The following is a 240357-nucleotide window of genomic DNA, read 5'->3' as shown; positions in this document are numbered from 1 at the left end:
CTGTCCTTTTAGCTTCACAACAACCCTGCCAGGTAGGTTAGGCAGCGGCTGACAGGTGCGCAAGGTGATCCAGGAAGCTTAAGGGCTGGATGGGGATTTGAACTTGAGTCTCCTCCCTTACTACTCCACTTGAAGCACTACACCATACTGTAAGGACCATCATGACATAGTAGAATCTGGAGTCTGTTAGGGTATTTTGCATTTGCATTGTCTTGCACTGGGGGTTCAGAGCTAGGCACGTGTCAAATCTCAGACTCGTGAATGTGGCTAGCAACCTACTTTAAATGTCTGACACTTGATAAAGAAGGATGCTTCTGTGAACTGTAGTGTGTCTCCTCAATCTGTAGCTACTGTAATTCATAGTATAGGTTTTGTCAGCCATGAAGCCACTGGCTGTCACAGTAGGGACTGATCTCTCTCTCACAGGTCCATAGAGGTTTAGCAGATTAAAGCTTTCCCTGGAATAGAGATAAGGTGATGGAAAAGCATCAACTCCACTTTTTTAAAGTCTGTACAAAAGAAAATACTTTTCCTGACAAGTCTGGACCTGGGCCATTTATCTTTTTAAGAAATTAGCCAGTGGCCAGAGATTCAGCTGAAACAGAATAGCAAGTCTGAATCAACACTCTGTGCCATTTTTGTTAGAATGAATAATTATACCACTGGGTTGTGGCTTAAGGATAAGGGAGGTTTTACACTGTGAACAAAGCAGGGTTGGGAGGAGAAGCTGCTCATAGCTCTCCCTTTGCTATTTCAGAACACAAACATGCAAATTCTATGCATGTTTATTCCCAATGGGGAATGTTCCCAAGTAAATCTGAGCAGGTTTGCAGCCATAGTAAGATGCATCAATGCCCAAAGTTTGGACTGGGGTTTTAAAGACCAGCATGCTCTCTAATCCACAGATCAGATGAAGTCTGATCCTAAACCAGTTTGTCCAGAAATGAGTTCCATGCTGTTTAATGTGGTGCATGCAGGACTGCAGCCTTAAGAATACAATAGCAGCCTTGATAGATCAGGCAATTCAGGCCCATCTAGTCCAGCATCCTGTTTCCCACAGTGGCCCACCAGATGCCTCTGGGAAGCCCACAGGCAAGAGATGAAGGCATTCTCTCTCTCCTGATGCTTCCCTGAATGTGGTTTTATGTCATTCTGCTGAACTAAAATTGTGCAGTTACAATAATGAAGCAGGAACTGGTATTGCTACTAATTTAACATTTAATTAGGGCAGTAGAGTACTAGGTACCATACAGACCACACAAATAACTTTTCCATCCAGGGAATATGAATGCGTTAAGCACCAGTTGTGTGTTTAAGTACTTACCACTTTGTTGACATTTCTGCAGATTACTACTTTTAATCCACCAACAGCTATAACTATGAGCAAATATCCCATGAGTAATACACATACTTATACGATCACTCTAAACAGAGTAATCATCTCACGATCATCAATGAGATTTATTGACACTCCAATAACATCATCCTCTCGTTAAGGTGGATAGTGGGACTAAAAAACTTGGGACTTCTTTGTGACTAGAGAATTGGACTCAAATCATATTAAATGTGATTTTATAAAGCCACAGTATACAGTCAAATCACTGGTTTATCTGGCCCAGCACAGTCCACTCAGTCTAGAAGCAGTGCTCCAAGGTCATCTTAGGCAGAGACTTTTCCCAGCACTGCTACTGAGATCATACTGTAGGAAGCTGCCTTATACCGAGTCAGATCATTGGTCCATCTTAGCAGGAAGAGACCTGGTCTTGTGGTAGCAAGCATGACTTGTCACCTTTGCTAAACAGGGCCCACTCAGGTTGCAAATGAAAGGGAGATTAGAAGTATGAGCACTATAAGATATTCCCCTTAGGGGATGGAGCCGCTTTGGGAAGAGCATCAAGGTTTCAAGTTCCCTCCCTGGCATCTCCAAGATAGGCTGAGAGAGACTCCTCACTGCAACCTTCGAGAAACCACTGCCAGTCTGTGTAGAGACAATATTGAACTAGATAGACCTATGCTCCAACTCAGTATACGGCAGCTTCCTGTGTACCAAGCTCAGTACTGCGCTGCCCAGTCTACCTAGACTGGCAGTGGCTTCTCCAAGGTCACAGGCATGAGTTTCTCCCAGCCCTAAGTGGAGATGCCAGGGAGGGAACTTGAAACCTTCCACATGCAGATGTTCTTTCCAGAACAGCTCCATCCCCTTCATGCTTGCTATCACAAGACCTGCTCTCTTCCCCTAACAGGTGGTGCCATGAATGGAATCTGGGGACCTTCCTAATGTAATGTATAAATGCTCCTGCCATGCTGAATTAAACCAAAGGTCCTTGATGATGCAGTATCCAGAGACTTTATACCAAGTCAGACCATTAGTGCAAAAGGCATCTCTGGTATAGGCTCAGGTCTGGCATGAGGAGACAACCAAGACTTGTGTGCACCAGAACATAGTACGGCTGTGCTCATACTCAATAGCATCAGACAGGTTTGAGGCCTGTGCATGCTCCTGTTTTGTGCTTGTAGTAAGCATCAAGGGAGGAGGGAAGTGCTGATGCGAGAGGCTCTCATTGGGTTGGACTCTAACCTACTCAGCAGTTGTACAAGGAGAAAAAGCCCTCCTACTCTTAAGGTGATCACAAAATGTGAGTGAACACAGTGCCTCAATTTTGGTAGGACACTATTTATTCTGTTCAAGGGGCAATCCGCTCCACTATGCATCATGTTTTTCCTTTTTAAGTTAACCTCCCCCCCCTTCGATGAGACAAACCTCTTAACTTTTGAGAAATGTACACTTCTCACTACCTTCATTAGTGTTGCTGTTAAGCTCTTTAACCCAGAATTGCTGAATGTGCAGACTTCCCATTCTGCTGAAGTCAGAAAAGCTTAGTTTACTCTTGCAGTGATCATTAACTCCAGGGCAGAAAGTCTCTGTACTACGGGGGTCATTTAACCTGTAGGGGGAAAAATGCCACTGTACACTAGAGAATTAGACTGTTGCCTCAAGCACAAACACATTAACTGAGGATCTATTTTAAGATGCAAGACCATTTGCTTATTACTCAAAGTGGGGTGCACATTTTCATTGTGGAAGGACAAAGAGAGCCCCAAAAGGTGCTGGACTGTTGGTCCACAAATGTTAGTTTGGAGGTCAGGACCCTGAAGTCAGATCAGTAGACACACCTGGCCTTTCTGCCTGAGGAAGCTGTAAAATGACCACATCTAAGATAGTGACCTTTTTGTTTCATTTTTTTTAGGTTGAGGACTTCTGTACTGTCACATTATTTAGGCAATTACCACAGACACTAGATGAACCATGATTACAGCAATCAAGATATCTACACTAGCTCTCACATGCATTAAGGCCCACTTTGAATTTTGACTTGAATCTCTACTTGTGAGCAGAAAATGCTAGTTTCTAGAATAGTGCTTCTAGCAAAAGGAGACTGCATCTCCTCCTACCTGTTGGATTGTTATACACCTGACAAGTCACAACCAGGGGAAATTAAAAAGCCAGTCTTTACTTTTAAGTAACAGTTGCAAGAATGACAGCCACTAGCAGCATCTGGTGTTCGCTGTGCTTACCAACAGCATGGAGAAACCGATCCAGAGAAAGAACAGATCAAGATGTTCATACAGTACGACACAAAGCCATTCTGCACTCAAAAACATCTCCAAGTGTTTTGGTGTTACAAACATTGATTTTCCGCTCCAGCATTTTGATTTGAACATGGTGTGAATTGACCTATGGCTCTTCTGATGCTATGGTAAACTAACTCACAGCAGGGGACCTGCCAAACAGTAGTCAGAAAGAGCTTGCCATGCTTCTCTTCAACAGCATATTGGATTTCTCAGTCCATACAGCCGATTAGTCATGAACTTTGTACTGCATGATGTGGATGCATCTCTCTATCAATTCAGGAATTGATTCTACACCACAAGGATTGCTATGGATATGTTTGGCCTTTTCAAGTGAAGAAAGAAAAGGTCTTGTAAATAATTTACAAGTCAATTATGCAAACATCTGTAGAATTTATCACAGCTCTCCATTTTAGGCTTTAAAAATTATCTCTTGTTAAAAGGCCGTCCAACATACACTCTTCTAGATGTCAGTGCTTCCATCCACTGTATTGTAAACCATCCTGAATCCCAAAAAATCCAGAGTTCAGCAGCAGGTCAACTTTTCAGATCCCACCATCAGTTTATCTAATGTAACTAGCTCAAATTCCTGAAAAAAAATCTCGTAGAGAAGTTGTGCAGGGATTTAAATGCACATTCCCAAAGTCAAAACCCAACCTCTTGCGCTCCCAACACCAGTAACTCTAGAAAAGATATAAAGATAAGGACATGCAATTCGCAGCTGGTGGGAGACTCAAGGAACTCTGTAGCCTAAGGTTATACCATGTGAATAGCAAACATATGAAGTTCTCCTTATGTCAAGGCCTGTCTGGTTCAGTATGGTCTACACAGGCAGGGGGTGGCAATCTAGGGTTTCAGACGGGTCTTTCTCAACCCTATCTAGATACCAGTGTTTGTTAACAGACAGCCTCCGACCCCATGCAATTCTCGCTTCCTATAGAAGCAAAAGCAGCTAAGCAGAAGACAAGTCCTCCCATTTCTAGATGGAAGTGGTTGGCTTCTGTGACACTTGCCTTTTCTGTGTGGTTTCTGTTGTGGGATATTGGTAGCAAGCACTGCCTTCTACTGCTCAGCAACCTACCAAGCAAAGTACCCACTTATGTGCTTTCCCTAGACTATTGAGTCTCTGGAGCATTCTAGCCATAGAATTTTGTCATTCTTAAAGACATTTTCAAACTTGAAAGTCCCTTCTGCTGTACCAGCATCAATTCTCTGGCAGCTTGGAGAAGAGTCCATGATGAACTTTTAGATGCCATTTTCCAGTCACTCTTATAACGTAACATCAGAACCAGTAAGATCTCTCATATCCCGCACAGGTCCTTGACAGTATATGGTGTACAGTGATGGTCTTCCTCTTAATCACAACAAACATTAATTGTTGCTAATCTCATTAGCAAAAAACAAAGCCCATAGATAAATAGTCGAGGATGACATGACCTTTAGTAAATATTTGGTTCAAAAAAAGATGCATTTTTCTGTGCCATTTGAACTTTGTATAATTTGCTATTGGTCATTAATAAAGTAAAGCCATAATCCTCCTTATCAGATAACATTACAACTGCTTACTTGTTGCAATTACTTCACAACATTCTTGGAACAATGACACTGTGTGGTAATTCACTGTGATTGCTCTGGACTAAGCAGGTTGAAGATTAAAGCCTAAATAACCATACTGTATATGTGAATATACAACACTAAGAATGAATAGCTGTTTCAGTCTTATGTTTCGCTAGCTCCTTGAGCAATTTCACTTTAATTCTGATTACATTAAATGAGGAATATCCAACTAAACAAAGGTCAACACAGAAGCTGCATTTTTGTTTGTGGTTTAAATTTTTTGTTTTGTTGTTCAAGTGTGTTTGCTATTTGGAAAGGAACATTTACAGATTTCCCCCATAAAATTTCAAATCATGGTTTCATCCTGGAAAAATGTGAATACTCAAACTTGGATACACATCAATAATGTCAGAGAGCATACATTGAAGACTATATAAAGATGACAACTTCTTTTCCATGGATCAGACAATTTTATTTGAGTCCTTAAGATGAGCTGGATGCTGCAACAGCAGCTCTCTTGGGCTTTGGAGCTGTTCCTTCACGGAATCCATTCCTGTGTATATAATACATAGAGGAGTCAGGACTACTGTGGATGTTCTACAATGAGCATTTTCGTTAGTAGTATATTATTCATTTTAGTCAGCTTATCTCAGTTACAAGATGAAATCACTTATGAACTCAGATGTTCAGACATTTTTTTTAAAAAAAGAGGAACATCATAGACAAGCTGCTGAAATCTCTTTAGCCAAATTGTATTAATTACAACTCTGTCCAACATACTGAATGTTTTATGGTAATCCTTATTTTAAAAAAACAATTTAAATCATACTTATCTTTTGCTTTAAAAAAAAAACATCAAGGAGAGGAGTATTTCACTCCATTGTTAAGACAATAAACTACAGCAAAAAATTTCAAACACCACTTTAGCACCAGCTATTATCACAAGTTAGAGCAGAACAAATGGTTTGTAGAGCAGTACAGATAAGGCAATTTCCATTTTGGGGGTCTATCTTTTAAGAACTTGCATGACTTTTGCAAACAAGCTTCCAAAATAAAACAGCATATAGCAAAGTAAATACTCTGAAAGGAATCATGGTGTATTTATCATCATCTCTTCCTCATAGGGTCTGTGTGGCAATGGACCAAAAAGCACAACAACGCATACAGTTACATAAGCAAACTGGACTGTGGAATGCACTCCCTGCAGACATCCGTAATTTGAATTCTTTATTGGAATTTAGGAGAGCCCTAAAGCCCTACCTGTTTGGCCTGGCCTTCCAGTGCTCTTAAATTGTTTTAAAGGTGATGTTTGTGAACCGCCCTGAGCTATTTTGTAAGGGCAGTCTAAAAGTTGAACAAACAAACAAATAAATAATAAATAAGCAATGTGCGGAATGCTGTATCAGTTAAATCTATTTTAATCAGCCCAAAGATACCACAAGTATAGTAAATCGACTATATCACCACCATTGGCATATTGACAACTTCAGCATAATTGGACTGGGAATGTATGAAATGAACAAAAACCAATATAAAATTGTCTCAGTTGCAGCATTTTCATATACAGTGCTGGGTAAGAAACCCGCAAGCTTTATCTATATATTATTTGGCTAGAAATATAGCAACCTTTAGGGTTATCACCACACTTCCCAATTTAAAACTATTTGAATTGCCCAAATTGTATTAGAACTAGCTTTATCTTTAACAGCTAGATTGAACTCCAGATGACACTCATTTTCCACAACCTACCTGAATCTACGGTAGACCTTTTTCAGATGCCTCATACGCCCAGTTCCAGTAGTATTGCGCCTTTTGGCCTTAGCACTCCAGTTATCTAGAAAATAAAAAGCAAGCTTCCATCTTACAACCCATAGTTATTAAACCGACTACATAAAACACACACAACTTTCTAAACCAATACAAAATATTTGCTATTAAAGCCCCAGAATTTGTACTTCTAGAGAAGCAAGCTATCACAGAACCAGTTGCACAGAAATACAACATATGTAAAAAATAGTTGTGATATGCCAAGTTAGAAAAAAATGAAAGTTCCTCTTGCATTTGGGAAGAATTTTGCACTTACACTTTCTCTTGCGTTTAGCAGGATATCCACATTTCCCACAGGTGGACTTCTGGAGGTGGTAGGCCTTGGACCCGCACCGACGACACAGAGTGTGCGTCTTATTGCGGCGCTTGCCAAAGGAGGATGTTCCTTTCGTCTGAAAGATATTTTGAAGTTAGTTTACACATGCTGCAATTGCTATAGTTTATGCTGCTTTGTATTATTAATTCATAAAGCTACCAGGTCTGTATATCCGACGTTCTGATTTCAATGTATTTGCAGAGAGACCACCAGGAGAATGCAAACAGAATGCTGGGAACTGTAGTTCCTCCTAGTACTCTCCCCATGGAAAACTACAGTTCCCACATGCCCTCACCCATCCTCCCAGTGCTCCCTCCTGGCAAGCATCAGTCACCCCTGCTTCCTGTGAAAAGCACCTTCCCCACCCCAGTGTCAGAAACCAAAGGTACTGCATGGAGAGAGCTTCGCGGGGATGCGGGGACACTTCCCCACCCCTGAAGCACCAAGAGGTTGCTACAAATCCATCAGAATTGGAACGTCCAATGCACAGGTCTAAAAGAAATCCCAAATGAGTTTGCTTAGAAGTAAACTGTACTGCTTTCAATGAAAGTTACTTTGACTAGGACAAAGGGCCTTTTATGACTAAGAAAACATGTAATTTTCTTCCTCCCACCCAGCGTAAGATTCCCTCCCCACACTCTCAAGCACCGTGACACTCTTGCACACAACCCAAGCCTATGGAACCCAACAGGTCTCTTATTGTGAGCAGTCTGAGAGGGAACGACATTACCCAAGGGCTCTGTGGACCTGGACAATGGACTCCAACAGGCAATCAGCTGTATTGCCTGAGGCAAATAGTATGGCCAGGGGTAGTGGGGGAGAAAATATATTATTCTCTTGCCCACATCAGCTCTGGGCTGTTTTTTCTCTTACATGCCCCCAGACCAAGGGCTTTGGATAGCAGCAGATGGAAATGGGTTACAAGTTTAGAAGGTTCTTCAACCTACACACATTGACAAACAATCTGTACGCAACAAGTATCTGTAAAATACTATACAAGAAACATGTCATACACTTATAGCCTAGAAAGCTAGCTTAGCCACTGTGATCGAAGTATGAACTGTAAAATTTCCATTTACGTTTCCACCCCTACTGCAAACCTTAGGCTAGTAATCTTAGACAAGCCATTATCACTCAGCCTTACTCCACACTCTGCAAAATGAAGACAATCCTGGTTTACCTTACAGGTCCGTTGCAAGGACTAAAGCAATGGTAAATAGTGGCAGTCTTTGAAGACCAAATATGCACTACATATGTTATCTCTAGCATACCACTTGTACATGTGCCTAACCAAAAATTTCACTGGTGAGGGATTTCTAAGATGAAGCCATATGTCTTCAATTTCCACTGAATGACGGAGGCTACAATAACTTTAACACATATTTACAGGTATTCACTCATTTTATTCTTCCTACTCTTTTCCACCACTAGCCTCATAATAAAGAAAAAGGTATAATTGCACAGTCACTTGAGAATAAGTTACATGGGGATTGGCAGGGATCAATTCTGAGCAAAGATGAAGAGGCTCAGGCTGTAAAACATCTTCCACATTCCTTTATATTTCCATACATGCATATTTATTTTCTGCTCCCTCCAAGGAGCCCAGAATGATGATGTGGGTTATCATCACAACCAGCCTGTAAGGTGGGATAGGCTGAGAGATCAGTGACTGGCCCAGAGGCAAGCAGTGAGTTTCATGGCTGAAATGGGGCTTTGAACTCAGGGCTCCCTAGTGCTAAACCAACACTCTAACCACTACACCACACTTGTTCTCAACAGAATTCATATGATTCAGTAAAGGTAAAGTGTGCTGTCAAGTCAGTGTCAACTCCTGTCAACCACAGAGCCCAGTGGTTGTCTTTGGTAGATTACAGGAAGGGTTTACCATTGCCACCTCCCGTGCAGTGTGAGATGATGCCTTTCAGCATCTTCCTATATCGTTGTTGCCCGATATAGGTGTTTCCCATAGTCTGGGAAACATACCAGCAGGGATTCAAACTGGCAACCTCTGGCTTGCTTGTCAAGTCATTTCCCCACTGCACCATTAGGTGGCTCATAGGATTCATTAAGATAGCCTTAAATATTTCACCTCAAGTTACTCTATGCACCTCACCACAGCTTGTAAATAACCCCTTCTAGATCTATACTCTTTAAAACAATTTTATAACACACACCACCACAAGGTAATTTACTATTATTCTCAGATAAGCTTTATCAAAGCATTTTCAGTAAATAAAGGGCTACATGCACAGAAAGAATCTACTGGATCAGAACAAAAGCCCATCATTCCAATCCCCAGTGCCCACCTAGGGACATAGGAAGCTGCCATATACTGTGTCACACTATTGGTCTATCTAGCTCAGTAGTGTCTTCACAGATTGGCAGCGGCTTCTTCAAGTTTGTAGGCAGGAATTATTAAATTGGTTGCCAGAATCTGAGGGGTATACTCGTGGGTCAAATGGCCATAACCCAAAATCTGGCTTTTAAAAAGCCAATCTGGCAATCTCAGCCCTATCTTGGAGAAGCCAGGGAGGGAACTTGGAACTTTCTGCTCTTCCCAGAGCGGCTCCATCCCCTGAGGGGAATATCTTCCAGTGCTCACACTTAAGAGCATAAGAACAGCCCTGCTGGATCAGGCCCAAGGCCCATCTAGTCCAGCATCCTGTTTCGCACAGTGGCCCACCAGATGCTGCCGGAAGCCACAGGCAGGAATTGAGGGCATGCCCTCTCTCCTGCTGTTACTCCCCTGCAACTGGTACTCAGATGCATCCTGCCTTTGAGGCTGGAGGTGGCCCACAGCCCTCCAACTAGTAGCCATTGATAGAACTCTCCTCCATGAAATTATCCAAACCCTTCTTAAAGCCATCCAGGTTGTTGGCTATCATCACATCTTCTGGCAGAGAATTCCACAAGTGGATTATGCATTGTGTAAAAAGTACTTCCGTGTGTTGGTTCTAGATTTCCCGGCAATCAATTTCATGGGATGACCCCTGGTTCTAGTGTTATGGGAGAGGAATTTCTCTCTATCCACTTTCTCCACACCATGCATGATTTTATAGACCTCTATCATGTCTCCCCACAGTCATCTTTTTTTAAACTAAAAAGCCCCAGGTGTTGTAGTCTTGCCTCATAAGAAAGGTGCTCTAGGCCCCTGATCATCTTGGTTGCACTCTTCTGCACCTTTTCCAATTCTACAACGTCCTTTTTAAGATGTGGTGACCAGAATTGTATGCAGTACTCCAAGTGTGGTCGCACCACAGTTTTGTATAAGGGCATTATAATGTTAGCATTTTTATTTTCAATCCCCTTCCTAATGATCCCTAGCATGGAATTTGCCTTTTTCACAGCTGCCGACACTTTCAACAAGCTGTCCACCACGACACCAAGATCCCTCTCCTGATCAGTCACCGACAGCTCAGATCCCATCAGCATATACTTGAAGTTGGGGTTTTTCGTTCCAATGTGCATCTAGTCTCCCATTCATGTGCAACTAGGGTGGACCCTGCTTAGCTACCATACTACAAGACCAGCTCTCAGATACCTCTGAGAAGCCCAGGACATGAAGGCAACAGCCCGCGCCTACTGTTGCTCCTCCAGTAATTAGTATTCAGACACATATTGCCTCTAAACATGGACCCACACACCTGCATAACTAATAGCCAATGACAGACTCGTGGGTCATCAATGTGCCCAATCTTTTAAATCCATCACCATATCCAATGGCAACAAATTCCATAAATCAATCATGTGTTGACTAAGAACTAATTTTCCTTGTCTGGCCTGAATCTTCTGCCAATCCATTTCTTTGAAGATGCCAATTTGTACTTCCACCTTCTCTAAAAATAAAGTGTGCCTCAAGTCGATTTCCACTCCTGGCGCTCACAGAGCCCTGTGGTTTTCTTTTGGTAGAATACAGGAAGGGTTTACCATTGCCTCCTCTTGCACAGTGTGAGATGGTGACTTTCAGCATCTCCCTATATCGCTGCTTCTCAATATAGGTGTTTCCCATAGTCTGGGAAACATACTATTGGGGATTTGAACCGGCAACCTTGTGTTTGCTAGTCAAGCATTTTCCCGCTGTGCCACTTAAGGTGACCTCCACCTTTTCTACACATGCAGAACTTTATAAACCTCTATTATATCCTGCTAAGCCACCTAAAGGCACAGCAGGGAAATGACCTGCCTAGGGAACAAGAGGTTGCTGATTCGAATCCCTGCTGGTATGTTTCCCAGAATATAGGCAACACCTGTATCAGGCAGCAGTGATATAGGAAGGTGCTGTAAGGCACCATCTCACAATGCACAGGAGGAGGCAATGGTAAACCCCTCCTGTATTCTACCAAAGAAAACCACAGGGCTGTGTGATTGCCAGGAGTTGACACTGACTCAAGGGCACAACTTTACTTATCTTATATCTCCCTACCTAGCCCTCTCTTTTCTAACATAAAAAGCCCCAGATGTTTTAATAATTATTCACAGGGAATTTTTCAAACTTTGGATCATTTTGGTTGCCCTCTTCTACTTCTGCAATATCCCCTTAAAAAAAAAAAAGATGGAGGTCACACCACAGACTGCAACAACAGCATTACAAAATAAGCAGTTTTATTTTCAGTCCTTTCCCTAATAGAGCATTAGGCATTTCTGGAGCACTACATGCATCCTACAGGAGCTTCACTGGTTGCCAGGCTGCTTCTGTGCTAGAGCCAAAGTGCTGGTTTTGACCTTTAAAACCCTACACAATCTGGGATTGATATCTGTCGGACTGCATTTGCCCATGTGAATCTGCCAGGACCCTTCACTCATCATTCTGGACCCTTCTCACAGCCCCACCACTGGGTGTGATTTGTTGGTGGGAAGAGACAGGGCCTTCTCAGTTGTGGCCCTTTGGTTGAGATCTTAAGATGCTTTTTAAGAAAGGCTTTTAGATGTTTTGAGTACAATCTCCTGGGTATTTTAAGTTTGCAATTGGGCCAGTTTTAATTGGTTTATTTTATTCTATCTGATGAGTTATTTATTTTACCATTTTGTTGTTAGCCACCCTGAGCAGTACTGCACTGGTTGGGCAAGATAGAAGTATTTTAAATAAGTTTGCTTCCCGCCCCCCACAGAATTTGTCACACACTGAGTTGGTTTTGCAAAGACACCCTCTTCCATACACAATCTAGCCACTGAAAAATACAAATTCTACAGCTAACATTGAAATTGTGCTAGAAACGACCTGAAACTTACTCATGGGACGAATTAGAGAAGTCAGGAAGGCAAGCATCTGTGCACTGCTTATCTGTGCATTGCTCGTCTACCTTTCTCAGTCTGGCTGCACTACCAAATCGCATTTGAGACTGTTGTGAAACAACAAGCAGCGGCACACAGAGCAAATGGAGAGCCCAAATATCAAGAACGCATCTTAGGACAAAAGGATTCCTTTGGGACACTGAGCTGCTCTTAATCCGAATAAGACTGCCGCCCAGCCAGAGTGCCTCTTCCGTGACTGCAGGCCTAACAAGACATTGGCGGGCCCCACAGGATCTGCTCTTTTGCACAGCCCAAGCAAAAAGCTCGCTGGCTGGCGCTCCGCGGGCCTAGACTTGGGAGCAGCACTCAACCTCGGGGTGGCGAGCGGGCCCATCGCCCCTGAGGCAGACGGGGGAAATATACGGCTCTGCCGCCTTAGTCAACTCCAGGGAGCTTTTTCCTCAGGCTCCCCAAGTCGAGGAGTTTCGGATGGCGACAGATGGAACCAGATTCCCAACCACCCTCTACCCCACACTCACCATCTTCCTTCAGCCGCAAGACGAAAGAGAGCTTGCTCCGCCCCCAATTTCCGCTATGAGCTTGCCGCGCTTCCGCCAACGTGGGTGCAACGATTGAAGCTTTCCGGCCACCTAACGATGAGAGGAGCGTAGCCGGATGTAAAAAGGTGTAACGCAGGGAGTTAGGCTGGGAAGGACCAGGTGGTGGCGCTGGCGATTGACGCTACAGTTCGAAGCAAAGTTCTAGACTGTGCGGGGCTCAGCAGGAAGAGAGAGAATTTCCGTCATAGAGCTTGAGGGAAATTTGCTGGACTTTCGCTTGGCTTTTTCTTTGCCGCCCTTCTGGCATCTCAGCCTTTTACTTCCCGTACTGGAAGAAAGACGAAATGGAATTAAGGCAGGCTGCAAGATCTATGCACGTTTACCTGGGAGCTAAACTGGGATATTCCTCTGAGCAGATATGCATAGGAGTGTGCTGCACCCCGCGTTCGTCTGTCACACACCAGCATTTCAGTTTGGAAATGTGAATAGGAGTGGCAGAAGCAGCTCAAAAGGCCACTTTAGAATAAAGCCCTTTTCACACGTTGCGTTCAATGCATGTACAAAAAAGAGTCGGTCCCACAATACTTTGAGTGCAGGGCCCACCGCACACAATTAGGATGTGAATGCACACATCCTTGTCCAGACTCCTAGGGGGTATTTTCCTCTAATTGCCTGGTGGTGAGTGGGTGTGGTCTGAACTCCTTTACCCATGGCACAAATGCCAGTTTAAATACGACCTGATTGCAGGAGCTCTCAAACTGTGGGTTGGAGAACCTTCCTGGAGGGTCACACAAGTCATATTAAAGGGAATTGGAAAGGAGCTGTTGGTCCTATTGTCTACCCAGACTGGGAGCGGCTTCTACAAGGTTGCAGCTGGGAGGAGTCTATCTCAGCCCTGTCTTGGAGATGCCAGGGAGGGAACCTGGAACCTAGATGCGCTTCCCAGAAAGGCAATATCCCCTAAGGGGAATATCTCACAGTGCTCACACATCAAGTCTCCCATTCATATGCAAGCAGGTCAGACCCTGCTTAGCTAAAGGGACAAGACATGCTTGCTACCACAAGACCAGCTCTCCATTTGACACAGTCAGCAGCCGCCTCACCCTGCCTCATGGAAGGGCTGCCCCGGTGAATCCTTCCCCTTGCCGCTGCAGTCCTGGGGGCAAATGTTAACTGGAGCAGAACTCTTTCTGATAGAGAGAGGGGAAACAAGTTTCTTGTAGTGACTCCTCCACTGACAGATGCTAGGCTGACCTTCCCCTTGTCCTCTAGTCCTTCCTGGGATGCAAGAGTGTACAACTTCCCAGTGACCTTTGGCCAAAGGATGGAGCATGCTTCACTGCAGCTCTTGCAGTGCCTAATCAACTAGTAATGGGGACAGTGTCCATTTGGGTTGGGAGGAGGGGAAACAAGGTCCCTGTATTAACTCCTTTTTTGGCTGATGTTTAGGACCAGGCTTATGTTCCTCCTTGCTCTGAGCCCTATTTACACAAGCTGTCCAATGCATCTACAATAGTACACTTCCCATCTGTACTCTGTCTTTGAGGAGTCTGTGCTCAGGTTGTTTTAATGATTGATTGATTTCTATACCGCCCTTCCAAAAATGGCTCATTAAAACATTAAAACAAAAATAAAATCAATTAACTGTTAAAATTGAAAACTGTAAAAACAACATAAAATCATTAAAACAATTAGAACAGTTTTTAAAACCCTGGAAAACCAGGCCAAACCTTTACAGTTTAAAAACAGTTTAAAAGCTCCGGAAGGCCAGGCCAAACAGACAGGTCTTTTTTTGCTTTTTAAATTTTTTATTGGTTTTTACAATATCTTAACAAACCCGTTACATCTAATTAAGTAAATATTGACTTCCCACTCACCAATCTGCACGATTCATTAACTATACAAGTCAACCATTGCTATAGTAATTCAAAACATATATCCTACACATTGCAAACTAGATTTTACTCTATCCAACCTGCTATTATTACTAAATTTCAAACCCAGCTGAAAAATTGATATTAGAAAAATAGTTCTTTAAGTATAGTAAGAATGGTTTCCAATCTTCTTTAAAACATTCCAAGTTTCCATTCCTTATCAGTACTGTAAGTTTTGCCATCTCAGCATATTCCAAAATTTTTATCAACCAGTCTTCTTTTGAGGGCATTTCCTTGTCCTTCCATTTCTGTGCATATACTATTCTGGCCGCCGTGGTTGCATACATAAAAAATGTTAAGTTTCTTCTTAAAAACTCTCCTTGCGTTATTCCCAACAGGAAGGATTCTGGCCTCTTAGGAAATGTAATTTTAAAAATTTTCTTCAACTCATTATATATCATATCCCAAAAGGCCTTTGCCTTCCCGCAAGACCACCACATATGAAAAAATGTTCCTTCACAATGTCCACATTTCCAACATTTGTTTGAAACATTTTTATACATTAATGCTAATTTTTTGGGTGTCAAATACCACCTGTACATCATCTTATAATAATTTTCTTTTAAAGTATAACATGCAGTGAACTTTAAATCCATTTTCTAAAATTTTCCCCAAGCTGCCATATCTATATTATGACCCACATCTTGAGCCCATTTTATCATAGTCGTTTTAACCACTTCATCTCTTGTCTCCTCCAAAAGCAAAAGCTTATACATCTTAGAAACTAATTTTTCGTCATTTTCACACAGCTCCTTCTCAAACCTCGACATTTGATCCTCAAATCCAACTTTAAGATCCTTCTTATAGATTTCATTTAACTGATGGTACTGAAACCAGTTACTAACCAAATTTTGTACTTCAATTAGGTTTTTTAATTTACAGCCCTTTTCTTGGAAACATAACAAATCCCTATAGGTACCCCATTCAGGTTGCATATTTATCTCTTTACGTGCTAAAGCTTCAATCACGGGTAGCCATAATGGAGTTTTAGATTCCAACCATTTTTTATATTTTACCCACACTCTCATTAGGCTCCTTCTTACATAGTGATTAAGAAAATCTTTATGCACTTTACTTTTATCATACCACAGATATGAATGCCATCCAAACCTTCTATCGAATCCTTCCAGATCAAGTATTCTGGGATTTCTTAATGTTATCCATTCTTTTAACCACGTCAAACAAACAGCATCAAAATACAACCTTAAATCTGGCAGGGTAAGACCACCTCTTTCTTTAGCATCGGTTAAATTTTTAAATTTAATTCTTGGTCTTTTCCCTTGCCAGACAAATTTGGTTATGTCCTTTTGCCATTGCTTGAAGCAAGTTAAGGTGTTAATTATAGGAATAGTCTGAAAAAAAACGCAGCATTTTAGGTAAAACATTCATTTTCACAACTGAAATTCTTCCCATTAAAGATAAGTTCATTCTAGTCCATCTTTGCAAGTCAGTTTTTACTGTATTCCATATTTTGATATAATTATTTTAAAACAACAAAGAGTTTTTGTTTGTCAACCAGACGCCCAAGTATTTAATTTTTTTCTCCACTTTCAGTTCACTTATCTCAAAAAATCTATCATTAGATTTCTGGTCCATATTTTTTGTCAACACCTTCGTTTTAGTCTTATTTATATAAAACCCGGCCAGTTGGCTAAATTGTTGTATTTTTTCCAAAAGTCTTCCGATCTTCTCTAATGGATTTTCTAGAAAAAACACTACATCATCCGCAAAGGCTCTAAGTTTATACTCCTGTTTCCCAACTTTCAGGCCTTGTATTTGATCATCTTCTCTAATATTTCTACAAAGCACTTCCAGTACTATTATAAAAAGTAATGGGGAAAGTGGACAGCCTTGTCTAGTTCCTTTTTGTATTTTACAATTATCTGATAGTTCCCCATTTATAATAATTTTAGCGTATTGCTCCGAATATATTGTCTTAATAGCTCTAAAAAATTATTACCAACTCCCATTACATCCAGTATCCTCCACGTAAACTGCCAGGAGACATTATCAAATGCTTTCTCTGCATCCAGAAAGATCATAGCTATCTGTTTATCATTGTGTTTTTCGTAATACTCCAATACATTCAAAACTGTTCTCACATTATCTCTTAATTGCCGTTTTGGAAAAAGGCTGCTTGATCTTCATGAATAAAAAACCTTAATACAACCTTCATTCTCCTTGCCAAAATGGCAGCAAAAAGTTTATAATCATTATTTAAGAGTGAGATTGGCCTGTAGTTCTTGACTTGCGTTAAATCTTGATCCGGTTTTGCAATTACTGCAATATTGGCATACTTCCAAGACTCCGGCATAATTCCTCTTTGCAAAATATCATTCATCGTCCATTGTAAAGGCTGTAATATTTGATCTTTAAAAGATTTGTAGTACGAAGCTGGTAACCCATCGGGCCCTGGCGCCTTATTTGCTTTGCTTTGATTTATTACTTCTGTTATTTCCATTATTGATATTGGTGCATTCATAATTTCTATATGATCCTTAGAAAGTTTTGGAATATTTTGTGTCTTGAGAAATTTGTTGATTTTTATATCTTCTGCTTTGTTTCATTTATATAATTCAGAATAGTATCTAAAGAATTCCCTTTTTATTTCCCTTTCGTCATAGGAAAGCCCATTTTTTGTTAATATCTTGGATATATACTTATTCTTTTTCTCACTTCTAATTTTCCAAGCCAACAACTTGCCTGGTTTGTTTGCAAATTCAAATGACTTTTGCTTCACATATTTAAAGTTCCGTTCAACTTCATTTAATAGTAACATAGAGAGCTGCTGCTGAAGCACTTTAATGACTTGAATAGTCTTCTTTTTGTCCTTAGCCTATAGAAGTTCTCTTTCTTTTTTAGAAATCTCCATCAATAATCCCTCTTTTTTCAATCCCCTTTGTTTTTTAAAGTATGCATTTTGTTGTATAAAAAACCCTCTCATAACCGCTTTTCCTGCATCCCAAACTATTTTGTTATCCATTCCTTGATTTAAATTCAGTTCAAAATAGTCCTTTAACTTCCTTTTGGCTTTCTCCACAACGTCCGGTTTTTTCAGCAAGTGTTCATTCAGTCTCCAGCGAAAGGAAACTGTTCCCTTCTTCTTCCATGTAAAGCAAATTGCATTATGATCTGAAAAGGTTCTGGGCAAGATATCCATTCTTTTCATACATGGCGTAATAGATTTGGATGTCCAGACCCTATCTATCCTTGAATGAGATTTGTATCTTTCAGAGAAATAAGTATATTCCTTTGCATTTGAGTTTTTGATTCTCCACAAGTCATAGAGATCCATATGTTCTACTAAATTTTAAAAAAGCTTTAGGTAGCCTGCCTTGCAAATACCTTTCAGACGTATCAGATTTTCTATCCAAGGATGTAGAGACAACTCCATTTAAATCTCCCAGTAAAACTAAATTAGGATTCGATAACTCAGACATCTTCTGTTCTAGATATTTATAAAATTCTACTTTTTTTTCATTGGGTGCATAAATTCCAATTATCACCGTTTTGATTCCAGAAACTAAGATTTCCAAAGCTAGCACCCTACCTTCTTCATCTTTAAAAATCAACTTGGGTTCAAATTGTTGTTTCACATAAAGCACTACCCCTCTTTTTTTTCTTATCAGAGGAAATGAATTCTTGTCCCAAGGCCTTATTAACCAAATATTTTCTGTCTTGTTTTCTAATATGTGTCTCTTGTAAGCATACAATGTCCAAGCTTTGTTTTTAAGAAAATGAAAAACTTTTACCCTTTTGGTTTTGTTATTTAATCCATTTACGTTCCATGGAGCTATTTTATAATCCATCTTGGCTAGTTAGAATTATGTGTTGAAGGCACTGGGTGCTCAGAAGTTTAAGTTTTTTTATATTTCCGCCAAAATTCTTGCGCTTTGAGGAGCTCTGTGAATCTGTTCCTCTTCCCCTTGAAGAAAAAGGAGACCCCTTCAGATACTTCCCATCTAAAACGTATTCCATTGGCATTTAAAGCATCTGTTAAAAATTTGTAATCCTAACATTTCTTTAAAATCCTGGATGGTATTTCTTTCAGAACCTTTACCTGTTGAGCTTCAATAGTAAGGGCTTTGGCAAAATGTGCTTGCAGTATCTGCTCTGTAATTGATTTGGAGGTGAATTGAACCAGGCAATCCCTAGATAATTTGTTTATTGTGGCAAATTCAGAATTCAGACGAAAAGCTGCATCTATCTGCTGTTCCATCTCTTCACTTGAAATTCCCCAAAGTAATGCAAGTTCCTCCCTAAGCACTTTTTTGATATCTTGACCAATTTTTTCTGGAATTCCTCTAAACCTCAGGAAATGCTCTTTTTGCCTCAGCTCCAACAAAGCCATTTGATCTAATAGTTTTCCCCTGTCATTTCTTAGTGATCCCACATCTTGCTCCAGGCTTTCCACCCTTCTTTTAAATTCTTTGTTGTCTTCCGCCAATTTTTCCACTGTCTCCTCAATATTTGATGTTCTCTTATTAAGTGTTTGTATATCCTGACTAACTTGTTGGAGGGTGCCAGTATTAGCTTCTAGTAACTGTTTCATAGCAACTAGTGTTTCATTTAACTCTGAAGACATTTTCCCTTCACCCAGGCCTGGGTTTGGAACAGAAAGTCTCCTAGTTTGTGTTTGGGTCTGTGTTTGGCTCTGCTGCTTTGCCTTTTGCATTATTTACAACTCCTCCAGCAACACCGCTTTTACAGCAAGATTCAGCCTCCTTGTTGTCCAAGAAAGTAGAGGCCTGCAATTATTTTTATTTTCCAGATAAACTCAGCTCCAGACCGCAACTCTTCTGTCTTATCACCGCCAGTTTAATTTCCCCCACGGTTCAATACTCCGCCTTCTTCCTCTAATTGGTGCACTTCATAATAGATATTTTCAACAGCAAACAGCAAATCACTTGTTCCTTAAGTTAAACTCTCTCAGGAGGTACTAAAAAAAAAAAAAAATTCCCACTGCTTTGCTTTTTTAAGTTTTGAAACTTTTAGCCATCAGTTCAATTTTTAAATTCCAGCATTTAATACACAGATTGAATATCCATCCTTAATTTATAGTTAGCAGACGTACGACATCTTCACAGCATCGGCTTGACATCTGACCAATCTTTACAGCAAAAGCAGGTAGAATTCCAGCAATTTATCACTAATCACGCTGAGAGGTGAGTTTCTTGAACTTTAACCATTAATTATAATCCAAACCGAAAGAAATTGGATGCCAGACCGGCTTCTGTCCATTGGATTTCCGATGAAGGAGTGTAGCTTGATGAATCCCAGCCCCCACTGCTCGACTTAAATCAAAGCTGTACTTTCCAGCGCAGCCTTGAGATAAGGAGCAGGCTCCGGGGGGATGCAGTGGTCAATCTTGATCCAAACCCTTTAATCCAGGGTGGTGGTGGTGGGGGCGTTATGAAGGCTCAAAACCCCCCAAAATAACTCCTCCTTGGTCTCCCCTGTCGAGAAGTGTGCAGCCTCATTAGCAGTCCAACCAGAAGTCTAGGCCAAACAGATAGGTCTTAAGCTCTCCTGAAGGCCAATAATGAATTCAGATTAAAGATTTCTGCCAGGAGTGCATTCCACAGCCCAGGAGCTGCTACAGAGAAGGCCCGCCTCTGAGTTACCACCAGATGTGTTGGTGGTAACTGAAGACGGACCTCCTGAAATGACCTTAATGTGTGGTGGGGATCATACAGAAGAAGGCGATCTCTAAGATAACTCGGACCTAAGCTGTTCAGGGCTTTAAAGGTAATAACCAGCACTTTGTATTTTGCCTGGAAACATATCAGCAGCCAGTGCAGCTGTTTCAAAACATGCATTATATGGTTTCTCCAGGTTGCCCCAGAGACCAATCTGGCTGCCACATTTTGAACTAACGGAAGTTTCTGAACTACGTACAAAGGCAGCCCCACGTAGAGAACATTGCAATAGTCAAGCCTGGATGTTACCAGCTGATGCACCACTGTTTTGAGGCCATCCTCTTCAAGGAATGGACGTAGCTTTCGAATCAGCTGACGCTGATAGAAAACAGTCCTGGCCATAGCCTCCACTTGAGATACCAGGGTGAGGCCTGGGTCCAGGAGTACTCCCAAGCTGTGTACCTGCTCCTTCCGGGGGAGTGCAACCCCATCCAGCACAGGAAGCTCTAACTCTTCCCTCAGATTCTGAGCCCCTACAATGAACACCTCCATCTTGCTTGGATTCAGTTTCAATTTGTTATCCCTCATCCAGCCCATTACTACCTGTAGGCAGGCATTTAGGGAATGAATGCCATTTCCTGATGCTGAAGATGAAAAGGAGAAGTAGATTTGGGTATCAGCATACTGAAAACACCCAGCACCAAGACTCCTGATGACCTCATCCAGCGGTTTCATATAGATATTGAAAAGCATTGGTGACAGAATGGAGCCCTGAGAGACTCCATATAACAGCTCCTGTTTTGAGGAGCAACTGTCACCAAGCTCCACCATCTGGAATCTACCCGAGAGATAGGAGCAGAACCACTGCAAAGCAGTGCCCCCTATCCCCAACTTCCCCAGGCGATCCAGAAGGATACCATGGTTGATGGTATCAAATGCCGCAGAGAGAACTAAAATGCTGCAGAGAGATGGTACAGTGGTTAGAGTGCTGGACTAGGACCGGGGAGACCTGAGTTCAAATCCCCATTCAGCCATGATGCTAGCTGGGTGACCCTCGGCCAGTCACTTTGCTCTCAGCCTAACCTACTTCACAGGGTTGTCGTGAGGAGAAACTTAAGTATGTAGTACACCGCTCTGGGCTCCTTGGAGAAAGAGCGGGATATAAAATGTAAATAATAATCTAAAAGAACCAGCAGAATCACACTCCCTCTGTCGATTCCCCAAGGAATTGTCATCCATCAGGCCAACCAAGGCTGTCTCAACCCCATAGCCAGCTCCAAAGTCAGTTTGAAATGGGTCTAGGTAATTAGTTTCCTCCAAAACCGCCTGGAGCTGGTCGGCCACCACCCTCTCAATCACATTGCCCAAGCAAGGGAGATTGGAGCCTGGCCTATCACTATCCATCGCTAAGGGGTCCAGGAAAGGCTTCTTAAGAAGCGGCCATTGCCTCCTTCAGACAAGGAGGCACCCTACCCTCCCTCAGCACAATGCATTTATGATATTAACCAGGCCACCTCTAACAATCTCCCCGCTAGATAGAAGCAGCCAAGTCGGGCAATGATCCAGAGAATAAGTGGTAGGCTGCACCGCTCCAAGCAGCTTGTCCACATCCTTAGGAGTCACAGACTGAAACTGATCCAACTTAATACTGCAAGAGGGATTGCTGGACAACTTCTTCATAGACCCCACAAAAGTAGTGGAGTCCAAGCTGGCCTGAATACAGGAGATTTTGTCTGCAAAGAACCCATTAAAAGTGTCACAGCAGAATGTTTCCAGGGACTGATTTAAGGCAGAAGGAGCAGAAATTAAACTCCTCACAACCTGGGATAGCTCTGTTGTATGCGAACCTGCAGATCCAACGCATGCAAACCAAAATCCATTTTTTTACTGCTCGCACTGCTACCACATGGGTCCTGCGCTGTGTCCTGTCAGATTTGAGCCGAGTTCTCCTCCACTTGTGTTCAAGTCGCCTACCCAGCTGTTTTAAAATGAATGCATGCAGTGATTCCTACAAAAGCATGTAGATGCTTACAAGCAACTACATACACATATAATGTAGCATCCATGGTATTTTTTGCAGTGAGGGTGCACAATCTTTTAAGAGCTGGGTAGCAGAGGGACTTCACCCTAGGGGCTTCAGAAATGAGAGAGAATTAGAATATTTTCTTCTGCACCGTTTTCTGCACAACCTAGACTTCTCCCTGTGTCCTGGAGCTCAGCCAAGTAAATCTTAGAATATCTGCGCCTGACAACCTGTTGCAAAAGCGCATCCCACTAACTCATCGAGGGAGGTGTGGATCGAAGGCTTTATCCAGTTAATTATATTAAACCAGTAGTATGGATGGCTTTCTAATGGGTGGCCAAACTGAGGATCCCGAGCTCCTGTTGGACTACAAGTCCCATCATCCCAACGGCAATTTATTGCGGCTGAGGATGATGAGAGTTGTAGTCTAGCAAGAGCTGGGCAGTCTCAACTTGCCCACTCTGTTATAATGGCCGCAGAGCGCGTAATTTCAAGCAGTTGAAATGGGTCTTGGGAGCACGTTTGGGCTATTTTCTACCACCCAGAAACTCCAAGCAGCTGCACTCAACCTGCCGCGTGGACATCGTATCACTTCCTGCCTTGACCGTTCCTTCAGTCATCATGTCATGAGTCCACTTCTCTTAGAAGGCAGCGGCAAGTACGGCCATGTGCCTGAAGTCTACAACCCCCAGCATGCTCTTGGGAGCGGCTAAGAGAAAGCCCGGTTTGAGCGGCTCTCGGCTATCCTGGGAATTGTAGTTTCTCCATGAGTGCGTTACTAGGAGCAACTTTCTTGTCGTCCAGCTAGATAAGGCTAGAGAGACACACACACCGCCTTCCTGTAAACATCAGAAGTCACGAAGGATGCCGCTCTAGGCCTGTATAACTCTATAGTGACACCATAAGGACGGCGATGGGTTCGCGCGTAGTTTTCCCAGGCAAGCGGAGCGCCACTGTTTCCGGCGTTGCTGCTTCCGGGGGAGGCTGGGCTTAATCCAGAAGAGACCCGACAGTACAGACAGAGGTGGAGAGGGGGGTTTCCAGGTAACACACCTCGCCCCCTCCTCAGCTGGGCCCTGCCTCTCCCCTTCCACCCCAACCCCATGCTTTGGTTAGCAGAAGATCGGGTTACCAGCAGTCCCTTATTTCAGCCCCAAATTATGGGGTGCTGTTTGTCCCTTATAAGTTATTTTCAGCTTAAGGGAAGAACCTATGGCTCAGGCCAAACCACTTATTTTCACTAATGGAATAATTCATGAGCTCCAACTCCTTTCCTTTCCTCTCTCCCTACCAGATTGCTCTGCGGTTCTGGTGGGCTGCAGGGTTAGGGTTGCCAACAGCCCCATACTGGGGACATTAACACAAACATTAACATTAGCTGTCATCAATGACTGGCTAACTTAGCATTATCCAGGTATCAGGATCATGAGAATCATGCAGCTAGATAGTGTTCATGTGTGAAACCTATTTTTACTGGCTAACAATCCCTGCTAACTGAGCAAAGTGGTGATTTTTTAAAGTGGCGATTTTCTTTATTGCACAACTCAAATGCCCTGGTGGGCCGCAACCATCCACAACTTGGTGTGCAGAGGCCAAGGTCCATTTTTAGCATATTATTACATTATTATTATTATTTTAAAAAATATTAGTTACTTATGGATCTATTCCCCCTGTCAGTGGACCTATAGATTCAACCAAAGGTAGTGGCCAGAGAATCGGTTCTGTCCCTGCTCAATCAGTGGGACACCTGGAGTGCATGACAGCCCCAAACAAATGCCAAGTCTTCTTCCTAGATTGTTGTTACTTCCAGGCTGCAATGCTAGGCATGCTTACATGGGAGTAAGCCTCACTGGCCGCACCATGGAGCATATTTCTGAGAAAGCATGCACAGGATGGCACTATAAAGGCAGTTTCCAGCTCCTATGTTGCTGCAGGATACCTGGGTGCCTACCGGCAACATAGTCACTGGATTTGGCCCCTGGGTCTTGTGCTGAGCAGCCCTGCTTTATTGAGCAGGGGGAGAACAACTGGCCCTTTCCAACCCCAGCACAGCATCCCTCCAGTGGCTGTTGCTGGTGTTTATCTCATGTTTTTGTTTTTATTTCTCTATGTCAACTGCTTTGGGAACTTTTGTTGAAAAGCAGTATATAAATTTGTAGTTGTAGTTGTAACAATGCTTTTCTTTCTAGAAAACAAGATGGCATCACACCCAGTTTGTCTAACCATGGTTATGTCAGCAAGCCGAGGAAGTTGTACCATAGTTTAAGGTGGAAGTGGTCAAAACGCATAGAGCACTCAGGCTTCCATTTACTCCCACATTATCCCCCACTCGGGTCCCTTATTTGGGCGTGGGATGTTGGCAACCCTAGCAGAAGAAGAAACTGTCCTTCCAAGACCTGCCCCTTTCTCCCCCTGCCTTCAGAAGAAAAGGGCCTTCCCTTCAAGCCTCTCTCTCCCCAACGGACATCCCCTACAAGTTGTTAACTTGGTTCCTACTGGGTGGCAGGTAAGGGACCCAACTTTAGCATCTGGCCCTTTGAACCACCCTTACCTCTCACTGGTAGCTGCATAAGAAGCTGCCTCTTGCTGAGTTGGACCATTGCTCTGTTTAGCTTAGTACTGTCTACACTGACTGGCAGCAGTGTGCCAGGGTTCAGGGTTCTCTCTCATTTTTTTCATCTGCGTGCCGAATGTGTTTTGTTCTGGGTGGCAACATCAAGGCAGTGTGTGCACACCTGCATTCAGAGTGAAGCCTTCCTGATTCAACCTGAGCAGGATTGAAAATTAACTGTGTGGACATTAAAAAAACCTTGTGAGTGCACGCACATGCGCACGCCTTAGAGGGAACACTCTGAGGGATTGGGAGGGGAATCCTTCCTTTCCTTGGATGCCAGAGATTGAACCTGGAACCTTCTGCGTTATGTTCTAGCAATTAGTATGTTCCTTTTCTCTTAGTCTTTTTGCAGCTTTGCTACTTGGGGAAGCCAGTGCTTGAACTTGTGTTTTTGAGCATTAAAAGCATGTGCTTTACTGCTGAGTTAGGGAACCTTTCCTAAAATACAGCAGACACACCCATCTGGCAAGAAGGCTAGAACTGGCCAGTTTCTGTTTTTGCAGCAAATGGCTTCAGCTCACCATCCACCTGACCAACTAGAGAGCTAAAGAGAACCTCTGTTTAGTGGCAGTATGCCACAGAGAACCAATTGGGGGCAGGTGGCAGTAGGAAGACAAACAGTTATTAGCCATGATGGGTAAATGGAACCTCCATGTTTAGAAGCACCAAATGCCCTGTTGGCACAAACAGCAAGGAAGGGCTGTTGTCTTTATGCCTTACTGTTGGGCTTCCCAGATGCATCTGGCAGTTGTTGGAAACAGGATGCTGGACTAGATAGACTTTTGGTTGGACCCAGCAGGGATGTTCTTACATTCTTATTCCTAGAGTAGCTGTTGGAACGTGTGACAGAGAGAGCTGCCTTGTATATGAAATTCACTGTTATTTGGTCCTTCATATGAAAGACATTAAGTAACCTCCAGATTGAATTAGTCATGACCGTTGGATTTTCTGTTGCAATTAAAGGGAAATACGTTAGTCATGACTAACTTGTCATTGATTTCAGTGGTATTTAGTCATGACTAACAATCTGGATGCTACGGATGATTTTAAAAAAATTTTTATTTAAAGATTCGATGTACAAAAGTTTGATTACTGCTGGATTATTAATGTCTGCAATTAAGAACAGCCTTGCTGGATCAGGCCCAAGGCCCATCTAGTCCAGCATCCTGTTCCGCACAGTGGCCCACCAGATGCCACTGGAAGCTACAGGCAGGCGTTGAGGGCATGCCCTCTCTCCTGCTTACTCCCCTGCAACTGGTCTGGTACTCAGAGGCATCCTGCCTTTGAGGCTGGAGGTGGCCCACAGCCCTCCAACTAGTAGCCGATGATAGACCTCTCCTCCAGGAAGTTATCCAAACCCTTCTTAAAGCCATCCAGGTTGTTGGCTGTCACCACATCTTATGGCAGAGAATTCCACAAGTGGATTATGTGTTGTGTAGTAGTAGTAGTAGTTTATTACAGCCAACGGCTACTCAATATGTGTTGTGTGAAAAAGTACTTCCGTTTGCTGGTCCTAATTTCCTGGCAATCAATTTCATGGGATGACCCCTGGTTCTAGTGTTATGGGAGAGGGAGAAGAATTTCTCTCTATCCACTTTATCTACAATTGCTCTACAGTTCTTGGTTCTTCTCGCTGTGAGTTGAAGGAAGGTTACTGGTGCCCCCTATTTTGCCTGCCTTTTCTTTAGATCCTTCCAGCCCATTGTATCTGGGATCTTGCTCCTGGATCCTTCAGGTGGGCAGCTCAGTTCCTGCATCAGAACTGAGATGTGCAGATATTCAAGCTCCCTTCCCTTGCATGACTGATATCCAGACCCGATCTGTGGATGAGAGGGCCTTGGTTCTCTTTCTTGAGTTGCCCAGTTCTGTTACCTGGCTTTTGCTTTTTTTCTGCCCCCATGATGCCCAAATTCCCACCACAAACTGCCTTTCTGAATTTTGGGGTTACAGAGAACTTGGGTCTTGCCACAGTAGATAGGTAAATATTTCAAATAATATTAGCTGTGATTTATGCTTGGCCAAAAGAGGAATTTCTTCCATTGCACATCCTAGTAAAAATCCCAGTAATGTCATTTAATATGTTTTGAATATGCCAAAAGAATTCCTCAGGAAGCAACTAGCTTCTCTGTACAACCTGGTTTTCATATTCCTAAATTATCATTATTCACTGTCTACCGTGGCACCAATACCCCTGGGCTTTGGGGTTGAAGTCCAGGGCCTCTATACTCCCTGGGGCCCCCCAAATCCTCTTTAGTCTGTACTGGGTGGTGTAGTTGCCACTGGCTGGCACTGTGCCAGGCAGCCGAGTGTGATTGTGACCTGTACTGGGTGCTTTATTATTATTATTCATTCATTCATTTATTCATTCATTCGATTTCTATACCGCTCTTCCAAAAATGGCTCAGGGTGGTTTACATAGAGAAATAATAAATACATAAGATGGCTCCCTGTCCCCAAAGGGCTCACAATCTAAAAAGAAACATAAGATAGACACCAGTAACAGTCACTGGTGGTACTGTGCTGGGGGTGGATAGGGCCAGATACTCTCCCCCTGCTAAATAAAGAGAATCACCATTTTTAAAAGATGCCTCTTTGCTTAGTTAGCAGGGGATTTAGAGACCGAGGGGGGAGTGGGGAAAGAAATATGAGGGATGGGATGGAATATGTTAAGTTGCATGTTGAAATGTTTCTGTTAATGCATATTTGCATAAATATACCTGTTTTATATTCTTACATTCTTGTGAGTTCAGTTGCTGTTTGTGCCCTCAAGAACCCACGTTAAAAAAACAACAACCAGTGTGTATCATGTTGTGTATATGTGTGATGATGCTTAAGTTGCATGGGGGCGGGGACTCCAGCTGTGGAGGCGCCTCCAAAGGCCTCTAAGTCCAGGCTCCAAAATTACCTAGGTGCACCTCTGATTGTTTATATACGTGATTTTACATTAATTCAGACATATTGGGGCATGCAATAGCCACTTATTCATGATATTGGTATTGTGTGGAGAGGTAATTGATTGTAAATTCCCGCTATACAGTTAAGAGTCCAGTCTTCCGCAGATACTTGAATGTTCAGGAAGCAGTAGGAGGAAAGGCTGGGTTCAGCCACTGGATTTCTGGTTGTCTGAGTCCCCTGGTGAAATCATGGCATAAGCAGGGAGGTGAAAGATTCACCAACTCAGACCTTGACTGAAAGGTGGCCTACAAATATTTCTATAAATACTACTTCTGTTAATAATCACCTCGGTATATATTTTGGCATTCACTCCAAAAAGGTAGGTAGCTTTGTTTTTGCGTGTGAATTTAGAAGACATAGATCTTGGCCAGAACTTGTTTTAAAAAATGAGTCTTTAAGCAGGTTGCCTTGTCCCCGAATTTCAGTTGTAATCTGTTACATTCCATTTAAAAACAAAAGGGTGTAAATGTTTGACAATACGCTCTTTTCAGTTTTCTGAAATGGCTTCCTTTGGGTGGAAAAGGAAGATTGGTGAGAAGGTGTCGAAGGCGACATCCCAGCAGTTTGAAGCCCAGGCAGCTGATGAGCAGGGTCCTGTTGACAACGAGGAGGCGGATGGGCTTCATGAGGCTAAAAGGAAAAAGGGCCTTCTCCCGGAAGACTGCTTGGCCAAAAGTAAATGTCTGAAGGATGAAGGTGCAATTTTGGCTGAAAATGGAAGGTATGGCGGTTTTAATTTCTCATGATGGCTTGTTCTTTTTTCGTGTGTGTGTACAACCTGCTCTTCCTCCAAGGAGCCTAAAGCAGTGTACATGGTTATGTTTTATCCTCACAACAACCCTGTGAGGTAGGTTAGGCTTAGAGGAAAAGCGACTGGCCCAAATAACCCAGTGAGTTTCATGGCTCAACGGAGATTTGAACTTGGGTCTCCCTGGTCCTAGTCCAACACTCTACACTAGTCCAACTCTGTGCTTCTAATTAGAAGCACAAACTTCTGAAGAATACTAGATACACATTGGTTTAGAAAATGTCAGGCTCAGTGCAGGTGTAACTCTTTCCGATCATCTAATCATTGTTAAGAATTAGGATACCATGTGGGCTCCCACACTCCTTCCCCCAGACAGGAGAGCTGGTCTTGTGGTAGCAAGCATGACTTGTCCCCTTAGCTAAGCAGGGTCCACCCTGGCTGCATATGAATGGGAGACTTGGTGTGTGAGCACTGTAAGATATTCCCCTTATGAGATGGAGCCACTCTGGGGAGAGCATCTAGGTTCCAAGTTCCCTCCCTGGCTTCTCCAAGATAGGGCTGAGAGAGATTCCTGCCTGCAACCTTGGAGAAGCCGCTGCCAGTCTGTGTAGAAAATACTGAGCTAGATGGACTTATGGTCTGACTCAGTTTATGGCAGCTCCCTATGTTCCCCTCCCCTCTATTGTGAACATTTCACTTTCTTTTCCGTTTCAGAGCTAACTGTGGTTACTGTTATGTCTGCAGCAAAGCACACTTTGGTACAGTGGTTAGAAGCAGATTTGCAACTGTGGTTTGCTGATTAACTATGGGTAGTGGTAAGATCAGTACAGACAAAACACTAGCCATTGTTCTGAAAGGAAAGGGGAATGCCCTCATGAGAGGGAAAGTGTGGGAGAAACAAGGAAGGACTGTTTGAGTCCATGAGGGATTCTTGATTGCCTAACCCATTATTCAACCATCAAGTAACATTGCATCTGTACAGACCCCAGGTTCTTTATACAGTGCATGATATTGGTGTCATTTTTTGGCCCTCTCCCTTGGCCAATTTGAGTAGATTTATTAGATCTTACCAGATGTGGGCATTACCTGCCAATGGCTAGTGGGTTTTCCCCCCTTCTATAGCCATGTTTGCCAAACAATGGAGAGTTGTGAGTGTTACTCAGCTCACTTCCCCTTTATGGGAGTTACTTAGCTTAACTCCCCTGCTAACTGAGCAAAGGGGCACCTTTTTCAATTGGTGGTTCTCTTTGTTTAGCAGGGGGAGAACAACTGGCCAATCCATCCCCAGCACAGCATCCCTCCAGGGGCTGTCTTATGTTTCTTTTTTAGATTGTGAGCCCTTTGGGAACAGGGAGCCTCTTTCCTTTCTTCCTTTCTTCCTTTCTTCCTTTCTTCCTTTCTTCCTTTCTTCCTTTCTTCCTTTCTTCCTTTCTTCCTCTCTCTCTTTTGTAAACTGCTTTGGGAACTTTTGTTGAAAGGCGATATATAAATGTTCATTATATTCGTATATGGACATTGAATCCTCTTCTGTGCTTTATTGCATGCAGATTCAATTTCTAAATGATGTATGAAACTTGTATTTATGCAACTGCAACACATAAAGTTAAAGCTAAATTTGTACAGGCTAATGTTTGACTGTGGCCATGTGCAGACTGTCCCTTTTTGACGTTCCTCTTTTGTGATGCCCATTAGTTTCAAATACATAAAAATGAACTGAGGGGGAAAATGGATGGAATTGCTTCTGTTTCTCATGTATAATGTCATAATCAAGGCCATTTTGCACGTTACATGAAGCAAACCAATTTGCTTCCAAGTGTGCATTCAAGAAACTGCAGCCAGTCACAGCTTTTCAGTGAATGTCCATATACAAAGCATGTGCTTATCACATTCACATTTTACAGTTTCACATATAAAACATATTAGATGTACATCTGAAAATGTAATGAGTACGATGTGGCTTTTGGTCAAAAGAGGACTTAGGTGCAAAATCGGTGCAAATCAAATGTACAGAACATGCACATTTACTCAGAGGTAAGTCCCATTGTTTTCGGCCACTTAATGGTGCAGCAGAGAAGCAACCTGCTTAGAGAGCAGGAGGCTGTTGGTTAGAATCCCCTCTGGTGCGTTTCCCAGAATATGGGAAGCTCCTATATTGGGCAGCAGCGATATAGGAAGGTGCTGAAAGGCTTCATCTCATACTGCGTGGGAGAAGACAGTGGAAACCCCTCCTGTATTCTACCAAGAAAACCACATGATTGTGACTGACAGCACAATCTTTCCTTTCTTTTACTCACTGTTTACATAGATTTGCATAATCAAGTAGTAAGGTTTACTGTCCACTAGATGGTGGTAGAGACCACTTTAATGCAATCTCAGGAGAGGTACAGAAATCAAGGTGGTGTTTTTTTTTGGATGGAGTTTGCCAGCTTCAAATTCATAAAGAGGTCTTTAAGCAGAATAGAAAAGTAACTAATTATCATCTAAAGCAGATAACATGGAGATTCATTGGGTGATTTTTAGTCTACTTTCCTTAAGGAAAGTAAGCTTATGAGATCACCCAGCATTCTATGTGTGTGTCCATATCCGTGTGTGTTAGGAGTGTGCACAAAATCAGTTTGCCTGGGTCAGTTTCAGTCTGGACCAGGTTCGAACTGGACTGAGAAAGTTTGGTTTTGCACATCCCTGAACAACCCCCACCCCCCACACACACTTGGCTCAGATTTGAGCCAGTCCGGGGGTCGAAACATTTAAAAAAATTTTTTTTGAAACTCACTGCCAGGCCCTGGTCATTCTGCTGCGGCCGTGGCCTGTGTCTGTGTCTGTGTCTGAAGCTTCCCTCTCCCCCCCACTAGTGTCCCCCTGATCTTTTCTGGCCCTGTTTGGCCTGTTTTCGGGCCTTTCCAGCTTTCTCCCAGTGGCCACTTTGAAGGCTGCTGTGCATGCACATGTGCTATTTGCATGCCCAGACATGTACTGAGCTTTTAAGGCCAGTGGTCAAACCTACTTTGGTTTCTATTTTACATATAAAAAGGTGGACCTTGTTCATTGGGTTCCATTCTTGCCTATAACTGCCAGTACAGAAACTGTGCATAAAGGAACCTTACCCCTATGGGAACAAAAAGAATTGCCACATAAGTAGGAAGGTGGTTGAAATTAGAGTAGAAAACAGTACCTTGCTCTCCAGGGCTCCATAAATGCTCACCCCCAAATTGGCAGAGTATTTGGTGAATATTCTCCAAAAATACGTTGGGGTTTTTTTAAACAAAAAAAGCTGTTTCCAGATCATTTCCAGCCACTCAGCAAGTGCCAATAGGCAAATTTTAGCCTGTTTTTCTACCGTAGATAAAGAAACCAGGTCTGTAAGACCCTGCCCATGGATATGTGAAACCGTGGGTGCCAAGACTGTGGGTAACGAGCGCCACCTCTTTGAGGGAAATGTTAACATCTGGATTCTTCTGGGTATGAAAAAGTTTGAATTTACCATTTTAGGTCTGCACTCGGAAATCTGATGTCACTGAGAGTTAAATAACCATATTTGTACATTATGTGTCCTGTCTATCTTTTTGTGTACCTAAGTTCCCATTGTTCACAAAGCAAAAACTGGAGGTAAGAGGCAACATAATTGTACCATTGAACTCTTTCTATGTGGACTTTGCTTCATCTCTTGCTGATGAGAATCTGTATGTTCTCTCTTCCATTTTTAATGATGACTGGTTTATTTGTGTTCACCTTCTTGAGATAGGAATCAGTAGCTAACATGAGGAAAATTAATCAAAGTAGTCTCATTGAAATTAAAAGGACAAGCTAGGCAATGCCTAATTTGTCTTTTTATTTTCACTGAGACTACGTTGAGAAATTTTCCTCCTCATGTAGGCCACTAAGATCTGATGGTTGACTGTTAGAAGAATGTTCTTGAGCAGAAACGGCAGCAATAGACTTCTTCCTAATATATGGGTCCTTGCAGGGGTTCTCAGCGTTGGGTCCCCAGATGTTATTGGACTTCAACTCCCAGAATCCCTAACCAAAAGCCACTGGGGATTATGGGAGTTGAAGTCCAGTAACATCTGGGGACCCAATGTTGAGAATCCCTCCTCTAGAGAGCTCTGGATTTCCAGGTCCTAGGAGATCATTGGCTGCCCATCACTAGCTGCTATGTTTCTGCTCCTAAGACTGAATCCTCATGTTAGCAGTGGAGTGCAGTATTGCCAGATAGATGTCAAAGGGCCTACTCCAGTATCTGCAACAATGTAGCCTAGCCACTGCTTTGTCACAACCCATATCTTTTCCTACCCTCCTAATAGTTTTTCAGGTAGTAATTTGGTGCGGTTTCTGCTGTGTACTTACCCTGGCTCGCCAGTAGTTTTCTCTTTGCCTGCGAGAGTGACTTCTGTGCTAGGCCAAGCATACAGGTGCACATCTCTGTGTGTGTTGTTTTCTGATAACATGCTCTTGATTTTGGGAGGTGAACTGGAACAAGATTTGAGGGCCCCTTGGTTTGTTTGCATATTCTGTGTTTAAATGCTTTGGACATTGAAAAAGTACACAAGAGTGTTCTTGTTTAAGTAAGCCAGAGTTCTTACAAGTACTTCTCATCTCATTTCCTTTGGAAATGCATCCTGCCAGAGTTGTGCTTTTGTCCAGCTTTGTCAGGAGAGGTTCCTGGCACAGTGTAACTAGGAGTGTAACAGCTGACCACCTCTGCCGTGCTGAGAAAAATGACTAAACCTTAAAATAAACTGCCTTTCCTCTTGTGTATTAACACCACTCTTTTCAGCCATCAAATGTTAAAAGGTATGTGTTTATAAACATTCTGCTGCCGTTTGCTGTAAAGGGGCCTCGAGGCAGCTTCCAATAATAACATGCAATTAAATACATTCCCCGTCAACAGGATAAAATAACAAAGCCCAAAGACAAAAACATAAATGTATAAGCAGAGCAATAAAAGGCCATTAAAAGATCTTGGGTGCCTTTTTAAGAACTTGAGAGAACAGGATAGGTTTCACCTGTTCGTTATGTTGATTATGTCCTTTGGCTTAAGGGTGGAAAAGCCTGGTAATGAGAAGAACATGTCCATGTCATGGTGTTATGTACCTTTGTTGGATTTGGCACCTACTTCCATTTCGTAGTGGTATGAAACGTAAGAAGCTGCCTGCTACTGAGTCAGACCATTGATCCATCTAGCTCAATTTTGTCTACACTGACTGGCAGCAGCTATTCTAGATTTCAGGCAGGAGTCTCACCCAGCCCTGTCTGGAGATGCCAGGGATGGAACCTAAGGCCCTTCTAAACCTGGGAGGAGAGTTCATGAGTTGCTGTGATATGGAAGTTTAATGAACAACGCTGAGTCAGTTGACTCATGCAGCAGAATGAAGTGGGAATGATGTGATGGAATACTCAGGAGGCAGAATGGACTATGTCACCTGAGGATACGGGTGGGGTGGGAGGGCGGGGATACCACTTCTGAATTCTCTGGCATGTAAAGAACAAAAGCAGAACCTGCCCACAGATGGAAAGCAAGCATATCAGTGAGAGAGGATGTAGCCCAGCCTTTTGCCTCTTGCACTGGCTTTCTATTTACAGAGAGCTTTTAACATAAGGATTGCCGTGATTTTGGGCAGAAATGCTGCATCGTCATAAAAGCCGCAGTAAGGAAAAAAGGCTGGAAAATTGCAGAAACCCAGCAGAAATGCCGCATTGGCGTAAATGCTGCAGTTAGAGGGAGACATCATGCATTATTTTTTCGGTTATGTTGAATGCTTAACATTTTAATACAGCTTGATCCTGAATTCTAGCGTAAATGCTGCATCAGCGTAAACGCTGCAGGTGGCAATAAAGAACTTAGGAACATAGGAAGCTGCCATATACTGAGTCAGACCATTGGTCTATCTAGCTCAGTATTGTCTTCACAGACTGGCAGCAGTTTCTCCAAGGTTGCAGGCAGGAATTTCTCTCAGCCCTATCTTGGAGATGCTGCCAGGGAGGGAACTTGGAACTTTCTGTTCTTCCCCAAGCAGCTCTATCTCCTGAGGGGAATATCTTGCAGTGCTCGCACTTCTAGTCTCCCATTCATATGAAACCAGGGCAGACCCTGCTTTGCTAAGGGGACAAGTCATGCTTGCTATCACAAGACCAGCTCTCCTCTCCTTTTAATGACGTACCCGCTGCGGCCTTTCTGCCCAAATTTACAGTAGTAAAAAATGTGTCTGGCCCCCACCTACAGTGAGGTAGTGCCACTTAATTCTGTTGCCTGGGTAGACTAGGCCTAAGTATTTTGCTGAAATGGTTACTAGACCAGCATCCCATCAGCAGACCAATAATTCATTCATTATTATTTGTATACTGCTTTTTATCTAAAAGTTCTCAAAGTAGTTTACATAGGATAAGAAAGTGATCCCCTCCCCCAAAGAGCTTGCAGTCATAAAAACCAAACCAAACAACGTAGGCACCAGCAACAGCCACTGGAGGGATGCTGTGCTGAGACTGAATAGGGCCAGTTGCTTTCCCCCCTGCTAAATATAAAGAGAAATCACCACTTAACTGAGGGTGCAATTCTAAACATATTTACTAGAACTAGCCAACCCTGCACAGAGCATCTGTGCACTTTGGGTCCGGCTGTTTCCCCCCCACTCCTGCCCCGGTCTCTCCTCTCTCCCACTTTTCTCCAGCCCCGCACTCTCTAGCCCTCCCCCCCACCCACAGAGCCTCACTGGGCGGCCCAAAAGGGCCCCGCCACCCACCCGCCATTGCCATTTTTTTCTCCCTCCCGTCCACCTTCTGCCATTGCTTTTCTCTCCCCCCCCGCCTGCCTGCTGTTGCCTCTGCTTTTTTCTCCCTCCCTCCCGCCTGCCCGCCGCTGCTGCTTTTTTCTCCCCCCCCCCCCCCGCTTGCTGCCGCCACTTTCTTTCCCCTCTCCTCCTCCCTCCACACTCAGCTGGGCATCTTGCTGGAACTCTTGCAGCGTGTCACGAGAGTTCCGCCGCCAAATCCTGGACACACATGCTGCCTAAGAGAATTAATTATATAGATGCTGGAACAACATGGGACTTCTTTCTGAGTATACAGGCATAGGATTGCACTGTGGATCTGTTTTGGACAGAGCAATGAAACTGCATTCACAAACTGACTGTGAACCTCTGATTGCATGTTTTAATGGGATTGGGCTTACCTGTTTGTTAATTCCCATGTTTCTGTATACAGCTTTATAGTAAAAGTAAAGTAAAATTGCGCCGTTGAGTCGGTGTTGACTCCTGGCGCCCACAGAGCCCTGTGGTTTTCTTTGGTAGAATACAGGAGGGGTTTACCATTGCCATCTCCCACACAGTATGAGATGATGCCTTTCAGCATCTTCCTATATCGCTGCTGCTCGATATAGGTGTTTTCCATGGTCTGGGAAATATACCAGCGGAGATTTGAACCGGCAACCTTTTGCTCCCTAGGCAAGTTACTTCCCTGCTACACAATTAGGTGGCTTATACAGCTTTATAGCCAACCCATTTTCCTCCTCATGCATTTGACAGTATGCAGTGTAGTGATAATGTCTGCTTTTTGCTAGCATTGTGGAGTCCTGATTTTTATGCTTGTGAATATTCTTTACCAACCTTTTCAAGTACTCCTCCCTTTTTCTCCTGTTCAATCTTTTGGGTACCTGTTTGTTTAACTTTCCTGTCCTTTGTTCTCCATCTTTTTGACTTAAATCTGCATTAAGTGTCAGATAATAAACCAACATACAAGCCATGTTTGTTTGCTTCCTGGTATTTTGCTTCCTGGTACGTATTGCTTTTCGGATTTGTTAGCTAATTATGACGGAAGACAAAGCTCTTAAAGTAATCTTATCAGTTCATGCTGCTATTACAATATGCAAAGTACACATCTTGAGACCTGACACCATCATACTTTATATGCAGATTTTAAGCAAACACTTCTTCCTTCCCTACAATACCCTTTCCTAAAATACAGGATTTGACCAAATCCCAGGTACTAGGGAGCCATGGCGCCTAGAAATTTAACTGTGGCACTAGACTAGGATATTCAGAGAAGGAGTTATATAATACAATCCAGTAATCACAAAACCTTTGGTTTAACAGGCCTGTTCAACTTGGTACTCCTGCAGATGTTGGCCCACAGTTCCCATAATCCCTGGCTATTGGCCACTGTGGCTGGGGATTATGGGAGTTGTAGTTCAAAAACAGCTGGTGGACCTAAGTTGAGCAGGCCTGGTTTAAGATGAGAGTTAAGATGCTTTACATTTTCACTCGTGCCCTAAAAAGAATGGAAATTGCAAGTTAAGGTGCCCATCCTAACTTCCATGCCATATAAGCTGTAAAGACTTTGTACAGTCTGGTATATGATGAAAGCTTTAGCAATGAGGCTCCACGCACCCACACTTTGCCTTGATCAGAGATGCATCAGGCAGAAATTCATCAGGGGCATCTCTAGGAAGTGATCAGGGAAACTGCACATGTTAAATGTCTGCCTTGATGCATCCCTCCCCAGTCTAATGTCCAACTGAAAGACAAAGATAAAGTGTGGGTACACGGAGTCTCATTTCTAAACTATCATCATATACTAGACTGTATAAAATCTTTACAGCTTATGTGGTGCAGAAGTTAAGATGGACACCTTAACTTGCCATTTCCATTCTTTTTCGGGCACAAGTGAAAATGTAAAGCATCTTAACTCTCATCTTAAACCAAACATTTTTGGATTACTGATTATTTCTCTGGTGTTTTAAAAAGGAAAATCTAATTAGACACTATGGGGAAGAGCTTACCCAAACCACAAGGTAGAACTCCCTGATGTTGAACACCAAAAACTTTGTAAAAACTTCAACTAAGATAAAATCACACTTAGTGGATTCAGTAGTGGAAATTAGTGGATTCAGTAATAGTGACAGTGTGATCCCACCTCAACCTCATGATTATTCAGCAGTGAATAAGGCCACAAGAAGAACCAGGAAATTTGTGTTCACTTTAAATCTTCATTTATTCCCTTTTTCTTAACAACCACCACCACCAATTATAATTAAAAATAACATGCTTTAACAACCATGTCCAATACTACAGATGATCTTCCCTAGAAATTTTCCATAAACCTCACAGTTCTGCTTGATTTAACTTCCTTCGATGGTATTATCAGCAATATAGTGTAAAAATTGTACACAAGTGACATACCCATTCTCTCTTCTATCTCTTCCTGTCACGCTTGCGCGCTCTCTCTTTTTCTCACTCACACACATGCACACACTCTGCAGCGACACACACTGCAACCATACACACACCCCTACCTGCCATTCACAGACACAGACACTGCAGACAGACACAGACCCCTCACCTGTTCCAATGCCTGTCCCACCCCCCAGGGCTCAGATGGCTTGTGCAGGTGCAGAGTCCATACACATGTGCGGAGGCATCTGAGTTCTGGGGGCAGAGACTGGGGCATTCGGCAGGAAACGCTGGCTTGCTGGGGCCAGGGCAAGGCGTGTGGCAGAATGAGTGAGGGGTGTACACCGGATTGGAGCGGCAGGTGGGAGTGGCGGCAGTGGCTGGTGGGAAAGTAGGCCGCTGTCTGCATATGCACGGATGCAATCTGGGCACTAGAAGTGGGGCTGTTGCAGGGGCAGAGAGGCCACAGCGACACTGGGCCTGCACTGGAGCACGGCAGTCCAGCCCTGAGAGGATTGAGTGGCCATCGGGCCAGAGAAGCAGGGTCAGGGCAGCTGGAGGGGCAGAGCAGTGAGTTGCAGAGGAACAACAGCAGGAGAGAGGGCATGCCCTCAGCCCTTGACTGTGGGCTTTCTAGAGGCATCTGGTGGGCCACTGTATGAAACAGGATGCTGGATTAGATAGGCCTTGGGCCTGATGCAGCTGGGCTGTTCTTAGATGTGAGAAATGTTGACAGAGGACAAGGCTATTCGAACTGCTTAATCAGTTGAGGAAGTTGGCACTTCTTGCATAAACATATCAAAATGCAATGTTTTTAATGAGTCAAATAAGCTCAGGGGAAATGTGACAGCTGTTTAATAGCCCATAATGATGTTATGTGACAGTGTAGGAAATGAAAATTATGGCATGCAACTGTAAGAGAGCAAATACATAGAGGCATGTGACAGATAGTGGCTCAGCCTGGGATTTTGCGAGTACATATGGCTTGGATCCTAAGTAGTTGAAATGATTTGCCGTCCGGATGTAAATATATGTGACAAAAAACACAGAGCTGCTGCTGAAAACAGGCATCCCTGTGTCAAATTCTGCTCCCATCTTCTCTGTATTGTGTAGTGAAACCTTACCAGGGTCCTTACATCGTTGCTGTTTGTGTTTCTATGTCCCCTCCATATAATTGGCTGTTCTATGAGGGTATGGTTATGAGGGTATGGTTATGAATCCTATGCATACTTGAGTTTCTCTTTCACAACAACCCTGTGAAGTAGGTTGGGCTGATAGAGAAGTGACTGGCCCAGAGTCACCCAGCTAGTTTCATGGCTGAATGGGGATTTGAACTCGGGTCTCCCCGGTCCTCATCCAGCACTCTAACCACTACACCACGCTGGCTCCACACAATATTACACACACACACACACACACACACACACACACACACACACACAGTATTACACAATACAATATTACACACACACACACAGAGCTGTCACTGTCCATTTGTCACCACAACACTATCTCACAAACAAACCAAAACTCAAGGAAGGCCGGCACCCATGTTCTGCCTTTGTTAATCTGAGATGCAGCAAAACCAAACAGTTTTAGCAGCAGTAGCACAGCATATTATATTCTGTGCTGAGAAAACCACAAAATCAAACCATACCTGATTCCTTCCTCCTCTCCTGATATATACTCTTCAAGGGAGGCACACTTTAAGGGCTCTCTTTGCCTCCCAGTCCCTTTGAATACATTTTGAAATTCCTGCCTTCTGTGTCTCCCACCCCCCTCCTCCTGGCCATTGCGGGCACAGTTGCTCATGATTTGACTTGCCAACCAGGAAGCAAGGATATTGCAAGCCAATTGGAAGCCCATGCTAGAAAACTAATCAGCAAGGGCAAAACAGGCTTCCAAAATGGTGCCTGAAACGTCTCGATCAAAATGGGGTTGATCTGTTCCGAGCTTGAAACAGGCCCTTTATTTAGAGGCCATTTTGTTTGGAACTCAAGACAACCCATTTTGAGCTGAAACGTTTTACATTGAAACATTTTGCCCATCCCTGCTATGCACAGTGATCAAAACTCCCTTCACCCTACCCATCTCTATTGGTGTCACGCCCAGTTTTAAAGCAGAATTATATGAGATGGTAGGCCTTGGAGATGAATCATCTTTAGAGGTGGAGTTAATGTCCAAACTGATATATTCTTGAGGTTGGGACTGCTCTGTGAAATCATCTGCTGATTTGTTGTTGGGGCCTTCATCAGGAAGGAAAGCCTTGAGAGGTTCTGTCAGAGAGTGAGCTTTCTTCGAGATCTTAAGGCCCTCTAATCTGGCATTTTAACATTCTGATTAGTGATCAAAAATTTGTCTCAGCTGGATCATGGGCAGCTAGACTGGAGGATGCAAATCCTGGTAGTCAGTCAAGAGTCAGGAGACAAACGGTAGCCGAAGGTCCGGAACACGCCAGAGATCTAGCTGAGCATAGAGTTGGGGAGCAGGCAAGAGCAAATGCACCAGAAGCAAGAAGACTGACACTGAGGCAAGGCTGGTTTTGAGACAAGAAGTTCTTCTATTCTTCCTGCTTGGGAAGAGAAACAATGGGCATATTTTCATAGCAAAGCAAATGCTGAGCTGCAGATGCCCTACTTCTGGTGTCGAGATGATTACACTAACGCTGAACATGTCATCCGAACTTGCTAGTGTTGGCGTTTTCCTCCCTACTTGCTGTTCCAAATCTGACATATGTAACCACCTTCAAATCTTGGTTATAGATATCTGGTTCAGAACTGCAGGCATGGCAGAAAATGCCAATATTGGCAGGTTTGGATAACATTCTCAGTGTTGGTGTAGCCGTTCCGACCCTGGAAATCAAGCTCGTGGGTACGCTCTGGAAACCAGCAATTTGTTTTTTTCATGTTGTGTGAACCTGACAAGGGGCAGCTGTACATGGAGCCTTATCCTAGGCAGAATCTGAGAAAAGGTTTGATTGCTTCCCACTAGAATACAAACAGTTGTCTGCATATAAAAAACTAGGCTGAAGTACTAGTTTTCTCTGTGCAGAGAGTGTTGTGTGTGTGTGTGTGTGTGTGTGTGTGTGTGTGTGTGTTGTTTTTTAAAGAGGGAGCAGCTTGAAGTGGTATGGTCTAGGAAGATCTGTTTCTTACCACGTGATTTTGCCAGTTTATGAAGACTAGCCCTTGTCTGTCCTCTTAAACAGTAGCCCTCCCTGCGTATTGCTTTTGAAACTGTGGGAGCTTCAAAAACAATTTATGATGTGGAGCAAAGGCGGGATGATCTCAGCTGTTAAAAGAAAAATGACAGAGTGTAAAGGCTTGGGTGACCCTAAATCAACTCTTCTGTCTCGATAGCATCATGGGGAGACAGCATATCCTCTTGGATTGAGAACGCTGGAGCCAGAGAAGTTATTCTGAAGACAAACTTGTACTGTGGACTATTGTACACTTACGGTCCTGTCTCCGGAGGTGATCTGTACGTCTTTAGATAGTTTCCAGGACTAGATGATGAGAGACCCTGTCACTTAAGACATTTAAAAGCAATGCTTGATTAAACTAGGATAATTGTCCTGTAGTAGGCTCAAGCCTTCATTGTTCTGAAAATCAACCACAATTGAACTGGTCTTGACTTTCTCCAGTTTCAGTAGTTCCAAGGATCAGTAGTGATGAGCTCATACAGAGGCTTACCCAAAAATCTCCCCCCCGCTCCAGCATAATAAAACACAAATACAACCATTTATAGAGAAAGAAAAGTGTTTGCAGTGCTGCTGGTTTCCATAGCAGATGTATGTCATGGTGGGGAAAGCCTTCTGAAAACGTAAATGTGTAGAAGAGAGATGAAAAGATGTGACATTTTTGCTGCCAGTCTTTTGCAAAAGAACTCTCTTCCCCACTAAAGAGCTTTTGAAATCCAGGATGAGCTGTCACCATCTTCAGGAAAAGTTAAATGAGCTAATGTTCTATGCAAAAGAAGAAGTAATTAAATAGGACACAGTTCAAAATTGCAAACTGACTTCCAAAAGAACCTTTACAGAACAGGAAAGGAGATCAGTGGAAACCTGCCCTTCGTTTGCGTAAAAATGCATATTTCAGAAAGAAACGGGTGTCCATTTGAGAGAGAGTATATATATATATATATATATATATATATATATATATATATATATATGAGACATAAACCACTTAAATATCATAACTTCTCTGCAAGGAGTTCTGTAAAGAGTTTTAGTCCTGTAAAGTAGCCTGGTGCTTGTAGTCTTTCATTTCTGAAAGGAGAGGTGGCCTTGAAGAAGCTTGTCTGGAAATTGTGCCTTTCCCTCCTGCCGGTCTAGGCTGTGAACTAGTTGTGGGTTACTCTATGGTGATGGCCACTTACTCAGTACACGCCCCAAACGCTCTAGTTGTTGGTTCTTCACACTAGCAGATTAACCATCTTTCATACATGTGAGGGAGAGAGTGCTTAAGAATCCCATAGAATAGAGTACCTCTCTCTACAGAGAAATGTTACACTCTCTGTGAGATCTCTGTTAGAATGGGCTGGACCATTCAGTTTCAGGAAGAAGTGGAGGTTTTACCTTCATTCATTCATTCATTCATTCATTTATTCATTTATTTATTTATTTATTTTTAATTTATATACCGCCCTTCCAAAATGGCTCAGGGCGGTTTACAATTAAAACAAACCACTAAAATAAAGAGCTAAAACAAATTAAAAAAAATATAACAATTAACAATTTAAAAACATTTTAAAACAACAATTAAACAATTACAGTGATTAAAAGCCCCAAAATGGGTTAGAATATTAAAACAGATTTTAAAATCCTGGAAAGCCAGGCCAAACAAATACGTTTTAAGGGCTCTCCTGAAGGCTAATAGAGAATTCAAATTGCGGATTTCCTCAGGGAGCGCATTCCACAGCCCCGGAGCAGCTAAAGAGAAGGCCTGCCTCTGAGTCGCCACCAGACGAGCTGGTGGTAACTGGAGACGAACCTCCTCAGATGACCTTAATGTGCTGGGGGGATCACGCAGAAGAAGGCGCTCTCTAAGGTAACTCAGGCCTAAGCCGTTCAGGGCTTTAAAGGTAATAACCAGCACTTTGTATTTTGCCTGGAAACATATTGGCAGCCAGTGCAATTGTTTCAAAATAGGCATAATATGGTCTCTCCGGGTTACCCCAGCGACCAGTCTGGCTGCCGCATTCTGAACTAATTGAAGTTTCCGAACTACGTACAAAGGCAGCCCCACGTAGAGTGCATTGCAATAGTCAAGCCGGGAGGTTACCAGCTGGTGCACCACTGTTTTGAGGTCATCCTCTCCAAGGAATGGGCGCAGCTGTCGAATCAGCCAAAGCTGATAGAAAGCACTCCTGGCCATGGCCTCCACCTGAGATACCAGGGTGAGGCCTGGGTCCAGGAGTACTCCCAAGCTGCACACCTGCTCCTTCTGGTGGAGTGTAACCCCATCCAGCACAGGAAGATCTAACTGACTCCTCAGATTCTGAGCCCCCATAATGAGCACCTCCGTCTTGCTTGGATTCAGCTTCAATTTGTTATCCCTCATCCAGCCCATTACTGCCTGTAGGCAGGCATTTAGAGAGTGAGTGCCATTTGCTGAAGATGAAAAGGAGAAGTAGATTTGGGTGTCATCAGCATACTGATAACATCCAGCACCAAATCTCCTGATGACCTCACCCAGCGGTTTCATGTAGATATTAAAAAGCATTGGTGACAGAATGGAGCCCTGAGGGACTCCATATAACAGCTCCTGCTTTGAGGAGCAACTGTCACCAAGCTCCACCATCTGGGATCTACCCGAGAGATAGGAACGGAACCACTGCAAAGCAGTGCCCCCTATTCCCAACTCCTCTAGGCGACCCAGAAGGATACCATGGTCGATGGTATCGAACACCGCCGAGAGATCCAAGAGGACCAACAGAGTCACACTCCCTCTGTCGATTCCCCAGTAAAGGTCATCCATCAGGCCGACCAAGTCTGTCTCAACCCCATAGCCCGTTCTAAAGCCAGTTTGAAATGGGTCTAGATAATCAGTTTCCTCCAAAACCACCTGGAGCTGGTTAGCCACCACCCTCTCAATTACCTTGCCCAGCCAGGGGAGATTGGAGATTGGCCTATAGCTACCCATCGCTGAGGGATCCACGGTAGGCTTCTTAAGAAGAGGTCTAATTGTTGCCTCCTTCAAACAGGGAGGCACCCTACCCTCCCTCAGCGATGCATTTGTGATATTAACTAGGCCATCGCCAACAATCTCTCCACTAGATCGAAGCAGCCAGGTCAGGCAAGGATCCAGAGAACAAGTGGTAGACCATACCGCTCCAAGCAGCTTGTCCACGTCTTCAGGAGTCACAGATTGAAACTGATCCAACCTAACACTGCAAGAGGGATCACTGGATACCTCCCTCACAGACCCTGCAGAAATAGTGGAGTCCAAGTCGGCCCGAATACAGGAGATTTTATCTGCAAAGAACCCACCAAAAGCGTCACAGCAGAGTATCTCCGGGAGCTGATTTGAGGCAGAAGGTGCCGAGATTATATTCCTCACCACCTGGGATAACTCTGCTGTACGTGTTCATTGCAACAACGTTCCCCTAGACCAGCATTTCGCCTGCTAGGAACGATCAAAATCATCTCTAGAGTTCTGACCCTGCACAATAAGTACCTCCGTCTTATCTGGATTCAGCTTCAGTTTATTCTCCCTCATCCAGCTCATTACTGCTTCCAGGCAGGCATTTAGGGAGGATATGCCAGCTCCTGAAGAAGTTGACATGGAGAAGTAGATCTGGGTGTCATCAGCATACTGGTAACACCCAGCTCCAAATCCCCTGATGATCTCTCCCAGTGGTTTCATGTAGATGTTAAAAAGCATTGGAGAAAGCACGGAGCCTTGAGGGACACCATACTTAAGCTCAGATTTCAAAGAGCAATAGTCTCCAATCGACACCATCTGGAATCTATCCGAGTGCTAGGAGTGGAACTACTGTAAAACAGTGCCTCCCACCCCCAACACCCCCAGACGTTCCAGAAGACTACTATGGTTGATAGTATCAAAAGCTGCCGAGAGATCCAAAAGGACCAACAGAGTCACACTTCCTCTGTCAATTGCCAATTGGAGATCATCCGTCAAGCCAACCAAGGCAGTCTCCACCCAATAGCCTGCCCGAAAACCAGTTTGAAATGGGTCTAGATAATCAGTTTCCTTCAAGACTGCCTGGAGGTCAGAGGCCACCACCTCTCAATTACCTTGCCCAGCCATGGGAGGTTGCAAACAGGCCTATAATTGCTCCAGTCTGAGGGATCTAATGCAGGCTTCTTTAGAAGAGGTCTAATGATTGCCTCCTTAAGACAAGGAGGCATCCTGCCTTCCCTCAGAGAAGCATTTATGATTTCCACCAGGCTGTTTACAACAACCTCCCTGCCAGATAGAACAAGCCATGTTGGACAAGGTCAAGAGAACAAGTGGTAGGCCTCACCACTCCAAGCAGCTTGTCCACATCCTCAGGAGTCACAGACTGAAACCGATCCAATCAAATCACATAAGAGCAGTTGATGGGCACTTCCAGCTCAGACATCAAATTAATTGTGGAGTCTCCATCTAGGTTGGCCCGAATCCGAGAGATTTTATCTGCGAAACACTCTTTAAACACATCACAGTGGGTAACTGATGACTCCAAATTCTAGTTCAAGTGAGCGGGGGCAGATACTAATCCCCTCACAGCCCTGAACAACTCTGCCGGATGTGAACTCGCAGAGGCAATACGGGCAGAAAAGAACCACCTCTTTGCTACACGTATTGCCTGAGCATAGATCTTTAGATGTGCTCTATGTCGCAGTCTGTCGGATTCGAGTCGAGTCTTCCTCCACTTGCGCTCCTGTCACCTACCTTGCCGCTTCAGCCCCCGTAGATCTTCCGTATACCAAGGGGCCAATTTTGAAGCAGGTCGTAGGGGACGCTTGGGAGCAATCGTGTCTACTGCCCTGGTGAGCAAGTTGTTCCAGTTCTCAACCAGGGCATCAACAGGATCACCAGCAAAGCCAACATTAAATCCCTCCAAGGCTTCTTGGAATCTTAATGGATCCAATAACCTCTTTGGGCGGACCATTCTAATGGGCCCCTCGCCCCTGCGGAGGTGGGAAGTGGTTGTAAGTCCAACTTAACCAGATGGTGGTCCGTCCATGACAATGGGGAAATCACAGGAGTCCCCACCCACGGAATACCACCCTGATCAGAGTAAAATACCAAATCAAGTGTGTGACCTGCAGTATGCGTCGGTTCAGAGACCACTTGGGATAGGCCTATAGTTGTCATGGCCGCTATGAACTCCCGAGCTACCTCGGACAAATTGGTCCCAAAATGAACATTGAAGTCCCCCAGCACCAAGAGTCTGGGAGAAGACTCTTTCATAAGAAAGGTGATCTAGGCCCCTGATCATCTTGGTTGCCCTCTTCTGCACCTTTTCCAGTTCTACCATGTCCTTTTTTAGATGTGGTGACCAGAATTGTATGCAGGAGTCCAGGTGTGCACCATAGTTTTGTAAAAGGGCATTATAATATTAGCATTTTTATTTTCAATCCCCTTCCTAATGATCTCTAGCATGGAATTGGCCTTTTTCACAGCTGTATCACATTGAGTCAACACTTTCAACGAACTGTCCACCACGACCCCAAGATCCCTCTCTTGGTCAGTCACCGACAGCTCAGATCCCATCAACATATACTTGAATTTGGGGTTTTTCATCCCAATGTTCATCACGTTACACTTGCCAGCATTGAACCAAAGAGGATTATTGGTTATTGATTACCTTGGGTGCCTTCCCAATCAGTCTTTGGATGATAAACAATTTAACTGAATTTTATAGTGACCCTATAGTGTCTAAGATGCTGAATTTAAATAGCGTAATCAGTCTGAAAGAGGCATAATACAGGAACACTTCCCAAAGGGTTTGTCTGAATGCTGGCATCCTTACTGTCTCTTCAAGAAATTAGGGTAGAGGAAAAGAAGGAAGGAAAGCAATCATAAGGATCTCCATTGTTCAATAGTCATTTCGCCCCTTTCCATCATTTGTAATGTTTGCATCCTGAAAAACTGTATCCACAGGAGATTGAGTCATGCAATCCCCCTTCCCCCCGAAAAAATGAAATGTGAAATCTTAATGAAGTGATCCCAGGTGTCAGACTACTTTAGGTTGTCTTATAATAGTGTTGTCCATCAGGGTTTCCTTGGAAAGATTCTGACAACCGTCTTGACCCTACAGTGAGCGAATAGAATGCTGGTTCTCTGTGACCCAGAAGAGGTAGCCAGAAATACAGATTAACAACAAAGGAAGATGTGATAAACTCCTTCCTAGAATACGTAACTGGAGTTGAAAAATGTGATTCATTCACCACAGTTTGGCTTCTTATAAAATTTAGACTGAGGAGGAGGGCATGACTGTTGGAAATGGTCTCTCGTCTTTATAGGGATTTGGTCATCATTTATTTGTTTCCTTTTGACCCAGCCAACTTCAGCTATTAGAATGGTGAATCCGAACTTGTTTTTAAAAAGGCTGGTTTTCATGTGATGTGTTATCTCCAGCATAACTTTAATGATCTTTTCTGTGTGGATTCCATTTTTGAGTTGTAGCCTTCTCTGTCTGATGGGTGTGATATTCACTGCCATTTTGATGGAGTAATGCTATTCTTTTTATGGGATGTGGTCCATGTTCTTATCCTTAGTAATCTTTTCCCATTTATTTGTGCCAATGACACTAGACTGGCAATTCCTTTGACTAGAGCATCAACATTAATAGAACTGGTGTATTAATACCACATGCCCAGGCACATGACTCATTTTAAATAAGATGCCAAGTGTGTAGAATGTCGCCTGGGCACTTTTAGTCTTCACACCTGGCCATGAGTTGTTGCCAGTCAGAATCTTAGTGTAAGATTCTCTCTAATCTTTCTCCCCTGCACAGACCACTTGAATATTGCTTGAGGTCTCAGCAGAATAGACTGCCCCCCCTCCAAATCAAAGTACATAACTCAAATAAATAAATAAAAAATACCAAGTACAGGACAAATTCCAGATATTCTCAACTGGTTTGCAGCCTTTCTGTGGACCACCTGGATGGAGTTCATGGGCCAGTGATGGTCTGCATGCAGACCACAGTTTGGAACCTTCTGGAGTAGACAATCCTGGGCAAGAGAGATCAATGTCTAAATTGGTGTAAGGCAAGTCCCACTGATTTCAGTAGAACTTACTGTCCAATGAGTATTCTTAGAATTTGCCTGTTGTTCTACTCTATTGTCCTTTAGCATTCTTCCCTTAGCTTTATTTTATTTTTTAAAAAACCAATGGGAAATAGTGATATCCTTTATCTGGTCTGGATGCTCTTCAGCTTCTTTAGAGCTGTTTGATTCTGTAGTTAAGTATGCGTTATCACAATTTTACTACTTTTTGTAAACCATCGTGGGATAATTTTATGAAAGGCAGTATATAAATCTAACAATAAATAAATAAAATCACAGTATTTTATGAAGGTATTTTCTATTATGTTTTCACTTTTAACACTCATATCTCTCTCTGTGTGTGTGTTTCCCCTTTTAAATCACTGTCACTTGACATGTAGTTGCCACCAGTGGTTTAGAAACAAAAAATGAGAGCAAGAGAGGATTGCATTCAACAGTGAGAAGAGGGAAATGTTAGCAAATTCTCCATCACACATTTTTATTTCGGTGTAATATACCGTATTTTATGGACTATAAGACGCTACGGACTATAAGACGCACCTTAATTTTAATCCAGTTTTTCAGTTTTAACATATTAAACTGTTATCAATAGTTTACAAAGCCAAACTAAAAAAATAACATTTGCCATTATTTATAAAACCAAACAGACCTTTAAAATCCCAGAAAACTTTCATCTGAACTTCTCCTTCTCCTCCTCCCCTCCCACTTCTTCTTCTTCGTCGTCATCGTCCTCCTCCTTCTCTTCACTTCTCTGAACTTTCCTTCTCCTCTTCTCTGAACTTTACTTCTCCTCTCGCCTCCATATCCCCTCCAAGCCCTCCCACTGTACCCTTCTCTGTCCTTTCCCTCCTTCTGCCATGGAGCAGAGCAGAGTGCCTTGTTTGCAGGGCCTTAGGCCCAGAACGGAGAAAGCGAGGGCGCAAACAGCGAAAGCAAACCACTCCGCTGCGAGCGCGGCCGCCGCCAAGCATGCCTTAGCCGCGCCCAGGACCACCACGTCCCCCCGGGTGAAGGGCCATCCACGGCAACGCTCCCCACTGTGGGAGTGGACGCCTCGAAGAAGGGCTGCCGCGGTGCGTACAGCGACGGCCGCCATTTTGACTCGGCCTTTGAGGCCAATGCAGACCAGGCGAGGGCCCAGCGGCAGCGCAGGAGGGCCCAGGTGCTGGAAGCTTTTGCGGCGGCACGATTCTCGGAGGCCACCGGCTTGTCGGGGGAGGAGGAGGAGTCTACGGCCCAAGGAGCGGAGGGTGAGCTGGAGCGGCAGTCCCCAGGCGGTACGGGGTTAATAGAGGGTTGCCCCCAACCCCCTACTTTAGCATCGGTACAGGCTTTGCCAGGGGATAGCCCCCTCCTCCTCGAACCTGTTGGGCAGGCTTACGAGTATAAGACGCAGTTACAAGTATAAGATGCCCCTGAATTTTGGCAGATATTTTTCGAGGGAAAAAAGCGCGTCTTATAGTCCATAAAATACGGTAACTGCCTTTCCTCAATCAACCTATACAGTGCTGGTTAGAATCCCCATTTCCAGTAAGAATAGACTTCTCTTTTTAACTACCCTCTTTGTAAGGTCAGAAGGGTGATTAAAGTACATACACTCCATTGAGAGACATTTAACTACGAGAACTGAAAGTGAACCAAGTTAGCTGTCTGCTGTCTCAGTCAAGAGCCACCTCCAAAGGTGGGCAAATTTCTTAGAATCATGGTTTGTCACGACTATAATAAGTAATTCTGATTCAAAGGGAAGAGTGCTGCCAGCTAAATCCCCAGTGCCATTTCCTGTCATATCCTGAACTGTTTCTAGTAGTGCCAAGTGTTGCTTAGTTTTTTGTTGTACAGCTACAGGCTACTCGTTTGCTGATTAGATGACCAATTAAAAAGATATGTATCTTCAATTTATACAGAAAGGTCGTCTCCAACCCCCGTGGTGTCTTTGTGCATTTATAGAAGGGGATCTAACTAGATAATTCTCTGTAGTCCTTTATTGGGGGGAAAGAAAGAAAGAAAAAGAGGTTAAGGCTTCAGCACAAAAGTTAATCTCATTTGCTTTCCTGTAAATGAAAGGAAATGGGTTTTGTTTTATTGGGGAAACCAAGCCTTAGTTTTGAAATCCTGGCTGTTAGCAGCAACTTAGAGGTGAAAGCAAATAATGTCCTTGGACGTGTTGCATGCATATTGTGGGAACCTATAAAAACACACCCAAAGATAGTGTCAGATCAGACACCTGCAATTTGTTATCTCCCGAGCTCAGCTGATTTATGAAGGTGTTGTAAAGAGTGAGTAGATTTGATTTGTAGGGAATTGATCAGTTGCTTTTCTTATCAAGGCAGGAAGGTTGTACCAGAATATTCTTATCAGATATTATGATGGGTATGACAGTAACAAACACTGTTCTTTGAACTGGCTTTCTATTTATTGTCTACCTATAGACGTGAGCATTGGATAAAGGTAAAGTGTGTTGTCAAGTTGATTTTGACTCCTGGCGCCCACAGAGCCCTGTGATTTTCTTTGGTAGCATACAGGAGGGATTTACTATTGCCTCCTCCCGCGCAGTATGAGATGATGCCTTTCAGCATCTTCCTATATTGCTGCTGCCCGATATAAGTGCTTCCCATAGTTTGGGAAACATACTGGTATAATAGTGGCTTGGATCCAAAGGACAGTGGCTGACATCTAGACACCAAAGCTTGGTGCTAGGGGAGAAGTGCTGGTGCTGGTGCTGGTGCTGGTTTCGACTAACTAATGTAGCGCTGACAATCGCACAGAGGTGTGGGTGTGTGGATTTTCCCTGGAAGTGCTCTGTGCTCCTGAGGGTCCCAAAGGGCAGGCTATAAAAATAATAAGTTGGTTTATATATAATGGCTGCATTGTCACGTAACTCCATTTGTCAAATTTTTGCATTTCCACAACAGAGTTGTTACGCCACTGTGCAAACATTATGTTCCACTGTGTGCGTAACAGCATGTCAGCCACTGCATCCTGTGTCAATGTAATAACTCAAAATACTGAGATAAAACTTGCTCCTGGGGTCATATTGTAACTGATTAGTTTTACTTCCTTGAATGAAAAGGATTGATCTGATCATTTCAGATATGGAACTGTGCTTTGGATGGGGCCCATCCCATGTGTGGGGCCCGAGGCAATTGCCCTCCCCACCTCCACGGCCTCCCTAATAAAAGCCCTGCCCACACACCTTTGATTTCTTTAGCATTGCATTTTAACCAGCAAGTGGGCCTTGATAAGCAAGAATCACAGATCACTCAAGGTTTTAAAGCTCTACTTCCAAAGTATCTTGACACATGTGTAAACGTCTGATGTAAAAACAAACACTGGTTGACATCCTGACTAACAAAGCGCTTCAGAAGGGTGTTGGACTAGCGCAAAGTTGTTGTGCTATGTCTGGCACTTGTGTTCCATACTAGGTTTGCACAACTGCGAATATGCCTGCATTTGTGCAACAGTTGTGCAATCTATGGCAGGCCTCATTTGTTAAAGGGAACTTTTGCACAAGAGCACTACAGCACAGATCTGCAAATCCCTGTTTTTTAGTGCAAATATACGATCTTCTTGTGCTAGTGTGACTTGGTTCATTGCAAAGCGTTTTGCTGATCAGCATGTCAGCCACTGTCTCCTGAGGTAGAAAGAGCTGTTTAGAGTTTTCTCAGGTGCGTCTTAGAAACACCTGAGTAGGGAAGCAGAATTCCTATTTTTTGTAGAGAATGACATGCTTTTTGTAGAAAACAATTTGTTGTGGGGCGGCTAACAAAGTTGTTTACTACTACTACTACCACTACCATCTTCCTCTTCCTCGGCTCCAGGCCCTTGGGGCCTAACTACATGTTATGTTCATAGTGTTTTAAATAGTATGCCTGAAATTGACACACTCTTTACAAACAGCAGCCACTGGGGCCTTTGTTCCAGATCCAGGACTATGTTGTTGGGTGAGGAGAATCCCCCCTATGCCATTTTCCTGCCAAAAATCCCCCTAAAGGTGATATTAGCAGCAAATAGCACCGAGGGGGAGGGCAGAATTTTGGCAAGAAAACAGTATAGGGCAAAGGGGTTTACGTCCCCATCTACACTGTGGTCCCAGTCTGGATCAGGGCCCTGGGCTTGCTTTTTGTAGAGAAAAAGAGATGGCCAGCAAGTAAGGGTGTGTGGGTATGTGTGTGTGTTTCCTGCAGGAGAGAAGTGGTTAACCGTTCTTCTCCACACACTACAGCCCAGATCATGGGCTCACCATGGATGCTTTTTGGTTCAGGAAAAAAAAGAGAGATGTTTCCAGATTTAACCACATCTCTAAATAACTCTGTATTTAATGTGCACTTTGGCCCTTAGGTTCATATACAAGTCCCTTTCCATTCATGGATTTAAATGGCCAAGCGGTTAACCTTTTAAAAAATTGTGTGTGAAATTGGCCATTAGGGACCTTTTCATCAGAGTCCTGGTGGGAGGTGGTAATTGATTCTAAATCATCAGGAAATAATATTTTTCACATTTCCTTTTATGTAAGAGTGAAGCCAATTAACCTTCTTTCCCTCATCTGCTCATACTGCTTTCCTACAAAAGAGTTCCTAGTCTGGCCTCTCTTCATGGCATCAGAGCTGCTGCAGTGAGATGTCTTCCCATGCTGCAGAAACCCCAGGCTCCATGGGAGGCCTGCTGCGGCTCCTCCTTGAAGAGGTGTCACCCCAGTTTCCTGGACTAGTGTTGCTGGCATGGAGAGGAGCTTCATAGGCTACTCTCCATTGGCCCTTGGTTCTGACATGACCTTCATAACATGAGTGGGAATCATTCTGCAGAGGTGATGGGTGAGAAAGGAGGTGAGCTGGTTTGGAGGAGAGCTGGTCTTGTGGCAACAAGCATGAATTGTCCCCTCTGCTAAGCAGGGTCTGCCTGGGTTTGCAATTGAATGGGAGACTTCATGTGTGAGTCCTGTAAGATATTCCCCTCAGGGGATGGGGCTGCTCTGGGAAGAGCATCTAGGTTCCAGGTTCCCTCCCTGGAATCTCCAGATAGGGCTCCTGGGTAGAGACCCCTGCTTGTAACCTTGGAGAAGCCATTGTCTATTGTATAGACAATGGACCAGTTGTCTAGATTGACCAGTGGTCTGACTCAGAGGCAGGTTCCTTTGTTCCTAGGTTCCAAGCAGCCATATTTTATTTGTATTTTGAAGATTTTGTGGATTTATTTCTGCAAAATCAAGTAATGCAGATATCAAGACCTCCAGATCCCAAAATTTTCATGAATTATCCTGCTACTTAAATTAACAATGCACTACTCTTTAAACCGGAATATGTTGGTGAACGGTTTAAAAAAAATTGAGGGGGTGGGTATTTTAAAGAAGAAATTGTGTATATAATCCTCATATTTAACCGTTGTTCTCAGCAGATTTTTAACACTAAGTAAGAGATCTGGTTTTATGGTAGTAAGCATGACTTGTCCCCTTAGCTAAGCAGGATCCACCCTGGTTGCATTTGAATGGGAGACTACATGTGAGCAATGTAAGATATTCCCCTGAGGGGATGGAGCCGCTCTGGGAAGAGCAGAAGGTTTCAAGTTCCCTCCCTGGCTTCTCCAAGATAGGGCTGAGAGAGATTCTTGCCTGCAACCTTGGAGAAGTCGTTGCCAGTCTGTGAAGACAATACTGAAATCGACTTCACGGCACACTTTACTTTTATCAGATCAATAATCAAAACTAGCATCATGTCCAAGAGAAGCAGATGTCTCTCAGATTAAAATTTACTATGTATGGTGATGTTCATTCAATAAAATATGTATTTTCCTTTTATTTGAGAAAATCAGTGTTTAAAATTTTATTTATTTATTCAGTGCCTATACCACTTTTCATTAAAATAATCCCAAAGCAGTTTACATTATAATTAAAACACAAAAAACACAGATATCTCTATTTAAAAATTTAAAATCCTAAATAAAACAGTAACACAAAAAACACAAAGCAGCAGCAGTAAAAACTGTACTGTCATATAAAAACCTGGGTTTTATATGAAGAATCATTTTTACTTGTTTTCTAAAACCTGTAATAGAGGCTGAGGAGCAGATGAATGCTGGGAGAGTATCCCACAGCCTAGGGGCAATGACAAGGAAGGCGCTGTCCTCCATGCTTGGCAGCTGAGCCTCTCTCACCATCGGCACGTGGAGCAGAGCCCACTCTGATGATCTTGTCAAGTGGGCAGAATCCCTTGGAAACAGATGGTCCTTCAGATATCCATGGCCTAAACCGCTGAGGGCTTTAAAGGCCAAAACCAGCACCTTGAACAGGACCTAGAAACAAATTGGTAGCCAGTGCAGCCCTTTCAAAATGGGTGTAATATGACCCCAGCAGGCAGCTCCAGATAAAATCCTAGCTGCTGCATTTTGTACTAGCTGCAGTTTCCAAATATTCTTCAAGGGCAGCCCAATGTAGAGAGTGTTACCGTAATCCAGCCATGGCGTGACTAAGGCATGGGTAACTGTGGCCAGATCTGTCTTCTTGAGAAAGGGATGCAGCTGGAACATTAGCTGATGCTGTACAAAAGCACCTCTGACCACTGCCTCCACCTGCACATCCAAAAGCAGAGCCAGGTCCAGCAGTACTCCCAAGCTGTGCACTTGCTGTTTCAAGAGGAGTGCAACCCTATCCTGAACTGGTCGAAGCTCTTCATCCCGATTGGCTCGCATACTGACCAACAGCACCTCCGTTTTGTCTGAATTCAAGCTCAGTTTACTAGCACACATCCAGCCCATATGGCCTCCAGCCCCCGATTCAGGTCATCTACTTCCTCCCTACGATCAGGTGATAAGGAGAGAGAGATCTGAGTGTCATCTGCATATTGCTGACAACTCTGTCCATGTCCCAGGATGACCTCTCCCAGCGGTTTCATGTAGATGTTGAACGACATGGGGGACAAAACTGAACCTTGCGGGACCCCACAAGCCAATGGCCTAGGATCTGAGCCGTAGTCTCCCAGCACCACCTTCTGGAACCACCCTGCCCCCAAGAAAGGACTGAAGCCACTCCAAAACAGTGCCTCCAATTCCCATACTTCAATTCCCATACTGGACCGTGAAGTGGTCCAGAAGGATACCTTAGTTGATGGTATCGAATGCTGCTGAGATTCCAGCATAACCATCATGGACCCACTCCCCCTGTCAAGGTCCCAGTGTAGGTCATCCACTATGGTGACCAAGTCAGTTTCAGTCCCATATCGAGGATGAAAATCAGATTGAAAGGGATTTAGATAATCTGTATCATCCAAAACCCTCTGCAGCTGAGACTCCACCACATGCTATATCACCTTGCCGAAAAAGGGAAGGTTAGAAACTAGTCTGTAATTGTTTAGTTTGGAGGGGTCAGGGGAGGGCTTTTAAAAAATAGTGGTCTCACCACCGTCTCCTTTAGGTACGATGGCATCTTGTCCTACCTTAATGAAGCATTGGCAATAGCCTCCTACCACCTGCCCATATCCTCCTTGTCATATTTTATTAGCCATGAAGTATAAGGGTCTAGAGTGTACTATGTTGCCCACATACTACCCAGGATCTTGTCCACATCCTCAGTCTGCACCAACAGAAAATAATCCAATGCAATAGGATCAGATGGTACCCAAGACACATCTGCTGGAACTGCCAAAGTCCTGGAGTCCAAATCGGCATAAATGTGAGCAACTTTATCTGCAAAGTGGCATGCAAACTGGTCACAGTGGGCTATAGATGGTTCCTCCCACATTACAGAGGTGGATGTGTGAAGCAATAGCTTTGCTCCACGAAAAAGCTCCGCTGGCCTACAGTGAGCAGATGCAATGGAGATGGAGAAAAAACATTTCTCCCCCCCCACCACCACGGAGTAGTCCCAGAAATTGGTTCTAGCTCATGTTCAGTTGGATTCGTCATGACTCTTCCTCCAGCATTGTTCCAGCCGTCTGAGTTCTTTCATTGCCCTCCTCAGAAAACCAAGGAGCAGAACAGGCGCCAACAAGCCAGAGGGGGCATTTAGGAGCGATTGTGTCAATCACCTGCGCTGTCTCCATATTCCAGAGATTCACCAGGGCCTCGAGAGAGTTGCCAGCTCTGGACACTGGAAACTCCCCAAGGGCTGTCTGGAAACCAAATGGATCCATAAGCCTCTGGGGGTGGACCATTCTAATTGGTCCACTACCCCTGCAGTGGGTAGATGGAGCAGACAAACTAAACCCCACCAAATGATGATCTGTCTATGACTAGAGAGTTATCTCAAACTCCTCCCCTACTTCCAGATCATTCATTCCCTGGTCAGCAAAAATGAGATCCATAGATGTCCAGCCACGTGGGTAGGGCTGGATATCAATTGAGAGAGGCCCATTGTTGCCATGGCGGCCATGAAGTCCCGAGTGGGCCCTACTGGGAGGCCTCAACATGGACATTGAAGTGTCTCCCAAGGCAATAAGTCTAGGGGAACCCAAATCCACCTCCAAGACCACATCTGTCAACTCCAAAGCTTTCAATACTGAGTGAAAGCTTTAGAATTGCACGGGTCTCTCTCTCAGGCTGGGAATTCATATTTTTAAGAGTAAGATATAGATGATGCTTTGCTAGGGTGCAGCATTTTGGGCCCCATCTGCAGAACATTTTACTCCCAAGATTGAGGTAGTTGGGAGCAAGCATTCTGGCTTTCTATATTTATACTCAGGGGCATTGCTAGGTATATAAAAGATTTGGGACCTGGGTCCACAGCCTTCCTTTTGATAATTAAACTCAATCATATCCACCCCAGAATAATTACATATGCTTTTAAAAGTCTCTAATCTATGCATGTATGAAGGTGGAAGCAGCACAGAGCTATGTGAGGTGAGGTGCTCTGTCCCATGCTCTGTGCAGGTGCTCCATTGCTGCACTTCCATTCTGGAAGAGGTTATGGAGGTGGCTGATGCCAGGCCAGTACAGGTAGCCGTCGTTATCCGTGGTTTCAGCATTCGCAGTTTCATGTATCTGTGGGTGGGGCTTAGTGACCCAGTTTCATTATCCTCAGTATTAAAAAAAATAGGCAATTTTCACCTATCCACAGTTCCTGGGCCATTGGCATATTCTCTCCGGAGGAAGCGTGGAGCCATTTTGGCAAAAATTGGCCAATTTGGAGGTTTGAGAGGGGCATTGCTGGAGAGCTGGAAAGTAAGGTACGGTGCTGTACTACTTTTATTTCTCCTTCCCTTCCACATTTTTTTGTTATATCTGGCAGTTTTTCATGTTTAGGAACCTAACCCTCAGATCTCCACAGAGTTAAGGTTTCATTATGTGTGGTTTCTGTATTTGCGCTTGTAGATGAGAATGAAGGCCTCTTGTATAGTGAATTATTTTTCTTAGCCTGTCAAATTGTATTACCCCATGCGACTGAGTATGCTCAACTACATAGTGGAGCATGTTTAGTATGATTAAAGAAAGCAGCTTCCGCACACACTCCCGCCCACAATTTCTGTCAAATTTTATTACCTTCTTCGAAATGGGAACAAAACAAATCCGAATTCTGTAGAAAGGCATCAGATTTTGTTGCTTGTGTTATCTGGCACCCAAATAACTCTGAAATATAAAGATGGAAAGACTACAGTTGTGTTTATTAAATTAAATTCGAAGTGCTGTGAAATGCCTGAATCTCTGGCAAGAAAAGAGTATGCTCAGTCTCTCTATTTGTAGCCAGTGCTCTTATCTTGACAGAGCAATGGAAACTTATGGTCCAGTCCATCAGAAAACATTACTCATCAGAAAGGTTTACCTTGCTACTGGAATTTGATTTGAAAATTTATGGTAGTCCCTACAACATCACCCATCAGAAAAGTTTACCTCACTCATTAAATCTGGCAGATGAATGTAATAAAAAATTATTATCCAGTCCATCAGAAAACATTACTGAAAAATACTAAAATCTGACAGAGTGATTAAAAATCATGGTCCAGTCCCTCAGAATATGTTACTGAAAAATACTGAAATCTGAGAAATTATGGCCCAGTACATCAGAAAACATTATCCATCACAAAGGCTTACTCTGGTATTGAGATGTGCATGTGTGCTGAAAAATTTCTGTCTAGTCTATCATAATATATTACCTACCAGAAAAACTTACCTTGCTATTGGAATCTGACAGGATACTTAAAACCTATGGTCTGATCCATCAGAAAATATTACCCATCAGAAAAGCTTGCCCCAATACTGAAATCTGAAAGGGTAATGAAAAATTATGTTCTTGTCCATCAGAAAACATTACCAGGCGAAGAAAATTTTTGCTATACCAACCCTGGACTGATTCAGGGCTCTAAGCAATTCATTGGGGGCCCATGCTCCATGGACCATCCGCTTAATGACACCCCTTTTTATACCCATGTATTCTTTGCTGATTCTTGGAACCCAGTGGTTTCAGTATATACTTTCTTGGAAAGAACTGATATATTTATTTTATTTAAAATATTTCTGTCCTGCCTTTCAGCAAAAGCTTCCAATGCATTAACAATTAAATACATATACATTCAACAATTAACATTAAATTAATAAATAATATTATAAATCACACAGCAGAGAAATGGTAAGAAAGAAATGGTAAGAATAAAAATAAATTTATTTATTAAAATATTTTTACTCTGCTTTCCCATAAAACTGCCCTGTGCAGCTTACACAATGAAGTATTGTAAATATTTAAATAATATAAATATTTAAATTAACAGGAAACATCTTTCCTGCCCTGCTACCTGGAGAGACTAGGGATTGAATTTATGACCTTAAACATGGAAGACATTGAGCTGTACAAACCCTTCGCTAAGGTTCCAAGAAGTCTCTTAAAGTAATACTTGTTTGTTCCCAATTTCCCTACAAATGTAGTTCATTCTTTAAATGAAAATACTGGGGTATTTTTTGTGAAATTCAAGTTTGTTTAAGGGAAACACAGCAGCCTTGAGGAAATTCCAAGTGGTTAATGTGACACATTTATGAGCTGCAATGATTTCTCCCCCCCCCCCCCCCCGTTTTAAAACTTGGCCAAGTGTCTGTTGCTCCCAGAGGGTCACTAGTAGTACAATTGAATGAAGTGTTTCTGTTAGCTCAGAAGCGCATTGGGGGTCCTAAATTCGATTTCAAGCAAACTGCTTAGACATCCTGGAGACTTTGCTGTTCTGAAGCCAGTTCAGGAGTGTCCAGTTTTCAACTATGTGCCTGTTTTTTGTCATCATAACAAAGACAGGAGTAGGGCAAATTGCTCCAGTGAGTGTTGGCATGAAAAATGTAACTTTTATCGGAGGAAAATAAACAGGCCATCTTTTAGTGCTGTAAGCTTTTATGATGACCACCCATTGTTTTTTTGTTTTTTTTAATTGCATAGACGGCTGTTGAGATATTGAACAGATGGTAATCAAAAGCAGCTTGCCATGCCTTACTCTTCTTCTTTGGGATTATTATTTTGCCTGTGTTTAAGGCATTTGGGAATGGTTGCTTTTCTCTTGGGTCATTGTGTGTTGCCTTCCTCTTGATGCTCAAGCAGTCATTCACATCATAGTTCCACATCAGAGGATGCCAGCATGGCTAACAAGTAGAGTTGGGGAAACTATAAAAGGGAAGAAGACTTCCTTCAGAAAATGGAAGTCCTGCCCAAACGAAGAGAACAGGAAAGAACATAAACTCTGGCAAAAGAAATGCAAGGAGACAATAAGGGATGAAAAAAGAGAGTTTGAGGAGCATATAGCTAGAAGTGTCAAGGGGAATAACAAAAACCTCTTTAAATATATCAGAAGTAGAAAACCTGCCAGGGAGGTGGTTGGACCCTTAGGTGATGAGGGTGTGAAAGGGATTATTAAGAAGGATAAGGAGATTGCAGAGAAGCTGAATGAGTTCTTGGCATCTGTCTTGACGGCAGAGGATACTGACCATATACTTTCTCTAGAATTGAGCTTTTCAATTTTAGCGGCTGAGGACCTGGTCCAATTTGAGGTGTCAAGGGAAGATGTTCTAAACTGTCTTGAAAAACTAAAAATTATCAAATTGCCAGGGCCAGATGGCATCCACCCAAGAGTTCTGAAGGAACTCAAATGTGAAATTGCTGCTCTCCTAGCAAAAATATATAACTTGTCCCTACAATCAGGCTCTGAACCTGAGGACTGGAAAGTAGCTCATGTGACTCTGATTTTCAAAAAGGGATCCAGGCACTGTTTGCTCTAAGGCAAGTTTTCTCCTCACAAGTTTTTGGATGTCTGCTCAGTTAATCTTAGATCCCACTCAGGTTGAATCCGGAAGGCCCCATTCTGAATGCAGGTACGCACACACTGTCTCGATACTCTCACCCAGAATAAAACTCATTCCGCACAGAGATGAAAAAAGTTTGAGACCACTGGATCCAGGAGGGATCTTGGAAATTACAGGCTGGTCAGTTTAACTTCGGTGCCAGGTAAATTAATGGAAAGCATACCTAAGGATAAAATTGTTAAGCATATAGAACAACAGACCTTGTTGAAGGAGAACCAGCATGGCTTCTGCAAGGGAAAGTCTTGCCTCACTAACATTTTGGAGTTTTTTGAGAGTGTCAACAGGCATGTAGATAAATGTGATCCAGTTGACATAGTATATTTGGACTTTCAAAAAGCTTTTGATAAAGTTCCCCATCAAAGGCTCTTGAGTAAACTTAGCAGTCATGGAATAAGGGGACAAGTTCATGTGTGGATTGGTAACTGGTTGGAGGACAGGAAACAGAGAGTAGGGATAAATGGACAGTTTTCACAGTAGAGGTAGGTAGGAAGTGGAGTCCCCCAGGGATTGGTACTGGGACTAGTGCTCTTGTTCATAAATGATCTAGAAGTTGGGGTGGCCAGCGAAGTGGCTGAATTTGCAGATGACACTAGACTATTCAGGGTAGTGAAATCCATAATGGATTGTGAGGAACTACAAAAAGATCTCTCCAAACTGGGGAAGTGGGCGACAAAATGGCAAATGCGGTTCAGTGTAAACAAGTGTAAAAGTGATGCATATTGGGGCAATAAACACCAACTTCACAAATACGCTGATGTGATCTGAGCTGTCAGTGACTGACCAGGAGAGAGATCTTGGGGTCGTGGTGGACAGGTCATTGAAGTGTCGTCTCAGTGCACAGCAGCTGTGAAAAAGGCTAATTCCATGCTAGGAATCATTAGGAAGGGGACTGAAAGTAAAAATACTAATATTATAATGCCTTTATAAAAATCTATGGTGTGGCCGCATCTGGAGTACTGCGTACAGCTTGGATCACCTTATCTTAAGAAGGATATTGTAAAACTGGAAAAGGTGCAGGAGAGGGCAACCAAAATGATCAGGGGCCTGGAGTGCTTTCCTTATGAGGCTAGGCTACAGCATCTGGGGCTCTTTAGCTTGGAAAAGAGGCGACTAAGGGGAGACATGACCGAGGTGTTTAAAATTATGCATGGAGTGGAGAGGGTGAACAGAGGGAAATTTTTCTCCCTCTCTCACAACACTAGAACCGGTGTGTGTGTGTGTGTGTGTGTGTGTGTGTGTGTATGTGTATCACCCTATGAAACTGAGGGTCAGTAAATTTAGGACCGACAAGAGGAAGTACTTTTTCACACAGCGCATAATTAATTTATGGAATTCCTTGCCATGGGATAAAAGGGGCTTAGACAGATTCATGGTGGACAAGTCTATCAGTGGCTACTAGTCTTGTGGCTGTGGGCCATCTCCGGCCTCAGAGGCACAATGCCTCTCAATAGCAGTTGCAGGGGAGCAACAGCAGGAGAGAGGGCATGCACATACCTCTTGCCTGTGGGCTCCTCAGAGGCATCTGGTGGGCCACTGTGTGAAACGGGATGCTGGACTAGATGAGCCTTGTGCCTGATCCAGCAGGGCTGTTCTTATGTTAAAAGAATGCAGAGATCCAGTGGATGGATTGTTGGACAATCTGGATTAACTAGTAGCATACTGGATTATCTGATAGCAGTGAAGGGATTAACATGGTCGTAACCTACCATCACTCTCCAGTAAATGCACATATAGAAATGTAATGAGCAGACCAAGGAAGATGTGAGACGTCAGAGGCAGATTTAGTTGTAGCAGTTCTAACTTGCAGGCAGCGTTATGGATTGTTGGACAACAGGACCCGCTAGCAAAATGTTGACAGCTAAGACTTTCCTGGCTCAGGAAGTGTAAAAGCCACATTAGTCAATCTGAGGACTGATCTGGAGCCACACCGGGCATGATCGATCTTCTCCCACATGGGAGAGAAGTGGTGGAAGTGTGCTGTGATTTCCCACATCATTTATGCTGGCTGCCTCTCAGGCTGCCACTGGATCCAGGTTCTAGTCTGGAAGGACAGCTCCTGCCTCACTGTGAGCGGCTTCACACAATCACCAGGAAGTCTGGTTCCTAAGAATCTTCTGATTCCCAGAGAGTGCATGCTCCCAGCCAGCATATCCTCCAAACCTGCCAACCACCAGTTCCTGAGGCCCACCCCCCACCCCAGTGACAGTAGAGTCACTTTCTACTGACTCTATATTTAAGAAAGGTATTGTTTAGATTTCATTTTTTGTAAGTTTTTCCATCCATATAGAAAATATGTCTGCTTGATATGAAGAGTGAGTTGCATTTTCCCCATACATTTTTCTGATTGTGCAAACCCCCAAAGGGCTTAATTTTTATTACAACTTGAAACTTATAGTTTTTATCAACCATTAACCTAACAGTTTTACAGCTACATCTTTTTGTTCTCCAGATATTTTTAGTAGCATTTATGCCGTGCAATAGTGCTACACTTTCTTTTTTTAAAGGAGGCATTTAATGCCTGTGTTTAACTGTTCATTGTTGTCGTTTTTGTTCAAAAAGTATTGCAAAATAATGTGCTCCCCTGTTGTTCATTTTATGTTTATGAAGTAGCAGTGGGTTAAAAAAGTGTAAAAACCTGCACAATTCTGTGAAAATCTTATTTTTAAAAATTTGAAAGTCCACATTAAATGCATTGCATATTATTATGAAACGATATCATTATTCATGTTGGGTTTTTATTTCAAGTAAGCATTGTTTGTGGAATGCTAATATGGGACTATAAATCTCTCTCTTTATTTATACAAGAGTTACAGGCAATAGTTGTGTGAGATGACTTCATAATTTTAATGAGGGTACAGTAGCACATTTCTGTTGCCAAGTTTTGAAGGTTATTGCCACACTTCTGTTGGCCATTGTGCCATTCAGAAAGGCAAGGGAGGTTATAAATTAATAAATAGAATGAAACTTACATGGTTGCTCATTATTTCCCCCTTATATGTAGTCCCTCCTCCAGGGATAATTACCCAGATTCAACTATATCTTCTGGGTGGGAGCTCCAGTATGCATAAGTTCCCTTGCTCACCAGGGTTTTTTGATTTACTTTAATGAGGAGACAGCTCCACATAAGCTACCCCTTCTGTTGAAATCAGTCTTGTTGCACAGGGATTCTGAGAGAATATCAAAGCAATGTTCAGTGTGCATCTTGTTCTAGCTAAGAGGCCACTTGCTAACTCCTGTCCTAGCCCCAGTCAATGTAATTGCGAAAGTATGTGTGCCTGACCCATAGTGCTAGAGAGCACCGTTGTGAACCAATTGCTTATTTGTTTGGTTCTCCACCCACAGGGACTTCAGGGCATGCTCCAAATAAGATGTGCTCACGCACCAGCTGAGCACCAGAGAGCACTGCTTGGAGAATTAAAATTTATCCTGTAGCTCAGGGAGCATGAGAACAAGGAAGGCTTTCTGTGGCAAAGTGTGAGAAGCTCAAGTATGTTTAATTTCAAAGGGTGCATTATTTTGGGTTCGGGGGTGACTCTAGAACAACCAGTTTGGGTGAGCAAAGAATGTTACTAGGGGAGCGAGGATTTCATGGCATTTTAAATACTTCTAGAGGTAGCAAGAGTAATGTTAGTTTATTCACTGTATTGGTTAAGCTTGCTTGACATTTTCAAACTTACTCCAAGAATGGGCCAGTTTCTTTTTAGAAAATGTTGTCTTTTTGGTTTGGGCCAGCCCTTCCAGTCTGCTTTCCAGTCTAGTTTCTGCTTTTCCTGTCCAAGACCATCTGTTAGGAAAGACTGGGGTGGGGAGAGAGGTCAGTACCAGGCCAGCTGAAATCTGCAGGGAGATGACCCTACACCCCCCTGCATACATGGTCTCACCCAGTGAAGTTCCTGGCCAGGAAGGTAGTGCAAGGGTTGGCCTGGCTCCTGGGAGGCTAGAGGAGTCCCTTACCTACCTGGTTGCATTGGCTTCTGCTGCTGCTTCTGGGGTAGAGAAGTGAATGAATGAGGCATCTTTAAACAATGGAAGTCTTTACAAATAATTAATCCAAGCTATGGGATCATAATATACTGTGACTGTATTGTCTGACACTTTGCTGAACAGTTCCAGTCTGGTAGATGGGAGAGTGGGAAATTTTGGGGGGGAAGCACCCACTACCCCTTGCTACCCCTTGGAGTCATTCATGGTTGGATTTCAGACATGTCTCTTATTTATAATCAAAAATGTATGGAGCCAGTGAGCTTTTCTAGAAGCCAGATAGGACATACTAATCTCTGCAGCAGCCTAGATGGCAGGCCTAAAATATTCATCACCAGGGGCTGCTAGGTCTTTGGTGCTTTGCATATCTGCTTATAACCTGCCCAAGAAGCCAGGCCCAGCTCTGATTCCATACAGCAAGAAACTTAAAATGAACTATACTTGCTTTGCCCTTCATGCTTTATGGAACAGCGGGAATACAAAGGCTCTTCTCTGTGGCCTTCAGGCATGGGAGAGTCCTTTCTGTTGTAGCACCCAGGCACTGGATCTCCCAGAAAACCCAGTTAGCCCCCTCTGTAATCATGATCTGAAATCGGATAAAAACTGCATTGTTCAGGCAGGCCTATGGCTGCTAGGCCTTTCCTCATCTGTTTATTCTCAGCCTTGTCTTAAAATCTAATCTAATCTGCTATCCCAACTTGTCATTCGTGTATTTTGTGTATTTTAAATTGGGTAGTAATATCTGTCTTGGACATTTTTGGAAACCAAACTGGGAGGCAGGGTATAAATATTTCAGATAAATAACATGGATTATTATTTGTAAAAAGGTTGCATGTATATCTAGTGAGAACCATCCTGGTCCCTTGGTAAATTGGCTAAAACACCAAAATTTAACACATCCATAAGCCTAGTAAGAATGTATTATTGTTTTAACTACTTTGCAGGTACCGGGAAGCTGTTCACAAATGGGATGAAGCACTTCAGTTATCTCCGGAAGATGCTACTCTCTATGAGATGAAATCACAGGTAACACATGATAGTGCCTTAGCTGCTTAAAAATATGATAATATATATTTGTAGTCGCTACAGGCAAATAAAAAAGTTATGGATAGGTTTTATAGAACTTAAGCAGGTAAGGAAATTTAACTATGCTTTGGGGTGATAACTAAGTTGTCAAGCCCTAACTAGCCATCGCTTCACCACCAGCGGTCATTGCGCCTGGAGATGAGTACTGAGCAGGAGATAGACAAGCAGCTTGACATCATGGTTTGTTGGATATTTGGAAGCTCTGCCATGGTTTAGATCCTAAATCTGTGATAAAGCAAACCACAACATAGTGTGAGGTTTTAACAGACCTACAGGATGGTAGGGATGTGCAGACCGGTTTGGGGGTTCGGTTTGGGGTCGAAACTCATCCACCCGGTTCCGTCTGGACCGGAACTGAACCCCTGGACAAGTCCACAAATTATTTTTATTTATTTATTTATTTATTTATTTATTTTAAAAAATTCCTTCAGCCCCTTTGGGGAGCTTCCTGTAGACTGCAGTGGGGGGTGGGGTCCACCAAGGTTCTCCCTCACCCTGCTGGCCTCTCACATCGCCGCCACGGCCTGAATTTAATAAGTTTACTGGCCCATTCGGGCCTCCGTAAATCAGCATTGTGGCCATTTTGGAGGCTGCCGCACATGCGCGAATGGCCTCTGTGAGGCATGGCATGGCCCAGGACCTCACAGAGACCATTTGTGCATGCGCTGCAGCCATTTTTAAAAAATTAAAAAATGGCCACCAGAAAAAATGGGGGGGGGGTTCGGAGGGGTACCGATCATGGTTTGTTGGCATATTTGGAAGCTCTGCCATGGATTGGGTCCTTAACCCGTGATAAATCAAACCACAACATAGTGTGAGGTTTTAACAGAGCTACAGGATGGGGCTGTAGCTCAGTGGTGGAGCATCTGCTTTGCATGCAGAAGGCCCTGGGTTCAGTCTCTGGCATCTCCAGGCAAGACTGAGAGAGATAAATTCATGGAGGACAGTTCTATCAGTGGCTGCTAGTCATGCTGCTACATGGTTTATCCCTATGCTTTTTATTGCAGCTGTAGTAAAATCATTTTATGCTAGTAGTGAAATGTAGTCCAGAGTCTACTGTGTCTCTTATTCCAGCCATAGCTCGATTTTTAGTGCAGTCTTATGCCTATATTTTATATTTTAAATCATTTCATGCTAGTAATGTATTTTAGTGTCTTTTATATTTCTTATTGTATATTTTAAATCATCTTACGATAGTAGTGTGTTTTAGAGTGTAAAATCTATTGCTACTTAGGTTTTGAAATTTACTTTATGCTGGTCTGTGACCGTAATAAAGATTGATTGATTGATTGATTGATTGGCTACTAGTGTGAGGGCTATAGGCCACCTCCAGCCTCAGAGGCAAGCCTCCTCTAAATACCAGTTGCAGGGGAGCAGTAGCAGGAGAGAGGGCATGCCCTCACCTCTTGCCTGTGGGCTTCCCAGAGGCATCTGGTGGGCCACTGTGTGAAACTGGATGCTGGACTAGATAGGCCTTGGACCTGATCCAGCAGGGCTGCTCTTATGTTCTTATAGACTCTTACCTGAAACCTTAGGGAGCTGTTACCAGTCAGTGTACACTGAACTAGGTGAAGCAATGGTCTGACTTGCTTACAAGTCAGCTTTCTGTGTACTTGCAAATAACTAGGAGTTGGGGTAAACCCATGTGCAGTTTACCCAGAGATCTGGGGAAACACAGTGAATCCAGGTAGTAAAAAAAATGTAGATAATTGAAGTTCAGAGAAGGATAGGTTTCTATTCTACAAGTTTTTAGATCTGTTGTGACGAATGGCAGGGTACCAATGAGGAACCAGAAAGGATGACCCTACCGTTTGTAGAAGATATAACTGCAGGTACACTGGTGTTACCCACATAAAATACATACACAAAATACATGGACTATGTTCCTGTGTCTTTAAACACCTACATATGTTCTCCTTGGAATCCTTGATGCATTTACATGAGAAAATGCCACTTTAATGCTGGTGTATCCTCAGCAATTGTGTCTGCTGCATAAAGTATGAAAGCGTGCTCTTCAGTCTTGTTCATGTTTACTTGAAAGTATGTCTCACTCTATTAAGTAGGGCTTACTCCTTACAGTTTAGGATTGTAGCCTAAGATGTCTCTTCATTTGAAAGGTGAGGGTTAAAGAAGTTCTGGCGATAGCTCAAGAGCTTTTTTTCTCTTTCAAATTAATGTTCCTCTGTGCTTCTCAGTGCTCTTAAAAGCAAATATGAGGACAAAGCTGGAACAAAAATGGCTATGTGATATTGCATGCCAATTTATAATACTTAAAACGAATTAGTATAAGAATATCCCTTTTGCAGTATCTAAAGTGCTTTTACGATGACTTTATGTGGCTATAAAAATTCTGGTTCATCTCATGCATTTCATTTTTAAAGAAATGTAATCTTTTTTACAATCAGAATAGTGTGTGATAATAATGACAATAAAATAAAGAAGTTCATCCCTATGAAGTTTTGATAGGTGCCTAGAGAACTTGATAATGAACCTATTTTCATTATCAGAGCTAAGTGTGTTCCTGCCATAAGGAAGAATGCATCTGAACTTGCACAGAATATGAATATGACAAATATTTATATACTGCTTTTCAACAGAAGCCCCCAAAGTGGTTTACACAGATATAATCAATCAATCAATCAATCAATCAATCAATCAGATAAATAAATAAATAAATAAATAAATAAATAAATAAATAAATAAATAATGGCTCCCTGTCCCCAAAGGGCTCACAGTCTAAAAAGGAAATGTAAGATAGACACTAGCAATAGCCACTGGAGGGATGCTGTGCTGGGGATTGATTTACCTCTTTTTGTGTCTGCATAGTGTTTATCACATGCAGAGAAAAAAATCCTCATTATTTCATTTTATTTTACTTAATTTGTTACATGCATGTTCTTTCTTTTCTCCAAGTGGCTGAGTTTGACTTACCTGAGGTTCTTAAGTGGTCTCCCTTCTATTTGTGTAATGTGCACCAGACTTCCTTAGCTTCAGGAACTGGACTGTGTTCTATGCCTTCACTTCAGATCATACTCTTCCCAGTTATTCACAGAGTGGATTTCCCTAATCTTTGGATAATTGCATCTCTCTGCAGAGTCGAGAAAGGAGGCACTAGTAACACGGGTCTCTCCTCCTTGCCCTCCACCCATTATGCATAAGCCTAGGGTTTAAAAAAGGATTTAGCTGCTATATGCTAACTTTTCAGTTCAAGAGCATTTAATTTGTCAGCAACAAAACAGTGTCTTGAAAAGTGTACACCTAATACTGAGCTGAGTCACAATTTCCCCTCTGCGGCCTACTATGAGCTGAAAGCACCCTCTTCAGTCCAGAACCTCTTTTTAGGAATCTGATATGAGGTCTGCTGCCTAGTAGGAGTGCACATGCTGTTTTCCTTTACTTATGTTCTACTTGTATGTTTGTAAATAAAGCAAATATTATTAAAAACACTCTGAGTCTCCAGAGCTCTCCTTCAAAGCAAACCAAACTTGTGTGATGCTATTCTTGGAACTTCTCACTGCTGCAGTGGGGAGTGTGTGGAAGTATTTTAATGCCTTTTTCCACAGATGTGGCTGCTTTTCATTTTAATCTTACCAACTCTTCTGGAGATCTGATCTCTGTCGTGTATATCCTAGTCACATCTAGATTAGATCTCTGCAATGCACTTTACATGGGCCTGCCTCTGAAAGACAGTTTGGAAACTTCAGTTAGCTTAAAATGCAACTGCCAACATGTTAACTGGGCTTGTAGGTCGGTTCGTATAACTCGGTGTTATGTCATCTTCATTGGTTTTCCATTTCTTTCTGGGTTCAGTTCCAGATCCTGGCTCTGATCTTTAAAACAGCCTAGGACTAGAGTGTCTCAAGAACTGTTTCCTCCCATAATTACCTGTCGAAGTATTGATGTCGACTTCAGAGACCTTGCTTTGTGTCCCTTTGCTGTCAGAAGTGTGGCAGATGGACACGAGAGTCAGGGCCTTCTCTTTTGTGGCCCCCAAGGTTATAGAACACCCTCCCAAGGGAAGTCCACCTAGCTCCACCTATTGGTAGGTAGTAAAAAACACTTCTCTTCCGGTGGCCTTTCTAGGTGCTGCATTTCAATAACTCTGTGCTGAGACTGCAATTTGTGTTAAATTTTTGAGTGGGTGTTGATGTGTTTTGAATTGTTTATCAATTTTTAGTTTAGTGTTACTACTGTTGCTGTGGTTTATACTTTTAGGTAATTTGTGTATTGTTTTTGAATAGAAAAAATAGATGTACTTGAAAATAAGTACATTTTTACCTCTGCTTCAAAGTGACTGAGTACTGTGAGTGCTTTTTGCTTTTAACATTTCTTTTGTGCATCCTTGTAAGGTAACTGATTGTAGCAACAAACTGTGAATGCAGAAACGCAACATAGTACCCTCTCCATTTCCCTTCTGCCTTAAATGTGCTATGCTGATCAGTTCATGAGGCAAAAAATGCCACTGTGTTGATGGCACTTGATTCTTTTTATTTTACAATGGTGCCATTGGTTAGCAAGGGCAGGAGTGAGGGCTGTTTGCCCTCTAGCAGTAGAGCAAAGCTTTTCCTACTAGCTGCCTCCTTGCAGGCATCTCCAAACAGGAACACAAGAGGTCCTCCATAGGCAGGTGTATTGCCCGTGACTCCGCCTTGCTTGCTGCTGGGAGTATCCTGTTCATGTGATCTGGCTCTCTGTTCTGTAACCCTTCTGTGAGGATCTGGTTTCAGGTCCGGATATATATATTTTTAATAAAATTAATAATTTCATTGTTTCTGTAATACGCAAGTATTGATCTTTGATGTAAGTAGCAAACTAGTTGATGATTAAGGTATATTTTTCTTGTTCTAGTAACGTAATGCTGTCTGGGGAGAGCATACCTGGCTTCAGTTACTCATATACGGGTGGTTGCGTCCAGACTGGACTCTTGTGGTGTTCTCTGTGGCAGGCTGCCTTCAGAGAAACCTTGGAATCTTCAATCTGATGCAAATGGTGGCTGCCAACATGCTAGTGAGGAGCCTGTCATCCCTATTTTGTTCCAGTTACACTGGCTGCCAATTCACTTTCGGGCTCCATTGAAAGTAGTGGTTTCGGTTCTTAAAACTCTAATCCAGGGTCGTCAAACTGCGATCCTCCAGCTGTCGTTGGCCTACACCTGCCATCATCCCAGCCACAGTGGCCAATAGCCAGGGATCATGGGAGTTGTAGGCCAACAGCTGCAAGAGGGCAACTTGACACCTCTGCTCTAAACAATTTGGGAACAGATTACATTTAAAGAGCGCCTTCTCCTTTATTTATTTGCTTTGATTTCTACAGTACCTTTCATAATATTTATCCCACGGTGGTTTACAGAAGTTAAAATACAACAATAAAATCCGTAGAAGTCCCATTAAAATGACATTAGAAACCATACAAACCATAAAAACACAGGCAGAGCAGCAAATATAAAATACAGGGAAGGATCAGCAGGCTACTGGAGAAGCCAGTAGCCGCCAAGGGCCAAAGGCCTCAACAAACAGCAAGGTCTTTAGTTGCTTTTTAAAGGAAGCTAAGGATGTTGGCAAAAGGACACCCACTGGGCCAGCATTCCAAAACCTGGGAGCAATGACAGAATGAGTTGAGCCTCCCTCAGTGTCAGCACATGGTGCAGAGCTGATGTTCACCTGAACCAGCCCACTAATGTGCTCAAGATTTGGTGGGTCATTTGATCAAATCTCCTTTTGGCTAGTCAAAAGCCCAACCCTACTATTGGTCCTTTAAAGCAAATGGGTGACAAAAAATAGCCACAAATGCACATCACACGGCATGGTGTTTCGTCACAGTTACAAATGCCACTTCTGTGTATAGGCAGGGTGTATGTGTGTTGCACAGGGACCAGTTTGCTGCCATCAATTGGCTTGGATCTAGAGGTCTGCTGGATTCGAGGCACGTGGCAGAGAACTGGTGATGGTTCTCGCAAAGGAAGAGAAACCGCCATGGTTAATCAGATGCGGTGAACTGCCCCTTCGGACCATCTTTGCACTGCTGCTTTCATCCTAAAGTGACACTCCTGATTATTTCCAAGTTTAGAATAGTCTTTGATATAGTTCTAGCCACTTCATTTGACAGCTGGTGCCGACACGGGGTTAGAATCTGCATCCTATGTCGGTAGATGGGCGATTTCACAGCCACCTCAAAGGAAGCCAGAAGACCACTTTTTGCTGGTCAAGCCAACACTTGACCTTCCTCAAGACCTATTGTTCTCTGGCCAGATTGCTCAGAGAAGCCTGTATTAACTTCTTGGCTCAGGCCTTTGCTCGGCCATAAACCTTCTGGCTGCCTCTGTGTCTGGACTACCTTGGCTCCTGCTCCATTTTTAAAAATCCTACCAGATGCTGTCATCCCAACCTACTTATTCATCCTGCTCATTACTGCTCACTTTAAAAATAATAATAATTACGGACCATTTTTAATGGTCGGCATATGTTCATTGTGTTTTCTTCCACTACAAACTTGTGAAACATGAACAGTAGCTGTTATGACTATTTTGCAGATAACAGACTGCAATGGAGAGAGAACCACTTGCCCAGGTCTAACCCAGGGGTGTCATACTGCAGCCCTCCAGCTGTTGTTGGCCTACAACTGCCATCATCCCCAGTCACAGTGGCCAGTATCCAAGGATGATGGGAGTTGTAAGCCAACATCTGCAAGAGGGCAACTTGATATCCCTGCTCTAAACTGTCTGGGAACAGATTACATTTAAAGAACTCCTGTGAGCAGCATCAGAAGGAGCTTGATCCCAGAAAATATACATCCAAGTGCAATTTGCTTTCTGCTAGACCAGGGATTCTCAACCTTGGGTCCCCAGATGTTGGTGGACTTCAACTCCCTTAATCCCCCATCACAATGGCCTTTGGCTGTTATGGAATCTTCAACCTGATGCAGATTATGATGGGGATTATGGGAGTTGGAGTCCACTAACATCTGGGGGCCCAAGGTTGAGAACCCCTGTGCTAGACCACACTAACATTGTCTGCATCCTCACATTACTGTTTTAATTGTGTCTCCAAGTACTGGACCCTCCTTTAGTGTGCTCGTAGAGCAGATGATGGCCCCAGGATCAGACCTTGTATTCTTAGGTGTCATCTAAGGTGTATTCTTCGTCTGCTAAGTGTATTCCTATCTAGTGGTCAAGGTTTTAACAACTGAATTCACCTATATAACTGCCATGGTGCAGATTTTTGTCATCCTACTATGAAGCCTGTATAAATAGCAGATGATTGAAATAGGAACATAGAAAGCTACCTTCTACCGAGTCAGACCATTGGTCCACCTAGCTCCAGGGCCACCGAAAGCTGGTTTGGGCCCTGGTGGAAAAAAATTTTTGGGGCCCCCAGCAAGGGTGGAGAGGCTAAAAATCTTTACATGGGATTTGTGTTGATGTACAAAACAAAAACAAAAAACAAATATGCCCTGCCTGGTATACAAATGACATATTTATATCAGTGGAGCTTTACAAGCTTTATGATTTGCAAATAAATCAAAAGATTCCAACATATTTTAGAACCAAGCCTTTAGATCTGTTATGATTTTGCTGTCTCCCAAAGATGCAAACCTCTCCCACAGATGATTTAGTTTTGAACTAGGTAGGACTTCTAGGAAAGTTAACTTTTTTTTTTAAACTGCACATCAGTCAAAGGCAGCTTTTCAAAACATCCGTTTCCAGATCCCTTCCGACATTTTGATACATCCCATCTGTCTGCTGTGTTTTCTGGAGTTCATCTGGTTTTCCCATCTTTGCTAACAGGTGGTTGGTCTTCCTCCCCCACTCCCCCCCACCTTTGTTTTTTGGGTTGTTGGGGTTTTTAAAACCATTTTGTGTGGTGGGAGGGGGAGAGATTTGTACCACTCACTGGTGGAAGTGAGTAGGAATCTCACCCTGCTCCACACCTCCATCCCTTAGAGGAGAAATCAGAACATGGGCAGTCAGGAACTACTGTAACTTCAAAAGCTGCTTCTCCGGCTGCCTTCCCTGCAGTGGAGCCAAGGTAGTTGGAGGGGCGGTTGCTAGGGATGTGAATCCATGCACATCCCTAGCAACCGCCCCTCCAACTGTTGTTGGACTACAACTCCCATCATCTCTGGCTATTGGCCACTGTGGCTGGGGATAATGAGAGGTGTTGTCCAACAGCTGGACGGCCAAAGTTGTGTAGCCCTTCATTAAGCAGAAGCAAACCTGAGCTTACCACCAAACGTACAGTCCACAGGGAACTGTAGTTAGTCATGGCTATCTGACCAATGTATCTTGGTGGCACAGGCATTAGAAAATGGACTTCATTTGGACTTCATGTACAAACAGAACGTGTCAATCAGCCTTGGTGGCATTTTTTAAAGTGGGCAGGCTGGGTGTGGCTCTGAATGTTCTAAAGAAGTAGCAAGAGAGGAAGTATGATACAGTTGCACTTCCTTCCTCTTTGAGCTTTTGGGGCAGGGTGGATGTGCAAGCTGTTCAGATCCTGAGCTTTTGTGCACTTTCTGAATGTTGCATTAGAGGTTGAGGAAAATGAAGTGCAAGGCAGTTGTGCTTCAACTTTTACTGCTTCTGTAGAACATCCCAAGCGCCACTCTGAGTTTGTCCACTTTAGAACCTGGACAATATAGCTACAGTCCAGAGAACCAACTGCAAACCCCACATGACCATCAGAGGCTCTGTCTTGCTCACACAGAATGTATTGTATCTGAGTTTCTGGTTATTTTATTCTACAAAAACAGTTCTAAAATCCTTTTTGCATTAAAAATGCACACAGAGGTGCACTTAGGTAATTTGGGAGCTTGGACCTAAAGGCCTTTGGAGCCTCCCCCCTTTTGCTGGAGCCCCCCCCCCCCCACACACACACCATGTCAAACATGATATTTTTAACATGTAGGTTCTTGAGGGTACAAACAGCAACTGAATTCACAAGAATGTCAGAAGACAAAACAGGTATATTCATGCAAATATTCATTAGCAAAAACATCTCAACACACAGCTTAACATATTCCCATCCCACATATTTCTTTCCCCACTCCCCACTCTGTCTCTAAAGCACCTGGCATAGGTCATAATCACACTTGGCTGCCCAGCGCAGTGCAGGCCAGTGACGACCACACCTCCCAGAACAGACTAAAGAGGATTTGGGGGCCCCCAGGGGGTGTGGAGGCCCTGGACTTTGGCCCCAAAGTCCAGGGGTAAGAGCACCACTGAGTGCACATGACAAACAGATAAACTGACATTTTTTGGGAAGATTTTAATACAGGACTTTTCAATGGAGTGTATACTTTTGTATACCAATCTTTCTCTAAATTAAAATCATGTGTCTGGTCTTTTCTGCATGACAGCCTGCATTGCTTTCCTATGAAAGGTCCCCTCTGGATGAGATGAACAAATAAAATGAACCTGATATGGAAATAACCCTGCATTGGGCTCTGTGTTCTTGTTTCTGTACACTATTAAAAAAAATTGTAATCCTCATTTTCCCCTGAGGACAAAAGTCAGCGACCTACCCTATCAAGAGGAGTGTGGGTCACTTCATTTGCATCAAGAGTATTTTGAAGCAATAGGACCAGCCTGAAAGGGTTAATTCTCTCAATCCCTGTGTGGTAGTATATAAAGTGTTATGCCTGTTCCTGAACATCATTTCCCACTGGCAAACATTAAGGTGGCTGGTGAAAGATGAAATACATTCTCAGTTTGTCAGAACCTGCACCTGTTTCATTGGAGATATAACCTGAAGGTAAAGGTGAAAAATTAGTGGAGGTTTTGTTGTTGCAGGCTGGTGGTTTCCTCCAGCTTTCATTGCAAAGTGATACTCTGCACAGGAGGGAGGTTCTGAGCTCATTGTTCTGGCCTGTATGATGTACAAACAAGACCTGGAAAGAGCTTCCCACATTACATTTTTGCAACCCAGTGTTATCCAGTAATTGTTCCCAATTGTTCCCATTTCCCAAAGAGTCATAGTCATTAGTAATTCAGAAAAAGACTGGTTCTTCTAAACTGCTCTGCACTCGTCTAACTTTTTCTTTTTTTTAAGATGCAAGCAAATGTTAAGTCTTCTCTGTGTGACAGTTTTTGTGTCACTTTTCTGGATGGACAAATAAAATTAACCTGCTGTGGAGGTGGCCAAGCATTTGGCAGGGTGCTCTTTTGTCATCTCTGAAGCTCCTCTGAAGTCATCAGAGCTTCCCAGAAGCAACATCTAATGGTTACTGGGCAGATCAGTGTTGTTGCATGAGACATCCATGTGCTGCAGTGAATAGTAAAAGTCCTTTGCACCCCTGTGCCCCAATAAGGACAAGACACGTGTAGTTGGATGAACTAGGGCCACTTTATTAATTTAGATCATACAAATCCTGCAGCGAGGCATGACAATTCAGAGTGTGGTTACCCCAACTAAGGGTCAGACTCATAAGAAGGACCCTGTCGCCCAACCCCGGGCGACAGACTGGGTGTTATTTCCTCCTGGAAGGAATCCGAACATCATAACGGCCATGGGGTTAAACCCCACTGAGGGGAGGTCAGGCAACCCCACCCACCCAGGCCGCAAAACTCTGAGTGTTGGGTGCCAGCCTGCCCCCAGGTAGGGACAGATCCCTGCCCAAGGGCTGCAAAACCTGCAAGGTCTGTTTCTTGGCTTGCCTACTATGACTGGTCCTCCAGTGAGACGCCAATTAATACACTTAAACTAGCCCGCACTCATCAGCAAGTGACCAATCAAAAGGTGACAACCCTAAATCAGTTTCAGTGAGAAGTAGGTGAAAAAAGGCCACACAAAGGCCAATCAGCTGTGACCAAAAAAATCCTACTTGACCCCAAATGGCGACTGGACTTACCTCACTGAAATGGGTGGGAGGGCGGGCTGCACAGTACAAGCAACTGAGAGGGAACTCCATGGAGCTGGCATCTTAAAACGCCACTCCTAGCATCTGAATGGCTTGCCCATGTCACGTGATGAACTCTAACATGGCAGCCTCCATGCTTGTCTCAAAGGTGCCAAGGGTACTACCCCCACACCCCGTAGTCGCATGAGAGCGGTGGGGAGAGGCCAAATATTCCTTATTGTAGAACTGAGCACATTGTTGAACTGAGGGAGTTGGCATGTATAGAATTTGGAGTAAGTGGTCTTCAGTGGTGTGGGGTTTCTGGAAAATTTTGCGGAGGGAATTCTGGAAAATTTCCATATGTAATGTTTTCCTCCTTTGCATAAAATCTGCATTATGTTGTTCTCAGAAAATGTTACTATGGATATTTTCCTAATGCCTTAAATGAATTGTGATCTGATTTGGCATGTTATTTGACCTGTTTATTTACATTTTTTTAAAAAAACTCATCATATTAATTTCCCTTGCTGTACCTTCAAATTCTCCTTTGGCTTTGGTAGCCTTGGGTTACCCCAAGGCAAAGGAGATCATAAAACAACACATTAAGGACATTGGCATTCAGAGGGACAACAGTATGGTCTCTTGCTGCCCAGAGGTCAGAAATTATAGTAAAGATTTTACAACGTGGCTACGTTTTGTTTAATAGCAATGAATATACTACAACAACATCTAATGACTAAAGTAGTGCAATAATATACTATGTCACTGTACATTCGTAAAACTATATTGTTGCATGGGTGTGACTTTATGTTCCTTCCTTCATGTTTCTGTACTGGTCAAAGACTGTAATAAAGCTTCTCTATCTAGTAAAGATCTCTCTCGGGCAAAATATTTGTACAGTCTTCTTGTTTCCAGTAAATCACTGGAAAGCTTTTCCTTTAAAGCTGACTTTAATGTATTATATCTGCCCTGTTGGAAGGGACACACCTTCAAATACCCCATACTGAACAGATCTTTCCTTGTCGATCGGGAGTGGTTGAAACTGTGGATCATGTATTATTATACTGTAAACTCTATATAGGTATCTGTCACCTTTTTATAACTTCAGTTTTAATCAAATTTCCAGGTAAATCAGACAGATTTTACATCACCTTTCTCCTCTCAGATTCTAATACTGGTATCACTTTTAATGTTGCAAATTTCTTCTCTAGGGTTTGCTTCATTAGGAAGCATCTCTGTAGGTCAAGTCTGTAACACAAATTCCTAAGAATCATGCTGGGTTTTTTAATCTGATGTATAATGAGTGAATGATTAAGGTAGTTTTATAGTAAGAACAAATAATCCTTATAACTCTGTGTTTTGTTGGTTGTTGCATTTGTTGCTGGTTTCTGGTCTTGGGCTGTTATAATAAACTTACTATCTCCAGAGCTGTTCCAGTAGCCAAACAGTAGCCAAGCAGTACTTTAACTGCAGTATTAATTGGAGTGCGGTGTAAATAAAAACATATAATATTGCACTGACATCCATTCATTGTTGCTAATGACTTTTATGAAACAGTGACCAATACCTGTACTAGTATTGCATATGTGCAGCACTGTGAATGCCAGATCACCACTATGCTGATATTTGAGCAGGGAGGGGGGCAATTTTTTCCAGTCTCCGCTCCTTTCTGAAACCCATCATGCATCACCAGAATATATTGTCGCCAGTTACTCTACCCCTGCTAACTGGGCAAAGAGGCACCTTTTAACGTGGTGATTCTCTTTTATTTAGCATGGGGAGAGTAACTGGCCCTATCCACCCCCAGCACAGCATCCCTCCAGTGACTGTTGCTGGTGTCTATCTTATGTTTCTTTTTAGATTGTGAGCCCTTTGGGGACAGGGATCCATCTTATTTATTTATTATTTCTCTGTGTAAACTGCCCTGAGCCATATTTGGAAGGGCGGTATAGAAATCGGATCAATAGATAGATAGACAGATAGAATAGAATAAAATAAAATAAAATATACCTGAGAGTCGCACAACCCTCAGCTACATATGTTGGTGACATATGATGGGCTTCAGAGGAGAGGAGAGATTCATAAAAATATTAGTTACAACTTTGAAATTGACAAACTTGCCTAATATTGCATTGACATCCATTCATTGTTACTAATGAATATTATGAAACAATGCCCACCTGCGTATAATTGATATATAACTGAAATCTAAAGTTATTGTTATGCATCCCGGAATACAGTCAGATCTCCTGCATTTCACTTCTGTCTCCATTGGTCCACTTACCCATGTGGCTTCCAGCGACATTTGCCATGCTGCAAAGGCCAACAGTATCTTCCATGTATTGATACCTTTTGTGCCTTCCTCCCAGGCTTCTTCCTTCTGTTCCTGAGCAGACTCCGAGAATCATTTGTTCACCCAAGATTTTAATTATATTATGTGAATTTGTTTTAAACTGGTCTTAAAGTTTTAATTGCTGTTTTAATTAAGTTGTATTTGTTGTAAGCAGCCCAGAGATGCAAGTTAGGGGCAGTATGCAAATATACTAAAGAAAGAAAGAAATTTCTGATGTAAGCCACATATGGAGCTGTCTGTTAATGATGGTTATTAGACTCCCTGTTGAGACTGGGGTGATGCAGTGTTTGATTTCTTATGTCTTACAGAACTGGCTAATAAAGTACATCTTCAAACTGGCTGCCAGGTTGCTCCTTTAGAAAACATTTAGGACGAGGAAACTGAATGTCTGACCGTGTCTGTGTGTGTATGTGTGCTTTTAGAAATCAATGCTATCACTTCTCTTGGAGGTCACTATAACGCATAACTGCCCACTGGTGTTATCTGTGTTGCACGCCATTTATTATTTATTTATTTATTTTGGCTATTGAACTCTTTGCAGACTTTGCCATATATTGGTTTGGTTTTTTTAAGGCTTGTTCTTTATTGTTTGTTTCTCCGATTAGGTCCTGCTATCTTTGCATGAAATGTTCCCTGCAGTGCATGCAGCAGAAATGGCTGTCCAGAGAGACCCCCATTCTTGGGAGGCCTGGCAGACCTTGGGTCGTGCCCAGCTTGGATTAGGCGAAATCACACTGGTAAGTGTAAAAAAGAAAAAAGACAGATAAGCGCTCACTCAAAACCACCTACAGCCATTATTGTGATATGTTAGCATACTGTCAAAAACAATTCCCTTTTTAAAAAAACAAAACAACAAAGGTAAAGATTTTGATCTGATCCTTTCCCCAGTCATATCTTATTTTTTCAGCTGCCTCAAAATGTCAAACAAGCAAGTTTTTCCCCGGTGGCAGGAGAGCCTCAGACAGGGTTATGTAGTGCGCATGCCCGAGACAGGACTGGATCTTGTGACTCTTTGTGGGCGTAGCCGTCCCCAGTTCCAGTTCTGTCTCGCTCGAGACTAGACGGTTCTTGAGAGAGCGCTTCTTGGCTATTACTCTATTTTGTCCCTCTATCGATCCTTCTGACCTTACGCAGCCCAAAACTCGGCTGTTTATCTGTTTGTACTCTTTCCGCCTCTTTTCAAGTGTGCGAGGGGGGGAAGAGAGCTTGCTCTGCATTCGGCTGTAAAAGTGAGTTCAATAACTATTTTCTTCTTACGTTTGATTCGGCATTAATCTGGCTCTAAATCCAAACGTTTTTTGTTTAATTTACTCCCTTTATTAACGTCCTCATGGACATTTCGCACGCCGAAGAGCTGCTTCAAGGGTCCCTATCGGAGGCTTCGGTGTTACCACAGCCCCCGAATAACGCGCGGCCAGGTCAATCCGCCGCTCCGATTCCCGCTCAAACGGCTACGGAACAATCTGTTCCCCCTACTGCTGCGCCGGTGGTGCTGGCTGGGGTAGAATCCGCCTCGGGACTGGCCCCTTCCAAGGCTTCTAAGAAGTCTAAACATTTGGGGGAATTAGGCACTAAAAAGAAGAAGAAAAGAAAGGAGTCCCTGGCAAAGGCGGAGGGATATAAGAGACTTAACGAGCGGCTGCTGATACAAGCAGTTTGCCGCCGCTCTAAGTCTAAAGTGGCGGGAAACGGCGCTAGAGTTAAGGACTCTCGCAGAAAACAACTTAAAAGTGATGTAAATTGTCGGAGCCCGGTGGGCAATGTACCGACAAATACTACAGGCAATCTCAATTTACTTGCTACGGAGAGTGCAAAACGGCTCCCAGTAGAAGTAGCGGCACAGTCTCCTGTCCCTTTAATGCCTGCCGTCTCCCGCGCCCCATCACCATTGGCGCAAGGGGCCGCTGTTAACAAGGACCCCTTTTCCCCAGAAGCCACGCAATGGTTGAAAGAATTCTTTTTGAGGGAATTTGGGGCTATGCGCCCCGAAATGGTGCTGGCAGGTAATCCTGCGGTTCCGCCAGAGCCCGTTATTCAGGCTGGATTTGATGTTGTCACTGATCCTATTCCACCCGTATCTGGACCTAGGTTAGGTCACAGACGGCGACCCAACAGGCGCGGTTCTGAAAGGCTGTCCTCCTCTTCCCCAGATTCCAGTCCCAGGCGAAGGGCTATACCACAATCAGAAATTGGGGTTTTTCTTCCCAGGCCTTTGCCGCAGAGGCATAGGAGGAGGCGCAAACACCCCTCTTCGTCCTCTTCGGGATCCAGTGGGGCGAGAACACAAAAGAGACCCAAACATCCGGGTCCTATGGGGCCAGCTCGGCCACCTGTACCAACCTCGCCCCCTCCATCGCAGCCCATGGTCCCTGCGAATGTGGCTACGATTGTCCCACCTAGGGAACCTACCCCCCCCCATTGACTAGGCAGTCCACCATACCTTCAGAATCGCAACCATCATCGGGGGAACCATCACCACAGTTACCCGATTCGGAAAAGGAAGAGGGTGAACTGTCTGAAGAGGAGGTAGCCCCCCCCGATTCCTAACAATGCAAGACTGTTTTCATCAGCAGACTTTGATGTATTGCTCTCCAAGGCGAAACGCGCCATCAATGACGTTACTCCTCCGGAGCAGGAGGGCACTACCTCCACGTTGGACCAGCAGGTGTTTCCGTCATCAGACCCGGTGAGTCCAGCGGTCCCCTTCCCTCCCCTATTTAAGAGGGTATTATGTGCTGAATGGCAACGCCCTACAGCCGCCAAACCGATAGGTAACATTCCGAAAAAACACTACTCAGTGACTACGGATGTTGCCAAGTTGTTGACTGTTCCCAGGGTCGATCCACCGGTGGCACAGCTGGTGTCTGGGGCAGTTGTACAGGCGGAGGGGCAAGAACAGCTAAGGTCACAAGAGGACAGGCGTTGCGAGTCCCTACTCAAAAAAGTTCACGAAGCAACCGCTGCTGCAATTAGGATTGCCACCACTAACTCTATTTTTTCCAGGGCCTCCTTGCTCTGGACGAAAGACCTTGTTAAAATGGTGCCTGCGGATCAGCCAAAGCTTCGCCAGGGCATCAACAAGCTGGCCAAGACGGCGGCCCTAATGGCCGACTCAAGTTTAGATAACATTCAGCAGTCATCCAGAGCTATGGTAGCAGGGGTGGCGATCCGCAGAGCCTTATGGCTTAAATCATGGAATGTGGACTATAAGTCCAAACTTGCATTAATATCGGCACCATTCACAGGCGAGAACCTGTTTGGTCCAGCCCTGGACCCAGTTCTGGTCGATTCGTGGGATAAGAAAAAGGTGATGCCAACCTCCCGTAGATACTCTAGGGGGGGCTTTCATGGCGCCTCACGTTCCTTTCGTCCCTACAGACAACAACAATTCACTCCATATAGCCAGAGTTATTCCTCCAATCAAGCTCGATCCAATCCATTCAGAGGCGCCAATCGATACTCATGGAGACAACGATTCAGGGGAAACTCGAGGCCCTTCGCCCACAAGTCTGCCAATCAGAGTACCAACTACAAAAAACAATGACGCCACTCCCGTAGGAGGAAGGCTGTCAGACTTCGTAACCACATGGATGTCCACAGCCACAGACGCATGGGTGCTCGAAGTGGTTTCCGACGGCTACGATATCGAACTATCTGCAAGTCCACAACGAAGATTTATTCCAACTCCAAAGTCGGCCGACCCGGACAAACATCTACGGATGCTGCAAGCGATACATCATCTACTTCAGATGAAGGCAATAGAGCCGGTCCCTCCTTCTCAGTTTTTTCAAGGCACTTACTCCATCCTTTTTCTAGTGCCGAAGAAGGACGGGTCATGGCGGGCCGTTTTGGATTTGAAATCGTTCAACCACTTTGTTCGAAAACGCAAGTTTCGGATGGAGTCACTGCACACTATCAAAGAGGCAGTGCAACCCGGGGACTTCCTTGCAGCGATAGATCTGTCAGAGGCTTATCTGCATATCCCTATAAGAGATCGCTCCCGCAGATATCTCCGATTCGCATACGATGGAAACCACTTCCAGTACCGGGCGCTCCCCTTCGGCCTGTCATCGGCACCGAGGGTGTTCTCCAAAGTCATGCTGTCGCTAGTGTCCCACCTGAGGCTCAGGGGGGTCCATATGCACCCTTACTTGGACGATCTTCTTTTGAGAGCAAGGACCAGGGAACAGGCCACCCGGGACGTGGACATTTCATTGAAAGCACTAGAGGACCACGGATTTGTGGTCAATGTACAGAAAAGTCATCTCATACCGTGCCAGAAATTAGTCCACTTGGGAGCACTATTCGATACAGCTGCGGCCACGATCTCATTGTCCCTGGAACGGAGGCAACGAATCGAACACCAGCTCTCCCCTCTTCTCTACAAGAAGACAGAGGACGTCATGATACTGTCCCAGGTCTTAGGCTCCATGATAGCCTGTCTCGGGTGCACGCCATGGTCCAGGTGGCACTCCCGGCCCTTACAGTGGCTGCTCCTCCCCTGGCAGGACCACATCATGGCCGGCAACAGGACGATGATCTCACTTCCACAGTTTGTCCAGGAGTCATTCCTGTGGTGGCTGTCTCCGGCAATGAGCCGGGGACACCCACTGGAGGAGCCTACTCGGATAATTCTGACCACAGACGCGAGTCTCTCCGGCTGGGGAGCTCACTGCCGCAATCGAGTCGCCCAGGGGTCTTGGTCACGGGAGGATGCTCGACATCCCATCAATTGGCTGGAGCTGAAGGCGGTTCGCCTGGCACTACTAAGTTTTCAGAAATTTCTTTCACAACAACATGTATTGATAAGAACGGACAACGTTACGGTGAAGGCACACATCAATCGTCAAGGGGGCACCCGCTCTCGGATGTTGATGGAGGAGACCAACCTATTGTTCCAGTGGGCGGAACTCAACCTCCTGTCCATCTCGGCGGAGCACCTAAAGGGAGAGGAAAATTGTATCGCGGACTGGCTGAGCCGCAAGGCCTTGGAACCAGGAGAGTGGTCCATCCACCCAGAGGTTTTCAACCAGATAACCATGAGATTCGGACGCCCGCTGATGGACCTATTCGCCTCAGACCGGAACCACCAGGTCCCTCGCTTCTTCACCAGGTATCTATCTCATCGGGCGGAGGGCACGGACGCCCTCCATTCTGCATGGCCGCCGGGACTACTATACGCCTTTCCGCCCATACCCATTATAATGAAGACAATTCGAAAAACGATTCAGGAGAAGGCAGACATCATTCTCGTGGTACCGTATTGGCCTCGCAGACCCTGGTTCTCCACCGTAGTCGAACTGGCAATCGACGGTCCGTGGTTCCTTCCACGTCGCCGGGATCTCCTCCATCAGGGCCCTCTCCTACACCACGATCCTCAGTGGTTCAACCTCTCCGCCTGGAGGTTGAACGCTCAAAATTGGAGGCAATAGGTTATTCGAAGGAAATACAGCAAACCATTTTGGCCTCCAGGCGGCCTTCCACACATCGGATATACCAGGCTACATGGTCTGCTTTTCTCAGGTGGGCGAGCCAACACAAAGTGGAGCCCACCCAGTCTGGGGTAACAGAGGTACTAAGTTTCCTCCAGGAGGGCCTGAAGATGTGCCTACGCCCATCCACGTTACGCCGCCAAGTTTCAGCCTTGGCAACCATTCTGGACCTGTCGCTCGGCGACCGACATCCCATACATCCGCACATTACGAGGTTTCTACGGGGAGCCAATAACCTAGCTCCGCCCCCGGTCAAACGATTCCCTTCATGGAACCTTAACAAGGTTCTGAATGCGTTGACAAAGGATCCGTTCGAACCAATCTCTTCTATTCCATTAAAGATATTGTCCTATAAGGTCCTGTTTTTGGTGGCGGTCACTTCGGCCCGCCGGGTCTCTGAGCTGGCAGCACTTTCTTCCAGAAAGGAGTTCTGCACGTTTCAGGATGATGCGGTCATTCTCAGGCTAGATGAGACTTTTCTACCAAAAGTAAATTCCCTATTTCACAGGTCTCAAACACTAGTTCTACCCTCTTTCTGTCCGTCACCGGTGCATAGGAAGGAAAAGCTATGGCACAAATTGGATGTGCGCAGAGCAATCCGCATGTACATTAGGAGAACTAAAGAAATCAGGAAGTCTGATGCCTTGTTTGTCTCCTTTTCTCCACGAACTCTGGGGAACAGGGTATCAGGAAATACCTTAGCCAGTTGGATTCATGCCTGCATATTAATGGCATATGCGTCCCTCCACTTACCTCCTCCGGGTGGGGTCACTGCCCACTCGACCAGGAGTGCCGCCACATCAGCAGCGTTCGCTGCACACATTCCGTTGTCTGAAATCTGCAGGGCGGCCACATGGTCGTCGGCCTTACCTTTCATTAAACATTACAAAATCTCAGGTTTTAACGAGCATCAGGCGGCCTTTGGCCGGACGGTGTTACAGCAGGTTTTGTAGTAGCATCATTCCCGACCCAGGGGCGACTGTATGTAGCTTGGGCACGTCCCTGTCTGAGGCTCTCCTACCACCGGGGAAAAAGGAACATTGGTCTTACCGTGAAGGGTTCTTTTTCCTGGTGGTAGGAGAGCCTCAGCCCCACCCAGCTGGGGACAATCTTTCATTACAGTCTCTTCACTGGGAAGGGAGATTTGGGGCGTGTCAGACGGCTCTCAGGGTTCTTAGAGATTACCTCCTGTTGCCTTTCACTGTTACCTTTTAGCTGTATGCCTTCACCTTGTTTTTCTGTCAGCCTTCCTCTGGTCATATGTGTGTCACCATAAAAGCTTCATGTCACAGTTTACCCTGTATCGATAGCTCTCTCTAAGACTCTTAGGTTCCTCGCTCAACAATCCTGGAACTGGGGACGGCTACGCCCACAAAGAGTCACAAGATCCAGTCCTGTCTCGGGCATGCGCACTACATAACCCTGTCTGAGGCTCTCCTACCACCAGGAAAAAGAACCCTTCACGGTAAGACCAATGTTCCTTTCTTCATTATGAAAACAGGATTTATAGAATATGCCTTGCCATGCCTAGTATTAAGCAAGTTAAGTGACCTGTGGGACCACCGATTTTTGGCTGACACCATTACATTTCAGCATACCAGTTGCAGGGGAGCAACAGCAGGAGAGAGGGCATGCACATATATCTTGCCTGTGGGCTCCACAGAGGCATCTGGTGGATCACTGTGGGAAATAGGATGCTGGACTAGATGGGCCTTGGGCCTGATCCAGCAGGGCTCTTCTTATGTTCTTATCCCTGGATCTCTTGCGTCTGACTATGGAATTGCTTCTTTATCTAACATAAAGCGTTAAGCTAAAGATACTGTTATAATGAAAGTACTTAGAAATACAGTTTTACAGCCTCATAAAAGCAAATGGTATTTTATTGACAGAGTTGTATAGTGACAAATCTGTGCCCTGAAGAGATTTTTTTTGAGGAAGAAAGAAATCCAACTGGTCTTGTGTGTTATTTTGTAATACATTGCATAGTTTTCGTGTTTACTCACAGTCTAAACAGCCTCTTGATGCTAACAGCTGTTAACGGATGCTGCGTTGTTGAAATGATCAAGCCACCCAGTTTCCACTGCTTGCTGCGTCCAGCATCTCCAGAAACTGAAGCCCTGGCAGTCGCTCTCAAAGAAAGTTCGCGTTTTTTTCCGGGAAACCAATAGCAGTTGTTCAAGCCAGCCAGCCAGCCAACCAACAAACAAACAAACAAACCCTAACTATATTCTGTGATTTCAGCATTTCTTCACAGAAACCACAACATTCATAATCCTTTTCTTTTGGGACCAATATATTTCCATGTGGAATGCATATGTTCCATGACAATAATGGTAGGAATGTATAGGCTGTTCCAGAGACTGAGAAGAGAGGGTTTTTGTTTGTTTTAAAAAGAAAGATTAATCACTGCTAATTGGGCAAAGAGGCATCTTTTAACATGGCAGCATATTTAGCAAAGAGTCCCTATTTTGCATATTTCCCTAATTGCATATTTAGCAATTGTCCCTATTCAGCTCAGCATAGCATCCCTCGCAGTAGTTCTTGCTGGTGTCTCCCTTGGATTTCATTTTAGGTGCTTACTATAGACACTCACTATGGGACAGGGAACCATCACCTCATTCTTTTTATAAAGTGCTTTGTGAACTGTTTTTGTTCAAGAAAATATAGTTAATAATAATGTTATAAGCAGTTTAATGGTAAAGTTGTGCCATTGAGTCGGTGTCGACTCCTGGCGCCCACAGAGCCCTGTGGTTGTCTTTGGTAGAATACAGGAGGGGTTTACCATTGCCATCTCCCGCACAGTATGAGATGGTGCCTTTCAGCATCTTCCTATAGCACTCTTGGGAAACACACCAGTGGGGATTCGAACCAACAACCTCTTGCTCACTAGGCAACCTCTTGCTCACTTCCCCGCTGCACCATTAGGTGGCTTTGTAAGCAGTTTAGGTATTTTGAAATAAGTGTTTACATGATGCAGTTTCTTGGATTACCTTCTGTTCGTGTGGAAGTATGAAAGCTTTTGAGTTGCAACTCTTCAGCAAACAGAACTCTTCAGCAAACATTAATATTCATTGCGAATCCAAAATTTGAATATTTTATTTTATTTTATTTTATTTTATTTTTTATTTGCTACATTTTTGTTTTGGGCACCAAAATGGAAAAGGTTAAATGCAAAGGAGAATATGAGAGAGCGATGGTGATTTTTGCAATAAGGTGCTTTCCACTTGGCTTACTTTAGCCCTCATTACATCATTTCATTTTTTCAGATGAGGAAATGAAGCTGAAAATCAGTTTTAAAAATCACTCTTCAGCAAATAACTGTTCGGGGATTTGGTCTTCTTGTGTGAATAATGTCACCTTAGAGATGAACTCATGCAAGCTTGTGACTTCACTTTTGTGTACCAAGAAAATGGCATTTTGCAGAATCCCAATTTTGTATGACCTTACAGCTCTGACATTTCTTTGCTCACACAAATAGATCACTTCCATGAGCAATCGTCCAATTGTGGGTATCACCTCTAAAACCTAATTACTTGGATGTCTTGCACGTTGATCATTTGAAATGCTTTGTATAAATTCAATATATTATTTCCATACTTGCTCACATGCACCCAGTAAGCCTAGGGCAGGAATGTGAAACTGCAGTCCTGGGTGCAAAATCAGTATTCAGTCCTCTGGACCTCACTGGACTAGTTTTATTTATTTATTTATTTATTTATTTATTTTCACATTTATATACTGCCTTTCGTTAAAAGACAGCCCCAAGGCGGTTTACAAAAGTTAAAACATACAATAAAAAGGCAATAAAATCATCAAGCAAAAAAATATAAAAACAGGCATAAAAACAATACAAAAGTTCCCACAATCCACCTGATGCTGGGTGCACACGCTTGATTTGGAGAGTAAGAACATGGAAATTTGTGGCAATGTTGGGTTGGTGCTGTGCCAACCCAACGTGTAACTAGGATCAGCAAGCCCAGATGAAATTCCAGATTACCAACGTCGAGTTGGCACAACACCAGCCTGACAGCACTGAATCTTAAAATCGGAAACCAGGAGCATGCATGGCTTACAAATCTTCTGATTCCCCAATATGGCGGGGATTGTAAGAACCAGCCCACTGTATGAAAAGACCAGGTTCCAGTATTATTGCTGCTGCTACTACTGCTATATTTTACTTGTCAACAAAAGTTCTCAAAGTGGTTTACATGGAAAAATAAATAATACAATGGTTCTCTGTCTCAAAAGAGCTCACAGTCTAAAAATAAACACAAGATGGACACCAGCAACAGCCACTGGAAAGACCTGGGTTGAGACTGGATAGAAACAGTTGCTCTCGCCCTACTAAATATGAGAATCACCACTTTAAAAGGTGCCTCTTTGCTCAGCTTAGCAGGGCTTGAATCACGTAGTGCCATCAGTGCTTCATGTAGTAATGTGCCACACTTTATTCTCTTGGGATATAGAACTGTATGCTGTGCTGAGAAATGCTAACGGTGCTGTTTCCATGCTCCTCTTTCAAGGCCATCCGAAGTTTCCAGATTGCCTTGCACATCTGCCCTGCGAGCCCTGAACTGTGGAGTGAAGACCTGTGTTGGGCCAGAAAATTGTACGAACAGCAGAAGAAAGCAACCAAAACTGAGGCGCGCACACAAGGGGAAACTGCTCAAGGAGAGGCTTCAGAGGAACCAATCCCAGATTATGATTTTGAAAGCGATGAGATTCTGGCGGTGTGCGCAGCCATTGCTGAGAAGGAAAAAACCACCCTGGCCTCTAAAACTGTAGTGATCGTATCTGCTTCGGGGGCAGTCGAGACTGTCGCTGAAAAGGAGGAGTGTGCAACAATCCCTGATGGGACTGTTTTTATCAAAGCCCGATAAAGCAGCACCAACTCTTCCGGCAGCAGCCATGCCTCTGAGGCCTCTTTGCTCCCCGTCCCAAGCATCGCAGCCTCTCCTTGGATCATCCACCACTGTGGATCCCCTGCCCTGCCCAGCTAAGCCTCCGTGGGGTGGGGTTTCATTGCCCTACTTCCTGTGAACTCCTCACGAGCAGCTTCTCCAGGAAGGGAGGGAAGATCGTCGGGGTCGCACATCAGTAGGGCTCCAGCTCTCTACGCCGCCCACAAATTGGATGCCGCCAATTATGGAATAACCCATTCCAGGGCCGAGCACCTTGGCAGGACACCTGGCCTTTCCGTGTCTTGTCCCCGACCCATTTTGGGCTCCCGGTCTGCAAATGGCAGTTTTCATTTGAACTGGAAGTTTGGGGCTGCCAGTCACTCTAATCTTTTTTTTATGCAAAGACGCTCCTCAGTGGCCCCATGAACAGCTCTTATTTCATCATCTTCGCCCAGCCTTACTTCATCTGTTCTCATCCCTGGACTTCATGTATACAGCACGTAAGCCTGGAGATGCTTTTCTAAATGGCCGTGCATCCCCAAAGCACTGCCCCACTCTGTTTCTCTTAACACTTTCCTATGGCTGATTGTGACCACAAGCAGCAGGAAAAGAGGGGCAGCAAAGGAGAGGAGAAATGTGGGGGAGGCCCAAGCCTCATTCAGATGTCATGTGGAGCCAGATTGATTGCTGAGTTCGTGCGACATTCCCTTGCCCTGGGGGTGCACCTTCCTTCCCCTTTTGTGTGCAGGGATTTGCAACAAGCCAAGATCTTTTGTGATAGATCCTAGGCAATCATAGCTTATTCTAGCCAAGGTTTGCAAATAAACCAGGATAGCATCCTGGTTTATCCAGGTTCAGATCCTGGTTTATTTGGGAACTGGCTAGAGTATGCTGGAAATGTTCCGCTCAGGTGTCAAGAGAGACCAGCTGAGTCAAGATTGGAATTAGAATAATTTCTCCTCACATACATGAAAGGGAAGCACGCACCTTTGACACTAGGGGATATCACGCCAAACAGGATTCAGTCCTAGGTCTGTATGATGTCTGAGTCAGGCCATAGCCTCAAAATGGTGCTCAGCAGTAGAAGGATTCACAATATGTAGTCTGCCCAACGCGCTTCAGCTTGTAGAGCCAAATTACATTACCTAGACTTTTGTCCTGCACTTTTTTCTTTCAAACAGCAGCCATGAGAGACCTAATCCAGATCAAAGGAGGGGGTTAACCCGTCGCCCTGTGCAGATTCTCTGGGTAGAATGCTGGCCCTGAAGCGGATACTTGCACCATTTAGAAAAACTTGTAAAGAAAGTCAGGAAAAACTCATAGTAGCTTCAGGGATGGAGGATTAGTGTTGGGAAATTAGCGCAGAGGCAGAGTGTCAATCTTCCTCCCTGTGCTGCAGCCCTGGCTGCAACTCTTTCTTGAAGAAAAAAACCCAGTGCCGGATTTCCAGTCACAGAAGTCTACAGCACACTTCGTTTGGCCCATTGTTGTCTTAAGTGGCAAGGATGCAATCTTATTCTCTGTCTTATTGCAGCTGTTTCTTTAGAGCAGGCCTGCTCAGCTTTGCCCCCCCCCCAGCTGTTTTTGGACTACAGCTCCCATAATCCCCAGCCACAGTGGCCAATAGCCAGGGATTATGGGAGTTGTAGACCAACATCTGCAGGACGGCCAGAGCTGAGCAGCCCTGCTTTAGAGCATGTTGTATTAGAAACAGCATCTAAACCCATGAACTCTATTTTGTTATTGTGCAGTAAGTTAGCGGAATAAGATAGAGTAAGATTTCCTTGCCCCCAAAGAAGACTTTAAGTCAAAATGATTTGGGAATGCTGCATATCTCAGTAAACTTCCTACTTCTAAGCTTATTGTGGAGGAAGTAGTCGGAAGAAGTATCTCCTGCTTCTAAGCATTTATTATTTTATTTTATTTTATTTTATTTTATTTTATTTTATTTAGTGGAGGAGGCAGGGGATTTTGCATTGATTAGGGCCATGCCTCCATTCCCCCGATCCTTGCTTTTCCATTTGTAAACTCAGCAGTTTGGGCAGCATCCTCATACTTTGCCCAGTAATTGTTCTGAAATCCTGTTTTAAAAGAACCCCCCCCCCTTCTGCTATTGAAGGCAGACACGTGAAGAGTATTCCCCCACTGCCTTTCCCGGAACATTGGAATGTTTCTAGCTGACAATACATAGAGCAGGGATGCTCCAGTGCAGTGAGAAAGCAGCCTTAACAGAACTGTCCGAATAACTGCACTGGTGGAACAGGAAAATGGCAGCTTTTGATGCTTTCCCCTTCCCCAGGAAGTTCTCTGTGCCACCAGAAAAGATGACCCTCAGGGTTGAGCAGCCCTTGGCAACATTTTCCGGTGACAGAGGGCTTCCTGAGAGAGGGAAGGGCATCGAAAACTGCCACCTCCCTGCTGCAGTGTCATCAGGAAGTTCTGTTAGGCTGCTCTCTTGCAGTACCTTGCTCTGTATATGTCAGCCGGTGTTTTTACATACAATTAAATAATTCCAGCGTTGAAAAAACAGTGGGCAAGCAAGAGTTCCCACCACACAAAGCCAGAGAACTGGAACATTATATCAACACAAAAGCAGTGTAAAATCAGCGGCAATCTGGAGTGCAGGTGTAGCTCAAATTATCTCTACTTGGGTACATCAGTTGTGAGCCTCCAGTTCCTAATTTATTTCCAAGATAATAATTTGTTTCTTGGATTTGGAACAAGTAGTCCACTGTCGTCATGCTGGTTTGGAAGTAACTACTATTCGAAACAAGAGACAGTGGCTTCAATATTACTCACCCTCATGCTAACTCCCTGTGTCCAAGGCACTAGTTAAGGTTGATTAAATTCTAATATAAGTTTGGTGTACACACAAAAAGGTATGTGTATAATTAATACTGTTCCCTGATAAATTCTTAACACATTTAACAGGCTTGCTCCAGATAGTATTTCATATGCTGAGCTTTCAATCCAATCAAATGTTGATGGTTATGAATGGATGCCCATTCCTTCAAATAAAGGAAGGGTTATTATTTTTTCACCAGCAGATACTTTTGGAATAAACTGTCACAAGAAGGTAGATATAACCCTTTGGACCAATGCATTGGTTGCAGTGGGTGAGTTTTTTCACACAGATTATAAACTTTTGGGTGACTTTCTCTACACAAATTGCTTTCATAAGTTAATTTCCTGTTTTAATAGGGTGATTCGGAAAGTAGGGATAGGTCAAACGATCCCATTGGTCAAGTTAAGTCTCTGACCCCAATCACTGATGACCCTTTAAAACTACCAAATTTCTACCTGTGTTGTAAGCCACCCAGAGAACAATTTATTATGGGGTGGCTAATAAATAAAGTTGATTATGATTATAAATTTCTAGCTACCTAGCCAAGACTCCTGTTCACCCAATGTGATCCAAAGTACAGTCTCCAAAGTGGCATATTCTCAAGTAAATATATATAAGAGCGCAGCCTTCAACAGATAATGAGAATTAAGGCCATATTTTTCTGAGTATGCTTGGATTAATCCAAGGTGTTGGCTACATGGTGCTGCCACTTCAAATGTGGATAGTGTCATCCTGGATTCCTCTAGCATGGTAGACCTTTTTTCTCTTGGTTTTTCTCTTTCCCATGTGCTCCGTTGTGTGATACAGGATAAAAGGCCCTCCTAGTGTGTGACTTCGCTGAATAGTTTCATAAAGAAGTAGCATTCAATCACTATTCTTTTGCTACTGATATTCTACCCAAATAAAGGAGATCAACTTTATTCTAATGTCTTACACTTGGTAATGTTTTGCATGCTTATGTCCTCTTTGCTATTTCCAGGTTGTAAATAAAATGTATTGCCTATGTGAACAAAGTGTTTATTATTGAATGCTGAGTATTTGTAATCGGTCCTAAAAAAACAACAAACCATCAGAGTTCTGCATGACAAAAATCTGATTTTTGCAATCTGATTACTGAAATACTGATGTAAAATTGCATGGTTTCTCTGATTTCAAGAATTTATTCAGCAATATTTACCATATAGTCCCCTAGGAACATACTATGACTATCCGTAGTAATACTATGCTAGTAGTAGTAATAGGGCCAAATGTATAATTCACCTAGGGGAAAACTAGGTGATAGGAATGGATAGGAATGTTCCCTTACTTTGCTGATCCATCAAGGTGTAGCTTTAAGAAAATGCAATGAGGAATATCAAAGAAATGGCTCCGTCACCTTGGCTGAATGGCTAAAATTAAATCCCTTCCACAAAATGTTTTCAGGAGGCAAGACTGACAGGAATGCCTTTGGGATTTTTCTGCAATGTAATGGACTGGTGTTAAAACTGCCTTATATTGAGTCCATCTAAGTCAGTATTATTGATACCGACCAGCAGGGTTTCAGACAGGGTTCTCCCCTCCACAGCCCCTAACTGGAAATGCCAGGAATTGAACCTGGGATCTTCTGCATGCAAAGCATATGCTCTACCCTTTTCCTAGAGTGAGGTATTTGAATAGTTACATCTTAGTATGAAAACACAAAACGCACACACACAGAGATTTCTGAACTCCAGCGGCATGTCTGCATTTAATTGTGATTTCCAGAAGTGATTTGTGCCAGTACGGTTTCTCAAAATGCATCACTGACATTCAGGCTCAGAATTCTAATCCCGACAGAAAGCGATTCACACGAAAACACGTTAAGCAACGTAACATGCTTGGAATTTTCCTTGACAAAAAACCAGACCTCCAAATATCTGTACAGGGTAACAACAACACTGGCACATAGAATCTAACCCTTCAAAGAGGGCACACCAATGTAACATTCCCTCTGGCCTTTGGTTCCCAGTTGTTCTGAGTGACATGAAATTACCATTGTTGCTTGTAATGAAAATGCTTCTGGTTTTTGTTGGGATCCCAAATCAACCCATATATTAGTTTTTAAGAACAGCACACTTCTCTTTTATCCCACATACATTAGTGCAAACGCATTTCATCTGGTATTAGTAAGGGGCCAACATGAGACCAAGCTAGGAGAAACATTATTATAGTGGCCGAAATGTCACAATGAGGGCTGCTATTTGATTAAAGAAACTGCCTATTAACTGTAAGAGTTAGCCAATCAATTAAATCTGCATGAATTTGCATATCAGAACAAAATAGTTCTACAGGAGAAAATATACTTTGTTTAAGAGGATGCATGCATGGGTCACAAGGACACTGTCCTAGAAGAGGCGATGCCTGTTTCAATATGGGACATGCCATCAGTGGTTTTATAAGAGCTTGTATTAAAAATAATATATATATATATATATATATATATATATATATATATATATATATATATATATATATATATATTTAAAAATCTGCCCAATTAATTGGGAGAATCTTTTTAGTTGATCAAAACGTTTTCAATCAATTAATCTAACCAATTAATTGATTAAATGCTGCAGCCCCATCTCAGCGGTATGTTTGGAATACATACGAAGAACATATCTCCATTGCAAATGGACAAGATCACATCCTGTTACTCTGGACCCCTGGATCCCAAATAGCAGCCACCTCTCAGTTCAGGCACAAAGACTCTGGCATACGCAGACGGATGCTGCTGCCACGCACTGTGTTGCGGCTGCTCTGAACCTGTAAGGCAGCTCTTGCACTGTAGAGAACAGGGTGGCTCCCCCACTATGCAGACGTCCGTTCTCTACAGTGTCTGGGTTGCCTTAACTGTCCACAGCAGCCCTGATGCAGTGCTCCATACTGCTGTGTGTCATGTCAGCCTCTGCCCATCCGCATGTACTGAAATTGTACTGCTCAAAGTGCTGGGCTGCTGCTTTCCCTGGGCTGGAGAGTCTTTTGCACTGTGATCCCGTCCTTGATATAAATGGTAGCCGTAACTATTTTGCCATCTAAGGGCAACAGAAAGGTGGTGTTCAGTGTAAGTAGCTGGCATGAGGAAACCTGTATCAGCAGAGTGCATTTAAACAATTGTGGACATTAGGAAACATTCTGTTAGGAGTCCTGAAGGCTGGTGTGTGCAGCCAATTGCTCCCACATGATCACCTCTAACAGGATGGATGTCAGGTCCATGGCCCGGTCATATGAGCCAGCACCTCCCCAACAGGAGGATACACCCAGCTCCAACACTTATGCAGTCACAGTGGCCCTTTTCTGGGCTGCCATAACTGCACTCTGCAATGGCTGCATGTACATGCTCCCACCTGGAAGCACTGGTTCATAACAACTGGTGCCTCTACACAATGCTGGGTTACAAGCCTACTGATAGACCTGCAGCAGAACCTCCTCAGATTGGTCCTATACAGATCTGTCTTGGCACAAAAGTTCCACAGAACGCAGAGAGAATTACTTCCAAGCAACCATCTTGAGGATTAAGGCTCCAGGGTGGGTGTTGGTCAGGGATGCATGATTTGTGCCTTGATCTTCCAAACACATCCTGCAAGTTAAGTACATGTTGTGATGTAACATTCGTGCAATTGCGCAGGAGCACTCTTGAACAAGGGCCACAATTATGCAAATGGAGTTGCGTGACAGTACAGCCGTGGTATGAGCTGCCCAGAAAACGGTTTGTTATGGGGCGGCTAACGAAGTGTGTTTATTGGAAATAATGGCCATATCCTGCAACTGTGTTTGCGCTTGTGCATGAGCGCACTTGCGCAACTGCACGGAGGCTGCATCACAACATGCACATAATCTTGTGCAGTGTGTCAGCCACTAAGGAGTGCATAACTGTGCAAGGACTCACACGGGAGTCATTAAGGCTGTTAAGCCTATGCACACTTTCCTGAGAGCAAGCCCCAATGAAAACCGTGGGGCTTACAACTGAGTAAGCATGCACAGGATCAGGTTGTTTGGATGCCCCAAATGCTGATATGTTAGCCTCAGCAACTACCACTGCATTCTGAAGAGAAGGCATTCACAGCGCATCAACTTTGTTTTGTTTCATCTTGATGTACACACACACACACACACACACACACACACACACACACACACACACACACACACACTACAAGGGGCATTCAGAAAACTTAAAACCTTTTCCTTCACTTCCCCCAGTGGCATCATACAGTATTCCCACTGAAATCCAAATCCCTCCATTCCTGTCTTAAGAATTAGCTCTGCATGTCTGAAAAATGAATTTAGTGGGAAATTATATCAGCAGGCATTGGGATGAGAAGAGAGCTGGCAATATTACTTTTCTATATACTTTGTATTAATAATTCACCTTCTCATAGAGAAGAATATGGGCTTTTAAAATACACACACACACAGAGCCAGAGAAATTCACATTTTCCACACCACAGGAGAGATTTTCCCATTCCTTAGTACCTGGGCCACTTATAGAGGTTATTCTACCATGGCGACCAGAAACCATCTTAGACTTTAGTTTGCTCTAAACCTTATTGAATAATAAGGGAGGGGAAAGGAATAGGGGTAAGTATGCTTCAGCCATATTTGGATGGCGGGGCGGGGGGGATGGCAACCCTCTCCACCTCTGGACTTCTGGGAAATAGTCCTATATCACAGGGCAAGGAAAAAAACAGCCACTGGTGCTCCTGACCTTGCTACATTCATCTTTTACATTGGTAGGCCTGGCAACAAAAGCTGGTCTTGTTGGGCAGTCTTTAGTTGCCTAAAAGAGCCGTGCCACCCATGTCATTAAAAAAAACTCAGAACGTTAGGCCACAGCTACAGCCTTCTTCCCTTTACAGAGTTGATGGCACACCTAGAGCATAGAGATGCAGTCACCAAGAAACTAGGCTGCTTAATTCCACTCCCGCTAGTGGCCATCTTGTGTCTTCCATGGTCTCTCATGCGATGCCCATTTCCAGCCCGCCTTCCTCTCAATGGCGTCTTGATCCCATTCGACTGGGAAAGCGAAAACAAGGCCTTTGGGCACATCTCGGTCATGACAAGCCAAGCGACTGGATGGCAGAGGATGGCAGTAAGTCAGCCCACTGTACCCTTTCCTCCCAGGTCTTCAGATCGCCTTTGTCTGAATTCCTTCCACGGCTTAGATACACTTCTCTGACATGTTCAGTGTCTCGCTGGAGAAGGTGACCTGAAGAGAGTTGCCCTTTGGAGGGGTGCTGACCCCACCGCTAGGCCTCAGTTCGTTCACCAAGAAGACTTTCTCCGAGTCCGCCCCCTGGGAGGACTCCGAGGTATTCGAGCTCCTCAGTGTCCTTACAGAAGTCGTGTCCGAACGGGCCAGGTTGCTGCTGGCTCCCGGCAACAGTACGCTGCCGCCGGCGTTGCCTTCACTGGGCTCCAGGGGATAGAGAAGAGTCTGTGAGGTGCTGCTGATCTCCCTCAGCTCTCGAGAGATGAAGGAGGGCGAATGGCTGGCTGTGGTGGCGGACGTCCTGCGGACGTCCGTGCAGTTATAATTGCTTCCCGAGTGCTGCCGATGGGCCCCTCCAATGCGGCAGAAGAGGCACTTGACCTTCTCAATGGCTTTGCTCAGCACTGTCTTGCGCAGCAGGATGTACACCCATGGGTCGAGGATGGGGTTCACCGAGGCGATGCGGATGGCTTGCAGGTCAGGGTTCTGCTGAATATTCTCCACGAGATGCGGCCGGTGAAGCTGGTTTACAAAGACGCGCACCTGTGGAGGGAAAGAGAAACATAAGGATCCGTGGATATCTCGGTGACAGAAGGCCAGGCTGACATTTCAGAACAAAGGGCAAGCTTAGCAACTGTCTGTTACAACAGGAAGGAAAGTGGGCACAGCATAGCTCTGTGTGATGTCAAAAGGGAGCTATTTTTCTGAATAGGAAATTTTTTCCAGTCATTTGATCTTGCAGAGAGATCAAAGACCTTTCCCCCTTCTGTATGATTGAAACCAGGGGTTTTCAGCCTTTTTAAACAGAATCTTTTTAAGATTCTGAAAGCTTCAGCTCAGGTACCTCATAGAGATTTTAGTGTGTATGTGTAAACAGCAGTTATGAGACAAGCTATTACAATGGCCAGCTTACATCCAGACTATTACTCAAGAGCACTCCCATTGAAATTAATAGGACAAATAAACTTGTCCCCAATGATTTCAATAGCAAGGAGATGAAGAGGGAGGTCACTGAGAGGAGAGCTAGTCTGAGCTAAGCAGGGTCTGCCCTGGTTGCATATGAATGGGAGACTAGAAGTGTGAGCACTGGAAGATATTCCCCTTAGGGGATGGAGCCGCTCTGGGAAGAGCAGAAGGTTCCAAGTTCCCTCCCTGGCATCTCCAAGATAGGGCTGAGAGAGATTCCTGCCTGTAGCCTTTGAGAAGCCGCTGCCAGTCTGTGAAGACAATACTGAGCTAGATAGACCAATAGTCTGACTCAGTAGAAGGCAGCTTCCTATGTACAGTACCTATGTATGTTCCTAACCCTAACACCCCTCCCCTCCTGGAGTTCTGAAGCAAGAACAAGTCCTTTGATCAGGGCGCAGCAGAGCTCTGAGTACCTTTTACAAGACTTAAAAGCACCCTCAGCGGTTTGTTTACCCCTGGTTGGGAACCACTGATCCAAACCACTGGAGTAGCCAAGGCTTACTTGTGTGGATTATTTCAGCTATGCCTGCGCTCTTGAATCCCAGGGTTGGGTCTTCAATCTCCAATTCAGAGCATTCAACTGAGCAACATGGGTTATTATTATTATTTTTAATAACCAGCTCTTCTGTTTCTTGTACAACCCAATCTGCTATTAACAATTCTGGGTGTGTAAGAGGTACAGAATGTGGCCTTGAGTCATTTTGGGAGGCCTAGCCAATCGCTGAAAACATTCACACAGCCAGCCTCTCATAAAAATATCTTTCAAAACAAAATTGGACCTGAATTCCAGCCTCAGAGGCAATCTCGCTCAGAAGGACAAGCCTGGAACTGCAGACTCTTTGAGGTTAGAAGCAACTTTTTCTGGCATCATTCAAGGAAATGTTTTAATACTCTCCAAATTTTGCCTGTCGTAGCTTGCTGAAGTTATTTTGTTTAAAGACAGCTTGCCTGGCGTGAACCTTTTTAAAAAAAGGTTTTAAACACACACACACACACACACACACACACCACTTAGAATGATGAACAGCACTGAATCATGCTGTTGACATCTACCATGAGAATCTTGCCTGTCCTATTTATAATGTATTACCCAAAAGTTGGCTGGGATCCCATAAATGCCAGTTATATGGGCACAACTAATGGCCAGGATGACACCCAGGAACTTAAAGGAACCTGCTGCAGCAAAGTTAGGCAATACCTAACTTGTCCTTTTAATTTAAGTGGGACTCCTCTAAATAATTTTCCTCACTGTGTCAGTCACTGAGTTCAACTGGGCTTACTCCCAAATAAATATGGGTGAGGTCATCAGGAGATTTGGTGCAGAGGACACCCAAATCTCTCTCTCCATCTCTCTCTCTATCAGGCAATAGCATGATCTCCTAAATGCCTGTCTACAGACCTCCTGCCTACAAAGCAGATGTTTTACCATGGAGCTACAGCCCCATGTTAAAGGCTGAGAGCATGACCCCCACAAAACTAGTCACAGGTCTCACTGGTTTCAGTGGGAGAGAGTTAAGCAGGCACTTAACATTTCAGCTGAAAGCTGTGGGACTTGAACGTTCTGAATATTGGCTGGATTGCTCCTACATAATAATTGCCTCTGTAGTTTGGGGAGGGTTGATGCAGTGTAGTGGCTAAGAGACGATGCTATAAATCAGCAAGTCCCTGATTTGAACCTTGCTGCTGCCATGAATTCATCAATGGTGATCTGACACGCACAAACCCCTTTCCAATATGTGGATGGCAAGACTGGCCTATTTTACAAGGCTGCTGTCAGGATTACTGCAATAGTATAAATGAAAAGCTTTGAAATGCTATGCAAATTCTAACTGTTATTATATTACACAATAATTATTGCATTAATATCCATACACTATTTCCAAAAGTGTTGAAATTTGGGACTCATGGATGGAGAACTGGAGTACCTGCAGGAAAGTGGGAGGTACTGGAAGATGTGGGGTGACCTGCAGAAATGTTGGTGTTCAAAAATATGTGGAGGGGGAAAAAGCCTACGTGGGGACAAGCCCCTCCCCCAAACTGCCCCCACTCAATGGGAAAGAATGTTTGTAAGCTCAGACAGTTAACAGACCAGCAAGTGGGAATAGGTAATGAAAATCTGTTGCAAAGACAGGGAGAGGAGGGCTTGGACAAAAAGAGCGCAGTCACAAGCCCTTCTGCTTCTGCGGGGGAAAGGTGTCTGAAGACTATTTTGTTTTCTCACCAGCCATTTCACAGCTTTGTGTTTCTGAAGGGGAAGAGCTTTAAAAAGGAGCTGGGACTGAGCACCAGTGCCCCCCCCCCACAAAATACCCAGAAAACAGATAAATTAAAAATTGCATGTGAAGACCCAAGTAAGAGCGTTGTTGCTAACTTTTGTTTCCCCATCATGCTCGGCTACAGGCTAAGCAACACACGTGTATATCAGGGACATACTGCACCATTTTAATGTGGGTCCATTCTTGCGTTATTATATTAAGTGGCTATTATTAACTAGGGCTGAAAGATTTAATCTGCTAGTCAGGAAGGGCTCCGCTGAGTCATCAATGGGTGTCAATCAATGGGGCTGCAAGTTTTATCTTGGGGATTTTTAAGACGATATTTTGATTCTGGTGTGTGATAAGGAATGCAAAAGAAAGGTTGGCCCTTCCTTCAAGCAATGAGATGTAACTTTGGTTAAGTAAAGTGCAAATTATCTCACACTCCCTTGAGTATTTCAAAGGTACCTACTGAATATTGCACTTTTGGCAATGTGTAAATACTCCTCTCACACAACTTGGATTTCCTCTCTCCCTTTCTTGAACAACCACTTGGAGGTTCTAAGGACGTAAGGAGCTGGCATACTGCATTTCACACAGCAACTGGTCCTAAAAGAGACCGAGTTTCACCTTCTTGTTCTGTGGGGCCAGCTCTACCAGCAAACAGGTCTATGAAACAGAGAGTAGGTTTTTTGGACCTGACCAGTTACGACCTGGATGCCAACTAAACTTCTAGCCACTAGATGGCACCGTGGCTACGCTTCTGACTGTTCCTTTCTCTTGTGTATGATTCCAGAAACCATGGAAGAGGGAAGTGAGAGCAATCTGGTTGCTCTCAGATTGGGCTTTGAACGGCTGTTGCTAAAATGGAACACGTTGGTTTCATGTAGGACAAGCAACAACAGCAACAAAGAAAAAGAAAGAAAGCAGCCAAGATGGAACTACCAACTTTAGATGAAAGTACACAAATTGAAGTTATCAGTGTCCCATCCAAACCAATCCATTAAGTAGCACCCATACAGGGTTAACCATAACCACTGAAAGCCTGATGTATTACGATTTTTATCCCACCCTTTCTCCAAGGAGCTGGGAGACACATGCATAGGATTTCCTCCCCCACCACCTCTTTTTTATCCTCACAACAACCCTGTGGGGTAGGTCAGGCTAAAAGACAGCGATTGGCCCAAGGTCGCTCTATGAGCTTCCTGGGGATTTGAATGTGGGACTTGAAAGGCAGCAAATGACATCTCACCTCAGACACCACAATACCTCGGGCTGCCTCTGGGGACACTAAACACTCCTTTACCTGTTACACAGTGCCAAAGGCATAGCTACATCAAAGGTCAGGAGGGAAGGGAGAGAAGATGATTTGTTGTTTTGTTTTATTTTATTTTTCCCCTGAAGTGAAATAATGGCTGTTTCTAGATCTAGTGGTAGGTCAAGATGGGTATCTATGGGAGCTTTCCTCCTGGGGCTAACAGCAACTTTGGGAGGCCATTTTCACTGAGACTACAGCATGGGGCAAGCAATTAAATGCCCACTTCCTGTGCAACATGGTGCCAAACCTGATTGGGCCTCCTGACTGGGATTGCAGCACCACTAAATTGGTGCTGCAATTTAAGCTTAGAATAAAAACAGAAGCTGCAATGACACATTTAGCATCATGTCGAGTTTGACCAGTTCTTTCAAGAGGACCGAAACTGTCTTCCACACCATCTTCAAATCACCCGCCACAATATTTAGTTACTCTGAGTTAGTGTGAAACATCTGAGCACATGGACCTGTACTAGACCCATGGTTGAGAACACCCATTTCTCCCTCATGTGCTATATTTGTTAGGTGGACTTACATGTACATACTGAAAGCCACCACAGTGAGCAGTCTTGAGATGTCGTGGCATCTCTTCTGAGAGGAGCATTGCTTCTGAATTCCAAACATAGCCAAAGATGCCTATCAGAATTCCTGATTGTGGGATGTCTCGTGTCCTCCCTGCTAACAGCATCAATGAAGTTGGTCTGCTAATTCTCGTGATTTCATAGCTCTACTCCAGAGAAATGCAGTCATGGCCTACATTCCAGCAAGCGAACAGCTCGTATGTTCTATATCAAAGATTTCTGATGCGAGGGCCACTTGGGGAAAATATGTGTGTCCAGCTGTTGCTAAAACTCCTACAAGGCCGACATGGTATGTTTAGTTACAACAGAAACAAAAAAAACAGCGGTAAAACTGACAAAGATGACTAGCTCAATAATGTCTTCTTTTTAAATCACAAAGCTGGATTAATATTTATTTACTGGATCTTTGCAGGCTCTCTGTGTTTGTGGTGCCTCCAGTAATAATAATACTCCTCTCCAAGCAGTGAACAGAACTCATACTTTGGAGCCACCCAATCCAACATCTTATTTTCAAGACTGAAGAAAGGAGTTCCCTTAAACTCATTAAGTCTGGCAGTAGTTGCAGGTTAGTGGATATATCTGGGTTTCTGATTCCTACAACTCTCTTTTAACTCAGCACTCTGATAACTCAAGTCATTAATCAGCTATTGGAGCTGGGGATGATGGAAGTTGTAGTCCAACAACTCCTGGGGATCCAAGTTTGGAGATGCCTGTACTAGATCATCAGGTTCTAGAAATGCAATTCAGGATTTCTTTTGAGCCAGGACTGTTGTGATGAACTGCAACATGCAAAGGGTTTAGTGCCTGAAAAGAATAATCTTTTAAAGTTTATGGTTACAAAATGTCATGAAAGCTACAGCCAATAAAAAATGCATTGCAATGAAGTATTTTGGCTTCAGAACCTGGATAAAAGACACCTTGTTATGTATGTTTTACACCTTAGAAACATAGCAAGCTGTCATACACGGAGTCAGACCACTGGGCTATCTAGCTCAGTATTGTCTTCACAGACTGGCAGTGGCTTCTCCAAGGTTGCAGGCAGAAATCTCTCTCAGCCCTATTTTGGAGATGCCAGGGAGGAATCTTGGAACCTTCTGCTCTTCCCAGAGGAGCTCCATCCCCTGAGGGGGAATCTCTTCCAGTGCTCACACTTCTAGTCTCCCATTCATATGCAACCAGGGCAGACCCTGTTTAGCTAAGGGGACCAATCATGCTTGCTACCACCAGACCAGCTCTCTATTATTATCACCTTGTTATAATGACATGTTATACTGTCACAATACTGTATGTTTTTAAAATTTGCTTCTGTTTTGCAAATGCATGGAACTCCCTGACCTAGATTCTATTCCTCCTGCAATCCCATGAACTCTGGAGAAATATTAACTGCATATTAATTCTATTGGGCTTTTCCACATTCCTATCTTCTTCTTGATCCCACAGTGTATATTTGCATTGAAATGATTCTGATCTATTCACTGCATGCCTACTTTTCCTAGAAATATACAAATGTGTTAAACAAACAAACAAACAAACAAAGAACAAGGCCAAAGTATCCAAAACACAGACTGATTTTGCTGCCCATTAAAGTTTTTCCAAGACGGCCATACCCTTTCCTCTTCTGACCTAGTCCAAGGAAGGTGGGAAAATTCCATGTTTGGGTCACCTGGTGTCCAGTTTCACTGCCAAGATTCAAGTCTAGAGCGTGTGAGGCAAAAGTGAAGAGTGTGCTTCTGAACATCTGCAAATTGATTTCCCCGATTCCATTCTTAAAAGGCAGAATCAAGGTTCAAACAGACTCAAAGACTGGGCCAAAGCCAAGAAAATGAAGGTCAACGGAGACAAAATGGAAAGCCTTGCATCTGGGTAAGAAGAATTAAAGGCACAGGAATAGGACACAGAAGATCTAGCTTGACAGTGGAGGACTGAGGTGTCTTAGTGGGTCACAAGCTGAATATGAGCCAGCACTGCGGTAGAGCTGCTGGAAAAAGTGAATGCAATCTTAGGCGGCATTAAGAGAAGCATAGTGACAATCAAACAATTGTACAAATTGTTACCACTACTACTACGATGGATAGGTATATACCACTTTTCAACAAAAGTTTCCAAAGTGGTTTACAAAGAGAATGAATGAATAATGAATGTATAAAAATACATTCTTATAAAAATAAGAATGAATGTATAAAAATGTTAAATACATACATACATACACACATACATACATACATAAGATGGACCCCTGTCCCCCAAAGGGCTCACAGTCTAAAAAAGATACGGCACAGATAGACACAGATGCAGAAGATAAACACAGCAACAGCCACTGGAGGGATCCTGTGCTGGGGGTGGATAGGGCCAGTTGCTCTCTCCCTGCTTAATGTAAGACATCCACCCCTTTTAAAAGGCCCCCTTTGCTCAGTTAGCAAAGATTGTTCCATTCTGTTCTGCGCTGGTCAAACTTCACCTGGAATACTGTGTCCAGTTCTGCATTTTAATAGAACATTGGGCCAGTTGGGATGACACTTTCCCAGCCTATGTAATTAAAAGGGGGACGTGCAGACAGCATGCCTGTTTTGCATCTTTTGTGGATGTCTGGCACTCTCCTGCCATGTTCATTTCATCTGTGTGTGTGTGTGGCGGGGGGGTGTTGTTTGTCCAAATGGCTGCTTTACACACAACCAAAGTACTACTTTGAACTAATCGGAGGGGTGGTCCATGGAGGGTAGTTTGCCAAGGGTCTCCTGAAACGTGGAAATATAAGAAGGCAATATTATCACATGCCGGCTCTAAACATTTTAATTGGTCCTGAGCGATTAACTTAGACTTCAAGGATGATTCCCCCCTCCCCTTCTGACTGAATAACCTGTAAGCCATAAAATATGGCTTACCTTTAAGTGCCCTTTGATAGCAGTTACCTCCCACAACAAACAAAGGAGGTGCCTTCCACCCTCTTCATCCATCCTCATAAAATTCTATCACATACCATGTGCTACTATATATAGACAGCTTGCACTGAGCAAGAAACGGAACCTACCAAATAACCTTTGCCCAGAAAAACCTGGAATCTCAGCACAGCCCTTTTAGGATCTTCCAGGAGGTTAAAATCAATATTTGTGAGGAGTAGCAACAAGGCAGCAAGCACCTGCCCTGACTCAACTCATGCACAGGGAACTCCCTTTCAGGGGAATCTCTACACACGTAGGGATGTCCACGAATCGATTTTTCAATCTGATTTCTGCCTGAATCAAATCACCCCGATTTGTTTTGTGTCCGAATCTGTCCCCACAAATCACCCCAGATTTGATTTGGATTCAATTTGATTAGAATTGGGATGAATCTGGACCACTTATAAAGGTCCTAGGGGCACCAAATATGGATGGTGGGTAGGTCCCCAAAGGTGCCACCTACCAACAAGATTTCAAGGCAGTGGGGTACTTGGTTGATTTTTAATTGGGTTTTTTTTTTTTAGTTTTTACTGATTTTGTATATTTCCACCATAGAAAACAATGGGGTTTCAAAGTTGCCCTATCCTAACCCTAATACGGATCCCCAGCTTTAATTTTTTTTTTTTTTAAGCTAAGCTCTAGCCCTTGTAGAAGTGGAGTTATTGAGCAAAATGTGCGGTCACTATTTTTCAAGTGTTTGGATTCTTTGGTGTATAATAGCTTTTCCTTGTATTAATTATTATTAATTATTATTACATTTATATCCTGCTCTTCCTCCAAGGAGCCCAGAGCGGTGTATTATATACTTAAGTTTCTCTTTCACAACAACCCTGTGAAGTAGGCTAGGCTGAGAGAGAAGTGACTGGCCCAGAGTCACCCAGCTAGTATTATGGCTGAATGGGGATTTGAACTCAGGTCTCCCCGGTCCTAGTCCAGCACTCTAACCACTACACCACGCTGGGTCTCTAATGTAATTTGTAATGAATCCCTATGAGAATTCATTGCATACCTTCATTTCTTCTGTTCATTTTGACTGTCATTGGACAGTGCCAACTGTCAACTGTCATGTACCAACTACACCCCTCCCCCCAGACCTGCAAGGCAGTGGGGTACTCTGTTTAATTTTTAGGAATATTGAAGTATTTAGATTCTTTGGTGTCTAATAACCTTTCCTCATAATCAATCCCTATGAGGATTCATTATACGCCTTCATTCCTTCTGTTCATTTTTACTGTCGTTGGACAGTGCCAACTGTCAACTGCCATGTGTCAACTACACCCACCCACCCCACACACTGGGATACTCAGTTTATTTTTTAGGAATGTATGAAGTGTTGAGATTCTTTGGTGTCTTCATTATACACCTTCGTTTCTTCTGTTCATTTTAACCCCACTGCTTTGAGGGTGGAGGTGGGGAATTAGTGGCATCCCATGTGCCAACTATCCCCCAACCCAGTGAATACTCAGTTTATATTTTAGGAATTTTTGATGTGTTTAGATTCTTTGGTGTGTAATGAATCCTCATAGGGATTAATTATGAGGAAAGGTTATTAGACATCAAAGAGTCTAAACACCTGAAACAATCCCTAGAATATAAATTGAGTAGTATATTCATTCATTCACACAAACACATACATGTATGAGTGTACAGACATCTGCACACTCGTACAGCATAAAGTCTGAATCTGGCTATAGATAGAAGACATCCCACCCTCATGCCACATTTTCTGTCCTTGCATTAAGTGGATGCAGGCCACCAGTTGATCAAGATGTGTGAGGAAAACTTCCTTGCAGTTTGCCAGGATGCGCAGTCAGGTCATTGGTTCATCTGTGTGGGCTCACTGCGAGATGATATTTTATGTTTTTGTGAAGCCAGAAACATGTGATAGAAACAGCCACCATATTTAGAAGTGTGTTAGGCTTCTTTCATGGACAGGGGAACAGCCACCATATTTGAGCTGTTGGAGATTTTAAAGGAGCTCATGTAGAGAGTGGGGGGGACGTCTCTACACAAAGATGCCCCCATCTACTCATTTATAGCAAAACTTGGGTCCTTCTCTGCTAGTCTTTTATTGAAGGTTGTGTCCCATAACTGGGTGACACCTTTAGCTAGGATGGGTTGCACAATCATTTCCTTTTTGTTGTCATTTCAAGTTTGTTTGTTTTCAGACAAGCAAGAAGTAGAAGATGATGAGAGATACTAAAACACGAAAACTGTGTCTCATTGTAGGGTGTGAGAAGGTGGATGATTACTGCTGTAAAAGCAGGGGTTCCCAACCTGTGGTACTCCAGATGTTGCTGAACTACAACTCCCATCATCCCCAGGCACAATGAATGGTAGCTTCAGATGATGGGAGTTGTAGTGTGGCAACATCTGGCATACCACAAGTTGGGAACTGCTGCTCTAAAGCACATATGGTACAATGAAGCTGTCAGCCAGGACTTCTTTTGAGCCAGGCAGGGCCCAGTCTAAGGTCACATGAAAGGACGTTTGCAAATGTAAACCCCTGGACAACAGGCTGAAGTCTGATGGGTGAAGCTTTCCCTATGACCCCATTGATTGATTTATGTATTTTTACATTTATATTCTGCTCTTCCTCCAAGGTAGGTCAGGTTGAGATAATTTAATGGCTGAATGGAGATTTGAATTTGGGTCTCCCAGGTCCTAGACCAGCCACCTAATGGCGCCGTGGGGAAATGACTTGACTAGCAAGCATGAGGTTGCCGGTTCGAATCCCCACTGGCAGGTTTCCCAGACTATGGAGAACACCTATGTCGGGCAGCAGCGATATAGGAAGATGCTGAAAGGCATCATCTCGTACTGCACGGGAGGAGGCAATGGTAAACCCCTCCTGTATTCCACCAAAAAGAAAACCACAGGGCTCTGCAGTCGCCAGGAGTCGACACTGACTCGACAGCACACTTTACCTTTAGGTCCTAGACCAACCACTACACAACACTGGCTGTCAATTCCACAATGAAAGAAGTTGTGTGCCTTAATCTCTGCCAAGCAACTGCTAAAGGGGCATATGTCATATCACTCAATGGCACTCCCACCCCCACCCCCTGTGAAATACCAATAGGGACCACATTTGAGTCTGTGTACCCCTAAAGCAGGCCTGCTCAACCTAGCGCCCCCCCAGCTGTTTTTGGACTACAACTCCCATAATCCCCAGCCACAGTGGCCAATAGCCAGGGATTATGGAAGCTGTAGGCCAGCATCTGCAGGACAGCTGAAGTTGAGCAGCCCTGCCCTAGAGCAAAACCACAACCAGCCCACACACAAGTTTGGGATTATTCGCTTCCAGGTCAGGTGTCGTGATGACTGCCAAGGTTATCTCCAGCATCTCAGAAATTAAGCACCAATATCAATGAACAGCCACTCACACTTCAAAGGAAAAATAAGCAATGTAAATCACTGAGCCACTCTTGGGGTGAAACTAGTAACAGCCTGGCAGAGAACCAAACTCGTAACCTCACGTGAGATCTCCCTGCACTCAATAACTTGGTCAGCATAATTATACTTCCCCAATGTAACATCGTGGATAGAGTGTCTGACTTAGACTGCAGGGACCCGAATTCTAATTCCTGCCAAAAACCTTACTAAGTTGCCTTGTGCCAGCAGCTGTCTTTCAGCCTGACTTCATAAAACTTTTGTGAGCATAAAGAAGGGGGGGAAATCTCATACCTGTAGCTTTGGGCTCCTTAGAGCAGGGCTGGGCAACCTTGGCCCACCAGCTATTGGACTACCACTCCTATCATCCGATCAATTGTGGCTGTGGATGATGGGAGCTGTAGTTCAACAACAGCTGAAAGTCCAAGTTTGCCCAGCCCTGCCTTAGAGGAAAAGCTTGGTACAAATATGATACAATAAATCTCACACACATACAAACTTTTTTTAAAAAAAATTTAGTAGTTCATGGCCTCACACAGCAGTGCATTAAAAAAGTGACTAAATTTGTCCTTGGTTTGTTACATATGCCTCTTTACGTATATGACGAATATTTATATCCCGCTTGTCAACAGAAGTTTCCAAAGCGGAATATTTATGATTTGGCTCTTCACTCTAAGGACAGAGTGAAAGCCCACATTCAATATTTGACAATGGATCTATGAATATTTCACACACATGTGCAGGAGTGGCATACTTCTGTTTGTCCAGTTGGTGTCTGCCCAACTGCTTGTTCAGCTGCTGTTGACAGCACAATCTCGGTCATGTTTATTCTGAAGTAAGTCCCACTGTGTTCAAAGGGGGTTTACTCCCTGGTAAGTACGCACACTGACTCCAGCCTCCATTTCCTCCTACCTTGCTTCCACACAACCAAAAACTGGGAGCACACACAGCTCCCAAACCCAGGTAGAACACAGCTTTTGACTGTGTGAATCAGCTCTAAGTATGCTTACCATGTAGCTCCTTGCATATTGATGATCCAGTTTAAAATCAAGAAATAACTTTGCCTGCTACCTTTAGTTATCTCTTTTCCTGTAGGATTCACTCCCTCTCTCCCTTCCCCCCCTCTCATACACACATGTAAACTAACTGCCGTTCACTAGATCTTCTCTGTTAGCCTTGCAAAACTGCAGTCTTCCTCTTTTATGGACTTCTTCAGAATAAGGGATTTTACAAAATTTCGTCAACATAACAATCATTGCGCCTGCTTCACTCACTGGCAAACTCACAACTGCCCTTAATGTCTGAATAATACAAAATATAACTGCAGCACTGTAAAATGTTGGACTTTGACTAGAAACAGGTGTGCTTAAGATCCATGGATCACACTGGCTGGGGTTCTGAAAGTTTCTTTCTTTTAGCCTAGCCTACCTCACTGGGTTGTTGTGCTGGGTTGTTTTGAGGATAAATGGAAGTCTATGTGGTTGCTAAGAGTTGACACTGACTTGACAGCACTTAATCAATCAATGTACAGGCTACCACTGTGATACATAAATAATATACTTAAGTCGGCTCAATTATCAGTTAGTGTTCTCTGCAATGGATGGATAATTTAATAACCAGTATATTTATGGAGGACAAGTCTGTCAAAGCTACAAGTCTGGCCGGCTGTAAGTTGCCTCCAGGTTAAGAAGCAGGATGTCTCTGAATACCAGCTGTAGGGGAGCAGCAGCAGCAGGAGAAGTAATGGGTGGGCCACTGTGAGAAATTGGATGTTGCACTAGATAGGCCTTGTGCCCGATCATGCAAGGCTTTTCTTATGCTCTTATGTTTCCCCTCTTTTAAAAAAAAATGTACTTGCAGTCCACAGTGTACTTACTGGGAAATGAACCCTGCATTTCACAGCTTTTCACTCCACTGTTCCTATTCCCACTCACCCACCCTGTATATCCAGGAAGAAAAAAATGAAGTCGTTCATGGCCTCAGACAACAGTGCATTCAAAAAAAAAAAAAAAAAACATCCCAGGAAGGTCCCAGCTTCAATTCCTGGCATCTCCGGCAGGGCTGGGAAAGACTCCTGTCTGAAGTCCCAAAGAACTGCTGCCAGTCATTGTAGACACTACTAAGTTAGACAGATTAGTGGCCTGACTCATTTGAAAACAGCTTCATATGCTCATATACCCCTGCCTGCCTCAGATGCATCTGATGAACTGGGCTTTAGTCCACAAAAACCTACGCTGCTAAATCTATTAGTCTTGAAGGTGCTACAAGACTCTTTACAGGTGGACCTCGTTATCTGTGGGTTCCATTCTCAGCTGCAACTGCAGATAGCAGAACTGTGGGCAATGACATTAAGGCAATAGGAACCAGAGGTTCCTGATTAGGTTCCTGAAGGTGAAAAAAGCTTCTTAAAAGCTTTTAAAGGCTGGAAATAAAGAAATAATATACCGTGTCATGTGGTGTCGGTCTCCAGCTGTCCAGCAATGCCCCCAGAAGTCCCAATTCCTCAAATTTTTTCCTCAGAAGAGTCATGCTTTCCCCCCACAAGAGCCACAAAATGCCTCTACTCAGCAAAATGGTGGCTGGAAACGTGCTTTTTAAAACCACATATACCAAGATCAGGTCTCCATTGCCCGACTATGGATATGTGAAACTGCAGTTGTCAGGACCACATGTGACAATGTCTACCTGTATTGTTTCTGCTGCAACCGGTTAACCCTCTGGAAGCTACTCCTCTGGAAGTTTCCAGTACACGTGTACTTGCTGGAAGTTTCAAGTAACTGGACGATCTTACGCAGCATGTGGCAGAATTCTGCTCAATTGTAGCTCTGCAGTTTTTACCTCGCTTGCTTTTCCTTTGTAGATCTCATAGGTTTCTTTCATCCATACACAGCATGTAATCAAATGTCAGGAAATCATCCTGTGTAACCTGCCTGGCAATATGATTCATGGTAATGGCATGTTTGCTCATGTAAATCTGGCCCCAATAATCTGGAGGATTTCCTATTTCACATGTAGATATTGCTGCACTGTCTATTTTCCACTTGTTTTCAATTTTTCCATCAGTTAAAAGTTTTCTTTAAAAAAATGGTTTCCGCTATGGGAGATCAGCAAATGCTCCCTAAGCACACAAACAAAATGGACTTAACCTGCCAGATAGGAGAGACTGAAACTATGGACCATGTGATATATTGCCAGTTTTATAGAGACATTCATTTTCATTTTATAACCCCAATTTTAAAGAAATTTCCAGGCAGGTCAGATAAACTGCATACCTCTCTTCTCCAACGTGCAGAACATTTCTCTTAATGTTGCAAAAGTTTTGCTCCTTGGCCTGCTCTATTAGGAGTCAGATGGTTAAATCTGTAATTTGATTCCCTGGGGAAGTGTTGGTCTCTGAGTATTTGGTTTAGAGTATCTGTAATATTATAAATGGATGTGATGTAAGCTCTAAGTGGTATTGGTTTTTCTGTAACTCTACTACATTCCCCCCTTGCTTCTGTTTGTTTACTGGTCTCGGACCATAATAAACATAATCTGAATCTGTGGCAGAATTCTGAACTGCAGCACTTCAAACAGCAGGTAGGATATTTCCTCCATGTCATAAAAACAAACACACAGCTCCATTCATTAAGAAAATCAGCCCATCAAGGAGATTTTACTACCGGTACACGCAGGGAACTTTTATGTGGGGGTGGAGGGGCACTCAAAAAAAGATAATCCCTCCCCTGAATGGTGGCACCATTCAGAATTCCACCACGTCATTCTCTGTAAAGTGCAGAATGCCTCTAATACTACTCACACATTCTGTGAGTGCAGAATGCCTCTAATACTACTCACACATTCTGTGTAAAGTGAAGAATGCTTCTAACACTACTCACTCAGGATGATATAATTTCGTTCCTGGGATCATTCACCTGCGTTTGGAGGAAGAAGGTATTCTAATTAATACCTATACGTGTTTTGTGATACCTAAACATTTAGGTTTCGATTACACTGCCTAGTTCCATTCAACATCAGAGCGATTCGGCTGCCAGAACAACTGAGTATTCCAAGTCTGTTGTGCTTTTTTTCCAGGAGCAGACAACTCGAAGCACACAATTCCTCTACATGCTACCTGCTGCCATGTTATATATTCAATATATCATTACAGAAGATGCTTTTGTCTTGATATAAGCCATTTCTAAATGTTGCCTATATGCAGATCATCACTCCCTCCATGTGGCTAAAAATAAGGGAGAATGAGTAAGTGTCTATTTTGCTGCAAGAACTTTCATTGGGAAGTTACTACATATCCTTCCCAAGTGATGATGCTTGCTTTCACTACATAATTCAGCTGAAGAAAAAGATCATGTGCAGATCAGCCTCCAGTGCAGTCCCTGCAAGCAATGCCACATAGGAAGGTATACAGTTACACCCCACAAAACACAGGTAAGACAGCTTGAAAGTGTGTTGATATCCCAGGCTAGGCACACTTTGCTGGATTATGCTAGTTATGTAGCAAAACTGGCCTAACTTGTAAAATTATACCATTTACCTGAATAGCCCAGGACGGCCCTGAGCTGAAGTCTCTTTCGCCCCTTCATTATGAGACTTCCTGCTATTGATACGCCCTTCACTCAGAGCAGTTTCAGAATAACTCTTGCCTACATTCAACTCCATGGCGTTGTACTCTCCCTTCCGCTCAGCTCCCAGGATGAAAGGTCAGGGTAATAGCAAGTGTGCATTGCAGGTTGTCTGATTTATATCCATGCCAAGACAAAAGTAGCTTGCCATGTTTTATTGATAAGTTTGTGGGGAGGGGCAGGGCAGGGAGTCCCAGCTAAGCCCACTGGTACTTTTTTCTTGCCTTTCCTGGAGTCAAATAGGAAAGGGAGGAGGAACCATGTAGGTCACGAATGAGAGGCTGTTTTTCAGTGAGTGGGGGTGAGCCTTTAGCTCCTGCTGTCCAGCACACAACATTTTAATGTATGTATTTTAATTTTTTTAAATTAGATCTGTTTTTATATTTTAGCATATTTTAATTGTGTAATTTTTATGGTCTTGCTTTAACTTTTTCTATGTGGACTCTCTTGTGATTATGTTAATGAAAGGCGGTATATAAATTTAACAATAAATAAAAAATTAAAAAATAAACAAACTCAGGAAGGGAAGATAGGACCAATGCAAAAAGAATGCCAACTCTTTCATTTCAAAAGATGGGGATCTTACTTTTCCTCCAAGCTCTGGCATCTCCTGATGAGCAGTTCTGATGGCAGAAACCAACACTCAGATGATAAATCTTTCAGCCTAAAATCTGCATCCAGAAGTATTTGTGCAACCTACGTATCACTTTCAGCAAATGCTTTTTAACTTCTAAGTACTTTAGCAGTCTTTTTAGACTCTGGTGCTTGGGTCTCATGTGAGCCCTATAAATGCTCAGAAATGCACTCAGCATCCAGGCCTAGTCCAAAACTTTATGCAGTTCCAGTAAGTTTGAGGCTAGGCAATATCTTGATGTGTTCCTGTCAGATTTAGAGAAAGCAACAAGGTAGCATTTTAAAGATTATTCAGCCTGTCCTGCAACACAGTTAAAGATGCAATTCTCTGTATATTTGCCTGGGAGTCAGCCACGTTGAGCAGAATGGGACTGACTTCCAAGTAAGCATGTGATTACACTGTAAATGAAGGCATTTGGATGAGGTCTGCAATCTTGTGCACACTTACCTGAGAGTAAACAAGTACAGGACTGTGCTGCACCTCTAATTTTATCTAGTTAAAGAAGGCAAGAGTACACAAACTTAAATCAAAAGAACTAATCCTTGGGCAGGGTTGCTTGTATATTTGGAGATCTATCAGCATTTTATGGGACACAGAGGGCATTTTCACACATTAGGCTTAAATCAGGATTGTCCTTAAGTTTGCCTGTAATGAGAATATAAAACCTTCATTGGCAAGGATGTACATTTGATTTTTCTTCTGCATTCTATCCTGTGTTAACAATATTAACCTGTAACAGCAAACAGCAAGAGAGCCATTCAATGAGGTGCACCTTTCTTAGGACCTTGCGTGAAAAAACAGTCATAGTTTTACCTACCCGGTCATGGCAATAACAAGAAAGGCTGGGAGGGACTCGATCCTCTCTTTTTCCGAAAAAGGAAAAAAGTTTTAGATCACAAGGAGGAGGAAAACAATGCAAGCAGGAACCTCTCTTTCCAACCACAGAATTGGCAGTGGTGGTGTCACTGTTTCTTCAGCGGAGGGGGGGGGGGAAACCAAACACAGTGGCTACAATAACAATATTGGAAGGAAAGGGGATTGCACAGCAAGACTCACCACAAGAGGAATGGAGCAGATCAACACGACCACGGAGGTGGCAATCAGCAAGATGACCATCTGGATCTCTGCTCCGGCCATGCGCCGGAAACTCCTGCGCCGCCGAAAGTCTGACAAGCGGCTGGTGGTGGCATCCGTCCCCAAGGAGGTGCGCCGCATGAACTGGCGATGCATGCGGATGAGGGCCACGCACACCAAGACGTTGGAGACCACGGTGACCGTGATCAAGAAGGAACTAAAGCCGGCATACATATAAGAGTAGGCAGCATAGATGGTAATGTTTGTCCGCCAGTCTATGAAGCACCAGGTGCCAGGGTACTGCTGTCGACTGCTACCCAGACCCATGCTGGGAAGGGCACAGAACAGAACATTGGAAACGTAGATGGCAAAGAGGGTCAGCCCTGCCAGTTTCTTGTCCACATAATGGTTATAGAAGTAGGCATGGTTGATGGCCAGGTACCTCTCTATAGACATGGCACAGATGATGCTCAGTCCAGACAACCCGAAGAAGAGGAGGATGAAGGAGCTGTACTCACACAAGGCGTCACCACCAGGCCACTCGTTCTTCAGGTATGTGGCGATGGTGACCGGGCTCACCAGACAAGTGCCCAGGAGGTCTGTGACAGCCAGTCCACAAACCAGAGTGTAGAAGGTGGTCTCCTTCTGCTCCTTCCTGGACTTGCAAAGCACCACGATGGCGATGAGGTTGCCCACCACCCCAAAGATGAACATGACGGTGGGGATGGTCAGGGGTTTGCTGCTCCCAGCAGCCCCATCAGTCCCATTGGAGGAGCTGTTGGCAGAAGGGATCATGGTGTGGTTGAAAGACATGACGGCAGGCAACTGCAAGGCGAAAGGCGTGGGCGTTGGTTTTTTTTAAGTCTAGGGTGGAATTTTTCAGCTTGCAGAGAAGTGGAGAAAAGACCTCCAAAAGGAGAGAAACAGAAATCCCTGCATTTCAAAGGTGCACCAATGATCCGAGGGGAGTGGAAAGGAGGCAGAGCGTGTGTGGGGGAAGCTCAAGAAAATCCCAATGAAATTCTGATACTCAGGAAAAGGCGTGTGTCTTTCTCTGTCCGGGGGTGGGTGGGTGTCCGCCTTCCTTCGCTCTTTCTTTTAAAAAAACCCCTTGTTCTTTTCAAACTTCAGCTGGGAAACTGATGCCACCTGCTGTCACCGTGGGAATCCCCATCCCCTGCCCCCAAAGCCTGTTCCTTCCCCTCGTTATGCCAGTAAAAGCAATTCTTTTCTAATCCAAATAGATGTCCTCCTCCAAGTCCTTTGCGAGTTCCAGGACGGTCCCCGACGAAGACGGCGAGTTCCAACCTCTGACTCGTTTCTGTAGCCTTTGCCGCGAGCTGATCGTCGGCGCAACTGGTCTGCCGGGGGCGGGGCGGGGGGAGGGTGAGACGGTCCGCTTCGGCTCTTTCTGCCTCTCTCAGCGCCGGTCCCCGGAGCTTGGATCACAGCGCCGTGCCGCCCGCAACGGAGGGCAGGGAGGCGCAGCTGTCCGCCGTGGCGTCCCTCACTCGGCCTTCACAGCCGCCCGCCTGCAGAGGGCAGCTTGGAGATGGGTGTCCCATGCAGCCAGGCTTGGAAAGGAGGAGTTGCCAGGGATGAGCGCTGCCCGGGTCCGGCGCATCCCCTTGCCTGCGACCACGCGCTCCTCCCTGCCCGGGGATCACTCACTCACTCCTAGACGGTTTGCAAGTTCGCTCCTTCAAATTGCTCCAGCTCCGCTCGGCTCCTCCCATCCCGCATCTGATTGGCTCGAGCGCGGCAGGGGGGACCCTCCGCCAGCCTCTTGCGCCTCGAGGGCGGCAGAACCGAGAGCTCAGCAAAGCCTTCTGGGCGCGAGGAGCGCCGCGCTGGTGGTGAAGCCGCGTTTCGCTTGGCGGCAAAAGCAGAGCTTCTTACGGGCAGCTCAGCTGGGCATCTTTCGTGCAGCAGCGGCGGGGAAAGCAAATGGGGCAGGGGGAAGCCGGTGTTTGTGCCGCAGCAGGGAATGGGGGCGGGGGGGTGCTAAAAAGGAACGGAGCTATAGAAATAGATGGGGGGGGGGTGTTGAATGAAAGAAAAAGGAAAGGAAGAGGATTACTGTTTCCTTTCATTTTCAATCTTGCTAACTTTGTTAATTCTCTGTGTAAACCGCTTTGGAAATTTTTGTTGAAAAGCAGTATATAAATTATGTATAGTTATTTATTTATTTATTTAATGGGAGAAATAGGAAAGTAAGAGGATTACTGTTTCCTTCCTTCCTTCCTTCTTCCTTCCTTTCATGGGAGAAATAGGAAAGTAAGATGATTACTATTTCCTAACTTTATCTATCTATCGATCGATCTAATGGGAGAAATAGGAAAGTAAGATGACTACTGTTTCCTTTCAATCTTCTTAGCGTTATTTAGTTATTTATTTAACACATTTCTGTACACCGTCTCTAGAGATTCCTATATTAGGCGGTATATACATTCAATCAATCAATCAATTTTTATGCTGCCCCATAATATACGAAAGTCCCTGGGCGGTTCACAATATAGAAACACATCCATTAAAATATTAACACAATTTTTAAAAATGATATTGTTTGTATAGTAATGGGGCCAACTACTTGAGTAGTCGAAAGCATTTACTGAGCGATTTACTGAACAACAGTATATATAGTTTATATGGATGGATGGAGTATATATAGTTTATGTAACAACAACAGTTACAAAGCGGAGAAAAAGGCCCCAAGGATAGTGCTAGGCGCCACGCCTCCTCTCACATTAAATTAGCCACGGGTTTTTTTCTCTAGGTAGAAAAAGTTTGGCAAGTGCTCATCATGGAGTGGGAACGGGGGGGGGGGGGCGCCCTGCCCCGGCTGTGCGAGAGTGGTGTGTGTGTGGGGGGGGGGGGGGAGATGAAAGCTTAGGGGAGAATAAGCAGCCCGTCCGAGATCGAGAGCTGTGTCAATCTGGGGCAGCAAAAGCAACACAAATCAAATGCGGGCGGGCGGGTTTGTGTCTCTACGGTCCAGCGCGCCGCGCTACGGAGGTGCTGAGACTCACCCCACATGCCTGACTGCTTAGCAGCGTTTGATCCATTGAGGCAGGGCGGCTTCAGTGGGAGCGGGCAAGCCCCCCTTCCGAAAAGTAGTCCCCCCTCCCCTCCCCCCGCATTTCTGTCTCAGAACTCTAAGGTGCCGGACACAGACAGCTCGCCCACCACCCAGGACCGCACTTTGCCCCTTCTGTGCCTTCCCTCATTTTTTCTCCTTGGTGCCGCCACTGATTTGGAGTTCTCAAGTTTGGGTCCCCAGACGATGGACTACAACTCCCATCACCCCCGGAGCATGATGGGAGTTGTAGTCCAGCAACACCTGGGGACCCAAGTTTGAGAACCCCTCATGCTGGGCGGCCGCGGCAGGCTAACCATTGGGCGGCTAATGCTAAACCAGCAGGACAGCAAGCGACCCGATCCTCGGCCTGTTGGCACATTTCGGCCGAAGCAAGAGGCCGCCTTTTTCTTGTCCCGCCGCGCAACTTCGGGACGCGACGAAGGGGCTTGGGGAAAGCCAGAGAACAGGGTCCCGCCGCGGGGAGCTTTCGTGCTGTGTTTCCACACGCATGGAGCGGCGTCGGGAGATACCTGCGCGGGAGTAGTCAGCCGAGCCTGAAGTGGAGGAGCAGTCCTAGTAATGCCGGGCTGGCTGTCAGCAAGAGAAAGGCGGCGACCGGATCCTCTGCGTGTTTACTCGGGAGTAAGTCCCCATCTAGACAGGTGGCAACACAAGATCCAGCCTCGCTATTGTTTCCGGGCCGGTTAATCTGCATCAGGCTGCCGTGAGGACGAGATGTTTTTACCTCTCAACCTGCTTGATGAAAAGTCCCTAGAGTGGAAAGAAGCGGAGCTTCTCTCCTGGTGACAATGTGGGGAGGCTAGGCTTGTTTTTGTGGGTTGCTTTGTTGTAGGGGAGCGTTTCAGACATGCCAGTCTCCACCACCTGGGGGCTAAAGAAGGGATGCAGCCCAGGAAAAGCGTTATCGCTGGATTTTGCTACAGCACCCCCTCCTCCCCAGCTGTTGTGGGACTACAACTTCCATCATTCCCAGCCACAAAGGCCATCGGGTCTAGGGATGATGTGGGTTCTAGTCCAACAACAGCTGGAGCCCCAAGCTTGGGAACCCCTATATCAGACGATCAGTGTTCTCTCTAATTTTTTTTTCATCTTTGTGCAGAATAAATTTTGTTCTGGGTGGCAGCATCAAGGCAGCGTGTGCACACATGCATTCAGAGTGGGGCCTTCCTGATTCAACCTGAGCAGGATCTAAAATTAACTGTAAAGCTAAAGTGTGCCGTCAAGTCGATTTCGACTCCTGGCGCCCACAGAGCCCTGTGGTTGTCTTTGGTAGAATACAGGAGGGGTTTACCATTGCCTCCGCCCACGCAGTATGAGATGATGCCTTTCAGCATCTTCCTATATCGCTGCTGCCCAGCAGGGATTCGAACTGGCAACCTTCTGCTTGTTAGTCAAGCATTTCCCCACTGCGCCACTTAAGGTGTAAAATTAACTGAGCAGACATTTTAAAAACATGTGAGCGCGTGCACACATGCAGGCCTTAGGGGGGACATTGCAGATGATGCAGTGCAGTCCTGTGGGAGTGTGGATGCCAATTTACTGCCCAGCCACTCATTTTCACAGCTCTAGGTCATCACACAGAATGGCTCCCAGGGGACTTGTGGGGAGGGGATGGTAGCTGCCATCTCATGGTCAGAGGAGCACCCCCACTGGCAGAAAGTCTCCCATATTTTCATCTTCCAGTATCTCCCCTCTGAAAACCACCAAAATGCCTCCTGACCAATAATGTGAAGGCACCTTCAAAAGTTTGAGCTTTTGGAGAGTGATTGGAATCAACCACTCCCAAAGGCTCAGCTGGAAAAAATATGTGGCTATTGCCATGCCTGCCACCCTGTTCCCCTTCATCCAAGGTTATGTGCTTACCTGAGCCTCGCCTTTCCTAGCTTATGTTCCAGAGTTTGGGACTGCCATTCCCCTGATCCCAGGTGGGAAACTATTGGGGTCTTTGTTCTACCGGGGATACTGGGAATGGGTAGTCCCCATCCCTATCACCACTGCAAAGGGATGCTGCTGAGATGCTGGAGGCACTGGTCTTCTTTCCCCCAGTACCAAAGGCAACCACTTCACTTGCAGAGGGTGGGAATGGGGAGACATAGCAGAAGTGAGACACATACAACAGGCCTGCTAATTTACGCAAAGTGGGCTGTGTTTGTCTCAGTTCTGCTGGCAACGATTCAAGCAAGGGAGTATGATGTTATGAGCTCCCCTGGTCAAATGCTTGTGTGGCACCTCTGCAGTGGAGGTAACATGCTGCTTGTTATTCTAAAGCTTCCTTTAATGACATATTAGAGAATGAGCAGTTCATAAATAAGCCTTGGGATTGTGATCGTTCTGTTGTACTCTTGTCACCTGGTTAGCTTTTCATGTGCATATTGTGGTGTATAGTCAAGGGCAGGTAATTTAATGCCAAGAACAAGGTTTATCCTCTTAGTAATATAAGAAGTGTTAGAGATCTAAAGCACATCTACTTAAAACTGAGTTCCACTGAAATCAATAGCCATTGAGTCAAAGTTGCCCCACAGCTGTAGAATGTACTTCCTGCTGAGATGAGAGCTGCACCATCCCTGTTGGCTTTTAAAGGTAAAGGCAAAGTGTGCCGTCCAGTCGGTGTGTTGGTGTTGACTCCTGGTGACCACAGAGCCCTGTGGTTGTCTTTGGTAGAATACAGGAGGGGCAGGGGTGTAACTATAATAGGGCAAGGGGAGACAGTTGTCTGGGGGCCCACTGCCTTGGGGGCCCCCCAGAGGCAAGTCACATGACTGACTCCCCCAGCCGTTCACCCACCCGGGGCTTCCTTCAGTTGTATTCATCCTCTGAAATTGATGTGAGTGTTAAGACCTGGAGCTACCAGAACAGCATGTCTTTCTCTGGTACCATTAAAAGACTTGCATTGTCCACAATTGACAAAACCTTTAAAAAAAATAAGTGATGATGATGTTCTATTTTGGCACATAGGTTATATATATATATTTATTATGTTTTTTGTTACCACTATTCAGCCTCATTTAAGATTTCTTTACTTCAGTGAGGGGGCGGGCATTTTAAAATCTTGTCTCGGAGCCCACTCCAACCTTGCTACGCCCCTGAGCAGAGGTTTACCATTGCCATCTCCTGGCACCCAGAGAGCCCTGTGGTTGTCTTTGGTAGAATACAGGAGGGGTTTACCATTGCCTCCTCCTGCACAGTATGAGATGATGCCTTTCAGCATCTTCCTATATCTCTCCTGCCCGATACTAGCGGGGATTCGAACCGGCAACCTCTGGCTTGTTGGTCAAGTCATTTCCCGCTGCGCCATTAGGTGACTTTTAGGAAACAAATAAAGACACATCTCTTCAGCCAAACATTTTAGCTATTTAGCAGTTTTTATAGATGTTTAGTTTAATTTGAAGTTTTTATATGTTTTAAAATTTCTTGGTTTGTTTTATTGTTGTCAGTGGCCTAGAGACCTCGGCAGTGGGCAGTATACAAATATGCCAAATGAATGAAAATGGAGAGCAAAGTTGAGGGAATGTTTTGGTTTAGCCCATAAAGGTAATGTGTGCCATCGAGTTGATTTCAACTCCTGGTGCCCACAGAACACTGTGGTTTTCTTGCACTGTATATATTATATTGCAATCCTTACAACAGCCCTGCAAGGTAGGCCAATATTATTATCCCCTTGTTTTAGATGGGGGCAAAGGCAGGTGTGAGAGAGCGGCTGGTTTGCCTAAAGCCACCAAGTGAGTCCAGGGAAGAGGCAAGATTTACTAAGGACTTTCAAACAGCTGGCTCAGTCTCCTAGGATGCAATCCTATGTAGTTTTGCTTGGAAGGGAGGAGAGCTGATCTTGTGGTAGCAAGCATGACTTGTCCCCTTAGCTAAGCAGGGTCCACCTTGGCTGCATATGAATGGAAGACTTGATGTGTGAGCAATGTAAGATATTCCCCTCAGGGGATGGAGCTGCTCTGGGAAGAGCAGAAAGTTTCAAGTTCCCTCCCTGGCTTCTCCAAGGTAGGACAACAAGATTTTTTATTGAACCAATAAACTACCAAAGCATACAGTACGTTACCAAAGCACAATTATGTACAAAGTGTTTGTTTGTCCATCATATATACAAAGATTTACACACAAGGATTTGGTAACCAACAGGATTATAAAGTAGATGCAGGCAGTACTGTTACTCGGGGGGGGGGGGGGTTTAAAGGCACATCAGGTAATCGGTGGAGGGGGTTACGTCCATCGTCCATTTCCACAATTTGTCTCATTGCTGTTTAGAAGAGATACACTTGTCTTTCTGCACATAACCATGCAGGCTTTTCCAGAAGAAATTTACTGTCTTATCCACGTGAACCTCTTGGTCACATCTTTCCTCCCTGTTCCTACGCAGGAGCAAGATAGGGCTGAGAGAGATTCCTGCCTGCAACCTTGGAGAAGCCGCTGCCGGTCTGTGTAGACAATACTGAGCTAGATGGACCAAGGGTCTGACTCGGTGTATGACAGCTTCCTATGTTCCTATGTAAGTAAGCCCAGTTGAACTCCATGGGATTTACTTCCATGTAAGCATGCACAGGATCAGGCTGATGGTTAACTATCCGGTCCCAGCTCCTTTTAAAGCCATGGCAGTGTGCTTTGGTAATGTTAAATGAATGTCAGGGATGGAATGGTTGGGAAACATCCCATCCACCTCCTTGAGGGTAATTTGTGAAGGTGTGTGCAGGTAGCAATGCCATTCCTTGCAATTAGCTGAGGAGGAGGTGGAGGAGGATGCTACATCTGAGTGCCATAAAAGGAAAAGACAGGCAAGTGAGGACCAATGTTGCTCGTTGTTTATTAGAACCAAAAAAGGAATTTCAGTTTTTGTGGTAAGGCTGGCATCAGCAGTTGGCCCACTTGGTCACTGGCCCAGGGACTTCAGAGGGCCCATGGCTGCCCCCAGAGACACTAGGGCAGGGGCTCTGAAATGGGTTATCTCCTCTAACCCCCATCATTCCCAGCCACAATGGCCAGAGGCATCCATTCACTCCTGTTAAGTCAATCCATTTAAGGCAGGACTTCTCAAACTTGGGTCCCTGGATATTCTTGGACTACACTTCCCATCATCCCCAGCCACAATGTCCTCTCCCCCTTCCACAGTGTAGCCTTTGGCCATTGTAGCCAGGGATGATGGGAGCTGTAGTTTAGCCATATCTGGGGAGGACCTGAGTTTGAGAAGCCCTACCTTAATGAAAAAAAGATGGTGGCTGCCAAAGAACATTCTCTGAGCTGCCACCACCTCTAAGGTAATCTCCCACAAGGATTGGGGAATGCTTACCAGGGTGGTAGCTCCCTTAGAGTGCTCTTCAGCAGCCACTGTTTTCCTTTGCCTGAAATGCAATGCCCACACCCTTGCGTCTAGCAATGCAGAGATGAGGACACGGTATTACTTCTCTGTTGCTGCCCCCAAACTCTGGAATGCTCTCCCAGTGGCTATTCACTCCTTGGTCTCCATCACAGTTTTTAGAAAGCATGTGAAATCCTGGCTTTTTACCCAGGCTTTTATATGATTGTCTCTACTGCTGCTTCTTTGTATTCTGTATGGTTATCTTATGCTTGTATTTTAAATATTTTGAATCAGATCTATGTTTTTTTTTTTTTAGCTTAATATTATAATTGTGTAATGTTTATAGTCTTGTCTTAATTTTTGTGTGAACCGCCTTGGGGTTGTTTTAATGAAAGGTGGTATATAAATTATACAATTAAATAAATAAATAAAATTACAGATGGAAACGATGGCGGCTGCCAATGTGACTGTTCTGCCCCCTCTAAGGAGGCCCGCAAAGGCACGTGCCCAAAGGGACCCATGAACCTGCTGCCAGTCCTGCTTCTGAGAAACTGAGAAAAGCATGATGGCAAACATTCCAGCCAAAACAGTTGAAGCCTCAAGCAATCAGCTTTGGTGGTATTTGTTACTGTTGTGAGATTCACTTCCCCACCCAATGGCAACTAAACGCTGTGATCCCTTAACTTGGCAGAGACTCAGGAATCTTTTTCTCATTCTGGAGAGGGGTTTGTCTGCCTAGGGAAAAAGAAATTTATTTGGATGAGGAACATCATTTACCAACATGAGGAGAAGTGCATGGCACCATGCATATGGAGGGGGATTTAGGGTGCATACGGGTTATTGCCCTCATCCTCCCACTTTTAATCAAGTCCCCAGGTCACTCGCGGCAGTTCTGTGTCTCTCTCCTGCTCTGTGACTCCAACCCTGTTATCACACATAAGGTTGCCAAGTTCTGCGCGGCAGTGTGTAAAATTCATCAGGTCCTGACAGACAACAAGAACTCAGCAGGCCCGACACAGCGCATGGTCTCTCAGTCTCTCGCTCTCTATATATACAGAATAATTATCTCAGACGTACTCGTTGCTAATCCCATGCGTGACAGTTCTCGCGAAAGTTCGTGAAGGTGGCAACGGACAGGCATGTGGGTGGGGAAGAAAATGGCAGTGGGGGGAGTGAAAAAACAGTGGCAGGGGGAAGAAAATGGCAGCAGCCGGGGAGGGGGGGAGGGAGAAAATGGCAGCAGCTGGGAGGAGAAAATGGGGTGGGGGAGAGAAAGCGGCAGGGAGGCTGAGAACAAGGAGAAAACCAAGAGGGAGGGGGGAAGGAGGAGGGAGAACTAGAGGCACAGATGCTCTGCACCCCGGCCAGCTAGTTTAGTTTTATACCCCAAAGCATTTTATAGTTTTACAGATTGATTTTAAGTTTTTAACCACTTAAAACTTCAATATAGTCTCACCCATTTCCACTAATTTTACCGGTTTTAAGCGCAGTTTTAAGACAGCTCACCACAGTAGGTGTATAACCGTGTAAAGCTTTTAGCCTCTCTACTCTCACAGTTCCGGGCATAGCCTGTTTTAATGCCATTTTAATGCTGTTTTAATGTGACCTACTTTATGCTGGTCAAATACTGTAATAAAGATTGATTGATTGAGAGTGAGTGAGTGCATGGGTCACCAGTGGTGGTTCACATGTGACAACATTTCTAAGCCAACATGCAGTCCAGGCATATGTGTGTTGAAATACGGGCCAGTCTAGGCATGGTGTGAGAGTTCTCTCTGAGTCTGGAGGTCCCAACATCTTTTTCTTTCCCATAAAGAAGCCATGAGGAGCCACAACTTGGGGCTCAGGCACAGGGGAGGAGGCTAAGCCTTTCCCCCTGCACTGTAGCCTCGATCCAAATTGCCCTCCAAAGCAGCTCTTTGCTGTGGAGAGAAAAGCCTATGGGCACAAATGTTATTATTAGCGGCCTACATGTTCCACAGCGTTACTCCAGCATTTATTGGCCCATGCTGCTGTGGGCATCTAAGGAAGCATTGGCATTCTTGTGCAGGAACACAAGTGTACAAATACCTAAAGTTGCACATCGGCACTTCGGGAGAATAACTTGCATTGTTTCCAATGTAAGTTGTGGTCCTCAAGTGTGGGCACATAACTTTTAAACATCTGTGCGCTTGTGCACTCCTGGTGGCACTTCCTTCGTTGTCCGCAGCAACACAGGCTGACTGGAAATGCCAGCATAACGTTGCAGAACATGTGGGCCAGTATTTATAATAACAATAGTGCTTAGACATACACCTTAAATAATTGGATGAGATGAATGAGCATTCTAATCCAGGGGCGGAGCCACCATTGAGCGGAAAGGTTCAAAGAACCCAGCCGTGAGGCACAGAAGGGCCACACAAGCCATCCGGAGTTCATTCCCAGGTAGCATTGGCTGGCTGTGTGCATTTATTTCCCTTTCTCTCACTCGCTGGAGGGAGAGGAAGGGAAATAAATGTATCCAGCCAACCAACACTGGCTGGAAATGCACTTCGGAGGGCTCGCATGGACCCTCCGGCAGTTGGACCACACCCACATGTGTGTGACATCACTGGCGTGCATGGAGTGCGCATGGCGGAGCAACTGGGGACGGGGCAGAATCCGTGCCTTTGTTCTCTGGCTCTGCCACTGTTCCAATCAACTGCCATGAAAAGTGCAGAAAAAAACCAATATAACTGAACCCAAGGCATGAATCCAGAGTACCAGAAAGCTCAACAGACATATCAGAACTGGAACTGCAACTGAATACTATCAACACACTCAACCTGGAACTGAGCAGTCAGCACAGCAGCCAAAGAGGGAGATCCCTTCAAAACTCAAGAGAGCATCAAAAGCTGCCTGAGAGAGAATAATCTTTACTGGAGTGCCAGAAGAGAAGGAGAGGAAGGACATTTTCCTAGAAAAGGGTGCCACTCTTGAAAAGGCCCTGTCCTGGAGAGTCCTCTAAGAAAGATCTTAAAAGCAGGGATGTCAAACTCAATCAAGTGGTGGGCCAGATTTGATTCCAATGCTCCTGTAAGAGAGGGTGGGCACACATAGCCTTCTGTTGCCTTCACACTGCCTTTTGTCTTCTTCCTCCTCTCTCTCACTCTCTTCTCCCTCCCTCCTTCCTTTGCCCTGGCACTTAAATTAGCTACTTTTACACTGAAAAATGCTTGAGGGAAAGGTAATTGATTGATCTGGTAGTTTTAAAAAGAAATTCTGAGTATCATTCTTTGCGATGACCTATAGATACCAAATTTTGCATGAACAAACCAGCCACTGAAATTAGCTGAATACACTACTTTTCACACCAGAGTATGCTCAGGGAAAATTTAAAATTTGGGGAGATATTTTTAGAAGAAATTCTTGAACATAATCATATTTTAACTGTTATTGTTCCCAACAGATTTTTAATACTCAATAATTAGACCAATAATTCCAAAACAATGTCTAGAAAACCAGAACCCCACTTACTCCCTCTTACCCTCCACGCACCCTTCTGTCCTCCCCCCCCTTCTTTCTCTCATTCTCTTTCTTCCCTCTTCCTCCTTCCCTTGCCAAGAGAAAAGGCGCCCCATGCTGCCCTCAGACTTTGTCTTCCTCCTCCTTTGTCTTTCTCTGAAAGGAGAAAGGCAGTGAGGTAGCGGTGGGAAGAAAGAACCAGCCAGCCAACCAATGGCTTCTGCTTGGCCACATGGAGGGGAGGAGAGAAATGTTGGTGGCGAGGAGGAATAAGGAAGGTGGCCAGACATGCTGTTGCTTTGGTGCAGGACAACGAGGAAGAAACGCAGTAGCAGCTTGTCCCAAGGCTGCTTCAGGTGGGTCAGTCAGTTGAACTCTGTGGGCCTGAAACGGCCTGCAGGCTGGCAATTTGACACCCCTGCCTTAAAGTATGGGTGAATGCATATGGGATAATGCATATGTCTATGGGACAAAGTTTTTTCCTCCCATTTTCAAGAAGTGGCAGGGTAAATCTCTTGTAGCAACATCAGCAATGGCAGAATCTAGGGAAAAGATGGAATAAGAATACAATTAACACCAATTTAATTCATTATTTGTTTAGTTATTTATTTTATTTTTACATTTTATATCCTGCTCTTCCTCCAAGGAGCCCAGAGCGGTGCACTACATACTTATGTTTCTCCTCACAACAACCCTGTGAAGTAGGTTAGGCTGAGAGAGAAGTGACTGGCCCAGAGTAACCCAGCAAGTATTTGGCTGAATGGGAATTTGAACTCGGGTCTCTCCGGTCCTAGTCCAGCACTCTAACCACTACACCACGCTGGCTCTCAATTATCAATCATTCATTCACCTTTTTAAAGTGGTGGTTCTCTTTATTTAGCAGGAGGAGAGAACTGGCCCTCTCCACCCCCAGCACAGTACCCCTCCAGTGACTGTTGCTGGTGTCTATGTTTCTTTTTAGATTGGGAGCCCTTTGAAGACAAGGATCCATTTGATTGATTGGTTGATTGATTGATTGATTATCTATGTAAACCACTTTGAAAACTTTTGTTGAAAAACAGTATATAAATATTATTGTTTGTTGTTGTTATATACTGTACTAAATTACCTGGATTTCTTCAAAGAGGTGTTACCCTGTATTTATTTATAAGTTGTATTGTCAGGACTAATGTTGCTCTGGGATCTGAACCGATATCTGATCTTGCCCCTCCAATGGCATGCAAGTGCCCCCCATAGCCCACTGGGCAAGTAGGCAGTGACAACAACTCTAGTCCTCCTCCTCCTGCCACAATCTTCAGAGGAAGTAGGGGCGTAATAGGCAAGGGGAGGCGGCTGCCTGGGGCCCCCCACACCTCGAGGGGCCCCCCAGAGGCAAGTCACGTGACTATATATTGTGAAGTGTGTGTGTGTGTGTATCAGTGAGGGGCCCATTTTAAAATTTTGTCTCTGGGCCCACTCCAGCCTTGTTACGCCCCTGAGAGGAAGGCCTTCAGTGGCAACTACTTGTTACCCCTCTCCCACCCAGTGGTGCTCTTACCTCTGGACTTCGGGGCCAAAGTCCAGGGCCTCCACACCCCCTGCCCCCCCCCAAATCCTCTTTAGTCTGCCCTGGGTGGTGTGGTCACCACTGGCCTACACTGTGCTGGGCAGCTGAGTGCGGTTATGACCTGTCCCGGGTGCTTTAAAGACAGAGTGGGGAGTCGAGGAAAGATATATATGAGATGGGAATAGGTTAAGTTGCGTGTTGAAATGTTTCTGCTAACTCATATTTGCATAAATGTACCTGTTTTATTACATTCTTGTGAGTTCAGTTGCTGCTTGTGCTCTCAAGAACGCACGTGTTAAATATACTGTTTTTGTCACTCTGTGTGTGTGTGTGTGTGTGTGAATGATAACTTGCAACGGGAGGGGGTGTGTGTGATCCAGCAGAAGGGGTGCTCCAAAGGCCTTTAGGTCCAGGCTCCAAAATTACCTAAGTGCACCTCAGCTCCCACCATCCATTAGCTTTCTCTAAAAGACCTGAGAGGAAACCTATCGGCTGATGTGAAGGTCAAGACAAGGAGGAACTGCTGTGAGGTTATAGTCACAAGTGACTCTGTATTTTCTTATGTCTATATGCAACTCTATGCGTTCTTATCTCTCTGTATATGACTTGCACAGCAGCTTATCCACCACAAAGTGGTCAGCCGGGTCCCGGGTGGGCCTTTCCCAGCTTAGCCTATCTATGGCGCCAGCCTTGGTATGAATCATCAAAAGTGCTCAAGGCAACATACAACATACACACAAAGGAGAAAGTTATGAAAATGCACAGCAACCATCGCATCAATTAAAACAGCACTATTTCTTTATCTACAGTACAAGAGGAAATCCATTACTTGTACTTACAATTAAGCATGTTTAGGAGTTCAGAGAGCACACTATGGAAATAAACTTTCTTATGGAAATGAATGCAAGTTGCCTGTGCTCAGATTTGAGTCCTGATAAATCCACCCACACTCCCCTTCGCAGTATATGCAAAACATCAGCAGCATTTCCAGCCGTGGGTGATAGCTCTGTGGGAGAACATATGCTTTGCATGCAAAAGGTGCCAACTTCAGTGGCAGACAATTGCAGGCCAGTGGAAGTATCTCAGGTCTCAGGAGCACGGCTAGTTAGAGTACAGCTACAAGAGATGGCTTGGTGGTCTACCTCAGGGTCAGTCAGCCTTATAAGCCAGTACGTAAACTGGTGATCCCTAAACGGTGTGCTATGGGAGAGGATGAATGTGCAAATATTAAGCCAACACGATGCATCCCGCACGCTATGTCTCTCAGAATGAGGAGGCTTGAGGACCATCGGGGACTAGATGAGGCCTGTAGCCATCTGGTGGCATGGTGTGTACGTGCCACACCAAAAAATTCTCTTTCCTCCCCAGCCTCATTGACTGTTTTCACTGAACATTTTATAACCTGCCTCCCTTGATTTCTGCAATCTCCCCACCTCCAAATTTTTTTGAGGCTGGTTACAGGCCTGACTCCTGCCCAGAACCTTGGAGAGCTACAGACCAGGGATTCTCAACATTGGGTCCCCAGATGTTATTGGACTTCAACTCCCATAATCCCCAACCAAAGGTGACTGGGGCTGGGGATTATGGGAGTTGAAGTCATAAGAACATAAGAACAGACCTGCTGGATCAGGCCCAAGGCCCATCTAGTCCAGCATCCTGTTTTACACAGTGGCCCACCAGATGCTGCTGGAAGCCTACAGGCAGGAGTTGAGGGCATGCCCTCCCTACTGCTGTTACTTCCATGCAACTGGTACTCAGAGGCATCCTGCCTTTGAGGCTGGAGGTGGCCTTTAGCCCTCCAACTAGTAGCCGTTGATAGACCTCTCCTCCATGAAGTTATCCAAACCCCTCCTAAAGCCATCTAGGTTGTTGGTTGTCACCACATCTTGTGGCAGAGAATTCCACAAGTTTATTATGAGTCCAGTAACATCTGGGGACCTGACATTGAGAATCCCTGGTGTAGACAACACTGAGTTAGGTAGGCCAATGGTCTGGCTCAGTATAAAGCAGCTATGTGCCTAAGAGGCCCTTTGCAGCATTGATCTCTACACATTTCTGTTAATTTAAAAGCAGTGCCAACATCCAGGGCATAGTGTCAGAGGAAGCCGTCAACACAGATCTTTTTGGAAGGACTTATCTCTGAGTTTTGTATGACGGTTAATTCTGTGAAACACCCTCATAAGTGGCAATAATGTTCCATTTCAGTTTTGACATGTGCTGGGCATTTTCAGGTTTTCTGGGTTCATGTTTTAATGTTGCGGGGTTTCCGGTACTTTGGGTTTTTGAGAAAAATGTACAATAAAAATAGCTATGCACAATTCTGGGCAAACCAGACAGGAGAGCAGCTCAGCTGGAGATGCACTACCAATAAACAAAGAAAGTTTATTATTATAATTTATTATTATGCAGCTGAGCAGAACATTCTGTGGTGCCCAGCTGTGATGAAGCCCAGCTGCTTGGTGGGAGCCTACTCTGGAGCCAGCAACAGACAGAGAGATCCCAGATAGGAATCTCTGCGCCACCACTGACGCAAGGTGTGGGGATCAGGCCAATGGCCTCGATTCCCCCCCCCCACAAGAACAGCAGTGTCTAGAGTCTCACAAATCAAGAAATACCTAAAAGAGCTGAATCATACCTGGAAGGCAATCCCTCCTCACAAGCCAAGCTACTTCAACATTTCCTAACTGGATGCCTGTCCAGGCTAAGTTTGAATGCCTCCAGAAAAAGGAGATTCTAAGATTTCGTTCAGTATCTTCTGATTCCAAGCCAGACTCATCTTATCATTTGCTTTAACTCCACCAGACGTTTTCATCCTTTGAAGAACCAGGACCCAAACTGCAACACAGGACCCTTTATAAAACAACACACACACCCCTACCTTATAGAACTGCTCTATATAGAGCTGAGTTGAGATATCTTTCCATTTTGCCTCTCCATTGACAGATAGGAACTCTGGGGGGCCATTTTGGAGGGGCAAAAGGGGTAACTTTTCTGCCATCAATTTTGCTGATCTTAGTGGGTGACGGCTGCCATTTCTTTCTCTGTTTCCTTCTGGAATGATGCTACATGGATGGACATGTGAAGCCGCTTTATACTGAGTGAGACCATTGGTTCATCTAGGTCAAAGGCTGCTCCTCCATGAAGGCATGTGAGGTGATGGTCTCGGACTGTCCCCGGTGTCGCCTGAGCCAGAGTGCAGAGCACCCCCAGAAGATGAGGGGGAAGAGAGGCAACTGTGGGCCTAAAAGGGAGAAGGGGCTGATGAGGAAGGTGGGGTGGTGTCAGTGCTGGCTCCAGCCCTGGGGCTGGGGCTGGGAGAGAGGCAATAGAGTAGCAAATGCAGAGGCTAAAGACTAAAGTGATGAAAGGCAACAAGCCGGACCTCATCTAGGTCAGTGCCATCCACACTGACTGGCAGTTGCTGTCCAAAGCACCGCAAAGGGGTCTTTCCAGCACTGCCAGGAGATGCTGTTTCCATGTGGCATGCTACTGTGCCAAACTTGTGGGGGGCATCATTCAAGACCAAATTTGCAAGTGTGAATAACAAATGGATTACAGTCCAAAAAGTGGCAAGACATGTTAGGTTACCCCTGCCAGAAGATCAAACAGACTCAGAGGCAAAACTTGAAAATAGAGAAATAAAGTTTATTTTTTTGTTCAAGGGCAGAGGCACAATGTGGAAATGAGCTATTTGGCAACCTTGGTACTAGTGGTTGTGAAGGCAGCTCTTGGGGGGGGGGAGAGAGAGAGAGAGAGAGAGCAGCTTTTATACTATCCTTTCGTCTACTGTCTCATGACTGAAGCCAAAGAGGTAAATCTCATTTGGGGAGGGAATCCAAAGCATCCTATCACAAACATTCTGCCAAAATGGCAACCAAGGAAGGACAGCAGGGTGCTGCCTAGGCATGAAGCCCCAAGGGTGAAGGCACTCCCCATGCCAACACCCAGACAACGGGAGCACGGGAATTCCAAGGCAGTCACATTCAGGGGGGTTAGCCCATAGCAAGCCTACACAGGGGAAGTCCTAGCCTGAGTTGTTCATTCCAAGTAGCTCTAAGTTCCAGGGGATTTCTAGGAGGTTAGGTGTAGGAACATGCTCGTAGCAAGCCCACACAGGGAACGATTCAAGGACAGTAGTGACTTTTCGCGAAGGATTTCCAGGGCAGTCTTAGGCAAGTCTCCCAGCAAATAGCCCACATGAGGGGAAATGTAAAAATAGGGATTTCAGCTCAGGATTGGGGCCAGCAGTCCAGTTATTCAGCTCAAGAGGGAAGGAGGTCTGAGGGCCCAAACAAGCACTCAGCCAGGCAGACTTGAGAGACATGCAGGGCAGATAATGTCATCACAGTCCCTTGTAGGAAGTCGCACATTAATGAATTAAAAAATTATGCATTTTTTCTTTCCGGGGTGCCCTGCTACAAAAGCTGGAAAGTTAAAGAAGTAGAGGAGATAATGATCAAATACTATTTTTGAGGCAACAGGAGATGTGTGGGTGAAGAGGCTGCTATTTGTAGCCGTTTCCAAGACAAAAGGGCACTAGTAAGGCAAATCTAATTAACTGTCATGGGGCTAGTCTTGACTGTATTTTAGGGTGCGGTTGCCCAGCTTTTAGGCATGGTCTTTTGTCCAAAACCCCTGTATGCTCCATCCAGAATTTGTCTTCATTGCGAATGTGTGAATACAGGGTGTGCCACCTATCTAGGCTGGTTGCATCATCTCAATTTGCATGAATATGCTGTTTTAGCCCAAGTGGGGGCCTCTGCCCTTCTAGCATCAAACACATGACTATGCAACAGACTCATCCCGGGTCAAAGTCAGATTTCTAAGAGGGACAGAATGCTGTCTGGTAACAATGTCAGGGATTGAATCTAGGACCTTCTGCATGTAAAGCAGGTTTACTACCATTGAATAATGGCTACTCCCGTAGCTTGGACATCCCTACATAATGATATAGCATCATTCTGAGATGAATTGTGGATTAAAAAATGGCATCTGCCTGCTGGCAGAAGGAGTATTGCCACTTCTGGGAGAAATACCATTGCCAAGAAACAGGTACCAATTAAATGAGGCGAAGGTGTGCGTGGCATCAGCCTCCCTTTGCCTCTGAACCCCCAAATTTTAAACTAAATAACAACAACACCTGTCTGACTGTGTAAACAACAACAACAAATATTAACAGGGCAGTGCCTGTTTTGTAGTGGCCTTGGTATTGTGGAATAGGTTTTGAAATCACATCCACCAGCTTCCAACCTTGCAGGCATGAATCCTTCTTGCTTCATCTGACAACGTTATGGCGGTACCTCTTTTCTTTGCTGCTACTTTTGATCAGCTTCCTAATGTTTGTTGCTCAGCTGCATCTGCTTGTTTAATATCATTTTCCTTGTTCAAGTGTTTTACATACAAGTGGCCTTTTCAATAGAGCTCTGCAACACCTCCAGTGCTCTGGAACACCCTCCCTACTGAGATGCAGGGTCTGGCTTCTTTGTCAGCCTTAGGGATAATTTTGCTTGTGTTTTCATTTATTTTAAGTGCTTATCTTAACTACCAAGGCTTCTTAATACACACGCAAATTACCGTGTCTGAGTGGGCTGGAGGACCTATAATCCAAAACTGCTAACTAGGGAAAGAGGCAGCTTTTAAAGTGGTAGCTCTCTTATACTTAGCTGGGGAAGAGCAATTGTCCCTGTTCAGTATAGTATAGTAGTATAGCACCCCTCCACCCCAGTATAGCACCCCTCCATGTGACTGTTGTTGGTATCTCATGCAGGGGCGTATCTAGGGTGCGGCAGGCAGGGCACATACCCCGGGAACCACTTGAAGGGGGCGCGCTATTTTTTAAAATTATTATTTTTTAAAATGGCCACTAAAAACAAAATGGCCACCGCACATGCTCAAATGGCCTCTGTGAAGCCTTAGGTGATGCCAGGCCTCACAGAGGCCATTTGAGCATGCATGGTGGCCATTCTGTTTTCAGCGGCCTTTAAAAAAAAGATTTTTAAAAATGGCCACTGAACATGCTCAAATGGTCCCTGCGAGGCCCTAGAGGTCAGCGGGGGGAGGCGAAACCTTTGCAGACCTCCCCACACGGCCTTTAGGCAGCCCCCCAAAGGGAATACAGTTAAAATAATAATTTTTACATTTAATATAATATAAGTCACTGTACACATATTCAGTTTAGCACTATGTACAGAGAATCAGGGCTTGTGAATACTGAGCTGAAGCTTATGAGCTAGGATTGTATTCATTTCCTCTTACTTTGCTTCTTGTAATAAGTGAATTAAATGTGATGTCTTAATAATATGGCTATTAATGGTGAGTGTGTCTTTGAATCAGTGTGAAATCCTTAGTATTAAGGCCCACTGGGAGTTTCTTGCTCTCTTTCTCTCATTTTAACTGTCTTTTTGAGCCCTGTAACCAGAAGGTTACAAGTTCGATCCTGACCAGGGGCTCAAGGTTGACTCAGCCTTCCATCCTTCTGAGGTCGGTAAAATGAGTACCCAGAATGTTGGGGGCAATATGCTACATCATTGTAAACCGCTTAGAGAGCTTCGGCTATAGAGCGGTATATAAATGTAAGTGCTATTGCTATTGCTATTGCTGTTTTTGAAATACTAGAATATATTCCAAGCGGTGACACAGTTTACTCTGCACATCCTTTAATTATTTTCAGAGTATCTGGGAAAAGTCAAATTCTCCATTGATTTTTAAAACTTATGTAATAGTGATGCTACAATGCATAGTAGAGAATTAGACAGGCACTTCTGTTTAGTTTCCCAAATACACCTCCATATAGTATTTGGGTATTTCATGAGCCCCAGCATACTGAAATTTGTAGTTTTCCAGCATTTTTTGGTCTGGCTATGTCCACTGCTAAATAGTTTTTGAAAGATTAAAAGATTAACGAGCTTGACTTGTATTTTTCAGCTGATATTATGGTAAAGTTATCTGAAAGATGGGTGTCAGATGTTTGGATAGGGGGCGCAATTTCAGTGCTTGCCCTAGGCGCTATTTTCCCTAGATACGCCTCTGGTCTCATGTGTGTTTGTGTGTGTGGTTTGGATTTTTAAAAAATGTTTTGAACCTTTTTGGAACAGTTTTTTCAATATTTTTGCTATGTAAATTGCTTAGAGAACTTTTTGTTGCCAAGCGGTATAACAAACAACAACAATTTGTAATGTTAATGAGCATTCTGGCTCATGTAGACCATGCATTTGCATTAGAAAAACTGTGTTCACAGAATCACAAAGCTTCAGGTTAAAATGTTAATCAGAATTAGTTAACCCTGTAGAGCTGATGATGAGAACCCAGAATTTCAGGGCAATTCTAGTCACGCTGCTCTGGTTAACCAGAATTTATCCAGGATGGATAATCAGGACTGAATCCTAATGAACTTTTTAACCAGGATCCTTGTGATTGTGTGAGCACATCCATAACCAGATAAAGAAAGTGTTGCTGTAAGCATCTTTTTGTAAAAAATTCATTTTGTCTCTCACTCTTGGGTTTGTTGACCACCCAAAGTTGAATGCTCAGGTTGTATATATAGTAAAATTTCTTGCTAAAACAGTAAATTGGTGTTGAGGAGTGTAATTTTGCAAGTGAATAAAGGATGAGAGTCTAATCAGATTCATCTTGATGTGCAGATGAACTATGCCACCCCTTGTGGGCTGTAGAACCATTGTGGCTTTCTTGTGATTGAAGGCTGACTCATATATACTGGCTGCTCACGGAAGAAGTTGCCATGCTGAAGGCTTTGGAGATTTCAACATTTGTTTACCTTGCCATTTATAGCACAAGTTTTCCATTTGGACTTGAAGACCATAAGGACCGCTTTGGTAGATCACAGCAAAGCCAAAAGGTCCAACATCTTGTTTTCAGTAGTGATTAGTGTAAAGCCATAGAAAATGGGGGTGTGCACAGAACTGCTTCAAACGCGGGGGTTCTGAACCCGTTTGGCATTCTAAGAATACAACGCCGAACAGCTTCCTGCACATCCCTAATAGAAACATAGGAAGCTGCCTTATATTGAGTCAGACTATTGGTCCATCTTTCTCAGTACAGGCGGACCGCATTATTCGCGGTTTATTTATTAACAGATTCGCATATCCGCAGTCGGGTAATAGACACCCGACCTCGGCATATGCGGGGGACAGGGGGACGGGGGGACGTGTCGACCTCACGTATCTGCAGTTTGGGGGTGACTGGAAATGATTGTGGAGCAGTGTTCCTTCTAACAGGGATTCCCAGATGTTGTTGACTACAGCTCCCAGAGTCCCCAGCTGCAATGGCTTTTGCTTGGGGATTATGGGAGCTGTAGTCAACAACATCTGGGAATTCCTGTTAGAGGGAACACTGCTGTGGAGGCCATTTCTGGCCACCATTTTGTGTTTTGGAGCCTCAAAATGACTCCATTTTTTTAAAGGGAAATCTTCCTGGTGATTTTGGGCCAATTTTTGGCCTTTGGGGCAGTATTTGGGGGCACATTATGACTTGGGGGGAGCATCCTCCCCCCCTTTTAAAAATGTTTTCTTGATGTTTTCTGGCAACCGGGAAGCTAACACCCAATTCCTCATTTCCGCAATGACTTGATATTTGCAGTTTCCATATCTGGGTTGTAGCATGGAATATCAAAGTCCTCTTGTACTATCTATGCTGACCAGCAATGGTTCTCCAGGGTTTCAGGCCAGAGTCTTTCCAATCCCTACCTGGAGATGCCGGGGATCAAACCTGAGACTTTCTGCATGCTAAGCAAATGCTCTGCTACTGAACTATAGCTCCATCCCCCAAGGTGGTATACACAGGTCTCCCATCCAGGCATTGACCACATCAGGACCTGCTTAGCTTCAACAAGGTGGTTTGTATAGTGTGCCCTTAGACCATACTCTGGGACCCTGAGCTTCTGGCAAGCTTTCAAGCAGAGGAAGTCAACAGTCCATCCCTGCTTGCCCCAGGATATGATATTCAGAGGTATTCTTTCTTTGAACATTGAGGAATGCCATTTAGCTATCATGGCTGAAAGCCCTTGATAGATTTATCTTCCATGAATTTGTCTAAAACCATCTAAGTTAGTGACCTTAGCCCTGTCTTGCAATAATGAATTCCGCAAGATAGTTACACATTGTAATACCACCCAGTATTTACAGCCCATTTCAAAGAGGGGCTTGCTCTCCTTCACGCACCATCTGATAATGCTGTTTAAGGCTGGGAGAGGACAGGGAAGGAATAGAGAGAAGAAAGTGATAGCAAGACATGTGGAAACACTGGCATCTGTTACTTTTTTGCAATGTTAATAATATTGGGGTGGGGGAATGCACTGACTTCTTGGTCTTAAAAAAGCAACTTTTTTTTAAAAAAACACCCTCTTTTTTGTAGTTCTTTAAGAATATTTTACATTTCTCATTATCTGTCTCACACCCCTCAAATCAATGCTTACACAACTTTTTTTAATGAGGTGTTTTACAGCCCCTAAGTCAAGAAGCCAGCTCGGTCCTTTTTTAAAAAAAAAAAAATATTTATTTGCATTTATTTAAGAACATTGTCTAATTTCTTCAGAGAGGCAAAATTAGTGACTCAGGCAGAGAGGCGAGTAATTCACCTTTCACCAAGATGGTGGAGCCAACCCCCGGTTTATTTACTCTGCTGCAGAAGGAGGAGTTGGAAAACAAGCAGCCTCACTCTGGAATGGAGTGGCTTTTGTTAAGGGAGGCATGACTCAAACATGTTACCCTTTGTTTCTGTATCATACCCACTAAAACTGGCATGCAGTGCTCAAAAACATGTGCCTGGTATGAACCACAGGGAGTTCCCAACTGACTTCAGGCTTCTCATATCAGAAGACTCATGTGGCTTGTGTGATGCATTCAGGACTAGAATCAGCACACAACAGCCTGGTTCACACAGCCGTTCGAATCTAGGCTTAATGTGGGTTACTGACATTAGCGTGATTGTATGAACCCATGCCAAGTCAGGAATCTCAGATTCATCTTGGGCCATAAGCCACCTTGGAGTGGGTTCACACAACCACACTAATGCTAGTAACCTACATTAAACCTAGATCCACATGATTGTGGGAAGCAGACCACTATCTTTAGGCAAATGCTGGAGGCCCACCCCTGCCACTGGGCCTTTTACATTTCCCACCCCCCCCATTATGTTCTTAGAACATAAGAACAGCCCTGCCAGATCAGGCCCAAGGCCCATCTAGTCCAGCATCTTTTTTCACAGAGTGGCCCAGCAGATGCCACTGGAAGCCTGCAGGCAAGAGTTGCGGGCATGCCCTCTCTCCTGCTATTACTCTCCTGCAACTGGTACTCAGAGGCATCCTGCTTTTGAGGCTGAAGGTGGCCTATAGCACTCTGACTAGCAGCTGTTGATAGACTTCTCCTCCATGAAGTTATCCAAACCCCTCTTAAAGCCATCCAGGTTGTTGGCTATCACATCTTGTGGCAGAGAATTCCATGAGTTGATTATGCGTTGTGTGAAAAAGTACCTCTGTTTGTCGGTCCTCAATTTCCTGGCAATCAATTTCATGGGATGACCCCTGGTTCTAGTGTTATATGAGAGGGAGAAAAATTTATTTCTATCCACTTTCTCTACACCATGCATGATTTTATAGACCTCTATCATTTCTCCTCACAGTCATCTTTTTTCTAAATGAAAAAGCCCCAGGTGTTGTAGCCTTGCCTCATAAGAAAGGTGCTCTAGGCCCTTGATCATCTTGGTTGCTCTCTTCTGCTCCTTTTCCAGTTCTGCAATGACCTTCTTTAGATGTGGTGACCAGAATTGTATGCAGTACTCCAAGGTGACCGCACCTTAGTTTTGTATAAAGGCATTATAATATTAGCAGTTTCATTTCCAATCCCCTTCCTAATGATCTCTAGCATGGAATTGACCTTTTTCACAGCTGCCGCACATTGAGTTGACACTTTCAACGAGCTGTCCACCACGACCCCAAGATCCATCTCCTGGTGAGTCACCGACAGCTCAGATCCTATCAGCGTATATGTGAAGTTGGTGTTTTTCGTCCCAATGTGCATCACTTTACATATGCCAACATTGAACTACATTTGCCACTTTGTTGCCCACTCCCCCAGTTTGGAGAGATCCTTTTGGAGCTTCTCACAATGTGTTTTGGATTTCACTACCTGAAAGAGTTTGGTATCATCTGCAAATTTGGCCACCTCGCTGCTTACCCCTACTTCTAGATCATTTATGAATAAATTAAAAAGCACCTGTCCCAGTACAGATCCCTGGGGGACCCCACTTCTTACTTCCCTCCATTGTGAAAACTCTCCATTTATCCCTACTCTCTGTTTCCTGTCCTTCAACCAGTTAGCAATTCACACATGTACTTGTCCCCTTATCCCATGACTGCTAAGTTTCCTCAGGAGTCTTTGATTAGGAACTTTGTCGAAAGCTTTTTGGAAGTCCAGGTATACTATGTCAACTAGATCAACTTTATCCAAACACCTGTTGACACTTTCAAAGAACTCCAAAAGTTTCGTGAGGCAAGATTTACCCTTTTGTCCCCCAGCAGGGCCTGTTCTTCTGTGTGCTTAAGAATTGTATCCTTGAGAATGCTTTCCATCAATTTGCCTGGAACAGAGATTAAGCTAATGTAAAAGGTTCTATAGAGGTTAAGCCTGTCATTTCCCGGATCGCTCCTGGATCCCTTTTTGAAAATCAGTATTACATTTGCTACTTTCCAGTCTTCCGGTACAGAGCCTGATTGTAGGGATAAGTTATATATTTTTGCAAGGAGGTCGGCAATTTCACATTTGAGTTCTTTAATGACTTTTGGATGGATGCTGTCTGGCCCTAGCGATTTGGTAGTTTTCAATTTTTCCAGACAGTTTAGAACATAACCTCTTGTAGGGATGAGCCTGGACCAGTCTGGAGGCCATTTTGAAGGCCTCTGAACCGGTCCGGACATGAGGGTGGTCTGGAGGTCCGGCACTTGTGTGTGTGGCTCTTTAAGGGTGGGGGAGGGTGTACTTACCCCCCCCCGCCACGTTTCCCCTGCTGGCGCATTTGTTTAGTAAAGCTTTTGGGGCGGCAGGATACCTCCCTGCTGCCCCTTCCCCCAGTCATCAGCAAAAAGCTTTACAAAGCCTTTTGTGCATGCACATGTTGCACACGCACATCACGTCTCCGTGTCACTTGCACGCGCGTCAGGGAGACGTGACGTGCGCGCGCGTGATGTGCGCATGCGCAAAAGGCTTTGTGAAGCCTTTTGCTGACGACTGGGGGAAGGGGCGGCAGGGAGGTATCCTGCCACCCCAAAAGCTTTACTAAACGAATGCGCTGGCGGGGGAAACGCGGCGGTGGGGGGGGGTAAGTACACCCTCCCCCACCCTTAAAGAGCCCCACACACAAGTGCCGGACTGCCAGACCGTGGTTCCATGCACATCCCTAACCTCTTGTCACTTCTGACTCAGTTCTTTAGCCTCCATCCCCGAAAAGCCTGATTCAGGTAAAGGTATTATATGCTCAGTATCCTCTGCCGTGAAGACAGACACAAAGAACTCATTTCGCTTCGCTGCAGCCTCCATATCCTCCTTAATAATCCCTTTCATTCTCTCATTGTCTAACGGTCCAACTGCCTCCCTGGCAGCTTTCCTGCTTCTGATGTATTTAAAGAAGTTTTTGTTACCCCCTTGATGCTTTTAGCTAAATGTTCCTCAAACTCTCTTTTCACCTCCCTTATTGTCACCTTGCATTTCTTTTGCCAGAGTTTGTGTTCCTTTCTGTTCTCTTCATTTGGACAGGCCATTCATTTCAGTAGGAAGTCGTCTTCTCCGTTATGACGTCCTTGACGTAACCTGTTAGCCATGCTGGCATCCTCCTGACTTAGTGGTACCTTTCCTCCTTTTGGGTGTTCATTCTAACTGGGCCTCTAGTATTGTGGTTTTGAGTAAACTCCATGCATTCTGGAGTGAAGGGACTCTCCTGATTTTCCCTTTCAGTTTTCTTTTCACCATACTCCTCGTTTGGGAGAAGTTTCCTCTTCTGAAATTCAAAGTGTCTGTGTTAGACTTCCTTAGCAATTCTCTCCCTGCATGTATGCTGAATTTGATTGCACTATGATCACTGTTCCCTAAAGGCTCGATGTCACTGACATCACACACCAGGTCCTGGGTGGCACTCAGGATTAAGTCCAAGGTCACTTTCTCTCTGGTTGGTTCCAAGACCAACTGTTCTACGGCACAGTCATTCAGCATATCTAGAAATCTGACCTCTTTGTCATGACCTGACTGTGAATTTACCCAGTCTATGTTTGGGTAATTGAAGTCACCCATTATTACTGCTCTGCCTTTCCTTGACACCCTTGTTGATTTCCTTCTGCAACTCCCAGTCATTTCAGTGTTTTGATCAGGAAGATGATAGCACGTCCCCAGTAGCACATTTCCTTTCCGGCCTTGTATTGTCACCTTTCCTTTCAGGCCTTGTATTGTATTGTCCGGACAGGGTTTCTGTGGCTCAGGCCCTCCAAGGTTTTATAGCTTGTTAGATTCTACCCCTTCTTTAACAAACAGTGCTACTCCACCTCCAAGGCACCCCTCCCTGTCCTCTCTATAGAGTTTATATCCAGGGATAACAGTGTCCCTCTGGTTCTGACTGTTCCACCATGTTTCTGTTATGCCCACTATAGGTCTATTCTCACGATTGATGGAAACTGGGCTAAGGGAGGGGTGCATTTCTGGGGCTAGGGGTGCATTTTTGGGGCTCCAGATACCAGGGCACCATGCAGTGGCGTTCTCCTTCCCCCTACTCTCTGAGCTCCCAAGTGAGCCATGGCCAGGCATGGGAGCACCTGATTGAAGCCGCCGCTCATCTGGGCTGCCGGATCGGCTGCCCCGCAACAAGCTACTGCTCGTCTGTGGGGGGAGCAGGTCAAGTCTGCTCTCCCCGCAGAACCCCTCAAGGTTCTACACACTAATCGTGTGTAGAGCCTCATTATCTATTTCTTTATTCGCAATCAAGTCTTCTAGCTCACCCATCTTGGCTTGGAAGCCTCCGGCATTGGCATATATGCACCTGTACACTGTATCTCTTACCTGGTATATGCTATCTTTCTTTTGGCTCTTTGATTCCTTTGACCAGCTAGCACAGCTTCCCATCTGCTCTTTATGTGGTTCTGCTCTGTCCTCTTTTATCTGAATCTTTTACACCCTCGTACCTTAAGGGATGGCATTTGCTGAACCAGATACTGCCCAGCTTCTGTTGGCTATTCCCGAGGCATCATTTTAAAGCTGCTCTGTGACATTTTTTATTTTAAGCACCAGCAGTGTGGTTCCATCTTGGTTCAAGTGCAGCCTGTCCCTTGGGGGTCCTGGACTTCAATATGCCACCTAAATTTGGCTTCCAGGACCTTCTGATTACGTTTTCCCACATTGTTGGTGCCGACGTGCACCACAACAGCTGTCTCCTCCCCAGTGCCACCTAACAGCCTATCTAGATGCTGCGTGGTGTCCGCAACCTTCACACCAGGCAGGCAAGTCTCTGTGTGGTCAACACGCAGGTCACAAACCCATCTCTCTATACCTCTAATGACTGAATCACCCACTACAAGGAGGCCCCCCACCCCCTGGGGAGTATCCCCTGTGCGAGAGGGTATGAGCCCATCGTCCCCGGAAGGGGACCCTTCTAAAAGAGCATTTCCCTCTTCCTCAGACTGATGTCCTCCTTCCCTGAGACCTTCATTTTCCCTGACAGCAGAAGAGCTATCAACCTTGGAGTGGTTACCTCTACCACATCCCTGAAGATCTCATTTGCATGCCTCTCTCTCTCTCTCTGAGCAGATCCGCCACCTTGGTCTCGAGGGAACAAACCTGTTCCCTGAGAGCCAGGAGCTCCTTGCACCAAGCACACACCCATGACTTCAGTGCAACACACTGGGAAGTTTTAATTGTGTTTGTAATCGTTTTAACATTTTAAATTTTAATTGTTGAAATGTTTTAATCTTTATATCAGTTGTTTTTATTGTTTTTTTATAAACCACCCAGAGACTTGTGTTTGGGGTGTTATATAAATGTGTTAAATAAATAAATAAATAAATAAGTGCCCCGTCCCCTTCTGGCTTTCTATCTTCATAACTGGGTTTTTTTTTGGCTATTTACAGTATTTAGAGATAGATTATTATTATTATTAAAACTTTTATACCGCCCTTCCAAAAGGCTCAGGGCGGTTTACATTAAAATACCATTAAAATCAATTAATAATTAAAACAAAAATTATAAAACATTAAACAATGATTAACAATTAAAAACATCATAAAACAACAACTAAACAATCAGAAAGTTTTTAGAAAGTTAAGTCTTGGCTGTATTGGTCAGCTATTTAATTATCCAAACTTCCTTTCTCAAAAATATTTAGGAGGAAGTAGTACTTAGCTTTTCATCCCACTGGGCTCCTTGTAATCCAGGGGACTCGTTTCAGGCTTCCCCACACACTTTCCCGCTAAACCCCATGCAAAACTCCAGTGCCCTGTTTGCTAAGTTCTCGGGCCTTCACCTCTTATATAGAAAGTACATTTCAAACCGAAACAGGAATGTGGCTCACAGGAATGTGGCTCCTTCCACCAGGTGTGGCTCACTACAGCCCTAGCTGACTCCTCCCTCTGCCCCCCTCCAGGCAGGGAGAAACAACAACTAAATGCGACAGAGCCCCCAATGCTAGCCCTGGCAAATGCTTGCCCTGGCAAAAACCAAACACAGACAGATACACTAGGACTTCTCTTTTAAAGAGAAACCAGCCCCTCAAAATCTCCCCTCCTCCTGTTAGTTTGAAGGAAAAAGGTTTGATGTTTTCTTCTTCCCGCCAGCACACTGGAGCTGCCATTTTAATCTCACACAATGTCCAGGGCAGCTCTATTTATTTATTTGTTTGTTTGTTCCATTTTTATACCACCCTTCCAAAATGGCTCAGGGCGGTTTACAATTAAAACAAAACCATTATGATCAATTAATAATTAAAACAGAGATTATAAAACACCACAAAACAACAATTAAAAAATCAAAACTGTTTTAAAAAACCCTGAAAAACCAGGTTACAACATTAAAACCATTTACAACAATTTAAAAACCCTGGAAGGCCAGGCCAAACAGATAGGTTTTGAGGGCTCTCCTGAAAGCCAATAAGGAATTCAAATTATGGATTTCTGCAGGGAGTGCATTTCACAGCCCAGGAGCGGTTACAGAGAAGGCCCGCCTCTGAGTCACCACCAGTCGTGTTGATGGTAACTGAAGACGGACCTTCTCATATCACCGTAACGTGCAGTGGGAATCATGCAGAAGGCACTCTCTATGTCAGGGACACTGTCTGAGGGAATTACAGAGGTGGCTCCAGCCATGCTGGTGTTGAGTGTGGCACTGCTTTTGCTACCTGTGCCACTTGTTGCCTGGTAAGCCCACCAGGGCCCACCCACATCGGGAGGGCTCACCACACAATATGTTGCCTGGGGTGCCCTCAAATCTGGCCCTGATGTGTTCCATGCTACCACTTCCTCTAATGTTTGATAACTTTCTACTTTGCAGCAACTATTTCCACCATTTGGCTGCCAAGGAACTTCTGCCTATTCATACCCTCCAACATTTCACCATGAAAATATGAACACTTGGATATTTATTTCATTATTTGAAGAATACATACCCCATCTTTCTTTCAAAAGTAACTCAAGGCAGCTACAACAGTTTTTAAAAATTAACATAACAAGAAAATGCCTTGAGCACCTTGCCCAAGAACAGCAAAGTGACTGATAGTTGCCCAAAGTGGCCAAAACATGCAAAATTTTGTGCAGAAAAGGGCTATCATCCCACAGCAAGCATGCCTGTGCCACCTTTATTACATAGAGATCAGAACTGAATGCCATTGTTGTTGGATAGAAGTTAGTGTTACCACAGCATTTAATACTATCCAGTGCTTTTGGGGAACAGCTGGAAAAACATAAGAACATAAGAACAGCCCTGCTGGATCAGGCTCAAGGCCCATCTAGTCCAGCATCCTGTTTCACACAGTGGCCCACCAGATGCCGCTGGAAGCCACAGGCAGGAGTTGAGGGCGTGCCCTCTCTCCTGCCATTGCTCCCCTGCAACTGGTACTCAGAGGCACACCCTTGAGGCTGGAGGTGGCCCACAGCCCTCTGACTAGTAGCCATTGATAGACCTCTCCTCCATGAAGTCATCCAAACCCCTCTTAAAGCCATCCAGGTTGTTGGCTGTCACCACATCCTGTGGCAGAGAAACCCTTCAAGAGTGGTTTTTATTTGTGCACCTGATCCCTGTAGTTTAACCCCACCTTGTCTTAGGTGCTATGGTCCTTAGTACATTTCCATAGAAGCACATTCCACTAAAATAAATGCATTTCCAATAAGGCTTCCAACTCGTCAGCTTGCCAAGAGTGAGTGCCTCTGGCCCTCTGGCATGCACAATGCTCAGCAGTACACAGCTCCTCTCCCTGGGCCCCATGGGCACCCACAGGACTTTTTCCAGCAGGGAGCGGTGGGAATGCTGCAATTCTATACCCACTTTCCAGGGACTAAGCCCCATTGAATTTAATGAGACTGGCTCAATCCGGGCAATTGTGACTCCCCCCCGCCCCGGATGCTGGGCCCCTTGCTTCATCTGGAGGTGAAGCAACTCCTCCCTACATTCTTCTTACCCCATTGCAAAACCTTTCCTCTCCCAAGCCTGTTGAACATGACAGAGAACCCAGTGGAATGGGGTGTGGGGGGGGGGCAAGGGCAGAATTCATTTGATGGGAAGCCAAGCCAACATTTATGCACTCCATTTATAATGCAGGTGACTGTATTTAGGATAAATTTCTTTCCAGGCAGTTGTAAGCCAATTACAGTGATGGGTTTGTGTGTGTATTAAGAAGCTTTGATAGTTAAGGTAAACACTTAAATTAAATGAAAATGCAAGCTTAGCAAAATTATCCCTAATGCTGTTTTCTTTCCCACCTGAAGAATCTCTTGCTGGAGGGGGAAAAAAAGGTCTATCCGTGGTTACTAGTCTGAGGGCTATAGGGCATCTCCAGCCTAAGAGGCAAGATGGCCCTCTCCACCCCCAGCACAGTACTTCTAGTGACTGTTGCTGGTGTCTATCTTACGTTCCTTTTTAGATTGTGAGCCCTTTGGGGACAGGGAGCCATCTTATTTATTTATTTATTATTTTTCTGTGTAAACTACCCTGAGCAATTTTTGGAAGGATGGTATAGAAATCGAACAAACAAACAAACAAACAATACAAATAAGATGCCCCTGAATACCAGTTGCAGGGGAGCAACAGCCAGAGAGAGGGCATGCCCTCACCTCTTGCTTGTGGGCTTCCCAGAGGCATCTGGTGGCCCACGATGTGAAAAAGGATGCTGGATCTGATAGGCCTTGGGCCTGATCCAGCAGGGCTGTTCTTATGATAAACGGGAGGGAATGTTTGTGTAATTATAATTAGAATGGCAGACTTATACACACCCTTAGCTTGCAAAAGCATAAACCTCTGCATATTAAAAATTATTCAACTTTTTTCTAAAAATCACCTACAATGTTTTCTTTGGCAGTCACCCCCCCGCTTTTGTATTTACCATCCGTTATTTAATACCATAATATATCTTGTCTGGATTTTATTTTCCGTCACCTCCTATCTAACGCTTCCTGCTAAAGTGCTTAGAGAGGATAGAACTGTTGTGTGTAGCTGTTAACAACTTAAGGATAGAGTTAGAAGCTCAAATTACTTTCGGTAATAACAGAGGTTTCGGCTGGCATTGCGTAATACTGGTTATTCAAGGTGGGCTGTCAGTTCTTCAAGCTATTCAAGCGCTTGGATCTAAGCTGACTCAACCACCTTAATCCATAGTATTCCAGTATGTGGATCAAGGTGTGAATTACTTTCCAGGACACTTTGTCTGCAGTCCCCTGATAGTTTGTTCTGGACAGCATGGAGCATCTCTGCAGTATATGCTTCTTGAAAACTGTAAGCCTTTTCTTGTGCAAATGTTAGGGAAATGTGGGAAGGTGTGATTTCACTGAAAAGATACAGATTGCTAGCCTGTTTATTTACAGGTTGATCAACAGACATGGTGATTTTTCTTATTGTATTATTATGTTGCTTCCCACTTCCTCAAATGGTGAGAAGGTCAAGGGGCACTGTATACTCTATTGGCCTTGTAAGGGTACTTGTTTGCTTTGCTTCATGTTCTGCTTGTGTAAAGTATTTGTAAAATACATAATAAATCATTTATTATTCTGATTTAATAAGTGAGAAAAGTCCATGAGATTCCATTAGTGATGTCCCAATAATTTATCATCACTTGATGAAGTTGGACGCAACCTAATAATACAATGAGGTCATTCACACAATCAAAAACTGTGTTCTACCCAGGTTTGGGAGGTTGTGTGCTCCCAATTTTTGGTTGCGTGGAGGTAAGGTAGAAAACCTGGGTAGAAGTGACTGTGTGGAAGCAAGGTAAGAGGAGAGCTACCCAGGTTTTCCTTCTACCTTGCTTCCCACACAACAGAAAATTGGGAGCATACACAGCTCCAAAACCCAGACAGAACACAGGTTTTGATTGTGTAAATGACCTCATTGTCTACTCGCAGCAGCTCTCCAATGATGTTTCAGGCAGGAGGTTTTCCCAGCCCCTACCTGCAGATGCCAGGGATTAAATCAGGGTTGCTCTACCACTGAGTAGTGGTGTGCGCATACCAAAAATGGTGGTTCCTATGTGTCTCTACATATGTCCCTATGTGTCCCTACATCTGTAACAAATCTGATTCAAATCAATTAGGCCACTTGCTCCTCAAACTTTCACATGTCCACCATCTTGAATTGGGGTGGATGACATCATCACAAACTGCATTGTTGAGGCGTCTCTGTGTGTCACTCACTACAACTGTACCAAATTTGGTTCATATTGGTCCAGGCATTGCGAAATTGACAGGGACAAACACACATGCACACACATGGAATGCCAGGTGATCTCGTAAGCCTACTGAAAAGTAGGCTAAAAATGGGAGCTGATTGGTGATAGTGGTGGTAGATGATAGTGGTAGTGGCTGCTGCTGCAGGTCAGGGGCAGAGGCAGTGCCTCCCTAGGCACTGAGTTGTTGGCAGCTATCTGATAGGGATGTGCAGAACGTTCTGAACATTCTCTCTTGAAACAGGCCATCTCGAGTGTTTCAAGCTTGGATCAGAGTGCCCTTCAAATGATGCGCCTGTTCTGAGCTCAGAATGGAATGAACCCATTATGACTCAGAACATTCTGAGTATTCTGAGCACCACTTTGAAATCAGAAATGGGCTCTTCTGGCCTCTGCACATGTGCAGCAGCCATTTGCGTGATCAGCACCACCACGCAAATGGCCGGTGGGTGTACGCAGAGGCCAGAAGAGCACCATTTTGGATTCTGAACTGACACTCAGAATGATCTTGGAATGTTTTGAGTGTTCCAAGATTATTTCATCAGAACAACTGGCCTGACCAGTTGTTCCAGTGGAACATTCTGCAGATTATGCATTCCGTTCTGAGCTCGGAATGGAATGCATAATCCATTTTGTGCTTATTTCACCCATGGTGAGGTGGTAGTCTTGCACGGACTGTGAGAGGCAGCTCACCCAGAAGAGGGAATGTATCTCCATAAAAAAATTATAGGAACATTGGAAGATGCCTTATGCCAAGTCAGACCATGGGAACATCTTATTATTATTTAAAATCTTTATACCCTGTCCCTCCAGTACACTACTGCTCAGGGCAGCTCACAACAATAAAATAGATCCAATATATAATAAAAGTAATAAAATTAACCCAATTAAGTAAACAAGTTAAAAAGTCAAGTTAAAAACCACAGAATTAAGTTCCAAACCAAAAGTTACTTTAAAAGTTAAAAACTGAGAATTATAAATCTAGCATAGTATTGTCTACACCAGGGATTCCCAACCTGTGGTATTCCAGCTGTTTCTGAACTATAACTCCCATAATTCCCAGCTAAAATTTATAATGTCGGGGGGTAATGGGAGTTGTAGTTCAGCAACATCTAGTGTACCTCAGGTTGGGAACCCCTGGTCTACACTGACTGGCAGTGGCTCTCCAAGGTTTCAGGCAGGAGTCTTTCCCAGCCCTACCCAGAGAAGCCAGGGGCTGAACCTAGGACCTGCATGCAAAGCAGATGCTGTAACATGGAGCTTCAGTCTCATCAGGGAGGGATTAAGCTTTTTGCCACCTGAAGGCAAAAAAGATTTGCTGCCCCAGCTCGAGGGCTGTTGGGGTGGGGCACATGCATCTTCAAACTTCTCCATGCTGGTTCTGTGCACATCTCTATTATACACCTGCCAAGTCCCTTGGAATCATGTAGAGGAGGAACATGTGTGCACACATCCCCACATCAAAAGCACCGTTGTTCTGCTGGCAAATTACATTAGGGGCAGGGGAGGCTTGTCTGGATCAGGCCTCACTGCAATTAGTAATATTTAAATCAAGCAATGAAGAGCAGTTAAGACAAACCACTCCCACAATTATATGGTGTGCACTGCATGGTGCACTATTATATAGTGTACGATTATATGGTGGAACTATGGCACACTGGGAGAAGATGTGCACACATATGTGATTAGTAACATAGGATGCTGCCTTATACCAAGTCAGACCATTTGTCAAATGTCCAGTGTATTGTCTACAGTACACTGACTGGCAGCAGCTCTCCAAGGTTTCAGGCAGGAGTCTTTCCCAGCCCTACCTGGAGATAGATTTGTTTGTTTGTTTGTTTGAAATATTTCTATACCACCCAAAATTTGCACCTCTGGGTGGTTTACAGTTAAAAGCATTTAAAACATCAAATCAATTAACAATTAAAATCATTTAAAACATTTTAAACCCAATATTAAAAATATCAAAAACTCTAAATCTAATCAAAAGCTTGGGTGAATAAATGTGTCTTCAGTGCCTTTTTAAAAGTTGCCAGAGATGGGGAGGCTCTTATTTCAACAGGGAGCACATTGCAAAGTCCAGGGGCAGCAATGGAGAAGGCCTGTTCCCGAGTAGCCACCAAGTGAGTTGGTAGTAACCACAGACGAACCTTTCCAGATTATCTTAACGGCGGTGGGGATCATGGCGAAGAAGACGTTCTCTTAAATACCCAGGGCCTAAGCTGTTTAGGGCTTTATAGGTAATAACCAGCACCTTGTAATTTGCCTGGAAATGTATCGGCAGCCAGTGAAATTCTTTCAACATAGGAGTAATATGATCTCTCCTAGATGACCCAGAGACCAACCCGGCTGCTGCATTCTGAACCAACTGCAGTTTCTGTACTACATACAAAGACAGCCCCACATAGAGTGCATTTTAGTAATCCAGCCTAGAGGTTACCAGCATATGTACCACTGTTTTGAGGTTGTTCATCTCAAGAAATGGACACCGCTGGCATATCAGCCAAAGCCAATAAAAAACACCTCTGGCCATTGCCTCAACCTGGGACACCAGGGAGAGGTTTGGATACAGGAGCACACCCAGATGCATACCTGTTCCTTCCGGAGGAGCGTGACCCAATCCAGAACCGGCAGATCAAAATCGTCTCCCGAGTTTTGACCCCACACAATAAGTAACCTCTGTCTCATCTGGATTCAGCCTCAGTTTGTTATCTCTCATCCAGCCCATTACTGCCACCAGGCAGGCATTTAGGAAGGTTATGCCTTCTCCCAATGATGTTGACATGGAGAAATAGATTTGGGTGCCATCAGCATATTGATAACATCCTGCACCAAATCTCATGATGATCTCTCCCAGCGGTTTCATGTAGATGTTAAACAACATTGGAGACAATATGAAGCCCTGAGGAACACTATAGGAAAGTTCAGATTTTGAAGAACAACAGTCTCCAAGAGACACCATCTGGAATCTGCCCATGAGGTAGGAGCCAAACCACTGCAAAGCAGTGCCTCCCACCCCCAATCTCCTCAGACGTTCCAGAAGGATACTTTGGTCAATAGTACTGAAAGCCGCTGAGAGATCCAGAAGGACCAACAGAGTCACACTCCCTCTGTCAATTCCCAATTGGAGATCATCCATCAGGCCGACCAAGGCAGTCTCCACCACATAGCCTGGCCGAAAGCCAGCTTGGGACCTGCATGCGGAGCTGATGATACAGTCCTTCTCCAAAGGACCCAGGGGGCATATCATCTGAGCCAGGTCCCCATCATGGCCAGACTACAGTAACACTAAAGCCTTGTTCAGACATAACGTTGTACATGCAGTCAGATGTCTGTACACATGTGCATGTTGTGTACATTTTAAAAGTGAATTTAGGAACAGGCCCCCTCAATTGCAGGCTGAAAGTAGGAAACATATGCTGTATGTGCGTTCAACATAGCATATGGATAACTGTATGTGTTTATGGATCTGTACATGCATACACTGGACTCTGATTGTATGTGTGCTGAACATACAATGTGAACAGGGCTTAACAAGTAAATTTAATCTTGTGCCAAATCATCTGCACCTTCAGAGAAGATTGTGATGACAACACAACTACCAGCAGCCCTACACCAGATCCTTTCATTAGTTCTTAGTGTACTGAATGTACCAACGTGCCCTTTGTGTTATTTAAAATAGCCAGTAGGTGTTAAATGTTAACATCTGTTTGTGACGAGCGTTTACTAGAATACCGTGAAGGTTAATGGGTCTAAACTGATTGGATGTTGGCTTCCAACATTCCACTTGTTTGCTGATTTTTTTGACCTCTCTCAAGGGATGCTGTTAAAAATACCCCAACACTAAATGAAGACAGGATGCCTTTTTATGAGCTTCTTTAATAAAATATGTTTTCAGATGATAAGGTGAAATGTTGAGCTCAGTATGTGCCAGAGACAGAGTTCAAACCAGGGAACCAAAGGAGCCTGAAGTCTGGTCTACACATGTGGATCCAAGCGTGAGACAGGGGAGGAAGGGGACGCAACACCAACCCAGAGGTCCAATGGGGTTCCTGGCCCTGCTTTGCAAGCCCATTACCATGTGGTGAAAGATGGAGGGAGATGAAACAGTATCTCATACTTGGGGGTGCAAACTTGTTTCTCTGCTTCTTTATGGTATTCCAGATCTTTTGAGATTTGCTGGGGCTTTTGTTCATTGTGGGTGGGGATGATGGGAGTTGTAGTCCAGCAACATCTGGGGGCCCCATTTTGAGAACCCCTGCACTGTTGGGTAACTGTGGAAGTATGTCACAGAATACCACTTGCTTGAAAGCCACAGTGGGAGGGCTTTTGCCCTATGCCGTGGGCCTGCTTTGGGGCTCTTTAGAAGCACCTGCTTAGCCACTGTGGGAAACAGGATGCTGACCCTTTAGCCCAATCTTCTTCCACAGAAGTGAATGGTGAAGTATGATAGTTTGAGCCTGGTCACTTGTGACTCGAGTGAAAATTCTGGATTGATTTGTTCTATGATCCATTTGTTTGTTTTCCTGGCTGTCCATGGTGTCCTCAAAAGTCTTCTCCAGCACCAAAGTTCAAAAGCGTCTATGCTTTTCCTATCTTGCTACATCAACATAGAACAGATTAAAAAGGAAGACAAATTTAAAACCACAGCCCAGTTATTCTGCCAGTTATTAAAGCCCTCTTGAGGCATTACTCTCAGAGTCGATGGAACCGGGGAAAGGAAAACAGGAAGATGGCAGCTAGCCACTCCCCTGATGCTGGTGTGCCTATTGGCCATATCCCTGAGCACCTCCCTGTTTGGCATTTGCCGGCAGAGGGCAATTCTGAATGTAGGGAGGGCCCTTCCTCATGATAGAACCCTGGGAGGTTCAGGGTTCCATATGGCATGAAGGGTCCCTCCACACATTTGGCACTGCCCTCTGCAGACAAATGCCAGCTGCATGGAGGTCTGGGGGAGCATGGCCAGTGAGCACATTAGCACCCTCCTGTTTGCCCCCCTCACACATTCAGGTATCACACCTGACTAGGGCTTAAGAAATAGTGCTTAACCACCACCCACTCTTTTCTCTCAGGCCCTGAAGCCAAAAGTGCTGTGCTGCTGACCAGATTGTGCAAGCAGTAGTGAGATCTGTGGGTCAACAGCAGCCAGTGAAACTACTACTTGCATTCTTGCAATACCTCTGTTGATTTTTCTATTGGGTGTTCAGTAATCTTAGCATCTGACTAAACCAGATGCATGTGATGGGATGGGCTGCTGTGTCTTTAGCTATTGTTAGCCAAACAGATCAACTTGCTACTCTCAGTTCAGCTTTTCTGCCCGATCTCCCAGCATGAGAGACACGTCTTTGTTGTCCTTACTCCTGATTGGTTGTCAAGGTGCTTGAGTTATCCTTGTGGGTGGGGAAACCCCACACCACCTTACTTCATAGTTCAATTTCTTTTGCCCAGTTACTAATGCAAAGAAAAGGCTTCCAAATGCTGATCTGTAATACATTAAGATAAAAAAACCCAGAAGTCATTTCTAGATAAGGCTTCTGTTGCTCAACGGCTTATTTTCAGTGAAATTCCCTCCACCTCCCCGCAAAAAGAAGTCTGTTAGTAGCTTAGGCAAGACATTTCCAACAAGGGAAGTTCAGCTGGGCCATTAAAGGAACTCCCCTGCCTTTTGAGCCTGCTTACCACAAAGTTTTTGTTGTTGCTGACTGTGCAGTTGAACCACAATACTGTATAGTCAAGCTAGACGTCCTCTCATAGCAGTGAATTTGTGGTATGTTAAGTCTTGTCTAGGACACTTTGAAGCTCTTCTCACGATCATTGAAAAGAGCTTCAGGGTTAACTGTGGGGAAGAAGGGTTGACCTTACCTTCTCTGCAGATGATCACGCCAAGGTCCCTGGGCGGGCAGATCGCCCACCTAGACGAGTGGCGGCTCTCCTGCGGGCTGCCCGTGCCTCACTCAGCCACTCCATTGGTCAGGTTCAGGGAAGTGCCCGTGCGACGCCCCGCCCCCGGAGCCCCAATAATGCACCACGCAAGTGCACAGTGCATTACTGGGAGTGCCTCTCCCCCACTGAGTGTGCATGCTGCAGTTGTGAGCAGCTGTGGCAGACACATGATCAAGAAAGTGGGGTTAGAAGCGCACTCGCTCATTTAATAGGGAGGCTCATTAGGTGGGTTTGCTGTGTTGTAGCCACCAGGCTCTGGCGTGAGCCCGGTGGTTCATATGTGCAGCAGAAACCGGGTTGGGCTCCCTCAGCCTGGTTTCTGCTGCGCGTGTGAATAGCCTCTTTAAATAGTAGTTCTGATGCCAGAATGACAAAAACCATAGAAGTCTGATCAATGTTTGCCTGTTTCTTGTTGCTCCTTCTGACTCCTGTGATATCTATGGCTGCATTCGTACATAACATGGAACCGCGGGTCCATTGGAACTACGGCTCCCCCCGCCACTCTCATGTCCAAATTCGGATGCCATGCAGAGCACTCTCTCTGAAGTCAGCGGGACTGCAGAGAGGAGGGGGAACAGGCTGTACGGGCTTCCATTTGGCAGGAAGGACAGCCCACATCATGGCTGGAGGGAGGAACTTCCTCCCTCAATTCTGGTCATACTGAACATAGCCTGCAGTTCTGAATACAGACGGCCCACAGGCTGTGTGGAACCTCGGGTTGGGGCTAAAAAACTCACTACAACCTGAAGGTTCAGATCCTATTTCCAAAGTTCAAATCTCAGATGTGTTGCCTTACAGAACCAGAGTTGCAAGCATTCGGACGACACGGTGACATAACCCTGGCTCCCTAAAACTGTGGTTCCATGCAAATGCGGCCATCCACAAAGCAACACTGGATTGGGCTCCTCTGCCCCCACCTTTGTCTTCAGAGAACTGTGAGGGGAAGAGCAAAGAGCAAGCTGTCACCTTGCCGGTGGGTCCTCCCTCCCTCAGGGGACCTGGGGCATTTGTCCCTCCCCCCTTTTCAATTGTAGCGATGCCCCTCTATCTATCTTTCTAAAATCATTCACACAACCGAAAACTGGGTAGGGCAAGTGCCCTACCCAGGTATGGGAGCTGTGCATGCTCCCAATTTTCAGTTGTGTGGGTGCAAACAACTAGGTAGGAGGAGGGAGAAGTGATTGTGTGGAAACAAGGTAGGAGGAAAAGCTGGATTGGACCGACTGAGCTTTCATACCCAGCATTTGACCAAGGTAGGAGGAAAAGCTGTCCTACCTAGCTTTTCCTCCTACCTTGATTCCACTCCATCACTTCTCCCTCCTCCTACCTAGTTGTTTACACCCACACAACTGAAAATTGGGAGCACACACAGTTCCCAAACCTGGGTAGGACACTTGTCCTACCCAGTTTTTGGTTGTGTGAATGACCTATCAATCTGTGTTGTGTATTGCCTTTTAAAGAGGCAAACCAGAAGGCCTCTGGATCAGAAGGCCACGTGAGAGAACTCGGGGAACAGTTTCCATTTTGCAGCAGAAACCCAATACACGAATGTTCAGCTTGTACAGAGGCATATCTAGGGAAAATAGCGCCTAGGGCAAACACTGAAATTGCGCCCCCTGTCCAAGCATCTGACACCCATCTTTCAGATAACTTTACCATAATATCAGCTGAAAAATACAAGTCAGGCTCATTAATCTTTTAATATTTCAAAAACTATTTTAGCAGTGGACTTAGCCAGATCAAAAAATGCTGGAAAACTACAAATTTCAGTATGCTGGGGCTCATGAAATACCCAAATACTATGTGGAGGTGTACTTGGAAAACAAAAGAGAAGTGCCTGTCTAATTCTCTACTATGCATTGTAGCATCACCATTACATAAGTTTTAAAAATAAATGGAGAATTTGACTTTTCCCAGATACTCTGAAAATAATTAAAGGATATGCAGAGTAAAGTGTGTCACTGCTTGGAATATATTCTAGTCTTTCAGAAAGACATTTAAAATGAGAGAAAGAGAACAAGAAACTCCCAGTGGGCCTTAATATTCAGGATTTCACACTGATTCAAAGACAAATTCACCATTAATAGCCATATTAGCAAGACATCACATTTAACTCACTTATCACAAGAAGCACAGTAAGAGCAAATGAATACAATCCTAGCTCATAAGCATCAGCTCAGTATTCACAAGCCCTGATTCTCTGTACATAGTGCCAATCTGAATATGTGTACAGTGACTTATATTATATATATATATTTAACCTGTAGCCCCTTTGGGGGGCTTCCTAAAGGCTGGGGGGTTTGCAAAGGTTCCTCCCCCCCCCACTGGCTCTAGGGCCTCGCAGGGACCATTTGAGCATGTGCAGTGGCCATTAAAAAAAAATTTTTTTTTAAATGGCCACTGAAAACAAAATGGCCACCGCACATGCTCAAATGGCCTCTGCAAGGCCTGGCATGATCTAGGGCCTCACAGAGGCCATTTGAGCATGCACGGTGGCCATTTTGTTTTTGGCAGCCTTTTTTTAAAAAAAAAATTAATTTTACAAAATGGCGACCCCTTCAAGTGGCACCCAGGGCACGTGCCCTGCCTGCCCTACCCCTAGATACGCCCCTGGGCTTGTATGATCTCTTCAGAGTTCTGAACAGTTCCGTAGTCCTCAGAAAAACTTCAGCTCCCAAGGGTCACCAAGCCTTTTCTTCTGGACCCAGTAGAGTGTCAGGATAGCAAAGTGGGGAGGGAAAGGGGGGAAAAACCCCGCCTTTCTGGGGATCATTTTCCAAAGAGATTATACAATACAATACAAAGTATTTCTCAACAGCTCACTGGTTCTTCAGACTCACCACTATCTTGGTGACTTTTGTGTTTAGTAAACAAATATATTTAGAGTGGAGGAAAGTAATCTGACAGACACCTGGAGGCATGGTTTATTTTAATGTGCAGCTAGGCACATTCTGTGCTGTGTCAAACAATAACATTGTGCAGTGTGAAATAAGTGTTGGTGCAGTTGGACAAATGGGGATCATTAGGAGCTATGATGTTTCTTAAAAAGAAATACTGTATATTGGGGTGTATACCCCCTCCACATACAGGTGTAACCTGCACCTGATTATACCCTGTGAAAAGCTAGTGTTTATGTTAAAATAATCCAGCATAGCTTGCACCTGTATATTCCTTACAGGACATATCCACAATAATTTGATATTCCCATTCTGCTATTCCTTCTTTTGGTAAAAGTAATTTTATTATTTATAATAAAATGTATATACAAATAAACAGAAATTCAAAACATTACAAAATCATCATATCAACCCCCCCAAAATTATTACGTATGTATGTATGTATGTATGTATGTATGATATTTGTACAAGGTACACTGCCCCAAACATCCATCTCTGGGCAGTTTACAGCATATTGACCATATCATTGTCCAAACATTAAATATTCAACCTTCAAGTACTCAAAGATTTTTCTCTGTTTTAACCTAATTGGTTAAACTTACCATGTTCACAATACTTGTATCATGACTTCTCACATTATTGATAATATTGTGTCCTGCCTTAGCACAGAGGGATGGAGTGTTCACCTGATACTATTCATTCATTCATTCATTCATTCATTCATTCATTCCATTTCTATACCGCCCAAAACGTGTGTCTCTACTAGCAGTGCAGATCAGCAATTAGGGCAGAGCCCAGGCTCAAAGGAGGGCTCCTGGGGGGCTCAAGATTGGTGCAGCCTCATCCGCAAAGCACTGGTCAGCAGAGCAACTCAGAACTGGAGTCAGGGAACAGGAGAGCTGGAGTCCACAGCAAGCAGAGCTGTTGTTCCAGCAACCACATTAGGCATCAGGGAGGCTTAAACAGGGTGTGGCTGGTTGCTGGCCTGTGGCTCATTAGCTTTGGCAGCTGTAACTCATCTTCTGCCACCTCTTGGGTAGATCTCCTGTTCCTATGGGGGCCTTTACTCAGCAAGTGTTGACGTGCAGCCAGATGGGGGCTCCTCCGTCATTCCTGCAAATCAGCTCAAGTCTTATGACACCAGCACTCATGGTGGTTGGGGGTGTGTGCTCCTTGTCAGACCTCTCAGGGACCACCCGGAGGTCTGGCAGAGGCAGGCAGCACCAAGAGGTGGAAGGTCTGGAGTCCTCCATGTCCGTTGCTCAGGAGGTCTTGACTGGGGAACACGCATGGTCCTCTGGGAATGTGGTCTCTGTGATGGCCATCTCAGGTTCTTCCTCCACCCTCATGGGGACCACCTCTGAGTTGAGTTCCTCCAGTATTGGACTGCGATCCTCTGTGGGCTGGAGAACCTCCTGAACCTGGTTGACATGCTCCATCCCCTGAGGTTCTTCAGGGACCACCTTGGGATGTCATCTGAGGATTCCCCTGGGATCTTGTTAGGGATGTGCACAAACCTTGGTTTGTGCACCATGGAGAGGGGAGTGGCACCATGGGGAGGGGAGTAGCAAGCGGGATCTTTTTAAAAAATGAGAGTAGGGCCTTACCTGTTCGCTGCCACATGCAGCTTTCTGCTGCAGCGGTGCTTTCCCCAAGTACCCATGCATAGTGCCAGCATGCACATGCACAGGTATTTGGGACAGGTACTTACCACCACAACAGGAAGCTACATGCAGTGGCAGAGAGCAGGAAAGGGCCTGCTATCCTTTTTTTAAAAAGATTCCGCTCACTGCTCTCCTCCTCGCAGCAAAGAAACAGTTCAGACCTCATTCAAACCAGTTCGGTGCTGAGCCAGTGCATGAACCTCAGTTCGTGCACATCCCTAGATCTCATCAGGATCCTCCTCATCTGAGGAGCCCCTCAAGGGCTGACTGGGGTGGCCCCTGACATATTGTTGTGCTCACGTTTTCTTGACTATAAGTGTTATCCCTAAACCTCCTGAATTTATTCCAGCCACTTCCAAATGTAGTAAAAACTTAGCTTTCCCATTTTTCATTTTAATGACTGCACATATTTTCTTGATCTGTATAAGCCACCATATATTTCTGTGTCACCCCTCTATGCTAGGCAATATGTTTGATTTCCAGTATTTAGCTATTAGCATTTTTGCTGCTACCAAGCAGTTCCTCACCATCTTTCTATTTGCTTTTTAAACTGAGCTTCTTAAGCCTATTAAGAATTGCCATTGGAGTTTGTGACAAAAATGATCTCCTGTCGTTTCAAATATACTTTCCGTCACTTAAAACCAGATTTTTAAAACTGCCTTACACTCCCTCCATTTATGGAGGAGTCTTGCCTGATATGACTGGCATCTCCAATAATCTCCAATGCTGTCCAGTACATACGATTGATTCTAACTGGTGTGTTATTCATTCATTCATTCATTCATTCATTTATTTGATTTCTATACCGCCCTTCCAAAAATGGCTCAAGGTGGTTTACACAGAGAAACAACAAATAAGATGGACCCCTGTCACCAAAGGGCTCACAGTCTAAAAAGAAACATAAGACAGACACCAGCAACAGTCACTGGAGGTACTGTGCTAGGGGTGGTTAGGGCCAGTTATAGCACTGAAGTCTGCTATTCCTGGGCTATACCCCTGCTAACTGGGCAAAGAGGCACCCTTTTAACATGGTTATTCTCTTTATTTCGCAGGGGGAGAGTAACTGGCCCTATCCACCCCCAGCATAGTACCTCCAGTGACTGTTGCTGGTATCTATCTTCTGTTTCTTTTTAGACTGTGAGCCCTTTGGGGACAGGGATCTATCTTATTTATTTATTATTTCTCTATGTAAACCGCTTTGGAAACTTTGTTGAAAAGCAGCATATAAATATTTGTTGTTGTTGTTCCTCTTTTCTCATCTTGCTCTGGGACTTGGTTCAGCCACAGGAAAAAGACCCTAACTGTCTCTTCCTTCCTCGCCATCATGCTCTGTGTGAAGGAGAGTGAACCACCCAAAGACCATAGTTGGAGAGGTGGTCCCTCATATGGGAGGAGAAGGCGATGGGCGTCCAACTTTGATGCAGTGCTGAAGGTGGCCCTTGAAGAAGGACCCATGATCTGGAGGGTGCCAGGCCTCAAGTCAGCCTGAGAGCCTTGTTTTGGAAGAAAAAGCTGTGGAAGGACATACAGATTCCTCCACACCCTGCCCTGCTCATCTCATCTCATCTCATCTCATCCTTGGTAATGTAAAAATAATTTTGTATACCCCACACCCACTAAGATCCCTACACCCCATCTTGTGGATTTTTAAAAAAATATATATAACCCACAGATTATATCTGTGAAAATATGGTATATGAGAAAAAGAAAAAATATAAAAAGAAACAGAAAATGGATGAACATTGTTTCCTGTCAATCTTTATAACCTTATATTAATAGTATAGTCTGTGACTATTTGTTTTATTAGTCAAAGGCATTTATTGAACTTAAATAGTATATGTCAATTTACAACCATTATATAGCAGTACAAAACAAACACCCTTCCCTTTTCCCTATGACCTTTCTTTTGGTTTCCAGAAGTGTGGGGGCAGAGGGTGGGTGGTGTGGTGGCAGTTGCTTGTGCAGTTGGGGGGAAAAGGGGTTTAGCAGAAATTCTGTCCGGAGATAACAGCAGTTCAATTGGAGAGATTATATACATGTTTTGTAATCCTCATAATCCTTATTTCAGAGTTGATGCATTCTTAAACTCTATTCAGACTTCATGTGGTACGTGCATATCAGTCTTAGTACACAAACTTATCCTGGGGACAGGCCCCTTCAAGGCAAGGGACAGATAGCAAGTGTACTCCTGTAGATGTGTTAAACATAATGTGTGAATCATGGTATGCACATACAGTTCATACCTGTGCGCTGCTGGGTGGGTTAGTGGTGAGAGGGGGATGTAGCAGGGCAGGTGTGTGTGTGTGTGTGTGTGTGTGTGAGAGAGAGAGAGAGAGAGAGAGAGAGAGAGAGAGAGAGAGATGTTTGGGCAGTGGGGTGAGTGGAAGATGAGTGAATGAATGGATGACAGATCTTGGTGTGGGGTGTGGAAAACTGGCCATGTTTTGCACTCTATGGGAGGGGATGGCACATTGCTCCCACACCCCAGGCACCAAAGAAACCTGCTGCTATTGATCATTCATCAGCTATCAAAACAGAACAACAATACTCCCTAATGAAGCAATCAAATTGTTGGCCACTTACTACAGGAAACTTCATAGTTCTGAAGGGCCCTCACAGGATATGGTCAACTCTTGCATTATCAAAGCTAACTTGCCTACATTTAGAGCAGAATATGTGGAATCCCACATATCTATGGAGGAATTGCAATAGAGCATACAGCATGGCACCAAGCCCAGACTGAATTCCCATGGAATTTTACAACAAACTCTACGGTTTGTTATTAACACCTTTGTTTTGCACTATAAATGTCTGTATGAAACATTTATGGGTGATTTCCAGATCATAGAAGCAGCTAAGATTGTGAACTGCCCAGAGACCTTTTTTTGTTTAGGACAGTATAGAAATGTACTAAATAAATAAATAAGAGAATTTAAATAGTAAAACTGGACAAAAAAATCCACTCTCTTTTATTCATTCAGACCATGGGACAATGAAATGTTCCAGAAATCAACTCATGAAACTCACTGCCAGGAAATTTAGGAGTGACAAAGAAAATATTTTTTCCCAGCTGTGCATAATTAAACTATGGAATTCTCTGCCATGGGATCTGGTGATGGTCACCAGCTCAGATGGCTTTAAGCAGAGCTTGGAAAATCCATGGAGGATGAGTCTATCTGTGGCTTCTAGTCTTGATGGCTATAGGCTACCTCCAGATTCAGAGGCAAGATGCTTCTGAATACCAGTTACAGGAGAGAGGATATGCCTTGATATCCTGGCTGTGGTCTTCCCAGAGGCGTCTGGTGGGCTACTGTGGCAAACAGGCTGCTGGATGAGATAGGCCTTGGGCCTGATCCAGCAAGGCTCTTCTTATGTTCTTATGGAAGGCTTAGTATTGGTTTAGAAATGTCCTTCTCAGGCTGAGGCAAGAGTGTAAAGACCTCAGTCACCTCTGGGAACTCATTTCAGATTCTCCACATTGTGGCTTCTCTGCTCTCAGAAAACAAAGAAGTTGTATCACATCCATATAAAGCATGGAATCCTCTCAGATCCAGTCATAGCAATTGCATGAATTGGTACAATTCATAAGTACATTTTGGAATCCAAATGATTTGGATCCAAATCCAAATTGATTGCAGACCTTTTCTTTTCAATTCATGGAGAAGGACACTGCCAATACTACTATGTCTGGGTCAACCAGGGGGTGGCTGAAGATACTACATGCCTGAGGTAAGACACCAAATACTGCCTTGCCCCACAACCCTGGTGACCATGCCCAGGGAAGTGACTGCTCCATTTCAACACAGACCATTGCAAGCTTTGAAAGTGGTATGGGGGTGTGGAGGAGGGAAAGTTGCCAGCCACCTTCTTTCCTCTCCTCCTCATGTGTCTTGCAAGCATTGCAAGGAGTGTGGGAAGAGGCTCTGCTTGCAAAGGGTCAGATCAGACTCCAAAAGCTGCTCTGATGGCAGCAGCAGGGGCTTCTTGGCACCGTGCTAATCCTCTCTAATAAAACGCTTGGTGTCCGTCCGTGGACAGACACCAAGCGTGTGTCCGTGCCTCCCTGGCCTGTTCTGTCCTTTCAGTCCCAAGCGCCAGTTCGGGCAGAGCCTTTGCAGAGGGAGGAGCACTGCTTGCGAGCTCCTCTCTCCCTCCTCAGTTTAGGACTTTCTTTGCTCAACTGTCACGGGCCAGGGTAAGGTGGTTTCGGAAGTTGGGAGGGAGGGAGGGTGGGACTTCGGAGGCAGCGGCGGAGGCTGCATTAAAAAAAACAAAACAGTAAAGGGGAGAGGAAAAGGCTAGCGCCCGTTATTATAACGGGCTTCAAAACACTAGTACCCTAATAATATGCCACCGGAGGCAACTGGCTCACCATGGCTCATGAAAGGGTTGCCCCTGGTGGTGAACTGTGCAAATGATTGCAAACTTTTTTGAGACCATTTTCTAGGAATCAGTAAGATGAAGAAATGTCAGCTTCCTGATGGTTACATTTCTAAAGAACACTTTCTTTTGCTCTGTCATCTTTTGTCACTTCACAATCATATGTTGAAATCAGTGGGATACTGTCTAATAACCCACTGGAGATTATTCCTTCAGGGTGTAGGTGAAATTATTCAACTGTGTTTACATTACTTCAAGAAATCCTGCCAGTTTTTCGGTAGCCCACCGTTTGTTTAGCATGCCATTGTCCTCCATCACCTACCATTGCTCATGCGAACAATTTTGTACAAACATCAGGGGCATAGCAAGGTTGGAGGGGGCCCAGAGACAAGATTTTAAAATGGGCCCCTCTCTGATATACACACACAAACACACTTCACAATATATCGTGCACTCACACTCACATCCCCACTATGAATATGGTGAATATCTAGTTCACATTGAATCTAGTTTTTTTACTCTCTGCTCCTGCCGATCTCCAAGAGACTCAACATAATTCATAGGGGGTGCAACATGGGTGGGTGGGGAGTCATGTGATGTGCCTTTGGGGGGCCCCTCAAGGCAGTGGGGCCCCAAGACGACTGCCTCCCCTTGCCTAATGGTAGTTACGCCCCTGACAAACATCATTATTAATGTCCCACTCAGTTTACTCACCTCATGTTCACTTACATCCATTTCAACATATCTCCTGAATAAGATAAAATACCCTGAAAACATTTTCACAGATTTTGGTTCCAAGATGTGAACAACTGCTGCTCCATCATGTATTATAATATTGCATTTAGCTCATTCATGTTCTCCACAGGTGTTGTTATACTTGGGGAAGTAATACTGAACTCCTCTTCATTTCCAATTTCAATCTCATAATCCACACCTTATGTTCATACCCATTTGGGTTCCACTGACATCTTCAAAAAACACTCAACAAACATGTGATAAGGGCTGCTTTATCAACAGACCATAGGATACCAAGGAAGGAAATTGATGGAGCAAATGGTTGATTCTCCTAACAGAAGAACTGTGAATATCTAATTCTCTGTTTACACAAGTGATGAAGAGATGGGAGAACACATCTACATTGGATCTGAGATATTTTTAGAAATTATGTTTTGCTGGAGTTTTGTTTTTTAAGAATTGCTGAGTATTGGGGTTTTGTTTTTTTAGCACACAAGAAGGAATAGAAATTTGTTTACTGCTCATGAAGCAAAAATTCATTCTGATCAGTCCTGATTATACTTACAGGACGTTCATTACAGATCTTGGAGTCTGGAATGACATTGGTGGCCATTTTGGATTTCTGGGCAAACATGGAGTGGCTCCATATCTAAATTTCATAAGTAATAGCTGAACCCGCACAGAACATCTGTGCGGTAGTTTACTTCCTTTTTGGGTTTAGTTGGGAGAACTCGTTTGGCTGGTCCTCCCACAGCTCTCTCACTCGCTCTGTCCCCCCCCCCCACAACAGCTCTCTTGCTCGCTCTGTCCCTCCCCCGCGCCTCTCTCTCTAGCTCTGTCTCTCCCCCCACAGCGCCTCTCTCGCTCACTCTGTCTCTCCCCCTGCGCGCCTCTCTTGCTCACTCTGTCTCTCCCCCCTACGTGACTCTCTTGATTGCTCTGTCCCCCCACAGCGCCTCGCTCGCTCGCTGTCTCCCCCCTACGCGACTCTCTTGCTTGCTCTGTCCCCCCACAGTGCCTCTCTCTCTCGCTCTGTTTCCTCCCCCCGCGACTCTCTCGCTCGCTCTGTCTCTCCCCCATCCGCGACTCGCTCGCTCTGTCTCTCCCCCGTGCACCTCTCTCGCTCACTCTGTCTCTCCCCCTGTGCGCCTCTCTCACTCGCTCTGTCTCTTCCCCCGCGCGCCTCTCTCGCTCTCTCTGTCTCTCCCCCCGCACGCCTCTCTCGCTCGCTCTGTCTCTCCCCCCGCGTGCCTCTCTCGCTCACTCTCTCTCCCCTGCGCGCCTCTCTCGCTCACTCTGTCTCTCCCCCTGCGTGCCTCTCTCTCTCTCCCCCCTATGCAGTTCTCTCACTCGCTCTGTCCTCCCCACAGCGCCTCTCTCGCTCACTCTGTCTCTCCCCCCTACACGACTCTCTTGCTCGCTCTGTCCCCCCCACAGCGCCTCTCTCGCTCACTCTGTACACTCCCCCACCTTCTGCCCTACTCTCCTCCCCCCAAGCCTTCTACCCCAGTCCCCTCCCCCCAAGCCTTCTGCCCCAGCTTGCTCCCTCCTCCGTTTCCCCCTCTTTCTTTCTCTCTCTTTCTCTCTCTCATTCGTGCTCCCCCCCCCACTTTTTAGCCTGCTTGTGTTTTCCCCGCTGGCCGTTGCTGCCTCCTCCTTCCTCCAGTCCCCAGTGTCGGACTCGGGCTGCCAAGTTGCCTCCTTCCTGCATGGCCCTCCCTCTAGCGAGCATCTTCCGAAGCGGCCAGCCAATCCGGCGTCTCCACCGCCCAGCCAATCCGCTGGGTTGCCAGGACGCATCCCCACAGAGGCACGTCTACGAGAATTAATATAATAGATTGCATTACTTCTGCACATGCAAAGACACACATTTGTTTCAGCAAGTGTCTTTTTCCTTGGCCTTGCCATTCAGCTCAGCTAAATCTAGCCTGGTGGCACGAGTTTCTTTTGTACGCATGTGATGCACAATCTAACCACTGTCAGAAGACAAATAACCAATCCGAGTCATCCTTCAGCACTTCTTCTATATCCAAGGAGGACTGTTCTAGGGTCATATGTCAGATGGCACCCTGTCATTTGTTTTATTGTCAAACTCAACACATCTTCCCAGAAATCAGTAATTAATGGTCATGACCAAAAAATATCTAATATATCAACTCCTGTGGATTGACACCTCCAACAACTGTCATCTGGCAGATGATAAATGTGTCTTAAATGAAAGAGGTACTATCTGTTCTATAGTTTGTACAAGCTTTCCCTTAAAGGGACATCAACAATCCATTTAATGTTGTCCCACAGCCATTTCCATTCTTCCTCCAAGATTCAAACTGGCAGCTCTCTTTTCACCTTTAATAAGATGGATAGACCCAACTGGATTCATTTTTAATAACAGACGATACCATCGTGTTATCTTTCCTTCTGTCTGCCGTCAGCAAATATTTTGCCTCAGTTTTATCTCTGACCATACCATATTCTGGATCAGAGCTGACATTGTATCCCTAAATTGAAGAAGTATGGTCTAAAGAAGAAGAAGGAAGGTTTTAAAAAAATATGGCAGGAAGGAAGGAAAATTCCCTTCAGTTACCAGCTCTTTGTGTCCCCTCTAACATTGTTCAGTTGAGTTGGCAGGGTCTTGACGCTTTGTGAAACCTCTGGAAAAGGCTTTGAGGGGATATGACTATGCTCATTTGGAGTGTGTGTATTAATGAAGGATCCCAGCTTGAGATGCCAGAAATGCACCAACAGGAGGTGGCACAAAACATAGGGTCTGTGCCACAGAATGGGTCAAACTCTGGAGCTGATTTTGAGAGGGATTCTTAACTCTGACTCATAGTTAATAGAGCTCATTACAACTACCATTTAAAACTCTGTACTAAAATATGGGGGTGGGATACTGAAAACTGCTTCCACGTTGGTGGCTGTCACACACACGAAAGTTTTCTTTTACTTGCTTCAGCTCAATGGCATCGAGAACTTCTTTGTGATATGTTTTATGTATGTATTGCATCTATATACCATCTTTCTGCCAAAGCATCCTTGGTGGTTTTTGGAGTTAAAATACTAAATCAAAAAGGACAGTTGCCTCAGATCACTGGTGGCCATTCAGGAGCAGAATTTCTTGACTTCTGTTTTCCTCTCAGGGCACACCGGTCTTTTAGGAGTCCCTGGAATGGTGGGGGAGGCACTGCACCAACATCCCTCAGGAGCTGATGGTAAACCACCCCGGCCTAGCCTTCTCTTCTTCTAGGTTGGTTCAGATGAGCAGCAGCCACCACACAGGATAGCACTGGGGCTGTGGCGAGAACCTGCCTGCTCCAATGTCATTAATTGAAAATGCGATCTTGGCATGCCCTTTAATCTCATGTGAGGGTTGTTAATCCAAATTGCCCCTCTACACGTACTACAAAACCCTGTCTCTACAAGTGCTGTAGCACTTGTAGAGGGGCAATTTGGATGAGCACCCCTTACACACAGTTAAATGATGTCCTGACATTGTGTTGTCACTTCCTTTAATTATGTCAGGGTGGGTGCATTCTTGGCATGTCCACGCCCTGAACATTTGTGCTGGTGGTTGCTTGTCTTAGTGTCTTACAAATGGTCAAGATGCCATCACATGGAAACAATTTTTGATGGCCTCCATGTGGAGGCCCTGGTTGAGTGAATCATCTTATATAAGAGTGAATCATCTTATATGAGTGTATTGGCTCATATCCTAACTGAAATCTGTAGGACACAGAGAATAAGTAGTTTTGGAAGACTACAATCATCCAGGCCAAGTATTCCATCAGCATGGAAGTCTTTTACTGTTGCACAAACCCCTTCAAAAAGACTTTTTCATGAGATGTTCCTGGTGGATTGTGCCCAAGGAGGCTGTAATCAGCATTTTGGGATAGAAGATGAAATGAAGTAAATAAATAAACAAATAGGAGATTTGTTTTCATTCTATCAGATTATCCCATTGACATCCTCATTATTATGATTAACTGTCCTTTGCTTCTGGAACATAAATATGTACTTTACGATGTAGCCGTGCTCAAATCCAACTGGTGAAATTGGTCATAAATCAGCTATATCATTAAAATCACCAACCCCACGCCACCGAAGTGGTGCCATGCTGACAGTTGCATCATAGATGAATGTACGTATGGTTTCACATGTTTCAGAATGAAAAGTTCATCTAATAGACTTATTTTTGTTGTTTAATGTGCTTTCGTTGGAAACAATGGAAAATCACAACATCCTTCCTCCGAAGCTCACGTGCCAAAAAAGAGACAGGGAAAGTAGTGATTCATGGATTTGCTCTATAAATATAGCCCCAATAAAAGTGAAAGTGGTCTGTGTGTCTGGCCCACTGAGGCTATACTCCTCAAAACATGTGCCAGATTAATCCAATCTGAAACCAAGTGAAATTTTTATTTATTTATTTTATTTTATTTATCATATTGCTATACTGCCTGATATAGAAATCTCCAGGCAGTGCACAATTAACATAATGTAGAAACATAAAACAGTTAAAATTCATAAAACAGATAAAAATCTCAATGAGTAAAACATATTAAAATTTCAATCTATATATTTTTCTAGGCGTACCCATCGCTAATCCCATGTGTGGCAGCTCTCACGAGAGTTCGCAAGCAGCTGCTGATAGTGATGGGGACGGGGGAGAAAATAGGGATGCCAGCTGCCAGTGGGCTGCCCGGCTGGTGGGAGCAGGTGGCGGCGGGTTGCCTGGCCAGCAGGAGCAGCAGGCAGTGGTGGCCGGCTGGCCCATCTGGTGGGAGCATGCTGTGATGGGCGACTTGTCCAGTGGGAGCAGGCGGCGGGGGGCTGTGGGTGGGAGGAGCTGGTGGGCCGGCTTTCCAACCAGCCCTCCAGCCAGAAAGTGCTGGCCAGGGGATGGGGGCAAGAAGAAGCGGGCCGGCCCGCTGGCCTGCCAGCCAGAAGCCACGAGCAGGCCAGGGGCGGGGGCAAGAAGTGGGCCAGCCAGGCAGCGGAGGGGCAGATGCTCTGCGCCCAGCCCAGCTAGTTTCAATTAAAAGCCTGGGAGAACATGTATGTCTTCAGGGTCTTCCTTAAAGCAAACAGAATAGGAGATGCTCTTCTTTCATCAGGGAGCAAATTCCAAAGCCCCAGATCAGAGCAGCCACAGATCAGGCCGGGTCCCGAGTCACCACCAAAGGAGTCGGCAGCAACCGTAACTGGACCTCTCCAGATGATTTTAATAGGCGACAGGGTTCACGACAGAGAAGGCGCTTTCTTAAGTACTCTGGGCTCCAGCGGTTGAAGGCTATATAGGTAATAACCATCACTTTGTATTTTGTTCAGAAACATAGCAGCAGCCAGTGCAGTTCTTTCAACATCAGTGTTATATGGTCCCCTTTGGGTGAACCCAGAGACCAATCTGTTCCTGGTCCCAATCTGCTGAATTTTGGAGCAATCTGCTGAATATTTCTAAATGCTTCAAAATATTCTGGAGATTGGATTGCTTGCTGGTTTTTGTGTAGCTCTTCAGTGCACCGCGTCAGAGTACTTTTTGAGGAATAGCACCCCAACATCGCAATAATCTAGACAGTGTCTATTGTCAGAACGAAGATGGAACCATGGATAGCTACTACACCTGAACCTAGGGGTCCAACTAAGTGTGCACTATGCAGTTACTGGCTTGCTTTTTTTCTGAGTAAAACAGTGTGCACATGACAGTCCAATCTGGACAGGAACCTTGGCAGGGAGGAGTGGGGCTTATACCTTTAAAACCATGGCAGGAGCATTGAGCCCAATCCATACTAGGCTCTCATGTTTGAACTATTTTCCATGGAAGAAATAAGTGTGCAGCTACAGGCATGGCCAGCACTGGGCAGGGGAGGATGAATGTCCCTTGGTTGCCACAGCCCCGAGCACTTCCAGGGGCCACCAGAGACTTACCCCCACAACTTTGGGGGCCACCGGTACTCGTCCCTCCCTGCTCCGGGCACACTGCACTCGGCTCCTCATTCACGCGTCATCGGAGTTCAGTCCCCAACTGTGCGCAAACAAGTCGCCGACTGCAGCAAGCAGATCGGTATCTTACCCATCTTGCTGCTGGTGGCCATGCCCCCTTGGGTATGATGCAACATGCAGGGGGTGTGGCCAGCATGCGCTAACGTGCACGCACATTAACACTGGCAAGCTCCCTATACCCCTGTGCAGCTGCATTGTGCATGCTTAATGTAACATCTAGTTTGATCTCTAGGAGGGCACTTTTTCCAGTTCATGGTGCCTGAGGTGAGTGGCTTGGTGTGAAGCACATCATGCAGGAAGTATTGCTCTCCTTGCTTGTGTTCAACAGGCAAGGAGCAAGGGCCAGGTGCCTAGCATTTGATCAGCAAGCCTGGCCAATCCAGAAGCTTCATACTGTCTGCCACAGGAGCCTATGTTACACACCTCGACTCCTTTTTGTGCACTTGTGCCTGTGCCTAGTAGCATCCAAAGTTAAATTCCAGCCTCAAGTTTCTGAACGAAGCCCCCAGATCACCAGCATTCATTTTCAGCCTGCAGTGTGGGTGCAAGTGTGCATAATGCTGTCCTAGACACTGAAAAATCACTGCAAACATCCTGACGTATGTGCAACCACAAAATGTTGAATTGTTTTGGTACATATACTCATTGGTAATGTAGGTAGCAGGAGATGAGCTGTGGGCAGCAGTCACTAGAGGGTGCAAATCCAAAGCCAGGGCTGGGGAAGCCAGCATCACACTAGAGGTCATGCTTGTTAGACAGTGGGGAGGCAGTATGGTGAAGTAGGAGCAGAAGGTTAGTAGCATGCAAGTGGTCAATGCAGAGTAGTCAGGAAGAGCCAGGGCCAGACAGAAGCCAGGAGTCAGGAAGAAGCCAAGTATCACACTGAACAGACAGTTAAGTGCAAGACAACACACCATCACCAAGGACCTTGATACTAAGGGAAGGTGTATCTCAGCCAGGAAGCCTTTTACACTTCCTGCTATTGGAAGAGACCAATGAGTGATTCTATGGCAGGGCATGTTCAGGACTTCAGGAGCCTAGGATTCTGCTTGTAATGGTAGCAGGATACTTCAAGAGGCAGTGAGGTGCAGGACTACAGAGCAACCAGAGCATGGTAGTAGGTGAAAGGTATGAGTAATCTGAAGGAACTGAAAGCGATGGCAACTGTGTAAGCACAGTAGCGTCTTACAAAATGCAGAAGTAAAAAAGTAACGAACAATGGAGAATTCCAAATATGCATGTTCTGCTTTGGAAACAAGTCTAGATCGTTTGGGATTCCAAAATCAAAGGAGAAATTCAGATGAGATTTTTGGAAGCCTATCTAGGGCCACTCAGCATGGTGGTTGTAGCCCTCCTTGTCCTGTATGGAAACCATATCAATTTAGAGGTGATTCTCATGATCGCCAAAAAGCGGGCTAAGGGAGCCTAGCCCGCTTTTTGGTGATCGTGTGTTGCCATGGGAGCTGCATGGCTCCTGGGAGCAAACTGCCAAAATGACCCCTTCCCTTAGCCAAGGTTAACGGAGTGAGCGCTCCATCAGCCTCGACGTTCTGCTTGTGTGTTGCCATGGAGCACGGCGACACATGAGCAGACCCCCAACTGGGAGGCTGCAAGCAGCTTCCCGGGCTCAGGGGTCTCTCCAGGAACTTACGGGGGCCATGCAACCTCTGATCCCCGCAGCCCACACCGGCTCCGTGACGAAGCCGGCAGTCCTGTGGGTGGCCGATCCAGCTGCCCAGGGCTACAGGCTTGCTCATCTGTGGGGAGAGCAGGCTAAGCCCACTCTCTCTGCCTAACCCCATCTGGCGAGCCTCACTGATTGTGAGACTCGCCTCTAAATCTAATTTCCAAAGGAAAATGCAAACTTCTGTTGGCTTCCACATGAAAATGAGCAGGCTTTCCACTAAGGGTATGCTCATTAGTGCTCTCCCACCCTTCATCCGATGGATATTTGTTGTTTTATTATTTATTTGATTTGTATACCAAATCAATATGCAGGCAAGTACTTCCAATAAACTACATGTACCCCTTACCTGGGCTTGTGTTGGTCTCCTACTTATCTGCATGGCAGAAAGGGGCTGTTGTAAGTCCACCCAGGCTTCACTGAATGATCTACTGTACAATGTTGAGTCTGCATTTTTCTTTGGTGCTACGTCATACTTACACTTCTGGGCAATGTCTTCTGAGGTTTTGGTCTGAGCCAAAGCACAAAATGAGAAGCAGGCAAGATCCCTGTACAGATGTGCCTTAGTGGAGCCATCACTGGTATTTTGACTTCCCACAAATTCCAGGCAGTCAGTTGGCCAAGAAATCACCCCCCTATCTACTTCCAGGAAACAGTTAACCTGTCTAGTAGAGCCCTATGACAGAATTGAAGCCCATAAATGGAATGGGCAACTATATTGAATTTCACAGCCTCCCAAGTTTCTGTTGATGATGATGGATAGTAAAGGAAGGACATGAAAAATGTTGAGAGTCCATTGGTGGAAAATACGTTGTGATGATAGAACAATACATCGTACAGAGTGTGTTATCCACAAAGTACTTAAGTCACTATAGTTCTCCTAGTGAAACTGAGGTCAAGCAAAGTTAGCAGAGGGCCAGAAAGAGGCAAGTGGATGTCATTCCGTGAAGCTTCAGTTTGCACAATCTTCAATGTGATCAGCTAGTGCGATAGAAATCTATTATTTGTTTAGGATGAAAAGACCATGCCAAGACTTCGTTCATCACACGATAACCTTATCACATACAAATATGTAATACTATATTCATGTATCCTGTAAAAGAAAGCAAGTTTCTGCTTGACATTCCTGTTGGGTGGATTCCATTCTTCTTGTGCAATGAATGCACTAAGATGAATTGTTGTCCTACTGCTGGAGCATTTCCCTCTAGAATTTGCTCTGCATTGACAGTTGTTAACTGTATAGATCGTTTCCCTCTTCAATGCTGGAAGAGCATTGGCAGGGACATTGTGCTCTGGCAAAGCGAAAGCATCACTCCTATGCTTCAGGTACAGAAGATGTTTTAAGCCAGGGCTGGCCCACCAATAAGGAACAGTGAGGTGGCTGCCTTGAGTGGCGGAGGTTGCGGTGATGGGCAGAGGCGCTCTTACCCCTGGACGTCGGGGCCAAGGTCCAGGGACTCCACACCCCCTGCCCACCCCAAATCCTCTTTAGTCTGTCCTGGGTGGTGTGGTTTGTGCCCTCCAGAACCTAAGTGTTAAAAAAATGATGCAGTTGGGGGGGCCTCCAAAGGCCTTTAGGTCCAGGCTCCAAAATCACCTAGGTGCACCTCTGGTGATGGGTGTCCTGACCTCGCCTCCACCAGCCGCCTCACTGGACTCACTGATCCAGTAGCACTGCCACTGCCACTCAGGCTCCTCCTTATCCCCCCACTCCCTGCCTTTTAAAAAAAGATACCTGGGTGGGGAGGCTTAGGTTTGGCCAGCTTAAGCCCCCATAATGCACCAGTGCCAACGACTTCCTCAGTACCACCATTATTACGCTCCAATCTGATGCGGTAGAGGAAGGCTTCCTAGGGAGGCCTGGAAGGGTAATAGGAACATAGGAAGCTGCCACATACTGAGGTGGGTCTCACGATCAAAGAGACCCACCTGGGGAGGTTGAGCAGGGAGAGCAGGCTTAGCCCGCTCTCCCCGCAGACGACCCGCCGGCTGGGGCTGGGGAGTTTGGGGGTTGCGCGGCCCCTGGAAGCTCCAGTATGCCCTGCGCAAGGAGAGACAGGAGAGACACCCGAGCCCGGAGGCTGCTTTTAAGCCTCCCGGCCGGGGTCTGCTCATAACTACCCGTGGCGTGCAGCTGCGCCACAGCAATTCACAAGCAAAAAACCCCACGGGTTTCAGGAGCACTCGCTCTGCAAACCAGGTTTAAAGGGACTTGAGCGGGTTACCTGCTCAGGAACCACCGGGCTCGCAGCCGAGCCTGGTGGTTCACACGGTTGTAGAAAATCGGGCTAGCAGAGACTAGCCCGATATTCTACAATCATGTGAATAGCCTCACTGAGTCAAACCATTGGTCCATCTAGCTCAGTATTGTCTACACAGACTGGCAGCGGCTCCCCCACGGCTGCAGGCAGGAATCCCTCTCAGCCCTTTCTTGGAGATGCCAGGGAGGGAACTTGGAACCTTCAGCATGCAGATGCTCGTCCCAGAGTGGCTCCATCCCCTAAGGGGAATATCTTGCAGTGCTCACACATGTAGTCTCCCATTCATATGCAACCAGGGTTGTCCCTGCTTAGCAAAGGGGATTTGTCATGCTTGCTACCACAAGATCAGCTCTCCTCTGTAATAAAATGTCCTAGAATTATATGGAGCACCTTATCCTTTGAAAAGTTGTGAGCACCTTGCTTTGCAATCTATAGCCCTGCTAACTGAGCAAAGTGGCACCTTTCAAAGTGGTGATTCTCTTATATTTTATTTTTTTCATTTATTTCCCACTCTTCCTCCAAGGAGCCCGGAGAGATGTACGACATACTTAAGTTTCTCTTCACAACAACCCTGTGAGGTAGGTTAGGCTGAGAGAGAAGTGACTGGCCCAGAGTCACCCAGCAAGTCTCATGACTGAATGGGGATTTGAACTGGGGTCTTCCAGGTCCTAGTCCAGCACTCTAACCACTATTCCATGCAGGGGGAGAGCAACTGGTCCTATCCAACTCCAGCACAGCATCCCTCCAGTGGATGACTGTTGCTGGTGTCTACCTCTTTTCTAGACTGTGAGCTCTTTGGGGACAGGGAATCATCTTGTTTATTATTATATGTTTTTCTATGTAAACTGCTTTGCAAACTTTTGATGAAAAGCGGTATATAAATAGTAATAGTAGTAGTAGTAGTAGTATGGAGAATCATCATGTGGCCAGGCCAGACAAACTACCCGTTCCCTCCTTCAAAACACATACCATGAACCAGGACTCTAGCCTCAGGAATCTGGCAGGCTCATTCAGCAGCTGAATCAGGCCAAACAAGGCTTCTGAGAACTTCTTGGAAGAAGGGTGGGATACAAGTATGATAAAATGCCAAGTATCCTCTGCTCTCTGAAGCAAGCTATTTTTTATACGTGGCATTCGTGTGGCTAGCTCTATCTATCTATCTATCTATCGATCGATCGATCGATCTATCATCTTCATCTTTTTATGCCACCTGATTGATACACACACAGTGTACAAAGTCCAAATTACAATATAAAAATAAAAGAAAAACAATTTAAAAACTCTCACAAAATAAAACCCATTAAAAACAATTTCACAGTGTAAAACAATTAAACAGTTTAAAATTAGTTTTAATTAAAAGTCTGAGAAAACAGGGTGTCTTCAGGGACTTCTAAAAAGCAATCAGAGATGGAGAAGCTCATATTTGGCAGGGAGTGCATGCCAAAGCCCTGGGGCAGCCACAAAGATGTCCCAGTCCTGAGTTGCCACCAGACAAGCCAGTGGCAACTGGACCGCCCCAGATGACCTTAATAAAAATTAACACGACAATGGACTCAGAGCCCAGAGTAAGACATGTACGTCATGGCAATCTCATCAGCCATGGAAAGTCCAGAGGACCATTACATGGTCCATGTAATAGACCATGGAAAGTCCATTACACTTCCTGTTAAAATAATGAATTAAATTCAAACTTGCAGAATGTGGTTTGGAAAAGAAAGAAAAATAGGTGGTGGCAGAAAAAAAGGTGTTATAGGAAAGGAAGATGCCCTGTCTCAAATATGCACACTTGGAACACCTGCGTGATGTCTCCTCTCCCACTTCCTTCAAATTTCCTCTTAAACCCCACTTTTTTGGGTGATTCCTTTGGTACAACTCCTGAGTTCCCATTCCCTACTATAACTAGCTTCAGGACATGTAACTGAAATAATTGATATTCCTCTCCTGTTTACCTCTGTTTCCCCTCCTCTGTTGTTTCCATTGTGTCCAAACATAGATTATAAGCTCAGGGGGACCGTTCCTTCTTTGCTTAACACCATGTGCACAGCTGACACTATATGGATAGCAACAGCATCATTAATTAAATTCAAATTAGCAACATATACTTTGAGAAGGAAAAGAGGGGGTGGTGGAAGAGATTAGTGGCCAAAAGAAAGTCATATTTTCCTAAGTGTTTTATTATCTGAATATGGAACAGGACACTACATATCACTTTCCCTCATCCTCCCCTTCATTTTTAAAATGACTGACCCAGAGTGCTAAGCTACGGATATTAGTCAAACAGCCACATTCAGGGTGGTTTTTTTGCAAATGCCATAGGCATTTGAATGCCAGGAATCAAATAGTTCTAAGAATTTCTGCCCAATTATACTGAAGTAAATCCCACAATGCAATACTACCATTTTTTTTTTAAGAGTTAAAAGCGGGTTGTGCCTCCTTTTCCATATTTGGTGTTTGTGTTTGGACCCAAACCAGCAGAGCTGTTCTTATGTTCTTTGTTGCATACACCCTGTGACTGCCTGAATTAGCTAACGTGCTAGTATATCAGATTAGCCAGAAAAAGAAGACGAATGTTTCTTCCAAGTGGTGTGGTGGGGTGGGGGGAGGGCGGGAAGATACATCTATATCACCGCTAAACAGAGAGGCCACAACTTAATACAGAGTAAGGTGCCTTTAATGCTCATCCAGAGTCATGATTTTTTACACTCAAGTAGAACTTCCTATTCTCAAGTAGTCCCATTGGTTACATGGGATGCCCTCCAACTTTTGCAGGCTACAGAACCCACAATAATTTAACATTTCTCTCCGAGGGAGTGCAGCGGTGACCCCCACATCCCGACCATGGGTGGCCCACTGAGAATGTGGGTTGTTAGGGACGCATAGTACCATCATCTTATGTCTATTCAAGCCAAAGACAGATGACAGTGCTCTCCTTTGTGAATGTGGTTGTATCTCTGCAGGCATGTGGTTGCATCTCTGCCTGCACCCAGGCCAGGGAGCTCTTGTCCTCAGCTCCTGAAAAGACCACCAGCCTGAGACAACCTTTTTTTAAAAGTCTGTAATTTGCGTCTTTTAATATTGTAAACTGCTTTGGGTGCCTTTGTCAAGGCAGAAAGGTGGTATAAAGATGTTGCAAATAAATAAATAAAATAAAATATGTCCGGCGTGTTTATTTAACATATTTGTATACCGCCCAAAATGCAAGTCTCATAGTGCCTACACAGTTGTGTCTCATAGTGCCTACACAGGTCAACCCGTTGCTCAGGAAAACCTCTGCCAGCTATACACTGGGGAAAACTTTATCCCTCATTACAATTATCTAAGCGCAGGTTCAGATGAACATTTCCCTGCACACATGAGAACCGCAGATCTGTGACAAGAAACGCACCTGCCCTGATGCCTTGATTGGTGGATGTGCCAATGCACTCTTGAAACATCCTTTAATCTCATGAGAAGATGCTCTTCTGAATCACCCCTCTACATGTACTCCAAAAAGGCTTTGGTGTGCATGTAGAGGGACAATTCACCCGAAGCAGCCCCAAATGTTGTTTCAAGGCTGTGCACATTGCTGTACAACCTGCAGGCCTATTTGTCTTTGTTGCAGTCCTCTAGCTTGCTTCCCAAAGTCAACGTCTCCTGTCAGTGGGTAGGATGTTTTTGCATCACAGCACCACCATATTTTCAGGCTGTACTTGGACTTGCTTCGCATGTGTTGCCAGAAGAGACAGTGCCTTGGAAACCTAACAGCTGCTCATCAACTGCTGGTCAGACCCAGGAATGTAGCTGTGCTGCAGCTACATCACAAACAAGGTCCAGATTCCTCTAATGGTTGCCAGCTTGGCAGTCATTCTTCTATCCTGTCCATTGGCTTTGTCATAGAACCTCAAATTACTTGTGATGTCTTCAAATAATGCATCATGGCACAGAAATCAGCTGCATCATGGCACAGAAATAGGATGGCCTCAAATGTACTGCCCACAGTCCCTGCAGTGCTTCATGATTGGCATGGAACACACTAGTCAGGACTAGCAGGCCAAGATATGCTATTAGTTCTGTTAGGTCAAGGTGCTTCCAGTGGAACATAGGAAGCTGCTGCCTCCTGAGTCAGACCATTAGTCCAACTAGAACAGCATTTTCTACTCTGACTGGAAATGGTGCTCCAGGACTTCAGGCAGAATTTGGATTCCTCTCTTAGGGTTCATGATGGTTCTGTCTCCCTCTGGTTGCAGGGGAGGGAGTTGCTTCACTCACTGCCTCCACCTGCTGGACTAAACTTCTTTTGGTCTGGCCTCTCACTGGAGGAACCAGACCCCACCTCACCACTGTTCAGTGGACAAGTGGTAGACTGGTTGTAGACTGGTTGTAGTGGTAGACCTTTTGTCATTTCTGCTTTTCACGTAGCCCATTATCTCGATACCTGCAATGGCAGGTAAGGTTCAGCAGACTGTTCAGTGCCACACATCCCACCTCTACATTTTCTTGCTCTCTCCACCTGGAACCAAGCTCCAACCCCCACTTCTGGCCCATATCCCACTAGAAGAAACGGGGGAAGACCAGAGATGTTGTGCAGATGTTTGATCCACTGATGCCCAGCTTACTGAAGAAGACATGTTGTTGTGGTTGCTGTTGTTGTGATCCTTTTGGCTTTGTTCTGCAGGCTAAAATCCTTGCTTCTGTGATGTCAGATGTTTCAAAATTCTTGACTTGTTCCAGTCACTGGGTCTGATACTGTAGGAGGGATTGTTTTCATCTGTCATCCTCCCATCCCCCTCCCTCATTGCCACCACTTGCACTTCCTCCTGTGAGGATCCTCCACCCTTGCTGGCTTTTCCAGCTCCGATGAGGGAAGATGATGTCACCACCAGCTCACATCATTAAGTTGCACAAGAGTGGAGAGAGGTGGCTGGGTGGCTGAAGAGGTAGTCAATGTGCTTCTCCCCTAGCCCTGGTCTCTGCAAGCCAGTTATTTGCTGGTGCTGACATGTGAAGGAGGGAAGCTGAGAGGGCCAGCAGTGGTGGTGGGGAGAGGGGGAGCCTCCAAAAAAACCCAAACCGTAGGCTGCTGTCCACATCACTATGCCGCTGGGGGAATGCCTCTTTTGCTTGTTTGTTTACAAATTGATATCCTGCCATTCTTTCAAAGAAACTCCACTGCAACAGAACGAGAAAACAGAATAAAAGAGTTCCGCTGGAGAATAAGAAGAGGGGAAAGGAAAGATAGAGCAGCAACCGAACATTTGAGTTCAGTTGCAGTTGTAAGAACTGGTAGGTAACATTTGTTTGTTGCACGCCCAAACTCATGGCAGCAGATATTAGATGGTGCAGACAAGATGCTGAAAGTAAAACGATAAAGCAAAGCAAAGAAGCCTGCAGGATGGTTGGTTCTTGATGGAAATGCTGCAGGGAACTGGAGAATTCAGAGTAAAGGAGAAAGCACAGACCCATGTGTGGATTATTTAAAGCAGTTAACAAAAACTTGTGCGTTTGAGGAGCCGTATGAACCACTTATAACAGACTGAGTGATGTGTGGTATAAAGTCAGACTGGCTGAGATTCCAATTACTGAGCACATGTGATTTTTCACCTTTTCTGGACTAGACAACATGGCTGTGTAGCCATTTGCTCTACTCTACATGTCTCCACCATGCATTCCAGAGTTAAATCAGGCAAGTAAGGCCCCACAACAAAAATATCCCTTGTTTGCATGTGGTACCTGCGTGACTGAGCATGGTAAAGGTTTTAGGTATCTTTCCCCCTGTGAAGCAGACACGGTTGTCACTGTCTTGAGGGAGTATTCTTGAAGCTGAGAAATTTTCTGCTCTTTTCGTTCAAGCCCTCCTTCCCACCCCCTCACTACCGAATTCCATTAGCTCCATCCACCTAGTTGTCTGTTAAGTGCCCTCTGAGTCTGTGAACATTCTGCTCCATTGAGTTACATTGCAGCAGTTTGGAGGGGGCTAGATTTTTTTCTTCAGATTTTTGTGAAATCAATGCACAATATCTGCAGATTACCCTGCCAGTACTTCCCTTTTGTCTGCAGGCGCTCTGGTTATACCTCTATAAGGATCATAATGTTTCCAGCTCTTTCAGAAACAGATATAAGTTTAAATCAGATGTGATATTAGAAATGTCTTTGCCCTTCCTTTGTTTGTTTTGTTTTTACATTTTATATCCTGCTCTTCCTCCAAGGAGCCCACAGCGGTGTACTACATACTTAAGTTTCTCCCCACAACAACCCTGTGACGTAGGTTAGGCTGAGAGAGAAGTGACTGGCCCAGAGTCACCCAGCTAGTATCATGGTTGAATGGGGATTTGAACTCGGGTCTCCCCGGTCCTAGTCCAGCACTCTAACCACTACATCACGCTGGTTCCCCTTCCCCCCAAAATAGAATCTATGTGGGGTTGATCTGGACTTCAGTGTGGAGAGAGGGTGGGGTTATTTGTGCCTATAGCAGCTTCACTCCTGGGACAAATAGCACCTTCTGAGAATGATTTTCACTGCAACCATGGCACAGGGGAATGGGTTAACCAGGGGTGTAGCTATAATTGAACGAAAGGGTTCAAAGAACACGGGCCCCCAACTCCTGAGGGCCCTCCAGCTCCACCCCTCCCTATTTTCTGCATTATCTCCCTCACACTGGGGGGCCGCCAGAGAGAGTGCTGAACACGGGCCTCCTCTCCCCTAGCTACGCCCCTGGGGTTAACCCCTCCCTCCCTGCTTAGAAATTCTGATTGGGTAACCACACATGGATGCTATTTAGAAAAGAACACAGAAGGGCAAAAATATTACACAAGGGCAAAAACACCACAATCACACACAAAAAACCTAGTTTGACCCTCAAAGAAACCCATTTGATTCTGGAGTGCTCAGTGGATGTATCAAGGACAAAGGAAGTGGCCACACAGCAATGGTATGCAGTAGAACCTCAATACCCACAGATCCAGTAATAGACAGACACCTGGCCTCCATATATGTGGGTAAAAAACCAGTATTAAAAGGGTTAAATCTGTGTATCTGCGGGTCAGGGTGGATGGATATGACCTTGGAGGTCATTTTTGGCCACCATTCTAAGATCAGGAGCCATTTTATGGCACCTTTTGCAAAAAACAAAAGCACCAGAAAAATTGTGATTTTCAGCTTATTTATTTTTTACTATGGGGGACTGCTGGGGACCTGCAAAGCATGTTAGGGCTCTTTCCCCACCCCACATTTCTAGGGCCTTTTACCCCATTTCTGGGAGTCTTCTCAACTTCCAGGAACCTAACCCGCGGATTTCCATAGTCCCAATGATCCAGTGTTTATGGTTTTTGTATCGCGGCAGTTTATAGCAATAGCAATAGCACTTACATTTATATACCGCTCTATAGCCGGAGCTCTCTAAGCGGTTTACAATGATTTAGCATATTGCCCCCCAACATTCTGGGTACTCATTTTACCGACCTCGGAAGGATGGAAGGCTGAGTCAACCTTGAGCCCCTGGTCAGGATCGAACTTGTAACCTTCTGGTTATGGATTATGGTTTTCGTATCGCGGCAGTAGCGGAGAACGGAACCCCTGCAAAGACTGAGGTTTTCCTGTACACTGTGTAGACCAAGCAAAGAGTTAACAACTGCATGTGCAAATAAGGAACAAGAAATAACTTCTGAGGAAGCTAAAGTCGTAGACACTATATAATGTCTCACTGGACAGTCTTAGAACTGAAACGGAAGAGATTTCAAACTGCAGTTACAAATAGAAATAGACTTTTACAAATTCTAAAAAACCTCAAACAAATAAAACCTTTGTAGGGCTAGTCAGAAAGAAGAGTGCATGTTTCAAAAGATATCTGTGCTTACTGGAATTAGAGGAATTAAGTGTATGCAATGACTCATTTTTAAGAGGGGCAGAATAATAGGACTACAAGATCTGAGGAAAGAAAGGCTGAACACCACATACAGGAATCATCTAGCAATATATTGCATAAAACAATATATTGAAAGGCTAGTTATCCTAAAAACTTCTGTTGTTTTGTGAAATTGCAAAAACACCTTGGAAAAAACTGACTGATTTGAATTTAAAAGGAAAAACTGCCTTTATAACTTTAAAAATATATATAGAAGTTACTTTTAAAAATATACAGAAGTAAGTTTGTTTGAAGATTTCACAGTAATCAGTAATCAAACACAGCAAATCTATATTTGCAAGGCATGGTGTATCAGATTGTGAGTGGCAACGCCCTTAGATTTTGCTCTAGAGCCTTCACAATATTTGCAAAAGACTTGGCAAACTCTCTTCATGTGACAAAAAGTCCATTATTTCTTTAGTCCAGTGTCATGGTAGAAAGAGCAATTCAAATAGTAAAGAGAAAGCTGGTCTGGAGAACATAGCATTGTACCTTAATCAACAGGCTTACAGAACCATGCCTAGGGAGATAGGAAGTTACCGTACATTTAATGGCAATACATTTGAGAACGCAACAGCCTATCTCTGCACCCTGATTGCATTCTAATTTGATAAAAGGGGAAGTACATGCACATGTGAAATTGTGGCAAGGAACATTGTTATGACAAGGTAGCAATGCCTTGCTTTTGCATACGTGAGATCAAGCAACCATTTGTCAAAATGGAGTGTGGAAACCAGCAAAAGTGACTGATGTTTCAAGACAGGCAACTTGCCTGGGGACTGTAGATTTGGAAGCAAGCCCTCTCTGGCCTCTGGACTAAGGGCTGTCATTGGCCACTGTACTAAGGGCTGCTGTCTTCTGTGCACCCATGTGTGTTTTAAATTATTTTATTATTACAATCTGTTGTAGGCTGCCTTGCAGATCTTTTGATCAAAACTTGGGGTATAATTCTAACAAACTAACAAACAAACAAGACAAACACCCAAAGATCATAATTGGGTTCAGCCTGATGATGCAGCTGTCTACAGGAAGAACTCTCACTCTCATTGGCTTTGGAATGGCATTTTAGCTCTATTTATATAGAGTTTCTATTTCTATGATTCACACAGTCATCAACAACAGGCTAGGAAGCCTTGCACCCTAGTTTGCATGATTGTGTGAGCCCACAAAAAACCCAGGTTGCTTATAGCAGGCGAGCCCAGCTTTTGTACCCTGCTCTTATCCAAGGTAGGAAGAGAGGAGAGCTCTCCTACCTTGCTTTTCGGGTCATATGAATCCATTAACCTTTTCTAGCAGCTACCAAGATCCAGCAGCCTGGAAACAACAGAGAGCTGTGGCTACAGGTGTTGCCGTCATGAAAGTGCCATTCTGCAAAGCACACTATGAACCGGATGCTGGAGCCACTTCAGCAGAGCTGGCTCTACCTCCTGCTTTGTGACCAATCAGAGGGCAGCTGCTGATGTAATGAGGTTTTCCAGTCTACTGCCAGTGCAAGGCATGCTGGCAAGGCTGACTAGAACTTTGGAAGACTTTGTAGGCTTCCAGCTCCCGATTTAACCAGTGGACACCAGGCCTGGCTTAATTGTGTGTCTCCTGAATTTGCTGATGCTGACCCAAACAGAGGTTCTGCTGCTCCTGGAATAGGAGCTCTCTAACCCTCCAACCCATGCCCAAATGGTCATGTGAAAGTTGTACCTTCATTCACATGTCTGCACACACACACATGTACGTTTTTGTCTGTGTGAATAATTGTACCCGTGTTCATCATAACATGAATAACTGCACCCGCATTTGCTGGACATGATGTGCTATTCTGAAGCCAAAGAGTGTGGGCAGTATCACAAATAACTGGTTCCCACAACCCGAAAGACCTTAAAGACCAACAATATGCATTTTAAAGCCATAGCAAGGGCCAAATGGCCAAATGGTTGGCTTCAGCCTCTGGAAGAGGACACCGTATTGTTATCCTCAGATCTAGGAAGAGAAAGGAAATAGGGAGAGGGCAGGGAAGAGAGAAGAAGGGATGGGGATGGAGGCCGTGATGACAGGGCTGTCCTTGGAGAGCTCTGGCGGGGTGCAGTGCCTGGGGCAATTCAGCCAGTGTAGGGCCCCTTCTAGTTAATTTGAATGGGGGTTAAAAGAGTGGAGCCTGGGGAGCTTGCCCTGATTTCCCTGCCCTAAGGACAGTCCTGAGTGATGGGGAGGGGAAAGATCTGACATAATGTCAGAGTAATGTCGGATCTATTCTGACCCAATTCCCACAGTTTGGTGGGGGGGTTCTGTTGGCCTCTTGACAATTTCTCTGTCAGGTTAGATTGGATAGAAATGGATCCAACATTTTCCACTGTGCAGAAGCCTAGTACAAATCATGATAGGTGATTCATTGGGATGGGCATTGAGAATCCACACATAATTCTGCTGTTGACACCGGGGTTATGTCAATTTGCCTTTGCCAAAAATAGGTTTAATGACTTTTCTGGCAATAGGCATGTCTTCTGAATTACCAGGTAAATGGTCTTAAGTTAGTTTGACTTTCCTTCCTTCCCCAAATAACTTGAAGAATTCTTCTTATGAGGTTGATGAGACTGCTATTGGAGAGCAGAGAGCTACAGTCGGTAGAGTTTCTTAGGGGAAAACACGCCACCTGAATCACTTAAAGTTTGCAGCCAGAGCAGATAATATAGCCTCCCTTTATCAGGATGCTTATCTCACATGGCCTGGGAGATATGCAAGGATTTGTGCTTGTTATTGAATTTCAGACTAGTAGTCAGGTATAGTTTAACTTTGGAGCTTAGTCATATGTATACAAAGGCCTACTTGACTAGGAATCTTAAATGTGTCAGCTACATTGACCCAGCTTATCTATTTTTGCTTCTCTATAAGAAAGAAACTCTTGTTCATTGGAGGTAAGCTGGGAGGGGGGGGCATGTCTTGATTTGTTGATTCCTACCCATTCTCTCTACCCCATTCAGCTTCCTTATCCAGCCTTTTGGGATGGCAATGGTGGATTGGTTTAGTGAAAGTCCAGGGCAAGATGGGAAATTTCAGAATAGCCCTGACTGGAAACAATAGTCTATGAAAGGTGAAACCCCTCTTTCCTTACGTATCTGTAAGTTTTTCTGTGCCTGTTCACCTTCCCAGCCTATGACACTGATTTGGTCTGTCTCCTCTTTCATTGCCAATTCCTAATTCTTGGAAACATTGCTGTTGAAAAATAAAAAAATATGCCTGCTGGCTGAATGTAGGAAGGGAGAGGCTTAGCAAGCCTGAATCTGTTTACCTGTTTTTGGCATCTTTATCTAACTTTTCTTTCTTTCTTTTTTAACAAACCACCCAGCCACAGTTTTCATCATAAACTTGTTCCAGCAACACTTCTGTAAAAATCTCTCTGCAAAGCTTGTTCTAATTAGAACATTTTCAGATGTGAGGCTGCAACTGGCTTCGCGCATCCCGCAGAAGAGAAAGAGAGGGAGAGGCCTTTGTAACACTAATGAGCCCTTTTTAGATTGAAGTTGCAACCTGACTGAAGCAAGAATAACTTTAAAGCTTCTGAGTGAAGGGTAAATGAGACTTGACAATTGCAGACCTGTCTCCTTGAGTGAGAGTCTGCCCCAATCATACAGGGTTGGTTCATATGTAATGGCAGCACCTAAGGTCAACACCAGCACCCACAGCTTCGGGAGTATGGTTCCCCTCTCATCTCTGTGCAAGCCTCTACTTCCTTGCCAGATTCCAATCTGCAGAGATTGGTTGTGGTATCTGAACCCACCAATATATCGGCATCGCCTGCCTTACTTCCATTAGGGAATGGATATGCCATAGTGAGTGTGTTAGGACATCATGGCCAACCTTGGCATATCAGAACCTGGAAAGGAAGTAGAGGCTTATGGGGGATGGTGGGGGGGGGGCAGCTCCAGTGCTGCAGGTGCTTCAACAAACTTCAGGTATTGTGAACTTGCTCATATACAATGAGGGGCAGGGATAGCTGTAAGCAGCTACTCCCAAGAACCACATGGTTGTTGATCCCCCCTCTTAATAACAGAAGCCCTTATGGGAAAAGAAGGCATCCAGGTCTACTGGGTGAGCCTCTTTGGAAGCAGGAATGGCAGAGCATATGAGCACAAGGGAATTCAGGGCTTCTATATTCAGGTACACATTGAGTTTCAAATAAATGTTTACTGAGGGTCAGCCCATCCCTACAGCAACATGAAGTGAGTTTTGTGAGGCAGGACACTTGAGAGGGGCATCTGGACAACTCCCTGCCTCTTCACTAGGCCATTGCAGCTAGTGTTAGTGTTTCTGAGGAGAGGAGAGGAGAGGAAGGAGAGGAGAAAATAGGGGAAAAGAGGATACTGCCTTATACAGAATCAGACCATTGGTCCATCAATGGCTTGAAGAGAAGAGAAGAGAAGAGCCCAGTATTCTTCACTCCTCCACTTGCTCTTCCAATCCCTTCCCCTCTACTCACCAGATCACTGCTGGCTGAGGAGAGGAGACACTCTAACCCAACACTCTCCTCTCCTCTCCCTATTCCTACCCTTTTGCTCACCAACTTGCTGCTGCTGAGAAGTGAAGAGGAGATACTCTAGTCCAGCACTCTCCTTTACCTCCTCATGAACTCCTTCCCCATTCTCCTTCAAGGGAGGAGAGGAAGAGGAGGAGGAACCACAACTATTTGGCTTCCTGTTTGATGCAACCCATCATTGCCAGCATGTCACCAAGGGACATGGGGATAAGGAGGGTGGCATTTGGTGCCCCACTTTAGGCACCTGAATATATTTGGCCCCCATGATGACATAATTGAGAGCAATTATTTCAATTATGTTTCTGCCTAGGAATCTCTGATGTATGACTGGAATGGATCTTGCTCATCTAAACCTGTGGTTTGCATTGCCACCATCTTCTACTTCCTCTGATTTGTTAACCTTGGATCTGATGTTTTTCACATTTTTGGTAAGTAGCCATAGATTCATATCCATTTCCAAAGATCAAATGTGCTTTTGTTTTGGTAAGCATTCCTCCTGTCTCCACAGTTCTGAAATCTGTAATTGTCTCCTATATCACAGCTTGCCCTGGAGACAACTTCATTGCTATCTGGAACATGAGTGTAGAGCACACTTTGGCAATAACACTGGTGATAAGAGTCAGATCTTCTGAAGAGCTAAGCATGCAAATTTCTTTGGAAATGGTCGTCCACCCACTCTAAGTTTCCGTTCCACCTTCCGTTTCAGAAGCTGTGACATCTCCATAAGATTGCTTTCTCCTGTATTAAGTTAGACTCTGTGGCCTCCCAGAAGCCAAAATTAGACTACAGCAGTTGGCATTATGATGAAAATGTTGGGATGTGGGAAACACCCAATAGTTGGCTGCTCAATATAATCTGAAGGAGCAACACTTGGACTGAAGGGTCGCAGAGCATGGTCTAAGGGCACACAATGCAGCCACCTTCTGAAGCTAAGCAGGTCTTGGTGTAGCCAGTGCCTGAATGGGAGACCCATGTATGTCACCTTTAGGGGTGGGACCGTAGTTCAGTGGTAGAGCATCTGCTTTGCATGCAGAAGGCCCCAGGTTCAATCACTGACACATTCCCAGGTAGGCCTGGAAAACAGTCCTGCCTGAAACCTTGGGGGAGCTGCTTCCAGTCAGTGTAGACCAGTGATTCTCAAACTTGGGTCCTCAGGTGTTATTGGACTTCAACTCCCATAATCCCCAACCAAAGGCCACTGAGGCTGGGGATTATGGGAGTTGAAGTCCAATAACACCTGAGGACCCAAGTTTGAGAATCACTGGTGTAGACAATACAGGAGGGCCTTGATATCCCTGAATTTGTTATCTGCGGATTTGTGTATCTGTGGTTGGGTAAAAGATACCCGACCTTGGCATACGTGGAAAAAAAAGGAGAGGGGAGATGTCAACCTCACGTATCTCTGTGTTGGGGATGACTGGAAATGACAGCGGAGGATATTTCTGGCTGCTCTTTTGTGATTTGGAGCCTCAAAATAGCTCCATTAAAAAGAAAAGGAACCCCCCCCAGCAATTTTCAGCTGATTTGGGGTCATTCTGGGGCACCACGTGACTTGGGGGAGCAGCAAAGCATGGTAGGAAGCTTCCCCTCACATTTGCCCCCCAAATTTGGCTGATCTTTGGCAATTTTCAGTGATTTCCCCAATGAATGGGAACCTAACCCCCATGATCCCATAGCTCCCAATAACTTAATAGTCATTGTTTCCATATCTGCGGTCTGCAGCTGGGAACGGAACCCCCACAAATATTGAGGTCCTCCTATTCTGAGCTAGATGAACCCATGGTCTGATTTGGTATAAGGTAGCTTCCTGGGTTCCTGTAGCACTCATACAAATGTCCCTTCCATACAATGGAGAGAATGGGATTGTCTTAATTCATTTCTGTAAACAGTTGTCCCTGAGCATGGGTGCAATTAGAAATTCTAATTCCCCACTCCACTCTTTCCCCACTCCAGATTCACTTTTTGCAAGGGGGCTGCAAACCACCTGATCTGTCTGGTTCCTATTTAATAACCTCTTCATTGAGGGCAAAAAGCCTAAACTTGTAAAAATATACAATATTGTAAACATAGCAAAATGGTATCACTCCCCCCCCTCCGATATGCCTGTTACTCATAATATTTGACTTAATACCTTGACTCTGCTACCATGCTCGCTCATACCCGTGACTTGCCCATGTATGCTCGCTTAGTTGCATGTCTGTGACTGCGAGACCAGCTTCCTCAGGAAACCGATACTGTGAAGCTGGGGGAATCACCTGAGTGCTAGAGGAAGCCCTTTGCCTCTACTGCAGCTAATTTTGACCAGCGGGGGAAGTGAGCAGCTATCCCCACCCTGGTACAGTAAGCCTAGAATTATTAGCATCAAATCAGCAAACATAAATAACTTTTGGATCAGGTTGTGAAAGCAGAACTTTGAGTACCCCCACCCACAGGCGCACCTAGATAATTTTGGAGCCTGGACCAAAAGGCCTTTGGAGGCCCCCCATCCCCTGCAAATTAAGCATCATCATGCTTGGATGGGCAACCACACCACCCGGGACAGCGGGGGAAAGTTAGAAAGAGTAATTTATACCTCTGCTGTATTTGGAAAAAAGGAAGGGGCTGAATCTTAGGTGAGATGATCTGGGGTTCCACACTACAATAATGTAGGGATGTGCGAAATGTTTCGGGTACAAAATGTTTTGTACTCGAAACGGGCCGTTTTGGATGTTTTGTAGATGAAACAAAATGCCCATTTTCCAAATCTGAAAGTTTTGTACACAATACAAAACGTCCCTGTTTCGGCTACAAAATGTTTTGTTGTTTTGGAGCTCCATTTTGTGGTGATCTCTGAGTCAGTCTCCATTTTGTGTTTGACATCTCTTTGAATTTCCCGCCTTTCCAGCCTTCCGATCGGTGACCTAAAGCATGGGCTAACCTGCTGACGATTCCCTCCTTTCCCCCCATTGGCTCTTATGCCTCTTGCCACTCTTTACTGACCCCACATTGGCCAGGGGGAGGGTTGAAGAAGGGGCAAGGGTGGGAGGAGTTCAAGGAGGGTTTTCAATTCATTCAACAAGTTCTTTACTCATTCGCCATTCTGCCTTTCTTCCTCATTGAAGAGAAAGAGAGAGAACTAGTTTGCATTGCATGGCATGCCTTAAGTTGCTATGATGATGCCATGCCACTGCCTATGCCTGCCTGCCTTGTTGCCAGCCTGCGCTCAGCCTGCCAGCCTGCTATGGCTACCGCATGCGAGCCTGGGAATGGATTTATCTGCTGCATTGCTTTTTTGTTCCAGAAGAATTTTTTTCACCCCCTTGAGAGATGCCATGCCATTGCCTACGCCTGCCTTGTTGCCAGCCTGAGCACAGCCTGCCATGCCTACTGCATGCCAGCCTTGGAATGGATTTATATGATGCATTACTTTTTGCTCCAGCAGATTTCCCCCCCACCTCCTTGAGAGAATCGCTGCCTGCCTATGCCTGCTGTGTTGGTCTGTGCCAGCCACCAGTGCCACCAGCCCCAGCCCCTGTGGCCACTGGCCAGTGTCCAGCTGGCCAGCGACTCCTCCCTCCCAGATTTTCAAGGTTTTTGCCCTAGCCCCCACAAACCTGAAGACTGGGAAGAAGACTGAAGAAGAGTAGACTCAGAGACCAGATCACAGACAAGTGGACACAACTAGACTCAGTGAGTGCACCCCCATCTTCACACACACACACACACACACACACACACACACACACACACACACACCTACCTCTCCCTCTGGTATTCTTGAGGTTTCGGAGTGAGGTTTAGGGTTGCAAGTGAAATTATATGTTGTGTGTTTAGTTTAGAAGAAGTTTAAAAAGGGGTTCTGTGTGGAATGGATCCCCATACTAGTAGGTGGTTAAGGGTAGTGTAGCCTTGTGGTTTTAAAACAACGGCACAATTCTGCCTTTTTCCCCATTCCAAAGATTTGGGAGGGGCACTTTTAAAAAACAGAAGCTTGTCCTCTGCCCCATAACTGATATTCTCTGCTCAGCAGCCTATTTCATGATCTTCCCTAATACTATTGTTGTATTAGTTAATTGTATCTGTTCTGGGAACTAGTAATATTGTTTGTATCTGCTTGTATCTCTGTTTCCTTACTGCTCGCTCTCTGTTCCCTTGTATCTGTTTCCTAGTTACTGTGTGTGTGTGTGTGTGTGTGTGTGTGTGTGTGTGTGTATATATATATATATATATGCAATTCAAATGCCTTGGATGGTTGTTGTGCTGTATTTTGGGGACCCCATGGATGGGCATCCTGGTTCGTTCTCTCTCTCTCTCTCTCTCTCTCTCTCTCTCTCTCTCTCTCTCTCTCTCCCTCCCTCCCTCCCTCCCTCCCCCTCCCTTTCCCCCTCCCCCTCCCCTCCCCCTCCCCCTCCCTCTTCCTCTTGACTTCTTCTTTGCAATGAAGATTGGGTCATATTGTGACTTCTATGATCATCATCATCATCATCATCATCATCATCATCATCATCATCATCAATTTATTCAAATTAGATTGCTTGCATGGGTTATGTGGTGCCACAGGCTCCAATCTATTGCAGAAACGTTGAAAAATATGTTTTTATCTGGTTGTAAACCACCCAGAGATGTAAGTTTTGGGCGGTATAGAAATATGTTAAATAAAATAAATAAAAATAAATATGCTACCAGAGAATCTACACTCAAAACATATTAGAAACAACAGAACCCAGTATTCCATGGGTTAGCAACCCATGGGGATGGTTGGCACCCTATGTGCTCTACATGACCACTCGCTCTGAGCTACCTCGATGCCCCTCAAGTGCAGTTATGGGGCTGCTGAAATCTCCATGATTCCCTATGGGGAAGAACCTTAAAGACATGTAAATTCCATTAAATCTTTAAAAATCAGCCCTCCGGCCAATTCCTTTGAAATAATTTTGGCAGCTTCCTTGCCCCCAGTGGGCACTACCACCCACCCTACTCTGCTCTGAGCTACTCCCTCCCCCCCCCAATGTAAAGCTATACTTTTGCTGAAGCCTCCATTATTCCCTATGGGAAAAATCTTAAACTTCAAAAATTCACCAAATATCAGCCCTTTGTCCAATTCCTCTGAAACTTGGGTGGTAGCTTCCACCCATTGGGAAATACCACCCCACCCACTAGTTTTGCTCTGGGGCTGTTTTTAAAAAAATCAAAAACATTTCAGATTTGGATTTTGCAATTTCAAACAAAGAACAAAATTTGGGTGTTTCGGATGGCTGATTTTGAACAAAGATCAAAATGGGGATGTTTCAGATTTGGGCCAAAAACAAAACAGAAAAAAACCAAAACGCAGAACCCTACAATAATGTCCCTCACTACAGGGACAATGAGGTCTGGAGATTGCTCAGCTAGCAGCTCAGCCAGCTGGTCAAAGGCTTTTGAGTGTCACAAGGGCACCAAGTTCTTTGACTACTGGTTATGTCAGTGACTGCAGTGGTGGAGAAAGTTTGCTCTAAGCCTGTCCAACTTCAGCAGGAGTGACCATCGTGATTATGAAGGACAAAGAGGAAGCAATCTGTATTACAGCTTTCCTTGGGGAAAAGAAGTGATAGGAATTCTGTGGAGGCTAGGAGATAATGAACTTTTACAGATATATCCAGAAAAAGGACCATAATTGCATGGTCAAGATGGAAGGAAGAATGTTGTTCCTCATATCCATGAGTGGCAATCTGGACTACTGAGTGCTAGCATATCTCTGTGACTGTGTGCAGTGGGATGAAAATGCTTTCGCAAGAAAGAAAGCTCTGCATAGAAAGGTACTTAAGCTTCACGCTTGTTTGACACATATCACTGTAGTTTTAGATGTAGGCAGAGGCCCAACAACACAGCTGAGACAGGTGTAGTTAATTGGCAGAGAACCTTCCTGTGAGAAGCACTCCAATGTCATGTTTGCTTCTATGATGACTTCCTTTGAGGGACTGCAGATTTCTAGTTCAGATGGACGCTAACACTCAAGTGACATATTTCCTACTTCTGCAAGAAGAACCCACCATTAATGTTCAAACATACTGCAATACGTTGACCACTAAAAAGAAAAGTAATGCCCATTAATGGCTCTAGTGCCCAATGGTTGTCAACTTGAGAATTCAAGCACCATGAGTGCAGTTCTGATTTCCTTATTGTTCATTTTCTGAGCTCTGCAAGTGCATTGCACTCTTAAAAATATTTTCTACAAACATTGTGGTTAGTTATTTTCCTAACTTTCCTGCCCATGCATGGATCTACATACTTTTTTTCTCACCACAACACAATTCTTAGAAGTAATGTTAGGATGAAAATATGTCATTTATTTTGTTTTTACTAATGTTTTCACTTTTTCCATTGTCATTTATTTTGCTTTGTTGTAAACTGCCCAGAGACATAAGTTTTGGGCGGTATAAAAATATGTTAAATGAAATGAAATGAAATGAAATGATGCATGACATGTGCCACCAGCTAGTTCCATATGTGATGAGAAAGCAGAGGGCTAATACTCTCTCAGGAGTTCCAGGGCAGTCTTGGATAGGGCCTTGTTTTCTCACTGCTTGCCTCATAAACACAAATTGATCTTAATTAGATTTAACTAAGAGTTCATTCAGAAACAACTCAATTCAACAACACACTCTACAGGATCCCCACTGGGACAAACTTCTCAACAACAAAACATAAAAGATTACTAGACAGAATACAACAGGCCTCATGCCACCAAATGTACATCTGAAAATTCTCTTTCCACCCAGTTATTTCAGCTCAGTGATTTAACTCAGGGTGTGTCTCCAGCAAAGGTTTCCAAAAGGGGTTAGGGCAAGGCTGCACAACATTGGCACTTTGGCCCACCTGCCAATGTCTGACTACAATTCCCATCATCCCTGACTATTGGTCACTGTGGCTGGGGATGATGGGAGTTGTAGTCTTAAAAAACTAGGGGACTGAAGTTGTGCAGCCATGAGTTAGGGGCTGAATGCAAGAGCAGGCATTCAGCTTGGAGGTCTCTAAGACAATAATGGAAAGAGTGTTCACCCACAGGCTCACGTATGGAACCACACACTGGGATTTGGGTCCTTGGAACTAGTTATAGGTTTTCTAGATCAAGGTAAAATTGGGAAAAGAACAAAGAAATAGGGGGCTTCTGGGTTCTAGGGGTTCATAAGATGAGAAAATATTTTAGGTTGAGGTTTAATTGCGGGGTTGGGGGGAGGTCAAAGGAGTCATAGAGATGAGTCAGCATTGTTTAGTTGGTAGCACAAAATGGGCTCTAAGGAGCAAAGTTCAATCAGTGTCTAGCAGTTGCTCTGATTGCCTCGAGGTGTGGCTGGTCATCTAATTGGAATGGTCCTTTATCCTAGGACCTATGTTTTCTCCATATGAAGATTTAGTCTCATCCAAAACTCAATAGTGCTGAGTGCATTCTCACTTTCCTCAGACTCAGTGCCCAGGTCTGCGTTTACAGGTTGTCCATGTTTAGAAAGCAGGAATTCTCTAATTAACCTTCCTACCCCCTCACACTAAATTATAGGCATGGGCATTGCCTCAGAGTTGGGGGAGGAGAGAAGGATAGTCCACCAGACCAATAAACCCCATCCCTGCTGATTGTCTCACCTTTGGCAGCCCCTGCCTTAAATAAAACCGTACATTTAGGACACTCCTCCCCTCTTCCAGCTTGCTCCTTCTTCCCTGGCCAGGGAAATGGACCGGCCACCCAATCCCTGGCCTCCCAAGGGGACTTGTTCTCCAACTCCACCCCCTTCACTAGCATTTCCACACAAGGCTGCAGCTGTGGAGCTGATATCATTGCTATTCAATCTCTACCATTCTGCTGCCTCTTGGGCTGCCCCTGCCCATCCCCCAGCAGCTGTTACCCACCTCTCTGAGCCCTTCCTGACTTCTGAAAGGTAATTACTGGGGTTGTTCTGGCGACCAGAGTCCTCTGCTTCTCTTGGCACACTGCCATTTGACTGGGTAAACGACCCTGTCTCATGGAGGAGGGTAGGAAACCCGACATAGGTCTTCAGCCTAAGAGGCAAGATGCCTCTAATTACTAATTGCAGGGGAGCAACAGCTGGAGAGAAGGCATACCCAGAGGCTACCCAGAGGCGTCTGGTGAGCCACTGTGTGAAACAGGATGCTGTACTAGATAGGCCTGATCCGGTCAGGGGCGTAGCTAGGGGAGAGGGGGCCCATGTTCATCCCTCTCTCTGGTGGCCCCGAGAGTGAGGGAGATAATGAAGAAAATAGGGAGGGATGGAGCTAGAGGGCCCTCAGGAGCTGGGGGCCCGTGTTCTTTGAACTCTTTCGCTCAATTATAGCTACGGCCCTACCAGCAGTGCTGTTCTTATGTTCTTAAATGACCCACTTCCTTTCTCTTCATGGAGGCCTCTCTCCTGACGGAAGCTTTAGGCCTACTTAGCAGTCTCACTCGAGATGGAAGCTAAATTCCAATGGTGGGAGAGAATGCTTCGCAGCAACTCCTTATTCATCTCCCAGTCACAACATTTTTGCTCCCTCCTTTTTATAGACACCACATTTTCTATCACATTTTCACACTTTCTTCTTTTTATTTCATTAATTTGATTAGTTGTGTGGGATTAAATTATAAAATAGATGTGGTTGTTTGCCATAGCTATATAAATAAACTGCTAAGGCGGTACATGGCACACACATGCGTGGAATGCTGGAGGTGCCTGGAGAGCAGAGCCATGTGGGTGTCAAGCCCAGTCTGAGGCAGCAGGGGTGCTGGAGCTCAGTTGGGAGCCACTCCAGGCCTGTGAGGAGGAGGAGGAGGGAGGAGGAGCGGAGGAATCTGGGGCTCAGGTGAGGGTGGAGAAATCTCTGGGGTGAGGAGGCTGTGGCAGGGGGTGAGGAGAGCAATACAATACTAGCACGCAGATTCTCTGCACCAGTCAAGCTAGTTGAAATGAATATGGTAACTATTGTGCAACATATTATGATTTTCACAATTCCTCTGGCATGAAGCTGTAGGATTTTGGCTGATGATTGTTATTTGTCAGCATTGACTTTACCAGCTCATCAGATTCACTGGAATTTGAAACAATCCAAAGAAAAGAAATTGACCACCTCCAAGAATCCAACTATGTTAATCTGTTTCTCAAGAATATTATAGCACAACAATATGTTGTGGTTCAGTGTCCACAAGAATGTTTGTTTGTTTTATATCGATTCTGCCTTTTGATCAAAGAGGTGTTTTTCATTAAATAGCAAAAATAGAGCCATCCCAGTTAAAACCATAGTAAACATCCACTTAAAGCTACGACTCAAACTCCAATAAGCTATTAAGAGAGAGCAGACATCAGATTATCTATATGGGAAATTAATGGGTGTACTAAATAAGAATGCTTTAATTGGTCTGAAAGCCTAAAGAGAAAACTTGGCAGATTTTCCTGGGAGGGGCTTTGGTGAAATGAACTTGCTTGTTGTTAGCGCCTTCTGAGCCTCAGAAACCTGATGCAATAAAACTGCTTTAAGCATACATTGTGGAAATTAATGTCTGTCTGTCTGTCTGTCTGTCAGTCAGAGGTGGCCCAAGGTATTGTGGTGCCTGAGGCACAGTGCCAAATCCTGCCATGCCTCATGATCCTGGTGGTGGCCAGCTCCCTTTCAAAACCAAGCTTTGCAAGCTTTGAGAGTGGGATGGGAGGCAGGAAGAGGGGAGGTTGCCAGCAGCCTGCCCTTCCCTCCTTGTGCTTCTTGTGATCTCTGCAAGAAGTGTGAGGAGAGGCATTTCTTGAAAAGCTTGCTCAGAGAAGAGCTGTTCCAATGGTATAAGCAGGGGGCATCCCGCTGCCCTGCTGGTGCCCCAGCATCCCACCACCTGAGGTGACTGCCTCAACTTGTCTCATGAGAGGGCCACCCCTACTGTCTGACCATGATCTCCTCAAGGTGCTGGTGATGACCTATAAAACCCTAAATAGTTTGGGACCAACATATCTAAGAGATTGCCTCAGTGTCCCACTGTAACCTTCAAGATTGACTGAAAACATGCTAAAGTGCACCATGTATCAAATCAGGACCACAAGGGAGTGGTTGGGGTCCTGTTAACTGAGGACACTGCTAACTGAGCAAAGCGACACCTTTTAAAGTAGTGATTTTTAGCAGGGGGAGAGCAATTGGCCCTATCCAGCTCCAGCACAGCATCCCTCCAGCGGCTGTTGCTGGTATCTGCCTTATGTTTATTTTTAGATTGTGAGCCCTTTGGGGACAGGGAGCCATCTTATTCATGTATTATTATTATTTCTATGTAAACCACTTTGAGAACTTTGGTTGAAGAGCAGTATATAAGTATTCATAGTTGTAGTTGTTGTAGAGTGCAGAAAGGTATTCCTGTTGGCTGCCCCTTAGCTCTGGATTTCTCTTCCACTGGAGACTCACCTGTGCCTCAGTCTCTGCAAGTTTTAATTTCTTTACGTTGTATTTATTCACACTGCCTTTGACCAATTGAAGGATGAATAGGATAGAATAACTGAGCGATGTTGGCCTACCTGAGCCTGTAGGACAGAGCGAATGATAAAAACTATAAGTACTATAAGCTAAATAAGGCTGGCAGATGGATTATTATGACAAAGTCCATATTCTTAGGTAAAGAACACTCTGTGTAATGACCAGCCTCCACTCCCCATTAAGAGATAATAGAGAGTGAACCCTTGTCTTGACTGACATTCTGGTGAACTCCAGGGCAGCCAATCAGTACACCAGGTGGGTGAGACCTAGAGAGTGGTTGCAGGGACTTCTGGGAACAAGAAGTGTGGTATTTGTTGGAGAGAAGCGTATGCAGAAAGGCTTAGTGAGGGACAATGGAGTTTATGCCCTCATGGTCAAAGTCAGCATGGATGTTTCTCTCATGAAATAACTCTGCAGATCCTTGAAAGACAGGAGGGCAGGAAGCTTGAGTTCTCATCTGGGGTTTGGTGAGTTCAAGGAAAAGGGAAGTTTAGTCTAGGGAAAGGTTTGTTTAGTCAGATTTTGCATTAGAATTTCTATTTCTTTGGTGTGTGCACTTTTGTATATTCCTGATACTGTTTTATTATAGTTTACCTGCAACGTAATTGAAATAAGAATCACTAGCCTATGCCCATCCTACCTAGGGCATTGAAAAAGACTCTATAAACATTTAAACATGCCTAACGCAACCTGTTTTTTTGTAATCTACTAAGTATTCTTAACTGTATCTAAGAAAGCTAGAAAGCCTCAGATAGAAGCAGTTTACAAAAATTGAATAAAACTTTTTAAAAAGTCTTTTCTTTTTACAAGCCTCTCTGAGTTGGTTTTTAACTCAGGAAAAAGTGGGGTGAAGGGAGATTTTCTCTGGTGCAAACACGTCCTCAGAAGTTCAACAGCTATCCATTTTCTCTTCCCATGTAAGCTTATACATGGAAGGTTTTTTATTTATTTGCCCAATATCCAGTTACAGAGAGGGACCTTAGATTACAGCACCCAACCCACTGGTCTGGCTCTCAGCAAGTTTTAGGGTGCTTGGTGGCAGCATTTTGAACCTACCAATAATTACAGAATAGTTTTAGGAGAATCCTAACCAGACAGGTTGGCAGGGATGACTCAGCATTTTCTTTCCCTCACATGAGCTTGCTCTGTGACAAAGGCTTGAATCCCTGAAAAAGAAGGAATGAAGTGGTGTGGAAGGAACCTGTGTATACTCTGAATCTTTGACAATCTAGGGAATTCAAAGTTGTATGCAATAAGGAAGCAGCCTTGAAACAGTATGTGCTTGGAGTGGTGTGGAAGCATCATTCATTGAGTGGCTTCATACAACCATTGGCAAACCCAGTGCATGGGGAAATGTTGGGAACTAGAAGCATGCACTCCCAGTGGGTGTGCTGTGTGAACCTGACCAACTTTTTTTCCTAGGCCATCCGCCTAACATTCTCTGCTCACCTGGAACCAAGATTTGAAGTTGGGTGGAGAGTCAGTAGAATATTGGGCAGACAACTCAGGAACTGGATTTGTGGCCACTGAACATTCTCCACCCACTTGAAACTAAGATTTAAAGTTCGGTGGAGAGTTGGTAGAATATTGGGCAGATGGCTCGGGAACTGGATTTGGGTACAGCATTATTATTATTATTATTATTATTATTATTATTATTATTAAAACTTTTATACCGCCCTTCCAAAAGGCTCAGGGCGGTTTACATTAAAACACCTTAAAATCAGTTAATAATAAAAATAAAAATGATAAAACATAACAATGATTAACAATTTAAAACATCATAATGCCTGCATGCCTGCCATAAGCATGTGCTCTTGGTTCCTGACATTTCCCCAGGCACTGGACTACTTGCCAGTGGTCATGAGAAGCTGCCCACTGAAAGAATGTTTTTGATTGTCCCCATCTTATGGGAGGGGCTATTTCTGAGTGGTAGAGCCCATGCATTGCATGCAGAAGACCCAGGTTCTCTAGATAGGGCTGGATAAGTCTCTTTTCTTAAACCCTGGAGAGCCACTGCTAATCACTGCACTGAACTAGATGGACCAATGGGCTCAATATAAGGCAACTTCCTAAGTCCATATACAACTGCCCAGTGTCCTGTACCTAGGCACTTTTAATTACATAATTAAACCATGTTGATAGCTCCCTAATGTTGATAACTCCACTCAATCAATGATGCAAGCAAGCAACCTGTAAGCCATCACATTCTTTTCACCTTTCTGGTAGAATAATTGGTTTCTTTTAGTGCAAATCGCTCTCCCTCATATTTCTCTCAGCATCTACCTGGATGAGACTGGCAGTTTGGCATGCAGCCAGCCAATGTTGACACAGAAGGGAGGAATACAGCATATTCAAGATGAGTATTAGAGAGCTATCAGCATGATTCAATTATGTAATCTCATTCATGAGAGAGGTTTGAGGTGGAAATACATGTTATCTCCACAAATACCTAGTCCCAGTAGTGAGATAATGACAGTGTGAGGGGATATTTGAAGGGGAGGATCAGCAGATGGGAGGAATATTTAACATTTCCTGTGCCTATTTTCCTATCTACAGATGTCCTCCCTCAAGGCTATTTTTTCCCCTGCAGCTGCTTTCATTTCTGGTTTCAGAGCTCAGCTGAGTATTAAAAAACAACAAGAACCTACTTCTGGTGGGGAGGGTAGAGGCACTTTCAGGAGAGAATTATCAGGTAGGGAAAGAGTTAAGTACCCATGTCCCACTTGTTAATGATCCCTTGCAAATGCATCTCCAAACTGTTGCATTAGCTTTAGAAGGGTAACAAGGTGCAATTTCTGTGGGGACCAGCATGCCTTATTTTATTTTATTTTTGGTTTGGGAGAGGAGGGTGGTTGAGTCCCCAGATGGCTATTTGCCATGGTTGTTGTTAGGGACACAATTCCTAGGGTGCAATGCAATCATGCACACATGTGCGGCACCATCAGTATGCATGCACCAATATTATGAGCTGAATGAGAACTCACGGGAAACAGACAAACTTTTTCTAGAAATGCTCAGAGCAAGCTTGAACTGAGCTGATTAATTAATAGTTCAGTCTCTTAGCTGAAGGCCATCAGGTCTGTAGCCAGCCTAAAGGTTTAGGAGGGGCACCCAAAAAGGTGAGGTGGCAGTTTATCTGGCCCCATCAGTCGTAAGTGCAGGCAACATTCAGTTATTTAAAAATTATTTGTTTGTAAAAAAAATAAATGGGTGTGCAGAGAATACTTGGGGGACATGCTAGGCTTTCCCTAGCCCCCCTGGTTAGCAATCTGCTTGGAATTATGGGCATTGTAGTTCAACAACATCTGAGGACCCACTGTTGGGAGCTTTACTCTAAAGCAGGCCTGCTTAACTTAGGCCCCCCCAAGCTGTTTTTGGACCACAACTCCCATAATCCCCAGCCACAGTGGCCAATAGCCAGGGTTTATGGGAATTGTAGGCCAACATCTGCAGAAGGGCCAAAGTTGAGCAGCCCTGCTTTAAAGCATGATGAACATGGATAGTGCTAAATGGATGAGTGAATGAAATTATATTATATTATTTATTATTTACTACATTTATAAACCAGCCCATTCAGAGGCTCTGGGCGGTTTACAACAACTTCTAAAAAGACATAAAAACACACAGTGCTAAAAACAATATAAAAACAATTCAAAAACAATTAAAACCATTTAAAACCAATTAAAATACTTTAAAACAACAACAACACTTTACAAGCCTTGGAAGGCCAGGCCAAACAAACAAGTTTTTAGGGCTCTCTTAAAGGCCAACAGTGAGCCTAAACTGCGGATAACTGCCGGGAGTGCATTCCACAGGCCAGGAGCAGCTACAGAAAAGGCCCGGTTCCAAGTCACTACCAGATGTACTGGTGGTAACTGGAGATGGAGCTCTCCAGATGACCTCAACGAGCGATGGGGATCATACCAAAGAGGCGCTCTCTAAGGTAGCCCGGAACCAAGCTGTTCAGAACTTTAAAGGTAATAACTAGCACTTTGTATTTCGCCCTGAAACATATCGGCAGCCAGTGTAATTGTTTCAAGACAGGCATAATATGGTCTCTCCGGGTTACCCCAGAGACCCATCTTGCTGTGGCATTTTGAACTAACAGAAGTTTCTGAACTACATACAAAGGCAGCCCCATGTAGAGCACATTGCAGTAGTCAAGCCTGGAGGTTACCAGCTGATGCGCCACTATTTTGAGATCATTCTCTTCAAGGAATGGATGCAGCTGTTGAATCAGCCAAAGCTGATAGAAAGCGCTCCTAGCATAGCCTCCACCTGAGATACCAGGGTGAGGCCTACATCCAAGAACACTCCCAAGCTGCGTACCTGTTCCTTCTGGGGGAGTGTAACCCCATCCAGCACAGGAAGATCTAACTCATCCCTTAAATTCCAGTCCCCCACAATGAGCACCTCTGTCTTGCTTGGATTCAGTTTCAATTTGTTATCCCTCATCCAGCCCATTACTGCCTGTAGACAGGCATTTAGGGAGTGAATGCCATTTCCTGATGATGATGATAAATAGATTTGGGTGTCATCAGCATACTGATAACACCCTGCACCAAAACTCCTGATGATCTAACCCAGCGGTTTCATGTAAATATTAAAAAGCATTGGTGGCAGAATGGAGCCCTGAGGGACTCCATATAATAGCTCCCATTTTAAAGAGGAACTGTCACCAAACTCCACCATCTGGAATCTGCCTGAGAGATAGGAGCGGAACCACTACAAAGCAGTGCCTCCTATCCCCAATTCCCCCAGGCGATCCAGAAGGATACCATGTTCGATGGTATAGAATGCTGCTGAGAGATCCAAAAGAACCAACAAAGTTACACTCCCTTTGTTGATTTCCCAGTAAAGGTCATCCATCAGGCTGACCAAGGCAGACTCAACCCCATAGCCCGCTCTAAAGCCAGTATGAAATGGGTTTAGATAATCGGTTTCCTCCAAAACCGCCTGGAGCTGGTTAGCCACCACTCTCTCAATCACCTTGCCCAACCATGGGAGATTGGAGACTGGCCTATAACTACAACTATCCATCACTGAGGGATCTAGGGAAGGCTTCTTAAAAAGTGGTCTAATCATTGCCTCCTTCAAACAAGGAGGCATCCTACCCTCCCTCATATGGACTAGAAGCTTGTAGTCAATGTGGGAGCTGTGGCTCAGGGCTGGCCCCCTCTGCGGAGCAATTGTGGAGAAGCACTCATCACGGAAAGGAAAGAGGGATGAAGCTGAGCAAATGCACACAGTGCTTGGTGAGGATGCTCAAAAGCTGGCTGACAACGTATGGGGGAATGAGCCAACAGCTGATGTAGCCACAGAGGGATTAGGCAGGGCAAGCACAGACCCAGGGGCGCAGCCACCATTGGGCGAACAGGTTCAAAGAACCTGGGTTGCCACCAATCAGGGGCAGCAAGTGCGGCCCCAGACACGCCCCCCACGTCTGACATCAGACAAGGGGGCGTTATTTTGGTCCCAAACGGGGCCGCATGGCCCCATTTGGAGCCCAAATCAGCCCACGCTGCTTTGGCAGCACAGCCAGAGTGACTCTCCCTGCCTTAAAGGCAGGGAGGGCTGCTCCTGGTCTCGCTGCCAATGCAGGAGGGCTGATCGATCTCCCTCCCAAACGAGGCCGTGCAGCCCCGTTTAGGAGAGAGATCGGCCTGCGTAGCATTGGCAGCGCAACTGGAAAGGCTCTCCCTGCCTTTAAGGCAGGGAGAGCCACTCCGGCCCACCCTGCCCAATGCAGAGCAGGTCGATCTCCCTTCCAAACAGGGCTGAGCGGTCCCATTTGGGAGGGAGTCCACATCCCCTGCGTCTCATGTCAGCCGTGGGGGTGTGGCTAGCTGGGCCCCTGCGTCTGACATCAGATGTGGGGGCGGGGCTAGGGGGCCATGGCAGCAGCTGCACACCTCCCTATGCTGCTGCACAGACCAATGGGCAGTCTCACGGGAGGTTGGCTTCCCCCCACAGGTGTGGGTTCAGTGCCCTCTCTCAAGACTGCAGCTGGTGCACAGGGCTATTTATGACAGAGGCAGAGAGAGGGTGGGAATTACCTTCCTTTCAGAGGAAATCTCACAGGGGGAAAGGACCAGTGCAGTGAGCTCTTAGAGGGGAAATATGCTGTACTGTTATTTAGTGCTGCTTTTTTGTTTTTAGAGTTGGGAGACAGCTGGATTATATTTTAGAAAGGCAGGAAAAAATATAGCAGACAAACTAACAAATAAAATCATCATCATAATGGTCACACTTGAAGAGAGATTCCATCAAGGTCAAGGTCTCTTTCATGTTGATTTTTGTTTTAAAGGAATTGAATTGACTTCTTTGTTGTGAGACGTCTGCATATATTTATAAACTGGGGGTTACTGAGAGTTTATATATATAAAGCTTTTAAAAAAATGAGTCAAAAAGAAATATCCAGTTTTGTTTTTATGGGATGATTTGGTTGCATTTTCTTAAAAACAAAGTCTGTTTGTTGCCACTAAGGGAGATACAAGCCTCAAATACCAGCAACCTTGAAATTCCATCACATTGCACTCTAAGCAATGGAACTGGAGTTTTTTTGTTTTTTTTTAAAGACTATACATTGTTTCTTCCTGAACATGTTTGGACTTTTGCGGGGTGTAGGGTGGGAGGAATCCAACTGTTTCCAGAGAGGGAAATGAGAATGGACTGATGTTTCTATGGGGATGATGGGAAAATGTTTATAATGTATTTGTACTTTTTCCAATATCTCTCCTGATTTTTGTATTGGGAAATTCTGGACCATTGGACTTTGGAGTCAGGATGGACATTTTTGTGGTGTCTCACAATGTCCATTAAACACCCCCACACAATCCATGTTGATTATTAATTCTTCAAATAGCCATTTTCATTTTAAACCCAGCAGAACCACCACAAACATGGAAGCTCAGTAAGGACTGAAGTAATGAAGTGAAGCCTACCAGGTGTTAGATGCACTTGCGAATGTCAGGACCACTGTGATAGTAAAAAGAAAAACAGTCACACAGGAAGTTCTGAGGAAGATCAGGGAGAGGATGTGAATATTAGCAATTGTGGGGGGAGGTTATCCATGGAAGATTTGTGTTCAGAAGGTCCCAGGTTCAATCTCTGGCATCTCTAGGGAGGTATATGACAGCTTTCTATGTAACTTCTTATGGTTAAATGAGTAGGCCATCAGTCTACATACTCTAACAATTAAGGACCACTTTCTCTTTATATGAAATAGCCCAAGCCCTTCAATGTGCCTCAGAAGCTCTGCTTTCTGGCCTGCCTTTATCTATGAACTAGCACTGGCCACAAAATGTTCACCAAATGTAATTTCATTTTCTTGAAGGTGCTGAGGTGTTTGAGGGCAGGAGAAACACCATCAGTTTTTGGGGAGGGACTCAGGGATGGCTCAAGACTTCTGTATGCCTGAGACAGGACACCAAATACCAAGCCCAATGCACACACCCTTTCCTCTCTCTTTTTAAAGTAGGGAGCAGGGGAGCATCTTCCTGCTTTGCTTTGATTGACTGATTAAGTGCCGTCAAGTCGGTGTCGACTCTTAGTGACCACATAGATAGGTTCTCTCCAGGATGATCTGTCTTCAACTTGGCCTTTAAGGTCTCTTAGTGGTGCATTCATCGCTGTTGTAATTGAGTCCATCCACCTTGCTGCTGGTCGTCGTCTTCTCTTTCCTTAATGTGTCCAAAGTATGATAGTTTGAGCCTGGTCATTTGTGCCTCGAGTGGATTGATTTGTTCCATGATCCATTTGTTTGTTTTCCTGGCTGTCCATGGTGTCCTCAAAAGTCTTCTCCAGCACCAAATTTCAAAAGCCTCAGTACTTTTTCTAACTTGCTTCTTCATAGTCCAGCTTTCACATCTATAGAGTGTCATGGGAAAAACCATTGTCTTAACTATTCTAATCTTTGTAGGTATAGACATGTCACGGCATCTAAATTGGCTTTGCTGGTGCCCCAGTAATCTGCTGTCTGAGGTGATTGCCTCACTTTGCCTCATGGAAGTGCTGCCCCTTTGGAGGCAATAAAATTTTTGAAATTCCTTTGGGCTTGGGGGTGGTTTATCAGTGGCAGCAGTGGTGGCATCTATTCTTTCTTTTGCAGAAGATGCCCTGCCTCAGAGGGTGGTATTGACAGCAGCACTTAAAGCAGTATGTATTGTCATTCTCTAATGCATTCTTTGAAAAAAATATGGCAGCCAGCAGCCAAGAAGAGCATCAGCAATGTCAGCTGCTATGGCCGCCACTGCCTACAGAGGTGCAGCAGTTTGTGTTAAAGACAATTTACGCTATCACTGCTGCCCCTGATAAGTCTCCACACCAATCCCAAACTTTCTGAAATGTGTTGTGAGCTCCTGAACCTGATGAAAATGACTTCATGTGTTTTGCCTGTGAAAAAGGTGGTGAAAATGGGGGGTAAGTTCAGGTCAGCACTAACATGGTAAGTTTTCCAGATCCTGCCAGATTCTGAGATTTCTGAGATGTTGTGTATGACCAATGTTCTCTCTAACAGGGATTCCCAGATGTTGTTGACTATAACTCCCAGAAGCCCCAGCTACAATGGTTATCCATTGATAATAATATTATTCTCTGGGTATCCCTGTTAGAGGGAACACTGTGTGTGACTACAACTCTGTTGATATTTATTTATTTATTTTGAACACAGAAAGTTGTCTTATACTGTGTTGGCCTGTTGGCCCATCAAACTCAGTATTGTCTACACCAGGGCTTCTCAACCTGTGGTACTCCAGATGTTGCTGAACTACAATCCCCATCATTCCCAGTCGTAATAAATTGTAGCTGGGGGTGTCTGGAGTTGTAGTTCACCAACATCTGGGGTAACACAGGTTGGGAAGCCCTGGTCTACATTGACTGACAGCAGCTCTCCAAGCTTTCAGGCAGGAGTCTTTCCCAGCCCTACCTAGAGATGCCATGGATTGAACCTGGGTCCTTCTCTGCACCAATGGACTACTGGCAATGGACCAACGTTCTGACTCAGTAGAAGGGAAATTTCTATGTTCAGAAGAAATGCTTAGCAATCAACAGAGTTGTGCCATGCACAACATCTCACAAGGCTCAAAATCTGACATGACCTGAAAGTCTTGTCAGACTTCACAGGGCCACATGTGAGATGTGAATGGAACCAAGACTCCAGTTACACCTATGCCTGAAGAAGCAGGTGTGCAGTCTGGAAATCCTCCTGGGCCCAGCTTTGCTCCTGGAGCTGCAATGCCGCTGCAGTACCATTGTGTCAGCTGTGGCCTTTCCTAGAAAATGTAGCCACCATCAGTCGAGTCACACCTCAGTTAGATTATTGTCACACACTGTACCTGGAGATCATTCAGAAATTGGTACAGAATTCTGCTGATAGGATGCTTTTTAGGATCCAGGATGCTGCTAGGACATTTCAGTGGACCATGCCACCCCTTTGTTGTACAATTGTCTTCCCATTTGTTTCCAGGTTCAATTCAAAGTCTGGTCATTACCAGAAAGCCCTAAACTGCTTGAGCCTTTGGTACCTGTGGGACTGCCCACTTCCACATGAACCTGCTTACGATCTAATTGCGGGAGTCTCTATTCTGCATGCCAATGCCCACTGAAGTTCAGGTGATGCACAGCAGGGCATGGCCTTCTCTGTGGCAGCACCTCGGCTCTGGATCTCACTTCCAGGGAGTCTTTGTGGCCTTGTTAACTGACTCCTCAAGAGACACTTTGCTGCACCTTTGCGGCATATGGAGATGGGGCAGGTCTCTCCGACTATGTTTAATTGTTATTGTGTTGGCTTTAATGGTTTGATTTCATTGTTTGGCTTTTTGATACTGTTAGAGAGAAGCAGGACATACATTTTAAAGATAGATAGATAGATAGATAGATAGATAGATAGATAGATAGATAGATAGATAGATAGGATCATAGCATTGAAGTGCAAGCAACTTAGGAGGCAGGTATAGTCATACACACTCGTCCGTACGAGTGTACGGACATCTGAAGCCAGATCATAATGCCTGAATAGTGCTATAGAGTGCTGACCATCAGGGAAGCTGTCAAGCAGCACCAGCCAGGTTAATGTGATACCCAAGTGCTGAGAGGGGAGCTGGGAGGAGGCATCACAAGGTGGAATTTGGTCCACAGAGCTGTTGCTCTAGCAACTTCCAGGCAGCAACTAAAGACTTCCAGTACATACACTACCTGGCAAACTCACATTGCTGGTGTTTTAGAGCAGGGGTGGGCAGACCTCTGGGAACGTGTGTGTGTGTGTGTGTGTGTGTGTGTGTGTGTGTGTGTGTGTGCCAGAACCTTAGGAGCTACCAGCACAAAACAATGGCTTGAGGAGACAGATCCAGTCACAAAATGCCAGTGGTTTACCTTCTACACAGGACACTGTAGATCTAAGTGAGAGGCATGCACACTGCTGTTATCTATCCAAAACCACGCTTGTGGAGGTGGGCTGCTCTGTGGCTCTTAAGCACTGCAAAATTGATGTTCTGATGCTGCTTCCATCATTCGCAATGGGAGAAGCATCAGAACAACGATTACACAGTGCTTAGGAGCCATGGAGCAGCTCCTCCTCCACAAGCTGGGCATGCTTGCTTTGAGGTAGATGGCAACAGCGGGCATGCATCTCGCTTGAATCTATGGTGTCCTGTGCTGAATGTACACCAGTTTGTACAACAAGTTACATCTACAGAACAAGGGGTTTTAACATCAAACCTCCTGAATTCCAGTACAATACAGGGGAATTTTGTTGCAGGACAGAGGAGGAACAATACATTGTAAGGAAATAAAATGGGGAACAAGATACTCTGCATTATGAGAGAAATGAAGGGGAGAGAACACAACTCTGAACACCCAAAGAGATGAATGTTGTGCTGTTGGGTCCAAAACTTTGGTTTGTACATGCTGCCAACTCCATTCTTGAGGTCCTGGCGGTGATCATGGGTGGTTGAGAGCCAGCAGATGAGTCCCTGCCCATTGGGTTCCTCAATGGTTAGGAGAAAGAAGGGGGAGGAGGAAAATGGCGCAACACTACAAGGTTTTATATTTGAGAGATGTTTCTTACATATGAGATTCATTTGAAGATTGATTATTTGGTGTAACAATTAGAATGAGTTTTGCAGATGAGAGAATTTATTTCTTATTTAATATTTTGTATAATTATTTTAAGAATCAGAAAAACAAGCTGCAATTGGTGCAGAATGCTGCTGCAAGATTGGTCTCTGGGATATCCCGAAGCGACCATATTACTCTGGTTTTAAAAGAACTACACTGGCTACCAATAGGTTTCCATGAAAAATACCAAGTGCCAGTTATTACCTATAAAGCCCTTAACAGCTTGGGCCCAGGGTATTTAAAAGAATGCCTTCTTCATTATGAACCCCACCACCAATTAAGATCTTCAGAGGAGGTTCATTTGAGGATGCCACCAGCTCATCTAGTGATGACTCAAAGGCGAGCCTTCTCTGTCGTTTCCCCAGAGCTGTGGAACACACTTTCTGCTGAGATTAGAGCTGCTCCATCCCTGCTGGCTTTTAGGAAACAACTAAAGCTAAGCTTTTTAGCTATTTGGTAGTTTTATGGGTATTTTAATTTGAACTTCTTATATGTTTTAATTGTTTTAAATCTTCTTGGTTTGTTTTATTGTTGTAAACTGCCTAGAGACTTCAGAAGTGGGCAGAATACAAATATGTAAAATAAAAAGATATAGATAGATAGATAGATTATTTATAACTTAGTTTTAACATACAAAGCTTTTTGATAGACGTATATATTGTGGAAATGTGAGTGTGTGTGTGTAAAGGTAAAGTGTACTGTCGAGTCGGTCTCGACTCCTGGTGACCACAGAACTCTGTGGTTGTCTTTTTGTAGAATACAGGAGGGGTTTACCACTGCCGCCTCCTGCACAGTATGAGATGATGCCTTTCAGCATATTCCTATATCACTGCTGCCTGATATAGGGGTCTCCCATAGTCTGGGAAAAGAAAAGAAGAAGGGGAAGATAGATAGATAGAGTTTTCGCAGTTGCCTCTGCACAAGATCACTTTTATGCTTGAAATGCATCAGGCAATGACTGATTTTATTAATATTTACTCAACATCTTTAGGGATGTTCTCCCCCTTTTTGTCTTGGGTTCCCCATTTGCTCCAATGTACACTGAATGGAATATTGTCTCAGGAGTTACTCTGGAGTGCCAAGGTCTCCCCCCGGTTCTGCTTCATGCTGAAACTCATGAAGAATTTTCCTATGATGAAGGGATCTCATCTGATTCCAACTGTAAGAGTTGCCAAGTTCTGAGAGCATCTGGCTGTAATTACTACAGATGGTGGCATGAGGTGTATGGTATGAGGAGGAATTCTTTGACTAAATCTGGGTGCTGGAATGTGTGCACCAAATTCCCACACATTGGTGGAGTTTTGTTCAACCTGTGATTTGGTTCTTGAAGGGTTTATTATCCCATGATAATAGAGGCTGGGAAGAGACAATAGTTTTAAGAGAACTGGAATTGATGCAATCACAGCATTGTTTCCTATGGTATACACACTCAGGTCTTCTACCACACTTATGTTTGGTAAAACTGGCTTTGTAGATTTTTGAAGCACTACAAAGCTGCAACACCTTTGGACAGATGATGCTGGGAGGAGTGTGCATATCATAAGCAACATACTGTACTCCTGTCATACAACCTTCAGCTTTCTGATATCATCCCATTTGGCCAATCAAAGGATTTCCACCTGTTGTTGAACGACAACTCCTAGCATTCCCAGCTGCAGTTTATTGCTGCTAGGGATTATGGGAATTGTAGTCAAACAACATCTGGAGAGTCTCAAATTGTCTACCCCGTCATTTGGCATCAGCTTGATTCTATGGATTGGTCTTCTAGGGTCTACATCAGGGCTGCACAACTTCGGTTCTCTGGCTGTTTTTGTACCACAGCTTCCGTCATCCCCAGCCACAGTGAAAAATAGTGAGGGATTATGGTAGTTGTAGTCCAATTTCTGCAGGAGGGTTGAAATTGTACAGCACTGTTCTACATGATCTTTCACCACCTGGAGATTACCAAGAGTCACCCTGTGGTGTGAACAAAACTAGGAAACAGGACTGAATCGGAATCCTATGGCATGAACAAGACGAGTAATCAGAATCCATCCTTTCTGTTACATGGTTTCTCTGGCAAAGACATACAATATTTTATTGGAACCTCCAATCTTTAGTAGGCAGGGACTAGTCCGTAGGTACCGATAGCCTTTACTGATCTTGTGGGACAAGATGTTCCCCTCTGCATGCACATTGTTATTAGACACATTCAGGTGTATGTGAAGGTTTCCAGTGGAAGTTTAGGCTTGGGCCTAGCTGAAAGTTCTTGAGTGCTTTGAGGGAGGAAATGTTCATGAAACTGCCCCATTCAACTTTTGTACTGTTATTGACTCCTATGTCACTGTGTAGGTGAACAATTGTGCTCTTGGTTGTTGGCAGGAACCATTCAGTCCCCTGAGAAGACTTCAGAGTGAGGGCAGAAAGATTGCCCTTACCCTGATTTGACTTCATGACAACACCATGTCACCACACAGCATCAACATGAAGCAACCAGAGTTCCGACCCTCACTCTGGAGACTTCTCAGGATGAAAATGGTGCTTGCCAGCAAATAGGAATGCAACAGTGGTGAGTTTGTCCACTCCCCCATTTGCGTCCCCCACCAAGTTGCTGAAATGCCATCTAACTTTGCCTCTACAAACAGGGTGGTAAGGAGTGTGGGGGTGGAGGGCTTTTGGTTCAGCTCCAGCTTCAAGCAGTTTTGCTGTTTCTTGGTCATGCTGTGTGAAGAACTCCCAGCATGCCATAAAGGTTCAGATTTCTCTTGCTGTGTTACTGCAGGCAACTCTTCCATCAATCCTTCCTCTGATTTCTGTGGATGTTCTTATCATGGTGCCTGGGGATCTGTGCATGTATCTTTCATCAGCTCTAATGGGAGTTATGTGCGCAAGTCCCTTTAATCAAAGCAAAGCTATCAATATAGTCTGTAACTGGGAACTGGTGGATATTCTTGTTTATACCAGTGTCATCTGAGATATTGATCTTCTGTGATTTACTCTTTAAAGAGTAATATGACTTTTCTTTTTTCTTTTTTCTTTAGGATTTGGAGAAGTTATAAAAAGCTGCCCAAGAATAACGCTGTTCAAGTTCCCCTTTACTGCAATAGCCACAGATAAGCAGATTGCTGTTTTGTGGTCCCAGAGGAAGGTAGATCTGGCCTTTCAAAAGAGCAATTTATTACTTTTGACAGTGCCCTGGAAAATGTACCAGGTAATTTTATTGGTTATGGCATTAATAAATGGATTGCTTGCTTATGCTTACTATATCCGTGCATCAGAGACTAGTGTTGTGAAACGCAAACGCCCCATGACAAACTGCAGGCTGGAAAATCCAAGGTAGTTTACCATTAACAACACACAAGGCTCATCGGCTTGAGAGAATGACGTGATCTTTAATGATATGAACAATGTAACGTCCACTAAACAAGTGCAAAGACAAATAGCCAACAAATTAAAACCTCACTGCAGGGAAGCCAGCCACTGAGCTATGCACTGAATCCTTATTTACCATCTAATGAAGGAGGAGAGCTGGTTTTGTGGTAGCCAGCATGAATTGTCCCTTTGCTAAGCAGGGTCCACCTTTGTTTGCATTTGGATGGGTGACCACATGTGAGTACTGTAAGATATTCTGCTTAGGGGATGGGGCCATAGCTAGAACCAGGGGTATTCCCATGAAACTGAAGACCAGGAAATTTAGGACTGACCAAAGGAAGTACATTTTCACACAGCACATAATTAATCTATGGAATTCTCTACCATTGGATGTGGTGATGATGGCCACTAGCTTGGATGGCTTTAAAAGGGGCTTAGACAAATTCATGGAGCACAGGTCGATCTATGGCTGCTAGTCATAAGAACATAACATAAGAACAGCCTTGCTGAATCAGGCCCAAGGCCTATCAGATCCAGCATCCTATTTCACAGTGGCCCACCGGATGCCTCTGGAAAGCCCACAAGCAAGAGGTGAGGGCATGCCCTCTCTCCTGCTGTTGCTCCCCTGCAGCTGGTATTTAGAGACATGTTGCCTCTGAGGCTGGAGGTGGCCTATAGCCACCAGCCTAGTAGCCACTGATATCCCTGTCCTCCATGAATTTTTCAATGCCCCTTTTAAAGCCATCCAAGCTAGTGGCCATCACCACATCCCATGGCAGAATTCCACAGAGTAATTAAATCTGGTGGCTTAAGTCTGGTGGCTATAAGCCACCTCCAGCCTCAGAGGCTTCTAAATGCCATTTGCAGAGGAGCAACAGAAGGAGAGAGGGCATGCCTTCACTTCTTGCTTGTGGGCTTCTCACATGAATCTGGTGGGCCACTGTATGAAACAGGATGCTGGACTTCATAGACCTTGGGCCTCATCCAGCAGGGCTGTTCTTTGTGGAAGATAATCTGCATGCTTGCATGCACAAGGTCCCAGATTCACTCCCTGGCATCTAGAGAGGTAGGGCTGGGAGAAACTGTTAGAGGTTGTTGATTTTTACCCACAATAGGTAAAACAGCAGAGCACTAAGGAATGAGCACACACTCCAGTTACAGAGTAGGTAGCAGAGGATGGTTTGGATATTGCAGCTATTTAGAGAAAGCACATGGAGATCCTTGTGTGACTAAACACTAAACATTTATTAGTTAAATACACTTAGACAGGGAAGACCTATATCTAATCTAAAGGACTACATAGTGGATAGGTAAGGAGAGAGAGAGAGATGTTTCCATCTGCTCCCTAGGAGGAAAGGAAGGATTGTGACTCAGCACAGGAAGTGCTGCAGAGTCAGTTCAGGGGCATAGAGTAGGGACAGATAGGGAGACCCTGACTCACTGTCTCTACTCCCAATGCCGCTAGTGGTCATTAGGACAGTTGGAGCAAAAGGTCGAGTTCATCTCCAACAGAAACTCCTGCCTGAAACCATGGGGAGTGACCACCAGTCTGTGTAGATAATACTGAGCTAGATGGACCAATGGTCTGACTCAGTATAAGGCAGCTTCTTATGTCCCTTGCATAAATCTTAAAATAAATAACACCTTTGTTGTGATTTTTGAGTGTTCAGAGTTCAAACTCTGAGCTGCTTCATACTACTGGGCTGCTTCATATGTAATGGCAGCAGGAAAGAAGGAAGGAAGGAACTCCTGGTTCCCAGTGAGTGAGCGCTCCTTTTGTGAGCCGTTACTTCTGCCCCTTTCCTTGTTGTCTGAATCCGGAAATGTCAGGTCACCAATGTCAGATTCTTTCTGCCATCCAACATCTGTAACCAACATTTGAAATTGGGCGGTGGATATTGTGTGGTGGAGGGAACCCAACAATGACAACCCTCTATGGCACTCGTTGGGTACTGGTGGTTCCCTCCTACTTAACTGATGTTGTTATGTGTGTGAAGCCAGCCAAAATCTCAGGAATTGTACAATCATGGAATTGTAGAATTGGAATTAGAAGGAACTCTGGAGTTCTTCTTGTTCAGCCCTCTGCTTAATGCAGGAAACTTCCACAGTATTCTTACATCCAAACAGTAAAGTAAGTAATTTTTTTTAAAAAATGGCCACCGCGCATGCGCAAATGGCCTCTGTGAGGCCCTGGGCAATGCCAGGCCTCACAGAGGCCATTTGCGCATGTGTGGTGGCAGGTAAAAAGGCCACCGTGCCTTCTTACGGAGGCCTGAACAGGCCAGAAAATATAGTAAAATGGGCTGCAGTGGTGATTACCGAGGCCAGTCGGTGGAGGGGGAACTTTTGCAGACACACCCACAGCCTTTAGGAAGCCCCCTGAAGGGGCTAGAGGTACAGATTTTATATACCCCCTGGGCCGGACTGAACCGGGGTTTTTTGAAGGAGGGTCGGACCAAACTGGGCCATCCAGTTCTGTGCACACCCCTAGTGGCTCCCGGCAGCAGCTCAGCAGCAAGCCTGCTTACAGAACCTGCTACTAAATCTGGGTTTCGGGTACAAGAGCGCCCGAAAAGCAGGTTCCTTGAGCATGTGTCATTGCAGCTTGGCTCCATGCCGCAACAACTCACGAGTAGCCTCCCAGCATTGGGAGGCTTCCCAAAAGGCACCACGCACTCACACGGTGACTTATGGAACTTCCAGGGGCTGGGAGGCCCCCAAAATCCCACCTACCCAACTGGCTACATGACGGAGCCAGTAATCATCTGGGTGGCCGATACGGCCAATACGGCTGCCCAGGGAGGGGATCATCTGTGGGGAGAGCGGGTCAAACCCGCTCCCTTCGCAACCCCACTTTCGGCTCTACACGCTAATCGTGTGTAGAGCCTCAATGTTTTAGAAATATTTTATAATTCTTATTTTGATAACAAGAACATTACAACAGTAACCTCCATATCACACCTGGGGAATTAAGGCTGAGCAAAAATGGTTTACTTAAGACCCTCTAATGAATTTGTGGGAGATATGAGATTGGAATCGGGGCTTAAAACAGTACAGTGCTGCCTTTCAGCCATTTTGCTACAGATGCCCCTGGAACGAGGAGTTGCAGTACATCTTTTCCCATTGGGGTGAGCCTATCTTCTTCCCACCTTTGAAACACAAATGAAACACCAGATCACGAATGGATCACCTATCTGAATGCCGATAAATGTATCTCTTACCCTTTCCCCCATGTTTCAGGTGGGCTCCTTGTTTTTTAATGTGCCCCATGATTGTTAATTCACCCGAATGCTAATTCATTATCTTGCTTTAAAGAGAAGGAAACACCCTCCCATCCCTAAACCTCTTGCAAGTTTAAAAACTGCTCTAAGAAGGGAGGCAGTGACATCAGAGAAGTTAGTCAATCAGTGCTATGAGGTCACTGCCTCGCTTCCTGGAACAATTTTTAAAATCGCAACCAGTTTTTTGTGGCCCCCACCCCTTAAAGTAAAATACTGAGTAAACACTCAGGTGAATTTTGCTGTGATATCACTGCCCTCAACACAGAGGGCAATGACACCACAGAGGCCAGCCAGTGAGGAAGGCAGTGACATCACAGAGGCCAGCCAATCAATGCAGGGGCTGGTCTTGTGGCAAGGCAATGGTTCATAGTATTTTTTAAGCAGCATATGTTTATTTATTGATATGTCCATGCTTTTACCTTGTAGAAAACATTACAAACATTTTAAACCTCAGTTTCAAAACTGCTCCAAGGACGAAGGGGGAAGGTCTGTTGGTGATGTTACGAACCATGCACCAGACTTCCACAGCTGGCTTTTCTCTGGTTCAGACTGAACCTCCTCCTGTGAGAGAAGAGCTGGTCTTCTGGTAGCAAGCATGACTTGTCCCCTTAGCTAAGCAGGGTCTGCCCTAGTTGCATATGAATGGGAGACTAGAAGTGTGAGCACTGTAAGATATTCCCCTTCGGGGATGGAGCCGCTCTGGGAAGAACATCTAGGTTCCAAGTTCCCTCCCTGGCAGCATCTCCAAGATAGGGCTGAGAGAGATTCCTGCCTGCAACCTTGGAGAAGCTGCTGCCAGTCTGTGAAGACAATACTGAGCTAGATAGACCAATGGTCTGACTCAGTATATGGCACCTTCCTATGTTCCTAACCATGTGGCAAAATAGTTTTTTCATTGCTTGTTCAGGAGACAGAGATATGCTTTATATGTTGGAAAGGGCTCTTTCTTTCAAATGGCTCTCATTGCTCTTAAAAGTGTTATGTGGCATGCATTGCAAATAATTGAAGCTGGGAGCTGGCAAAGTAGTTGAGCCACTGACACAAATGTAATTGCCATATTAAGTGCCTCGTAGATATTCCAGCACATTTACGACCATATTGCAAATACTGTGGCAATACCCACAATTTCTGTGTGTCAACACCCAGCTGTTGCCTGTTAAGTGGTTTGAACTAAAAAGAATTTAAAAGGAGAAGGAATGGCATTTTGTGTATCCACTTGCGGTATGAATCTTGCGTTACAGATATGAGAAACTCAAAATTGTCAAAGCAATAAAAATATCAGCTTTCAGATGTAGTTATAAAATAACAATAGCAGCAACAGCACATCTTTCAATAAAATACTTCTTTTTCTTTTACTTTTTTTTGAATGGCCAGCAATGTCAACATATTTTTAATCACTAGTTTGTATACTACAAAATACTGGCTTATGTAGCTCTTATATCAAGGCAGAACTAGACACTATGAGAGAGACAGAACTGTGCAACTCTGATCCTTTTCTCCCTTATTCCATCTAATGTCAAATTTAATGCAGTACGTGAGACCTGTTCATATGACCATTTGGAGGTAGGTTGGAGGACTAGAGAGCTCCTACCCCATTAGCAGCACGTGACCAGAACCTCAGTTTTGGTCAGCAAACCCAGAGAACACATGATTAAGCCAGTCATGGTGGCCATTGTTGAAATTGGGAACTAAACGGCCTCCAAAGCTTTCTAGCATGGTTTGGACTGAAGTGCCTCTTAACATCATCGGTTGCCTTCTGATTGGCCTTGGAGTAGTAGGTGGACCCAGCCCTGATGAACTGGCTCTAGGATAATAGAGTGTGCTTTGAAGAGTGGCACGTCATGGATGGCAGCCCTTGTAGCCACAGCTCTCTATTGCTTCCATCCGTACTGGGTCCTAGGGGCTGGATAGAAGAGGCGAGTGGGTTCACACAACCAGAGAATCCAGGCAGGAGCACGCCCTTCTCCTCCCATCTTGGTTAAGAACAGGGTAGGAAAACTGGGTTACCCTGCTTTGAGCAACCTGACTGCATTTCCATTCAGCTATTGAATCAAAGAAGACCATTATGGTCTTTATGACCCAAAGTCCTTTATGATTCTTACATCATTGCAAAGGGCTGGTTCAGCTGATACACAAGTGTCATCCCTCTAGCACATGTGCTAATGGAGTGATATGCCAAGAGCATGTCTGTCGGGATGTCCTGTGTGGACATTCCAATGCTGTCCTGGCACATCTCTTTATCACGTGGGGGGTGGCTTTTCATCCAAATGGCCCTTATACATGTTCTCCAAGTGTTTTATCTCTCTCTCTAATTCTCTAAGTACCACCCATGGCTAAGCCCATGTATGGCAGCTCTTGCGGGAGTTTGTGAGCGAGGGGACGGGGAGAGGAAAGCAGTGGTGGTGGGGAACATAAAGCCAACGGACAGGCCAATGGACAGGCCAGCAAATGGGCAGGCAGGCGAGCGGGGAGAAAAAGCAGCAGTGGCAGCTGGCGGAGGGAGAGAATGAAAAGCGGAAGTGGAAGTGGGGCAGGGAGAAAGTGGCGAGGGGGGAGGAGAGAAAGCGGCGGCAGCCAGGGGAGAAGAAAGTGGTGGGTGGCTAGAAAAGGTGGCTGGCTGAAGGAAAAAAAACATTGGAGGGGGGGAGGGGGCAGGGTTGTGAACGAGGCGCTGAGAACGAGGGAGAACTAGAGGTGCAGATGCTCTGTGCCGGGGCCAGCTAGTTTTTATTTATTTACTTACTTAACACATTTTTATACCATCCCATACACAAGTCCTTGGGTGGTTCACAATCTTTAAAAAACCAACAAATAAAACATTAACACAATCAAAATAGTTTAGAATTCAGAGAAAAACTCTAAACAACTCAAAACTTTAAAACTATAAACTAAAAGCCCGACTAAACAGGTATTTGAAGCACATATATAGGAGTCATTTGGATGAACACCCTCGCCACATTTTATTATTTATTTATTTATTTATTTGATTGGTTTCTATACCGCCCTTCCAAAAATGGTTCAGGGCGGTTTACACAGAGAAATAACAAATAAATAAGATAAATAAGATGGATTCCTGTCCCCAAAGGGCTCACAATCTAAAAAGAAACATGACACCAGTGACAGTCACTGGAAGTACTGTGCTGGGGGTAGATAGGGCCAGTTACTCTCCCCCTGCTAAATAAAAAGAATCACCACATTATAAGTTGCCTCTTTGCCAAGTTAGCAGAGGTAATTTAATGTATTTTAATACATTAATTTTATACATATTTTAATACATATTATTTGTATGTATGTATGTATGTATGTATGTAACATATTTGTATATTGCTCAAAACACAAGTCTCTGATAAAAGGATACATCAGAAGGGCCCTGGGATGCCTGCAGAGAGTGTGTCCACTTCATAATCACATATGCACCAGGGCTGTATTGTCTGAAGTGGCCCCCAGTGATACGTTTTGCCTACAGGGATAGGCAACACTTTGCCTACAGAGATACTTTGGGTCTCACTCCATGGCTTCTGCCATTTCCTCAAAAGTGAACCTATATCCATTCCTCATAAAATGTTTCAACACATCTGCTTTACATCCTCTACATTTCTTTATTTATTTGTTCAATTTTTATACTGCCTTCCATAAGACATCCCAAGGCAGTTTACAAAAGTTAAAATACAGTGAAACTCCATAAAAATCACATTTAAAACCTTAAGATCAGTTAAACAAAAAAATCCATAAAGCACATATAACCGCCTGCCCCCCCATACAAGCAGAAGCAGAAAAGTTGAGAGACCTGGCAGCCCCTAAGGGTAAAAGCCTGAATGAAGGTCATAGGAAACATAGGAAACTGTCATTTACTGAGTCAGACCATTGGTCTATCTAGCTCAGTATTGTCTTCACAGACTGGCAGCGGCTTCTCCAAGGTTGCAGGCAGGAATCTCTCTCAGCCCTATCTTGGAGAAGCCAGGGAGGGAACTTGAAACCTTCTGCTCTTCCCAGAGCAGCTTCATCCCCTATGGGGAATATCTTGCAGTACTCACACATCAAGCAGCCACAGATACCAAAGAGTAGACATTCACCGGGAGAGCATCCCAGAGCCTGGGGGCAAGCATAGAGAAGGCCCTGATCCGCATGCATGACAATTTAGCCTTTCTCAACTTCGGCACACAGAGCAAATGTCCCTCTGCCAACCTTGTTGGGTGGGCAGAAACCCTTGGGAGCAGGTGGTCCTGCAGGTATCCAGGGCCCAAACTGTTAAGGGCCTTAAAGGTAATAACCTGTACCTTGAATTAGATCTGGAAACAAATTGGCATCCAGTGCAGCTCTTTCAAAATAGGGGTAATATGCTCTGAGCGAGCAGTTCCAGAGAGAACCCTGGTGGCTGCATTCTGCACTAACTGAAGTTTCCGAATATTCTTCAAGGGCAGCCCTACATAAAGTGCATTGGCGAAATCCAGCCATGATGTGATTAAGGCATGGGTAACTGTGGCCAGATCTGCCTTCTTGAGAAAGAGATGCAGCTAGTGCACTATTTATTTATTTATCATATTTGTACACCACCCCAAACTTTCATCTCTGGGTGGTTAACAATAGCATAAAACAAGTTAAAATATATACAAAAACCCTTAAACACTAGCCAAAACTGTGCAAAGGCACCCCTGGCCACCGCCTCCACCTGAACATCCAATAGCAGAGCTGGGTCCAGCAACACCCCTTCACTGTCCACTTGCTCTTTCAAGGGGAGATATTTTATTGAGAAATATCTCCCACAATTCCTGCTGTATACATGAATTCCCCATTATTAAAAATGGCGGTATATGGAGGTAGGCCTGGGCTGAACAATGGCTCAAGTTTGCACCAAATCTTTAGCACTGAATATATTGGGATAACTTTATAGTTGTGTTCTGCGATTGCCCCACAAACCATAGGAGACTTTCTAGATCTCAGCTGAGAATAACCTTTTGTGCCTTAATTATCTTATCTGAAAGGAACCTGGGTGTGATGCTTGAACTACTTTCAAACATATGGCATATAGAAAATGTGTTCAGAGGCGTAAAGGTCCAGAGAGGGTGGATGTGTTTGTTTTTAAATGCCCTCACCCCGGGCTTGGGAAGCAGCCAGGAATCAGACGGAGGAAGAGGAAGTAACCTTGTCAGAAAGGCCTGCATCACCAGTGGTTGAGGTGCCGGACCTGAGCCCCAGCACAGAGAGTGAGCAGTCAGGAAGGGGCCCTTCGAGCGGGGAACCCCAAGCCACATACCCCAGCGGCAGTCCTCCTGAGCCTGATTCTCCTGAGTGACTGTCCCCCTCTGCATTGGAATCCTCACATTCACAATCCTCACAACAGGCAGGTGTGTTGATCCTGGTGCGCGAGCTCAAAAAGCGGTGCTCAGAAGTGGCACCTGAGGAGCTTGTTGATGGGATGCCAGGGGCGTAACTATAATAGGGCAAGGGGAGTCAGTTGTCTGGGGGCCCACTGCCTTGGGGGCCCCCCAGAGGCAAGTCATATGACTGACTTCCCCCAGCCGTGCACCCGCCCGGGCTTCTTTCAGTTGTATTAATCCTCTGAAATTGATGTGAGTGTTAAGACCTGGAGCTACCAGAACAGCAAGTCTTTCTCTAGTACCATTAAATGACTTGCATCGTCCTCAATTTACAAAGCCTTTTAAAAAATAATTTTTCAAGCAACGTCGGGGAAGGGGCGGCAGGGAGGTGTCCTGCCGCCCCAATTACACATGGGATTACCGCGCCAGAGTGGGAAAGTGGTGGGAGGGGTAGGTAAACCCTCCCGCCGCTCTTAAAGGTACCCCCCCACCCAAACCGGACCGCCCAGGTCCGGACTGGTCCGGGCCCATCCCTACTCTCAGCCTAACCTACTTCACAGAGTTGTTGTGAAAGAGAAACTCAAGTATGTAGTATACCGCTCTGGGCTCCTTGGAGGAAGAGCAGGATATAAATGTAAATAACAACAACAACAACAACAACCCCCAGTGAAGCACCTCAACACCATAGGGGCCACAGAAATCACCATCAGCCAATTACAAAAAGCAACTTTATTGGGAACAGCCTATATTCTGCGACGATATCTATAACAACAGCAATAACATTGACAATAAAATTCAGCCATCCCAGGTCCTTGGGAAGGACTCGATATCCGGATAAAACAAAACAGTCAATAACACTCGTCTGACTGTGTAAATAAATAATAAATAAATAATAAAAAATTATACCCCCCCCACACTGCTTTTTGTTACCACTATTCAGCCTCATTTAAGATTTCTTTACTTCATGGGCTGAGCTTCAGTGAGTGGGGGATCCATTTAAAAATCTTGTCTCTGGGCCCACTCCAACCTTGCTACGCCCCTGTGGGATGCCTTTGGTATGAGCCAATCATTTGCCTCAAATACCCTCGATATGGTGTTGGGGGTGTGTGTGTGTGTTTCAGTGGGGGAGCCTTTTTGAATGAATGTGCAGTGGGCATGTGTGAAGAGCTTGTTGCTTCTGCTAGATAAGGTGAATGAGTGGAATGAGGTTTCTTCAACTGACTGCACATTTCTGTGTAACATGGTGGGAACATAAACAGTCCTCCTCTACAGCCATTGTCATCAGACTGCAGCGGAGGGTGAGGCAAGAAGCAAGGCCCCTCCACCAGCCTGAGGTGAACCAGCTGCCCCATCCCCTCCCCTCTGACAGCTCCCCCCACTCTTTAACTTTTGTTTGGTTTTTTAAAATAAAGATTGTGAGCCCTTTTGGGACAGAATTATTGTTTCTAAAGAATGCTGTAAGAAGCTCTTACGGGGCAGAGCCATCACTGTGTGAACAGGTTTGAAGAACCTGGGCTGCCACCGCTCAGGAGCCACGCATCGTGTCCCAGCCATTCCCCTGCGCCTGACATCAGGTGCAGGGGCATTACTTCACTTGCAAACAGGGCCACGCGGCCCCATTTATGAACAAAATCTAGACAGCACCGCATTCATAGCGTGGCCGGAGCAGCTCTCCCTGTCTTTTAAAGGCCACACGGCAAACATGTGGCCTTTAAAACTTCAGCATCTTGGCCATGCAGGACAAGCGTGCGGCATCCAACAGATAAAACCATGTGTGGAGATTGAGGCTGGCTGAGGGCAGCAGCCTTGACCGTGATACAAGGAGCTGGGCTTCAGATAGCCACTCAGAGTGGTAGGAACATGTGAGGGCCTGTGTTTTGTAGAGAAGCTGCTGTGAGAGTAGGGCCGTAGTGGCGGGCTGAACCCGGGCCGCCGCTCGTCTCCCTCCGCCCCGCATACAGAAACATGTCCAGCACCATCAACAAGATTTGTGGAGCCTGCCTGGTGTTAAATTTGTACTCTGCTCTGGCCCCATTTTCACCAGAGACACAAGGATTTCCAGCAGGGTTGACCCTGAGTGGCATAGGGTCCTTGGGCAAAGCCAATGGTGGTCTCAGCCCTCACCCTGAAATGACAGGGTGGCACTACAAAGCAGTCACATTACCACAAAGCACTCTGGGCTGCTGCTGCTGCCGCCATCCTGCCATCCAGCCAAGCCTCCATAAAGGGCTTGGAAGAGGCTCACCTGGGTAGCAGGGCGGCAGCTGTGCAGAGCTGCCACTACCTTTTCTTTGGTCAAACAATGCAGCACGCCCACCCCATTGCATTGTTGCAATCATGCAATCAATGGTACAAGCAGATCCCATCATTAGAAAACAACAGCGCAGTTGCCACAAAGTGCTTGGATAGCTCCCAACACCCAGGCTGTCCCTGGAGCCAAACACAGATTGGGTGGTGGGCCTTGTGATGTTCCCAGGCCTCTGGCCCATGCTCAGTTTGCCTGAAGCCTGAATCCATTCTTAGCTCTAAAGTAGGGGTGGGCAATCTTGCCCCCCACCAGCTGTTGTTGAACTACAACTCCCATCATCCCCAACCACAATGTATTGCATCTGGGGATAATAGGAGTTGTAGTTCCACAACAGCTGGAGAGCCAAGATTGCTCACCCCTACTTTAGAGCCAAGAAATCCTCGCCCTCCAGCTGTTGAACTACAACTCCCATCATCCCCAGCCACAATACATTGTAGTTGGGGATTATGGGAATTGTAGTGCAACAACAGCTGCAGGGCCAAGATTGCCCACCCGAGCTCTAACGGCTATGAGCTGTAGGGCTCCTTACTGAGTTGCTTATGTACCCACCACTACTGTGTACACAGGCCTGAATGAGCGTGTCCTCTGGGAAAAGACAGGCCTAGGCACTGGAAGAGCAGTTATCATTTTGCTTTTGGACAAAGCACCGAGGCTGTTCTGAGCATTGCTTCTTGGTGCAACCCCCAATTCGTCCAATTTTTCCCTTGTGAAGGCAGCCTGCCATTTTCAGTGGACGTACAGCCAACATCTAAGTCTTCTGGCTGTGAGTGACGTGAGAATATGAATTTCATTAGGGGCATGATTCCCAGCATCGCTGGAGCCAGCAGCAGAAATGGCTGTAACGTCAATGGGGTGAGTCAGATACGTATCATTTCACACATTCTTCAGTGTGTGAAGGCCACAATCTTCATCGGGTAATTGCTGTGTTCCCCAAGCCAGCCACATTTCTTCTCCCTGAATTTTGATGCTCTCCCAGATGCCCTTATTGATGTGTTTACTTTGTGGGCTCTGTGCAGTCCTGCATATGAGATACTGTTATGTGGAACATGGATGGAACTCTCCAGAAAACTCTGGAAGATGAGGAGTGCAGGCTCTTGTCCTCCTTCCTGTTCATAGTAATGTTTCATGCAATGGGAAAGGAGTCAATATTTCCCTGTTTCCCTTTGACAGCATTGGAAGCGGAAGCAGCAGCAGGGAGGGATCTTTCCCTACCTTTGTAGATATTATTAATTTTTCATAGATTTTTCATTATATTTCCCTGAAATTGTTCCCCATTTGGAATATTTTTCCAACCTGCCCCCCCCCGCTTTTTAGCCCACTTTCCTTAAGGAAAGTAGGTTAATGAGATCACCCAGATTTCTGTGTGTGTCCATGTGTGTATCTGTGTGTTTCTCCCGCTATCAACTTCACAATGCCTGGACCAATATGAACAAAATTTGGTACAATTATAGGGACACATAGAGACACTTCGACAGCGTAGTTGATGATGTCATCCACCCCAATTCAAGATGCAGACATGTGAACATTTGAGACGTAAGTGGGCTTATTTGTGAATCACCAAACTGATCTGAACCAAATTTGGTACAGTTATAGGGACACATAGGGACATCTCAATGGCATAGTTTGTGATGATGTCATCCACCCTGATCCAAGACAGTGGATGCATGCACATTTGAGGTGCAAGTGAGACCTGATTTGAACCAAATTTAGTACAGTTGTAGGGACACATAGGTGCAGTTTGTGATGATGTCATCCACCCCAGTTAAAGATGGTGGATGCATGAACATTTGAGGCAGAAGTGAGCTAACTTGTGAAGATGGGTACTTATCACTTACGATTATAGTGACAGGAAAGTAGGCCGATTAGTTCTTACCAGAACTTCTTGTTCATAATGATATTGTGTAAGGCTGCCCAATCCTGGGCTGCCAATCCTGGGCTGCCCATCGTGACTTCTGATCAGAGGGTGGGGCAAGGTGCCAACAGCCTTGACTCTTCTTCTCCAGGAGAAGAGTGTCCCTTCTAGCACTCTGGGACTTGTCATGCATTCCTTTTTGGCCAGTCACTCTTATGTACTTCTGCATGCCTTGTCCCAACTGAGCATGCCCTCTGCCTTCCCTGAAGTCTCATAGTGAACTGTACTCCAGTTAACATGGCTTCCCTGATGGCCAAAAGCAGAATATCAAATATGCAAGAATAGCAGCATACAGTAGAACACTTCTAATAGCATAGTTACTTATTGTTTACAACAATTCATGGCAAAAGCCCAGTTCATCCAAATTGGTGTGTGTGCGTGCGTGCATGTGCGCATGCATACAGAATGTGCGTAGAAACTAATCACAACTTATTGAGAATTGTCTGCAGTCCATTTGGGTCTAGGACTGTTTCAGGAAATCTAGCACTGTTTCAGGAAATCGGATAGGCCCAACCGCTCTGTGATGAGATTAGATTTGATGTATGTTTAAAGAATGTATAGTGCTATTTGGTAGGCCTTTGCATACTAAGACAATTCAGATTTGGATTCAACCTGATCTGACTTTGACAACTTTGGATTTGGATTCTATGGGCTCTGTTGATGTCAGATATCGGGACTGGATTCAGAATCCGAAACCGAATCCTGATTTAAATTCAGATTCCAACCCCCCGCCCTGGCGTGGGCAATGGGAAAATTGAAAACAAAATCACCAATGGTTGGTCATAGATCCTTGAAACTTGCCACACTTATGATGAAGGAGGTCAGGGCCACCTGGCCAGTTTTTGATGAATTTTTGAACTTTTTGCAAAAAATGACTAAACATGGTAAAACCTGGCTTGTTTCAGGCCAAAAGGACATTCCTTTGATTTAAACTTTGGCTAACAGATTTTATGTTATTTTTTAATCCCCCTTTGCAGGAACAGGCAGACCTTTTAAAAGGCATTAGAAGGACTTTACACCTTTTAAAGACTTAATGGTTTGAAGAAAAAGAGAAAATATTTCTAACCACAAAATAGAAACATTCAAAATTGTTTCAATTTTACTGACTATGCTTCTGAAATGGGGAAGACAAAAATCAATATAAAATCAAAGGAATGTCCTTTTTTCTCTACATGAAGTTGGGATGATGGTCCTGAGGTGGGGGGCGGGGCTTCAGATCCAGAACATTTGTTAAAGTTCTGGCTGGAAACAAGACAGATTTCACCATTTTTAGCCATTTTTATTCCCCACCTCAAACCAGAGGAGTGACCCATGGTTTGGAAAGAAATAGCCTACCAATGTGGGCTTCATGTTTCCCACATTTCTTAACTCTATGCCCATCTGTTCCAGAAATATAAATGGGGCAGGCAAAAGAGTCATGCTGTTACCCTTTTCATGAAGCCAAAGGGCAGGTTCCTTCACATGCTGGTGGAATGATGGTCCAAGGAGGGTCTTTAGTTTCAAAGGTTTCTGTAAAGTTCTGGCTTGAAACAAGCTAGATTTCACAATTTTAAACATTTTTTTTTAAATTCACCCAAAATAAGGAAATTTGACTGATTCTCTTCAAACTCACTGCAAAGGGCTCTGACTTCTCCACAAGTGTTACAAGGTTCAAGGCTCTAGGGCCAAACAGTGGTTTTTGGTGATTTTTTCAATTTTTCCTTTTACCTCTATGGGGGGGGGGATGGCACCATTTCACACATTCTGAAATTCCAAAGTATTTCCGAAATTAATTTTGATATTTTGGAATTAATTCCAACTTCACCAGTCTGATTTTTTTTTTAAAAGGATTCGGAGTTTACTGATTTTTATCCATTTTGGGAATATTCTTTTTTGGGGGGGGGGGGTTGGATCTGAATTATCTAATCCCAATTTGCATAGGCCTACTATTTGGTTGCTTTGGTATGGAATGTTTTCTGGGCAAGAAGAGATTAAAGCCCATATTAAGAGTTCAGCAGAGAAAAGCCCTGCTGTAAGATTGGGAGACCCTTAATGTGGGTGGTGGGAGAGACAGTTTATAAATGTTCAGTTAGACGAGCAATTGGGCAGTTAGTGTTTAGTTGTTGAAATGAGCAGTTGGAGCTGAAGGTTCACTGGGTAAAAGTGTCTGTAACAGTCAACAGTCCGGTAACTAAGCAAGTAAACTACCCTACTTTCTAAGTAGAGAAGTGAGCTAACATCAGAGTTTATTATTAATAAACTTCTAGATTATTCATCTTTAAAGCACTTATGAGTAATTTAGTCTGTACCTCCATATCTACAACACCGTGTTACCTCAACAGAAAACCTTTACATATCTTTGTACATCCAACACATACATGGACCCTGAGATCCTGTATCTTCATACAGAAACTTTAAAAGGTGGCAGCAAAATAAAAGACCACTGAGAAGATGAAGAAATCATAAAATAAATTCAAATAAGTGCAATCTAGAACCTGTCCTCACGGCACAATCACTCAGGCTTTTGCTGTGAAATTGAAGCTGTCCCCCAGTTCTTTCACATGGCCTTTCTCATCCTGAGGCCTTCTGACCAGGACTCTTAAAAAGGTAATGCACAACACTAGGACTCGAGTGTGCTGTAATTATCAGGGTAACTAACCAAATGCACCCCTCAGCCAATGCACACTCAACTGCCCACCCTTTTCTTTCCTGTTGCACTGTAGTGGTTTGCCCTGGCAACTGTGGGTCTTGGAAAGAGGCATGCACATCCTGCTTCCTAGTTCAGGGTGACCCGTGTCCTCACACAGGTGATATAATTAGAACACAAGGGTTTTACAACATCTCAAGTGAAAAAACAGCTTTGCTTAATTTCCCCCATATTAAACCACAAAACAGGCCATTTATCATTGTCACGGATGAAGAAGGTGCAAAAATAGTTTAGACTGCAGGAGAACTCCTGGCAGTTTTACAATAATATAAGTTAGTAATGTTTAGTTTTCCAATCTGCATAAAAGCCATTCCTCTGTCATTTATTTATCATCAGATTGGTAGTCGTGTTTATTATGGGACGCTCTGTTTGCACTCACTTTCCATCATCTTGACATTCATCTAGTGACAGTTCGCTAAGTAGTGCTCTTAGCTTGGCAGGTATATTGTTGCCAGAAAGGTTGGGGGGAAACGATTCATTGATTCCCAGAAAGTGCTGGGCTTGGGGTATGAACTGAATGGGAACATCTATCTGTCTATCTAGTGCAAGTGTGTCAGTCCAACAGACCTGTTGGACCCAATATGTCCTCAGTTGGGTATTCTCAGAATGAGTTCAGACATGACAGTAGGGAGGCTTGACAGTCAAAACCTCTGACTGAACTCCCCACTGTCATAGCCGAACTCTGATGTTCTTGTTAGAACACGTTAAATGGCCAGTGAGCTGCCTCTTAGCTGAGAGGCAGCCTGGGCTTTTTAATTTCTCTCTTCTGGGCTGGTGTTCAGGATGTCACCCCGGAAACCGGGGCAGTGGGGGTGGAAGGCAACCCCCCACAGAGGACTCACAGTACCAGTCCTCTGTGTGGGGCAGAGGCAGTGTTTAGAAACACAGAAAGCTGCCTTATACTGAGTCAGACCATTGGTCCATCTAGCTCAGTATTGTCTACACAGACTGGCAGTGGCTTCTCCAAGGTTGCAGGCAGGAGTCTCTCTCAGCCCTATCTTGGAGATGCCAGGGAGGGAACTTGGAACCTTCTGCATGCAAGTTCACAGCACTAGTCCTCACAGCACCAGTCCTCTGTGCGTGTGTAGGGGTGTGTGTAGCCCTCTTGGTTCCCTGGGTGGGGGGGGGGTTGCCCTGTTTTACTGCCTTCAATTTCCAGGGTGCAGCTCTGCAATACCAGCCCAGTAGCCAAATTAGAGAAAATTTATCTCTTACTCTGCTGCCAGGCTGGTTTTCAGGGACTGAAACCTGGAAAGTGAGGGGAGGGGAACTGTTGTGTGTGGTCCTGTGGGTCCCCTGTAGGCAGTTGCTTTTCTCCCCTCCTCCCGTTTTCCAGAGTGTCATCTCTGAAAATCACCAACAGAATGTTGGAAATATGTCAGGAATTCTGACCCGATTCCAACCAGCAGACAGTTTTGTGGGAGCTATGTCAGCCCTCCCAACAATTTCCCTGTCTGGTCAGATCGGATTGGATCTATATTTTCCATCATGCACAGGTCTATCTATCTTTTAGGGATGTGCACAAATAAATTTTTTAAAATTTGATCAGCCCCGATTTGTTTTGGGTCCGAATCCAGCCAGCTAGCACAAGGGCGATTTGTTTTATTCACAAACCTCCCAAAACAGGTAAGTTTGGGTACAAATCATTTTGTACCCAAATTGATTTGCACAGACAGTAGGCGCAGGCAGTGATTCTCTCAGCAGCAGGAAGTGGGTGAAAAAAACCCCTTCTCTTCCTCAGTCAAGAAAGCAGGAACAAAAATCAGAGAATCCACTCCAGGCAGCAGGCAGGCAAGGCAAAGCAAAGCTCCCCCCTCCCACTCCCACAAGTCAGAAAGGCAGAATGGTGGCTGCCTGCCTGCCTCCTTAAGTACATTTGAAAACCCCTCTTTCAAACTCTCCCGACCCTTGTCCCTTCTTTGACCCTTCCCCTAGCCAATGCAGGATCAGTCACTCCTGGCAACACAAGATCTGAATGGAAATGAGCCAATCTGCAACGAGGGGGAAATGACCAGCCAGTCGTTGCACACTGTAAATCACCAATCTGAAGCTTAGGAGGGTGGGATTAAAAAAAAAAAAATCCTGACAAAAAATGGAGACAGAAAGAGAGATCACCACAAAATGGAGGTCTGAATCTACAAAATTTTCAGGTCCAAAATCTGGGTGACTTGTTTTGGACCCGAATTTGGCCAGCTAGCACAGGGGCAATTTGTTTTGTCCACAAATCGGCCAAACCAGGTAGATTTGGGTACCAATCGTTTTGTACCCGAATCGATTCGCACATGCCTACTATCTATATCATCTGTGAAATATCCTTATCAGAAGCAAGTTTATGAGGCCATCAGCCCAACTATAGAAGACCACAAGTGGCTCAGAATTAGCTATTACTTGACTAGCTAAGGCTTACTATTTTAAGTCTGACATAACGGCCAGGGTATTACATCTGTCACATACTACTGATGTTGTTGCTGTTCAAGCGCCTTGGTGCCTACCGGTTTGTGTCTTGATGGTTATATGGTAACGATCAATGCTTTATTTAGAAGAGGTGCTGAAACTCAGGCCTGCCTGGCAGCACTAACCTTTCCTAGATAAATGGTCCAGAGTATAGTCTGAAGACACAGGATACAGCCATGCTGCTGAAGCTAAGCAGGTCTGCTCAGTGTTTGGGTGGGGGACTGACTGGGACCCTTTGTACACTGTTGTTTTGAGCTTCATGGGAGAAAGTTGGGATGTACGAGTGCTTTTAATAAAATGCAGGCTGGATGCAGCCTTAGCTTTTGGAACACACTGTGGTTCAGTGAACACCTGGCCCTTCAACTGAAAAGTCTTAAAATATTTGGTTTTTAAAGCAAAGCTTACACATATGTTTGGCTCATACTGCAGCTAATACCATATTTACCCAAACAGAAGATAACCCTCAATTTAAGATGATCTCCTTAAAAAATATGGGTTAAATATAGGTTATCAGCTGCAGTGATGCAGTGGGGAAGCAGCTTGCCTAGGGTGCAAGAGGCTGTTAGTTCAAATCCCCGTTGGTGTGCCTCCCAGACTGTGCCTAGTAAATACAGTTATAGTCACCTATATTGGGCAGCAGAGACATAGGGAGGTGCTGAAAGGTATCATCTCATACTGCACAGGAGAAGGCAGTGGTAAACTACTCCTGTATTCTACCAAGAAAACCACATGGCTCTGTGGTCGCCAGGAGTCGACAGCACAATCTTTTAAAATATAGGTTATATTATTTACTCAAAAGGAAGCAGACCTGGAATATTATGAACCCCCAATTTCTAACATCAAAGAACGGGGAGGGGGGGAACTAGTCTTGGATTCAGGTAAATACAGTGTATTGTATTGTATTGCCACTCGGTATTGTGTATTGCCACTCGGGCCCTGAGAGGTAGGGTCTAAAACAGGGGTTCTCAAATTTGGCTCCCTAAATGTTGTTGGATTATCCGGAGCCACAATGGCCTTCCAGCCTGGTCTAAAACATACAGCTCCTTTCTTCTAGCCTTCCGAAGCTGGGCATCCTTGCCCTCCACAAATATCTTGGTCCCATATTCTGCTCTTAATTTCTTCTTGAACAAAAGAAAGAGAGACCATTTTTGTAAAAGTAGCATACCTTCATATAGTTACCATCAGTGTTCAAACTGGTGGGTGTGCAATATTTGAAGAAGCAAGCTACAGCCAAGCCACAAATGATTTTGCAAATTCGTTTGAATCCAGAAGTTAATAAAGAAAGAATATCCCTAGTGAGAAAGGAGAGACAGGAAAAAGCGAGTGAAGTCAGATGGGCGAACCGCAAGGCAGACCAAAAAATTCCAGACTACCAGGTGGTGCTGTCTACGAAAAGTGCTGCAGTCCACATCTACACTCTTGGGGGGTAGCCCATGTTCTTTGGTGGAAAAGAAGGTTTGTAGAAGAAGATGAACTCATGGCATTTGTGAGTAAGAGTTGCCTATGGTCATGGACTGAAAAGTGATATAATGAAAACCGGTTAGGAGGAGAAACGCTATATGAATTAGGAAATCAATATGGTCCAGAATGGGAGTGATGGAGCAAAACATCAATATAGCTATAGCTCAGATCCCCCAGAACTTCACTGGAAAGTGAGAACATGACCCAGCCAAAGTTAAATGCTTTTAGTTGCATTGATTTCCATTGGAGATACTTAAGCATCTGCATTGGACTGCAGCCATAGGACAAACCAGACGTTATTTAAGCATGGATTCTACAGTTGCAAGCTTTTTTAAAAAAACTTGAAATAGCAGCTATGTGGGAGGGGCTGCTCCAGATCAGGACCATAGCATGGGGGAGGTGGGGTTTAACTCTTTCCTTCTGCCACAGTTTGACCCTTTGCCCCCTGCCCTTGCCCATTGGCTTCCCAGTTTGCCCTGGGAGGAAAGCCAATGGGAACTTTCCTCCTTGGGTAAATAGTAATGGGGGGGCATCCAAAACAGGACTCTGGTGGGGGCAATGGATTAAAGCCCCCTCCCCACAGATCATGGTCTGTATCTATATCACTGCACCACCCTGCCCTGCCCCAGGGCTACTGTAAGGAATGCAATTGCAAGCACATGCCTAAAGTAACATGTAGTTTAACCCTTACGCTTCCTGGAGCAAGCAGCCGTATTCTTTCTGACCTGCAAATTAGCTGATTCATGCTTTTAAATGGCCAGATGTTTTCATAGCCAGATTTCACAATCATTTTCTTCCACGGGTTCATGAACTGTAATTGCCTCGGTCCCCTAGGTTTTTCTTCTCAAATTACTCCTCTTTAACTTCCAGAATTTTTCCCCACCCTCTTCTTCTCACCCAAGGCAGTTGTGTTGAACATCCTGCCAGTTGAAGTAGTTCCTTTGAAAACAGGACTCTGCTGAGCTTTGGTGCATGAGGCCTCTGCTGCCACTGCCAGCTCATGATCATGTAACACGGGTGGCCAACCTGAGGCTCTCCAGCTCTCAAATTACTCCCATTATCCCCAGCTGCAATTTATTGTGGTTGGGGATGATGGGAGTTATAGTCCAATGACTGCTGAAGAGCCTCCAGTTGGCCAACTCGCCATATATAAATGATAATAAGTGATAACTTATGGCCAGTGATAACTTAGGTCCAGAGAGGATAGAGCCATCCATTATTATCAGCATGTTTAGGGGATGAAACATGGCTGGCTGATCAATGACTGTAATAAAGGCTTTTCTTCTTTATATGCAGGATTCAGCATAAAGATAGCAAAAAATCACAATAGGTCTGTTCACATGACTATCAACACCAAGGTAGGAACTTTGTACCCTGGTTTGCATGGACGTATGAGTGCATAAAAACCCCTTGAACCCAGGTTGCTCAAAATGGGGGTAGCCTAACTTCTGTACCCTGCTCTTCACGCAGGTAGGAGGAAAAGAAAACTCTCCTACCTTGCTGTTTTGGTCATGTGGATTCATCTACCTTGCATAGCACCTACTGGGAACTAGTGGGCCTGGAAGCAATAGAGAACTATGGCTGTGCATGCTACCATTAATGAATGTGCCACACTGCAAAGCACACTCTATGATCCTATGCCTGCAGAAGCTTCAGCAAGTCTGAGTCCACCTCCTGTCCCTTCATGGCCAATCAGAGGACAGCTGCTGATGTAATAAGGCTTGCCAGTATATTGGCAGTGCAAAGCATGCTTGGAAAGTTTTGTTGGCTCTTGGAGGACCTTCTATGCTTCCAGCTCCCGTTTACAGCAATGGAGGATTCTCCTGGCTTAATTATGTGTGTGCTGGGTTTGGTGACTCAAACAGAGATTCTACTCATCTGTTGCTACTAGGGTAGGAGATCCCCCAACCTCCATATAGTCATGTGAAAGGCCCCACTGTCTAGAAAAGTCTTTCATTAGTACACATTACCACTAGTGCCAGAAATGGAACAATTGGCCTGTTCATTCCAAGAATGGTTTTCCATGGGAAAGGAAATGGTAGTTAAGACTCTAATCTAAATAACTGTGTAACTCAATGGAAATGTTTCCATTGTCTCTAAAACATGTTGGATCTTCCCCTTTAATAACAGCAAAAGTTATTCTTGAGTGACTTTTGAGGAAACACTTTCATTAGATGACACTCGTGCTCAACCACAGAGATAATTTGGCATGATTCATTATCTCCTTGGTATGTTACACACTGTAAACAGGGAAGAGGATGATGACCTGTTATTCATCTGTAGAATCAACTTCACTGATGTTGCAACTAATCTGCATGGCTACATTACATATCTGAATGTTTGTGGTATGGAGATCACAGTTGTTTACCATCATGTTTTCAAAAATGGATTTTATTGGCAATGCAACTTGTTGGCACTTATCAATATGGTTCATCACAAAATGTTGAAGAACTCAGATGTGACTTGCAGGTGAATTTCAGGGAACTCTCCAATGGTAAATTCAGGGAACTCTAATGGCACAGCGGGGAAACAACCTGCCTAGAGAGCAGGAGGCTATTGGTTCAAATCCCAGCTGGTGTGTTTCCCAGAATATGGGATATAGGAAGGTGCAATATAGGAAGGTGCTGAAAGGCATCATCTCATACTGTGCAGGAGAAGGCAATGATGAACCACTCTTGTATTCTACCAAGAAAACCACATGGCTCTGTGGTTGCCAGGAGTTGACAACGACTCGACAGCACAACCTTTCCTTTCCTTTCCTTTCCTAGGCAAAACTCTGAGAATTTTCAAGGGAAATGAAACAGGTTTCTGTATGACAAGCAAAATTTCTCAGGGAGGGTCTGTACATCCCTTCTTGACAAATGGCATCAACAGTAATGGCTGTTGATGGGAATTTTTTCCTAATCTAGTTCAGTATTAAGATGTGTGGAGGAGAATTCACTGTTAAGTGTTAGCAGCATTGATTAGGATCACAGGTAGCTGCTTCTACAGAATTAAACCCTGATCTACCTAGCCCTGCATCATTTATACCAGGAGTTCTGTTACAAAGAGAGCCTGTTTGGGGTCTTCCCCGAGGAGCACTGCTCTATGCCTAATTTGGAACTATGAGCCTGTAGTTGCCACTGCACTCTGGATCCCACGGGACTGTGATATCTTCATTTTGTCTCGCCTGTAGCTAACTGAAAGGGCATATCCCTTTGGCACATAGCCTGGGAGAAGGAACCCTTAGGTCAGGTTCAAAGTCCAGGACTGCGGAGAACTTCTCCAGGTTTGTCACTCCCTGATTACTTGCAGGTGGGAAGCTGGAGTAGATGTGATTTAATCAAGCACTATTCTTTTAGAGAACCAGCCAAGTATTCTCCCTATGTTGGCACAGCGAATCATGTCAAGATAGCACCTTCTCAGAAAGGAGCAATAAAAAGCAACAGGTCAGCTCCTTTGCTAATGAGTATACTAATACGAATACGACAAATATTTATATACTGCTTTTCAACAAAAGTTCTCAAAGCTGTTTACATAGAAATAAATAAATAAATAAATAAATAAATAAATAAATAAATAAATAAAAATAACTCCCTGTCCCAAAAGGGCTCACAATTTAAAAAAGAAACATAAGATAGATACCAGCAACAGCCATTGGAGAGATGTTGTTTTGGGGATGGACAGGGCCAGTTGCTCTCCCCCTGTTATATAAAGAGAACCACCACTTTAAAAAGGTGCCTCTTTGCTCAGTTAGCAGGGGTTACTATATATAGTAGAATTGCATATAAATAATGGTTGGCTCAAGGCGCGGGAAGCTAGCTTGTTTATATTGTAATTACTCCCAGATATTCTAAAAGACGCGAGCGATAAATTTTGATGTGTCCATTTTGTTTCTCCCTACATGGGTCTTTCAGACCTTTTCTCAGCCTTTGTGCAAAAAGAGGTCCACTCCTCACAACTGAATAGGACAATGCCTCGTCCTGTCCTTTGTCTCTATTGTCCACCTTTTTGAGATGTGATCAGCATAATGCCTTCAGACACGAATTTTCCTGTAAGAGATAAAGACACAATCAATCAGTGTGTCTCCTGGGTCATTAGTGTCTTGTGGGTCACTCGTATCTCTACCCCAGATTCACTAGGTATTTCTTCCTTGGATCCACCAGCCTTTTTCGACATCTTGGCACAGGCACCTCCATCTTGCCCCTGCCTTGGTTCTCTCTCCTGCTTTCCCTTTTGCCTCCAGACTGACCTTTTTCCTAACTCAGTCTGCACAGCACTCCTAGCTGTGAAATTATGGTTCAGTTTTGGATTTTGCCTGTCTCTCAGACCTCTGCCTGGCCCCTGGGTTCCCATTTCTGCCTTCTTGCCTGCCTTGGAGGAGAGAAGCCTCTCTGTAATGACCGAGCTGCACGGGTTCACAGCATTCTTCTGGGAAGGAGTGAGGTAATATATAACCCCTGCTCTCAAACCAATAACTCCCTTTCCTCCTACTCCTTCTAAAATCCAAAACTGTCCATTTCTCTCTTGTCAGCCTTGAGTGAGCTTAATTCAGAAAGTCAAGCTCAATCGCCTCCTTGTGAGCTGTAACAGTATTTTGTAACTTGTTGGTCTTGCTAGTCTCATTAGTTTAACATTGTTGCTCATTTAACCATTATATTCTCTTTCTTTACCCCCAAACTCTTCAATAAACCTTAGTTCTTCTTAAACTTTAACCTCTCTATTCAGTTATTTCTGTGACCAAAGTTTTAAACAAATTTATTCTGAAGGTGAGACGGCTCCATTTCAAGCTAGCTAATCCCCACCACAAGCCTAAAACATAGCTCGGGGGCCCCCCGCCAATTCCCCGGGGGCAGTTCAAGTAACAGTTCCCAGTCTTAGGTCACCAGACCATGATGTATTCATTCATATGCTGATGTGTGTTCTGCTGGCACATGTTCTGTACATAATAAAGACTCCACTCCCATCATCCCTTTGGCATCTAGCCATTGTGGCTGGGGATGATGCAGTGCCAGGGTAGCTCCCAATCCTGGTGCTCCACCCCCAGGTAGCCCTGATTTTCTACCTGGGCAAAAAGTGAGGTGGTGTCATGACTCGAAGCTGCGGCCCTCCACCCATCTCAGCCTTACCAGACTTGTCTCCAGGGGAGGAGTTACCTCCATCTAGACCGGGGCAATACTATAAAGCTTTCATTCAGCCTCAGGCCTTTGTTGGGATATAGTAGGGGCATGAGAGTTGGCTCTAAATTGATCTGGCTCAAGCTGAGCCGTGCCTGGTTCGGTTTAAGGTCCAACCAGCTGAGCCAGTTCAAGCCCAGTTCGAGGGTGGTGTGTGGCATTAAAACGGAGTAAAAAAGCGAATGACTTACTGCTGCCAAGGGCTACGGTGGCCTTGGGGGGTGCTGCTTTGTCCATGGGGTGTGTATGTCTCTGGTGGCTCCTCCTTCCCCGCTGCCCCTGAGTCTCCCTGGGCCAGTTTGGACTCTTTGGGGGCCATTTTGGCCCTCTGTGCACACGGTGGACATTTTTGGGCTGCTGTGCATGCACACTGGCCATTTGCACGACCCTCCCACCACCCTCGAACTGGGCCAAGCTCACATTCGAACTGAACCATGCCCAGCTCGAGGGGGTGCCAAAACTGAATATGCCAAATCCAGTTCGAATCCAGTTCAGATTCGAACTGAACCGAGCAAAGCAGTTTTGTGCACATCCCCAGAATATAGAGCTTCTGTGGACTGGTGACTTTAGTCTGTTGTATTCCCAGTTTCAATTGGTTTGACCTCTGCTTGTTTGACCATGCTTCCGCCTAGCCCTCTGTATCTGTTGATTACTAGTTTGGCCTTGGCCTGCTTGACCTTGCTTCTGCCTTGACTGCCGTACCCACTTTTCTGTCTTGAGTACTGTACCCACTTGACTACTGGTTTGACCTTGCCTGCTTGACCTTGTCTCTGTCTTGCCCTTTGCATTCCTTGACTACTGGTGAGACTTTGGCCTGCTTGATGCTGTTCCTGTCTTGCCCTTGCAGTAACTGATCTACAGCCTTTTTAAAAATACTGTGACCATCCAGAGCAGGCAGGAGGACATGTGTGTGCCTCCTACCTCATGCCTCAGCTGTGTGGGTGCCCCCCGCTCACATCCTTTCCATAGAGCTGGGGGGAAGGAGTGGCCCTGCCGCAGGAAGGAGATGCTTGTGTGGTGCATTGTAGGATTCCTGGCAGCCTGGTTCTCTCCCCCACACCCCACCCACTCTTGCTTGTTGTGCTACTTGTTTGGGGGTGTGGGTGGTGGAACACTATTTGGGCTGTGATCCTGTGACGAGAAGGCAGGTAGACTCCTGCCTTCTCCCTGTTGGTCATGTGAATGACCTTATTAGCTTTCAAGCAGGTATTCACCAGCCCTACCTGGAGATGCCAGGGACTGAAACTGGAACCTTCTGCATAAAAGTTATGTGCACTACCACTGAGCTATGGCCCTTCCCCAAACAGTTAATTTGTTGTATAACACATTACGTATGTAATGCGGTTAAATTGGGGAAATTATCCTTTATATGCAAGTTCAGGGAACATCCAGACCATGATGTATTCATTCATATGCTGATGTGTATTCTGCTGGCACATGTTCTATAACCTCCACTACCCTGCAGTGATGCTGTATCCCAGGGCATAGAGATAATTAAAATGGTCTCCACAAAGAGGGGACTGCACAGTAGAACTTTAGCCAGGAGCTACAGGCTAAAGACACATTTTTTAAAAAATGGCAAAAATGAAAACTAATGAAAACAAACTCTAAATGAATGAAAAACGAAAAACTAAACAAAGAAGCTAACTTTTTTTGCACAGCCCACTATACATTTCTATAATCACAATTGCACTTGTTTTTTGCAATTAATATTGTACTGACAATTTTGCCTGTTGAAATATCCAATTATAGCAATAAATAGTGTTGTTTTTCAGGCAATATCTTGATATATGGCAGTATTTGACCTGAATTTTACAATATATTTTATTTATATTTGTATATATTGCCCTTTGTCCGAAGACCCCAGAACAGTTAACTACAAGATAAAAACCACCATAACATTTCAATTTAAAAAACCTGAAACTGAAACACAGCTAAATCTAAAAAGAGAGCAGGGCCAAAAGCCTGGATAAAAAGGGCAATCTTCAGTGCAGTACAATCTCCTCCACTTTCCTTCAAGAGTCCCCTCCGCTGTCTACTTTCCCACCCCCGAGTGGAAGACGCTTATCAATACACAGTGATCTCGTAGATACACAAGGCATGCCTGGGCCAAGTTGGTATTTCTGTAAATGTCACTTGGCCTGAGGTTTGGGAGAAAATGTTATTTGCAGGACAAGTCAGCATTTCTTCAGAACTCATGACACCCTTGAGAGCCTGAGGCCTTCTCAGGACCATGACCTCCTGAAGAAAGGCTTGACCCTGATTTTTACACACATAACTTGGTTGCCCATGAAGATCTGTGGACAGTGGCCCCCAGTCAGAGTATTAAACAACTTCTCCATCAGCTCCTAGCAGCTGACAGTTCTTGGACTTCCTTTTGGCTTTTTTGGCTCTGTACCATTCTCCCTCTCTCTGTATCATCATTTCCAACATGCCATTACCAGCTAATTAGCTGCAAACGTGAGTTCTGCAGTCCTCAAATGGTTGGTAGCTTTTTCCTGTCAGCATATGCACTCCATCTATTAGTCACTTCAAGTAAACAGTGGCCTAATCAGAAAATGCGTAATACAACGCAGAGTCATGGTGTGATAAACACATTAAGTTAAGAAATGTGTGTATAATGTTTGTAGGTTTGCAGTGAGGACCAGGGAGACCTGGGCTGAAGTCCCTACTCAGCCTTGAATCTCACTGGCTGACCATGGGATGGCTGTGTGATGTCTCAACATCACTTAGCTCGCAGGGTTGTTGCAAGGATAAAATGATGATGATGGGGAAAAATATAAATAAATAAATAAATAAATAAAATATGGCGAGGGGCATAGCTCACTTCTGGAGTTCTGGAGCACATATTTTGCTCCACCCCCTTTCAACATTTGCTTCATTTTTGCAAAAGAGAAATGTATTTTTTGTAGTTTTGAGTTGGAAGAAACAGATTCAGTAGGTACAAATTCATTCCTGGAAGTTATCAGAATGAGCAGCACAAGATGAGGAGAAAACCAGAATTTGTTGGCTCCACTTGATATTGCTCCACCTATTATTACCCATGGCTCCACCTACAATTAGCTGCCCTGCCCTCTACTTCCCAAAGCCCCAGTAGGCACCAACTGCATTGAGCACAGTCGTGTTTTTTCAAAAGGTAGCATCGTTTCCTGCTTGTGTGATAGCAGAAATACAGCAGCTGGGCTGCAGAGTGCCTTGAAAGCAGAATCAGTGCCTCTCTCTTTGATCAGCAGCTTGCTACACAGTATGGGAGCCAATATGTTTCATGAAGTATGGATCAAACTAGATGTGACCTTACACATGTGTTTGCTCCCTGTTGTTGTTTTTTAAGCCAGATTAGAACCATGGCATGGGTGGTGGCTTTTTTAAAAAAACCCATTCCTCCCATACCATGGTCACAATGAACACTGTCCTCTTGGCTGTTGTTTGTCCCAGGAACAAAGCTGTTTAATATAAGCTGGTGAAGATATATATACCGCGTTCCAACAAAAAGTCCACAAAGCGGTTTGCATATAAATAAATAAATAAAATAAATGGCTCCTTGGCCCCCAAGGGCTCACAATCTAAAGAAGAAACATAAGACAGACACCAGCAACAGCCACTGGAGGGATGCTGTGCTGGGGATGGATAGGGCCAGTTGCTCTCCATCTGCTAAATAAAGAGATGTCACATCTACTTTGATCCACACTTCATAACAACTTCTATTTTAGGGCAAACAGCAACTTCAAGGGTAGGGGGTTGTCACTGGGTCTGTGGCACAGGGAGAAATAGTTTGCCTCCCTCTCCCATGCTATGGTTTCAATCTGAATCTATCTATCTATCTATCTATCTATCTATCTATCTATCTATCTATCTATCTATCTATCTATCTATCTATCTTCTGAGCAAAAGCATGTTGAATAGTTGAATGTTACATGCAGCTTGACCCTCTGAACCTACTGATGTTGAAGGCCAGGATTTCCAGCTGTCAGGGAGTTTATTGAAACAAGCTGAATAAATGATTGCTTGTTTTGGACATAGCTATTGTTTCAGCTTGCACAAGAATAATTCAGTCAAAGGGATCACCTTACCAACATTATCTCTTTTGTGTCCTGGCTTCAGCCCAGCAACAGCACACTGAACCAAAGTAAATTTACCAAACACCATAGCAAAAACATCCAATGCTTTTGGCAAAAACACTGGATGCTCTCCAGTTCAGTCTATCAGGCCACCTCGCTGGTAACTAAGCATCTTAGGTGAGAGTGGGAGGGAGAGGATTGGTCCCTTGCAAATCTAGGATTCCATTCTTCTTAGAGTGAAAGAGAAGCTGGTCCTCTAAGGAAGAAAGGCACACTTGCGCTTTTGCAGTCACACCTGCTGC

At 44.7% G+C, this 240357-nt stretch overlaps 3 protein-coding genes and 1 non-coding gene across 5 annotated transcripts; 1 reads left to right on the top strand and 3 right to left on the bottom strand.

Annotated features, from left to right (window-relative positions):
• Positions 1–5051: 5051 nt before the first annotated feature.
• On the bottom strand, positions 5052–13257 carry RPL37 (ribosomal protein L37). The gene is made up of 4 exons (XM_053292892.1): positions 13102–13257; positions 7271–7406; positions 6937–7021; positions 5052–5740 (listed from the first exon to the last, which is right to left on the bottom strand). Exons 1-4 carry the CDS (start codon positions 13102–13104, stop codon positions 5671–5673), a joined length of 294 nt encoding a protein of 97 aa, XP_053148867.1. The 5' UTR covers positions 13105–13257; the 3' UTR covers positions 5052–5670.
• On the bottom strand, positions 5829–5916 carry LOC128348438 (small nucleolar RNA SNORD72). The gene has a single exon (XR_008318157.1). It is a non-coding gene; the product is annotated as a small nucleolar RNA SNORD72 (small nucleolar RNA).
• A 10373-nt stretch (positions 13258–23630) lies between the features above and the next one.
• TTC33 (tetratricopeptide repeat domain 33) lies at positions 23631–93201 on the top strand. 2 transcript variants are annotated; one of them, XM_053299175.1, is made up of 5 exons: positions 23631–23762; positions 28779–29008; positions 65623–65704; positions 79556–79687; positions 88966–93201. In XM_053299175.1, exons 2-5 carry the CDS (start codon positions 28788–28790, stop codon positions 89320–89322), a joined length of 792 nt encoding a protein of 263 aa, XP_053155150.1. In that variant the 5' UTR covers positions 23631–23762; positions 28779–28787; the 3' UTR covers positions 89323–93201. The 2 variants fall into 2 exon arrangements, with proteins under 2 accessions (XP_053155150.1, XP_053155149.1); XM_053299174.1 differs by lacking the exon at positions 23631–23762 and adding an exon at positions 24758–25224.
• A 1462-nt stretch (positions 93202–94663) lies between these two features.
• PTGER4 (prostaglandin E receptor 4) lies at positions 94664–116861 on the bottom strand. The gene is made up of 2 exons (XM_053303922.1): positions 115179–116861; positions 94664–97958 (listed from the first exon to the last, which is right to left on the bottom strand). Exons 1-2 carry the CDS (start codon positions 116007–116009, stop codon positions 97365–97367), a joined length of 1425 nt encoding a protein of 474 aa, XP_053159897.1. The 5' UTR covers positions 116010–116861; the 3' UTR covers positions 94664–97364.
• Positions 116862–240357: the final 123496 nt, after the last annotated feature.

This window comes from Hemicordylus capensis, chromosome 2 (genome assembly GCF_027244095.1).
Source record: "Hemicordylus capensis ecotype Gifberg chromosome 2, rHemCap1.1.pri, whole genome shotgun sequence".
In the NCBI taxonomy this organism is placed as follows: domain Eukaryota; kingdom Metazoa; phylum Chordata; class Lepidosauria; order Squamata; family Cordylidae; genus Hemicordylus; species Hemicordylus capensis.
The sequence above is the reverse complement of the archived record's forward strand: the minus strand, read 5'-3'. Positions and strand labels throughout refer to the sequence as shown.

Coding starts and splice junctions, on each gene's coding strand:
- RPL37 (XM_053292892.1), bottom strand. Junction 7,022..7,270: donor TGCTAAACGCAAGAGAAAGT/GTAAGTGCAAAA, acceptor TTTATTTTCTAG/ATAACTGGAGTGCTAAGGCC. Junction 5,741..6,936: donor AAGGTCTACCGTAGATTCAG/GTAGGTTGTGGA, acceptor TTATATACACAG/GAATGGATTCCGTGAAGGAA.
- TTC33 (XM_053299174.1), top strand. CDS start 25,072: ATGTTGGCAACCCTAGCAGAAGAAGAAACTGTCCTTCCAAGACCTGCC. Junction 65,705..79,555: donor TCTATGAGATGAAATCACAG/GTAACACATGAT, acceptor TTCTCCGATTAG/GTCCTGCTATCTTTGCATGA. Junction 79,688..88,965: donor GATTAGGCGAAATCACACTG/GTAAGTGTAAAA, acceptor TCCTCTTTCAAG/GCCATCCGAAGTTTCCAGAT.
- PTGER4 (XM_053303922.1), bottom strand. CDS start 116,009: ATGTCTTTCAACCACACCATGATCCCTTCTGCCAACAGCTCCTCCAAT. Junction 97,959..115,178: donor TCTGCTCCATTCCTCTTGTG/GTGAGTCTTGCT, acceptor TTCCCTCCACAG/GTGCGCGTCTTTGTAAACCA.